Source organism: Leguminivora glycinivorella, chromosome 4 (genome assembly GCF_023078275.1).
Source record: "Leguminivora glycinivorella isolate SPB_JAAS2020 chromosome 4, LegGlyc_1.1, whole genome shotgun sequence".
In the NCBI taxonomy this organism is placed as follows: domain Eukaryota; kingdom Metazoa; phylum Arthropoda; class Insecta; order Lepidoptera; family Tortricidae; genus Leguminivora; species Leguminivora glycinivorella.
The window spans coordinates 19,324,438-19,612,795 of NC_062974.1; the positions used below are offsets into that span (position 1 = coordinate 19,324,438).

Sequence of the window (288,358 nt, forward strand, 5' to 3'; positions counted from 1 at the left end):
ACAAAGTCTCAACAAATTATATGCCTAAACCTTCCCCAAGAATCACTAATTCACATAGGTGAAAACCGCATGAAAATTCATTCAGTAGTTTTTAGGGTTCCGTAGTCAACAAGGAACCCTTATAGTTTCGCCATGTCTGTCTGTCCGTCCGTCCGTCCGTCCGTCCGTCCGTCCGTCCGTCCGTCCGTCCGTCCGTCCGTCCGTCCGTCCGTCCGCGGATAATCTCAGTAACCGTAAGCACTAGAAAGCTGAAATTTGGTACCAATATGTATTTCAATCACGCCAACAAAGTGCAAAAATAAAAAATGGAAAAAAATGTTTTATTAGGGTACCCCCCCTACATGTAAAGTGGGGGCTGATTTTTTTTTTCATTCCAACCCCAACGTGTGATATATTGTTGGATAGGTATTTAAAAATGAATAAGGGTTTACTAAGATCGTTTTTTGATAATATTAATATTTTCGGAAATAATCGCTCCTAAAGGAAAAAATAGTGCGTCCCCCCCCCCTCTAACTTTTGAACCATATGTTTCAAAAATATGAAAAAAATCACAAAAGTAGAACTTTATAAAGACTTTCTAGGAAAATTATTTTGAACTTGATAGCTTCAGTAGTTTTTGAGAAAAATACGAAAAACTACGGAACCCTACACTGAGCGTGGCCCGACACGCTCTTGGCCGGTTTTTGAGTTTATCGCGAACACACATAGACAGACGAGACGCGAAGGGGGACTTTGTTTTATAAGGTGTAGGATGAATTCAATTGATTCCATTCCTATTCAGTATCGATGGGGCAGTTGCACAAATAAGAACTTTTTCTCAAACTCGGAATGAAATGTTTTTGGGAACTACTACGTATTCGGTGAGCTGAGTGAAGATGATATGTAAAGGAATTTCATAGTACAGTTCACACTTCAAAGCCTGTAATGCACCCTTCATTTGTTTCTAAACGTCAAATGCTGACACTACACCATGACATTTAGTAATCAAAACTATCAAGAGATTTTTTTTCATTTCATTGCAAATTTGAGAAAAGCACTATACATGCCTCGCCGTGAAAATGGCTTTACAGGCTTCGTATCGCTATCCTACTCAGCTGGATATACCTACACAGCATGTAAGCCCTTCTTTCCCGGCATCTGACGTAATGTACTATTATTTTATATGAACACACATAAAACCAGTTAGAATACAAACATCAAACTTCTTGCACCCGCCTAAATCGCTATTGCTAATAGCAAGCTACCACGTAGTATCTTCTTAGTAGTTTGTGCTGCCACTACACTACGAACAATCACAGATATAAAGTCTGTCAAGCGATTTCTTTCACTAGAAAAAAAGCAGCAACTTTAAAAATTGAAATCCCATAGAAAATTTTAATTTATCGCCTTGACAAAGTTGTTGGACCGTCTATAGTAAAAATTTTAAGCCAATCCAATTGTTTATCTAGGGCTCTGGATATTCGTTACTACCCGCCGATCCGTGCGCCCGGCCCCTTAGCCCCGGCGGTGCTAAGCGTCCGAACTACCCGAACCCGCCGAAGTCCGTTCCCGTGTAGTGCCGTTCGCGCGTGTAGTGCCGAATCGGCGTTCGGGGCCGGACGGCCGGACGCACGGACTTCGGCACCGTTCGGGTATTGAACACACGAGGCGGCCGGCGGACCGATCGACTTATTGCCGTGCCGGTTTGTATTTTAAAAATACCTAGGTGAAATTTAAAATCTATATTAATTTAGCGAACGAATACGAATTGGTTTTATACATACTCGTTTTATTTTGATCAATAACGTGTTAACTATATTTTTTGTACTTGTTCCCGTTACATTGTAGGCTACTCGTACAGATTAGATAATATGGTGATATTCAATAAAAATATTACAAACGTATTCCTATTCCTATAGGTCCATAATTCGCCAGGCACACTAGTCTACTGGTTTTTTTTTTCAATAAAGTTGCTTAAGACAATTGGAGTTTAATGGACTTTATTTGTCTCTAGGTTAACTAATAGAAGTCTAAACAGGGTATTGGTTTGTGTGAAAAATACTATATTAGTTCTATTACTTGATTGTTTTATAATGTTCATGGTGCCTTACTATAGGGACCATACCACCTATAGTATAGTTATATCTATGTCTCATAGTTGTAAAATAAATAAATAAATATTGGGGACATTACACAGATCGACTTAGCCCCAAACTAAGCAAAGCTTGTACTATGGGTGCTAAGCGACGATATACATACTTAAATAGATAAATACATAACTATGGAAACGGATTATATTGCGTATCCTGAATTTACTATTCATCCCGACGTTTCGAACACTTTACAGCGTCCGTGGTCAACCGGGTATCACTCAGTTTCCACAGTTTTATTTCATAAATATCTTTCAAATTAAGGAAATGTATTTGAACTGTCGAGTTATTAGTTTTTATCTAAGAAGTTAGTAGAATTAACGTCGCATGAGAAGACAAAGGTAATAATAATGACTTGTGGGCGGCACAATAACCAATAACCGTGGTGATTTTTACTGATAATAATGACACTCAAACCTCACACTCGGCTTCCCTTTGACATGGACAAACCTTTTGTTTGAAAAGTTCTAGATGTAGCCGCGCTGTTTTACAAATACCTAGTTAAGAATGGTATTTTTTTTTGTTATTTTGGAGGGAACCACTTTGAAGTGAATATGTATCCATAGTCCTGGTTCTTAACTTGAGCTAGTCGGATAGGGTGTGACAAGAAGCATGAGACTTGACATGTATATAGATAACTTACAAACACTTAACAGAAAAAAATAAAAGTACGCAGACGCCGAAATGTCAATGTTTCCCCTCTTTTCCCTCTTTTTATATCATTATCTTCAGTTTTTTTTTATATTGTCATGAAAACCGTGAAAGCTATAATCACGATATTTAGGAAAAGTATATTCTCCATAAAAATTTTCTACAATACTGTCTTTTAAGGTGTTCAGAAACGTTCAAAAAATTGTATTCATTTTTGATCCTCATTTTCTGTATCGATATTAGTCAATTCATTTAATAGTTTTATAAATAATTTTATTCACTGTTTAATAATATTTCAATAATTAATTTAATTCAAAAATGCAAATGTATAAATTCAATAATTATTCAAGTGTTTCTAATATTCAAGTTTTAATTTAATAATGTTTAAATGAATTATATTCAAATTGCATACTTTTAAATAAATATTCAATGCATTGTATACATTTAATCTTAAGTCAAAATCTGTTTATTCATATTTCATTAATTTCATCATGGCAACTTTTAATTCAAATTTGACAGCTTTGAGCTTTCAAAAACTTACGGTTACTGGTCGTTATTCCGCTCTCCAACGACACTGTACTACTTTCTTTGTTCTTTCTCATAATTCGGAGTAAACCAGCTTTAAACTACAGTCCGCTTATCATTTACCACCATCAAGAACACCTGAGCCCAGCGAAGATTTTCTAAAGGTATATAGCTTTAACTCATCATTTTCAAATTATGCTTAAGTCCCCCGCATAATATTTGTGTTTAACTACTAGTGGGATGAGTAGGGGTAACACTACCGACTGTTAGTAATATACTTAAAATGGAAATATTGTAGAGAATTTCATGGTACTTCTCCTAGACATATTTCTGGTAAGTACCTACTCGTAATATTTACTTATCAAAACCTTTAATAGGAACTTTAAAAATGTAAAATGTATGTTACCTTTAAATAAATAAATTAAAAAAAAAAGTTTTCGTGAAAATTTTAAAACGCTAAAAATGGGATATAATAGTGGAGGGAAGAGATTGACTCCTCGGCGTGTTTCTACTTCTATTTATTCTTATGAACGTCAAAGCTATGTGCATACCAAGTTTAATGCTTTCTGACATCATAATAATTTAGGCCACTGAAAACGCGTGCCCTATATAATAATACCTAAAATGTAAAACTTGGAAAAAAATCGAGTAATTAAAATTTGTCCCCCAGTCACAATTGCTCCGCTGTCCCTTTCTCGTTTTAGTTATTAAGGTTTTATCATTTTTGGTTCTTTAAACTGATTTTCATATTCGCTTGAACCAAGAACGCGAACGATCATCAAGCATCACTACTTATATACGTCGAGAACGGATCGGACCCGCGGGTTTTTAGAGTTCGTCGATCCGGACGCACGGACTACACGGGTACCCGGACCTTAATTACACGGTCCCTAATTACCCGTTCCAAACGGGCCAGAAATCCGGATTCGTGTAACACGGGAACGGATACCCGGCAACGGGTACACGAAACACGGACGCGACCGGGAGCCCTAGTTTATACTAAAAAATATCGATTTGGGAAAAAGCAGGTAGATTTCTTGAAAAATTACTAAAAAAGCAGTAGATCAGTAGATTTTTTTCAAAATCAGGTAGATCTACTGCTAAATCAGTAGATCTGGCAACACTGGTTGTGCAACTAAAATGTCAAAACAAAAAGTCATGTTTATGTCGTTCCTTTACACGACACTTCATTGTTTACAATTTATTTAATTTTAGTCACATATTGAATCATGTGATTCATGCCTTAAGAATATCTATATGATACAAACCTATGACCTTATTTTCTTTCACTACTTTAAATACAATTTTAAATGAAAATTTCAAAAAAACGATTACTTTCAAAATATTTTTTCACAGCTTTCATTAAGTACTATCTGCGTGGATTGAAACTAGCAGAAGATTGGCCTTGCCCCGGAATCTAGCTAATTTAGAATTGAAAGTTTTTTCACTACAAAGAGGCGGCAAATTAAAAAGAACGTGTCTGCAGAAAAAATACTTCCATTATATTACAAATAGATTTAATAGTACGTGTGAACATACAATATGCATAAAATCAGTGCACGACGTGTCATGGGCTGTTTGTGACGATAAAAACATCTAGCAAATGCATTGGAAATCCCCAGCAAGAATAAAGCAAGAGCCAGATCAGTGGGCAAATTTTATTTCTGAACCTCGGTTCTTTAGACAAAGGAACTGCCTTTCAGGTCAACCAAACAATGAACACTTAAGAGAAGGTTTGGCAACGCGCAGGTAATGCTTGGAGCTGCAGGCGTCAATAGACTATGCTGACTGGTCTTAAATATTTTATAGCACGACGATGGCAAACAAGTATTAGTATACGGCCCGCGAGCAGAGCCATTTCCACCAGGCAGGCAATTATGGTCGCGCGATAAATGATAAAACATCTGGCCGTTCCTATCGCACTTACTAATAGTGCGATAGGGAGTATTTTATCGTCTATCGCGTGACCATGCTACCCGTGCAGATAAACTAATGTGCCAGATACACTTAACAAAAGCACTCAGATAAACTTCTTTGTGTGTGTGTAAATCATCAGATAAACTTATGTGGCTCCTAAAATCTGATTACTTATTTTTCGAAATTCATATAATAGGCTCAGGAAATCAAAATCAAGAATAATTTAAACAGTTAACTATAATAACATAAAATAGCATACATAAAGAAATTATGTAGAAATAGGAATATTATATTAATCTTGATGTTCCTTATTATTAACACTCTTATTAATAACAACTTTCTTTTGGGTTCCATACTTTTCTTGGTCAACAAACTTAGGAGGTCCTCCTATCTGTGTTGTCTCAGGAACACTTAGCTCTTCATTAAGTTTCTTGGCCAGGAAGTATATTTCAGCGAGAGCAATCACAAGAGCACACATTACTCCAAGGAGCAGCCGGAATCCAAAGTCGAGGTTGCCAACCATCCATTCAACTCCTCGGAAGCCAAAGAGGAATCCAGCAAATATTGAAATGATGAACTGGCCAATAGCAATTAGCTGTCTGTTTAACTGTTTCACTAAAACAAAAAAAAATTACCATATACCATGCCTTTTTAACATAATCGTAATTACCTACCAGAATCATATTTTGCACTTCCTTAATCAATAAATTGTTAAACTGATTCATAGGGCATAGGTTTGATTGTGAATCATCATTGTTACTGTTACCATTAGTAAGCTTGTTTTGATAGTTCCAGAATATATTTAAATATTATTTCATATTGTGAAATAATATAATTTTTAAATTATACTATTTTAAAACTTGTAATTCAAAATAACTATGGGATGGGCTAACTAAAAAGAGGCTTTAAATTTAGAAAACATATTATGAAGTAGATGTTTTTTCTGATGTGTTACTGACACTGCAAGAGGAGGGTTCAAAGCTAACCCATGACAAAGCAGGGAGATTTTTATATTAAAAAAAATACTTACATTGGAAAGCAATGGTGTCATCAGGGAACCTGATCCTCACATTATCAACACCTTTTGTCATTTTCCTGTAGTCTCTAGCCTCTTGTTGAGCTCTTAGTTTTACACATCTCTCTTCCAACACAGGGTTCCTTTTAATAACACTGTTTTCTGGCATTTCAATGTGAACCCCTTCCATTAGCTCATGTAAGTATGGGGTATCTGTTTCAGTGTTTCTAATGGTGTTAAGATAAACATACAGCCAGTCTAAGTCCGAAGTCTTTAAAAATGGACCATCTCTTGCTTTATCACCATCCTGTAAAACTTTTTCCATTTCTGTATCATCTGATTCTAATTGCCTCTTTTTGTCTCCACTACCATTTTCTTTGAGCACTTTTTTAGGCATATTGTCAACATTTTGGTCATTATCATCATGTGAATCACCAATTACCGTCTTTTCAGGTACTTTAAGGTCTAATTTTTTAACCTCTGCTTTAATTTTCTCTAACTTTGATACATCAGAGTCAGATAAGTGATATGCCTGTTCTACATTTTTCAGTTTTATTTTGTCATTCCCTTTATTGGGGTGTGACTTAATGAATTGCAAAATGTTTTCAGGTATTTCATAATTGCTTTTTATTGTTTGGAGGAACTTAACAAGCTTCTCTGATGGGTAAATTTTAAGGGTTGGATCTGTGAGAGATGACTTTTGGTCCATTGTAATTATTTAGTAATATTAAGTTTGTGGTTTAAGTCTGCATAGAGATCTCTCAGCTCTTCCTCTTTTTCTTCAAAAGCGTTATCTATCCTTTGGCACTTAAAGTTCATATCATCAATGAACTGATCCCATTCCTTTTGTCTCTTTTCACGATTTTCTGTTCTTTTTTGTTCACAAGTCTGGAAATTAAAACAAAATTTTATATCTCATTTCAAATGGAAATGCAAAAGGGATATAGTGAAGAAAGGGTGTCACAAATACTCTTATCGGCATGACATGACTAATATTAGACTTATATTGACCGGGATATAGACCAGGTAATCACGGTCTATATCCCGGTCAATATAAGTCTAATGAAAATAACCGTGAATCATTCAAAACTCTTATGACTAATATTAATTGCAAGCGGCAGCCATTTTAACTAAATTTGACATTGAAAAGTTAAGCACATAGCATAAGAAAAAGCACAAGAATTTCAAAACATTATAAACGCGAACACTTGACATCAGGGATATGTTTACATTTGCCCTAAAACACACACATACCTTTACAAACTACAATAACCTAAACTACACAAATGTATCTATAGCAAATTGAATATTACATGCAAAGCTGATATTTCTCACATACCTTCTGGACTTTAAGGTAATCAGTCTCAACTGCTTCACAGACCTCAAGTGCCTGGTTTAGTTTCTCACTGAGCACAGGTAATGCAGCCTCACTACCTTTCTTTATCTTGTCAACCTGGCTGTCTTTAATGTCAGTGACCTTCTCAAGAATGTAGAACAAATTCTCTACTTCACGGTCTCCACGTTTTTCCTACAATAAACGTTCATTTAATAAAACTAACAAGAGTTCTGGTATGCAGTTAAATTTCACACCTACATAAACAAATGTTATTCCTACCTCGAATTCCTTTAGCATAAACTTTATTTCTCCATTTAAAAACGGTCTATGATCAAATAATCTGGCCCAAACTTCACCAATTTCTGAAATCAAAATAATTTTGACATCAAACATTTGACAACAGTAGTGACCCAATTAGAGGTTTATTACAAGTTTATTGTGTTTCTAAAGTTTAACTGAATATTTATATAGTCCGTGCTGTAATTATGTAAATGTAATCCAAGATCTTTTTGCAATAAGTAAGTACATTTTAGATTAAATCTTTCAGTAAAATCTAAGTGTAAATTGATCACCTGGTAATTTCATGTAACGATACAACTGTTGCATCAGGAGTTAACTATTAGTCACAGGACACAATGGGGTTGAATTTGATCAGTTTTTAAAGAAAGTGATAAGCAAAATCATGCAGTTTTTCCTAAAGATAAATAAAAAGACTTAGCCCTTCGTACATACCTCGTGACAGTTCCGTCATCATTGGTTTACCAAATAGCGTTTCGATAACAATGGGTAGGAGCAAGTCATAACATTATTATGTACTACAAATAATGATATTATACTAAGGACTATATAATAGACATAAATTATTTCATTCAATAGTGTTGAAAGTGGAGTGCGCGAGTTTTTAACTGGCTGTAAAATACTAATTAGTTAACTACTACACAAATTATCTTGCAATGAACGAAACGCAATCTAGACAATAATGTTGCCATTTATAAATTCAATCTCCACTTTGCTTATAAAAAACTAAAATAGCCATTGCTTCTTTGCTGCTAACCTTTTTTCGAAGCTTCTGTTTGTAAATAAACAAATCAAGTTAAATAACTGTGTGTACATACATTATTATAAATAAGTCAAGTTTTATTTTGCTTCTAGCAATACTGAACGAATGACCGACAAGAAATCAATTTAATACATTCATTCATTCGCAACAATCTCTTTCTCGTTCTAATCGTTCTATCAAGTTTCGTTCATTCAGTTAGTGAGTTCATTCATCGCGTAGTAGATGGGCGTACGTTAAATTAATGGATTGAATTCGATATTGTTTTTATTTGCGCAGAAGTGTTTTGAAGGCGACAATGGTGGTTAAAGGTTTCGTTTGATTGTTTGTTAACTGCATTAAGTGATGTGTTAGGCGGAACTGAATGTGAAGTTTGGGATTTTTTAGTGTGTAAAAATTGTGATAGTGATCACCATGCCGGGTCTTATAGGCATTGGTGAATTTATCGAGGAAACTCGTGAGGATTACAATTCGCCGACGACTTCCACATTCGTGTCGCGTATGCCGCAATGTCGGCAGATCATCGGTGCATTGGAAGAGGTAACAGTGCTTCTGTTTGAATAATTCGTTCCCTAATAATGTCGAGATTCTACAGCTGGCATGATAAGGGATTGGTGCGCCTGGCTTAACAGGAAATGCGTTAGCTTAGTGATTAGATTTTCCTCAATGAATTACTTGGGTCATTTAAGGACGTCGACGGTACTTTAAATGTACCTCTTTGCGAAACAAATAGTGTCCTAGTCATTCACTTCATGTAAGCAATGTTATGAATCACAACATAATGTTTTATGTACCTAAATAAGTGTAAATATTCAGCACAAAGTTATAATGCTTGAAATGCTGTTTATCTTCATAATGACCTAGTCATCAATACTTCCATTACCGGTAATGATGTCAGTAAATATTTGTTGCAATAGAAAATATGCAAACATAATTCCATTCATATGGTACCTAATAGGATGCATTAAAGAAATGACAATTGTAATGGCATTCAGAACAATTTCTTCAATCCTATGTTTGTTTTTCTTGTCTTTTATTTAGGAATATAAGTACTTATTTAGGAATTATAGCAGCAGCAGCATCGATAATTTTATCATAATATTTGTCTAAATTGTAATCAGGTAGCCAGACCCCCTCTGGTAAAAAAAATAACAAGGTACCTCCGTGCGAAGCATTTCGTGATTACGATTTTTCTAATTTTCTCGAAACCTACGCAGCAAACTTAGCTAAAAGACTGATAAGTAAGAAAAGTTCACCTCTTTATCGTCAGTTTTATCTCATCTCATAGAATCAGAAAGTGACCATTACGATGAAAGCTGGCGTCCGACTTATTTTACAGGCCGTAATTTGAGCATATTCGGTCACCACTCGTTGAAGATTCTGTACCGAAAGGCAACAAAGGTTCCTTCCTAACCCCCTATATCTACCCTGGCACTACGAGTACGTTATCTTTCGGCTCTATAGTGCGTACTCAACTACAGAATTGCTTTATGAATGAATTTCATTCTGTATAGGGAGTTTTGCATCTCACTGTACAAAATATCCAGCGGCCCTAGTGTATTGCACTGCTGCACCCCGAAATGAAAGACTGCAGGCTATGGTACACACTGAATAGTTTAACGAAGAGAGTAGAGATTTTAAAGTAAAATGAGATATAACCCAGCTCGTCGCGTTTGACTGCTCGGAGCAGAGCTAGCCTTTAGTAAAAAATGCCTAAATGACTCAAATAAACTTTGCCTACACTCTACGAGTCATTGAACTCGTAACTTTACCTAAATCATACTTTTCTATGTAGTTACGTACGTAAGATCCTCACAGACATCCAACAGATAGTAAAATTCGTAGGCATATCGTGGATCGTGAAAATTTGTCCGGTCCCTGAGTGGACGGAGCCCCGCTAACGCTAGTTTGTTCTCCGGGCATCTTAACGAACCTATTCATATCCTCCTATTTCTTCTTGTCCTAATCCTTATCCTGTTATCTGGGGTCGGCTCTCTTTGTCTGTCTTTTCCCCTGTTCCCAGTTCTGGGCTACGGTGATGCCCACTCCTATCTCTTTCAGGTCCTTCTGAGCCGTCGATAATTAATAGGTGGTGGGTCAACTCCCACCGCCCTCGATGTTGTAGGTATGCTCAGGGCAACTCGTAGCTACACCATTACCATATGTTCTTCAGAGCAGCGGAGTACAATGCCCATACCAACGTAAGGCAGCGTTCCCACTTAAGCGTCGCGTGTCTCGGGGCGCGCAACGGACTCAGTACATATTGTATAGGAAGGACGTAAGACGCGCCCCCAGGCGGCGCGGCGCGCGCCACGCCACCGCCACGCCGCCTGGGGCGCATCTTACGTCCTTCCTATACAAAATGTACTGAAAAGACGTTTTTAACCCCTGACGCAAAAACGAAGGGGTGTTATAAGTTTGACGTGTCTGTCTGTGTGTATGTCTGTCTGTCTGTCTGTCTGTTTGTCTGTCTGTCTGTCTGTCTGTGTGTGTGTCTGTCTGTTGTAGGAACGGATGAATGATTTTGATTTAGTTTTTTTGTCTGAAAGCTGAATTCGTAGCCATGTTTCATGAAAATAGTCCATTAGGTCGCCATTTATATTTTCTGGTTAGATTTGAATTACATTCAGGCGGCGTGGCAACGTCCGTTGCGCCATACCAACGTAAGCGAAGCGTAGACTTTTACTTTGTCCCTTGATGTTTGGGGCCTCTGTTTTATTGGGAGTATAGACATTAAATACACAGCCTTCCGACACAGGTTCCCTGACAGGGTACCTTACGATATGCCGATTCTACGATCGGCTGCCGACATATCGATTCGATAGCCATTGTTACACCATTCACCAATGTGTAAATATAACTATTACGGACCTTTGATTGAGTGTGATTTCGTGATCATACGTGTGATTAGAGCTGGTGTGGGCGACGGGAGCGCGACCTTGCCGTCACGCCCCCACTGCTAAAATAACTGTATCTATAATATTTACAACATAGTAATCAAGTATCCTACTTCCATCTATCTTATCTATATTATTTAATTTGATATATCATATTGAGAATGAAATGAAACTCGAAAGTAACAAACAAAAAGGTTTATGACGAAAGTTATGAAGCTTTTTTAAAAAGGTTTTATGAAGCTGAGTGGAGACCTTTTCAGTTACGCATAATTAAAAAAAGGTACTAGTTAATGTCAGTGTTATTAGAAATGTAACATTAAGTTGTTGTAATTAAATATTATTATTTCTTAATTACTTACTGCTATAGTTGACCCTCTAGAGTCTAGAAGTCAAAATACTTTAGGTCTAACGATAGATTCTTTGGCTATTTGATTTTTTAAATTATTTATAATACTTGTAGTCTTGTACACTATACACAAAGAAATCCCAACTGCGACTTCGAAATCTGAGAAAGATACAATTCTCGATGTTTTACGGGCCGGCTAACTCTAACGATTGTTATAACTTTTAGGTATCGCCCCTTGCATTGTCTTATAACTTGGTCTATTATGTAGGTACCTATCGCGTCATGAAAACCGCGAGTTTTCTAAAAATACTTATCTATGAAGTTCTGTGTGTTACGAAACTAGAATAACCGCTAACATGTCCGGTCCGACCTTTCTTTCCTAAAACAAGTTTACAAAGCTATCACTTATCGCTCATCACGTGTAATAAACTAACATTTGGAGGGTTGTTAATAAATAATTACTGTTTAAGGGTAAATGTCACTTGCGGTGTATTAAGTGCTCAAACGGTACGCTTTACCCTACACGCCTGCTCAATTAGTCAGGGTTATTAAAAATTAAGTGTTCTGTAATAAGGACTTTCTATGAAGGAATTGATAAAGTCATATCGGTGTACACAATAATAGGAGAATTGACAAACTTTGAGTGATCCTTTAAACCATTTATCAGTTTCATTCGTAATTTGCGCACATTTGTAGGTAGATATCATCGTAAGTATGTATATGTACTAGAGTTTATTGTCAAAACGTCAAGGATGCGGATGTATTATCCACAATCTATAACCAAAGGCGACAGATACCTCCGACAGTCGTTCTTTATTGTTCAACTTCAAAATGCTTAATGCAGAATAAAAAACCATGATCAATTGTTAAACTACTCGATTACAGCATATGAATAACACTGTTTTAGTCGTTAATTGACGTCTTTAAGATGGTATGTCATGTGTTTTAGTATATTAAGTACTCGACCGTTACGCTGGTTCTGTGCCGTCCCCGCCTATTCAATTAGGCGCAAAGGGTACGGGGGTTATTAAAAATTAAGCATTCAGTAATAAGGGCTTTCCTACTAATTTAGGGCGTCGCGCAGAACGGGCTTTTACATCAAGATACTTAGTTACTTATTGTCCCTAATTGTTCTATTATCTACTCGTAATTTCAACACCTGGGGAAATGGGTAGATTATTTATGGAACAGAGTACCTATTTCAGTCAAATGTCAATTTGCCGTTGGACCCTAAAAGACAGCCTGTCAAAAAAATTGTAAAGAAACTGCCTTTTAGGTTTCGACAACATTTCGCTAATGTCCATTACCCTTTGTTCTAAAGATATTTGGGAAAAACATCACCAGCACGGGAAGCATGGTCGCGCGATAGACGATAAAATATCAGGCCGTCCCTATCGCACTTACAAATAGTGCGATAGGGACGGCCTGCTATTTTATCGTCTATCGCGCGACCATGCTTCCCGTGCATGGATCTGGGCAGTAAAATTTACCAAAGATTTTACACTGTCGTTATGTATGTACGTGTCGTTTTAATGTCGGCTAGGTCAGAAGGCCATAACAATCACTGTAGAGTGTAGACGACCAATTGGAACCAAGTGATGACCGTATAACTAAGTTAGCACTTAAACATTTGGCTCCGTGCCAACTACTAAACGGAGCAAACTTTGCAAATTGATACTTTATCTTCGTCGGAACAGAACTCGCTAAGTGCTCGATAAAAACAATAAAGAGATTAAAGTGTACGTGGATGAAAGTAGTATTACGCTGTAAGAAGATTAATAAAGATTAGACGATAGCTGAAATTAATTCCTATCTTTGTATTGTAAGAGTATTTGCTCACTTTAGACTGCAGTGTCTGCAGTCTACATTTTTCAGCAAAGCGACAGTTTTACTTTTTAGCATTGACTGGCGAGTGTTAATGGTCTCGTCTTGGCAACATTTTACATAACAATCTATTGGTGCATTATGTACGAGTACACTGACACAAAAAAGTGTACATTTTAACTAAATAATGTCACTGAATCGTCAGATGCTCTTTTTAACGCATTTTAATTTTATTAAAAACTACACAGTTTAAAAATTAACGTATCGGTAAAAGACCGGTATCTTATAAAACACAACCTTGTTATCTCACTTTCTTCCATCTGTGACACTTGCATGTTGTAAGTCGAAACAGGATGAGTCACCACATGTGAACGCGTCGGGTCCCGCTGCCAAAACCGACGTAAAAAAGATGTATACGGTTTTAGAGTTCCGTAGCTTCCGACAAAAGTTGCCAAGTTCAAAAGAAGTTTGGAAAACTCAAGTTTTTTAATAAATCTATCTAATTGAGCTTTTTATGATTATAATTTGTCATCTGTAATTCAAGAAGATACAACTTCAGCATACGGGCATATGTGAATCAAAGCAAGCTACAAAAATACCTTCAAAACATTACATAGAAATTTTACGGTCCGCATGGAAGTATACAATATGTAATTAGTAATTAAATTCTCATTTATACACACACTGACTAAACTTCACAGTAAGTAAACTCAAGAAAGCTTGTGTAGTGGACACTCAGACAGCAAAATATATAACTTATATATTATACAAATCCAGTCTACCTTAAACGAGTGTAATTATGTTAAGTAGGACATTACAAGAGCTCACGTAACGAAAGCGCATAAGAACAATGACTCACGGCGGATGCCGGTTCATTTATCAGCTGCATCAGGTGTTACGCGCTATAGCCAGGGTTGTGCTGTGTTTAAACGTATCGCTTCGGCTAACCAGTATGGTAGAGTTCAAGATCCCTTCATATTAAAGTTTGAAGCCAAGGGGGCCAAAATTTTGAAGAAAGTTTAGAGGTGGGCCCGATTTATACCACAAACGCATTTTTACTACAGTGCTGACCATATCCATATCACATACTACACAAGTGAACAGCTTTAATCCTCCTTTGGTATTCAAAAATACAGTGGAAACTGTATAAGTGGAATCGCAAGGGACCGGCTGTTTAGTTCCGCTTATCCAGGTTTTCCATTTATCCAGTTTTCCACTTAACCAGGTTCAAATAAAACGTTTTTGTCTTAAGACTAGGGATGTAGACTAGTCTCGACTAATAGAGGACTATCCGTCACATTGCTAGTCGGCGATTAGTCGGCGACTAAGAGTCGGCAAAAAAATATGTATCTTTTATTTAATATGCATGTAGATATAAATTAACAAAAAATAAGTGACAAAATCCTGACTTCAAAAAGCAATACTGTAAATAATCCCCAATACTGTTACGAGTATACTAAAACAATGCCTTTCCTTTGTTATGAAATAACTTTTATTTAGACAAAATCAATATACCGATTGCATTTTAATGAAAAAGTCCGATTTTTTTTTTTCATTTATCCCTAAGAGATAAACACATATATGATTGTGTGCTTAGGCATTGCTTAATCTAACAGCTCGACACCGCACCGTAGGTAAAACAAAACTGAACGATGTGTAATCTCATACAACTTATATAGTTAAAACACAAACCATAATGTTGACGAAACAAACTGCCCTCCTTGTGGCGGTTTATTATAAATACAAATTTTATAACGCCAAGCTTTTCCACTCATAGAGGTTTCGGAGACGACTGCTTCCAGTTGCAAAAGATAAAAATAAGACATTTACGAAAAAATGGACCGCGAAAGAAGTCCCAAAATTCCACTTATAGAATTTCGTTGCTAAGGGACTGGGATCGAGAACTTAGGTCCACTTAAAGAGGTTTTCCGCTTACCCAGGTTCCACTTATCCAGTTTCCACTGTATTTACATGCAGCAACAGTGCACTCACATATAGAAACGTGAGTCATGATAAAAAAACATGAACCCTACAATAGACTAATTTATAAACTCTCGTTATAACTCTGTAAAATATAAAAACAAACGCATAATCGGATTCCTTTATAAATCTGTTAACAAAGCGTTTTGTACCCGTCTCGTCTCTAATTCGATGTGCTTCAAACGTCCATTGTATTGTCTTAAGACTCTTAAGATTTTACGCGCGGACATTTTTTAGACAACAAAATATATTCATTGTTTAGCGATTCTTTGATGGATGCCGGTAGTTTTCTAAAATGTCCGTCTCGAATTTTGAACCGTAGGTAACTCTGCTTTGTTAGTTAAAAAAGTACTTATTTTTGTTTTTGAACTTCGAGAAAACAGGTAGCTTCCTACACGAATAAAAAAAGTTATCTTAGTCGCAACAATTTTTTCCTTAAAAGTAAAATAAATAGACTAATGTATGTAAGTATTTTATTATCAAAATATATTCAGTGTTAGCACAAACGTTAGAAGGGTATATTTTGGACTATTAAGTATTTTTAGTCGTTAATTATATGTGTAATTAGAGAATCTCTTAAATCGCGAATGTTTTGTCACATGCCAGAACCTCTATTACTTTTCACCAGACAGCTCTATATCTTCTTCTTCTTCAGTCGTTCCCTCAATGCTGAGGATCGTGACATCATGTCATTCTGTTGAAGACTAGATCCCTCCATAGGCATCTGTTCCTCGCCAAGCGCATGGCCTCGTGCAGTTTTAATTTCATGGGTGCAGTAATTTGAACGCACCATATAGTAGAGGGCCTGAGGTCTCGTCTCGTGCCTTCAACTTTGCCCGTCATAATTATTCTCTCCATGCTATCTGGCGGGCGACGTGAGATGTGATCGAAATAACAAAGGATTTGGTCCTGGCAAAACCTGAACTCTATATCAGTTTTAGTTCATTTCGAGACAGTCCCTTGATACCTTTGAAATGTGCACTTTCTAGCCAGTAATTTTAGTATGATGTTCCAATCTTGGGCAACATCTATTCTTACACCTATCGATAGATCTTTGATCTTTTGAAGATACGTGCCCACGTGTTCAAGATTTTAACTCGTCTTACACAAGAGCACTCAAAGGCATTATTATCAAAGTTAAAGTACTTACCTGCTTTTGACGTGGCGTGCTCAAGTGCAAGCAACTTTATCACGAGGGAGTATGCACGGTGCAGTTTTGGCATGCATTAAGCTATTATGCAACCTTACTTTAGTTTGCGGCTTTAGCTTTGTTTTACCTACATCATTATTATGATGGTTATGATTCTTAGTAATGCGAAAGTAGGTATGCCTCTTGGTTAGTAACGTTTTGATGGTTTTCATTTACCTACTTTAAGCGCATACCTATGTTAATATTCTGGCTTTAAAATTTCATTAATATGAATGATTGTAGGTATGAATATACTTCGAATCGAAAAATTTTGTCGTAAGTTGTATTCTTACTAGTCGTTGACATATTTAATATGGTTTAACTTTGTACAAAGTTGACCTTAAATCACGATAAACAAAACGAAAGTCCCTAAACAAGTTGCACCAGGTACCTACTTACGTTTTCTCACCAACTTTCTCTTTTTAACCCCCGACGCAAAAACGACGGGGTGTTATAAGTTTGACGTGTCTGTCTGTCTGTCTGTCTGTCTGTCTGTCTGTCTGTCTGTCTGTCTGTTTGTCTGTGTGTGTGTCTGTCTGTGGCACCGTAGCTCCCGAACGGGTGAACCGATTTCGATTTAGTTTTTTTTGTTTGAAAGCTGAGTTAGTCGGGAGTGTTCTTAGCCATGTTTCATGAAAATCGGTCCACTATGTCGCGGTCGGGGGTTTTTTCAAAATTTTAATTTTGTGGTTATAATTATGTGCGTACATATCCGATCTACGTGATTAACTTACCGTAAATGCCACTTTGCAAACCTGTGTACCCATTGGATGCTTGATTCATGTACAGTCAGCAATAATATTCCCTTAGCACTTTCTCATGAAAACAGAAGTTTGTAGCAGCAGTATTTGATAGCATAGAAATGAACGGGAAAACCGGGAAGTCACTTCTCTGTGACTGACTGTACCTAAATATAAAACAATCAACCATTATAGGCTTCCTGCTTTTTCTTCTTGGGCTTTGACTGTACTGTAGTGTTAGTGTCATCTCATCAAGTAGTCAACTAGGAATTCCTTCATTAGGGATTTCTGTATCGAAACATGACGTAAGCTTGTTTAATGAACAAATTAGAAAAAAAAACAGCGCAATATTTATACTTTCCTCTGAATGTATAACGATGCAAATTAAAACCTGCTTCAACACTAGAAAATAGGTAAATTGTTAAATTAAACAGCTATGCAATTTGATTACCCTCAAGTAGTGACGTTGAGAGGTGAAAGCAAATAAAAATCTGCATTTTCATACGTAAGGGATCCTACCTCAATACTTTCTGACTAACTTTATAGCACAGACAGCTGCCATTCCTAAACATACGGCTAAGACGTTAGTCTCGAAAGTAGTTTTCAAATCTCCGATGCCACATCAGGTTACAAGGTCAACAACTTTCGCCGTCAATATTTGTGTTTGGATCGGGCACGGTCTTCGCAAGTCCCTTCTTTAGTCTGTGCTTTCTTGTTTTGGTACGAGTATGTACGTGTACAATACAACCTCATTAGAGTTGTTTGTGCTACAGTTTGACTCTTTGCCTTCTGTTGGAAAGTCAACTGAAGACGCAACTATGCGATGCGGGCAGTAGAGTTAAATGGTCTAGAAGATAAGGACACATAAAGAGACTGCAGGCTAAATTACTATCGAACTTTATAGTTATTTTTACTGTAGAAGGAACTGAAATCCATTCTGATGCAATACATCCAATTTGATTAGGTATAATACAATAACTTTTTTTTGCGGTGGGTAGGCAAATAAACAACACAGCTCTATTGTGTGCTCTATATTTAAATTAATTTAAAAATAAATCTTGAAGTCTACAGTAAAAAAATTAAACTTACATGCAATAATTAACACCTTGCTGCCACCCACAGTTACTCTCAACTCTTTTTTCACTTTGTGCACAAAATATTTAATAAGCTTCAAAGGTCAACTTTCTGGGGTTCACTTATCTAAACAGCAAGCTCAAGATGGATAACATTCAGAAGCTTCACAACCATATGGACGAGCTGGAAAAATTGGTCTCTTCGAAGATGGCATCATTTGAAAGCTCAATAGCCTCCCAAGGTACAAATCTCACTTCGGTTCCCGCTGACTATCAGTCCTTCAAGGATTTTGTTTGGAAAGCTATAGAGAGCTTAAAACTACAGATGAGCATTGTGTTAGCAACTCTGGAGGAGCTGGAAACCAGGTCACGCTCGAGCATCCTGCTTCTTCACGGTGTCAAGGAGACAGAAAACGAGGATGTGTCCCAGATAGCCGCTACTGCGTTTAAATGTCTGCAGGTTCAGGATGTTCAGGTGGACTCCTTTGTAGCCTGTCATCGCCTTGGTAGAGCCCGCAAATCCAAGCCAAGACCCATTTTGGTCAAGTTTTCTTGTCAGCGGGCCAGGGATGCTGTATGGGCTGCAAAGAGGAAGTTGAAAGGTTCCGGCAAGACACTCTCCGAATTTCTAACAGCGTCCCGGCATGCAGTGTTTCTAGAAGCTAGACGGGTCTTCGGAATTCAGGACAGCTGGACAAACGACGGCAAGGTAGTGGTGCAGTGCCATGATGGTTCCAGGCACAGAATCACTTCACTCGAGGAGCTTAAGTCGCTGCCCTCTCCGCCTGATGCTGTAGGAGATACTGCTGAGCAGCGTCCTTCTACGTCGGAGAGTGACGCCAGCGAGGCACCCGCTGCAGCTGCCAAGACATCGAAGCAGGCGCAGGTGAAGCCAGTCGAGTCTAAGCGGGCACGTAACCCTAGGAAGACCCATGCTGTTTAAGGCTCTTGATAACGGTTTGCTATCTTTTGTCGGTATAATAGCTTCTCCTTAATCAATATTTCTCAAGTACCTTCATTGTTGTATAGTATTTTTTTTTTATTTCCTTGTCGCTACCACTCAGTCAAATTTTTAAGTAGCTTAAATATGTCACTGTCACTTCATCTGTCAAAATTGACATTGCGTTTCGTTTCTGCTTGACGGAGGTGTTATTTTTTTTTTTTTTTTTTGGCAAACAAGTATACGGCCCGCCTGGTAAAGGTCCATTTTTGTGTAAACTTGTACACTGTGTTTTGTTTTAGGGTTCGGGTTGCCGAATTAAACGGAACTTAGTCCTCCCTCCCGTTGAGTGTTTTGTATTATGAGTAGTAATAGGTGTATTTTTTTGGAGGTCCAGTGTCTTATTGTAACTACTGGCGAGCAAATGAGGTTGTATTTTGATCTCAAGATTTTAGTTAGCTAGTTTTAGGTTTTGCATACACATTAAGAGCATATTTTATTATTTATTATAGTATATACCTATATATATTTTGTGTTTATATATATTTTGTGTTTGTTTATATACTGTAGTATCATATTATATTCGAACCATTTATGTCAGACTTGTTTAACGTAAGCCTTGAGAGTGAATTCTTCTCCCTGTCATCTTCTAGTCATTATGACTCCTTGAGTGATGCCTCAGACTTGCCTAATTTGGGCGACCGATTGCAGTGCACCTTTGCTAATTCAAAAAAATGTTTTAATGTGGTACATATAAATGCGCAAAGCATACCTGCTCATTACCCGGACCTTCTTGCCTCTTTTTCCTCCTGCAATGTTGATGCTATACTTATCTCCGAAAGCTGGCTGAAGCCGTCGCTTCCTTCTGTCCTATACCCTTTGCCCGGATATCGATTGATACGCAATGACAGGACCGGTCCTGGGGACGGTGAGTCGGGTGCGGTACGGGGCGGTGGTGTGGCCGTGTACCTGAAAAGTGACTTGAGTTGCCAAGTGGTTGCGCAGTCACCTACGGTCTACACGAACTCGGCCGAGTATCTCTTTCTGGAGGTCTCCTTGCATCGTTCCAGGGTTCTCCTAGGTGTCTTCTACAGTCCCTCGTGTCACATTAATTATTTTGACACCCTAGAGAGAACCTTGGAGGATCTAAGTCTGCAGTTCGACCATCGTATAATAATGGGGGATTTTAATACCTGTCTCATCAAAAATGATTCCCGTGCCCTTAAACTGCAGTCGGTAGCTACTTCGCTAGACCTTGACATCTTGCCTCTCGCCCCTACTCACTTCCCTCATAACGGCCCTCCATCACTCTTAGATCTAATTTTAACTTCCTCTGCCGATTTAGTAGATTCTCATGGACAGTTTAATGCTGCTGGCTTCTCGCGTCACGATCTAATTTATGCGTCCTTTAAAATTCGGCCTCCCAAACAAAGGCATAAGATTGTATTGCGTCGGGACCTACGTAGCATCAATTTGCAAGCGCTATACGATGACATGGACAAGGCTGATTGGCATAAGATCCGTGGTCTGGCTGACGTTGATCTGAAGTTAAGGACTTTTAATGACACATTGCTTGCGATTTTCGATAAACATGCTCCACTGAAGCCGATGCGGGTGAGGCATTTTCCAGCACCGTGGCTTACACCTGATATCAAGTCACTTATGGCCAGGAGGGACAAAGCGCGAGTCAGATTTAGAGCGGATCCTACAGTGCAGAACCATCATAGCTATATTAATTTGCGGAACCGCTGCAACAAATCTTGTAGAGACGCTAGGCGCCGTTACATTCATAAGTCTATTGATAACTGCCCCCGTTCAAGTTATGGAAGTTTCTGAAGTCACTTGGGCTGGGCAAAGTTCCTCATCGTTCCACGGGCTTTCTAGATCTAGATCTCATGAATCAGCACTTTAGCACATCTCCGGTGACTTTAGATCCTCTCGTCAAACAAGCAACTCTATCCTCTCTTGATAATGCTCCTAGACCTGTCCCTGACTCTTCTTCTTTTACTCTTGTCAGTATCTCTCCACATGAGGTTATTTCATTGTTAAAAAATGTTAAGACGAGGGCTGTCGGTGAGGACCATCTTAGCCTGGATATGCTTATGCTCGTGGCGGATTCAATCGCTCCAATTCTATCAGAAATCATTAACTTTTCCTTTACTTCCGGTACATTCCCTGTTATGTGGAAATTAGCTCACGTCATACCCCTTCCTAAAATTTCTAATCCCACGTCACCTTCCCAATACCGTCCCATATCCATCCTCCCAGTGTTATCGAAAATTGTCGAACATTTTGTTAATAACCACCTTCTCTCATATTTCCACAGGCATGAGTTGTTGAATCGCTTTCAGTCGGGTTTCCGTCCCGGGCATAGTACTGTCACGGCTCTGGTGAAGGTTACCGATGACATTCGTCTTAATATTGAAAATAAAAAGCTTACGCTTCTCGTACTTTTGGACTTCAGTAGTGCTTTTAATACAGTAGATTTTGATATCCTTCTTCATATTCTTCGTACTTTTAATGTGTCACAGACGGCTTTATCTTGGTTCCGTAACTACCTCTTTGGGAGACGCCAGCGTGTCAGGGTCGACGACAAGATTTCGGATTGGTGTGATCTGTCTGCTGGTGTTCCCCAGGGAGGGATACTCTCTCCTCTCCTATTCTCAATTTTTATTAATGGCATTACTGAATCCTTAAAGTGTTGTTTTCATCTCTACGCGGATGATTTGCAAATTTACGCGTCGGCTAGCATGGACGAGTTTCCTCATCTTGTCAATAAAATCAACAGCGACCTTGAGTCAATACGTCTCTGGGCTCACAAGTTTGGGTTGAAAGTGAATGCGTTGAAGTCGCAGGCGATTGTCATCGGTGGCCCTCACTTTGTGTCCAAACTGTCGGAAATGGTGGTACCCAACGTAATTTTTGATGGAACAATTATCCCATTTTCCGCTACAGTGAAAAACTTGGGTATCACCATAGATCAAACTTTGTCCTGGTCAGCCCACGTCGCTGATGTTAGCAATAAAGTGTTTGCGTCTCTCCACTCGCTGAGGCGTTTACAAAATTTTCTTCCACTTCAAACAAAAATAACACTTTCTTCGTCATTGTTGCTTCCTTTGTTAGATTACGGTGATATCGCTTTTCTGGACCTTAGTGAGGAGTTGCTTGACAAACTCGAGCGGTTGCAAAACTTGTGTATCCGTTACATCTATGGTTTGCGTAAGTTTGATCGCGTATCCCAGTTCCGATCTCAGCTTGGCTGGCTGCCGATTCGCCGTCGTCGAGACGTGCATGTCCTGTCACTGCTTTTTAATGTCTTATTTAATCCGTCTTCGCCACGCTACCTTTCCGAAAGATTTAGTTACTTGGCTGCTGGCAGTAATCACCGTTTGCGATCTAGCGCCAATCTTGCTCTTGCAATTCCACCCAATAAGACGCGGACATACAGAAAATCCTTTTCTGTCTATGCCGCTAAATTGTGGAATGAGATACCGGTGTCCGTGAGGCAATCCCAATCTGTAGCAGCACTCAAGAATAACCTTAAAAAACTATGGCTTTCCGACACTTTTTTTTTTTTTATCGGATTGTTTTTTTTTTTTTCTCTCTTTTTCTTTTTCTTTAATTTTTATCTATTTTTTTTTTTTTATTGTCTTGCTTTGTGGTTCGAATTAATATCCATATACTTTTTGGTCTAAGTACCTATATAAATATATATTTTATGAGTATTTGTTTATTTATTATTATATTATTATATATGTATATATTGGTGTATTAATGTAATTGTATATGTATATATTTGTTACCATGTGTATACAAAATTTGCATTTAATTCTTTTAGTGGTTGTACATTTTTGAATTCGTCACTCATCGTTAATTCGCTTCTACTCATTTCCTCAAAGGTTGACTGGAAGAGATCCCATTAAGGGATAAGTCCGCCTACATTGTATATTACTGACTCTGTAACTGTGTCTCTTTTGTTTCCTTTATGTACAATAAAGCTTATACATACATACATACATACATAACTAAAATTAAATTATATCCATACACTGTTTTATTCCAAAGCGACATAAAAATAGCCCCCAATTCCGTTCTACTTTCAAATATCCACCGAGCCCTTTGCTCTATGAACTGAGCCCCAGATTCACTGTTTCGGAACGGAACATACCTATGTGAAGTTGCTCATATTCATAATTGGGTTGCTTTGAGAGAAAGATAATATTCTTGACAGGTAAATGTTACGTATTTATTATATGAAACATAAGAGTATTTATTACTCGGAGAAATTAGACACGCGGCAGCGTATCCAGCCAAGTTCAAAGGATTATCTTTACTCGAAATCTTAAAAAAATACCGAGAACAAGGCAAGCGTGATGTATGAAGCGAATACACACAACAGGAAAGACAAGTATTAACCTAATTCTACGCCTGACCCAATAATAAAACCACGCACGTAGTATGTAACAAGTAGCTAATGTAAATAAATCTTGTTAGCAATTGTGTCGACTCCTTTCGCAAGTGGCTTCGTCATGCGTCGGCGAATGCAACCGAGAAAGCGAATCTGCTTATTATCATTATCTTGTGCATAAACGTTAGCAATTACGTAACTTCCGGTAATATATTCAAATAATATATTTACAAGCCGACTGACCCACTTGCCTTTGTTTTTGTTTTGTGGATTAGGAACGCTCATCTTGTTAAGCATGTGCCCGCCCGGTTCAAAGAGATTACCTAATTTACTGATCCCTTTCTTGAGCTAGGAATCTATTTTTTTTTTAAGTAGAATTGGTGGTAAATGCCCAATCTTGTAATTACGAAGTTGCGTTTGGATTGAGTTTATTTTACTTGAATGGCAAATTTGTACCATCAGCGATTTTTATTATTTGGTCATTGAAAGCATTAGTAACTTGCCTTTGTAGCTTTGCAATGCGCTCTTTTAAAGTTTTTCGATTCACCAAACATTTTACTTCTCAAATATTAATAGCAACACTCTTCACAGTCTTATTTTTATGACTAAAATAAATAGCGAAGACGTAACTGAATTTGTGTTTACCAATTAAGTAATTAACATAAACAGCGATCAGCTCGTAGAGGTACATTGGAGTTCAAATTGAGATCAAGTGTTCAATTAAACGAGTACTCTCGAGCATTCTCCAGTTAAAAAGCAATCGAATTGATATTCTCGCAATAACAGCTTCATTCTTATTTTATGAACTAAAACAAAGAACCGAGGGACGTAACTGAATTTGTTTTAACAATTCCGTAATTAACATAAACAGCGACTTTAGCTCGTAGCGTTTCTGAGTTCTAATTGAGATCTTTTTCGTTCAATTAAACGAACGTTTATCGAGTGAGAACTGTTAAAAAGCAATCAGAATTAAAGGATACGTTCTTTAAAACAGTTCGCGGGAACGGAATTACACTGAACTAAAAACAAAGAACAGTTGCGGCGGCGCGGTCGTTACTACTGCGCAAGGTCACGCAGGGTTGTACCTGTGCTACTGTCCTACTCGTAGTAACTGTGTATGGCGCTATGCTAGTACCAACGCTCTTTCTACCTTTTTATCTAATAAAGATTCAAGTACGTATTTGTTTCTTAAATACTGACGAAATCATATTTACATAAAATGTTTGAATAGATGTTTGCACAATATTTAAGTAGGTACCAAACTTTCGAGCTAGATAGATCGCAGCATCTACCTAAATGTCGTTACAGATAAATCCTTATTGATTTTAATGTGTCATTCTAGCTTTAAATCTCACTTTTACGCCATTTACGTAAGCAATAATGTACCTAACACTGCAAAAATATAACAACCACTTACTTTTCTGGGTGTCTAGGAATTCTAAAGAATGACATTTCCGCATTTTGAGAACTTTCCATACACCCATAAACACTACAGTAACGAAAATATGTCTTCGGTGCTGACGTCATTTTCTCCCGAACTCAACACGTCAACACAGCGCGCAAACGCGGCCCCGACTGTTCAGCCCAATAATCACCAGTTTCGCATGTTTTCGCCGCATGCGAGGGGTGGGAGGGGGACACACCGCGCGGCGTGAAGTTTGTAAGAAGAGTTATTACTGGTTTTATACTGTGACTTTAGTAACTTTAGTTTGATTTGAGACTAGCGGTGAGTAAACGTGGCGTCGAACGAAACAAATACGTCGAAAACATTCTGCACCACAACCACAATGAAGTAAGTTTTTTTCTTTTAACTTAGTGCTTTCAATTTTACCTATTTTAAAATTTAAGTAATGTCACGACGCTTAAGTATTTATTTACAGGCAATCGTACAGTCCAAGGTCAAATAAGGACGGGACGTCGCTATTAGCAAGAGCGAGCATCCTTATTTGACCTTGGTACGGTCATCTCAGGTGTGTGTGTGTGTGTGTGTGTGTGTGTGTGTGTGTGTGTGTGTGTGTGTGTGTGTGTGTGTGTGTGTGTGTGTGTGTGTGTGTGTGTGCGTGTGCGTGTGCGTGTGCGTGTGCGTGTGCGTGTGCGTGTGCGTGTGCGTGTGCGTGTGTACAATATACACTACTTTCCCATTAATTGTGTCGTTGGTACTGTAGATAGTCAATTACCATAGAAATTACATCAGCTACTATCAACAATGGACCTTTAGGGTCAGTTGCACCAAACCGTCTGTCACCGTTAAAGCATTCGTTAAATTTTATTGTATGGACAGTTCCATAGGCGTCTGCTGCGTGACGATGATGTGTGTGTCAAATGTGGTTGATGCAACGGGCCCTTAGTCTAAAAACGTCACAATGAAAGATGTGAAATGTGCAATTAGTCACAAAAATAAATTGTTTTTAGTATTCAACACTCCCGTGTCCCAGAACTCGAAGAATCCCAATTCATCCAATGTTCTTATACTGCTGCGAGTGAAAGGGGCACTAATGATGATATTTATGACTTGATCGATGCACAGAATGAGCCACTGAGTAAGTACTTACCTATACTAAACCTTCATAAACCTAAATACTGAAACTCTGCCCGGTGGTTCGGTGTTAGGGCTTGCAATTATCCGTCCAATTCGAAATCCGGATGATTCGACTCGATATTTGAAAATCCGGATATTCGGATAAAATGGATATTTCGAATATTTTTTATTTTATTTAATAAATCTCATAATTAGTAACATAATTATGTACTACGATACGAAAAACACGTCGTAGGAAATTGTTATTTTATAATCAGGCTTGAGCTGTAAGTTCGTAACCTTAATGTTAGGTTAGGTTACTTAGTTATTTCATTCTTGCCTTTTTTAGGGTTCCGTAGTCAACTAGGAACCCTTATAGTTTCGCCATGTCTGTCTGTCCGTCCGTCCGTCCGTCCGTCCGTCCGTCCGTCCGCGGATAATCTCAGTAACCGTAAGCACTAGAAAGCTGAAATTTGATAGCAATATGTATATAAATCACGCCAACAAAGTGCAAAAATAAAAAATGGAAAAAAATGTTTTATTAGGGTACCACCCCTACATGTAAAGTGGGGGCAGATTTTTTTTTTTCATTCCAACCCCAACGTGTGATACATCGTTGGATAGGTATTTAAAAATGAATAAGGGTTTACTTAGATCGTTTTTTGTTAATATTAATATTTTCGGAAATAATCGCTCTTAAAGGAAAAAAAAGTGCGTCCCCCCCCCCTCTAACTTTTGAACCATATATTTAAAAAATATGAAAAAAATCACAAAAGTAGAACTTTATAAAGACTTTCTAGGAAAATTGTTTTGAACTTGATAGGTTCAGTAGTTTTTGAGAAAAATACGGAAAACTACGGAACCCTACACTGAGCGTGGCCCGACACGCTCTTGGCCGGTTTTTATGAAATGACTTCAGTTGCCCATAAGATATATGATTTTATTTTTATGTAATTTTGACTAATATTTGATATTAATGAATTTTAATGCTAGAGACATAATCTGATTGCCATATGAGGCAAAACGTCATGTTGTGATCGTTTAGATCGAATATTACCTAAAAAAGGTATTACCTACCTACTCCTTGTTTAAATATCAGATTGCATTTACGAGGTTTTCATTGCCGATTTATTTAAATGCAAAAAGAACTATGACATATTACAAACACCATTTAGCTTTGTTAAATAACAAGGCTGAATGATCTTTCTCTCTAATAATTTTCACCTCTTATCTTTGATGACTTCGTGACTCCATTCCAGTTACACTTGGGACTCTCGGGTAGACGTTCTTAGCCAGAGGGCCTTACGTTACGTATACAGCGAAAAAGTTTTGGTGTTGCAACACTTGCAACCTATTTTGAAAGGATAAAATGTAAAAGCGTATCTGCTTAACTACTTCATCTTGTTCTGCAGTTCAATACTAAACAGGTCTTCCGCCGCGGGATACATAGAAGACTTCTTTTTGTCAGAAAATTTGAACAGTTTTAGTTCTGTTTGCAATTTATTTATTTATTTATAATGTATTCGGATGCTAACAATAATGAAAGTGCAGCGTTTGATACGGTACTCAGTGTCACTTGATTGATTGAGTTAAATTGATATACATTTACATGAGATTATCCACAAATATTCATGAAAAAAACCCTGCCTGCTAAGCCGCGGTCCCGGCGGATTCGAATCCCGGTAAGGGCATTTATTTGTGTGATGAGCATAGATATTTGTTCCTGAGTCTTGGATGTTTTCTGTGTATATAAGTATGTATTTATCTATATAAGTATGTATTTATATCGTCGCCTAGCACCCATAGTACAAGCTTTGCTTAGTTTGGGGCTAGGTTGATCTATGTAAGATGTCCCCCAATATTTTTGTTTATTATTTATTTACTTATAGTCATACTTGTTATGGAGAATTTTTGGCCAAAAGCTGCACTTTTGGATGGAAGCAAGCCGCTTTGCATGGTGATAGTAGACATTATAGTAAACGATTTTTTTCCGAGGATATCGAAATTTCATCTCTTAGGCAGCGTTCCCACTTATGAGACGCGTGTCTCGGGGCGCGCAAAGGGCGTCGGCGCCACGCCACCTGAGTGTAATTCAAAAAGCGTCTCCTCAGTACATTTTGTATAGGAAGGACGTAAGGCGCGCCCCAGGTGGCGTGGCGGCGGCGTGGCGCGCGCCGCGCTGCCTGGGGGCGCGTCTTACGTCTAAAATAAACACAACGGACGTGGCGGGGCGCGGGCGTGGCGAGGACGAGGCGCGGACGGGGCGCGGGCGCAATCTAAATTACACATAAGAGGCGAAAACACGGCGCGATGCGTCATTATACAGGCTGATTTTGTTGCGGAAACATATTAATATTATCAAAAAACAATCTTAGTAAACCCTTACTCATTTTTTAATACCTATCCAACAATGTATCACACGTTGGGGTTGGAATGAAAAAAAAAATCAGCCCCCACTTTACATGTAGGGGGTACCCTAATAAAACATTTTTTTCCATTTTTTATTTTTGCACTTTGTTGGCGTGATTGATATACATATTGTTACCAAATTTCAGCTTTCTAGTGCTTACGGTTACTGAGATTATCCGCGGACGGACGGACGGACGGACGGACGGACAGACAGACATGGCGAAACTATAAGGGTTCCTAGTTGACTGCGGAACCCTAAAAAAACATTCAGTCGAATTGAGAACCTCCTCCTTTTTTTAACTCGGTTATAAAAAACAACCTTCATTGCCGGCTGGCAAACGGCTAACCGTTGAAACAGAAATATAAATGAAAGAGATAGAAGGCTGCACCTGCGTTCACAGCTGCGTCGTCGGCGAATTCAAAGAAAAAGCACACGTGTGCAGCCTCTTGGCTACCTACACGGCCAGGTGCGGGCGCGGCTTTCGACCTTCGCGCCGCGCAATAGAATTCAATGTCGTCTGCTCGTGTGCGGTTCATTTGCTTTGAAGTGGCGGCTTTTTAACATCAAAGGGGTGAGCCTATTTTGTGCAAAATTCTGTTATATATCGTCATTGAATGTCGAGTATATATAGTATCAAATTATTATTTAATGTTTTAAAAATAAATTCTTATCAAATTATATATGTAGTATCATCACTTTATTTCAGTGTACGAATTTAGACACTAAAACCCCGCCCCTAAATTTGATGCGATAAGGACAATTGCTGCTCAGGCGAGAAATCCTGCGTACTTAATGAAAAATACAAAAATCGAGATTTCTTAAAAACTTCCTCTCAATCAGGATAATGATGAAATAATCTGTGTCGGACCGTTTCGATATTTTGGCTAATAATTGATCTCAGTTTTGAATACCACGTCTTTCTTTGTGGCAAATTAAATTAAGCCGTTTTGACCAACTGAAAGGCTCAACTTGTTTCTTTAATAACCTAACCACAACATAAAAAAATAGAAAAAAAACCCCGACACAGTGGACCGATTATCACGAAACATGGCTAAGCACACTCCCGACTAATTCAGCTATCAAACAAAAAAAAACTAAATCTAAATCGGTTCATCCGTTTGGTAGCTACGATGCCACAGACATACACACACACACACACACAGACATACAGACAGACAGACAGACACGTCAAACTTATACCACTCCGTTGTCTTTGCGTTAGTAAAAACAAACATGCCAAAAAAGCAAAACGGTGTGACGTGCGACACAGATATTGATAATAATAATAAGTACATAGGTATAAACCAGGGAGGAAATAATGGAGAGCGTTTATATGTCCTGTTTTGCCTTAATTCAATATCATCACATATTTTTGTTGCTGATAAAATAATACATCCTGTATATCAAGCGGCGCGCCCCCTGGGCGACGCTCGAGTTGTGTCTGCTAGCGGCGCGTCGCTTGAGTTGCCTGCGCCGCCTGCGCCGCGCCGCTTCAGTGTAATTTAAAAAACGTCTCCTCAGTACATTTTGTATAGGAAAGACGTAAGACGCGCCTCAAGCGACGCCGCGCCCCGTCGCCGCCACCGCGCCGCCGCCACCTCGTTAAATTACACTGAGGCGGCGTGGCGGAGACGTCTCTTGCGCGCCCCGAGACACGCGTCTCATAAGTGGGAACGCTGCCTTAGGAAGCCGAGCGTAGCGAGGTGTTTTATGAAAATGAAAAAAATTCTATCTTTTTATTGTATCGTCCGATTTTGACAAAACGTATCTCAAATGAAAGGTATTAATTTGTGTAATTTAAAAAAAATACAAAGAAAAAAAAATTAAAAGAAAAGTAAAAAAAAAATAAAAAAAGTAAATTTCCGTCTCGCACTGAATAACTTCAAAGAATGACAGACAAAATGTACAATGTCGATATACAAGTTTTTTTTAATCGAAGACAGATAAATTTTTAGTTGAAAACTGAAGACCGCATCGAAATCAGATCAGCATTTTTAAGATACAAGTTGCCAAAGTTGGGAAAGATCCTTGAAGAAATTCCTTTGCCAGAAAGTCAGAAATAACATGTTTTTCTGACACAGAAAAATACATAGTAACAGTACACATCAAAATAAAATTAAAAATTCCGAGGATATTATAATTTCATCCCTTAGAACGACGAGCGTAGCGAGGTCGGTTACGAAAACCGAAAAAAAAATCTAATTTTTTTGTACGTCGTCCGATTTTGACAAAACATGTTTCATTTGAAAGGTATTACTTTATGTAACTTAAAAAAATATTGAAAAAAATTGGAAAAAAATGTAAGATTTAAAAAAAAAAACCTTAATTTTCGTATCACACTGAATAACCGCAAAAAACGGTAGACACGGTGTATAATTTCGATATATGATTTTTTTAAATTAAATACAAATAAATGCATGATTATAAACTAAAAACCGAATCGAAATCGAATCAGTAGTTTTTAAGATGCAAGTTGTCAAAGTTGGCTTAGTTTGTTTATATGGTCGCTTATAATAGTTACGAGTATAATATAAATTCCTTAGCCAGAAAGTCAGAAACATTATATTTTTCTTACAGTTAAAAGTATGCATAGGTAATAGACATCATTATAAACATTTTTTTACAAGGATATAAAAATTTCATTCCTTAGAAACCCTTACAAAGACGATCCAATAAAAAAAACTGCCTTTTTTTTGTTTTTCGTAACAGACATCGCTACGCTCGGCTTTCCAAGGGATGAATTTTTTATATCCTCGTAAAAAATTGTTTATTATGATGTCTAAGTTACATAAAGTAATACCTTTCAAATGAAACATGTTTTGTCAAAATCGGACGACGTACAAAAAAATGAGATTTTTTTTTCGGTTTTCGTAACCGACCTCGCTACGCTCGTCGTTCTAAGGGATGAAATTATAATATCCTCGGAATTTTTAATTTTATTTTGATGTGTACTGTTACTATGTATTTTTCTGTGTCCGAAAAACATATTATTTCTGACTTTCTGGCAAAGGAATTTCAAAGTGGCCATATAAAGCGATCTTTCCCAACTTTGGCAACTTGTATCTTAAAAAATGCTGATCTGATTTCGATGCGGTCTTCAGTTTTCAACTAAAAATTTATCTGTCTTCGATTAAAAAAAACTTGTATATCGACATTGTACATTTTGTCTGTCATTCTTTGAAGTTATTCAGTGCGAGACGGAAAATTACTTTTTTTTATTTTTTTCTTACTTTTATTTTAAATTTTTTTTTCTTTGTATTTTTTTTTAAATTACACAAATTAATACCTTTCATTTGAGATACGTTTTGTCAAAATCGGACGATACAATAAAAAGATAGAATTTTTTTAATTTTCATAAAACACCTCGCTACGCTCGGCTTCCTAAGGGATGAAATTTCGATATCCTCGGAAAAAATCGTTTACTATGATGTAGACATCATAGTAAACGATTTTTTCCGAGGATATCGAAATTTCATAGATAGTAGACTATCACCATGCAAAGCGACTTGCTTCCATCCAAAAGTGCAGCTTTCTTTTCATAACTAGTATGACTATTATTAAATAAGGTAGTAGTGCCACTCAAGGAGTAATTTTTGATATAAATCGCTTTAATATCGTAAATGTGTTAATTTTACTTTAAAATTTGTTTTCCAAATGAGCTTCTTAAAAATTGCAATGGTATTTCTGTCATTCACAATATTCGAATTATTCGTTTTATCCGGATTTTAACGTGCAAATTATCCGAATTTCAAAATCAGCGGATATATCCGGATTACAATACAAGCCCTATTCGGTGTCACTCCTAAAGTAGGTACTTACAGGCGACCGTACCGACATATGTCAATTAGGGACGCAGTTATTTGTAAAAAAATGAGAAAGCCTTATACGGTCAACCGGGGTGGCTTTAAAACGCAGGGGTGACTTTGAAAATTTAGTTTTAAAGTCATACTGTAAGTAAATTCGCGATTTTCTATGGTAGATTTACAAGAATATTTATTGATCTATTATCTATCTACTAATTACATGAACAGTTTCAGTAAATAATGAATGATGTTAATTTTAAAGCCGTTCAAATACCATCAAAGTAACCCCAAATTTTCCTAAAGCCACCCCGGTTGACGTAGCTCTCCCGCTCTTACAATCCCGTACTTGTTGGACCTTGGTCGGTTTGGTCGTCTGTAGACAGTGTAGACACTAATAAACTCGCCAACTACAGTTGTGTATTCCATGTAGATACACCAAGGGCCCAATTCTCAAAAGCTTGTAACTTATTGTAATAATTTTCTAGAAATGTAAGTACTTATGCAAAATAAATAAGATATTTTTATTGCAGATAAAAGCTTTGACATAGATGATGAAGATCTAGCCTTCAAAAAAATATATATAGAGAAAAAACTACCCCATATCCAAGCGATTCTGATGACCTTGAGTTGGATGTAAGTGCTTATAGTGTGAGAAAGCTGTATAAAATATAATCTGCACTAATTTGTATACATATGTGTGTTACTTAATCTGTGTGAATTTGTAATAGTGATATGTTTTTAAATGTTTTTAAGGACCAAGATGCAGTCCTTGAGAGAGCACAACCCATGCAATCCATTTATAGTGAACCGGAACCGGACGCGATGTGCCCTTGTTCATGCAAGCGTAATATAGTTGCAGTCGTTATAAGAAAAAGTTAGAACAAGTTCCCGAAGAGAATTTACGGGCTTGTTTAGAAGATCTCGAAAATAAAATAGAAAAATATTATTAAATGTGTATCAAGATTATGTGTACTCTATCATAATTATAGCTTCAGTGTAAAAGTCAATCATATTTTGGTACATTCGTTAGTGAAATATCGTTATAAAATAAGGGTTATTCCACTAGTCAGAGTTACCACTAAGTTGTTACCAGTGGTAACTACAATGTTATTTTCCCATAGGCAATTACTGGAAAGATTATATCATAAGATTCATAAGTTTTGTTTTATTTTATACACATGTAAAGCATGACCAGAAATATATGACTACGCGCCATGTAGCGGAATTTCATTAAAACTATTTTCTTCATAGTCATCATACTATACTGAACTGTCACTCCATACATCAGAATAACAGCGCACTCCTGCCTGACAATAGTTATTTATATTTCTGGTCAGGCTTTAGTTTCTTAACCATACTTACCATATCCAACGCGATCAATGTTATTTTCACCAAATCTAATGGCAACAGCTGAGACTGTTTCCTCACCTTTAATTGATTGGTTGGCCTCAATGGCCACTGCGTAAGAGTCGTTAGAGGTGCACATTGAATTAGAGCACACAAATATTATTTCAGTAGTTGCCTAATATCAAGGACGATAGATACCGGGACTGACAAAGCCCATACAAAAGTTTACCTCTGAAATGTCCCATACATTTCCGAGCGATTATTTCCGAAAAAATTAACAATATCAAAAAATGTTAGTAGTAAACCCCTATTCATTTTTTAATACCTATCCAACAATAGGTATATCACACGTCAGGGTTGAAATGAAAAAAAAATCTCTCCCCACTTTACGTGTAGGGGGGGCAGGCACCCTAATAATGTTCTCATGCAATGATTAGTTGGTTTCGATTTAGCTTAATATATTTTTTGTTCTTATTTATGGTGTCTGTATTTAGCTCTGCCGTGAAAAATATTTAAAGAAATAAGGAGGCCGTTTCATCATCGCCACCAGTACAAAACAAGGTCCCACGTAAGAAGAAAATAAACATCGACGACTTCGATACAGGCACAAGCTTCATGAATTTTAGGCTGTGTGGAAGTAGCAAGTCTTCAAACCTAGCTTATTAAATTGTCATTCTCTAAAACCATGCTTTAATTTTCTACAAATATTAACGCGAAACGAAACCCAGTACTCTCTGTCCCGATTATACATGACGTCGGCACATTTTTGCCATATGAAAACGATTTGTAGCGACACTCTTCCAGGGTCAAATAAAAACTTGTCAGGCTTTAGTTACTAAAAAAAATCCGGATTTAATCCGGAGTTCGGATGTTGCCCTAAAAATAATCCGGAAATCCGGATTTTATATTATTGCAATCCCTAGGTATAACCCAATCCTTTCAGAAAATATTTACTTTATCACAAAATTATTTTAAACTTTCTTTTTGACATCGAAAAGGCTTTAGTTTTTTACATACCGAATAACTTTATTTCGGTATCATGATTCCTTTTAAGATAATTACATTATGTATAAGGTAAGGAATAATATTTAGAATAACTAAAATATGACAAATTTGCATTCTATTCAAATCAGTACGAGTATACTTCACGGAGTCCAAAACTATACGCAAATCAGAAGTCCAAAACTAGAGAAATATAGATAGAGACTATAGAGAGCGATTGCGGGCGCCGGTCGGCTCGAGCGCGAGTACTTGCGCCGCCGGCGTACGCGTCTGTGTGCGTGCGCCACGCGCACACACAACTTTACTATACAGGGCCTCTCTGTGGGTTCCGCCCCCGTCAACGCGACGGCGATAAAGACCTAAAAATCTGAATTCGTGCTTGCCTCCTGTATCGTCTTAATCCTTTAATGATTCCGTTAACGTGAAACTTTAAGTAGACAGGTTTTATGAAGACAATTGGCCGGTGAGCCCTACAATTTTAAAATTTGCCGCCCTTTATACATGGTGTATATTCTATGCTGTTTCTTCCTATCCTAATAGTTTCAATATCAAGCATACACTATCACTGCACGTTCGCTGTTTATACGCCGAAAGTTGCAACTCAAGTAAATGAAGTAAACAAAACAAACAACCTACCTTCACCTTCATTGCCGGCCGCGGCCGGCGGCTAACCGAAACAGAAATATACATGAACTTCCTGTGAAAAAGAGACAGCGAAAGGCGGCTCGTGCGTCGGCGAAAACGCTCGGCTCCGGCGCTCGCTACAGTCGCTATACCTACTCCCGCGCGGCTCGGAACGAAATAATATTGGTTTTAGGAACGCTAAAATTCTGTTCGTTCATTTAAACGTTACTGTAAGGAACTGTTCTTTGAGGGAACGAAATAAGAACCGAAACCGAAATTATTTTGTTCCCACTGAACAAAATTTATAATGAACCGTTCGTTTAGGGAACGATATAAGAACCGTAACCGAAATTATTTTGTTCCCATTGAACAAAATTTATAGGTAACGGTTTAAGAACGATATCAAATGGTATTTGGGAACGGGTTCCGATCCCTGCCCAGAACAGTTTGTAGTAGCCACATACGTTATTTGCGTTAACATGGTAGGACTTCCTAAGTCAAAAATGCCGTATGTCAGGGTTATTAGAAGTGGAGCAACGACCCTTTAACTTAGGTCGTGCGATTTAGTTGGTTGCTCCATTCGGAGGGGGCTTTGATAAATCGCCAGTTGGGGCGACAGATGTTCGGTTACAGCTGAGGCCGAGGACGCGTGGCTATTGTATAAACTGCGCAGAGAGCACAATCACAAATCCTATTTCAAGAAGTGTGTTTAATTGATATGGGCAAGCATAGCAGAAAGTCACGGACAAGAGCAGCATAACCGGGGATGTAAACCTGTTGCTGTTGCTTATAGAAAGGAAAATACGAAAATCTGCATCTTTCTTTATAAATTAAAGAGAAATTCACATGTGCAGAATTCTTCTATTCTTCTTATTTGTCTTCTGTTCTGGTACGAGTTTACTAGAGCTTTTTAAAAATGAAAAGAGCTTTTTTTGGTGTCATTTGGCTTTTTAAATTTGAAATAAAATGGGCTTTTTATTCACTTAGCGGTTATCACTTCTCAAACGAATATTATTAGTCATAATCACGTAGGTATAAATATAACTTTACATAATATACATATGAAAAACCTTAATCTAAAACGTAAAACGAATAAATAAAAGAGAAGTAAGATTAGTACGTATTATACAATTGTCAAAGTCCTTTTATTTCTTCGACATCTTATCGCAAAACTATAAAAACAAAACGGAGCCATTATTCAATTAATTGTTGATGTATGTATCTTACTCGTTATTACGTACCGTTTCTATCACAGGAAATGGTGCATTTGCAAATATAAGTGACGCTATCACGAATCTCTGTCAACCCTTTTGACACCCCAAAATGTTTTAACAGTTTTAACACCCTAAAGTGGGGTTGGTAATGAGAGGAAGTTTATTTTTGGTCACGAACGCGGACAGTTAACGAAATGCAGTCCATAAATTACCATAAGAAGCATGAGGGTAATTTGTATAAAAAAACAAAATAAAAATGTTAAATCCGGCATTAAGACACTGATTTAGTACAAGGGTGGATTTAGAAATTACTAAGGTACGGTCAGCCAAGAAAGTGGTTTACCACTTTTCGACTCTATTTTAAACTTATAAGGTCGAAGTGGTAAACCACTTTTTTGGCTGACTCTACAGCGGGGCAAATTTCGACTGAGAGGCAATTGTATAACCTGTGGACACTAGTGAATAATGCAAACATTGTAAAACAAGAAAAAAATGGACCAGTTACATTTGCCCCACAGTCGAGATTTGTCCCGCTGTACCTTAATCCTTTATGTCAGCTAACTGTAGTTTACTCGATTTCACTGTCGAAAAAAACTGAAACTTTTCAGTTCTTTATTCGGTTTTGGCAAATATATATGGTTCCATTCATGTCATGAAGAAAAAAAAACCTGTTATGTATACAATGATTATTTTTAAAATATTAATTTTAATACATTTTTTTTGTTCCAGACCTTGGATTTCGACCGAGATGGCCTAGCAAAGCTAAAGAAGGCCATTAAGGCGATACACAATTCTGGAAATGGTATGTATTCGAATTTTCCCGTCCAAATGGCATCAATTTATTGACTATCTATAATTACATCTTTATACCATTATCGTGTTATTAATTAACAACCGACAAAGTGACACTATTTTCCGAAATATGCTTATCGGTTTATTAGTTAATGCTAATTTCTTCTTATCTTCATGACAATGAGAGCTTACGGACTTCAATGTTTCAAAGTCGTTAAGTATCGTCATATTCGTCATAGCAATATGACAGTCACTTGCAAGACGAATCTTAAGTACAAAATAAAATGGTCAGTACGGATATGATGACATTGATGACGGACTTAACAGTAGATATAAAGTATCATTTATCACGCGAATAAATCCATCTATAGCGCCTGTAGTAGTGGACTTACCTTCACAAACCCTAGTAACACGTTAATTTAGAACGCCTGGCGCGTTCTGCTCCAAATATAAGTCAAACTGGATGCCAAGCGAGTTAAGTATGCATCGGACAGTTCAACTATTCCAGTCCTATCTATTCATATTGCTTCCTCCATCCCCTATTTTTAGTTGGGACGAGAGTCAGGAATACAAAACAGCAGAACCATATTTATCTAGCGTTCTTCCGACAATAATACAGGGGCGGTGCTCTATTCGTTTTATGAATGTTTGTGTCATTGCAAATATTGTGACATGTCTATATGACTTGATTAAGAATTAAAGATCGGCAACTTTTAATGTATACGTTACCTAAGTAAAGCGGATTCACGGACGTTCCCTTTTTCTGGTTTGAAATAATTAAAAATATAAATTTCGCGTGAAAGGATGTTTTCCCTGCTGGGCGTTTTAGTATTCATTGACATATTAACCAATTTGGGATAAATTGAATCCATATTGAAAATCCTTGTATTTCTAAAAGTCACGTAAATAAACGAATTCGTGTTGTCTGATAAATCGAGATAAACAATTATTTACCAATTTTCTGCTAAATCCACGACTTATGATTGAAAACATACATTAGACTTAGATTACCGTTTTGATTTTTGTCGAGCTCCCGATATTTCGACGCAGTTGCATGCATCATGATCACGGAAAACTCAAAACCCTCATTGAAAACATACATTTACCTACTGTAACTATTGTACAAGCCGTTGCCGTAGTTCGTGATTTACCACTCAATAGTCAACACGGTAGTCTAGAGGCTGAACAGACTACTGAACTAGAATGACCCAAATATCGCAATAATAGGGCTGTCTGTAATTTACCACCGACATTGCGAAGGGAATTTGAGCGCTCATAGTCACGCGGTCGATGCTTCTCAATATCTGGCAGTCGGAGAGCACGTTAGGGAATTTCGATAATTCATTAGGTCACTTGAAATAACTATGTTGTTCTTCTAATGCCCAGTTTTATGTCCGAATTTGGGGTTCCTTGAAATATTAGCATTATAGTCGTTAAACTTATGTCAGTGTTAATATTAACACAACTCTTAACAAACCAAGTTTTTAAACTTTGAATCGATTCTAGAAAGCTACCTAGGTTCTAGAAAGTTATTGAAACAGTCAATGAAAGTCCTGATTTAAAATCTGCTGTTGCGAAATTAATGATTTTTCAACATACCCATCAAATGCGGCTATAGGATAATAAACCATATCAAAAAAAAAAGCTTCCAGTAAGAGATGTAACAATAAACTATATATTGATCGTTTTCAAGATTGTACACTTTGATCCATTGAAATCGTATGTTTCAGGGGGGGTTGGTTTGCATCAAATGAGGTAGTTCTAATTTTTTATACATATTGTTAAGGATAAAATAGTGATGTCAAATCCGAGTTTTCCACCTCGAAAGCCCACCGGGTCATTATGTTAAGAATCTCATAACTTCACAAATTATTTATATAATATTTTAAAGGCAATGTTAAATATCGCATAATTTTACCCAAAGATTGATATATTTTTTGTATGTTGGCAACCCCGGCGGCGCGAGCGCGGGCTGTCAGTTAGTTTTTCGGCGTAAAGAAGTGAACTTTGTTTTCTGTGACGATTCGTAAAATAATAATAAATAGCACGAAGGACCCCTTTTGGAATCTTAATTACTATGTTGGTAAAAATTCAGAAGTGACATAAGTTCTCAAACCCACAAATTGTGTTTTGTAAGTAAAGGATCAAGGACAACTTGGTATGTAAGAATTGTTTTTCTTTCCAATCTGAGCCGACTTGCTACTCATACGATTTCGTACTTAATTATCGATCGTAGTTATCGGGGGTTACTGATATACTGAACAATTAACATAAATAACATGTTTTGTGCCCTGAAAGCAAACAGAAAATGTCGTAATATTTGAGGTTATTTGCAAGAAAATAGTTATGTTCTACTACTAGCTCGGACAAACTCGAGCCTCGATTCAACATAAGGTGGATCAAGTAACTTGTGTTATTGTTTACGGGTTAAGATGTTCTCGTAGCAAATTACGTAGAAAAGTCACCCACGAATATCGATAATATGTGTAGCAAACTGAGTGTGCTCTACCTATTCATTATGTTGAGAAACATGGTGAATACAACAATAATCATGTCACTATTAGCAATGATTTATGTTTAACTTTATTTTCATTAGCACACTTGGTAATAACCGGCTTTGTCAAAAAGTTCTTTCCTTTCATATTGTTGTTCGGTAGTAGCCTACTTTTCAGTTACGGCCTTGTAGTCAGTATTACATACCAAAGCTTATTTGTTATTAAACCATAATTGTAATATTCTTACACACTGATTTACTTTAAAATGGTTAATAATATCAGTGAGGAATGTTGGATGGTTGTAATTACAGCCATACAATTTATCAATGAATAAAACACAACAGGAATGTAAAATGCTCTAAATAAGTCAAATGAAATTATATCGAGTAAATAAATCACAACATGAAGTCCTCTGAGTTGTAATAGATAATAAAAACTGTATCTGCATAGTAGCCTGCACAATGTGCCAAGCGTACATTATCTACTTAACTGTCATTACAAAAACTTTAGAGCTGCATAGAGAGCTCATATTTATAGGGTTTTAGCATATATTTCGGTTAAATTGTTATGATTTCTTAATAAAAATACAATAATGATAAATAAGTTCTTATGAAATCGGTTATTCAACGGGCCAATTTGGGCTAATGAAATTTTGCTTGCAATTGCTACCTCAAGATGCTAGTGTACAATTTTTCAAATCCTAAATAGTATTTGAGATGAAGGAATATAATTTGATCATCAACGCAAGACAATCCGTTACAAACAGTAGCATAGCGGGAAAGTGGCTTACTCGTTGGTTATTGATTTGGTTTTGTTAATGGTGGCTTCACACAGTTTCAATTAAGTGATTCTGCCAAAAGCTTATGACATTATCATGTAATATATACGGATCAGTTTGACAGTCCAGCGAGGTAATGTAGCCAGCGCCTGCGACACCTTACCGCAGCGACTTTTAGTTTTAGTTTTTATTTATTTACTTATTTCTATATATAGGAATTTTTACATCTAACGTTTATATAGAACTAAAATAAAAGTGACTAGTTATACTTACGAATTATTCATCAGAATATTTTAGTGGATTAAACTGATCAAGTACTTATTATACTAACTACATTCAATAACTAGTGCTTATTGGGTTTTATCATCCTCAACTCAAAACAATAACAAAAAAATAATATATTTTACATTCTGACATTAAGATTCTAATAAAACAAAGACAGAACAATTTCACTTATACATAATGTTTTTATTAAATTCTCAAAACTGCATTAAAAAAAAATATATATATATAAATGTATAATGATAAACGAACTATTGCATGCGTTACCTAAGGGTTAAATTGATTTAACATCAAGTAGTTTAAAATAAATCTATACCTGTCAAATAAAATTTTAGTACAACCAAACAATCTGATACAAATTGTTAATCACACATATACGGGGTGGGTCATAATGCGTTTATACATGGTGACCCATATAGTTCCCATGACTATAATAAATAAGGTTTTTCTTTAATCATGTATATACAGGGTGGGCCATGATGCGTTTGCACGTGGTGACCCACTTAGTGCCATGTTTATACCTGATACGAATATTTTTTTATCGCACGTATACAGGGTGGGCCATAATGCGTTCATACATGGTGACCTACACAGTGCAAATGGTTATACTGAATACAATTCTTTTTATCGCACGTATACAGGGTGGGCCATAATAATACGTGAAAACAAGTAGAGATCGTTCAAGTTCGTCTGAGCGCTATAGTCGAAGGAGAAGTAATTCTCGAAAGCATTTATCTAGTAGTAGTGAGAGTAGTAGTGACTTTCATGATAAACGTCATAAATATCGACACCGTCATATAGTTCACAATGTGTTTTAATTTGAGGAAATTCATTGTTCTTTTTTTATATTGTTATATTGTTTTGAATATTGAACTGCTTAAGTTTATGTGAAACTGTGAAGTTGTTACGTTTGTGTCTACTTATAATTGTTGAAATTTATCTCAGATAACACCACTACAGTTGTACTGGATGAGGCTGAAGCCCTTTTGTGGCAAGCGGTAGCCAGTCATTTCATCATAATGCTGGACGAGGCCGGAGCCCTTGTGTGGCAAACGGTAGCCAGACATTTCATCATAATGCTGGACGAGGCCGGAGCCCTTGTGTGGCAAACGGTAGTCAGTCATTTCATCATAATACTGGACGAGGCCGAAGCACCTGGTGTGTGCAAGCGGTAGCCAGATTATTTAGCTTATACTGGATGAGGCCGAAGCACCTGGTGTGTGCAAGCGGTAGCCAGATTATTTAGCTTATACTGGACGAGGCCAAAGCACCTGGTGTGTGCAAGCGTTAGCCAGATCATTTAGATCATACTGGATGAGGCCGAAGTATGCGCAAACGGTAGCCAGTCATCTCACCGTAACACAGGACTGAGGCCACAGCACCACCGGTTGTGTAAGTGGTAGTCTGACATTCTATCGTTAACGTTGAACGACACCTAAAGGTTTATACATGTGAGGTGATGGTAAACGGTAAGCAGACTAATCAGTATTATATTCAAGAATGAAATTTCAGAGTTCATATCGTCTTGAAATTCCTGAAGAATTTAACATCTTTATGGATAACTTGATGATGTTCTTTTAATAATATAAATGTTCATTTTAGAACTTGATCTGAACCAAGTGACATGTTCTCGCTTAATTAGATATTCATCTTGTTTGATTTTTGGACATTTCGACATTATACACCACGAATATGTTATTATTTTATTTAGTAGGTAATTCTATTTTGCAACATTTGTTATTCTATCTTAAAATGGGCACACAAGAGTACCTTACTTCAGAGAAATTTAACTAACGAAGAGGTTAGATAAATTTCCTTAAATTCGTGTTTTAACTGGACGGAGACTGAAGTAGCTGGTTACAAGCGGTAGCCAGATTGTTATTTCTCTAGAAATAAGTTGGAACACTGCTTGCGCAAGAGCACTCGTGGTGTCCAGCCCTGAAAGTTGTTACTTACTAATGTTGATCATGTCATGACGAGACGTTCGTTGCACAGAACATAATGTCTCTGATTTGTTATATGATTATTTTGTGTCTTTCTTCTTTCTTACAAGCCGGCAAGATATTTCCTTAAACAAGCGGATACGATGGGCTATTGTGTTTCTACCATTATTCATTTTGGATGGATCCTTGAGGTGGACAAGAATTCAGCGTTCAGTTGTATAAGTTGCTGGCTGAAGGGGGGTGAAAAAAAAAAAAAACACATTGGTCGTAAACGCTGAGACTGCATGTTGGCTTAGCGCAGGACGTTTTCATACTATTTTATGTATGATAATCTACAATTTTAATTTTGCGTCCATAACAAGCTTAAATTCTATGATATTGAAATATCGACTAATAATACAATATTTAGGAATATCGACTGAGTCGCAGTTTTAAGTCTTTCCCTTATAATTCGAATGCTGCATACTGTATGGTCATTTTTCACTATAAGTTAGCATATGAAACAAACTATTTTCAGAATTATTTGGAGGTACACCTCCTAAAGTAAATTTAATTTTATGTCAAATTTAGATACTCAATTTGCTGTTTTTTTTTGTCTGATATTTTATTAGGTTAATTTTAAATTGCGGTTTTCGTATTTGGGATTTCCTTTAAAAACCTCGTATTACTAGTAAATTTAAAGAGCAAAGATAAAACACTTTTACATAGTCACGAAGTAGTGACGAAATGATAATATTTTATATGAGATAGAAAAAAAAAAATATCTACAACGGAAATAAAGTTTTGGGCATTATAACGAGGCGAGTTAGATCTATATACTATCGGAGATCTGACTTTTGGTACTTAAATATAACTTGCAATTTACAGGACATTTGTTATTCGCAAAATTTTTATTATTTACGTACATTACAAAACCATTACTTAGAATAGCTTCTGTCTCCTTGTAATTAAGTGATTGAAAAGTATTGGTGAGCTTTTTGGGCTCGTTGATTGATTTGCCTTTCAGATGACAATGCTTTAGCATTGCATTGTAGGCGTAATTCACTAGAAGTAAGCATAAAACTGCTCTAGTATCAACTAGCTCGTATTTTTATACAAATTACCTATGATTAAGCGATAATGTGGTACATTTTGTTTGAGAGTGGCACATTTGAACCACACTTGAAGAACCACATCTACGGGACATACTGGTATGGCCGCATTAACCTTACATAAATATATTAATACTAGTATTACCTGTGACCGTTTTAATTAAATCCATAGTTATTATAATATACAGTGATTTTGCGTATCTGCACGTAATTATGGCACTGATGTAGTTTTAGTTTATTTATAGTGTATTCATAAAATATAAGTGAGTTGAGTCATATATGACATCTTAAACAATTACTATTTTATGTTGATTATTGATACGATTCGGGCTGCCACGTGACAGGTTTAGCCAAGTGTGGAGCCGTAGGATATTGATATCATGGTTTTTCAAAATATTTCCTATTAATAAATTATTCTTATCTTTACAATAATATTTCACAAAAAAAAAACTTCCTAATTTACCCATCTATAAAGATCTTGATCTAGAATCTACTTTGAGAACACTCTGAGGTTCCCAGAATCGTAGATATTATCTGGTGGACGGTGCAATAATTTAGTTGCTGTATGATTTATTATCTGGAACTAATCAAAATTTAGCAGTTGATTCAGATGAGCTGTATCCTGTTATAGAATTATAATGTATTTATTTACTTACAAATATGATTTTGTTTACACTAGTGCTTAGTGTTTACTTGCATAGAGGTTGATAAAACTTACTATTTATTTAAAAAAAAAAAGGTGTATAAGCTACGTAGATTTTAATGAACAAACTTGGGTCTTGGGTCAATTTATGTTGGGTTTGTGCTACGAATGGCTGTACTAGGTACGGTTCTAACTCGTGACAACCTCGTTGAAACAAATGGAATCTGTTTTAGCTATAGGTAAAAGCGTCGAGACTTCATTCCCATTATAGTCATTAAAAATTAGGAACAACATCTTATAGACTGATTCCGTATGTGTTAATATTCTAATTTTCAATAATAATATGCGCGATACGAGCCATGATACCCTCCTACTATCCTCCTACTATGATCACTGAATCGGAATGAAGACTTAGGCTATGATACTTGAGCTATGGCAGATATTAACGACCCATGCCTGTAATTATTCACTATGGATGTGAATACACGCAGCTTGTTCTGTATAAATAATACTTTAGCACGTTGGAAGATGTCAAGAAAGATACCGATTTTGATATGCTTATTGCACATGTGAAAACCATTTATGGAGCGGTAATCTCTATCGGCATCGCGGTACATTTGACGTACAGCGATCGTACTTTTTCATCATTTTTATTCAAAGCTGAAGACAGACGCCTATCCGTTAGACTACTTTTCTTATTGTATTTTTTTTGTAGTCGAGGTGACGAATGTAAATTGGATGCATATTTCACGATATTGTAGTACGTTTATAAGACTAAAAGCACATCTCTTTAACTGCAAAGCACAAGATTAATTAGAAATTATATTAAATAAGCTATAATGAAATAAAATCATATAATTAAATAAGTATGTGATAGATTTAAATGCACGGTTTCTAAATTTATTACAACTTATTTGAGTTATAAAACTTATTTTAGCTGTCAAAGTAACGGTCCGTGCAATACAACTCGTTTGTTTATTATGATTATTATATAATTATGTTGTTGTGTGTTCTTTGTAAATTGAGTCTATTTAGTTTTAGTAATAATTATAGGAGAGATATTGTTTTTGGCACAAAATTATATAGGAATGTAACGTCTGGGAATGAACAGTTGCGACTAGAATTATGCAATTATGCAATAACCTACTTTAAGATTGGGATATGTAAATCTGATGTTATATATGCAATATAAATATCTGTGTTTGTAAAACAAGATGTAGACTATAAGAAATTCAAAATAATTTAGCTGTTACCATAACGGGCGTAAGAAACTATGAGATTCATTTAGCAAGAAATTCCATCTTGTGTTTTTCTCTTATTTGTGTATCGTCAGAATAATTTCATATTCAATTTAATGTTGTTCCATTGTTTCAATGTATGTTTTTAAATGTAGTTCCAGCGTTCCAACTCTATTTAGCAAGAGAGAAAACGGGAAATAGTCGTGTATTAATTATCTGCTAAATTAGATGGAATACTGAGTGCTCTTTCTCGTTTTAGAATAAATTTACCTCATATGTCCCAAATAAGTTTGTAAAATGTGGATTCAGTGCAGCTCAGTAAAAGAAGGTCGTTATACTGCTATCGCGCAGGTATAATACGCTATAGGCTACAAAATGTCCAACGAATGAGGACATTCTAACAAAGCAGGATGGCCGAGAGGGCCAGAGGTACTTACAGTTGAGTGGCACTGGATGTACAGATATATACATATATATATACAAATATTTTTTCTCTTTCTATTCACTGTATTGAGTCATTTATGTAGTGGTTCGTCGCTACCTACTAACTTATCCTGATTGAATTACTAACCTGACATAATGGCTTGATTTATGAATAGCTGATACTAGACCGATTGTAGAACATTTTAATCCAGCTGGGTTCGAGTGATCTCAACTAGTTTTTTATATTAGTTTTGTCCAAGGGTACGTTCATCCCAAGTTTTCGGGTAGATTACAACGTACAAGTTAATTTAAGTTAATTTTAAAAATAATTGTTAAAGCTTGTTTGATTCCTTTTATCCATGTGTTGTGCCTGGGACAGGCACTGGGTCAGGATGGTCGACTGTTAAGAATCTCATAACTTCACAAATTATTTATATAATATTTTAAAGGCAATGTTAAATATCGCATAATTTTACCCAAAGATTGATATATTTTTTGTATGTTGGCAACCCCGGCGGCGCGAGCGCGGGCTGTCAGTTAGTTTTTCGGCGTAAAGAAGTGAACTTTGTTTTCTGTGACGATTCGTAAAATAATAATAAATAGCACGAAGGACCCCTTTTGGAATCTTAATTACTATGTTGGTAAAAGTACCGGAAATCGCTTTGTACCGGAAAGACAGAAGAGGCACTGTGACAACAACACTTCAAAAATCCTTTCAAAGTGAAACAGATAGTTACGCTTACCATAAGAGGGAGTGAGACAGACACACGCGGGCTTCAAATTTGCCTCACCAAAAATACGTTACACATGACTCGAAAGAAAACAATCTTATGCGCCGCAAGTTTTCATACATTTTACGCCTTTTTGATCCCAGGATAGTTAACTTGCTCGCAAAAATCGCGCGAAAAATCAGACGATTTCGCGTGAACCACATCTTTTGTCTCTGTCGCATTTGTGAAGTCATGAATAAATGCAGCTGAGATGCAAAATGTTGTTTTTCGCGGCAGGTCTTCATTTTTGAATTTTTTGATAGCTATTATTGTGCTAACACATTGACCAGTATAACGTGACCTACCGCAGCAATAGAGTTTGTATGGCTATTGTTATGTGTAATCAGGGAGCTCTCTTAGACTGGACGTTGAAATGGTAACTCAAGTGTTTTGAATATTCGGAATACCAAGCATACCAACACACGAGGGCCAACCACTGAGAAGATGCGTTTACGAAGCTTGCTTAAAAACAATTACAAGATTACTGACCGAAATATAATATAAATTATGTGAAGCATGGTAGTTTAATTAAGTAGTTTGGTAGTTTTTTATTTAATCAGTAATAGAAAGAATAATTCATTTCTTAATTCAATAGAATGATAAATAAATCCGACACGAAACGTAATTCACAGGCGGTTGACGTTGACAGTAATGACAGTTTACAGAAGAAAAGTTAGTTTGTACGTACTTAGTTGCATTAGCAATATTTGCATAAAGTTTAGTTTTGTCCTACAGTGATAATACTAATAAATGAGCCAAAATGTAATAATGGTGACAACTTTTACACAATCAAATATACCTGTGATTCTGCCTTAGTGTCATTTGTGTGCAAAAAAATAGTGAAACTGAACTGAAAAGACTTACCGGCGTCGCGAATGTTGATGGTGTTTTTAATTACTATCATATTGCTTTTAAAACACATGGAGTGGTAGGTTTGTTATTTTTATGTAAAAGTGGTACTAATTATAAAACAATACGAACTTTAGTTTGTTTTAAAACATGCAGTTTTATGGTAACTATGCTAATCAAAGTATGTTATTATTAAGCTGTTAATAATATGAAACCACTGTAATTTGTAGCAGTAATTTAAATGGAACAAACTGTAAATAATATTATTCAATGGCAAAATTAGACCCAGTTCCATAAAAACATCAAATTAAGTTGTTATGCAGGCCTCTATGACAGTCCTTGAAATATTTTTTAATTTTATCTATTTTCTCTTGTTAAATGTTCAAGTACTCATTATGACTAATGAAATTTAGTATGTATAAAGGATATTTACCTAGTACACAACTACACATACTAGTTTTTGTTGCCGATGGATTTTGTCAAACAGCCGATGCTAGAAATTATATATATATACAGATCAGTACCTCACCTCATTTGAAGTAAGACATTGTAACACCTCATTTTTGGAAATGAGGTACTCATACAAACTCATTTGAAATTGATGTCCTACCCATCACTAACACAATGTATAGTCATATACTGGAGGGTGAGTTAATGTTATGTCCTTAAACTACTTAATAGGACACGGGCATGTCCTTAAACTACGACAACCAATGTTAGTAGGTCCCGCAAGGGGCCATCTGGTCTGCTACCACCCTCCCGCCGAAATCCAGGCACCAAACAGCCTTGCTGCGTTTCATCTATGTACAGTGCCAGTGCCTTTGGACGATGATTGGGTATCAGTTATGTTGCTTACAGCTAGTCATTTTGGATCCAAAAGTTTACCGGACCTAGTAGCTCACGCTGGAAGGTAGTGAGATCCGAGGCACGGTCTTTTCGGTAGCCGACCGCAGGAAGTTGAGGTCCAGTTGTACGGCAGCCACATGCAAACGGCTGCCCCGCCACCTAGTGAAAAACCCGCGAATAGCTCCACCGTGCCAGATATGGCGACTGGATGGGAGGAGAAGGCAATCGCTAAGTGAGCTCCTCATTGTCCTGATTAGTTCAAGTGATCCAAGCAGTAAACGCAACACCTTGACAACCAGTTTTCACCCACCCCGTACCCTTCAACAACATGAAACGAAAAAGAAAAAAGAATACGATACGAGTAAGTGTAGGTAAACGCCAACGGCACTTCCTCTCATTGAAAGTGCACCTCACCAACGTGCACTATATCGATCCGGTTCTCCACCATCCTGAAATCGAAAAGCCGCACATATTCTTTTTGACGAATACGCAAATTAAAAACCCAGCGGACGCGGCGTACATCAACTACCCAGGCTACTCACTGGAGGACAAGTTCAGAGCAGATGCTGGGGTCTGTGTGTACATCCGCGACGGCATTTTCTACAACGCCTCTGTTTCTTTGAGGTGACCTGGTCCGGGGTGGTAAGGGGTCCGCTTTGTGGATAATTATTTACTTGGGCTCTGAGAAAGCGATCGTATGCCTGTGTCTACCGACGTACAGCGGAAACCAGGAAAGTGACCTTCTGCTAACAGCTGATCCAAACAGGCACTCGGTTTCGGTCTCAGCTCCACGGGATCCGGCCACTGTCTGGTGAAATCCATGTCGATCCACTCTCCATACTCTACAAAGCTCAACTCCGATCATATACGTAGTGTTGCAGCCACCTGCGGGACGGCTCAGCTAAATACCAACTCACCGCTTTGGATACATTGCAGAGCCAGGAGGATGATGTTTTGATGAGCTTTTCGATTTCAAGATGGTGGAGAAACAGATCGATATAGTACACGTTGGTGAGGTGCACTTTAAATAAGAGGAAGTGCCGCTGGTGTTTACACTTACTTGTATTCTTTTTTCTTTTTCGTTTCATGTTGTTGAAGGCTACGGGGTGGGTGAAAACTAGTTGTCAAGGTGCTGCATGCGTTTACTGCTTTGGCCCCAACTTCCTGCGGTCGGCCACCGACAAGACCGTGCCTCAGATCTCGCTACCTTCCAGCGTGAGCTACTGGTTCCGGTAACATACCTGATACCCAATCATCGTCCAAAGGCACTGGCACTGTACATAGATGAAACGCAGCAAGGCTATTTGGTGCCTGGATTTCGGCGGGAGGGTGGTAGCAGACCAGATGGCCCCTTGCGGGACCTACTAACATTGGTTGTCGTAGTTTAAGGACATGCCTCACCCTCAGTATATGACTTTGACTATACAGTGTGTTTTTATGAAATTGTGAAAACTTTAACTAAGCGTATCTCAGAAACTACTGGGGCCACAAAGATACTTTTTATATTATTTTATTGGTAATTTATTATTCTTAAAATTGTTCATAATGACTTTAGCCCTTAGGAAAGTTTTTGATGGTGAAATATGAGAAAAACCAAAAAAAGTCATGGTTTTTCAAGTATTTAATAATGACCCGGTGGGCTTTCGAGGTGGAAAACTCGGATTTGACATCTCTATTTCATCCCTAACAATATGTATAAAAAATTAGAACTACCTCATTTGATGCAAGGCTGAATGTACGATTTCAATGGATCACTTGCAGTTTAATTAAACGCAGAGACAATTAAACGGCCGGCGTTCTAAATATGGAAGTATTGCGTGTAGACCCACTTGGCCATAAAGAACTGGAGCCCCAATTAGGGTATAAAGATGCCGTAAGTGCATGCAATACAGATACATAAAATAATTGCTGTATTGGTTGTAATACTTGTAATATTCTTTTAACCATCCATACCGTAGGATTATAGCTCATTTAGACGGCGTGCGAACTCGCATGCAATTTTAGATACATTACGGACTATTGAGGTTACTTCTACTTCGTAATAAATGTCGCGAGAACTCGTACTTTATAAATCGGTCCTTATTTGGTTAACTTTTTCTTTGACTCCTCTCTTGACAGGACTTGGTCATCATTTCAGTGCTTGTGCTTGTGGTGATATATTCTGACGTCGCTATTGCCTCTGAACCAACTCTGAAGGCAGCCTCGCCTCTTTGGATCACATGTATTTTCCCCTAATAGCTTTATCCTGATATTTCCATGTATAGTTGGATTTTGTGCGTGTAGTCATAGGGCTTACGGCGAAATTATGGTCAAAAGCTGCACTTTATGCAGAAAGCAAGCCACTTTGCACAGTGATACTAGGGACCAATACAAATGATTCCATCCGAGGAAACACGATTTTCATCCACTAGAATTCAAGATGGCGGACATTTTCCAAAATGGCGGCCGCATATTTTAAAAAAATTATAGAATCATAACGGCTGCACCGATTTTGATGGTTGAGGTGTCTATCAGTTCGTATTGAAGCGTTTATTAATATAAAAAAAAGTCATAAAAAGTTAAGATGGCGGCCGAATAGTAAGAAAAATATGAAATTCTCAAACTTTTTTTTTTCATTCTCATGAAATTTACCAATAAATTTTCTATGATGTGGTCACATTTGTCTGTATTTAAATTAAACCTGATAATATTATCTACATAATAAAATAATAATCACGAAAATCCGTTGAGTAGTTTTTGAACTATACCCATTTCAAATGGAGCGCGCGGATTTGAAAGACGTTTTTGCACGTGATGTAAAAAATTTTGGAATCATAACGGCTGCACCGATTTTAATGGTTGGGGTGGCTATCAGTTTATATTAAAACATTTATTCATATAAAAATTAAAATCATTTAAAATATTAAAGATGGCGGCCGAATAATAAGAAAAACATGAAATTTTAAATATTTTTTTATTCTCACGAAATTTACAAATAGTTTTTCGACGATATGGTCACATTTTTATTTATTGAAATAAAATCTGTTAATATCATCTGCAAAATAAAACAAAAAACATTAAAATCCCTTCAGTAGTTTTTGAACTATACGCATTGCAAATGAAGCGCGCGGGTTTGAAAGACGTCTTTGCACTTGATGTGATGCATCGTATCGTTTGGTACCGCTATACACGCAAGACTGATTATTTATTTTGGTCACAGCTTACTATATTAATATTCGGAATCAATGTTTTTAGTATGTATATACATTATTAGTTTTTTATTCCGAGTTTAGGTATAGTTAGATAACCCCCGTAAACTTTGATGGTCATAATTTTTATTTTAATAGGTAAAAGAACTTAAATAGGTACACATGATATTTGTTTCACTGCTCCTTTTCAAGGCTAGAGATAATCTCCGACAACTTCTGTAGGGGGCTACGGAAACATATATTAATACAAAACTTATTTTTTGCTTCTCGTCTAGGTTATACTGAAAGATAAAAGAGTCATACAAAATAATATCAAAATACAAGGAAATAATTAATAAATAATAATTTATATATCATTTTTGCAAAATACTTTTTTTATTTTGGCAGCTGCCTTTTCAAATGTTACATTGCATTATTTGCATTGCGCAGGGTAGACCCACAACACGTACAGTGCATTGTTTCGCAGCCTTTTTCACAACCTCAATTGTCCAAGTATACCCATTCATACCATATCTCCCTGTTTTCAGACCACTGCAGTACCCAACTATCATTGTACGTCTTCCAACCCCAGGATGATGGCATAGGCACAGAAGTAATAATCCAGAATATGGGGCGTTGTTATACGACACGGAGCGCAAGTGCTGCCGATGTTGGCTAGTAATTTATTTTTGGTGGTAAACAGTTTCTTGCTCACCAAGTTCAGGTGAACTTTTCAAGCATGGCGATTATTCCTCCAAGACTTTGTAGTTACTGCGATATTCCTATCAAAGCTGGTATAACTTCGGGGTGTGCAAACAATGTTTTAGAACATGATTTTTTTCCTTTTGTATTGAAAAAAAAAGTGGTTTCAGACGTAAAGGCGTGAAAACCACGAAGAGCAGTCGGTCTTCCAAGATCCAAAGTGTTGGCTATTTTATAACTTATACTCTGGCAGGTTATTCTCATTTGAAATATTAAGAAAATATACTAGATAAGACTTGGAAATTTCCCAATATAATTAGCTCCATAGATCCCATGCTTAAATACCAAATTGGGACCGTTCTTACACATATTTTATTAGTGAGAAAGCATGGACTCAGGCCTGTTTACCGGTATGGTTTGGCGGCTTAGGCACTCGTAAAGTTTCGTTTTGCCGACATTCCTGCCTCCATTTACATCACGTCCGATCTCACAGGTAACATCCTGAAAGCCTCCACGGCTACAAACTGCGAGATAAACTCAAACAACAAAGGGCATGGGACACTCTAGTATCCGTTACCACCCTGAACTCACTCGAGGCCTCTTCAGACAAAGACCTTTCGAGGCTCTAAACTAGGTCAAAACCCGAATCTGGCCACTGACTTTACGTCTATCCTTCACCCGTACTTCAGACTCCAATAGTTTTTATTTAAATACCAAGACATCTGTATCGGAAGATCTGATGATGCGCGTGAGTCCCTATTCCGCCATATCTTTTGCGCGAGGTACAATGAGGCTATCAGCTTCTTCCGGTTACGTTCCTATGGTTTACCCTGAAATAGCAGAGCAAATGTTCTCTGAGGAATTAAATTGTTTAAAAAAAAAACACCACACTACTTAATAACTTCAACAGGCTACAGTTTCTGGAACAGGACTTGTTGGTTGTCATACTGAACAATGTCTTCCTGGAGGAATAATGGCCAAGCTTGAAAAGTTCACCTGCGGCCTATATATGATCCGCAGACTCCACATATATCGATGAACTTGGTGCGCAAGGAACTGTTTCCAACCAAAATTAATAACCAGCATCCCACCAACATCGTCAGCACTACAAAAACATACGCTCCTTGTCGTATAACAAGCAGACCATCTCGAAACGTAGACTAAGTAGACGAGAAGCAGAAAATAAGTTATTTTATACATAGATAATTCTGTCCCCTACAGAAGTTGTCGGAAATTATCTCTGGAGTCCTTGGAATGGACAATTGCTATTAATACAAATGTTATGTTATATGCATTTAAGTTTTTTTACGTATTAAAATAAAAATTATGACCATCAAAGTTTACGGGGGTTATCTAAATATACCTAAACTCGGAATAAAAAAACTAATAATGTATATAAATGCTAAAAACATAGATTTTGAATAGTAATATAGTAAGTTGTGACCAAAATAAATAATCAGTCTTGATGCATTACATCAAGTGCAAAGACGTCTTTCAAACCCGCGCGCTTCATTTGCAATGAGTATAGTTCAAAAACTACTGAACGGATTTTAATGTTTTTTGTTTTATTTTGCAGATGATATTAACAGATTTTATTTCAATAAATAAAAATGTGACCATAATGTAGAAAAACTATTTGTAAATTTCGTGAGAATAAAAAAAATTGAAAGTTTCATATTTTTCTTATTATTCGGCCGCCATCTTTAATTTTTTAAATGATTTTAATTTTTATATGAATAAATGTTTTAATAAAAACTGATAGCCACCCCAACCATTAAAATCAGTGCAGCCGTTATGATTCCAAAATTTTTTACATCACGTGCAAAAACGTCTTTCAAATCCGCGCGCTCCATTTGAAATGGGTATAGTTCAAAAACTACTCAACGGATTTTCGTGATTTTTATTTTATTATGTAGATAATATTATCAGGTTTAATTTAAATATAGACAAATGTGGCCACATCATAGAAAATTTATAGGTAAATTTCACGAGAATGAAAAAAAAAGTTTGAGAATTTCATATTTTTCTCATTATTCGGCCACCATCTTAATTTTTTTATGATTTTATTTTTTTATATTAATAAACGCTTCAATACGAACTGACAGACACCCCAACCATCAAAATCGGTGCAGCCGTTATGATTCTATAATTTTTTAAATATATGCGGCCGCCATTTTGGAAAATGTCCGCCATCTTGAATTATAGTGGATGGAAATCGTGTTTCCTCGGATGAAATCATTTGTATTGGTCCCTAGTATCATTGTCCAAAGTGGCTTGCTTTCTGCATAAAATGCAGTTTTTTTCCGTAAGCCCTATGACTAGTGGCACCTGACTTGACCATCACCGGCATCACCTCATAAAAATTTAATCTGGACTTTTAAAATGTCCGCGATACACTCATTCGTATTTGGTCCAGCCAGAATAAATTAAGTCTAGCTAGAGCTAGACCAATAAGGCGAATACACAGTCGATAAATCACCGCCTGGATTTAAACAAGAATCGAACGTCTGTCCGCTGTCGCGAGTGCATTTCCCTTAACCAACTTGTCCAGGAAAGTGGGTCACGTCTGGTTTCGCTCGACACAGTACGATGTTGTTGCAGTACTTCAAATCAAGTTTCTAGACTCAATGCATCCTTGATTGCTTAGAATCTTGGATACACACTCGTTTACGCGCTGTGAAGATGATGCAAGTGTGTTTGCACTAGTTTATCATTCATTAGGCATTATTTGAGTATAATAGTCAAGGGAAAACGAATCAGGTCACGGTCATAACCATGTTATTACTTCAAGCTATCTGGTTTTCTGACAATATTCACTTTACCGAATAAAATATTGACATCCGGATACCTGTCCCATCACATGTTGTAGGCGGCAGGGTTTTAATTTTTTTATTATTATTAGCATGTCGATCACTAAGGAAGTTAAATTTAATGCTTTAATTAAATACTTTTTCGTTTCGTTAAGCAAATGCTTACCAACTCAAGAATACGAATAATTTTACAAGAACCTCTATTTATTGTAAAGATTTGAAAGTTATTTTACTGAAAAGATACTCGAACCGATCCAACACCTGCTGCCAGCCTATGTTTAGCGAATATGATGGAATAATAATACACGGATACACAGTTTCCAGTGAAATATGTATGTATTGCGTTCAAAGTCTTTGGGATGCTCGGTCAATAAACTTATTGTAGGCGTGAAGCTCGTGGCTCAAACCAATCGTGACGTGGTTACCAATAGTAAATGTAATAAAATACGTGATGTTTTCGTATATTCGTGCAGTTAGAGTAGATACATGTATTTCAGTCTTATAGTCAATGTAATGTTGCTTGCAGTAAAAGTTTCCCCCGATCAAAAACAAGTCCATAGTACAGAAATGTATTGTTCTACTATAAGGTGTCTTATGCGATATAATCATATAATTTAATAAAGTATCCGTCTCTTTTGGAGAGCATAGCTAGTCAGTCAAGGCAAGTACCTAACGAATTTCGTCTATCTTCCCTTTTACCTTCAGATATGTACCACGTATCACACAAAGACGTCACTGTATGTTTTCTGTGTAAACAAAATACCTGTTATTGTTACCACTTGCCCTAATATTTATTGGGAAGATGGCTTTTTAGCGAGACTGCTTAAATTTACTTTAAGTTCTGTATTGTATGTATTCAGTGTTATTTTTTATTGAAGTAATTAAGAGTATGAGTAATTATTGTACTGTATGTAAAATGCACATAGTTGCAGTACCGCAATCAGGTTTAACTTTCCAACGTGGGTTTGTTTACTGCGGCTGCGCAAGCGCTGGAACTCGTCCCGCGAGTTCGGATTGCACGCGGCGGCAAGGTCGTGCGCGCAAAACCCGATGAAACCTTAGCATTCCTATAGAATGACTTGTGTTTGAGGAAATGTTTGTTTTTTACTCGATATCTGGTTTGAGTGGGCTAGGATTTCGTAGAATTTCATTCATTTGATGTGGATATATTAAGGTAGAATTGCTTTTTATTCAACCGGTATATCTCAGGTTTTTAATCAGGTAGGATTGTTTTAATTTATGTATAGCAGGGCAGGGTTTCTACGTAACTACTTAAAACTCTTAAATCAAAATAGTTGACAAACGTAATTTGATTGCTCCCAAAGTATTCATTAAAAAGATGAATTTCGTTCTCAAACCAGTATGTTAGGTACGTTACGTTAGGTCATGGATGTTTCTTATGAAGATTGCTAATTGTGATACATGTCGTATAATGCCATTTTTTTTTCTATATCACTTTATGGTCATTTACCTAAGTATGATTTGATATATGATCTCGAGATTCGTGAAATTGCATGAATTCGCACGGGAACCGGCGGGTTAAGTTGCGGTAAACCTAGTTTGCGAACACGTATGGAGTTTTCCTCTTCTCGGAGACGTGAACTAGTTTAAGGTCAACCACTTTATTTATAGCTTTTAAAGTTTTCCTCTGCCGTTCTTCAAATATTGGCAACTAATATGGACGCGTTAAAAGCATAATCACAACAATGGCACTTTTGGATCTCTTCCAAGACGACAATTTTATTGCATTTATAGTCTGTTGGCTTTATGGTAAACAGCTAAGGGACTCTTCCGTGTCGTTATTCCGTCTGTCTTTTGTTTGTTACTTTCCATCAATAGTTCAATATCTACTCTATCAACAGCTTATTAAACATCCGTCAATACTTTTTGGCTATGAAAAACTTGGAACAGTTCATCTAAAATGCCCCGCCCGGAGAACCCTTATAAAATTTTGCATACATTTTACTTCAATTTATCAATAGTTAGTATAGTATAAATACATCGTCCTTCGTCCTAACAGCCAAGACTCGACCATTCCATACAAACGGGAGGAAAATGCCTCAAGGAGAAATTGAAAGGCAAGGCTCTCTCTCAAAATTTCGTATTCAGATGCCGTCGGGATTGAGCTAGCAAATGTAGAACGACACGTTGCTCCATTCAGCCCGCTATTTTCGTGTTTTCCCTAAACTTGGAAGTCTTATTTCATTAAAGTTGGTGTAAATGAACGTTTCTTAGTTGTTAATGTTTTTCCACCTACATTTGGGAATAGAAATGGTAGCTGTTAAGAGTTAATTTGCATATAACCAATTGATGAAAATAATTACTTACTGAATATTTTAATGAAAAAGGAATTTCTTTGACCAATAATCCATTGATCGGTTTTGTGGTTTACCATGAAAGTGCCACAAAGGAAATAAATGACTACTGTTGGATGGACAATGCTGTGGTCAGAAAAATAATAACACATATGTAAATTGAAATGGAACTGCTTGTTCATATCATTACTCATTGATATCACGTCAATTCGTGGCTCCGCGTTTTGCCGTGAAAGAGGGACAAACAAACAGACACACACACCTTCCCATTTATAATATTAGTTTGGATGTTCTTACATACTAAATGTACTAATAGTGCTCCTTTCAACGTGCTGTGATTTACAAAAACATGCCATTCATCTCTGCGCCTGAACACAATGAAAAACAAAACTCGTAACATGCAATGCTCAAACAATGGTGCATTTTGTTACCCGCAGTTTTATTTGACACGACGTCGGAATCCATCTGTCCGTCTAGACTCTAGACGAATCTTTTAAAAAGATTTGCTTTTATAGAATAACAAATTGTATGTTGACTTTAGCTTTCGTTTACGAATCTGTTTATTTTAACTATGTGATGGATATAGTCACGAAGGAGTGTATCATGGTGTTTAATAAAAGTTGCCATAAAGTAAACAAATCAATTCATCTATCTGCCGTCGTCTCCATCCATAATCACTTAACTTTGCTTGTACATTGTTTATACTCGTTGTATACTTATTAACACGTTTGATTGAACTCATTAATCTAAATTGTTTATGTATCTTCTAAAAAGGAGTTGATATTTTAGGCTTCGGATTTCGGTATATTTATGTACGTTCGTATTTTATTTCTACCTTTTTGTATATCAGGGGCCCGTTTCTCGAAAAGTACAAGCCTTGTATTACAAGTGCGCGAACTGTCAAATCGTATGGGTTTCCATGGAAACACACTTGTAATACAAGGCTTGTACCTTTCGAGAAACGGGCCACTGGTGTCTTTTAAATCGTTTATTTCTTTGATATTTTAGTGTAGCTTTCAAAGTTTACATCATTTATAAGGGCCCAGTAATCATTGTGGACAGCTTCTGGTTTTGTCAAAATATATTGTCATAATGAAACTTAGAATTCTGTCTAATTCATTCGGATTGTTGTTAATTTTTGTACCATCCGGGGATTTACGTTTTGACATAAATGATGATATCCAAAATAAATTGGTTTTAGGTAATCGGATGACTTACCAGTATTGTTATTGTCATTAGATTCTTGAATCTATACAAAAGAATTCTAGATCAACGCAGGGCGAGACGCAAGTTGAGTATCGCTGGTTAACTTTATCAGCGCAGTTAATCCATTGAATTGAATAACGACCTCGATAAAATTTTCTTTTTAATCGATACCCTTCTAATTTCCGCTACTACTTTAATAAATATACTAAAGGCAATTAAAGCGTCATAATGACATAAATCTTAATAAACGCCTTTAGAAAGCAAGGAAATATTACAGCTACTAAGAAACTTACCCAGGCTTATTTACAACGGGCGTAATCCAGCTGCGAGACTAATTAAATGTCCAGCAAGGGAGATGGATTTGGTTGAGTAGGTACTGAACAGATTTATAGGGACGATGAAACTTTATCGCTGTTAAATCTGGTCGTTGCGTAATAATATAAGTTTCGTATCAGAAGAGGAATCTCTGAAGTAAATGACTTGTTCTACATGCTTATTATTTATTATATCATCTATAACATAACTGACATATGGAGAGAGTCGCACTATAGCTAGAGTTCCTTTTGTACCTTTTTGGCACGGTGTAAGACAGACGTAAGATTAGTTAGGTTGCGACCTAACTTTTCGTTCGGTTACAACTACAGCTGAATGCAGCAATGACACCGCAGCAGTAATGACTGCTGCGGTGTCATTGCTGCCGCCTAAGATATCAACTTCGAAGCTGCAGCGGCGAAAGTGACTGAATTTTAAAAGGAAAATGACGAAATAGAGCAGAGAAAACTAAAATGCCATAACGATTTAAAAAGTAATTCCCTAAAATCCGAAGTTTCGATCATCATCTACTTAAACACCACGGCTTGTAGTGCACTGACCTGAATGTTTTCAAAGTTAATGAGATGTAGCAACTTCGGCAGGAATGTCTTTGAAATGCTTACAAATCTCACAATGCGTTTTACTAAACAACTCTGTATGTATTGCATCACCCTCTTTCCTTTCCTACCGTGGTCGTCGTAGCTGTCGACTGTGGGATAAGGGTTCAATAGTGGTGTGGGTGATGGGCAATACTAAGGACACCTGTCGTTTTTCTTTCAAACTCCTTATTTGCTATTTAAGAGCAGTGCTGAAACTTGAGCAATTTCATTTGCTCTGCCTTCTGGGTGTTCCCATCAGGCATGAGTCTTTATGTATGTGTGTGTGTTTTCGAAAACGCATTGATAGTATTGATACCTCAATTTGTAAATCATTGTTCCAGCCCACGTGGACAACGAGATGTACCTCTCCCGGGCGCTGGAACGCCTGGGGGGGAACGCTCTCAGTAAAGACTCTGAGCCGGACATCGGAGCTGCGTTCTTCAAGTTCGCTGTGGTTACTAAGGAGTTGTCTGCGCTTATGAAAACGCTGGTAAGTCAGAGTCAGATATAGATCATCTTAACTAATAAATATACCGCGAGCCAGACGCGAGTCAGCCATTGCTTCCCAGGCGATAATTCGTAAAGTGAAGAGTTGGTTAAGGGCGATGTGTTAGTAGAAATACTTGGAGACATCAGTTGCCACTCGGTTGGTGGGTTAATGCAGCTTCCGATAGAAATATAGTATTCATTAATTAATTTAGTCATCGGCTCCTTGAATCTTATCCTCGATTGAAACTATGTCATTTGACAGATTGACATTTATATTCAAGAATTTGCAAGTATGTTTTACCCTTAAAAAAAAAATTGTTGTAGTGAAGTATTCTACTCAAGTATTCAGGACCCAGTAACACAGTAACAAACTAAAAGTAAGAATGATGAATTCACATACTAAATTCTGCGACATACATACGTTTTAATAGTTATTTGTTATACAAGGGGGCAAAGTTGTATTTTAACGCCGAGAGTGGAATTGAAAAACGAGCAAGTGAAAGGATTCTATAGTTGAACCACGAGCGAAGCGAGTGGTTCGAGAATAGAATCCTGAACTTGCGAGTTTTTTAACACACGAGAAGTAAAATACATTTGCACCCGAGTGTAACACAAAACTTTTCCCCTCACTATAGCGAGGAAACTACAACGAAAACATGCGTTTATTGCTGCTTTCAGTAGTTCTACGGGTGGTAAATCATCTTTATTACTAGATTCACCTACTTTTATCAATTTTAAAGCAGTTAATTTGACTTTATTCAAGGTCAAATTACTTTACCCACTAGTGGATAAAATGCGTTTTTACCCGCTGGTATTGAAGCACAAAACACGTGTTTCCGAGCTAGTGAGGGGAAAAGCCTTTTTCAACTTTTAGTCACAAGTCACAAAGCTATATTTTTCATTAAAGTTTCATATTACTTTGCTGCTCGAGTTGTTTTACTTACAGCTTTTAGTACATATTAAATAGTTAATTTAATTAAGGAACATGAACTGTCATTAAAGTGCTTCCTCGCTAAGATATCAAGTGTTCGTGTCCCGGAACTTAATACTAATTAGTGTTCTTCCGGGGTCTGGGCATTACACTGTTCATTCGGTATTTACGTGCAGGGACAGGGACATGCTGTGTTTTTAGATGTGCTGATATTAGGTGCCGAGTTTGCAGAATGATAACGTTAGTTTGCACTCTCTTTTTCTTCCTTCACGTGAAAGAAAATAGCGTCTTTCTTTCATGTAACAGATAAATTATATTTGGTATTTGAAACTTGGTCAGACATCATTAAGATATAATTTACAAATAAGACTGATTTCACGTGCATGTTATGTTTAGGTACCTTTTCTAATATACATGTAACTAGTGGAGACGAGTCACCGTCTGTCGGAAATAAAATAGATACCATTTCAACAGGCGGGACTCTTGAATTATCATCTCATAGCCCAGTATTTAGTTCATCACTTTCATCCAATAGTCTAGGTCATCATCATCATCACTATTACTATAAAACTAGTCGGTTGTATGTATGTATAAAACTACTTACTTTCGACACGACATACGCACATTCATTTCTTCATACATTACAGTGTAATTAAGTACTATAATTTTAATAAAATATTAAAAGTTAATTATTAGGTTCTTAAACGTTTCGTCTATCAACATAATATAAAACAGTAATTAGAGAAAGCAATCAAGATAAGTTATGGCACTTTCAATTTCAGCTCTGAATTTTAGAACCAGTTTTACCTTTAGCGGTATAGTATACCGTAATAATCGTGATAAAAATTGATTGCTTCGGAAATTATTAAACCTAAATGCTCATAATGGCTCAATAAATTAAATGACTCAGTTAAATCAATTTCCCTCGCCGTTTAAAGTAATGAGCAAAACAGAGGCTTTGCTCATTATTTTAACCGGAGCGTTTATAGCTAGCATTTCTTTGATCTGCGTCAATGTAAGCCAATTTATAGAAGGTCTCAGTCATATTATCACAACTTTTACCAAGTGTAGGCACATAATGGCGTAGGCTAGGGTACTCTCACCAAGAAGTATCAACAAATATTTGTTTGCCTCATGTGGTCATATGGCGAAAAGTGGAGCACATATTTAATTGAACACTTGGTTTAAAACACTGCCAATTTTCCAACAAATAGGTAAACACATAAGTCCTCGTAACCTTTCATTATGCTGTCGTCATTTCATACGACCATTACCACTGTCCAGACTGTCCTTGGCTTTGAAATAGTCCAAACAACTTGTGTACGATAAAGAATTGTTTGCATTCAGACTGAAAAAGGCATATTTTCCAGAGTAAAAATGCCATTGTATTTTAGTTATTGAAGACTTTCTCACTGATAGAGTGAAGCGGTAGAAAAGTGTACCGAACAACCAGTCTGCCGGCACTAGCATGTGCCCCAGTTTCGCGTGTTTGCACAAAACTGGTACTATCCTTCACGGTAATAAAAGGTCGTATCTCCATTCAAATTTCATTTAGACATACGGCTTTTTTGAATGGCTATATTAACCTGCTAACCGGCAATGCACGCATATTGTCCAACTCGATATTTTTCATCTGACTGGATATGGATCATTTGTTTCATATTTGAATAAACTGTTTGATACATGAATACGACTTGTGTTTAGAAAGCGTGAAACTGTTCTTTACGGTGTATATTTTGGCACTTAATCGCAGTCTACATTGAAGGACAGCTCATTTGTATATTTTGTTCCGGTAAAAACATTCTATATTCATATAGTACGTACATCTGTAGGCGAGGAATACAAAATATTAACTGTGTAAGATGTCGGGTGGAGCTGATTTGACTAACTTTTTGTAGAATCTTCTGGATATCATCAGTGTCCACTAGTCTCAAAATAGAAGAAAAGACACTGAGACTGTGTCAAATATCTTTAACTAATTTTCAGTTCGACACGGTTTTGTGGTGGCTTAGGGCAATAGAACTCTATTTCACTAAGTGTATCTAAAATGGTATAATAGAATCGAACGAACCATAACAAATAATCTGATTAAACTCTGAAAACTCTCTATAGTTATGTCTTATTTATCATTAAACTGTGATGGATTCTGGAAAGTAGAAATAGAAATAGAAAATATTTATTTGCTTAAACATGGTATCCATACAGATGTTCAAAGTAATTAAAATTGTACCACATGCTTAGCCAAAAATATGGCATGCAAATTAACTTAAATCTAAAATATAAACTTTTCATAACAAAGTCAAATCAAGATTAGAAGTAAGTAGGTGTTTTCAAACAGCTTTTATGCTTCTTTTCGGTTATTCTTATGTAAGTCCAAGAACCCCTAGTAGCTGGTATAACATATTTTCTCCGACTAATAAGATTACACTCTTTGAACCAACACAGCAAGTTCAACCGACTGTTAAATGAAAAAGGCTATAATAAGTGAGAAAAGCGCAAGTCCTTACAAATCCCTGTTGCTTCACTGTAATTCTACTCGGTTACCAAGTACGATGAACCACATCGAGAATAATCTTCGATCATGTATAGTTCTGTCGGATCTCGAGTTCTCATTACATTGGTTATCTCAAAGATGCTCACTCAAGGGATCCCGGCCAGCCTTCATAATCCGGGCCGTGACGGAAATTGAGTCATTGCGTGAGCGACTATCTCCAGGGATCTAGGCGCGGGGAAAAGTGATACTTTCCCGTCTGTCTACAAAACGTTCATTTAGTCATTGCTGTAAGATTTTTACAAAGAGAGAAATAACGTAGGACAGTATTTCCAGTATTTGTCTCATACAGTCGATCTTATTAGCTCACAAAATGAACGAACATAATATTTCAGGTACAGCGGGGCAAATGTAACTGGTCCATCTTTCCATGTTTTACAATGTTTGCATTATTAAATAGAGTGTCCACCGGTTACATATGGTAGGCGTATTTAGTGGATACATGTAGAACTCAACATCATAGTGTAATAATGGAAAAAATGGATTAGTTACAATTGCCCCCCAGTCGAGACTTGTCCCGCTGTACCTTATGGATTATTGTAGTAAGTAGTGAAATGTATGGTTTTTTTTTTCTTAGTGGTTCCATAATGTTCATGACTTATCAATGTGACCGAGCATAATGATGTGGTCGGGGGTCACAAGCTTTCTTAATGGTGTTAAGTAGACTTACTTCTAAAGTATCCATAAAGACAGCTAAACGGTAAATCGGTGCCTACAACAAGCGATTTCTGAATTACAGTATGTCACGACTCGTTTTTTATCGCCATTAAGAGTAAAAATCGTGATCATCTATTAAAACGGTACAAAAGTCTCGTTTTTCGACCGTTTTAAGGCAATGTGCCGAACCGCTATATTTCGCCCACAAAACGTTGGTCGGATGAATTACATTAGCTATCCCACTTCACCAGTTAGGGCCGGTTTCTAGTTTTCCCTTTTCGTTAGTTTATGCGACGAACGAAATTTAGAATATATGCAAAACAGGCCTTTTCTAACATATCTAAGTGTGTACGACTGTACGTACCTATTGCATATAGGTATAATTCTTATAAAAGCTTTTGTTTTCCATTCAAATGAACTCACGTTACATTTTTGATGTAGATCCCTATGCTATTTAATGTAGTTAACGTTGAAATATATGTGGTAGAGACAGCTTAAACCAATGGACTCCTTGTACACTCTATGAACGAATTAAAGACGACTGATGGGACGGTGTGATGTTTCAGGATCAGCTGTTATAAATGTATTGGTACATTCATATAATTTTCTGAGATCAGGCATTTCCATCCGCAGTGATCCTTTGTACCCATATTCCCATTTTTATTTTAAATCTTATGAATAATTTCTTTTATAAGCAATATAAGCATAGATCCACATAATTTGCATACACCATCCAATGCCAGGCCATCCATTATCCCATGGCTTCGCCTACCATTTTCTATTAACAAAGCCACATTAATTCTCTAGTGAATCTCGAAGCTCATTTCTGTAAATGCATTGTTCCACGTTAGATAAGCCGTATCGTATTATAATCGCTAACCAATGTAACACGATACTGATAAAGTATCTTCCTATCGCGTGTTTATTGTTGACAGAGTCTTGATTATTTTAAAGACTGGCAGTATTCATATTGTAGAAGTATTTTCAACAGTGTTACAGGTAGCATGGCGAGCTTCCGGGTTTTCTGATTTATAGCAACCGATAGCAGCTATATTTCTAATTTGCCACACACGCCATACAAAATAAGTTTATCATGTGATCGCTATTGCTAAACCAATGTAATGCATCTCTTTGAGAACCACATTTTCTTTGCTCCTCCTTTTTATTATTTCAGCATAGTGCACTCACTGTCGTTCTTCTTGAAAGCTGCCTTGTAATGTAACCATTTCTCAAAACAGAAATTTACAAGTTATAAGTGGAAGTCTCTTTCCAACTTGTCATATTAGACATTGGCAACCACTTGTAAATTGTAACTTTCAGTTTCGAGACATGGGCCCCGGTCATAGCTTAAATTTGTCTAAGAATGTTCGAGAATCTTTTTAAAATCACCAACTTATCGATCGGTTTAATTGCTAACACTAGTATTCATAATCAACTCGTCTCTATTGTCGGTTAACGGATGTATATCTCGGACTTGTAGATGTATGTATACCAGAGCTGAGCTGGAATTTGAAATTTTGTTATTAAGAAATTCCGAAGCGTATGATGCGGTGCTAAGAATTCTTAGGTATTTGTGTTATCGGGTGATGCGTTACTTGGAAATCGGTCAGAGCAGTTTTCATCGGCAACTAGGAAAATTAATCGAATACATTACAATCTACATCACATAATATAAATATCGGTATTTGCACATGGCCACATACCTCAATACGAGAGTTAAAAAGCTCCGAATAACATAGGTAGCAAAAGTAATGTGATCCTAATGAATAAATTATTACCTTCTTTAGCAAGTTTTCGTATGAACCTGGTTTCGATTCGAAACCAAGACCTCTTTGAAAGCAAACCAACGTACTTGTTGCAATATGTTTACGAAAACTGCTTGGTAATAACCGTTAACCGCTTTATGTACCCATTGCCTAGTACATAGTTTCCAAGAAACGCATTGGTTCACACCAGCTCCTTTCAAACCCAGATTGAAACCGAAGCGAAGCTCCAATGCGAAAATTAACTGCATCAGTTTAATAGCCGTTTTATGTATCGTCCTTCTTGGAACGTTCGACGTTCGAAACGTTAACCGCTGACGCAAATTGCGTGGGCGCAGATTTACTTGCAAATGGGTCACGGTGATGTCCCATTATTGTTACCTTGCCAGTTACGCTACACTGATTCGGGAGCGTGTCTGTTGATCTTCACTGGCCTTGTGTATACGAGTAAATCGGAACCAACGCATTCCAATTAGCCAATTACCGTTTAGGTAAATAAGAACTTCGATCGTCATCAATCATAAATCATCCTTTACTTGGTCAGGCTGTGTATGGAATATGGAATATTTGTGGACAAGCAAACGGTAATACAACCAGGAAAATGACAAATTACAGTTTGAACCAACTTGGCCTAAAAATGTCTCATCACAGTAATTTGAAGATTGTCTACTGGAAGTATCCGTCGAGTCCGTCATCAGCAACATCCCGGGCTATTTAAAATGAGTACGGATGTAACTTGTACTGTACGCCGCCGCCATGAATGAACCTCGACGTATACCAGTGAGTTTTTCGGATCATGTCGTTCGATATTTACCTACAGTCAGCAGCAGAAGTTCCGTAACGGGCAAGGTGTTCACAATGATCCTAACATGTTCTTATTGTCCTGAAAATAAGATCGTGTTAAGTTCATTTTGAACACCTTGCCCGCTACGGGACTTCTGCTGTTGACTGTATAAGTCGCGTTTCAGTGAAAGAAAATATCGGGAGAAATGCGAGAATGCAGGCCTAATGCCAGAAAACTTGGTTACACTGTTGTGCGCGGTTGTCAAAAGAGCAGTCGCTAAATTGCCTGCTCTAAATTCTTGGGATTATTATCCAAGCGACGAGATCCCTCCCATGACCAGTGGTTACCGGGTCGACGACGATGACGAATGCAGATATCTTAAAACAACATTCCTGTTTATTGTAATATCATCGTATAAATTCAATCTTCGAGTTTTGAAATCAATAATTTCATCACATGGTTTTACAATATGCATTTTGTGGTTGCGGTAGCTTTTGGCGCAACTATAAATAATAAATTAATAACAGCTATAATCAACAGGTCCTAGAGCTTATTCTAATTTGACTTACTTGTAATAGTTTCGAAATCTTAATTAAAGGTCAACCTAGTTTTCTTACTAAACGAATAAGGTCCAGGATCTAAAATTACTAAGAAAAAATCTTTAGCCACTTTTTGTCAAACCTACGCCGGAACCTTTCGTTTATTCAATATTTTTCTGCTTATAGATTCTCTGGGACATCCATCTTTCTTTTGTCAATATTGCTATTATAAATGACGGAAGGAAGTTACGCTACGAGAATACAAAGCGCTTACATTGTATCTGATAAATAAAGCAAAATGGAGGAAGAAATATGCTCAACATTCTTATCACGTTATATACGACCCCCGGGTTTATTTTAACCATCTTACATATTCGCGCCTTATCCCATATGAAAAAAAATAAGCCAAAGTAGCTCTGTAGTCAGCACTGCCAGCACTCAGCAGCCACTATATTTAATACCTAGTCCTTTGCTTTGACTCAATTCAAATATTTCTTTCAGTGCTACGATCCCAGTATTCAATTTGGTTGTAGGTCCAATGCAATGAAAAAAGTGGAATATCGTGAAATATGTTTACCGTTACCTACATTTCCGTATTAGTTTGATACATTTCGACGTGTTTGGCGGCTCGGCTGCAAGGTCCCGAACTTTTCTGCGCAGAATCCTCGGCCTGCCCTTGACATGGCGTGCAATCCTTTGTCCTTCGAACCCGGGCTGTGCTATGACGTGTTTGGTAACGTGCAAATGAATTATGAAGCGGTTATTCGATTGTGCATTACGGATTTACCGATGATTTACTTGATTTTTATAAATAATCTTACGTACAATGTACAAATACTGATCGTCCTTTATGGTTTTTGTCTTACTCATTATTGAACAGAAACATCTTGTATTGACAAAAAGAAATAAATTTATTTTTAGAAAAAAAAAATGGTACATTTTATTATAGCTGACTTATATGGTTGACATTTCGCAAATAATTGATGACTGCAACAGAGTTGTCCTATAAGGTAATTTGATTTTTTCCCAAAACGTTAATCTGTTAAATTCCTGAATAAATTGGAATGGCTTCCTTAAATTTATTATTTGAAGCATAATTTGAACAATCTTCAAGAGAGAATTTAAAGCAATCCAGTACACAGCCTTTTACTTTTAAACGAAAGAATACAAACTGGGTTAACAGCTCCACTCATAAACGATTAATTACGAAACCAGCCATAATGTTCTGCAAAACATATTAATATCATCTTGAGCGTGTGACACCCACTTAACATACAATGGGGAGGCATAAAGCCGCACGTGCTCTCATTCCTAACAATGATCATTGTTACATCAACATTTCATTAACTAGAAATATGAGTGCAAAAACTTCAAGCGCCGTGGAAAAGGCGTGCTAAGTGTAGACTTAAGATCGTGCGGTGACAACAAATGTTCGTGTATTTGTGATTTGTAATGTAATTGTAATCGATAACTTTTAAGTGACCTTCCATCAGCCATTACAACAGGGTTCTCTGTGTTATTTGGTGACGATACCACAGTTATAGCTAGTGCCCAAACATACGAACAGCTCAATGAAAAAGTTATCGAGGCATGCGGACAGCTGAGACTGTGGTTTTCTGCAAACGGATTGCTCTTAAATATAACGAAGTCGAATATCATGCTTTTCTCGGGACGTCAAGTTGAAATACCCCCTTGCTTCTTAAACACCCCTATGCCTATATGTGGCGAAAACCGGTTTCTAGGGTTCGTCATAGATTCCAACTTGAACTGGAAAAGTCATGTCGATAAACTTTGTGCTAAATTGAGCGGAGCTGTTTTTGCACTTCGAAAGTTAAAACCCATAATATCACACGATGCCTTAAGATCTGTATACTTTGCCCATTTCCACTCATTAATATCGTACGGAATAATAATATGGGGTAACTCGACAGATTCGAAGCGCGTCTTTATAATGCAAAAGCGAGCGCTACGTACTTTGGCCGGAGTGAATACAAGACACTCATGCAGAGACATATTTGTGGAACAACGCATTATGACCCATTTTTCACAATACCTGTTTGAAGTTATAATGTTTGTTAGAAACAATATATCTGACTTTAAACGCGTTCATGTTTCGGGTATAAACATCCGTTCCACTGGACGGTTAAGAACAGTTCCCCGGCGCATGGCCTTAGCGCAAAAAAACCCTCGCGTCATAGGACCAACATATTATGAACGACTTCCAGCCACCGTAAGAAATGAACTGTGCGACCAAACATTCAAACGCCTATTGAGAGATTTTTTGTTGGATAGACCGTTTTATTCTGTTAATGAATATATGAATGGTTATTTTGACGATCCACTACAGGAGATAATATATTGAAATTAAGTAATACATTTTGAATACCATGTTCTAAATTAGGTTGTTATTATAAATCGATATATTATGTTATTGAATTTCTTGTAATTTGACTTATATTTGTGTAATTTGACGATCCGCTACAGGAGATAATACTTAAACATTAATTAGATATTGTTAAATCGTTTATTTTTAGAACTAGGTATTATGAAATTATTTATATTATTGTATTTGACGATCGTAATATGAATTCTTGTAGATTGACATGCAATTTATACTGTAATTTGTATTATGAAATAAATGAATCTGAATCTGAATCTGTTACAATTATAGGGTTGAAAAAGCGCAGCAATTTCTATAGTGGCTAGTTAATTTTCTCATTCGGATAACAAATTCTAAATGTCATTGGAATACGTCACTTTCGGTAACCAGTTGACTCATCTCAAGTCGGGATTGCACTTAGCAATTATTGTTGTTTCTTGGCCGGTATCGCATTTCATTGGCATTGTCTCTGGAAAATGTCCTTTGTTCCATAGCACTTTAACAAACAACTCGTTCATGTTTCTGTCAAGGATGAGATAGCACTTATGCAGTGTCCTAAGGTTACCCATTGTCCGAAGCGACAATGTGCTGCCCGAACTTCGACTGTACAATTTGACGAACAAATTTTACCATAATTTTGCGCAGAAATGGAAGTGCCTCGTCAAGCCAGAAATCATGCTTGTATTGATTCTGTTTGGGAATAAAATGCAAAAGACTGAGAATAAGAATTACGGCAAGGACTTTATATAACTAGGCATATAGTAGTAGTAGTAAACACTTTATTGTACCAGAAAATAATACAACACACAAGAAAAAGAGCTTATCACTAGTACAAAGGCGAATCTCTTCCAGTTAACCTTTGAGCAATGACTGTTATGAGAGTGTTAGACTAGGTTCTGTTTATTTGGTCCCTGTTACAGTAGTATCTAAAGGTAGTATCTTCAATCAGAACAATACCTGCTTTGGCAAAACTATTGACGTGTGACGCTGTGACTAATACCTACGCGTAATATTATAAAAGTAACTTGATTTTATGCGATATTATTAGAAGACACAACGATATTTTGCAGTGACGCTGACGTGGACGCTGACGTTGCAGGCATTGTAGTGCTTTGTGTGTCTTCTTCCTTCACTAATCAAATCTACCTTTTGCGTAGGTAGCTCTAATGCAAATGACGCATCAGTGTCGTTTCTTAGCATCTCATATTTCATAACAAGCAATGACTAACTACTAATAGGTACCCACCGCAATCGATACATAACATGACTTTGGTTTTTATTTAGGTTTGTTTTTGGCGTTGACGATGATTGTTATTTATTTAATTCGGTCCAATTTTCTCGTTAAGAGCATACAATCTTACGTAATATAAGCTTGTAAAAACCTCAACGCAATAATCATATGACTTTCTCAATTCACGATGCCCAATACAAGCAACAGGTGACGTCCTGACGTCTATTGATCCGCCAGACCTTGCGGGAAAAAAGATACTCTGAGATAAGAGCGATAAAACGTAATATCTAGCCTTTTCTGGTGATAAAGCGGAATATGATTGCGGTTCTCCATCCCGTGTGCAATTTCACTGCATCGTGGAGATAAGAGGCTTGTGCCTCGTTACGGTTCGTGGCGTGAGAAGCGCCACGTCAAGATTGTTCGAGAACTGTGGCATGGGTAATAAGATGCCTATTTTAGGTATAAATGTATGGTTATTATAAAATTGTTATCTTCAGAGAACTATGGTGTACATTGAAATGAAATCTTAAGTCTAATAGCCCACCTAATCCAATTTATGCTATCTTAGTCATAGCAAAAAAATACGCGCGTTCTGTATTATTTGCTTTTTATAGCCCTCCTTATTCAAAGGTCTAAAATCCAACTGTTCACTTCTGTTATCTTCTGTCAAATTGTCCATGGAAACCTTTACAACCTTCCCTTTATATAAAATTTTAATGCAACATTTCCACTCGATTCAATCGCGGCATTTTACAAACCATTTGTCCAACGCGTAATAATTAGCGTCAACAACAATGTCCAGGAAGGGCTTCATTATGTTGTACGTTCTACAACCCTTTATCTACCCTCGACTGACGGGCGCGTTCACTCCATTGGTTCCATAATATGCCATGTATTTTACCTTTTACTTTTTGAGTAGAACCAGTATAACTATGAACTTGACCTCCATAACAAAAATTCGATATCTGAAAAAACATATACTGGTTCACTTCTGCGCTCGAGAAAAGATTTACACTCAGACCCTCTTTACAAAGCCTCTCTGTATCCTTTAAGATTATTTACAAAGTTTATTAGGTTCGTATCTTTTTAGGCCAGCTTCTCAATACTTCCCATACTTTATGTATCAAGAATGAGAGCTACTTAAACCGTGCTCCAAATATTAAAAGTGCATTAGGGGCAACGATGATGTATGCAGCGAGTTTATTTAGAATGTTACGTAAAATGCTAAAAATACACGTAAGATAGAAAATATACAGTCTAAAACGAGATCAAATCAGCAAAGTCGATCCAAACTTCATCCGCTTTATGCAAACTCGGGGACCAAGTTAACATTATCATTCACTGAAGTAAAGTATATTCCGTTTGTTGGGTAAACACGGACCAGCCGTATTATTGAAAGAACCACGGTAACTTGACCTGCGATCATGGACTAACCCGTATAATATAAAACACAAATCTGATAAACAAATGTGAAACGAAAAGATGGCAACGTACCAAGCTAGAAGACATCTGTTCAGCTGTCAGCATAATTACGGATGTCGCAGAGACTGCGAGGGAACCATCGCCGAGGTGTCCATCCACAAAACACACTCACAGAACTCCAAACCAATGAGCTTTGCGAGAATTTAAATACTTACTGTGATTGAGAAACAAACAAACACGACGCTGAAGCTGAAAATATTCCGGAACTTAGATCCGTAATTAATAATCATGTATATTCTGTTGCGTATACATATGTATCGGAGCGCAGTTTTTTTTTTAATCCTCAGCGTTTATTTGCAATTGGAATGACTTCGTGTCTTGAAATTGGTTTAACTTTGAGTTGGCGGTCGATTAGACTTCGCAATCTCGCCCGGAGCTCATAGAAATGGCAGTTTCCTTGCCAAATTCTACACCTGCATATGAATTGGCATCGTTATTCAGTTCACGGTGCTTGGCGCCTATTCGGGCATTTTATTTGCGACTGTCATTCCAAATTGCAGGGTGTGGCAACACTGAGTTAAGGCGCATCCAAATCTCATCGACCTTGGCTTGCATTGAGTTCGTCGCCCGCCTGTGCTATAATTGATATTTTCACTCTTTTCGATTAAATCATAGTGTGGCGATATATTTTCAGCCACGTCTACAGCAATTATAAGATTTTTGCACAAATATAAAGCTTTTTTCCCTGCGGTTTATTATTTCTCTAGAAATAACATATTGCGGTTACAATATACGCCTTGAGCCAACAGCGCGACGCTTTAGGAATGCAAGCGTTATGCAACGCATTGTGGCTGGCTTAGGCGACGCTTCCAGACAATTGTGCTTGCTGGCAAATTACTGTTTGCTTGACTGGAAATTGCATATGTCTGGTGCACAAAGTCGTTTTATTCTCGGCTGCATATTTTAGTGCCGTGAATAAATCATGGATTCGTTTACGGCGAGTGCACTCGCAATAAGTAATCTTAGTTGTTAAGCAACATCTTGATACTGACAATGACGCTGTACTCTGCATTGAAAACAGCAACATTTCTCTATAACGTAATGTTGTACTTGTGGATGCAGTGTGCAGCCTTAACCGCAGACTAAAGCTTTGGTTTTCTTAAAGTAAAAGTACCTATATCGGAAATCAGAACTAGATAGTGTCCTCATAAAAATCATATTCAATAAGGTGCTTTAGGGTCATTCTGAAAGTCGTCTAATTACGAAAGTCGCATAAAAATCACCATTATTTCCATCATATCAAGATTCCCCTTTCGGAATTACAAGAGCATTTCTATCATTCGGAATTACCCTAATGCACCTTACGTAAGAAGAACTCAGTTCCAGCTAATAATATGCGTAAAACCCAAACTCCACTGTATCCGTATCAGCTTGATATAGGTTAGCAAAAAAAAATGGTGGGTCATATCAGTCATATAAAGTCACTACGTGCCCCCATATGATATAGTGATATAGTCCCAGGCTAATATAATATCTGATATTTCAACATTTAACCAACCTTTTGTTTTGTCCACAGATGCAAAACATAAACAACATAGTTATGTTCCCGGTGGACAGTCTTCTAAAGGGTGACCTCCGAGGCGTCAAAGGCGACCTAAAGAGGCCATTCGACAAAGCATCCAAAGACTACGAGTCCAAGTACCTGAAGATTGAGAAAGAGAAGAAATCGCAGGCGAAGGAAGCTGGTCTTATTCGCAGCGAGGTCACACCAGCGGAGATAGCTGATGAGATGGAGAAGGAACGGAGGCTGTTCCAGTTGCAGATGTGTGAGGTAAGTTGTATCTGAATCAGTGATCCTTATCTTTCTATATCTTATCAAGTTATCATCTTTAAGACAAACGAAACGGTCAAAGCGCGTAAGATGTGGAATTGAAGTACAGAACCCCAACCATTAGAGACGTTGGAATGCAGAATCATTTTTGACTAAACAATTCTTTTAGAGCATCCATTTCATTAGATCTAGGTACTTATGTCTGACAGTAACTTTTCCTACTACACGTCTCGACGAGATTAATATCGATCAGAAAATAAGAATCTGTTTACACATTTTTTACTCTTCGCTAGCATCGATATTTAGTCATTAATTGTTCAAATTACAAAGTACCGTAGCACAAAACAAGAGTAATTAACCATCTTATTGATCGCCCCTAGGTTTCCGAATTCAGGCTCTGGGTGATTAATCTTCTATAGGTACTCTGTTATACTGAGTAAATAGAAACCATAAATTCAAGTCAAGGTTCATAAATGCAAGTGCATAACGCATACGTAACATGATGGATTATCTCTTGGGAGAAAAGTCGTCCCACATTAACGAGCGTGAATTCATCAATATTCCATTGTGAGGCAAGGCGTTTAGAATTTTACGACATTCTAAATATGTGCTGTATACATATTTAAAATATCATTAGATTTCATTCATCAGAGAGTGTAAGGAAGTTTCACGTGCATAAGAAATTATGTCAATGATTGAATCTTTTCCTTTGGCTAATAAAAATCCACATAAAATATCTTCAAAACTTATACCACTATAATCCAAGAAATAAAAAGAACAAAGAAAGAAGGGTTCGCTACTCTTGAGAAAGATCCTCGAAAATGGATCGAAACATGTCGAACGCTATATCGACTTAACACGTGAGTAACCCGCTTAAAATATTTTTAAATATGTTTGAGTCTCACGGGAGTATTATAATATTGTCTTCGGTTACCGCGATAGTTACTCCGTTTCCATAGTTTTATTTTCGGGAGTATTATAGTTAAAATAATAGTTATTTGTATATAAGGGGGCAAAGTTGTATTTTAACGCCGAGTGTGGAATTGAAAAACGAGCAAGTGAAAGGATTCTATAGTTGAACCACGAGCTAAGCGAGTGGTTCGAGAATAGAATCCTGAACTTGCGAGTTTTTTAACACACGAGAAGTAAAATACATTTGCACCCGAGTGTAACACAAAACTTTTCCCCTCACTATAGCGAGGAAACTACAACGCAAAAAATGCGTTTATCACTGCTTTCAGTAGTTCCACAGGTGGTAAATCATCTTTATTACTAGATTCACCTACTTTTATCAATTTTAAAGCAGTTAATTTGACTTTATTCAAGATCAAATTACTTTACCCACTAGTGCGTAAAAATGCGTTTTTACCCGCTGGTATTAAAGGACAAAACACGTGTTTCCGAGCTAGTGAGGGGAAAAAATAATATTCTGATTTTAAACATAACTAAATACCTATGTATATTGGTTTGTAAGGTATATTTTTACACTGGACATATCCATAGTACTTATATTTTATTTATGATTATAACGCCATATAATATTCCTCTACAGGATATTAGTGATTTTGAAACAAAAGGCATTAGTTTGTAGAGATCTGTCCGAGCTGTCAGGTGATATTAGCTACTAAATTACATTTTAACTGAAAATGTAACTAACTGTTAAGACGTCTATAAAACTTGCAGTTTGTATTTTCTGAATTAAAAATAAAACTCTTACTCCGCAACCTCGTTTCCAAGCAGAAAAGTGCATCGGAGCTTTCCTGCTAACAAATTAAACATAAAAGCTGTTATTTTTATCGTATGTTGCTAGTTACTGCCGGACGTTTTGAACTTTTTATACAGCGTTTAACCTACGTCCGACCCACCTAGTTCCGATGTAACGTTTCCATTTAACACAGATAGAAAATATCTCTTAAACCAAAGAAACCTATTTGAACCAAGAGATATCCAGTTTCCCATATCAGGAAGATTTTAATTACTTGATATAAAACATAAAATGTCTCGATGTTTATTACTTGCACTAACCATTTTATATCTTAACATGATTAGCAAAACAATCTTTTTTTAAAAACTTAATCATTTATTCCAAGAGCGTAAACGTTTTGTTCAGTGATAATTATTACTCAGAAGCAAATCAGCAAGTTCTTAAAAACAAGTATAATATTTCTTGGTTCTAAGTAATAAAATTGTTGTATTAAGAGTTATGACGGTTTTCGGTTAAGAGTTATGCATAATTAAAGTAAAAGTTAATGTTTCTTGGGGTGAAACAATTAGTTACTTACACCAAATATATACATTTTTCATTTTAAAAGTTCTGACGGTATTAGATGAAGATTTACATGTTTGAAGTTAGATTTAATGTTTCTTGGGGTGAAACAGTAAGTATCTTAAACCAAATATACTTACTTCTTGGATGTAATTTATCTTATTTCATTTAAAATATATAATTTCGAGTTCCCCAGCCAGTTAGAGAGAGAGAGAGAACTGGAGCGGAAGCACGTTTAGGATAGTCCTCAATAATAGCGCGTAGTTCCCAGAGGGAAGCAGGGGGCTATTATGTCGGAATTTGTATTCCTATGATTCGATACATATCAAGTTCCAACCGGCGAGCCTAACCAAATCGGGAAAAATCTTAACACCGCGATGTACGAATTCTATGGGCTGGGGTCAGCGCCATCTAGCGGGTTTTTTGGTAACTAAACCGGTGTCGCCGCTCGGCGCGCGAACTAAATCTTGAAGCAAAACTTTATTATTTTTCGATCTAAACGTGTTGATTCTCAAATGGAACTTGTAGGCATTAAATCAAGAATTTGTGATATGAAGCCAAGAATGTAATAAATCTTGACCTAAGTCCGTGTTGATTTTTTATTTAAAACCTGCTCGAATTATGAATGAAGTCTATAAGCATCAAACCAAGAATTATTATAATCAAGCCAAGATTGTTCTAAATCTTGAAGTAAAACCTTGATATTTTTTGATTTGAACTTGTTGATTCTCAAATGGAGCTTGTAGACATTAAATCAAGAATTTGTGACACAAAGCCAAGAACTTAATAAATCTTGACATAAATCTGTGTTTATTTTTGTTTTAAGTTATTCTGGAACTTTGAATGGAGTTGCAAAGCATCAAATCAAGAACTATTAAAATCAAGCCAAGATTGAACTAAATCTTGACGTAAAACCGTGTATTTTTTTTATTTAAACTTTTATGTCTTGACTGTAGAACGTAAAAGTTAAATTAAGAAATTATGATTTCCTATTAAAAACGCAGAATTCTTGTAGTTAAATTGTGGTGAATCTTCTTTTAACAGGTTTTTATTTTTGCTTTGATAAAGGTTACTTGAACCAAAGACGTTTTTTAAGAACTAGCATATTCATACTAAAACGGTGTAATATTTTGTTGCAAATAAATACTTCTTTGATTCAAATCTGTCCTATTTGTACCAAATGTATATAAAGTTACGACTGAACAATTTTGATTCTTCTTTGAAAAAGGAATATCCCTTTAGGTTAAGACCATGTTATTAGATGAAGAATTATATTATTCCTTTTAAATAACAGTGTTTGAGAGAGTTTTCCGTCTTAAATTAAAATATCTTTTCTATCTGTGTAACAGTTCAAGTTCGTGCCAAGATCGAAATCTGTGCCCACGAAAGTTAATCACAAACCTGTTCCGTGACCTTGTATTTGAATGCTGGTTAATTTCCCTAAATAGGAAACTGTCATATGAATAACGGGTCTATAAAGCTATCAGAATTTGCCCTAAGGCAGGCCTTCGATTGATTCCGTATGCAGCGTTCTTTATGACACAGAAATTAAACCTTCTTTCCAATCTTTCCATACAGTTAGATGGGTTGACCCTGTTTACCGGTTGGGAAGGGCTTTCTCTCTTCTTACTATAATAATTTTCAGCTTTTTCTTTTTTAGCTTCACGCGGTTCACGCCTATGAGTACTAGGGTTTGCAAAAACCGGTTAACTTAAAAAACCGGTTAATAACCGAGACTTTTCCTTCAAAACCGGTTAACCGGTTATTAACCGGTTTTGAGGATTTTTAGTAAATGGCCGTACTACGCAATAGTTACCATTACCTTTAAGAATTCTGATGTTGATGATATCGTAGCAGGTATTACTTGCACGATGAAGATCATTTTTATCCAGTTTTTGGAAATTTTGTAAAATGAGGAAATTGCAAAAAAAGGCTTGTGTGGTTTGAATATGACGTCAGTTTTGCGTTTTCTAGGCATGTGGCAAAGGTCTACAACTCCCAGAGGCCCTAGTAATACAAGCAATTGATGTAAGAAAACCAAGATCTCCATTTTACCTTTCTTTTAAAAATATAGTTTGAAATATACGGTAGACTCCGGTTACAACGACGCTCAAGGGGCAGCTGATATTACGTCGTACTAACCGGATGTCGTACAAAACGAATTTCATTTCTTTTAATTAAAAATAATATCTACATCTCTATTACTAAAACATTTCAATCAATAGGTTTATTACAGAGTATTATTATCATAGTATTAATACCTTATTTTATTGTGATTTAACTTATAAGATTAGACCCGAGGCGAACAAATTGTTAAAATTTTAAAAGCAAAACTCCAAAAAGTTACATGGCCACAATGTAATCTTGCTACTTATTGTAGGCAAGACAGGGGGCCGTGCTCGGGTGGAAGTAGCTTTGTTTCTTCAATTTACTAGTAAAACTAAAAACGTTCTCGCTCGTCGTTGCAACCGGACTTGACGGACGGATTATGTGTAAAATGTGTCGTAAAAAGCGGCTGGTCGTTAAAATCGGAGTCGTAATAAACGGATGTACTTTCATACTATCACATACGAAAAGCAAATAAATACCTGTGCGTATGTCGTTGTAAGAGGTTGGACGTTAGGTCTATGCGGAGTCGTCGTAATAAACTAACCGGACTCTACTGTATTGTATAAAATGTATAATTGAGTAGACTCGGGACTAATTTTTAAAATAAAATCATTACAGATAATAATGTTGTCAATGAAAAGTAATTAATAAATCTTTATTAATACAAAACATTAAATAATTACCTATTTTTGAACCTTTTTATGGCTAATTTCCAAAATTTGAGAAATAAATACAGTTTCGGTTATTAACCGGTTAGAGACTATAAAAACCGGTTTTTAACAGAGGCCAAAAAGTCTCGGTTAACCGGTTTTTCGGTTAACCGGTTAACCGGTTTGCACACCCTAATGAGTACAGATCACCTGACGTCTTTTCATTCAACTGCACATGGAGTAGGAGAGTTTTTGACCTGCCTTCCTAAGGTACCGACCACATCAGAGCGTCGCGTGTCTCGGGGCGCGCAACGGACGTCCGCGCCACGCCACCTGAGTGTAATTCAAAAAGCGTCTCCTCAGTACATTTTGTATAGGAAGGACGTAAGACGCGCCCCAGGTAGCGTGGCGGCGGCGTGGCGCGCGCCGCGCCGCTTGGCGGCGCGCCTTACGTCCTTCCCTCCCTATAGTAAGGCGGCGGAATTGAAAAAAGTCGTCTAGTTTTAAAGTTGATGTGACTGGAGAGTATACTGCTGACAAGTGGTATCGTTGTGATCGGTAGACTTTACTGAGTACGAAATAATGACTTGTCACATTCTCAGACTGTGGGGGGGTTAACTAAGACGTCACAAAGATCGCGGTCCCGGGTTTCAATTTTTTGCCAATTTGTCTAGAACCCCTTATCCAATTTTGAAAAATGAGGTGTCGATTGAAAGCGTATAACATGCTGATTAAGATTTGTTATAAGTGAAAAGTATAGTTTTGTTAGTTATTTTTTAATTAACAATAATGCAAAAAATACTTTTTTTTTACTCTCTTTTTTTATTTTTGTGACTCAAAAAGGCAATGAAAACGGCCACTTAGCTAAAAAATATGTTATATAAATCATTTAGCTACATTATTAAGCTATCTGTTGCTTTTGAAATTTCTATGATCGGATAATAAATAAGCAAACTACAAGCACATACCTGTAGGCGGGGAGTACCGCTTGACACGCGTTCCCATACATTCGGCGTCTACCAAATTACACCTCGCGCAAAATTCGTTTCAAGCAGATATTGTTAGAACCTACGTAAGTTTATTAACTATGAAGTTCGTATGTGCACCATTATAAACTCTACTGGTTGAATAGAATCGTCTTCTAGACAATGTCACACAATGTAAACATGTCAGTTTGGTTCAGTTCGTTTGCCTGTGCGGTCGGCCGGCCGCACAAATATACATTGGAAAACTATCTAGTATTTTATTTACTGTGTCCACGGATATTTCCAACTTGGTAGCAGAGCGTGGTTAAAGAGAGTGGTGTGTGGTAATTTGTGAATAAATAAAATAAATAAATAAATCTAATTTGTCATTAGAGACAAAAGACAGTCGCTCTTTCAAGCACGGAGAGTGAGTACATGTGTCTGTCAGATGCTTGTAAAGAGGCTCTCTTTCTACGCAAGTTTCTGTTCGAAATTTACGGGGTACAGTATAGGATTACTTTGTTTAATGACAATCAGTCTGCACTGAAATTGTGTGCTAATTCTATGTACCACGCCAGAACGAAGCACATCGATGTACGGCATCACTTCATCAGGGAAATCGTTGAGGAAGGTACTGTCGTTTTGAAATACCTATCAACTGATGAAATGGTGGCCGATGTTTTAACGAAACCGTTAGCAAAAGAAAAACATGATAAGTTTGTTAGTCATTTATTTGTATCATTAAATAAGTGACTTGGCTCTAAGCAATATACTATATACTTGTGAAGGTATAGTTTGTTTTAGATCCGTTTCATGTATGTTTTGACTATTTGTAGTTTTATATGTTACGGATACTTTACGAAATTTACTGATACCTTTGCTATGCCTATTTTTGTGTTGTAGGTAATGTTTTGTTTTTAGACAGCGGATGTGTCTAATGTATTTGCTTAGATTACTATGTGTTTAATGTATGTGATGTACATGAGTTTATATTGGTTCAAGGGCCAATGTTAGAACCTACGTAAGTTTATTAACTATGAAGTTCGTATGTGCACCATTATAAACTCTACTGGTTGAATAGAATCGTCTTCTAGACAATGTCACACAATGTAAACATGTCAGTTTGGTTCAGTTCGTTTGCCTGTGCGGTCGGCCGGCCGCACAAATATACATTGGAAAACTATCTAGTATTTTATTTACTGTGTCCACGGATATTTCCAACTGATATACCTCTAATCTTATTCATCGTAACCTATCAATATTTGTATCATTTGAAAGTACAATTAAAGTCCTTTAAGAAACAATATCAACCATTTTCTTAAAATCAATAATCGCCAGTCTACGGTGGTTACAAAGAAAAAAAGCGGGGATTCAATTTGACTGGTTCCCTAGGTTTGATACCCTAGACGAGTTTAAAAGGGGAGGTAAAGGTGACAAATATGGGTCGTTCTCTGGCCTGAAAGCTACACAGAGGGCCAGGGGAAGAAAAACTAGGGTTTAAGTTATTTTTTCTTTTATTTGTTGATTTTATTGTGTTTAATTTTTTTGTAATTTTATCAAGAATACACGCTGGTTCTTTTTGTGAAAATGCCCTTTTTTATGAGAAAATCGATGAATTTCATGGCATTTTCCGATAGAGACTAAAATTAACTTTCAAATAAGGCCACATAGTCATACTTTTACTTATATAATATTAAGGGAAATAGCCCCGGCGGAGTAGTGCAAGCGGGACAGCAGTGTAGCAATCCATAAACCTGACTTCACTGGTTCCTCAGTGCCACACATAGTGTTACGAGGTGCCCTGCGCGCCCTGCTCTCTAATATGTGGGTCAATACTGCTTCAACGCAAACGATTGAGATGTGTGATTTTTTTGACACTGAGTGTATTTGCAGGAGCTGCATGTACTTAACAAGTGTACCCCAACAACTATTTCATGTTTATAACGCATTATAATAATAAATATGCTCTTGGCGTAGGGATGTGACGACCCCATCGCCCATTGGTTTAACCAGTGCAATCAGTCAACGCAGGGCAGCTTGTGGCGAGCTGTTGGGGAACAGCGACCCCACGTACCCGAGTGCTCCTGGGGAGTTCTGTTACCCGTAAGGCGGGTGGGTGGGACAGTACTCTCTACCTCTGGCTTGCCTTGGCTGGTCGTCCAGAGTGGAGTCGTTAGGGTTACATGCCCCAGGGGTGGAAGTGAAAATTTGCATAAGACGCGAGTTGGTACAGTGGCTTGACAGCCACTGGGCAGAAAGCGGTGTACACCTCTCAACACCCTTGAGTTCCCACACCGGTGTTGCCCTTGAGCCATCTTGAATGTCGCTTTTTGTGGGGGCCCATCTTATGGGGACGAGTCACCGTCTGCCGGAAATAAAATTGGATACCATTTTATTAGGCAGGCGTCCGGTTTTTTATCCATAGCCCAGTATTTAGTCCATCACTCTCATCAAAATAGCCCAGTTCATTTTAGATTCCATTAACTCTCAAATAGTCCTTACACCCTGGCGGGTGCTGCCTCTGCGTGTGTCCCATGATACGGGCAAGGACAGCATCCGCTCGGTGTACCCCTTACATTTCATTAAAGTGTCAAAAGGGCCTCTACGCGTTGGCTTCGGCCCCGCGCACGCCTCCCAAAGGTCCGGAACACCATTGTTCCGTGATGGGAAAGACATACAAATATGCTCTTAATGTTATCTTGATCTTGACTTCTGTCGAATAATTATGTTCTGAGAAAAGTGGCTAAAAGTAATGATTATAATTACTAAAACATTAAAGGTAACTTCATTTTAGTGATTTAATGTGTATAACGACCGAAGTCTAATCGTTTTGATTTTAAGATTACTTTTTAATACCTACTGGGTCAAAAAACCGCACCTCTAAGTCGTTTGAGTTCAAACGGTATTACTTGGTATTACCCTTAATATTATATAAGTAAAAGTATGTATATGTGGCCTTATTTGAAAGTTAATTTTAGTCTCTATCGAAAAATGCCATGAAATTCATCACATTTCTCATAAAAAAGTGAATTTTCAGCAAAAGAAACCAACGTGTATCCTTGATAAAATTACAAAAAAAATTAAACACAATAAAATCAACAAATAAAAGAAAAAATAACTTAAAACTAAACTTAAACCCTAGTTTTTTCTCCCCTGACCCTCTGTGTAGCTTTTAGGCCAGAGAACAACCCATATGTCACCTTTACCTCCCCTTTTAAACTCGTCTAGGGTATCAAACCTTAGGAAACCAGCCAAATTCCATACCCACTTTTTTCCTTTGTAACCACCGCAGACTGGCGATTATTGATTTTAAGAAAATGATTGACATTGTTTCTTAAAGTACTTTAATTGTACTTTCAAATGATACCAATATTGATAGGTTACAATGAATAAGATTAGAGGTATATCTGCTTGAAACGAATTTTGCGCGAGGTGTAATTTGGTAGACGCCGAATGTATGGGAACGCGCGTCAAGCGGTACTCCCCGCCTACAGGTATGTGCTTGTAGTTTGCTTATTTATTATCCGATCGTAGAAATTTCAAAAGCAACAGATAGCTTAATAATGTAGCTAAATGATTTATATAACATATTTTTTAGCTAAGTGGCCGTTTTCATTGCCTTTTTGAGTCACAAAAATAAAAAAAAGAGAAAAAAAGTATTTTTTGCATTATTGTTAATTAAAAAATAACTAACAAAACTATACTTTTCACTTATAACAAATCTTAATCAGCATGTTATACGCTTTCAATCGACACCTCATTTTTCAAAATTGGATAAGGGGTTCTAGACAAATTGGCAAAAAATTGAAACCCGGGACCGCGATCTTTGTGACGTCATAGTTAACCCCCCCACAGTCTGAGAATGTGACAAGTCATTATTTCGTACTCAGTAAAGTCTACCGATCACAACGATACCACTTGTCAGCAGTATACTCTCCAGTCACATCAACTTTTTCCGAGACCCTCTCGCCGCTCTACTACTATACAAAATGTACTGAGGAGACGCTTTTTGAATTACACTCAGGTGGCGTGGCGCGGACGTCTGTTGCGCGCCCCGAGACACGCGACGTTCTGATGTGGCCGGTCACTAACTTGTTTGTGTTTTTAAGGTTCTACTGGTTGGTTTTTAACGATTTACGTTTCTTAACTAAGGTTCTATTATTGGAACCTCTTGGTAATGCTTTTTTATTTATCCATACTTAATATTATAAATGGGAAAGTGTGTGTGTCTGTTTGTTGTCCCTCTTTCACGGCAAAACGGAGCGACGAATTGACGTGATTTTTTAGGTGGAGATAGTTGAAGGGATGGAAAGTGACATAGGCTACTGTTTGTCTCTTTCTAACGCGAGCGAAGCCACGGGCAAAAGCTAGTTTCTTATAAAAACGTTGTAAAATATTATTTCTCCTTGATCTGATCAGTTCACCTAGAATGAGAGATCTTCCACGTACTCACTGGTTTCTCAGAACTATGATCAGGGGGCCGATTTTTGAGTCTCACGGCGTTCGAATTCAGAAAATTGTCACTGAAAATAATAGGCAATTCACCGTTTTCAACCAGTATTTTAGTGACAGTAAGACTCAAAAATCGGCCCCCAGATCTCCAAGAAATATCCCCGTAACTGATGAAGTAAACTTCTTCCGACAAGAAAACTAATTAAGCTATAGCTTTCAGATCACGTACAAAACAAAAACCGACGGTGTCAGTAATAAATCCCCGGACTAGCACTTAGCTTAAGCTTCAGGCAAGGAAGAAAGCCGGGCAATTAATGGTTAGTGCGCAATTTGCACTGGCTTCCAAGCGTACGGACCTGTTGGTCTCTACCTATGGCTGTGCACAGACATATACGAGTTATAGACCATTAGTAATAGAAATTTAACTTATTGTCATTTTTAACCCCCGACGCAAAAACGACGGGGTGTTATAGGTTTGACGTGTCTGTCTGTTTGTCTGTCTGTCTGTCTGCCTGTCTGTCTGTCTGTGTGTGTGTCTGTCTGTGGCATCGTAGCTCCCGAACGGATGAACCGATTTAGATTTAGTTTTTTTTTTCTTTCAAAGCTGAGTCAGTCCGGAGTGTTCTTAGCCATGTTTCATGAAAATCGGTCCACTATGTTGCGGTTGGGGGTTTTTCAAAATTTGAATTTTTCGGTGTGAGTTTGATTGCAGTGCATGTAATATCTAGCACGATCTTTTATGTAGGAGTATTATTTCCGGCTCCTGAGTGCCTGTATCACTAATTCATTGCAACCATTTCTATTGTTTGTGATCGCCACATTCGCCACCCCACTTCTTGGCCACCAATTCTACCAATCCACCAATTGTCGGTCAAGGTCTGCAACTTGCATCACTGCTGCAGGATCTGGATGTAATTCAAAAATCCATTCAGAAGTTAGTTACGATTGCATAGGGCGATACGATGCGCGCAGATGTTTCCCCTGCCACTATGTAGTCTATTCAAATATGTCCGTGTCTGCCACTCCCCGCTAACCGCGCCCCAGGGCCCATACTACGGCCACTCATTAGGCTTCACTCACGATATAAACGCTCTACATATTTCACTGCCTAACAACTTTGATTTTTTGCTGTACCCGGCACCCGCCCAACTATACGAAGTACGGGCTTCCTCAGAAGGGTTTGGGGTGCCGCTGACCTTATGTTGATTGGGAACTTCAAAAATGCTTTTCTATTTCATGGCAAATGAATTTCGGATACCGTGCGGTTTTTATTATGAGCTGGAAAACTTCAAGGAGCTCATTGGTAGTACTCGGGGACGCTTTTTGAGTCGCGACCTTTTTTAAAAAGCCAGCCTTAGGCACTTTAGTTGTGATAACTTCTTGTTAAAATACTCTAACATGGGGACGATTCTTTGAAACTGACTGAAGAATAAAACGTTTAATAAAGACTTATCGTTTTAACATACATCTTGGTTACGTGCTTAAAGTAAATACCATAGTTACATAGTAATAGGTATATAACAACTCGGCGTAAAACTAGGTTATTGCAACTATGTATCTACAATTAAGTACATCATTAACGCATATAATTTGTCAATTCACGGTCGCCGGTATTTTAGTTGTGCTCCGATTTCTACCTGTGCGTGAGTGCCAATGATAAGCAATGGTGTGGAATTTTATGCAGCTGTGCCATTTGCGTGGCTTCTAGTTTATTTAAGCCTGCAGGGTCTATTTTCAACCATGTACACTACACACAGATGTGTGTGTGACAGACTGCGTTCTGAGTTACATGTATTGTGTAATTTATGACGTACAAGTTATACTATCCCCGGGACGGACGTTGACGTCTGGACTTCCTTATTGCCTCAATATATTTATTCGCAATTTGGATTTTCCTATTGGCCCACTGTCTTTGTATGTAGGTTCTATGTATTGGCCTTATATTCCGTATTGCCGCTGCCGCCATTGTTGGTTGAAATAACATACAGTAATAAAGCGACTATCGCCTATGTTTGGCAATTAACAGTCTGATTATTAGACGGTCTGCGGACGTCCTCATTTCTCTTATGATTAACGTGGGCGGTATGTAGCTGGTGTTTTTCGTTAATTTAAGTAAGTAAAAGTTTGTGAGTTCTGTGAGATTGATTAATGTTCACCGTGACCCGTTTACGTTGCCCTGGAGTGTTTTTTTTTCTCGGTTTGTGTTAAAGAAAAAAATCTTTCGATTTTTACCTTGTTATCAAATAGTGGTAGCTATTCGTAGAGTAGTGACTTAACTTATCGTGAAAAATACCATATTAACAATAACAATTATTTATTTATTTATTTATCGTATGGCATTTATACGTCTTACTGGATTTCAATTACATAATGATTTCCTTAAGTATTAAATCTTAAACTATAACAATACGTTTCCCTAATACAATTTATAATTATAGCCCACTCACACTCTACTTCAATTCATAATTAATGTAAATAAATAATTACAATGCATCCATAATTATGCCACAATGCGTCACTAAAATCCCGGATTGCGATGCATATGACAGCCATATTGGGATATGCATTGTCTCGATTATTATGACTACACTCCATTACATTACAATTCTAAAAGGGCATATCTGATTATTCTTTTGCCGCCCAGTGTGCGTAGCCGAATGCACAAACGCTTCACGAAATGCTCACGAAACGTATTGGTGAGCGAATCGTGAGCGAATCGTGAAGCGTTTGGGCAACCGGCTATGCACAGTTGCACACTAAAATCTATAAAAAGGTCTGCTGTTCGGTCCACCTGGAGTTAGAATTTTTATTTTGTCATGGCAAGTTTTGACGTCATGACGGCTAAAGATTAAATTAAAATGTTTAATTTTTGGGTTGGGTCTAAAATAGTATTCATGCATTTATATATAAGGTTATGTGATTTTTCCTACATTCATTTCACAAATTGGATAAGTGAACTCAATTGATATGTCTGAAATAAACCAATAAAGTAACGACATTTTTGACGGATGAGGTTCCTTTCGTTGTTGTGTCGATCGATCATTTTTTTATAGGCAAAATTTAGCCTAGATTAATATTAAACGACTACAAAAAAGGAGGAATTCATATTATTATGGAAAATCCGAAGCTGCACAGTCTCCTCAATAGTTAAATTTTATTGTTTATATTTTTATGTAAGTTTATATAATACCTAATAGCTAGAACTAAAGACAAACAGTTGTCATCGTGTATGCGGTAACTAATAATTTTTCACCAACTTATTACCTTTTTCCACTGTCTCCATAGCTGCGGTCATCACAAAGGCCGTTACACACAAACCGCGTATCTGCATACGTTGAAAGGTCGCAGGTTGTCACTGACACTGGTTTACAGTTACCTTATTTGGTACTGTATGTGAATCGCGGACAATGGTTTCTGTTGTGCAGACACCATCAGAAATATCGGAGCGATCCAGGTGCTCAGAAATATGTATCACGCCTTCATTGTCTAAATAGAGTCAGTTTTGATAGTGTGTATAGTCAATAGTAGCAATGTATTAACTTTTACTACTGAACCCAAATCGGCTGTCATTACAAAAGGAAATGTCGCAGATTGTCAGTGACACTGGTTTACAGTTACCGTATTTGGTACTGTATGTGAATCACGGACAATGGTTACTTTTATTGTGCAGACACCATTAAATTTATCGGAGCGGTCAAGGTGCTCACAAATAAGTAAACACACATAGGTATGTTTAGATTAAATAGACATGACATGATTGACATGACATTATGAAGAGTCATATTGGCTGTGATAATAATGTCTTGTCAAAATCTAAACACATAACACCAGAGGTTTCCTTAGAAGTTTTTAGTCCGATTTCAAGCAAGCGATCATGTTACTACTGTAATCCAAGACGCGTTGCGCATTGTATTTGATTACATAGCGTGCAAACCTAAATGTTCAAACGCATAACTTACTCTAAACGTGATTACTTACAAATTGTTGCATGTCAACACTTTTTGTGTCGTTACGTTAACAAATGAAGATAATATTTAGGTACCGATTATGACGTAAGATTTTTTATCATAATTAAGTGGTCCCAGTTGTATAGTGTCCTGTCTTTATTCGTCAAAAGATTTTACCAAGAAAATCATTCAGGACACTGTTTTATAGGATACTGTTGCTAATTTTGTAATCTATATTTACGTCACTCGAATATGCAAAGGTGATAAATAGTGATAATGAAATTTTGATCCGCACCTCCTAAGGACCGAAACAATCAGAAAAGTCTCCTGAATTTAAAACAAATGGAATGCTCATGCTCTTACGACTATGATGGTAAATTGTGCAATAACTAGGTTACCAATTGTTGATAGATCAAATCAAATTGATAAGATTTTACGCTTGTTTCAAATGTAGAATTTCGTAAAAGAACCAGCGTATTTGTTTTCATAATATGTTTACAAACGTTGGAGTCGTCATAAAAACAAATAGAAACGCCAGTAGAAACAAGTTATTAGGATGCACATGGAAATTGAAAGTTAAGTTCGTTGACATCGTGTCGCTTGCAAAATCGATGCGTCTGTCTCGCTAGAATGCCAAATTATCTCCAGCCGATGCCAAATGGCTCTTAGTTCATGGACACTTTGCGACATAAAGAACAACGAATTTGGCCTTAATTTGTCTCTAACTCTCTACCTCTTACATTAAAAAGCGAAGGAAATATAGACTTTTTTATCATAAAAAGAGGGAATGTAGGTGTTTATTATTTGCAATCAATGCCTAATGGCAAAATCTTGTTTTATGGACGTGACAAGAATTTCAAATAAGTTATGTACTTTGCCATAGTAGGGTTAGCTAAATTTCAGAAGCAATTTTAGTCTAAACACTTCCTTCGAGTAGAAAAGTATTTTCTTTTTCATTGCTTTGCGGACACTTATTCAGATTCAGACCATTTGTGATTGAAAAAATAAGGATTTGCGATTGAGAAGACACAGTGCGGCAAAGTCATCATTATGGATACTTTGTCATCACATCCTCACTTTTCTCAATCGAATTCGGCGCAAAAAGCAAAGTCAAAGTTACAAACTTTACTGTTCTGATTTATAGAGTGGCGATACTAAACAACTCATCTTAATTCATGGACACGTTGCGCCATCTGGGATGACAACAAATCAACGTCTAGTCTAAATTTATCAATAGGGTCTTGCGACGAGGTCGCCAATTGAATTGATGGGCTGATTGTATGCAGTTTATTCTCGCTGTCTAGCCCATTTGTATAAAAGCTATTCACATTTATCGTGGTTTATGTCCATATCAAGTCTTGACTATTGATATAAATAGTGCTCAAATATGTACTTATCACAATCTACTTCTACGTATCAAGCATTATATACCAAGAGGCAGGAGTTACTGTTACCATCAAATCAAAAGTAATGAATCTAATGATCATCAGACATTGTCTGAATTCTGTATGTTTTTTTTTTAAATATCGTTGGAGCAGTTTTTCATCCCCTATTACCTATTATTAACCTCCTCAATTCTGCGCGCAAACCTTCTCTCCTGGGACAAATTTAATTAAGTTTTAGGTTATTTTCGGACACGGACACAAAACGTTCGTATATTTTTTGTAAATGTTCCCTAATAAAATAAGTTACCTAGTAAAAGAACCTAAAACATTGGTTTTCCTAGAAACCCAGGCATAATTAGTTCCGACCACGAACCTAACCAGTTCTTTTTATCAGCATCACGAAAGAAACTACCACGCAAAGGTCTAAAAGCAATTTCAAAAGTCCTTGCGTGATAGAGATTCTATAAGCTGATCTGTCACACATAGTTTATCACTCGACTTTTCTTTATGTTGCTACGCTCAGAATTTACGGAGGTTCTACATGTTATAATGTTCGATCTTATTTCATCTTTTCCAATTATATTTTATGATGCCGGAAGGTGTTACTGTATATTTCCTAGACAGCAAGACTTGCTGCATACAAAAATCTCGTCTTTCTTTTTTCTTATCTCTACAATTTTTGCATGTCGTTAGTCGTTAGCAGTGACAAAAACATGTCGTTCTCGCTCCCCCAATTTGCTCTATGAAAGATTGGAGCTGATTGGAAGTTTCATATTAAAATAAATAATAGTTTTTTTTTTTTAATTTTCTCCTTCCTTGGCTGGAGGCTAGATCAGTATTCAGCCCATTGCTCCCTTCAATCGCGTCATCAGTATTGCGTTTAGCCTCTGCGACGTTACCGCGCTCTGCTAGTTTAATTTCCTGTCCGCAATCAGATCCGTTCCTCGAATTAATCTAGCTACAATTTCATCTTTACCTTGGCGCTAAAGTACGCGCAATATTATAACTTAAGAGCGTTATAACATTTCGGCGTCGGGCGAAATTAGGTATTTTACCCGCCGCGCGAGCCCAATATGCCGACCCTTTCTAGCACGTCTTATCGCTCGCTCGCACTACAATAATGGACAAAACAATCTTGATCCTTCCTATGGAATTTTGATAACAACCACAATCTACTATCTCGATATAAACTTTTGATTTCTAATAAACATTATTTTGTACGAAAAGACTAGAATATAGCGCAAAATAATATTAATTACGTTAAAATTTATTTAAAAATTTAAAGTAATAATTATAAACTGTGATCATATTTAAGTAGATCCCATCCCAAATGTTTGCTTTTGTTATATGATAAGTATTAGAGTAAAGTATATATTAATATGATGATAAAATAAGTCAAATATAATTCTAATTACTTCAAGGTGGTACTCAGGGTCTGATGATGGAGCCAGATGGTGGTCACCTGTACCAATGAACCATGTAACTAAACCACTTCGTATTTAGGCTCGTTGGGTTCATCTCAACAAGACCTTTGACAAGAGGTGGTACTTAGGGTCTGATGATGGAGCCAGATGGTGGTCACCAGTACCAATGAACCATATGACTAAACCACTTCGTATTTGGGCTCATTGGGTTCGTCTCAACAAGACCTTTGACAAGAGGTGGTACTCAGGGTCTGATGATGGAGCCAGATGGTGGTCACCAGTACCATTGAACCATATGACTAAACCACTTCGTATTTGGGCTCATTGGGTTCGGCTCAACAAGACCTTTGACAAGAGGTGGTACTCAGGGTCTGATGATGGAGCCAGATGGTGATCACCAGTACCAATGAACCATATGACTAAAACACTTCGTGTTTAGGCTCAATGGGATCGTCTCAATAAGACCTTTGACAAGAGCTGGTACTCAGGGTCTGATGATGGAGCCAGATGGTGGTCACCAGTACCGATGAACCATGGAACTAAACCACTTCGTGTGTAGGCTCATTGAAATCGTCTCAACAAGACCTTTGACAAGAAGTGGTACTCAGGGTCTGATGATGGAGACAGATGGTGGTCACCAGTACCAATGAACCATATGACTAAACCACTTCGTGTTTAGGCTCATTGGGTGTCTCGACAAGATCTTTGACAAGAGGTGTTACTCAGGGTCTGATGATGGAGAGAGATTGTGGTCACCAAAAATCAACTCGCATATTTGAATAACATAAAAAAACGAAGTGGTTCAGTTACATGGGTTTATTGGTACCGGTGACCACCATCTGGCTCCAACATCAGACCCTCAGTACCACCTCTTATCAAAGGTCTTATTAAGAAGAAGTAAGAACCCAATGAGCCTGATTACTAAATGGTTTAGTTACATGGATCACTGGTACTGGTGACCACCATCTGGCTCCATCATCAGACCCTGAGTACCACCTCTTGTCAAAGGTCTTATTGAGACGATCCCAATGAGCCTAAAGACGATGTGGTTTAGTCATATGGTTCATTGGTACTGGTAACCACCATCTGGGTCCATCATCAGACCCTGAGTACCACCTCTTGTCGAAGGTCTTGTTGAGACGATTTCAATGAGCCTACATACGAAGTGGTTTAGTTCCATGGTTCATTGGTACTGGTGACCACCATCTGGCCCCATCATCAGACCCTGAGTACCACCTCTTGTTAAAGGTCTTATTGAGATGAACCCAATAAGGCTAAACACAAAGTGGTTTAGTCATATGGTTCATTGGTACTGGTGACAACCATCTGTCTCCATCATCAGACCCTGAGTACCACCCTTCTGGCTCCATCATCAGATCCCGAGTACCACCTCTTGTCAAAGGTCTTATTGAGACGATCCCATTGAGCCTAAATACGAAGTGGTTTAGTTATATGGTTCATTGGTACTGGTGACCACCATCTGGCTCCATCATCAGACCCTGAGTACCACCTCTTGTCAAAGGTCTTGTTGAGACGAACCCAACGAGCCTAAACACGAAGTCGTTTACTTACATGGTTCACTGGTACTGGTGACCACCTTCTGGCTCCATCATCAGATCCCGAGTACCATCTTGATGTGTCTTATCATCTTGACCGTATTGTAATTTTCACATATTTATCATCATAACGTTGTAATACTTTAACATTCAAACATAACAAAATATTACAAAAGCAAATATTTACGGATCTAGGATCAAATTCGTTGGTCGCTGTTTACACACACACAATGCGAGGATAGCCCGTGTATAAACAAGGCGTCCGACCCACACAACGATAAATATTCTCGACGTTTGCGATGAAAACTCGGAGAGCGAAGTGACATACGTCTCACCTCCTCGAGCTCCGGCGCGGCACTGAAATAGCAGGCGTCCGTCGCCGGTAAAATAGCGACAGGAAGGCTAGTTTTCAAAAAATTGGCAAAAAATCATGATAAAATATTATAACGACAAATGGATAACAGCAATTTAAGCACATTGTGCAGATTATTTATATACTAAAATAACTTCGATAACATGTAGATTTTCGGAGAAATGATCACTTGTTTCGATGTATTTTCAAGACAAAATTGAGTTCGTTTTACTTTCAATTTCTCAATTTCAAAGGATTAAATGATAAATATTGTTTAATGGGCCTAAAGTACAAGATATTAGGAATAGGGTTTGCTCCCGGGAAATACCGGTACCGAAAGTACCGGGAATTCCCGGGATTTTTGGCCAAGCAAAGAACCGGGAAATCAACTTGAAAAATCCCGGTACTTTCGGTACTTTCGGGAAATACTTTTTAATGACTTTTTTGCTACAAAATGTATTTATTTCTATTTATATTATTTATACAGTTAAAAAATAGGCGTAGGTACAGTAACACGCGCCTAATAACTATTTAATAGCGGGTGGCAGTGGCAGACTGGCTGACGTAGCCACCGCGATACTCTAGCTAGTCCCGCTAGTCGGTAGTGGAGTTTTGTATTTTTGGTGAAGGTTTGTTATATTAATTTGTGTATTTATTTTTCCTCTCTCAATCTTATTTCTCATTTGACTTATTTATCTACATGTTATAAAAGAAAGTCTCCCAACGCGTATGTCTGTGTGTTTGCTAATTTTGCGATAGACTCAGAAACTATTAAACGGATTTTCATACGTTTTTCACCTATGTATGAATATAGTGATTCTTGAGGTAAACCTTCCTCCCAAGGTTTTGTAATAAATTGTTATAAATTGATTAAAACATGACGATATGTGCTAATCAAGTCGGTAAAAATGACGCTGCTTAAGAGTTTCAATCGAAAACCCTGCCCATACCGATCGACATAAATATAACAAAATAACCTATGGTGGAATTGTACCTCTTATCCATATACATAATAATATGTAGGTCTAAAAAAAGTCGGCGATGGCTTATGACTAACTTTTAAAGATAACCGCTATAAACATGTAAACTTTTAAAAAACGTTTATATATAAATGTGGTATTGCGGTATTCCAAAAAAATTCCAGAAAACGACCAACGTTCTCGAGAACGTTCCCTCTGATTAGCAATAAAATAGTGCACTAGCTCAAATGTTTTGTTACCTTTACATCCTTTGCTTCAAATGACGTCTTTGGGGAATTTTGTGAGGTTTTACTGACGATCTATAATCAGTTATTAACTTATTATATTTCTTTAGTAGTATTTGTCATTTCTTTTACTAAGCGATTAAACATCTCCCAGTAATGGCAGATCACTTAATCGGTGCAATGTATTGCAACAGTAACCATTGGTGCCTTATGGTTGCCAGATTGTCGGGTTTAGGTGGAATTCTCACAATTTTTTGCTTGTTCTCCCGAATCCCGATAAGTAATAAAAAAAGACAGATAAAATAATACGCCGAGCGAAGCTGGGACGGCTCGGTTCTAGAAATATAATAACAAAAGGCGTAAAATCCCTAAAAATATGTTGTTTTATTTGAAAAAGCGAAATAATTAGACCAGTCCCGAAAGTACCGAAAATCCCGGGAAATCCCGGTTCCATATTGCTTCGGTACCGAAAATCCCGGTTCTTTAAAACAGTACCGGTACTGCAATCCCTAATTAGGAATTTAAATTTACCGCATTTATGAGAGTGAGCTTATCAAATTGTACATAATAAGAGCTCCGAAATCTGTGCTTCGCGCGGTTTTTCCTAAACGAGCATCAGAAAAAAAATCATTACTAATTGAAAAAGCTTTTTCTTCCATATGTTTTTTAATGAACCGACAGTTAATTAGATTTTCTAACTGAAACAAGTACTTTTACTGTCTTTTAGTATGAGTAAAGTGTACAATTTTGCCGATAAATATTGTACATTTTACAATATATCGCCTTTTTTTGTCATAGCGCTCTCTGTCCTGCTTCGCACGGCCAGCCAAGTATTTAGTCCAGCAATCCACAATTTACGGAGTCGGTATTGTAGCCCCTGCGACGTTGCTGCGCTCCGCTGGTTTCATTTCCTGGCCGCAATCAGATCCTCTCCTCAAACTAACCATTTGACTAACGGAGTGGACGTAGCGGAAACGACGGGACGGAGAGTATCTGTCTACAAATTCTAGTTATCAACTTTTTTATGAAATTTACTGTAGGTACATGAACTGTAGGTGTAATTTAAATAATATGTGAGTGCTGTGCACGGGAAAACGTCCCACTTTGTCGATCGCTATAAAGTCGCGTTTTCAGTTTATTTATATAACTAGCGACCCGCCCCGGCTTCGCACGGGTACTATACCTACATGTAAACCTTCCTTTAGAATCACTATCTATTATAAAAAACCGCATCAAAATCCGTTGCGTATAGTTTTAAAGATTTAAGCATAATACATAGGGACATAGGGACAGAGAAAGCGACTTTGTTTTATACAATGTAGTGAAGATACAAATAAATCTCGCCTTAATGATAACCGACAAAGTGGGACGTTTTTCTAAACACACTCACATATGTTGACTTGCTTCCATGGTGGCAGGCTTTCGTCATTATTACTTAAAGACACTTGTCTTAGATATTCTAATAAGACACTATGTCTTTTCAGTGCCATTAGCAACTGGCGAGAATCTGTATGCCAATCCGCACTGGATGTATGTAGCTAATTGCGAGATTTTTCAGATTTGATGGAGGTACTTAATTGAACAAAAGCCTTTGTAATAAATACATGTAGGAGGTTTGATTGGTTTATGCATAAAGTAGGTATATTTTGGTTATACGGATTATACCTCTATTGTTTATACCTGTCATTCTTCGGTTCATGAGTTATGGTTCTCGGAAAATTGATTAGCTGCGTCGTCGCGTCGCGTTTTTGCTGCTATATCAATGTCGATTGAGATTTTCTTTAAGGTTGTTCTAGCATTTCACAGTTTCGTTTTCTGTCAACCCCTTATTTGCCAAGAGTGGCACTGAAACTTAAGTAGTTTTATGTGCTCTGCCTACCCCTTCATGGGATACAGGCGTGATTGTATGTATGTATGTATGTATGTATGTTCTAGCATTTATCATCCATTAACAAGAAAATAATGTTATTAACCCTTTTAAATATAGGTATTATTACGTAGCTGTTCATTCAAGCTGACTCGTAAAATAACAGAAACAGCTAGTACGATAGTTTATCTTCTGCTGTTAAATGCACTGAAAACAAGAAATGATTTTTCAAAAACATTCATTTCGAACTGCAGTTCATTTTCACTCTCCTACATTTACAAAAACCCCGACGTTTTTAAACAAGAGCTGAAGTTCATAAAGTCCGTCTGTGATTCCGATTGGCGAGCCTTTGTGGCTTACAAAAATAAAATAGAAATGAAATGAAGCCCTACCGCCGGTGCGGTACGGGCGTCAGGTCGACGACCGGCCTTGCGCCCGCCGCGCAGGGCCGCTGCAGTTCTGACCCTTGCTTTGTTCCTGTGCACGTTCTTCCACAACATTTCACCTGAGATAAAAAGGGTACAAAGACACGTGGGTAATAAATTTAAAGTGGTCGATTATCTGGACATTTATTAATCGTTGCTGTTGAAGAATATCGGCTGAGATTTATCGGATGAGAGTATTCAATGTTACGGCAATCGATAAAGTAGCTCAGTTTTTTATGTCCATGCCGGATTTTCCTTGATGTACATTTCCGTTCTGTACAAAAAACTATCAACTAGTTAGAGAGGAAGGAAATGCGCTACTTGCTCTTATTTTAAAATGTAATTTTGGCCGGATGTTCATATCCGTCTTTATAGAACTCTTTTCAAATTTTGTAAGGGCAATTTCAACGCGCAGAGCTTGCTTGGTTAGTTTGTTTATTTCTTATGCCCTTAAATGTTATTGGTGTCAAATGCCCACGGCAAATTAAACTTACAGAGAGAAACAAATTCTCAAAAGGCACGCATTTAATTCGAAACAAAACAAAATTCCACAGTCCACACCATTTATTTCACTTTAGAATCTAGATAAAATTACTAAACTAAGGTAACTATTACTATTAGTTTTGATATGATAATGATGTATAGGCTTGTGCCGTTTCGTTCATTGATCGGAGCGCTCCGATCTCGTTCAATCGCTCCCACGAACTAGTTCGCTCTTTTAGGTCTTTGCTCATTTAGTTCAGTCAGACCAGCGACCACTACGGTAGGAAAGATCAGAACGAATGGGATCGACTAGTGTCAAAATGATACGAATATTCCACAGATAATAACAATTCCGGGCCGAAAGGTTGAAAGTAACCGAATTTTAATATGAAACTTGACGTTTTTGTGTCGCTTTGCTAAATAGCTCGCTCTCGGTCGGCGCAGTCACACACTCGTTCTCGATCCAAACCGCTCGCGCTCGCCTATACTGAACTAAATCAGCAAAGACCGATTCACAGAGCACGGAAAGATTCAGTTCATTTCGGTCATTGATGGGATTGTATTCCTTACAGTTCATAGTTCGTGAACGACACAAGTCTAATGATGTAAGATATCGATAAGCTGTGACGCCAGCCGGCGAGTCGCCAACAGTTGTGCAAGGTCGCGCACCGTATTATTATTGCACAACCGCACACTCCTACGGGGATGCGCGTTTACGCGTCATCAAGAGTAATTTTAACTCGCGGAAGGGCATCTAATATTTGTGCGTTTCCACAGACAGTCCGCATGCCGCGTCCGGCACACGCGTCCTATTTGCTATATCAATTGCGTACTCAATTTAAGCCGCTGCGAATGCTGGCGCTCTTCCATCTATTAAATACTGACTCAATCCCCTTGTTTTAGTACCTGATAAAGTTCAACGAGATAAAGACGAAGAAGGGCATAGAGTTACTACAGCATTTGGTGGAATATTACCATGCGCAGACGAACTACTTCCAAGATGGACTGAAGACGATAGAGCATTTTGGAGTGTATGTGGCGGATTTGAGTGTACAACTGCAGAAGATTCGGCAGCAGCAAGACGACGAGAGGAAGAGGCTGTTGGAGTTGCGGAATATGCTGCGGGCAGCTGCTCCGCAGGATAGGGAGGTAGGTTGGAACAGTAATGTTGTCTCTTGCACGCCCATCTCTTCAGTAGAAAACGTCGTGAAATTTAAAAAAATATCTGATGAAGTGGGTGTGTTTGAGTATAATAGCCGTATAATTTGAGTACTATAGAACAACGCGGCCGCATGCCAAAGGAAAATGCGCGGTTGTCTAGACATCCTACTCCGCATTCGCGAGATGCTAAACATTGCTAACTCTCAGTGCGTGGAGCGACATTTCACAGTATAAATACTAGTCCATGGATTAATTGTAGAAAGTTTAACAAATTAAAGTGAAGTCTTAGAAACTATAATTTCCGATTGTACTTACTTTATATATAGTAATGTTTGGAATAGTCGCGCCATGTAAAACACGTTCTAAGATCCCGCGTACTTTTCCAAATATTATTCAGGCACATGACGAGTAAAGTACCGACGTATAAAATGAGAAAAACACATATATTATTTATTTTTTAGGAGATAACTGCTGGCACGATAACTGCGCGGAAGTGCAATAAACGGTTACAGTCATTGTGCCTTTTGTTACTTGTACTATATTTGTACCTACATTTTGAATAATAATATATGTCCTGCACACTCATTATCTGCCTCCAAACTTCACTTTGAAGTCTTATCTTCTTTCTAGATAGGTATAAATAAACTGTTCCACTTTCTCCTTTGCTATCTCTTATCTTCAAAAGGCATCTAATTATCCAACTCGTTTTAATTCATAAGTAGGTATTTCACAAATCTGCATTACTTAGCATTAAATCAAACTTTAAAATCACTAAATATTTAACATCAACTTCTTTTTAGGTAGCGTCATCGTTAGGCGGTTACTCGCTACACCAACTTCAAGGCGATAAGCAACATGGCGTCACACGGAGCGGTTATTTGCTCAAAAAGTCCGAAGGGAAAGTCCGAAGAGTGTGGCAGAAACGACGGTGCCGGGTCACAGCTGAGGGATATTTGGATATCTTCCACGCGGACGAAAACAAACCGCCCGCGAGGGTCAATCTTCTTACGTGCCAAATCAAAGTCGCCGCTGATGATAAGCGGGCGTTTGATCTAGTCTCATGTAAGTACCCTGACATTACGTTTCTAGAAATGTGATTAAACTGTTAGAACTGAGAAATGTATGACAGAAATGGCGCTGCCGAGTGTAGGGGATTACCTGGTCATGGAACAGAGTTTCAGCGCGAAGCGAAAGCGGGCGTTTGATCTACTGTCATGTAAGGTTACATTTTGTTGTTGAAGATGCGGTTATAACTTTAAGGATCCAGAAAGTACGATATCAATGGCGCTGACAAGACAAACCGCAAACCCTTCTTTGGATATTGGAGAAACAATCAGACACGAGAAGGACCTTCTCTTTCTTTGTTGTAACATAAGGTGCACTAGGGTAATTCCGAATGATTTTTGCACTAGTTGATAATGTGTTTCCATGAACCAGGAGAACCATTTGGGACGCCGTGGTGGACGGTCGTGTCCGGAGCAAGTCTCATAAACGCGTAAAAACCCATCGAAACAATAGATCTCAAGTGCAACCGCTGCACGTGCATCTAAATACCGCCGACGCGCCCCGACCCGACCAAAGCTCCCGCGACGCGCTGTACCTAACTTCAGACTTTTGTGACAGTAGTGTTAAAATGTATAGAGCTTATAGTTTTCGCGTTACGAGTGTGCCGTGTGTTTTCTTATTTGCTCAATTTGTAGAGACAGTGCGAGACCAAAAACACCCAGTGGCATCCAAACAGACAGTCCGCAGTACGAGTTACGAGCTTCTTCCCGCACCACAGGCGTGTGCAGTGTGTTTACATACTTACAGTGACAGTTACTCAATTTTTAGAGACAGTGTTAGATTAAATACCTATACTTAGGAGTACTTAGTAGCGAATCAAGCCGGGTGCCGGTGGCTCTCGTCGTCGCGCCGCCCATACCCAACCTGGGCCCGGCGCCTACTACCCAACGTCGAGAAGCAGCGGCTGATGCTAACTACACCTTCATTGCGACCAAATTGGTGAGCTCGTTCCATCTCTGTTGTCTTACTTAGCGCTAACACCGGTGCTCCTAGGTTTAGGTGCCTATTTAACTAGATTTAGCTTGACCAAGTTGTTAAGCCTCAACGAAAGGGATATCAGCTGATTACAATTATACGCCCAGTTTAGCTAATTATACACATTGTGCCTAATTTATATAACGCGACTATTTATTTACTATTTAATAAGCACAACACATAGTATGCTTGTATTCCACATAGTTCAATCTAATGGTAATTATTTATTTGTTTCTAGGCGAGGTAACAAAATGTAAATCGGATACAAATATCATGTAACTGTACTAAACATATATACTTAATACTAAATTTATTTTAAGAATAACCAAGCGAAACATTCAATAATGTATACCTATCATTTGTACACGCTATCATTTTAAGTAACTTATTATTATTACACCTACCTAACTTTGATTTCAAATCTATAATCTAGCATCGACTTAAGATAAGGTTATTTGTCACTAGCCTGAAAGAGCCAGTCACGTGACCAATTTCAGTTATATTTAAGCTAATCTTATAGTCCTATTGAATCTAATCTTAAGTTACATTAAGTAACGCCTTATTTGATCAGTTTTAAATTAATGAATCGAGAACAAAAGTTAACATTGACTTGCAGAACCGTTGAGCGATAGCCGTGACGTTACCATAAAATTATACCTGACTATTTTAGTAACTAGGTAGGTAAGACAGGTCACATAGTCCAGGTACCTCAATTAAACTATATTAGCTAAAATTTCCACTACGCAATTTCCATGGGCCGCATAGTTCATATTAGTTAATTAAGTTATGTGTCTAGAACTAGCGCTACGGTTCTGCACAAGACAGGAAAGTTGATTTAAGAAGGCCTGTAATGTTGGTCTCAATAAAACCGATAGCGATGTCTATTTGACCAGGTTGTCAGCATTAAAATTACCATTGCTTTTGCGCTGTATAACACTTTATATCATACCTTTGGTACCGTTTTAACTAGGAACTGTAACGAAATATCTTAGTTTGGAAAACATACCTATAATGTTGTGGATACTAACTTCACTTTACTTAGCTTTACATAATAGCACCTTAGGTACTTACTCAACCCCCAATGATACATAGCTAGCTGGAAATACCAAACAAGTATCTGAGACTCAAAAAAAAGGAAAAAAAACACGGGCTGTTTTCTTGAACTATCTGGGCAACTTTTACAACATAATACATTGCACTTCCAAACCATAAACGAAGCCAATAACTTCCCATTAAAGAAAAGGATAAATTACTTTCTTAAAAAAACCAAGACAATTTCCTTGTAAAGACGCACGCATCTGGCCTCCAGTCACCGCTATTCTGCCAAACACGGTCAAAAAGGATATAAATTATGCAATACTCTATTGATATAGGGTTGTTTAACGGCCGGCCGCCCGACCATAGTATAACTGCAAACCCCATTAAATCTTTTCATACAAATGTCTTTCCAAATTCCTGACGCAAATTTATAACTAAGACAATAGGCCCCATCTGGCATTCGAACCCACGCTACCTACTAGAGAAAAAAATAACAATCGCTTTTATTACCAGACCAGACTAAACCGGCCAACTATATTAAACTATATTTTTATTCTCTCAGTTTTAGGTACCTACATGAATACATACGGGCGCGATCTAGTGTTGTGGTACTTGTGGTAGTCAAAATAGTAGGTACTAACAGAAGTATAGTACTTATTAAGTGATTTCGAGTGTAGATGATGAAGTGACTATTACTACCATAATTTGTCGTTGTTATTATCTGTGCTATCCTTAAGTGAACTTGTGTATCTAATGCTATATGTGTTGTGGTGAATGGATGCACCGTGAAAGTATGGGCCTAAAATTGTGAGGGTCTTTTATGAGCTCGAAGAAATAGATGTCACAAGAAGATACCAAAGAAATACATAAACCCTTATTTGCCTAAATGGTAATACATAGTTGCATCGGCGCTTTAAAACGTTATTCATTCTTAATTATCCCATCAGCGGACGTGTTATCAAACATATCGCCGTAGACGTCTACAACCAGCAACACCATTACATTACTCTGCACTTACCCACAACAGGACAACGTTACTGGAGCCCTTATTACTTCGCCAAGTCTGCTCATATTATGGACACTCAAACTGTTTGCACTAAACCTCACGTGTTTGTCGTCTGTCAAGAAATAAGAAATACATCGAGTTCACAAAGAATGACATGAAATGAAACTATCAACGAGAATAAGCAACAGAAAAAATAACTCATTATCTAAACAGTGCTCAACTCAACCCTCTTCGTAGATCATCATCAAGAATGCGCTGCGCAGCCGGTTGAACAAAACTGAGAACTGTGCTACAATATCTTCAGAATGCTAGCCTCAGTTTTATCTTACAGTGAAAGCAGTTACAGTGTGAAATATTTACCAAATTTAACAATTACTTAGTTACGTTTTGATTTTTTAGTGTCATTTGTTTAGTTAACGTATAGTAAAGTGTTGTGGGTGATCTTAACAGTGGCAATGTAGTAATCAACCAATATTTACACACTTCACGCGTAGAGACTACTTATGGAAGAATTGAGACAAAGAAGAAAAATATACATGGGATCCGTGGAGTTATAGAAAACTACCGATATACTCCACTATCGCTGAAATAACACAACTACAACGTGCAACGACATCAAGCTGGCTCTGAAACCGTAAAAGAAGACGGGAGAAGCCCCTCTGGAAGCTAGCCAGCTTCCGTCTGATACATCCGAGACGAAGAAATGACAAGTGAGACAAAGGGGAGGGTGTATTTTAAATGCAGTCACATATCCTCACACCTAATATTTATTACACACCAAGTATAGTATTTATCTACCCAACGCTGACTTTACGATGCCTTGTATTCGGGTCGGCTCCAAATTTCCCGTCTCTCCTACTATCCTGACTGCAAACCCTACACTCCCAACCCTATCTACTGGGTGCTCTGGTGTCTTGGACAGGCTGCGGGGGCCTACGGCGGGGCAGCAGGGGTTGCTGCGCAATGAGCCAGTTTGCAAACGTACTCTGTCTGATTCTGCGTTCGAGTCTTAGTCGGTGAGATGTGACGCAGACATATCCAACGACTCGCTGCCTCTTGGGCTCAATCATCAGAGTCACGTGAGCCTACAGCGCTATTGCGTATCAAAATCTCCTCCCCCTGTAGTCTCCCCTTCCTAGTCCTTGCAGCAGGATCTGCTGGCTGGAGTTACCCCCTGAATCTGAATCTGAATCTAGTTGATAATGTGTTTCCATGAACCAGTCAGTATAGCAAAGTTTTTAGACGGAAATAGTGAATAACACACTTAGGGCCACTTGCACGGACGAAAATGGAGGGTTAACCCGAGGGTTGACCCACCATTTTATATGGAATTTGACAGATGACAGCCCACTAACCCTGAGATAAGTGGTTGGTGCAAGTGGGCCTTACTAGATGGAATAGCCTAACAATGGATTACAGAATTTTTCATAAATAATGTAAGATTTTTAAAATACAAGCATTTCAAATCTAGTTTGTTTTTTCGTTGCAAAGGTGCAATTCCGAATTGGTTCGGGTAAATCCGAATACACTTGAAAACGAGTTTTATGTGTATGTTGCATAAGAAACATATTACTTTTTTGATTGAAATTACCCTCCCGGCTCTTTTTACTCGATTTGGCGTATAGGAGTACTTATACATGTGTTTATCAAGCTTTTATTTCGGATTTACCCGATCAGGAATCTGTGGTACTCAAACTTTAATGACGACCGGTCTGGCGCAGTCAGTAGTGACCCTGCCTGCTGCGCCGCGGTCCCGGGTTCGAATCCCGGTAAGGGCATTTATTTGTGTGATGAGCACAGATATTTGTTCCTGAGTCATGGATGTTTTCTATGTATATAAGTATTTATATATTATATATATCGTTGTTTACTCACCCACAACACAAGCCTTCTTGAGCTTACCGTGGGCCTCAGTCAATCTGTGTAAGAATGTCCTATAATATTAATATTATATTACATTTATATCCACTATCAATAGTTTCCAGGGGTCGCCTCATGATAATGTACCTACTTAATAAAAATCCACATATTAAAGCTTCTTCTTCCTCTTCTAAAGCTTGTTCTTTAACCTTTAAAAAAAAAGCAAGTAATGCACATAAGCTTAGGTGGAAGACCTCCTAGGCCTTTATCAATCCATGTTGATGACACACGTGCTTCGTTGAAATTCACCGAACGGACCTGAAGGCAAATGTACACATTTTAGAATCGTTATATCCGAATAACAAAAGAACTTAATTTTGTTTGTTTGAGAACCACTGGCTATTACTTAGAGAAAACAAGGTCGGGTAATTCCGGTACACTTTGTGACACGGAATTCCCCACTTCGGGTAAATCTGAAAATGTAATAAAATACAAGCTAGAATAGTTTAAGCCGATTTAAAATGGCTAAAAAACGAAAATCTCTCAAACACAAAGGCAGTCAATTCATTTACTCACCAAAGTACAGAGTTAGCGATGGTCGTCTAATTCCGAATGACAAAAAAGCGGGAATTTTTCACTCGCTCACTAATCTGATGCGCCACAAGCGTAGTTTCGCCGCTAGCGTCTCGAGCCAACTTACGCTGGGCGGGAGATACTTGAACGTCATAGGGTGCGTTGCCAGAGCAAATTATGTAGCCGCGTTTAGTAGATATTAGTAATTTTCGGAATATCCCGAATTTCGGAATTAGCCGAGTAAACCTTACCAATTATTGCATCAAATGAATTATTCTCTCATCAACTATGAGTACTGACTATACCTGTATTGAAAGTTGTTATTTACAAAAGACCCTTTCCCAATTCCAGATAACCGTACTTACCACTTTCAAGCCGAGGATGACAGCGAGCAGCGAGCGTGGGCGTCAGTTCTAGTCAACTGCAAGGAAGGTGCTCTGATGAGGGCCTTCCACCAGCAGGCGGGGGAAAGCAATGATTCAGGGCATTCTTTACTGGACCTACAGCGGTCCATTATCAGGGCTGTGAGGGCTATGCCGGGGAACCAAGTGTGTGCAGATTGCGGGTCTACCAATGGTAAGTTTCTCTCAACATATTCGCTAAATGACAACTGCCATAGGCTCTTAATAAAAATTCGAGGGGCAAACTGCAAGGGAGGCGCATTGATCAGGGCTTTCCACCAGCAGACGGAGGAAAGCAATGATTCAGGGCATTCCTTATTGGACCTACAGTGGGGGGTCTTCCAATGATAAGTTACTCAGTCCTTTTCCTGTTCTGTTATACAACACATCCTACCAATGTGTGTTGAGGAGCTTTCCATGGGAATTTGACGGACAAAAGTCGTCGACAACGACCACGAACGCAAAGTAGCGGCATGACCAACATACAGTTGGTGACTATGGACCTTAAAGGATAATGTATTGCCTACTAGTGAACTGTTAATGCTAAGTAGCGCTTGTAGGGTGAGCCGCCTTTGCTGATAGCAAAGAGGATCGAGTATTATAGAGAATGACTGTCAAAGTAAAATGTGTAATCACAGTGCATAGACTGCCATCTCTCGACACAAGCTTAAAACTTTTGATCCTCAGTTTTGACAATTTGGCCCATATTCTTAGCTTGATATGTTTTAAAATGTCAAATATTAATATTAGCGCCATCTAGCCGAGCGTACCCCAAAGGTGTATTGCCATCTAGCTCACCGTACCTTTTTCTGTATGGTTTTGGGGTACGTTTTTTTCTTAGACTTTATCGGTCTTTACGAAGTTATATAGGTCTTTGGCTGATAGTGATTAACTACTACCGCATGATAATGCCACTTTAGATTTGTATACATTAGATAGCGTTGCTTTTCTTAATGACTCGATTGTCAATAATGAAAGTTGACAATCTAGCTAACGCAAGTGAGTATAAGTTGTTATTCTGTCATGTTAAGTAGTTTGTTATTCAAATCCGCGCGTTCAATAATGAGTGCCATTACTTTGTTATTGACTGGGAAATGTGAATTAGCTGAAATGAGTCACACAAAATACGGTAATCGTACAATAAATGAACTAGTTAGAGGAAACAGTGATTCATGAGCAAATTAAACATTAGACGTGGCCGGACCAGTCCATTTTAACACTTGGTGGTTTTTTGCCAACGCGCAACGTCAGCAATGCAAGTCTTGGAGCGCAACTGACGCAAACTGTCCTTTTAACACATAAAATACTTGTGCTCTACAGCGCTAAAGTAAACCTTCAGTAAGGACTTCTGCGTGCGTAGCCGAATGCACAAACGCTCACGAAACGAAACGCTCGTAGATATCTATTCCATCGCTCTTGCGTATTGGCGCGACAGAGCCAGACTACCTTTCGCGGCGTTTCGTTTTCGTTTCGCGTCGTAGAAATGCCATTCGGCTACGGGGCCTGATTTTCTATGAGCTACCAAGTTTGGGCACCGTGGATTAGGACAGGCAATAAACACATGAAACATCATATAATATATGGGCATTTTCATAATTTGGGACCCCCCAATTAGCAAAAGTTGTTAACAAAAATTAACTCGCTGTCAGTTTTGCGACGATAATTAAGCATAAAATCTGTATAAAAATTTACTTTTTTCACATTCTGAACGTAAATTATCGCTTAAAGTTTATGTAATTAACACAAAAACAATATTTTTCATTGAAATTTCATGCTTAATTATTATCGTCACAAACCTGACAGTGAGTTAATTTTTGTTAACAACTTTCGCTAATTGGGGGGTCCCAAATTATGAAAATGCCCATATACAGTATATACATACATGGGAATATTTAGATATGACAACAAACAGTTTTTGGTCTTTATCTAAAGATACTATACAAGTTCCCTTTGTTTGACGAGTAATAATTAACTTCTATCTGCTATAACATTACGCTGCGTTACAAAAACGTGACGGAACATGTTTAAAACATTAATATTGCGTGACTGTGGAATCGATTCTATTGTTTCGATTAACCTAATCGTTATTAGACGAGAAAAAACTCCCATTGAACCATCCGGAACAGTAGTTGATCACTTTGTAGTATACCAGACCGCTTACCTAGTAGACGCAGCGTCATAAGACTATTAGCGGCGTTATTTGCATTTACTAGCGTTGCCATGTAACTTTTACGCGACCATTTTTTATGATCTAAAAGCCGAACATGCAGGTCTTTTCGACTTTGAAAAATAGGTTAAAGCAGGGGCGGCTCACTCCGCAATTCTATCGCCGCGCTACAAGTACATGCTGGCGGCCGCGAGTTCGCGGCCTAATCAGGGGTGGCGCGCGTTCTCACGGAACGCACGTTCGCACTTTCTATTGTTACATTACGTAGCGAGTTTTTTTCAAGGTTCATATACGATGTCCACGTGTGGAATGGCTAATAATGCTTAGTTAAATAGACATCATGAATAAAATAGGACAATCTTACACTGATCTTATTGATTAAGTCTAACGAAAAAGTTCAATAAGGCTTGTGATGCTGAAGGCTGCAACAAAAATATATAAATACTGTATATATACCTAGAAATTAACCAAGACTTGAATATATAGTATAACTATTTATCTGAGTATTAATGCGTTTTAATCCATAGGCAACCCTATCCCCCGACGCTGCGCACGTGCGGTTCGTTTCTTTGTTAGAATTTTGTAGGCATTTAAAAAGGCGGCATTTCGTGAACATCAATGCAGTGGGCCTTCTGTACTTGTACTATTATATATTCTGTGGTTAAAGCCCGAAAAAAGATAGACAGAAATCGCACTAAAATAATGTAGAGGCGTGAAATATAAACGATCGGAAAGGACCCTGATCTTTGGCAGATGAAAATTGAGTGTGTTTTCAATGAGTAACTAGAGTAACTGTTCCCGCTTAACAAGAGGCGATTAGTTTGCTCTTAAGCCTCCTCCATAAAAAGAAAGTTCGCTTTAGAAGCAGCGCTGGTGTTTAGTTTCGTTCTCTTTTACGGCAAAATATTATTATTTTATTACGTTTAAGGACTAGACCTGATTTTACGTAGATCATTCTTTATAATGTTCTTGAATGCACCATATTTCTGCCGCTACCGGTGAGTCGAAGAAATGGAACCTATATCGAGGTGCACGGTCTTCGTAAACCTTTCATGATGCGGAGTCCATGTGATGATCGCATGAGTTGATCACTTTGTTACATACCACGCGCTGCTTCAATTTCACACGCTCAGAAAGGCCATGACCGCCAGTTAACGCGTTATGAAACATCCGAATAACACGCATTCCAGAGTAATCTGTTGTTTACAATGTTCCCTCTATTGTTTGTGCGTGAAAACGCACAAGCTCCGTAAGGAAGCCTCTCACGTGACTGCATGCCATACATGAGGCGGAGATAGAACTTATCCGAGCTCGGCCGATATGAGAATAAACCTTTGCTTGCCCGATATACCTTTGTTGGTACGAGTACACAACACGAGCCGTGTAAACTGTCTCTACCCAGTTTGGCAGTTTGTAAATACACAGAGCTCTGGCTTGGACCGAAAATTGAAACTGTATAGAATGTACATGCGAAGTTCAGGGAAGCGCAATAAACCCCTGCTTGTCCTCAAACACTCTAGCCGTAAGTAGCGTTTATCCTCTCGCTCTTAAGCCCTGATCCACGATTTGTGTTCGAATCGGTCGAGGGTTTTCGTTTCAGCTTGGAAAATGTTTTCGTATATTGAAATGTTCTCCCGGTCATAATTGTCAAGTCAACCAATTGTCTTGAAATTTAGCGTGCAGAATCGATGATTAAATATACCTATTTTTTTCATAATTGAAATATAAAAGAAAAAACATTCATTTAGTAAGCTGGCAACTATTTGTTACCTACGTTTTTAATCTTGGTAATCTGAATTGAATTCTCTGAAAATTTAGTACGAGTAATGTAATTTTGTTCAAGTCATTGGAACCGTCTTGTCGAGCGCAAACTAATCCAATAATTCCTAGATTACATCAAAGTTTTCCCGGAATTTAGAACGAGCTTTCAGCCCATATTTGCATGCAAGTCGTAGAGCTCAGGTTCCGTTTACCGAAGTTCGGATGTTCAGTTTAGAACTAGAACAGTTACTCACCGTGTTACCGTGTTAGTTTGTCACTCTGTGAAAACGGGTTCGGGGTTCCAAAAAGTATCATTTGTCTTTTTAGCTGTGTGTCTTTTTGTTTGTGTGTATAATTTATCGAAGTACAATATGATCGCGGTACTTGTGTCTTGTATACAAATACTAGTACCAATTGAGGAGTGTCTTTTCAAAAGGGCTTATTTCCACTGTGAATTTTTTTTGGGAAATCGAGAAAAACATAATTCCACGGTATTGATTTTGAAATTATATTTTTTGTTTATGTTTTATTTTATTTTTGGATTTTGTATTAACGTTAGTTGATATGAATGTTGTTGTAATACATACATTGGTTTATCCACATAAATAATCATTACACATTTTTCAAAATGTGTTCTAAACTTTGATGCTAATCTTTTTTTAAAGATCAAGGCGAGACTTTTTGAACTTTTATCTCAAAACAACGCGTAATTTTCTATAAGTACTAAGAAAAACTGCATTCATAGTTAAAAAAAAGAAAAAATGGAAATAAGCCCTTTTGAAAAGACACTCCTCAATTATTCCCGATTCTCGCTATACAAAATTTGTAGGGTCAATTCGGAGATTTAAAGAAACTTCAAGTGATCCCAAAAGTTTGCGTGAGTGCGTTAAAATCTCTGTCGTAGTCTTACCTTTTATGAGCGGTTTGTTCATTCTTCAAAAGCTGCTAAGTAGACCAATTTTTCGATTAATGGACCACGAACCTCGACATGGATTCAACTGTATCCAATCAAAATTACGCTTCATAGTACTAGTAGTTCTCTTTAAAACTGTAACATTTTATTCAAATACCGAGACCATGACCAGTTAATCGGTCATAGGTTTATGAAACCACAACCTTGACCACCAATCGCAGCGGAAGGAACTCCGTTTCCGACTCGTATCTACACTTTAATTACAGAATCGTTATCACCACTCGATTGGTATTGCTAATTAGGGCAGAAACTTTTTACGATCGCATGCATAATTAGGTTCATTTGAAATTTAAATTAGGTTTAACTTGCTAAGGCGGCAAAATAAATATTGATTTTATAAATGAAATTATCTATAAGAGATTGCAATGCTCACCTTTTTATTTAACAGCTGTATAAAAACAAAGGTATTGGGGGCACGGAAGTGTTACCGACAAGTTTAAAAGTAGCGTTACGTCGTATTTATCGCGTTACCTACAAATACAGATAGTATAAAAGACAAACTGAAATAAAAGTCAATTGTGCTTTTATTTCAGTTTACTGATGGAAGTTGAATATACTTAGGTGGTAAGAAAATATCTAAAATGATTTTCGTCAATCTATTATTTCAGTATACCTACAAATACAGATATATAAATGACAAACTGATACAAAAGTCAATATGCGTTTTCAGTTTACTATTTATGAAAGTTCTAACGTAATATCGATGGTTGTATACACAAAAAAAAACACTGTCGTACTTAATGACAACATTTTGCTGAAAAGTAACTCATTATTTTGGCTAAAATATTATTTTTTCTCATTCCAGATCCCACATGGCTATCAACAAACTTCGGCGTGATAGTCTGTATAGAATGTTCTGGAAGCCACCGGGAGCTAGGAGTGCACATATCCCGGATCCAGTCTCTCACGCTCGACCGGCTGAGCACATCGCAGTTGCTCATCGCGAGGCATATGGGCAACCAGATGTTCAATGAGATTATGGAGAATATGCTGGATGAAAGGGACAAGTTGACGCCGGAAAGCTCAATGTAAGTTGTATGATATCAATTATGTACAATTATTTTCAACGAACGAGACTAAGCGGGCTATGTAGTTGAGTATAGTTGATGTCAGGTTATACCGAGGTACGTTGGCAGCGATTTTGATAACACCTACTATAGAAGGGATGCCGTGAATTTATAGAAGTTTTATTTTTAAAATCGCAGCCAAAATAGCTTGGTCTCACACTGACACGGACAATACTGAAGGGTCATCCATGGTGATTGTGATAACTAGCGGACTGTAAATTAAAATCTTGATGATAGGAAAAAAAATAGTTTTATTTGTTCAGCACAACCGAGACATTAGGCGAACATTTTAGAAGAGGCAGTTATTTTGTTCCTATGGAAACAAGTAAACAAAATTGGTTTGAATTAAGAACATTTGTTTTTATTATCAATGTTGCCAACACACACTAGTATTCATTTTCAGGCAAGAACGAATATTATATTTCTTTATTTCGCAACTAAACTAAACTAATATTATGTGTAAATTATTTTCAGGGAAGAACGGCTAAGGTTTATCCGAGAGAAATACGTATATAGAGCGTGGGCCGCGCAAACGTGTAGAGACGCGGCAGAAAAACTATCAGAAGTCGAACATGCAGTCAACAACGGTCACTTACAAAACTTACTGCAAGCGTACGCAGAAGGCGCGGACTTGGCTGCGACACTACCTTGCTCAGTAAGTACGTTGGGATAAAGTAGTTAGTTTTGCCATTCAATTGCTATAACATTGTAATACCTATATTTTCAATAAACATAAATTAGAGCTTAAAGTGTGGTGGATTCAGCCAGCAGTTATTAAAAATCGCTGGGTTGAACAGTACAGCCTAGCAAGAAAGATACTCGTAGAAATAAAAAGTGGCCATATCGTAGTAATGTCCCCCCGTTTTCTTACACAAATTTGAAAGTGATATATGTATGATAAAATGGTCGCTAAGGATATGAATAGCAATCATGAGATTTTACTCTAATAAGTTTTTTCATTTTTGGAAATCTGTTATAGAACTTACGATATCAAGAATGTAGGTCTAAAACGCACCTCTATACATTTTTAGCTATTTTTCTCAAAACTAATATACATACATGAAAATTGTTTCAAAATAAGTCATTTTATTTTTCAACCTGATCAATTTGCTTTATAGATAACACTAAAATTATTACCACTATCATTGCCTAGCAACTTACGTTCTGGAAAAGTTCTGAACTCATAAGATCTAACTTGGCTGTGACTCTTGCACTTATGTGAAGCAAGTAATTCAATTATCGTCCTGTTGCTGTCTCGTGCGCAACGGAAATTTTATAGCGTATTGTCTGACTTTATTGCGCATGTAACTATAATATGCTAATGTGGGATATTTACTGCCAATTTTCCATATATGTACACGCACCTACATTTTATAACTACACGCTCAGGTCATAAAAATAAAGTTAACAAGAGAGGTATTGTAATAAAGTTAATGCGTTAAGCGTGAAGCGTGATGCTAAGAAGAAAGTTGTCAGTTATGAGGGTTTAAAAGAAACACTTATTAAAAGAAACAACTTACTTATTCAAGAGAAATCCGACCCGCCTTGAAATCGAAAGTTATCTAGCTAAATTTTCATTTAGGAACGATATACATTGGAAGATAATTCTATAGTAAAATCCTTGACTTAGTTCACCCAGTGGGCCTTTGTTAGCAAAAAAAAAAAACTATTAAACCTATACCACAGAATATAAAATAGTACAAGTACAGAAGGCTCACTCCTTTGATATATACAACATGCCGCCATTCTACATTCTTACCTACATTAACAAACGGACCGCACGCGAGCAGCCGACATTGAATCCTATTGCGCCGCGCGAAGGTTGTCACCACTGAATGGGCCGCGAACTTGCGGCCCCTGGCATGTACTTGTAGCGCGGCGATAGAATCGCGGAGTGAGCCGCCCCTGCCTTTACCTTTATTTATTTAAATTAGGATTGAATATTTTGTGGTTGCTGTTATGTAGGTATTTAAAAAAAGTCTATAATTTCAGGACTGCGGCGAAACGGCGTTACACCTAGCAATCTCCCGGGAACTAGGCGACGGTTCCTTTCTCCACATAGTTGATTTTCTAGTCCAAAACGGAGGCGCCCAACTCCTAGACAAAACAACATCTTCTGGTATGACTGCGTTACATTTATGTGCAGCGACGGATAGGACAGAACCTATGAAGTTATTGTTAAAAGCGGGAGCTGATGTTAGTATCAAAGATGGGAGTGGAAGGACAGCGTTGCTAATTGCAAGGACGCTAGGACACCACGCGTGTCAAGAATTGGTGAGTGTTACCTTTTCTGTGTACTTTCCTGATATATGACGCTTTTAACTCGAACGTATGTGAGTGTTGTGACTAAATTATTATTAGAGATGCAACGAATAGTTGTTTGGCCGGATACCGAATATTCGGTATCCGGCCGCCGGATATTCGGCCAGCAGAATTTTACCTACAATACCTACAATCTAAGCAGGAAGCGAGCGCGTCGTGCAGGTTTTGACTTGTTTCGAAGTGAACTTCGCGCGAAATCCGTTTTAAGTGCAAACTAGTTTTGTTGTTATTACATCCATGGCAAAATGTATGTTTAAATGTTAATATGTTTAATAATATAGGCTATGATTATAACCGTAACTGTTTTTTTTACATTTAATTAGTTTACCCCAAAATCATTCAGTGAAAAATAGCACATCCGGTATCCGGCCGTATAGTACGTCACTATAGGCCGGATACCGAATAGTAACCGAATATTCGATGCATCTCTAATTATTATACTTCTAGAGAAGCTCAACTCCGAGGCGTGCTTAAAAATAGTTTGGAAACCCCTTTTCTAGAGAAACGTGACTTTCGATAGTTTTGAGTGCGACACTTCAAGTGGTACGGCTCTCGCACGTAGGGTACATTGTCACTTCAAAGTCGTCGACTGTAAACACATTAAAGTTTTAGTACTATAATAACATAACGCTTCTTGTTTCAGCTGGAAAATGTAGACAAGCGGGAGAAAAGTATGTTTGAGAATATCAACATCGACTGGAACTTGTCGCATGACGATGGCTCGACAGACTTCTCTGATGATGACACAGTCATCGATGAAAGGGTAAGATTGGTATTAAAATTCGATCTAAGAAATATTTTATCTAGATCAATTAGATTTTTGAATATGGAGAAATCAATAAAACAAGTCTTTATTTTTTCAGCAAAATGGAAGTGTAACGCCTGAAAAGAAATGTCCACGGTCTCGGCCGCCGTCATATGCTGGCGCTGGGGAGCGCGAACGTTCGGGCGGCGATTCCCCCGTGCTTCGGTCGCGGTCGTCAACTTGTGACTCACTACACCACCCGCCTACGCCCACGCCAGGCACGCTGCCTAGGAAACCTAACGTCTGTGAGTAGACATGTTAGTTAAATATCTTGTGAGTAAGAAACATCGTCGAGAAGACATGCCATGCGGGAAAGCGAGAACGTTCTGGAGGAAATTCAACCTGTGACTCACTCCACCACCCGGCTATACCTACACTGGCCACGCTGCAAGAAACCAAACGTCTGTGAGTAGAAAGGATTTATTTTGAGAGCAAGTAGCGTAAAGTAGAGAAGAGTTGACATGCTGTCAATAGAGTCAAAAATGCATTATGCATATATATGCATTTAAGGGTTAATACACTGCGGCAAGCAGCACGGCAGTGTAACGCGATTGTTTTGGTCAGTCTGTCGAATACGAATAAAACGCAACTCGTCTACAGAGACCGTAATCGTACCAAAGGTACCGTAATCTTTGCGAGCCATGTGTATATGCTACAGTGAGAGTTAGTAACTTTTTCCGCATTTCGATTAGTACTACTCTAGCCATCTTAGCTCCTTGACGTAACCTATCAGTATTTTTAGGTTGGTAAACCTTTTTTAGTGTGTCCGGCATCGGTGAAAATTCTGCTAAAGCTTAGTTTCTGTGTGTTCCAGACAACATCGGCAGCCTGAAGAAACGCGCAGCACCATTACCACCCGCCGTGGCGTTAGCGCACCCGCCGCCGCACCCGCGCTCCACGCCGTCGCCGTCCGCGGACAGCACACGATCCTTACATAGTAAGCTACCTGTAACTCTCACTTTATATTTTCTTCCCTGTATAGTGTAGACAGAAAAGGAACTCTGTCAAAGTAGAACAGTCGCAAGTGTCTGCTGCTGAGTATGCGGCGTTATGCGGCTAAATCTAATCAGACTTAAAATAGTGATAGTTAGGTAATACATACATACTATAATCACGCCTGTATCCCATAAAGGGGTAGGCAGAGCACATGAACTACTAAGTTTCAGTGCCACTCTTGGCAAAAAAGGGGTTGAAAGAAATCCAAATTGTGACATTGCAGTGACAGGTTGCCAGCCTCTCGCCTAGGCCACAATTTAACCCATATCCCACAGTTGACTAAGGACGTCGAGTGAGGTAACAAGTGTCTTTTTAATTTGTTTCGCAGTGACCCACGGCGCGACAAAGCCGCGACCGGCGCAGCCGCCGCCGACGCCGCCGCCGGGCTCGCTGCTTAACGGCGCGCATCGCGACGAGCCCACGCCGCCACCAAGAAAGGTAAATATCATACTAAATCCTACTACTTTCTTCGCTCTCATTAAAATAAAAGTCACATTGTTCTAAAACCTAATGGCCGCTGTACACATATGGCCAACGGTTCACCAACCGTTCCACCAACCCCCTTGGCCAAGCGTGTAGAGGGCTACTTGGCCGTAAGTTGGCAGTTGGCGCTTGCGCTTGCCGGCCAACCGCTTGGTGTCGGTTTTTTGTCCACACATCAAAGGATCTTGGCGCCAATGGCCAACTGCGTTTACACGTTGGCGCTTCATTCAGTTGGTCATCAGCCGTCAGAGAGGACAGTAGTGAAATATTTACGAAAATAATAACTTTATCTATGCCAATAATAGTGTAGATTTTAGGAAATAAAATAACCTTGCAAATGTTTAATGTATTTCCTTAAAAAGATAAATGTTCTTATCAAAATATTCAAAAAAATGTTAATATTTCAAATAATTTAATTTTACTACGGGGTTATTATTTTTTAATCAAATTTTTCTGACAACGTCTATGACCTAGAATTTCCTAGACTTTTCCATTCCACGTCCATCTTTCATGAAGAGCCAATGCCAAGTGATTGGTTCGCCAATGTGTAAACAGCGGCTCTTATCTTGGCCAAGGGGTTTCACAAAGGGCTGGTGGAACCGTTGGCCATATGTGTACAGCGGCCATAAGGTGTATCCCACAGCGGACTACTTGCAGGGCAAGAACATGATGGTCACGACAGTATCTTGCTTGCGAGATGATACTACTCGTCCCAGTCTGATTAATACAGTCAGAAAAGGATAGGTTGCTGCTGTTCATCTATTTGCTTTTATTTCGGAAATATAAGACCAACATGGAGATTGGAGACAAATATCGAAGTAACTATTGTTGCTCTCAAATCTGGACACAAGTGTATGCTCAAATTGTATCTACACGTAATATAAAAGTCGAAAAAGACTAGCATACCAGTCTCGTTATTAGACTCTTAAACTTAAATCCATACTTTCTAAGAGGAATGGAAACAGAGATTTAATAATTCAAGTTATTATAGTCCGGATATTTAAATTACATGTGTTTCGAATTTATTATCGAATCGATTTTTCTAAATAAAACTTGTAAATAATTAGGGTGCTCTACTTAATTAAGAAGGCATACAAAGAATTAAAATGCCCTTTGTGTATTTTTAACGCTTCTTAATCATGGGTAAAAAAACATATACAAACTTTGTAAATATTAATTCAATGTAACACTTCGCGTATGAGTTCACACGAACCCTTCAGTGAATCGTAAGCAACTAACAAATATTAGTAAACTACAGATCATGTTTGTTTTTGCTTCAGAAGAAAAATAGATTGCACCTGGATAAGGCGAAAGCGAAACTGAGAAGGGTAACGAGAGAGCTTTAGTGTATCGCTTACCCCTGTTTGTTTACCCCTGACTTTTGTTTATTTTCATACACAGGGCATAGTTTGTGCGTTTGGACCGCTGCTCGAATTTTAATATTGACAATCATTTAATACCTCTTTCGCAAGGCTAACACATGATTGGCGTGAGATTATGTCGCGATACTGTTGCGCCAATCGTGTGCTAGCCCTGCTGGATAGGGCATAATAAGATCCACGTTCAACAATAGACTCGCGAGAAGGTGATTAGTGTCGCACCCATTGGTGGTGTTTTAGTTTATCGAATAACAATCGAATTCTTACACCACTTCTATAAATTCCTGATTATTTTATGAATGGCCTGTTTTATGAATTTCTTAGTCTGCAGTGATTGTTGATATTAAAGAAGTGAAAAATTTCAAACGCTGCAAATTTACTTTCAGAGAGAGACAAAATTATATTCTCTTTTGGACAAATTATCGTTATTGGCGAAAAACTCTTTGGCATTTTTTAGTATATTTACCAACACCATAAGTTATTTTATTTCTATGCAAAAGTTAGCAACGCGTAGCTTATGGTTACAATTCTACCATTTTGCATGACATACTTGCTTACAGCTTAACCGTAACGATTTTAAGTTGTAATTTTAATTCTTAACAATTATTTTGCTTTACTCTCGCGTATATCTTTTAGAAATAGAAAAATAGACCTTTGTTCTTAGTTTAATACATTTTTACGCTACATTGACGAATGACGACTAAAACAAGTTACGGTTTAGTGGTGACATTTTCAAATTAAACAACGATTGATTTTCAGTGTTCGTAACGTTTTTATAACAACCCATTTTGTGTGAATACTAATTAATAAAGTCACAAAAACACTATGACATTATAATTATTCTTTATTAAACTACGATTAGAAGCTTTTTGAACAAGTAGACCATACGTTTCACGTGCATCCACATTAATATTATAAATGGGAAAGTGTGTGTGTCTGTTTGTTTGTCCGTCTTTCACGGCAAACGGAGCAACGAATTGACGTCATTTTTTAAGTGGAGATAGTTGAAGGGACGGAGAGTGGCATAGGCTACTTTTTGTCTCTTTCTAACGCGAGCGAAGCCGCGGGCAAAAGCTAGTAGTTTTATAATTTCATAATATTAGATGAACGTGTCTTGGATTTTTTTAGTGCAAAATACGATCACATTCTACAACATCTCATCGAATTACACGTTTTTCTCTTTTTTGTTTTTCTTATTATTTATGAGACTTTTTAAGACTATTTGACCGTCGAAAATATAATTTATTTGACCACATATTACACACTATATTCAGTCGATCCTTGTACCAAATAATCTTTAATCTATCTTCCATCATTCCAGGAATGTTCTAGTCAAGACTCATCACTGGAGCTGTGCGACATATCGGACGGTTTAGACGACAGTCGACTCGGAGCGTTGTCGTGTGACAGTTCAAGATCTCGCGAACGCGGCCGACGGAGCGACAGCCGCTCATTGGACGTTTCGGACACCTCTAGTGTCCATTCTCGGTCGCCATCTGCGTCTATTACCATGGTACGTGTTACACTTGTAAGTAGACGTTCAATATTATATCGGATGGTTTAGACGATAGTAGTCTCGGAGCGTTGTCGTGTGACAGTTCAAGATCTCGCGGACGCGGCCGACGGAGCGATAGCCCGTCATTAGATGTGTCTGATTCTTCTAGAATGAATGCACGCTAGAACCAGGTCGCCAACGCTATTTGCTTCTAATACCATGGTGAGTGCTACTCTAGAGACTAGGAGCCGAGCTGAGTGACCCATTTAGACGGATTAATCGACAATGGTTTAAAGCGCGTTATCGTTCGACACCGTACGTGACCGACGCAACTACTAGTTGTAGTCCACTAACAAACAAATTTATCGATTTTCAGACGCTATCATTCGCCACACACTTGACTTATAGTATAAAAAAATCTTAATCCCATTTTTCCGTCTTCTCCAGATGGGTGTAGGCATGCGCCGCTGCCGCGCGCTATACGACTGCTCCGCCGACAACGAGGACGAGCTGTCCTTCCGCGAAGGCGAAGTCATCGTCGTCATCAACGAGCGCACCGAGGACGACAACTGGATGGAAGGCCAAGTAGAAGGGACCGCGCGACGAGGCATGTTCCCCGTCTCTTTCGTACACATGCTCCCAGACTAGGAGCGAGCGAGATGGCTGTAGGTTTGATAGCTAGGTTCCTTTTAACATGCCCAGTGCAATCTATGCTGATTTGAAACCGCTTTGAGTTTGTACGTCGTTGACATATACAGTCGATTGAGTATTCAAACGAATTTTATAGTCTACTGTGTGCGGATTAGGAATAAAAGAGACGGGTGTAGTTCTCATAGCTATGTAGTTGTTCTTTTTAACACTCTCAGTGCCATGCTAAGAATTGAAAACCCAGTCGAATGTGTACTTCATCGAGGATAAGTTATACGGTCGGTTGAGTTTTCAAACGATGGTTTTTGTATATTTACCGAGCGCAATAGTTAAGATACATGAGATATTTTTGGGCAATGACGTAGTAGAAAAATTCAAACATATTAAATGTGACATTTTCAGGTAAAATGTACCACATTGCCACTTATACAAACGACGAAATTGCTAACACGAGCGTCCTTTTACTTAAGCGACAATGTGATACATTACGTTTGAGTACGCCACAAACAATATGGAGTACTTATTTTTATTGTGTAAATAGTTAAATTATCGACACCCGTGAACGCCAAAGAATATTTCACGCTACGAAATACAAGCACTTTTCAGCTAAGCACTGGCCGTGTTAAATATTGGATATATTGTTCCTTTCAAATTTGAGGATAAGAATAACTCTCAGAAAGGTCTATGCAATGTCTTGTGAACGTGTCGTGTCATACAAAATTGGTTGTAATAGATGTTCTGTGTTCAAAGTGGATAAAATGCTATATGATATACCATGTCCAGAGTATAAATACTGGATCTAGTATATCGTGTAGAGGAATAACTATGTAATTTTGAAATCGTACGTGACTGTGTACATTTTTAAAGTGTTCAGGAGTGAATCATTAAAATTTAATACATTTTGGTCTGAAAGTTATCTTGTAATTCAGACAGTTTCATCTGTCTATATGTGTGTGTTACACGCTTTGTAAGACTGTAAGCGTGTGCTTCTATTCGCTTAGGCGTGCCCTATCTTTGTTATTTCGAAATGACAATTGTTGATTGAAACGCAGTCTGCCTTCGTCGCGCCAATATGGCACAGCGAGAGAGATAGCTACAATAACGGTATTGTCGTAAGCGTTTGTGTGATACCCAGAACATTTCTTCGACAAACGCGAACCCCATTTTTGGCCCCATTAGGGTTAAGCTTTCCGCAGTGAAGCTCTATAAAGTTCTGATCAATATCTACGAAATATCAGGGTCTAGGGCTAGCCTTCGAGAATGACATTATTTCACATCTTAAAGTATGGTCTGCTAAATTGGCCTAACGCTATTCATTTCCAAGTTTTCCAATACTATGAGCTTATTTTAAGTCTAGCATGTTTTAATACTCTGATCGTATTTGATATACACACTGTTAAAATAGTTTTGAACATTCAGCTGTTAAATTCTGTAGCGCAGTAACTACAGTTAACACTGCATTCGATTTTATTAACTTATTTCAACAAAATAAGGCATATACAATAGCATTAGTTTAAAATTGTTGTTACTGCATATGTCGGCGACCGGTCGTAAGATTTATTTGTAATATTTTGACGGTAACTCATATTAAACCAATCAAAATGTAATGATAATAGCTTCATAAGGACGCCCAAAGGTCAAATTATTCAGAAAAAGTAGCCCCGCATAGCGGGCCTTCGTCGCGTCGACTCAGGGATAAAAATTTCATGAACTACCGGATATTACGATCTGCCGCCAACAGATATAAAACCTCCTGAGTCCTGGTAGCATTTGTTTTGTTTTTGAATTTGTAACTTTCTGTTTCTTAATAAAAATTCAAAAAAATGTACAAAAATTTATACTCGAGGACTTGGGAGGATAAGCTCATTTTATCAAGGCCAGTATATAGGCCATACAGGGCTTAGATAAACACGGCACACCAATTTATAATCAATGTGATATCACTCAACCATTTGTATAGTATTTATTGTTTTTATACAGAAATTTTAATAGGTACTCATACATTTGAACCATTCCAATTTTCACTGAACTGATAAGTTATCATGAAATTAGCGCGTTAAGTTTTAAAATTGCCTAAATTTAAATTGTCGCGAAGTTGCGTAGCTTTATTGCTCTAACACCAAGGACCTATTTCATATAAAATTAATGTAGTCTGATGTAATATTATAAAATATTATGGTGTGTACGGGCGGTCAGAATGAATAATTTTTTACATTGACCCGAGCTCAATCTGTATCGTATGCGCATAACTCCTTGCATTCGACTCGGAGTGTCTTTGACAGTCGGCATGGACGAAACAAGAATATAATAAATACGCGCATGTACCTAATAGAAATAGAAACAGACTAATCAATGTATGCAATTATTCATGCTAAGCATGGTTACTTTATTTATCGCATGAAACAGGTCCAAGTACTGTAAATTTTGCCAGTAGCTAGTCCGTCCCTTCGCGGCTTTGCTCGCTTCCGAAACTCAAGTTTCGCGAAGGATTTTGATACATTTATTTCAATTTTAAACTTTGGAATTGTAATTATAATAATTGACTGTAGCTTACTTCTTTTGTCATACATTTATCGACGTTTGAATAGCTTGTTAAAATTAGTAACTATTGAACCAATATTATTAAGATTTAGAAAAGCCTAGGATGTGAGACTTCAGTTACACAACAAGGCAATAAAATAAAGCACCAGGAGAAAATTCCAGTCAATGAAAATAGTTCTTTAGAATTAGTAACTTTACTAAATATATGTAGTGAGTAACTTAAGCTTCCTGTCTTGAAATCAACTAAACACAATACGAAACTATAGTGTGTTCGATATATTCAGATAGATACGCCAAAAACTATGTGATGAGTAGTTGAAAATATCAGTTACAAACTTCGGACCAGTGACTGTTTGTTATCTAGTTTGTTCTTGTAGAATATTGAGGTGTCTTAGATTGTTGGTGCATGTCTACAGAGTTGTGTGTGGTGAGAGAGACCTGAGACGCTGTACTGCTAACAAAAAATCGAAATGCTTCTTCAAAATAAGGTTCTTTTTTGAGACAGTTACGGGTATTACACTGCGAACTGGCTCAGTCGGGAGCTTCAACAATCGTGGTGAATTGCAATGTAAATGAGAATTCACAAGAGCTGGCACAGATGGAGTGAATGAATGAATGAAAATATCTATGTGTGTGACAGATAAATCAGTAAATTAGTGACTCCTGACAATTAGGACTTTATACCGATAAAAGTGTCACTCATACAATCAAGTTGTCGGTTCCTCCATTCGTGTCAGCTTTCGGAAATGATAGTTTCGTTGGACCTACTGACTGCGCCAGTACGCTAATAATGTATAAGGTAATAACATGGAATTAGTACCTTAATGTCGAACAATGCAGTGCAGGCTGGGGAACTCCTTCAAATGAATGTTCTCAGCAATTTTTTTTTCACCTTGACAACTAACTACTTTTGAAATTACTCACAAGACCAATTTTTTATTATATTGGAAAAAATGTAACTAAATAGTCCTTTGATCTCTCTCAATATATACAACTAAACTTGTTGTAACTGTTAAATTTTAACAATTTCCATGTTTTCAAAATAGAGGATATAATTATCGAGATGCAGATCTATTTCAATATTCTTAGCAATAGTTATAGGCTATATTATGAAAGAACAAATCCTGTAAAGAAATTGTATCAACACATTCCCTATAATGCTTACGATGGTCATTTACATTCACAACAAATGTACTTTTATCCCTTTCACGCCCATTGGCGAAAAAGAAAGAGATATAGAACAATTGTTAATCTACGTGACCATCATAAGATATCTTGTAACTTTAGTTTGTTTGTATATTGGGTTCATTTACTCGCATAGTTATTAAGAATTGCAGATTGTAAAGCGTTACAGTTACCCACATTACCGCATGCGATGCCATACATTAGTATTATTTAAACAGTTACAGTATGTGTTTTGTTAAGAGAAAGTGGTATATATGTGTGCTTGTGAGTTCCGAACAGCTCCAAATGTTTGTTAGTCTTTGTTTAAAGTATTGTTTCAAGGTGCGCTTCTTCCTACAGTAAAAGTTAGCTACTTGTATTACTGGAAAGGACCTTGCACAAGGACCTTGATGGAAATACATCTGGTTTAAGCAAAATTCGCTAGTTCTGTTGTTTCGATGGATTGAGTTGGATTGAGTCACGATTCTCGATCGATTTTACTGCAGCGTTTTTTATTTAAAAATACTTGGAAGAAATCAATCGTTCCAAGTAGAGAAACAACATTCGAGCTTAAAATTGGGGCGCCGGTTAAATTTGCCATGATTGTATTACAGCTACCATCTCTTATCTGAAAATAGTTAATGTCGAATTTTCGATTCGATTTTCGCAAAGTATTTCTTTCCCATCTCAACTGATAATGTTACTGTATACGCACAGTTGATTTTTCGCGCTCTTGGATACATTATATCTGTTTACGCATTCCAGACATGAAAAATGCTCCAAATTACGTGATCAAATCAAAGCAAAGCAATTCAATATTCAAAAGCTTATGCATACGTATCTACCATAACTAAAGGATTACCTACATTATAGGCCGTCAGTTAGATAATCAAAAAAATTTAGACACGTATTTTTTCTTTTTTCTCGTAAACGAAAAATGACGACGGTACAGAGTGCATTGAAGTTTCGCGTGACGTCACGCCTAGGTACAATTTTTACTTAGAAGTTAGAAGTGACGTCACAAGCCTCCACTCCAGAACTTTGATGCTCTATATCTTTGTATTTTTTCATTAATAAAGCGAAAAATATGTGTTCAGTATTTTTGGCCGATCTAACTGACGGACTTAACAGAATGCCTTTTTTTTATGTAGTCGTCATCCCATTGTGTGTATACCCTAGAACAGTTTTTAAGAATCCTCGACGTGGGATAATGGGAACTATAATACTGGATAGGTAGGAGGAAGGAGGAGGTAGGTATAGGAGTGGAATTCCTTGCTGGCGGCTATATTTCCGAGCTCATGTAACCCGGCAACCTTCAAATCAAGGGTGAACAGGCATCTTCTGTGCCAGCTCACTCCATCGTAGGCCACGCCTTTGCCTTTAGGTAGTCTGTCAAGAGTAAGCCCATTCACAATAAAAAAAAAAAAAAAAAACTAAAATATCGGGCGTGGGAAGTTAACTGTCGGGCATCCATACAAGACTCTGTTATCAAGTGTATGTTTGGTTATACTTATGTATATGTTTGGCTGGGAATAGAGTATCTAAGATATATTTAATTATGCATGAGTGAAAATCTAATGCAATAGATTTAGTAACGATGTATATAGATATCTTAGTATAGAACGGAAGAACGTAGGCGTCTGTAGAGTAAAATCATAATTTATTGTAAACTAGATTTAGAAAAGTGCTGACTTTGTCTTGCGTTACGTACTTTTCTATAGCTCTTATGATAAATGATATTTATTTATATATTGTGAAAATCTAATTGTGATGAAATATTTTAATGCCATTTTTAGCCTGTCAGTATGTTACTTATTGAAAAGTTATTTAACCAAATGATGCTAGTAGTGTAAGATGTTTTATTCTTTATTGTAGTATATTAACGGAGTTGTAGCTGAATAGTTTTTTCTATTGTGTATTACGTGAATGACAATCTGTATGAATTTATTAATACATCACTTCGATGTCTACAATTTTTTTTATTTTACCATATAATACCTACCCACTTTCAAATAATACTTTAATATAAAACTATTGGCTATATGTGAAGTTTTCAATCAAAACGTACCGCATTGTCGGTTGTCGATTTTTATTCAATATTAAAGCTATTATGAAAATAACGCCTTATTGATAAGCTACAATAACTACCTAGCCATTTGATTGAATGTGGCACGTTATTCAAAAAGGAATTGATCTGTTTTGGTACAGAAAGAATCTCAGAAAGTATCGGCTTAGCTGTATCGTACTGATAATACCAACATCACCAAAATATAAAGACAATGTCGTCATACTCAAAAGTTGAATTCCTCTAAATTTGGTGTAGTGCGTTTTCACATTATCCGATCCGATATCGGATGTCGGACCGATATCCCATACATCAAAGCGCCATCTTGTAATTTTTCCATTGAAATCCTTCCGACATCCTATATCGGATCGGATATTACAGGGTGTCCACTTTCTGGAAAGTCAGGGAAGCTCATAGTGGTCATGGAAAGTCAGGGAAAGTCAGGGAAATGATTTGGAGGTCAGGGAAAAACTTAGCACCAAGAAAAAAAATCAAAAAGTATTTAAAAAATAATATGATTTCTTTGGTTGACCACATCCATGACAGCAAAGATCGATTCCCGGTAGTGATTTTAAGGCAACTTAAAATTGTCACTTTAGACTTTTCATTACAAGTATAGTCAGCGCCGGCCCGTGCACTCGAAAAGGGTAGAGCGAGTTTGAGTTTCGGCGCCCTTGGGAAGAAGTTTTACGACGTATATAAAAAAAATCGCAAGCGTAGCGAGCGCGAAATTTTTTTCATAGTAATGCCGTAATTTTAAGATTAACGCAATACCTACATCATTTTTTTTTTATAATTTCATCATACAGAGTACGAAAGGGACAAGGGTTGACGTGGGGCTGAAAGTGTAGGTATATCATGTACATAAAATAACAAACAAAATGGAGTACTATAGTGGCCAAGTCAGGAAAGCAGATTTGAAATCAAAACGCGAGAGCGGAATTTTTCCTAAATAACTAAAAGACAACGACATAAATAGTAAGCGCGAGCGGAGCGAGCGCGATTTTTTTCCTATTGACACAATTTATTAAGACTCAACTCGCTAGCGGGGAAGCAGCGAGCTTCCAAGCTTTTATCAACTGCAGAGCTGCGGTCTTTGGCATATTTTGGGGTATTTTGACTTCACAGGGCGCCTATGTTCCCGACTTTTAGGCCATATATTTCGCCATCACTATTACTTCTATAATACTAAGAGTTATAATTAAGACTTTAACCGCGAACTCGATCGTCACCGTCGGGATGCCCATTTCGGTAGTTTGCCACTAAGTGCCCTTCGGCATCTTATAGTCCTTTGAAGTTCGCTCATCATCTCCTGTAACGGCTGTGACTCACAAAATTGCGCCTCTGTGAGTCGTTTTTGCGCCTTTGGCTTTATGAGGAGCTCCGCTTTGGACTATCGAATAGACTCATATTTTTGCATTTGGATAACGTAACTTTGTCGTTGGGCCGCACAACAATGTGGTTCATCAAGGGCTAGAATCCTCCTTTTACGGCGCCCTTTTAAATGTTGGTATATGTTGGCAATGTGGTGCAACTTTTCACTTAATCTGAATTACATACAAATGTAGATTTTCAATAGCTGGATTAATTCCAGACTCCCCTCGCCATTTTCTGATATGTGGGTGCCCACGAAATGTATAATTTTTTTGTATGGATTTTTCCACATTCTCGATTTTGGCGCCCCCTTACCATGTGGCGCCTAGAGCGACCGCTCCACTCGCTCTACCCTTAATCCGGCCCTGAGTATAGTACTAGACCTCCATCCCAGTGATTGCTAATGAGAGATGTCAGAGATATCTTCATGCTCTAGCTGACCTTAATTTATCCGGCCCAAAATCGTAAATGCGGAAAAATCCAGATTTTTTTTACATTGCGTGCCTTACCCACACATTCCAAAATGGCGAAGGGGTTCGGGAATAAATTCAGTTATTGTGATTCAGATTAACTGGAAAGTTGCACCTTGCACCACAATGTCACCATATACAACATTCATAATTTGCTTTTGCTAGGGCGATGTGAAAACGACAAAGACAAAGTTACGTCGCTGTCCAAATTCTAAGTATCTATCTAATCTATCCGACAATCCAAAGCGGAGTTCCTCATAAAGCCAATGGTGCATAACGTCACATAGAGGCGCAATTTTGTATGAGTCAACAACAAAGAAAAAATTTCGCGCTCGCTTCGCTCGCGTTTAGTATTTTCCATTTCATCGATTTTAATTCCCTTTATTTTTCGTGAAAGTTCCATGAAATTTGAGATTTTTTGGAAATTTCCTATGTTATGTACATAATAACTACTATCAGCCCCAGGGACGTATAAAAGGGGAAAAATTTTCGCGCTCGCTGCGCTCGCGATGTTTTTTTCTACCGTAGGTTACCCAAGGGCGCCGAAACTCAAATTCGCTCTACCCTGATAGAGTGCACGGGCCGGCACTGGTATAGACAAAAGTAAATAGCGATAACTACCAACTACAGATTTCGTTAATGTTAGTTTTATAAAACCAGAAATTAAAGTTTGATAGTTAACATAAATATAAAAAAACCGTAGGTATAAATGTATGAACTGCCTTGCAAATTTTTAATATTTCGTACTTTAGAAAACAAACATATTCCAGAAAAAAAAATTCTGTGACAGACGGACAGACAGACGCACGAGTGATCCTATAAGGATTCCGTTTTTCCTTTTTGACGTACGGTAAACGTAAAAAAAACGTTTTTTTGCAACTGTAAGCAAAAGTGGTAATAGTTGAATGAAAATTTGGTCAGGGAAATTTTCTTAAATGGTCATGGAAAGTCAGGGAAAAGTCAGGGAATTTTTTTTTGGGTTTAGTAGTGGACACCCTGGATAATGTGAAAACGGACTTAGGGTCAGCCCACGATAAGTTTGCACGATTTTGATAGCCTTGATTAGCGATTTTGATTTTGTAAACGTCATCATTTCATCGAAGTTTGGCGTTAGTTGCAAACTTATCGTGGGCTGACTTGAACAAAGCACTAAGGAATACTCAAAGTGCAAAACGAAAATGTATTTACAACAGTGATTTACAACGGAAGTACAGCCTGGCAAAAAGAGTCAAAATCAATAAGTGGCAACATCGACGTGTCGGCCGGTTTCAAATCAATACAAAACAATACGCAATATTTGTGCTTTAGCTTATCTAAACCATAGATTTAGAATTATTAAACTAGATTGTGGAATCACATTTTTTTCCATATTGATACAGAAAGGTGATCGTATCAGACTAGCGAAAACGGTCCACATGAGAGGGCATTGTTTGGGCTGGTGTCCCTCTCGCACGTGTGGCCAGTGTTAATGAGGTTACCATAGTAGTATTATTTTTATCTGTATATTACCTGAATTTATAACTTCTTATATTATTTTAGTGTTATATTCAAACTAGGGTTTCGATATATTTCAAAGAATTGGAAAATAATTATAATATAATTATTTTGATGCCAATAAATCAAAGATTTGTATAATTAAAAAATATGTTGAAATGGGTATTAGTAGATTTGGTAGTAACTTTGAAAATTGACTGGTATCCCCAATGTATGACAGTGATGACGTCACTGAATAATGTTGACATTGTCAGTAAGTGCGAGAGGGACACCAGCCCAAACAATGACCTCTCATGTGGACACACTTTTTGACCTAACTACTCATTCTGGTTTAACTGTACCTAATTCTGTGATCTAAACAAAGAAAAAAAACACATGTCACTAGTGTCACTGTGACAGCAACAAGTAGATTCGTACGTCAAGTTACGTCATTGATCAAAGTTTGTTTTGTTTACAACACTAAAACTTAAAATAATCGCATTCAATCGAAATAAGTTATTCATTAAATATTTTAATGTTTTTGTGATCGAATAATTAAGTTATGCCTTGCAGAAAATCTCCTCACATTTTGTTTTTAAATGCAGATACTGAGATGGAATGGGTCGACAACTAATTTTCCACTTCACTTTATCATTTGTTTCAATTCAATCAACTTTAATATTCAATCCTTAAGTGCTAACCTCCACCAAAGTCACTTAGATCATTACGTAGCTAAATTATGTCTTATAAAACCAGTGGTGTGATATGAAATAATAATCTTATGTCACTTGTTTATAACCATCCTCATCTCACGATAAACAAGTTTCTGTAGTCCGCTTGTTGCCCTTAACCTTATCTGTTTCTTAAATACCTATTCTGTTGAGATTAAGTATGTGTTAGTTCTCTGTGATCTTTTGGCGAAGGCAGACCTTGATTGACATGGCTGGTCGCAAAAGGGTTTTCGATTTATTGAGGACAGTCAATCAAGCAGCGTAAGTAATATTATTTATTACTATTTAGTTGTTTTCTATCTTGTAGAGTTGATATTAAGTACAATATCATATGAATTTTAAATAAGTATAACCTTTTATGATAGTTTAATTACTTTATAAATAAATATTATTTGATCAACATTCTTACACAGATTGACTGAGTCCCTCAGTAAGCTCAAGATAACTTGTGTTGTGGCTACTCAAAGATATATATTATATACATAAAAAACACCCATGACTCAGGAACTTATGGACAGGACTTTATGTTGTGAAAATGATTTTTGTTTTTATTTTGTAAGGTTGCTCGCTCATGATCAGTGCTCGGACAAGTCATTGCAGAAACAGATATGGACATGAAACAAGACTATTATAGAGTCGAGACTTAAGATTATTATTATGTAAAGCTGATATTATTGTAATTTATAATTTAACATTTGACCTTTTTAGTAGCATCGCATATCTGTCATGGATTTGTCAAAGTGGTATGCTTGAAATAATTTTGTGGTGACAGTTTAAATTAATGCAATTATTTGCTTTATTATGGTTATTCCTAAATATTTTAAATATGTTGCAAATAAATACAATTAATAAGTGGATTAAGGACTACCCCGAGCTCTGTTATCAGGAAAGCCGAGCTCTGTCAAAGAAATATTGTGTACAGCATGTGACATTCGTATTAAACAGTTAAAGAAAGAAAGATAATATTGATAAACATATTAGGTCAAATAATCACAAAATGAAGACAGCTCCGCCAGAAATTTCTTATGAAACTTTTTGCATTGATTTGCTGATGTTCCTAATTTCTGTTAATATTCCATGGCATCATTGGGAAATGAAAAAAATCTTGGGTGAATATTACGGACAGAAAACGCAAGAGTTAAAAAAAAATGTGGGATGAATTTTTGTGGATTTCTATCGATGAAACAAAAAATAGACATGACAAAAATGCAGTCTTGTAAATTTTGACACCAAATGGTTTGTTCCAGACAATGCAGAAGTTAATGGTTGCGTATGTGCAATGCAACCATCAGCATCAAAATAATTGTTATGGAAAATATACCTTCACACATGTATGGTGAATTTTGGGTTGCAGTAATAAATGTAATTGAAAAATATAATTAAATAATATTGTACATAATGCGACTCTATTGATCTTGTTCTATTGCAGTCTTGCAATTGTTTTGTGATGACTTGTCCGAGCACTGCTCATGATTCTTAAGGCTCTTAGCTTAGTTACGGTACTTAACTGAAATTTTTCTTTAACAAGATAATATGAATATATGTGATAGACAATGGTTTTCTGACTCTGGGAAAAAATAATAAAAAAAATATTTAAGACCAATTTTTATACTAAATCAGTGTTAGAAGTTAAATAGGCCAAATCTTATTTATATATAAATATATCGTTATTGGTAAGTTTTATTTAAAAAAAATTACTACTATTAAAAAGGTACACTATTTGTGAAACCCCTATGATAAAATTCTTATAACTTCGAAAAAATCAGCCTAAATCACATACTAAAAATCGCATTCATCCTGTTTTTTACACTTTTCCGCCATTTCATCTTAATCCTTAAATAATCAATACTGAATCATTATATTATTTAATTGTTTATTAAATAGTAATAAATAATGAATAATAATTAAGCAATAAATGTGATTGTGGATAGCTACATATTGAGCCACGGGCCATCAAATATATGATGCATATATACATCACCATGCATTTAAGGGTTAATTTAGATGCAGACATATTATTTTTTTGCTTATAGCACAACTCCACTTAACCTTAAAACTGTATGTGCCTAGTGCCTATATAAAGTAATTTAATTTTTATTCCTTATTTTCAGATGCAGCTGTCCTGCTCACAGTCACCGGGGCAATGTTCAAGTGTCTAATGTAACCCCTGTACCTTCCACTGCTTTTGAGGCAAGTTTAAATTACAGTACATTGGCTACCCTAGGAGGTAGGGCATAGCGAATGATATTCCGTTTTGTGTGGTTGGGCATAGCACAGCTTATATCATCTCCATCTTGCTTGAATCTAGAGCAGAGCCCAACTGGGCAGGAAGTACCTCCGCCTTACAGAAGACCGCAGCCAAATAGCACTAGACCCTACTAAGGAGTGCCCGGTGAGTAAGGCTGCCAGAGGTCAACGAGGGTGTGGTGTGCTGAAGGAATGTGACGGAAGGATCTACGAAACTAATTTGTTCCGTCTATTGTCCTTTGAGTCGTCGGAACCCGAACCCTCCTTGGTCCACCCTTCAGGCCTTCAAGTTTCTAATGGGTTGGCAACGCGCATGTGACACTCCTTGAGATGCGTCCATAGGTTACGGTGACCGCTTTCCATCAGGCGGGCCGTATTGTCATTGTGTGTAAGTAAGAATTGTCCATTTTAACATTTCTAGCACAGCCAAAATTATAAAAATGAAACGTGAAAATGATAAAAATTTCAGGAGGTAGGTAACACCAGAAATTCATATTACAGATAAAGCACTCAACCGTCCGCTATGGCCTCGGAGTCACACAAGAGGTTGGCTATGACCTGGTTAACCTAGGAGCCAAGCATGTGTGTGTCATGACAGACCCAAATGTCGTGAACCTGAGTCCTATGAAAGCAGTTCTGGAAGCACTAACGAAATCTGGAGTCAACTATACAGTCTATGATAATGTTCATGTGGAACCAACAGAAACTAGGTAAATATAGCTTAAAATGATTTTTCATCACACCAACTGGTAAAGGCCCTCTTTTCTATTCGAAAACCGATAGCAAAATTGCATTTTATCCACAAGAGTGCATCATACAAATTTTAACTTGATGTCTTAAGCTGGCTGGTAGATTTTACATAATTATAAATTATGATTTTGAATCATAGGTAAATATTGAATAAATTCCGCATCAAATAACAAGAAAAGTTCAATTCTTCATCGTAGACTGCATTGGCACTTTCCATCAGTGGCCTATTTCACAACAGTGACAATTGTCGCCTGATGTGATACTTCGCCGTTCAGTGACTGTTCAGCGAGATAATATTGACGTTAGATAACAATGTTACTTATCAACCCAGAAATAGGCCCAGAATCGCCAGTATCAACTGTCAAGTATCAATGTCACTGTGCATGGTGAAATAGCCCACAGGTGAGATTGTGGTCAAATGATTTACCTGTTTTCTATAAACATATATCAAACTTCATAATGATTACAAGAAGGTATAGAAATCGTATGTACTAAATCCAATATGTATATATGTATTGTATGTAGGCTATGCTATAATTATACAATATTTTATACTAATTATGGTTTTTCCCAGTTTTAAGGACGCAATAAAGTTCGCCCAAGAAAACGACTTTGACAGCTTCGTGGCAGTCGGTGGAGGTTCCACCATGGACACTTGCAAGGTATGTGATGGGTAAGATAAGCTACTGTTCTGTCCGAGGTTCCAGGTTCGAACCCTGGCGAGGGTATTTATTTGTGTGCCGTGTGTAAATAATTTTCCCCAAGTAAACATTGTTAGAATGTGTTTTTCGTTTTCATTTCCGTACATTGACCCGGCTGTTGATTTACTACCTATTTTGTGCGCGCATAAGGTCCGCGATAGGTACACTACAACTGGCATGCCATCCAAAATAGAGTTGTGCCTGCTCGTTCACTAAAAAGATCGCTCCCAACTAGTACGATCTCCGAAGTGTATTACTAGTTCGTTCTTTTAGTACATTTAGCACTGTAGTACACCGAGAGAGCGAGAGGCAAATTGAGCATATGGCTTACAGTAACGCTCGCTCGTACTAGCCGAGGGCTGATCGGCTGTTTTCGCGCGCTCTCGGTCCGAGTCAGTCGGTTCTAGTTCGGTTGACGCCGGATCACGCGGATCGCTTTGCTGTCATTCAGTTATTCTCACTCCTTAAGAGGATACGGTAGCGAAAATGCTAAAATGGAAAGGAGCCCACCTTTCCACTTGGGAATTTTAGTTAAATATACAAGTGTTATTAACTAGATTTATCGAAAAAAAAAAAGTCCATTAAGAACAACTCAGTCAAAAGATATTTCAAAAAAATCTTTAAAATCGAGGTTCCGCTCTCGACTCTTTCCTCCTTCAAAACTTAATCAATCTGAACGAAATTTGAGAATTTGAATAACAATGAAATAATCTATGTCGGACCGGTTAGCTTTTTTGGTTAATTGTTACCAATCTTGAGTATCACACCTTTTTTTGCGCCACAATAAAAAAGGCCGTTTTTGGAAATTTTTGATTGGTTCTAGAATCTTTAAAAAGCAGAATATCAAAAAAATCAAAACGGTCCGACACAGATAAAAATAATAACAATCTGTGTTGAAAAAATCATTGATCTATCTTCAAAAACCAGGGAGGAAATAGTCGAGAGCGTTTGTATGGAGAATTGACCCCTACCGTATCGTCTTAACTCTTCGCTCCTATTCGGTTACGCGAGTGTGAGTGTACTAAATGTAGAGAGCAGAGTCATTTTGGAATCGTTCGGACTAGTACAGTCAGTGGAGGGAATCGTGTATTTTGTACTATTAGTAGGTACATGTACTACACAAGCCTAATCCAAAATACTTGCATGCCAGTAATTTTGAGCAAGCTACAGGCATGTGTATCGCAGGCCTAATATTCCTGTCAAGTTTACGCGCTCGTAATTGAGATAACAAATAACGGGTCAATGTACGAATATCTATTATCTATGTGGAAAGCGTAATTCTCCTTAAGGATTTTGTTCCAAGTTGGTAATATAATAATAATCGGTATATAAATCGTTATTCAATGAGTGCCTACAACAGACTGGGTTTATTATACCTACTCTGTATAATTTTATGCTTTTAGGTATTTAAACAAAAGAACGTAAACAACTAATTTGTACCTACATTTTCGGGTAGTTATAATAACATTTGTCGGTTAACCGACCAAAATAAAAATCAGGCGGATCTGTCACTGACCGACTGTCTTTAAACTTTTCATCTGGTCTTGTAATGTTTTCATTTAGGTACGCTCAGTTGGCATCAGGAGCCTTAGGCACTGATCCCACCGCGAGCTAGTAAAGTATGAGTAATCGGCTATAAAATCGAACAAAAAATAATCACTCCCGTGCAAATAAAAGAGACACGGCGATGTTTATAGTTACTAGCCCAGCGGTGAACTATCAATATCGCCGTGTCTCTTTTATTTAGTCCCGATAGCCCAATCATAGTTTACTAGCTTGCGGTGGGACCAGTGCCTTTTGAAGGTACATTTTGTTTACATTTCTTTTATTTAAATACCTAAAGATACAGACTACAGTCTTAGGTACTACTATGAATCTACTACTATGAAAAATATTAAGATATGTGTATTTTTTAATTTATTGTTTAGGTAATTAATTGTATTTTATTGAAGGTTGCCAACCTGCTGTCCTGCTATCCAGGTTCTGAGCTGATGGACTTCGTCAACGCTCCCGTTGGGAAGGCCAAGCAGATCGACAAAGTCCTGAAGCCTATGATAGCTAGTTAGTGTTTAGAAACCTTTGTTTTTAGGGTTCCGTACCTCAAAAGGAAAAAACGGAACCCTTATAGGATCACTTTGTTGTCCGTCTGTCCGTCCGTCCGTCCGTCTGTCAAGACCCTTTTTCTCAGGAACGCGTGGAGGTATGAAGCTGAAATTTATATCAATTACTCAGGTCTACTGTCCCTTGAAGCTGTGAAAAAATCAAACTTCTAAGCCAACGCAATCAAAAGATACAGCCGTTTATGCCGCAAATTTTCGACACTTGCAAGGGAATCAAAACCTACAGGGTGCTTCCCGTGAACTCAGAATCTTGAAATTTGGTACGAAGCAACGTCTTATAGCATAGATAAAGGAAAAATTACGAAAACCATAAATTTTTAGTTACATCACATAATATATTTTTTTTTAATAATTTTAACCTTACTACCCATTTCCTCATAAACGCGTAGAGGTATTAAATTGAAATTCATACCAAATACTCAGGTCTATAATACCTTTAAGCTGTAACAAAATCAAACTTCTATGTCAACGCAATCAAAAGAAACAGCAATTTAAGCTGCATATTTTGAAACTCGCAAGTACTCGCAAGGGAATCAAAACCTAAAGGGTACTTCCAGTCGACCTAGAATCTTGAAATTTGGCATGAAGCAACGTTTTATAGCACACATAAAGGAAAAATTCCGAAAACCTTAAACCTTATGAATTTCATTTTGCAATAAAAATACCATAGTTATGACTCGATTGTCGTAATGAACGAACTTTGTAAACCTTGCAGGTTTGTACGGAACCCTCGGTGCGCGAGTCCGACTCGCACTTGGCCGGTTTTTTTTCTACTGAATAAAAGCGCAATTAGTGCGTACTCACATTATCCGATCCGATATCGGATGTCGGACCAATATCCTATACATTAATCTTGGATTGTTTCCATTGAAATCCGTCCGACATCCGACCGGATAATGTGAAAACGGACTTACACTGAGCCGTTCGTCGCATGAAAACAATGGCGGTTGCCTGGCAACCTCATACTTACCGTAGGCCGAAAGTCCACTATCATAAATATGATCATAGGTCAGTATGCCTCCCTTTTTCTCCACCGTGAAGAAAAAGGATGGCATGATACGTATGATCATATTTCTATGACAAACATATGATAGTGGACTACCGGCCGTAGGCACAGTATAATAAAGAGTACTATCGTACAGTATGGGCACTCCCCCTCCCCGCTGAAAGTGCCCTACACGAGCTTAGACTGTGTGTGTAGGGCATGCCTCTTTCATATACTTATATTTGATTTTCATTGTCCGAGGTGTGCCGTGACCGCATTAGCTGAACGACGCAGTGTAATTGCCATTTAAATAAGAGTTACATAAGGGGTCTAGTGGAAGCCAGCTTTTGACTGCCAAAGAAAGCTATAGACGCATGCCCTTATCAATATATATATATATATATATATATTGCTTTCACATTGTATAGTTTGACCAGTGATTACTCGGGGAGTACATCTGAACGTCTGTCAAGTTACACCAGTTTGACAGGACTGGCTTCCCTCGAAGGCAACTGACCCGATATATATATCTCGTCCGATATCTTATCATTTATTTTTCTCCTTTACTGTTCATTCGCGATTATAATTTGATATTAAACTTCATGCATCTCTATAAGATTTTGGGTGGTGCATTGTTTAACAGACGGGATGTTTAAAGGGTCGGTTCAGGTGCCGGACCAAAATCACTGATGACATTTAGTAAGATATAGATCATTAATAACGTCATAAGATAAAAGGGTTTGTTCGTAACAATCGCCTTAGTGACTGATGATGATTTAGTTATAATAGGCTTGTGAGTATCACAATTTAATAATCAGTTTTGTTTTAGGTATTGTAATTAAAGTATTCGAAGTTGATATACTTAGGTTGTCTGGTAGAGATCGCTCTTTAGCGATAAGACCGCCTGTTGTCTGCCTCTATTTATAATCATTTGTTTTGTCTCCACTGTATCTTTTGCTGAGGTGTGCCAATAAAGAGTATTCTATCTATCTATCTATCTATCTTAGGTTGATATTTTACCACAAATTTTATAACACTTACATGGTTTGCTCATCTTCTGTTACTTACTTACTTATTAATTACTTGGCTGGCGCGATAACCCAAAATGAGTTTTGGCGTCCAACACAAGAGCACGCCATATTGCTCGGTCTTGAGCGGTATCGCGTTGTTGTATTAGTAGGTGTTAGACAAGGCAATTAAGTTATCGATGAATTAATCAATACTAATCGTAGTAGACCCAGAGCCCAGGCCCGCCAGACCTTCCTCAAATTCTCAAGGATGAAACTTTGGGACAATGTAGAGTTCATATCGGCGGTTAATGTGTGCATATTTTCTAGTTCGGCCCATCGGCCAATTTTTTGCTATCAAGTGATGAAGGTGAAAAAAAAAAGTGCTTACTTTCCTTAAATTCTCAAGGCTGATTTTTATATATGTGTTAGAGCACGTTGTTAGAAATTGGTTATCATCAATGCCAGACCGTTTCCGCCGGCCATAACTTTTGCCAGACGCGACAAAGTTGGCAAAAAACGACTCTAACTTACCTCATTTTCTCAAGCCTGATTTTGATATATGATACGCAGGGACCTATAACTAGACCGTTTGTAAGCAGCCAGACCAATCGGATGGACCCAACCATCCGCCAGACCGACTTAAAGTTTCGATATGTGCATTAGTAGAATTGAAATATTCCGGGTCTATAAAAGCTAAAAACTTGAATTTTCTACATTAAGCTACGTGTATATTGTATACTTGACGTTATAAGCGACTTTCAAAAATTTTACTTCTAAGGAAATAAAAAAATTAAAGTTTATATGTGGTGCAAATTAATTTTAAGCTATGAATTTTATTTACACTGCGTAAGTACATGTGTATTTTATTATAAATATAACTTTTACCAGACGCGACAAAGTTGGCAAAAAACGACTCTAACTTACCTCATTTTCTCAAGCCTGATTTTGGTATATGATACGCAGGGACCTGTAACCACACCGTTTGTAAGCAGCCAGACCAATCGGATGGACCCAACCATCCGCCAGACCGACTTAAAGTTTCGATATGAGCATTAGTAGAATTGAAATATTCCGGGTCTATAAAAGCTAAAAACTTGAATTTTCTACATTAAGCTACGTGTATATTATATACTTGACGTAATAAGCGACTTTAAAAAATTTTACTTCGAAGGAAATAAAAAAATGAAAGTTTATATGTGGTGCAAGATTAATTTTAAGCTATGAATTTTATTTACACTGCGTAAGTACCTACATGTGTATTTTATTATAAATATAACTTTTACCAGACGCGACAAAGTTGGCAAAAAACGACTCTAACTTACCTCATTTTCTCAAGCCTGATTTTGATATATGATACGCAGGGACCTGTAACTAGACCATTTGTAAGCAGCCAGACCAATCGGATGGACCCAACCATCCGCCAGACCGACTTAAAGTTTCGATATGAGCATTAGTAGAATTGAAATATTCCGGGTCTATAAAAGCTAAAAACTTGAATTTTCTACATTAAGCTACGTGTATATTGTATACTTGACGTAATAAGCGACTTTCAAAAATTTTACTTTTAAGGAAATAAAAAAATGAAAGTTTATATGTGGTGCAAGATTAATTTTAAGCTATGAATTTTATTTACACTGCGTAAGTACATGTGTATTTTATTATAAATTTAAAGAAGAAAAGTAAATTAAACTTTTTTTTCGGTCGTCGAACAAGGTGGTTTAAAATTAGTTTTAAGATCGATCCTTTTTAATTTGTGGGCGAGGGACCTCACACTATGTATAAAGGCACTATGTGTATGTTGCATATAATGTCAAATCCCTCGCATACTACAAAAGTTATTTAAGCATTTATATAAGTTCAGTTAAAATGAGGTGGAAAGTATAAGTGTATATGTTGTGTACACACGTAAAGTATTCTAAACTTTTTATAACGGCATACATGTATTTGAAGAATGCCAAAAATTTATTCGTGTCTGAAAATTCAGCATCTCCGACATGGGTTATAACGGGGTTGATGATGTTCGTATTGAGTACAAATGTTTAAACTTCCTAAACTTGTAATTCTAAAGTTCGTCACTTAGGTATGTTACCATGTTTTGTAGGAGAAAGGAAATTCGTTTAGTTATATACCGTTGTAACATTGATTGTTTACTTCTTTGAATTGAATATTTAATTTATAATGCACTGCACCAATTTGTTTTTTCCTTGTTTACGTTATTTATAATATAAAATTCAATTCGTTATTCAAGTTATTAGCTTTTATAGACCCGGAATATTTCAATTCTACTAATGCTCATATCGAAACTTTAAGTCGGTCTGGCGGATGGTTGGGTCCATCCGATTGGTCTGGCTGCTTACAAATGGTCTAGTTACAGGTCCCTGCGTATCATATATCAAAATCAGGCTTGAGAAAATGAGGTAAGTTAGAGTCGTTTTTTGCCAACTTTGTCGCGTCTGGTAAAAGTTATATTTATAATAAAATACACATGTACTTACGCAGTGTAAATAAAATTCATAGCTTAAAATTAATCTTGCACCACATATAAACTTTCATTTTTTTATTTCCTTAGAAGTAAAATTTTTGAAAGTCGCTTATTACGTCAAGTATACAATATACACGTAGCTTAATGTAGAAAATTCAAGTTTTTAGCTTTTGATAGACCCAGAATATTTCAATTCTACTAATGCTCATATCGAAACTTTAAGTCGGTCTGGCGGATGGTTGGGTCCATCCGATTGGTCTGGCTTCTTACAAACGGTCTGGTTACAGGTCCCTGCGTATCATATACCAAAATCAGGCTTGAGAAAATGAGGTAAGTTAGAGTCGTTTTTTGCCAACTTTGTCGCGTCTGGTAAAAGTTATATTTATAATAAAATACACATGTACTTACGCAGTGTAAATAAAAATCATGGCTTAAAATTAATCTTGCACCACATATAAACTTTCATTTTTTTATTTCCTTAGAAGTAAAATTTTTGAAAGTCGCTTATTACGTCAAGTATACAATATACACGTAGCTTAATGTAGAAAATTTAAGTTTTTAGCTTTTATAGACCCGGAATATTTCAATTCTACTAATGCTCATATCGAAACTTTAAGTCGGTCTGGCGGATGGTTGGGTCCATCCGATTGGTCTGGCTTCTTACAAACGGTCTGGTTACAGGTCCCTGCGTATCATATACCAAAATCAGGCTTGAGAAAATGAGGTAAGTTAGAGTCGTTTTTTGCCAACTTTGTCGCGTCTGGTAAAAGTTATATTTATAATAAAATACACATGTACTTACGCAGTGTAAATAAAATTCATAGCTTAAAATTAATCTTGTACCACATATAAACTTTCATATATTTATTTCCTTAGAAGTAAAATTTTTGAAAGTCGCTTATTACGTCAAGTATACAATATACACGTAGCTTAATGTAGAAAATTCAAGTTTTTAGCTTTTATAGACCCGGAATATTTCAATTCTACTAATGCACATATCGAAACTTTAAGTCGGTCTGGCGGATGGTTGGGTCCATCCGATTGGTCTGGCTGCTTACAAACGGTCTAGTTACAGGTCCCTGCGTATCATATATCAAAATCAGGCTTGATAAAATGAGGTAAGTTAGAGTCGTTTTTTGCCAACTTTGTCGCGTCTGGTAAAAGTTATATTTATAATAAAATACACATGTACTTACGCAGTGTAAATAAAATTCATAGCTTAAAATTAATCTTGCACCACATATAAACTTTCATTTTTTTATTTCCTTAGAAGTAAAATTTTTGAAAGTCGCTTATTACGTCAAGTATACAATATACACGTAGCTTAATGTAGAAAATTCAAGTTTTTAGCTTTTATAGACCCGGAATATTTCAATTCTACTAATGCTCATATCGAAACTTTAAGTCGGTCTGGCGGATGGTTGGGTCCATCCGATTGGTCTGGCTGCTTACAAACGGTCTAGTTATAGGTCCCTGCGTATCATATATCAAAATCAGGCTTGAGAAAATGAGGTAAGTTAGAGTCGTTTTTTGCCAACTTTGTCGCGTCTGGCAAAAGTTATGGCCGGCGGAAACGGTCTGGCATTGATGATAACCAATTTCTAACAACGTGCTCTAACACATATATAAAAATCAGCCTTGAGAATTTAAGGAAAGTAAGCACTTTTTTTTTTCACCTTCATCACTTGATAGCAAAAAATTGGCCGATGGGCCGAACTAGAAAATATGCACACATTAAACGCCGATGTGAACTCTACATTGTCCCAAAGTTTCATCCTTGAGAATTTGAGGAAGGTCTGGCGGGCCTGGGCTCTTGATCTATAGACAGCGCCAACTTTTTATGACTTAAGTGTTGGTTATTTCGAGTGTAGTAAGTTAGGTATTATGATTCATTTCAAAATCGTGCTAATCCCAACATGGCGTATATTTCACCTCTGGTTGAATGTCAGATCAGACTGAACACTGAATTGGTGCTTTCTGTTATTCTTGCAGTGGAATATATTAAAATATTATATTAATTTAATAGTTACTTGGATATATGATTTTGTTCCGCAAAAGGTAACCACTGCATCTGATTCTCACGGTCCTCCGAACTTTGAGCGAAATGTCGCTTATTACGTGCAGGGCTTCATCTCACTCAAATGTCGGAACGGCGTGCAAAACGGATCCAATGTGCTATGCCCCTTATTGAACATCAATAGTAGCGTACAATTATTAAATAGTCACAATATTTGTTTTTTTTTTTTTTTCAGTTCCAACAACCAGTGGCACCGGCAGCGAAACGACCGGCGTCAGCATATTCGACTGTGAAACCATCAACGCCAAGACTGGCATCGCGGGCGGCGCGATCCGCCCCCTCCTAGCCATAATAGACCCCCTCCACACACTCACAGTACCTCAAACTGTAGCCAACTATGCTGGCTTCGATATCTTCTGCCATGCTTTGGAGAGTTTTACGGCGATACCTTATGACAAGAGAGAGCCTTTTCCGAACCCGGCTGCGAGATCTCAGGCGTATCAAGGAAGTAATCCTATATCTGATGTTTGGGCCAGATTTTGTCTACAGGTAAGATTAACAAAATCTTTATACATATAGGCTGGTTTTAGTGTCACGCGGACCAACCGGGCGGAGCGATCCGCTGAACTTAATACATATTCTTCTTCTTCTTCGTCGAAACCTCATGACTGAGGGTCGTGACCACCATAAGTCGCTGTACGTTGCAGTGCTCTCCACTTAGGCCGATCTTTTGCCTTCCTAAAGGATCCCTGGAGCCCAACGCGCATGACCTTCTTTATTGTGTTGAACCAGCGCGTGGGTAATCCGGCTCTTTTATGACTTCACTGGTCCGACGATCAACGCCTTCTCAAGGCTGTCAGGATCTCGTCTGGCCAAATGGCCAAAGAAGCCTATAATTCTCTCCCGGCAGATAGCAGAGAGGCGAGTCTTGACATTAAGCTCTTGTAGAATAGATACGTTAGTGCGACGTGCTGTCCAAGAAATTCCCAACATTTTACGCCAACACCACATTTAGAACGCATCTATCCTGGCCACCGTTTACAATACATATTAGTCCGGTGCGAATCGCTCCGCGCGGTCGGTCCGCGTGACACTAAAACCAGCCTTATTTCCCGATATATTTTTAGAAAATAATATAAATGTAAGTAAAATAACACCACTGGCATAAAAGTTGGTGCCTCATTCTAATGTCGCTTGTTCGCAGCGTTGCATGTAGATTTTCAGTTGCACTTTATAAGTGTTATTGTATTTTTACAGACTATCCAAAAATATTTCGCCCGCTCAGTATACAACGCCGATGACCTTGACGCCCGTTCGGGCATGCACTTAGCCGCAACAATGGCTGGTGTAGGCATCGGCAACGCCGGTGTTCATCTGTGCCACGGACTTGCCTACCCTATTGCCGCGCGGGGCAAGAAGTTTATACCGAAGGACTATGGGTATGTAGGGTTTGTCGGGGTATTATTTTCTAGCTTATATTGCATAATGCAGACGACCCTCAGTATACAACCTAGGCACACCTCGGACACTGGCGATCAAATATATGAAAGAGGCGCGTTGCTAGCACACAGTCTAAGCTCGTGTAGGTGAACGCGTACTATGCTTGCATGAGTGAGATATGACAGGTCGACTGTTCGCGTTTTTGACAGGCGGTAACTATGAGGTAACCGAGAGGGGTCGGCGGCACTTTCAGCGGAGAGCGGGAGTGGTCATACTGTTCGATACATAGCCGGGCTGCCCTCACATTGTAGGCTATTCAATGTTCAATTTTATGAAGTCAAATTACTTACAACAACCGCCCCTAGCACACTTCTGCTGATTGTCGCAAATACACGTAATGTTATACATGTACAAAGCCCTTAACCACCCGAGCAATTTACAAATGCCCTTAGCAGGCTTCCAACCATCTTCAAAACCTGCATACTATAAAGTAATTTCAAACATGTGACGTAAACCGTTAGTACTATTTATTACACTCTACCAAATCTGTATATCTCAAGGTGAGTATCACTTAACAAGCATTTAACGAACTATGTAGATTGACGAAGAATCACTACAAGGAAAATGTTCACATACATATATGTGTAAATCGCTAAGTAATTCCCCTACTGAATTATCCAGCGAATTTATACTTATTTAGTCTAGCTAGATAGTTTTTTTTTTAAATTAAGTAATGTTAAAAAAAATAAGATCTTGAGCATTTTTTTTCTAAAGAGTTTCTCTAACTAGTTGTCGCAGATATTTTTAACTATACTATGTTAACTTCCTGTGGCCCGTTTCTCGAAAGGTACAAGCCTTGTATTACAAGTGTGTTTCCATGACAACCCATACGATTTGACAGTTCGCGCACTTGTAATACATGGCTTGTACCTTTCGAGAAACGGGCCCCTGGGGTTCAATGTCCTAATACTAGGACAAAATACCTACGATGGAATTTGAATCTACGTTAAATAGAATTGAGTTGCTTTAGTTTTGATTCGTTCGATTTTCAAAAAAAAAAAATTCGGCCCTGTTTTATAATACCATTGATTCAAATTTGATTGGCAAATTTTTTGTATGGTGGGTCGCTAGAGGTTAAAATAATATTACCTTGTTTATGCGTTATACTCAATATAGATTTAGCTTAATATTTATCGCAACTCACGTGCAAGAAGGATAAAATATTATGTAAACATCTTGGGCCCATTGCATAACAATTTACAACTTGTATTACAAGCGGAACTCTCTTTCTTATAAAATGAATTGGAGGGGGACTACCGCTTGTAATTTGAGTTGTAAATTGTTATGCAATAGGCCCCTTGTAATATATTATAGTTCTAAGAAATACAGTCACTTCGTTTAGATAACGTGAAAAATTAATTGGAAAACGTTTGCTTTCCTTAACACGAGGCGCGTGATTGCTAAATTTCATACTAGATGGCGTGAGTAGTCTTTACTAGTATATTACTGTTCAGTGATGAGTAACAAATCTTGTAAAAAAGCCTAGAGGTATAAAATAAACTCACTAATATATCACTGTATAAACTATAAATGTTATCAATCAGTTATAAGATAGTATTTCGATTAAACTTTTCGTCTAAACTAAGGTCTTAAGGTTTGATCTTGTTTGTATGAGTTTCTAATCTCCCCTTTCTTTTATTTTATCAATAGCAATAAATAATATATTGCGAATGTTATGGTATCAATTATGATATGAAATTAGGCCTATGATATCGTTTGTCTAAACTATAGGAATTGAAAATGCGTAGGTAATTGATAATGATAAGCTTATTTCTATTTATCGTTGAGGTGTCACTTAAAAAATTATATGACCTTGACCCTGTCACCTTTCCATAATAATAGCAAGGATTTACATACTCCATACTAAGAATCGTATCCTCGATTTTTTAGCGCCACCTATTAACTTCTAACAACTATCTATCATAACTACACTGATGATGCCTACAATTTTTTTTTTTTCAAAATGTGTATTGACGTGATAATCATGATTTTAATAAAGAAATATGTCATTTGTTGTCATAACAAATATAAACCCGCAGAAATATATTGGGAAAATATGATTTTTGCCACATCCAGGCTGTCTTGTTTGTTAGTTCCGTATTATATTGTTTTTGGTTATGGTAACAATTATGATATGAAAGTCTAAACTATTTTTTAATTTTATTTTTTTATTTATATAAAGTTAATTATACATATATACCTCTTACAGACTAATCCAACATGTGATATGAATCCAAAATGCGTAATTGATAATGATAAGCTTATTTCCATTCATCGTTGAGGTGACATTTTAAAATTTGTATGTCCTAGTCACCTTCCCATAAAAATATGTACCTCAAGCAAACCTTTATTTCAGGAAAAAACCCATGATCCCCCACGGCCTCTCCGTGGTAGTAACCGCCCCAGCAGTCTTCCGTTTCACCGCCGTAAGCGACCCTGACAAACATCTTGAAGCCGCCGGCCTTTTGGGAGCAGACACCACTGGCGTCAAACAAGCTGATGCAGGGAAACTGTTAGCTGATACAATACTCAAGTATATGGACATGATGAACATAGAGGATGGATTGAATGCGCTTGGGTTTTCTGGGGAGGATATTCCTAATTTGGTGCAAGGAGCACTGCCTCAGGTTTGTCATTCTTCTATCTAGAGATGTGCTTGCTCGTTCACTAAAAAGATCGCTCCCAACTAGTACGATCTCCGAGGTGTACTAGTTCATTCTTTTAGTACATATAGAACAGTAGTACACCGAGAGAGCGCGAGACAAATTGAGCATATGGCGTACAGTAATGCTCGCTCGTACTAGCCGAGAGCTGATCGGCCGTTTTCGCGCGCTCGGTCCGAGTCAGTCGGTTCTAGTTCGGTTGACGCCGGATCACGCAGATAACTTTGCTATCATTCAGTCATTTTCACTCCTTGAATTCGCTCCCGTTCGGTTGCGCGAGTGTGTACTAAATTTACTAGAAAGCAGAGCCATTTGGGAATCGTTCGGACTATTACAGTGGAGGGAATCGTGTCTTTTGATCATGTCAAATAGATTGATGCTGGAAAATTACTAGCTGATACAATACAAGTAAAGCCTGTCTAGAAATTCAACTATTTCTTCATACTATACTGAACTGTCACCGCATATACATCAGCTGTCATGACAATAGTCATATATTTCTAGGCATTATATGTATAAGATGATCCAATTTACCTAAAAAATAATCATTGGATACCTAAGGAAATTAATGATTTGTTTTGCTTTTCAGCAACGGCTGTTGAAGCTTGCTCCTCTACAACAATCAGAAGAAGATTTGTCAAGGATTTTAGAAGAATCATTGACCGTATTTTGATAAGATAAGAGATTCGTTGATCAGACTTCATACTCATATGTGATATAAAATGTTATTATGATTTTTATTTGAAATATTATACCTGTTCGTTACAAATATGTGTTTTTTGTAAAATATGTATATCCTTTTATCCTCCTTAAGTTTTAAAAGGGGTCATTAGATTGTATTACTTATAAAAAACAACAGTAGTTTAGTACCTAGTTTATTTTTAATAATTATAAGTACATAAAATAAACCTAAAACTAATTTGTATTATATATAATATGTATACCTTAAATTAATTTGTTGTAAAAATTTGACTTTTCATTTGATACTTTCATTCTTTAATTAAAACAAGTGACGCGCTAGATGGTCCCGATGAACGAGATGAAGCTACCGTATTATGAAATGCTCTTTTTGTTAGTACTCGACTAGCGCTTACAACTACATCACGTACTGCTTACGTAAAATACAGCAGCTGTTAATGTTGCATTCTTAATTTAACACGTGTCGCGGAGCGGCTCAGACCGCCTCCGGCACGATGTTGTTGTGGTGGAATGGACTGCTTTCGTACATGTTGGACGCCTTCACTGTGACGCTGTGCAGAGGTTGGTAGCGGTTCAGTTTGGGAGTCGCCGGACCAGTCAGGTCCTCCGACAGCTGCTGATACACCAGACCACAGTCTTTCTTCGTGCGGCCCTGTTGACTCATGGCAGCGATTATGGCACTATTGTATCTCATTTGCTTATCTCTCCTACTGCACACCACCATGACTCCCTTGGCGATCATGAGCATCAACAAAATAGCTCCCAGGATGGCAATGAGGATGGGCCACAGGTACGCGTAGTGCCCGTGCTCGTCCGCCTTGACCATGGCAGATTCCTTAATGTAAGGATAGAAGTCTGGTTCGGGATCGCCGAATACGTTATCGTTGTCCAACAGCTTGACATCGATTTCGACTTTGCTTTGCTCCTCGCGGATAGTTGGCACGGTGGATTTGGCCTGTTTGCTCAGGGCGGGTTTCTCCTTCAGCTTGACGCTGAGGTCCATGTCGTCGCTGTCCTCGTCCTCGCCGGAGTCGTCCTCCTCGTCGTCCTCGTCCTCGTCGTCGGAGTCGTCCTCGTCGTCCAAATCCTCATCATTGTCGTCTTCCTTGTCATCGTCAGTCTGATAAGTATCTTTAACGTCATCGGCTACTTTGCCGTCGTCTAGGGTATCCTTGAGGTCGAAATTGCCCACGTCGTCTTTGTCGATTCTCTCCCAAATCTCCTCATCCGACACTGGAGGAAGAGGCTCGACTGGGTGAATAATAGTGGATCCGCAAGTTTTCTTAGTAAGAGCCTCCCAGCTGTAGAACCCTTCCTCTTCCTTGCCGTCTCTGGCCAGATTGGCGATGCTGGCAGACTCGCCGTTAGATGAAACCTTCTGCTTGCTTAGCCACGTCATTAGATTTTCAAATTCACGGCCGCAAGCCAACGGATTGTTGCTGATGTCCAGAGTGCGAAGTTTTTTCAGATTTTCCACTTCAGGCAATTTGATCTCTGCAATTCGGTTATTGGAAACGTTCAAGAAGCTTAAGTTGCCAAGAAGTGTTTTGGGATGATTCTTTTCTAACTTCCATAGAGAAGTCAATTCAGCATGGCTCAAGTCCAACCATTGTAACGTGGGAGTATGGAGGAAAACTTCCGCTGAGAATGTTTTGATTGGGTTTCCTTGCAGATTAAGCCTAGCGAGCTCAGTATTCTTTTCGAAGATTTTAATGTCAAGAGTCATCAACATGTTGTTGGCTAGATTGATGTCCACTAGTTTAGGGCAACGCGAAAATACTTGGTTACTGATTGATTTGATCTTGTTGCCGGACAGATTGATCTGAGAAAGAGCGGTGAAAGTTCTCAGTGCGTTATCGGAAATTTCTTCTAGACCACAGTTTGAAGCCTCGAATAAGTACATATTAAATTGATCGGCGGAGCAGTTGAATCCATCTTCTGGCAGCTTTTTCAGTCTAGGGTTATAAGAGATTTTGAAAATATCCAGTTCAATGTTTTCTTTGATAAGAATGCTTGAAATGAAGTCGAGATTATTATAGGAGAGGTCCAAGTAGTTCAGTTCAATCAGCTTGTGGAAAGCTTGGTTGTGTATCTTTTCAATGTTGTTTCCGCTGAGGTTAAGATTGGCAATGTACGTCATTCCATTGAACATAGATGGTCCGACAAACTTGATATTTGTCTGACCAGCATTTAACGTAAGCAAGTCGGAAACTTGTAAGTCATATACAGTATCAATTGGATTCCTTTGAATGTGGAGCGTGGCGAGCTCGGTATTTTCCGAGAAAATGTCATTAGGCAGAGATTGGATGTTGTTATCGCTCAAGTCAAGTTCTTCCAAGTCTAAGAGCTTCTTGAACGTATCGGGATCCATTTCTGACAAATTGTTTCCAGCCATATTCAGGTACATCACACTAGGTAAATTTTTGAAACTGTGAGGGGTAATGTATTGCATGTTGCAGTACGAAACGTCAAGTTCCTGCACGGATGATGCATTCAAGAAATAATCCTGTGTGTTGGGTGCCGGGAACTTGAGAGGGTTGTTGGAGAGAGTCAGCAACAACAATTTTTTGTTGTTCGCAAACGTTTCAGGGTGAAGACTCTTTAGTTTATTGTTTGATAGGTTGACCGCATAGAGGTCTTGCAGGCCATGGAAAGCGTTAGGTCCGATCGTGCCAATCGTGCTGTTTACAATTTTAACTGTTGCGATTTGGTGAAGGCCGAGCTTCTTGAAAATGTAATCGTCTAGATTAATGGGGAATCTGGGATCAGCGTTTTCAATCACTAGGTCAGTGATGTCATCGCCGAATTTCTGCGTGCCGATTTCGAGACGATTGCACTTGGCTATTTTGTATCCTTGTGTGGCGGTACAAATGCAATCTCTCGGGCAGGGCTTGTCCTCGCTGAAGAGCACTTTCTGGTCGTCGGCGGTCTCGTAGTCGTCATACTGGTAGAGGAAGTTGTCCGCGTCCTTGTCAGCCTTGGCGGTCTTGTTGGCGGGCTCGCCGAGTGCCAGCGTGCACGCCACCAGGAGCACTAGTAACTCCCGGAGCCTCGTCCCCATGTCGTAGCGAACTCTGAAATACCAAAAATACCACTATTAAAACGGAATCGATTACATCAAGGTTCTCGAAACACGCGGTGGAGCACGTTCCAAATAACAGTGCTTAACAATGGTATTTCCTTTTCGCACTATTTTTCAACTTTTCGTTTAATCAGAGTACAATGGACTTAATATGTTGTGTTCAAAACAAGGATGATTAATATTCTTTTGTTTTGCCAGACATATAAACAAATAGCATTAAAACCTATTTGCAGATGCGGGATTAAATAAATAGTTCTGTTGTCTGTTCATTTGTCTCCTGGAGTGATAAATTGAAATTGTGGCTGCTTGGAGAATGCGATAGTTAACAGCTGGCAAATGAATTAGTCTAGATATAGGTATGGCGCATTATAAAACAGATGGTCCTGGCATTGTTCTAGTGAAATCTTATCTGCGCTATGTATGTCCATGTGTCAGTCTATCGGAGGAGATATGTGACACTCGGCAAGCGATTGTTCTCTGCTACTTAGTAAGGTCATTGCATGAGATGCTATTTTATTAACCGCCTTCCAAATCTCAAAGGAAGGGGTTATCAAGTTGTCTGTATGTTTTTTTTATTTTTTTTAATGTTTGTTCCTGGATATCTCCGTCGTTACTAAACCGATTTTGAAAATTTTTTTTTTGATTGAATGTATATGCATACAGATTCGTCCCATTTTTCTCAGAACCCAGTTCTGATGATGGGATCCTGGAGAAATCGAGGGAACTCCTCAAATCTGAAAGGCATACATATGGTGATTTTTGTGTTTTTAAAGGAACAGCATGCATTTACGTACGGAACAGTGACATTTGGTGCAGTGGAACTCCTGATGATGGTCAGAAGGGAACTCCTCAAATCTGAACGGCACACTTATAGTGACTTTGGTATTTTTATAAGAACAGCATGCACTTACGTCCAGAACAGTGATATTTGGTGCAGTGGAATTGCTGATGATGGTCAGAACGGAACTCCTCAAATCTGAACGGCACACTTATAGTGACTTTGGAAATTTTAAAAGAACAGCATGCACTTACGTCCAGAACAGTGACATTTGGTGCAGTGGAACTGCTGATGAAGAGTGAGCCGCCCCTGGTTAGAGTTCCGTTCTGATAATCATTCTCATCTGTAAGTACTTCAGAATCATCCAGATTTCAAAATTGGTTCAGAAATGACGGAGATATCGAATAACAAACATTAAAAAGTATACAGACGAATTGATAACATAATCCAACATTTGAAAGTATTTATCACCAGAACCCCAAAGGAAGGCGGTTTTTTTTTCTTAAAAATTATTATATATTTTATATTTTAGGGCCATACTTTTGGGTGGATGGCATAGATTTTTATAATTTAGTTTTTAGATATTTGCGAAAGTCAGAAAACAGCTTTTTTGAGATTATATTAATTATGTAATAAAATTCTAATATGATGTAACGTTTGTCTAAAGTGAGGAACATGACAACCGGTTGACCTTAACACAGACACAAAACAATGCAAAAATATATTGCCCGTATGTGAGGTTTCCTCAAACTGTCCCACACATAGGTATTTGCTTTCATTATCTACCTGTAAGTTCAGCAAATTTAATAACTTCGGAATACGATTTATTTCTTCATTAGTAAATTTATTTTCTTCAAAAGTGCTTGTAAAGAAATATACGTAGTCTAGCAAATCTGTGAGTTGATTACGAATAGCACTCTTTACTACCATTGTGTTGTATTTAATTATATTTAATTTAAAGTTAAAATAAACATGAGATGCTCAGTAGGTATTTATTTAATAATAAAAAAAAAAACATTTAATCTGTTTGAAAAACATTTAGGTATAAGTGCTCGCATGGCGTACGGTCAACAGTTTCTTTTGTTGTGTGGAAACTAAATAGAAAGTCGGAACGTTTGTATTCGAAAGGGCTTGGCCAAATAGTTCTTTATATCTAACGACAATTGAGATGTTCTCAAATTACTTGTTATACGACTGCGGTCAGCCTAAACTCGGTCAAACTTTTCACGCATTAGAAAAAAAAAGAATAGAAATTAAAAGTGGCATCATTGTAGTGTCGTCCCTTTCAAATCAATACGTTTGATAAAACGAGACAAAACTACGAGGTTGCCACTTTTTAATTTCACCTATGATTATGATTCGATGGCGATTAGAAGCAGGTAAAAACTAAGAGAATGATCCAGTTAATATTATGACTCTTAACCAAACAATGTGCTTCGCAATAGTTTTTCCTCTTGCAATAGGAATTTATAAGGAAAGCCACGCTAGGTAGGTACACACTAGTGATGAGTTCACAGCCAGACAAAATAGTTTGCAAACAACTGTTTGTGCAGGCACTGCATACAACTTTACATATTCACATGCTTTTAAGAAGAGAAACTATTCGCTGAATAGTTACGAGTTGAGTAATGTTGTTTCAATTCGAAATTCCATCTAAATATTTAGGTAACCAGTAATTACTCTCTATGAACTATGCGTCACTTTGCTGAATGGTCGAAAACAAACCTTAGACGATTATGAATTCTAAGTAGAGAATTGATCACTAATTGCACTGAGAATAACAAAGAAAGTTTACACTTTTTAAGGAAAGCACTTTAGTTACGAAGTATGGCGGTTCACTGTTAGAACGCATCGCTCTGAGGATTCAGCTAGATAAGAGGAGATTAGATAGCGGTGGGCGCCGGTCCACCCACCTTGAATCAACAATGATACATTTAACATATATAATTATGTATATATAGTTGGGCTGCACGTACCTACAACAATACATTAAATCGAGCGGAACGCGGCAGCTAAACAAACAAAATAAAAGAATTTTGGAACGATTTAAATGTCTAGCCATTGGTCTTCAAAAATGTACAGATTTCTGATTGAATTCCGAGCAATCATTGTGTCTAAGAATTTATTTTAGCAACAGTTTTGAATTTAAATTTAGCTTGGCATTGTTTAGCAGTTTAACCAAAGTAATCAACTAGCCCTGGAACGCGCCAGTGGGTTTTAGATAGGTAGATGCTCAATAAATTGATACCTAACAAAATAAATATAACTTTGGACGAGACATCAAGATATAGGTACTGCTACATAAGAAATAACATGATAGGTACTGATGTTTGTTAATATCTATCTACGTGACAATCGTAACTCATGTTTTAGTCAACAGGTGTCAACAACAGGGTCTGTTACAACAGGTTTCTCTAGAATAAATGTTTATGCGAAAACAATTTCAAAAATCAAAATTACAAATTATTAATTTGACATCGTTTTACATGAATATAAACGAAACCTTGCTGATCTAAACCAACTACGTACCTAACAATAAACAAATATTATATTACAAGATTGATTAGGCGTATAAAATACCAGCGTAGGTATTTGGCATATCGACGATACCGAAAGCTAAAGTTACAACGCCTTTCGCATATTAAACACTAGTCGTTAGATAAATGATTCGCTTTGCATACAATCGGAACTGGGGGGTATACTATGTCGCAGTGCGTGCAAAAATGCAAATCGATTAGCCGGCTGCATTTAATCGGGACTCATGAATCAGTTTTATATCCCTGGCCCCGTAGCCGAATGGCATTTCTCCGACGCCAAACGAAAGCGATACGCCGCTGGCTCTGTCGCGCCAATACGCAAGCGCGATAGAGATAGATATCTACTAGCGCTTCGTTTCGTGAGCGTTTCGTGAGCGATTGTGCCATTCGGCTAGCCACCCTGGCCCAAATCGGAGTGACGTCAGCAAACTTTATTCCTACAACGAATGTCTGTTGAACTAAATTCATAATATGATAAAGTAGGTCTCAATACCGCAATACTGAGTGTTTGATTTTATACAGGTGTCATTTTCTTGATTGAACTTACAGAGAATTAAACACTTGCATTGTTCTGTTATTCTCAATTTCATTCAGCTGTAAATCTTTTCTGATAAAAAACCACATGGAATAATAGTGTATGTGTGTGTGTGTGTGTGTGTTAATTGCAATAAACTAACTTTTTAAATAAAGAAACATGAAGAGTATAAATAGTCATTTATAATATAAGTACGTAAGAATTTGTGATAACAGAAATCAAGATGATGTTGAAGTTGGTTGAGGACTTAAAGATAAGGTAAAATGATCAATTCGGATATACCTAAATACCTACACTAACATCGGTATGCGGATTCCTTTCTTTGACATAATGATCAAAAGTACAAAGACACACAGACAAACAGATCAAAAGTCATAATGTAATGATTGCCAGATTACCATTACTCATAATTCTGAAGGTTAACTTTTCAGGGTTTTTTCACACGTTAAATATATACTTGGTATTCGACTGGGATTCAAATACAATTCTAACACTTTAGCACAACTTGCCTTGTCGCGCGCGAGTCCATACATCAAGCGCGATTTCGAGTAGGTATAGACTCGCGCGCGAAAAGGCAAGTTGTGCTAGGGGCTGATGTCACTGGGCCATGTTTTTCAAAGTTGTCCACCCCACTTTTTTGTAACATGGATATTTTTTACGCGATTAATACTCAGAATCGCGGGGTCTTTCGATCCTGATCAGGAGAAAAAAAATGTCCCAAGATTTCCATTCATTTTTTCGAACCTTCCATTCCGTTACCGCCATACAAAATGTATGAAAAAATGGTAACGGAATGGGAAAAAAACTTTTTTTTTTCTGATATTCGAATTGAAAGAGCTCGCGATTCTGAGTGTAAACCACATAAAAATTAAACCACATAAAAAAGTGCAGTGGACAACTTTGAAAAAAAATGGCCCTATTGTACCTCCGAATTACCCTGTCAGTAATAGACGGCAAACACAAATTTGCAAAAACATTACCCACCTTTGACCTTGTTCAGCCAAGCGGGAACTTCTTTATTGCAACCTGCAACAACAAAACCAGTTATTAATCACATGCCGTATGTAGACAACACAGAACACCCCACTAGAAGCCTAATGCAAGCGATATTGTTCGAGACGCAAATCACCAGTCCTTGCGGGGAGAGGCGGGCGCGCACGGTGCTGCCATTGGTCGTTTCAAATAATGGCGCGCCTTTACGATTAGCAATAGGGATGGGAATAGGACATGTCTATTTTAGACAATGGTACCGGTACCAGTACTGTGGTGAATTTGTTTTGCAACAAATTATAATATTATAATTAAATTATAATAAGGCCTAGTTACCCTTCGGGTTGGAAGGTCAGATGGCAGTCGCTTTCATAAAACTAGTGCCTACGCCAAATCTTGGGATTCGTTTCCAAAGCGGACCCCAGGCTCCCATGAGCCGTGGCGAATGCCGATGCCGGGATAACGCAAGGAGGATGATGATTGTGATAGCACCTCAATAAAAATCATTCTAGTAACTAATAACTATACTGTGCATTTTTACTAAGTTAAATTACCAACTAAATATTCTAAACTAATCAATCAACTAAATAACACTACAGACTCTACAGATTCTAGATAATTATTCACAATTACAAATCTGCTTTCTTTTATATTTCATAAAATGGTAGCACATGGTACGAACGGTAGTACGAAGTTCCCGCAACAGACATAAACTAACATGGCCCCATCCCTAGTCGTTTACGTGAAAGGGATAGCATATCGCATTGTTAACTAGGCAAAAAGGGATGGACGCGCCTCGGCGCCACTCAGTACAACCATATTGACCAGTATAAATGAACTCCGCGGATAATAAACAATATTCAACAAAATAATTAATTTGACTTAACTGTGGAATGTTATTCCATCTTTTTTATATGTAGAAGTGTTAGAAGACTTGCCACACCACTTTATGCTGCAAAAGACCATTGTTTGCAACCAAATTTGATTATTTAAGATTTTTTCCCGAGCGGACACGAACACTGTTAGCGGGTCGTATACTTGGGCGCTACTGATCGGTGTCGCACGCGTTCAAACTTTTATAAACCTGATTTGTCGTATGCTTGGTGACCGCGAGTCGCCCTGTAAGGGCCGTCTTGTTGTATTGGTCTGTGGTAGACAAACAATTTACAAGCACATATGTGGCGTGATACGCTACTATTATTATTTTGTGCCGCGTGCTTTATAAAAGTGAAAACAGAAACAGATGTCAGAGGCCGGTGGCCTAATGATGAATGTTCCTTGTTCACGTTCCAATTGCTACTATAGACGCCGGCCTAGATATTATATCGATTTTGCATTGAAATTATACGCTTATTTGTATAGCAAAAATCTAGCTACGCGCAATCGGAAAATAATATTTTAATACCCGTGCCGGGTCAATTCACTGGCACGAATGAAATGAATGAGTGAATGAAAATATCTGTGCGTATCATCACAGTACAGAATGACCACTCCCGCTCCCCGCTGAAGGTGCCGCCCGCCCCTTTCGGTTACCTCACAATTACCGCCTCATACAGTAAGCATAGTACGCGTTCACCTACACGAGCTTATACTGTGTGCTAGGAATGCGCCTCATTCATAATATATTTGATCGCCAGTGTCCGAGGTGTGGTACCATTTTAGCCAATATAATGGTGGCTTTTAAGACTTGACTGTATTCCATTTCCGATACCGGTGTCACACATACGAGTACATACTTATACATAATACTTTCAGTTCAATACATTCGTGCCAGCTTTAGTAAAATTACCGTTATAAATATAATATTTAATTAGCTAGTGCACAAGATTTAATTTATTTGGTAAAATAGTAAGTAATCGAATTGGAAATCAGAAATTCTAATAAAGTTTATTAAAGCCACATAACGTAGGCACTGTATTTAGTTTTAGCCTTGAGTAACTGACACATTAGATCATATTAAATGTGCTGCTGAGCACATTCGATAGTGATTCGAGCCGTAGGACAGGCCTAGTCAACTTGTGCAAGTACTAAGACTGGTTCTAGCTCGCATCGGGGCGTCGTGTCGTAAGTAGGAAGAAATATTAAAGGATACTTTATTGCGTATTATATTATCAACTTGCATGTTAGAATTTATGACTTTAATATTGTTTCAGGTGAATCTTTATAGTCGGGCGCTTCCTTTTGGCTTATTTGCAATGGCTACACCAGTATGACCTCGACAATATTTAAAGTACCTACCTAATAAGAATACCCTATAATTTAACTGTAATTGATTATATACCAAAAAAAAAATACGCCGAAAATAAGTTTATGTACGATGGCAAAACCTCGATTAAAAAAAAAACAGAATGCAGGAGACAGTCATAACACCGATGTTATAGTATTTGTTGGTGTTTACTGTTTCTATAAAAGTGAAACCTATTGACAGAAACATAAGAAGTTACAAATAAAACAGATACCTACGAACGGCCATTAGTACCTACTTAATTACCGTAAAAAGCAGCGATATTGTACAATTACATGTTAATTGCAATGTACGAAATCAGATGCAACCGTTAGGCCGTTTTCACAGAAATGAACAGTTGAGGACTGCCGTCTGCCAACCATTTAAATTACAGAGATGGAAATGTTCCATCAATAGAAATTCTGTTAAAATGGCCCTTATTCCTTATTGTACATTAAAGTACATGATGCAAAAGGACTCTTTAGACACAGAACGTCACAAATAGTTGTTTCCACGGTTTCGGAGTTGGAGAGTCGGAACACTTCGGAACGGAAGTTGTGGTTTAGTTTTAGTTCCCTGCGGTTGACGTGTCCCCGGGCACGGCGGCGGACTATTACAACATTTACAACCCCTATTATACATATATGTATTTACATTTAGGCTGTCTTCCGGTTTACTCCACTGTTAAGATTCGTGAAGCAATATTGTGGCTTTGTGCCTGATTTGTTGTAAGATTTTAGAACAATAAGTAAATAGATAGAACACAGTTTGTGCTAATGCTAATACTGAACCTCAATAAGATTCAGCATGTCCGATGAATGATGATTAAAAGGGTGTCATTATAATAAAAGAGGACTTAGAAATAAAAATGTCTTGTGTTTTTTAAGTTGGTTAAATGTATGCAGGCACCTTCGTACCTAGATGTTTTTTCTGCTTTAATTTACGTCACATTTTATATCACACTTTCATAAAAATTCGTGAATACAAAAAAATACTGTGCGTAGTTTCCACAAAACTCCATAATATGTACTATCAGCTGCAAAATTGCATGGAGAAATTATGAATGAATTCATTGATAAATTTGCCATCCACTTATGCAGCTGATAGTACGTAGGTACCACCAATAACTCGTACCTAACATAAAATATTGCCCAATATTGTATGGCGTTCGTCACAAACATACACTGATGCAGTATAATATTGGCAGTCGTAACGTAACTCGTAACTCCCTTGAAACACGTCATCCGATATTGTTTTAGGCATGACGTCATTATCAATGACAGTTAACCTTCCGGAGATGTGTACATATTATTACCCTTTAGTGTTCGACATGTAAATATCTTAGTCTGTTGGTTACGGTACCACGTTTTTATCGCCAATAGAATTCAGTTGGATTAATTTTGTTTGTCCGTTGAATCCTCATTGTGCATATTAAGAATAATAATAATATGCAGTACGGACTGAAAAAGATGACAAAAGGTTTCCTTGGCTCTAAAAACCCAACGATATACTCTAATGTAATGTTTCCAATTGTTTATTAGTACATGTAAAGGTACACAACAGTTTGTTTCGCGGTCACTTTTCGTGGTCATTCATAAATTCTCGCGTAATTCGTAATTTATGTCAGTGGTCTGTGGTTGGCAAATTTCAAAGGCGTTGCTATTCAAATCAGGACGGCGCCACTATATTAGTTTTAGAACTAGCATCGCCTTGAATGTAGATAAGGTCGTTAAATGCTTCGGTGCTGACCACATTCTTGTGACAAGTTTTGTGCAATCTAGCGTAACGTGACCTCTCGATGCGTAATAAATATAAGTAAATGAAGAACGATGCTGTATCTACAGGTAGCTTGGTGATAAATCACCCACGTTTCGCATGCATTGCGAATTATTATATGCCTATTCGTCAAAATTTAACAAGTCCTTTAGATACATAAAATTAATATACGTTTAACTTAAGGAAACTCATGCTCAGCTTTGTGTCATGGATTCAAAATAATTTAAGCATAAGCTTGCGATAAGCAAACATAGGTGACACAGGTACAAAGACATAATTTATGTATAGCCTTTAAGACTACTGTCTGGCCATACACAACGGTATTTAATAATGGCCTCTAAAATCGGACAATTCACGTACCGTTGGCATATTTCCTTTAAGCTTGACCAGAAATATATGACTATTGTCAAGATGGCGCTGTTATTCTGATGTATGCGTGACAGTTCAGTATAGTATGAAGAAAATAGTTCTAATGAAATTCCGCAACATGGCGTAAGCTTACTCAATTTGAAAATAACGTTTGATGTTTATTTTATTACTAGTACTAAGTCCTGGGTTAAATGTTAAATGCATGCAAATTCTCTATTAAACATACTGAATGCAAACATTTCTAACAGCTGGCAAGTACGTGCATTGACATTAAAATGTCATTCATGAATGAATTCAGTAGCCTAAATAAGTGAAGTTTTATTGCAACCGGTCTGTTTAGTTTGACATTGAAGAAGTTAGGTACCTACCTTTTAGATGTCTGGCGATTCTGAATAGTTTTTAACAAATGTATATTAAGCAAGCCTGTGTGGTGACGGGTTAAGAAATTCACCACCCCCTTTCTTCCCGTGGGTTTCGTAGAAGGCGACTATGGGATATGGGTTAAATTGTGGCGTAGGCGAGGGGCTGGCAACCTGTCACTGCAATGTCACAGTTTCGTTTTCGTTCAACCTCTTATTTGCCAAGAGTGGCACTGAAGCTTTAGTAGTTTCATGGGTTCTGCCTACCCCTTTATGGGATACAGGCGTGATTGTATGTATGTATGTATGTATATTAAGCAAAATGGTTGTATGTTTGCGAGTTTTTTTAACACATACTTATATCTGAAAAGGTAACAAATCGGCATGGTTCCGTTGTATGATCTTGGGTCGGATTCGGAAGTTTGGCCCGGAACGGAACCTTTGAAACACGACACCCTACGGCCAGAAGTTGCTAATTTTACAATTTACTCAGATTATACTACTTATCAGAATAATTTCCCACAACTTTCTACCTTCTCTATTTCACTACATTGTATTGGAAACACTTTGTATGCCTATACAATTTATCTATCTAATCTCAACGAGTCTTTATCATTGATAAAGTCTGGAAATCCTCCGGACAATTCTTCTATCAATGGACCATATAATAAAAGGAAGACACGGATAATAGCATCCTACCTTGTCCCTTCAATAACTCAGTAAGTATAAACAATAATTATTAAACAATTAACCTAGAAAACTGAAAACAAATTAGGTAATTATATGTTCAAATAAAATCAATAGACGATACGATGCCTGGCTTAGTATTGTTATAGTACTACCTAAGTACCTAGTAACTAAACAGCGTAGAGTACTTAGTTAAAATATTTAAGATAATAACAATAATCCTTTAATGTCTTTGTAATAAATAAATTATATCATCAAGGATACTGAAATTCTCTTCTTGCTGGTTATCGTCCATGTTAATTACATTTCAAACATAATAGAGTGAACGTATTTGGTGCGACAATTATCCCAAGCGTTTTTATTATTTCATACAAAAACGTACAAGCCAATTCGAACAACCGCTCCATCGTATAATTCCATACTTGCATACTAATTTAATATTATAAATGGGGAAGTGTGTGTCTGTTTGTTTGTCCGTCTTTTACGGTAAAACTTTGTGTAAATGGACTAAATGGAGATAGTTTAAGGGATGGAGAGTGACATTAGGGTAATTTTTGTCTCTTTCTAATCCCCCACTTCCCTAAAGGGGGAAGGGAGTTTGTATGGTGCATTCCGCAATTTTCGAATTTAATGCGAAAGATATACAAACAAGTACGAGCGAAATGCGCGATATTTGAACACGAGTAAGTAACATTAGATTCCATTCTGATGTCAGTGGTGAGTAGTCAGTATCTATACGTTCAAATTGACCAGATTGTGGGTAGATATCTCAAGCCGCAGGTCATTCGGATTGGGACAAAAAGCGTAGGCGGCACAAAACGATCGTCATTACTGACTTACCAAATTACATGACTGTCTAATTTAAGGCCTTATTGTATAATATTTTCAATCGAATCAAGAGTTTTTGCGTTCAAGTCCATTGACAGCGTATCTATTCAGTATTCGCCACGTGCACGACTGGCGCTGCCCTCATTTTGTCGGCTTTTTCATATTCAATTGTATAGTGTCAAATTAGTTCCAACGACCGCCGCTAGCGTTAACATTGGACATGTCCATAAAATGAAGTTTGAAAACTTCACTCTTTTTGAAAGTCAAGTACTTATGGAACTTATACGTATTCTTGCTGCTAAGTTTGTGCAAACTTAACATGGTCAGAGTTTAACAGACACGATTGTGGTTTTTGGTGTTCCTTAGATAAGAGTGAAATCACGTGAAATGTACCTACAGAGCTATTATACGTATTTAAAAATATTTTAAGCGGGTTACTCACGTGTTAAGTCGATATAACGTTCGACATGTTTCGATCCATTTCTGAGGATCTTTTTCAAGAGTAGCCAGGCCTTTACGCATTATTATTATTGTACTCATCATATTTTAACTGCATCATTTAGTTTCTAAGTCTTAGAAAAATTACACAACAATATAATAAATTGATATAACAATATAATAAATTAACTTATTTATATCATGTATATTATTGTGTTAATTGTCTGAATTTCCGGCACCTTATTATTGTCCCCGATGACGGCGATGACAGAGCAACAATTTGAATTTGTTTATTTTTACCCGACTACGGCAACGCAAAAGGAGGGTTATAAATAATGATGTGACAAAACAATGTGACTAACTACGAATTTTGCGATAAAAGTATGCAATGGTTATTTATATCGACATCTAGATTTATAATTTTTGTAAGACAGCTTTTCAATATTTGCGTTTTGGGTTGATAACTTTGCACAAATCATAATATTAATGTATGAAATGGTAATTATGATGCATAAATTCACCTGTATAAATACCCTGTGTATTTGTTTGTTGTGCTACATTTTAAAGGATGGATGTATTAGCTATTATTGTGTTACACTTGAACTCATAAAAATGGTTTTATTCGATGTTGCTATAAGGAACTAGGGATCCGGAACTGATGGTAATAAGGATACTATTGAATCATATTATTGTGATAATATTTTATTTTCATAGCAGTGTCAGGCTAATTCCAATAAGGTCTAGTTACTCTTCGGGTTGGAAGGTCAGATGGCAGTGGCTTTCGTAAAACTAGTGCCTGCGCCAAATCTTGGGATTAGTTGTCAAAGCGGACCCCAGGCTCCCATGAGCCGTGGCAAATGCCGGGATAACGCAAGGAGGATGATGATGACAGCAGTGTCAGGGTTCGATTTAGAAGAAGTAGGTTCTAGCAAGATTCGAGAATAAATTAGGGCATATTTAGATCTCTAATCTCTCAGTTACGTGATCTTTTTATGTCCTTGTTTTTGCAAAGGGGCAAAGCGCGTATGTAGTTTTTCGGCGTTATCAAATTACTGGCGGCGGCGGCCACCTGGCCAGGCCATATTATATTCCATTCCACGTAATATATGCTAATTTATGTTCGGTCTCGTTTGGACACCGCCGGCGTCTGGTAACTATTAAAAGTATTCTGTTTTCAATTGGGCAGACAAAGCACTTTTTTCATGGTGCCTCTACGAGAATACATCTTTTGTTTACTCGTTACGAAATTAAAAGTTAAAGGTATTACGGTAACCTTTTGCTTGTAAAATGATGAATTTTAAATCTTAACACGTATTGTAAGTATTCAAGTTTATTTTTAGCACGCCGAAGGTAGGACAAATTTTATTCATGGGTCGCTTATTTTGGTTTATTCCAACGACTCTGTATTGTGTTTGTGATTGTGACATGAGGCTGTTTTTCCTCCAGACTCCACAGAGCTACAGATCGTGCAGTTTGCTGAATAACTTGGCACTTCATTATAATAGATAAACATGAAAGGACACGCCGTCAGATGAAGTTTGCTCGCTTTATCTTCGTATGCATTGAAAATTTTTAAGATAACAATGGGTGTAACGACCTAAATGCAAAGTCCTTGTACTTAATTTTCGTCATATGGATGATTATAATAAGACATGTGTGCGAATAGCAGGTGGCGTGCAGGTGACGCCCAGACAGAACTAAAGTAGGCAGTTGAGGAGACAAATATATAATAACATCTGTCTACCTCCATATGCTACCACGTTGCATGCTTCATTAATGCTGCAGGCAATGTTCGGATGACAACTACTGCAGCATTTCTGTTCAAGAGACAACACAGGCCCTGTCACTGTTAATTTATGGTATTACTACCACTGCGACTGGAAAGTTCAATCGCCACCCATCAAGGGATTTGGTAAACTTCGCAGCAGTAACGGTTGAATGATGTTGCAGTTGCCACAAGAATGGTAATCATACTAAGACAATGTTTAAATCAAGAAAATATAACGCTATGCCATCTGTTAAATACATCAGACTGTTTACATTGGAGGTGTTCCTTCTCCAGTTTGAGCCTTACTCATTCACGACACTTCTCTTAGTGATTCGCGATTTTGTACTAGAGATGACAGTCTTTCCTATATTAAGTTTCTGGTAGTTGTTAAACCAGTTCCGTCACAGCTTGGGCACACGCCATCGTTTTGTCTGTCTGGTGAGGACAGCTCATTATGTCTGCATTTCCAATTGACTATGCGACAAAAACGTAGATTAGCCTTACTTGGAGATCAGATGTCACCTTAAAGACATTGATCTTGATAAGATATTCGTCTAAAATACCTACCAGACTCCATTACTTGCAGGTATCTAAATATATATTTCTTTGTTGCGCTTTCTTCAATTGGCACTAATTCAAATCTGTATAAAATGTTAAAATGGCGAAGAGCCGTCATACGACTGCAAAGTATATATATTAGGAGTGATAGACGTTTAGATAAATAAATAAATATTATAGGACATTCTTACACAAATGGACTGAGTCCCATTGTAAGCTCAAGGCTTGCAGGCGCTCGCGGCGTAGCAGGCAGGGTCACTACCGACTGCGCCAGACCGGTCGATCTTTATTACTAGATTCACCTACTTTTATCAATTTTAAAGTAGTTAATTTGACTTTATTCAAGGTCAAATTACTTTACCCACTAGTGAATAAAATGCGTTTTTACCCGCTGGTATTAAAGGACAAACACGTGTTTCCGAGCTAGTGAGGGGAAAATAATTTTTTGAAGCTCTGAGTCAACTGAGCCCGCTGCTCGGGTAGTTTGCCATGTGTGTGTGTGGATTGAGTGAGCACCTTCCGAAAATAAAAAAAAATATGCTGATCATTTAGTAAAAGTTCTAAAACAATTGTAAAACGAATCTCTGAATTTGTAAAAAGATAAATCAAAAGATACAGCCATTAACATGTGCTCACTCAGTTCTCACAAACTACCACCGAAAACAGTGAATATATTCATTTAACATATAATATTTATATACTAACATTTAGTAAAAAATAGGCCAACCTACCTCTATAAATATTAGATCACCTAGTGACGTATTAAATTTTTTACAAATGGTTTCTTATGCTCACTCAATCCACACACTTTTGAAAAGCCGAATTTTGATGAAAAACATAAGATTTAGACCGCTATTATATGTGTATAGTTTAGTAAAAGTGAAATGGGAATTTGTAAAATACAAAACGAACCACTAACGTGTCAGGTTTTTTTATAATAAATTCTTGTAAGTGCTCACTCAGTCCACACGTTTTGAGAAAGTTAAAAATGTAAATATCTTACGATTTGTAGCACCTAAGACACTCGAAAGTACTTCAACATTTAGTAAAAATTTTTACTAAATATCCACCATCTAATATTTTATATTCGTTGTCTGGTTTTAAAGATATTCAGACATAACTTTTCTCATACAAATGTATCAAGTAGGGTGACCACACTATGTCGGCTCCTGATTTTCCCCACCTTCCTATTGTCATATTGAGATTGGGGAGTTTCGTTTAATTTTGATAATAGTTTACCGGATTTGTAAGTGGGAGCGAGAAAATAATAACTATTTCTCGCTCCCACTTACAAATCCGGTACGCTCATCTGTTAGCGCGATTAGATTACCAGGTTCTGGTTTCTTACTAGTGAAGTATTATATTCTTTGTTTCTTACCAATTATCATTCATGTCCTTTTTAATGCATGCATGTCGATATGGTTATTATCTTGACGTCGATAAAAATTAAACAATACACATCATCACTAGGCCAAGAACATAACCTAAAAACAGTTTGCAGATGGAGAATTAATATGGTATTAGTTTAATATTATCAAAATTGAACGAACGAAACTCCCCAATCTCAATATGACAATGGGAAGGTGGGGAAAATCAGGAGCCGACATAGTGTGGTCACCCTACTTGATACATTTGTATGAGAAAAGTTATGTCTGAATATCTTTAAAACCAGACAACGAATATAAAATATTAGATGGTGGATATTTAGTAAAAATTTTTACTAAATGTTGAAGTACTTTCGAGTGTCTTAGGTGCTACAAATCGTAAGATATTTACATTTTTAACTTTCTCAAAACGTGTGGACTGAGTGAGCACTTACAAGAATTTATTATAAAAAAACCTGACACGTTAGTGGTTCGTTTTGTATTTTACAAATTCCCATTTCACTTTTACTAAACTATACACATATAATAGCGGTCTGAATCTTATGTTTTTCATCAAAATTCGGCTTTTCAAAAGTGTGTGGATTGAGTGAGCATAAGAAACTAATTGTAAAAAATTTAATACGTCACTAGGTGATCTAATATTTATAGAGGTAGGTTGGCCTATTTTTTACTAAATGTTAGTATATAAATATTATATGTTAAATGAATATATTCACTGTTTTCGTTGGTAGTTTGTGAGAACTGAGTGAGCACATGTTAATGGCTGTATCTTTTGATTTATCTTTTTACAAATTCAGAGATTCGTTTTACAATTGTTTTAGAACTTTTACTAAATGATTAGCATATTTTTTTTATTTTCGGAAGGTGCTCACTCAATCCACACACACACGTTTGCCATTAGGACATCTGGGTACGTAGCCGAATGGCACAAACGCTATTATTGGAGCAACAGAACCAGACTACCTTTCGCCGTGTTTCGTTTTCGTTTCGCGTCGCAGAAATGATGCCGAATGGCAACGGTACCAGAAACACCCTAACAAAATTTATTTAATATAAGTATTTAATTATCGTTAAAACATTAGAAAAACTTTACGATCTGCCTGACCTAACCGTTGGCCGCCGTCATAGAAACAAGAGAAGCTAAGACGGAATGTTAGATGAGTCAATATAGGCATAAAATCAATTATTTACGGTTATAAAATTATTATTTATCCATTGAAGATAAACATAAATCTCGTAAGCTGACCTGCTTAATCTACTGTTTCTCAATTGCCCTCTACTCTAAAAACCTAAGCTAACATAAGGAAGGAATAAGTCGAAGTGCAAAAGTCACTCGATCGAATACTGATATAAATAGCTCGTGATTTCCCTTGGAGGCTTATTCAGATAGTTACTTCTCGTTATCAGGCGATACTCTTTGATATCGTAGGTAATAGTTCTGATTACTGGTAGATCATATTAGTGTAACAAAGTACATACAATCAGAATACTGCTCTTGCAATCGAGACGGATCAGATTCTCGGCCATTACTCTGAATTGATGCCGCGAAGGGCGCATTTGAAGTAATGTAAATGGAAATTAGAAACCCTAAAGAGAAATAAAGCCACTTTTCTATGTGATATTTATAAAATTACCGTGTGTCCCTAATTTTTACCTACCGATTTCGGAATCAATACAAAATATACCAATATCTGTGACAACAATATACCTCTATACAACAATATACCTATCTATTAGTGGCGGCTGGTGAAAATTTCTGCTAGGCAACACTGAGCAAAAAGAAACCTACCTTAACATTGGATACTTTACTAGTAATCAATTTTAGGCAAGCCAGTGGGAATCGGCTTGTATGGACCAGCCGCTGCCTGCTATCTATAGTACATGTACAAGTACATAGTCTGATGATTTGGAGTTCAATAAACCAAGTAAGTATCTATGTAATCCGAAATCGAATATCAAGATAATTAGATAATTCTTTGCTCTTACGTCAGTTTTGCCTTAACCTTCAGATTTTTTGCGCCAAACATTTACAAAGCGAGCTTTGTATAAATACAACTACATTCTACAGTCTTCATGACTCAGATGTCAGCACGTGGTTTCCCCGCAAAAAACCCGTGACGGCGATGTACTGAACTCATTTCTTTGCCATCTAATAGGTACCCTGAGGTCCCTTATGAAGGTTAATACATATCTAGACACGCGTTACGGTGTCAAGCCAAGTTCAAGTAAAAGAATTGGCGAGCAGCACCGTGTGTAATATTACACGAACCATTTGGAGCCACTTTTGACCCCCTCATAACTCAAAAACTATTTTACATAAACGTGTCTTTGGCTCATATATTGACACTTGCGAGATACATATGTGCTCCAAATTTCATAAACACATCTATAACGGTTGTTTAGATAATAACGTCTAAAAATCGTCATTTTTATCATATATAAACCTATAGACATAAACTCTAACCCAGTTCCAGATGACCTAGAAAGTTCAAATTTGGCATGAAGATAGGTAATTAGGTGAATACATAGAAACACATCTGAAATTGGTAAATTTTTATCATTTTCGAAAAGTGATATGTTAGGTAAAAACATCATGTTTAGTTCAACCGGGGCTTACCATAGAAATGAGCGATATCACGACAGTCGAAATGTATGAAACAGCCAATTTTTTTTTTGCGATTTCGGCATTTGTCCCATAATAAAACTATTTTATGTTTTATGTTGTTATAAATAAATTTCAGGATTGTCCATTGAACTTGGCACCCATTTAGATATCACTTCTTTTTTCGTTGAAGCAAGTTGAAGTGAACAACCAAGGCCTATATCATATTATTGAACTTGGCTCCCATTTCACAATTATGTTTTTGATGGGATTGCCTCTTACCTCAAGGTAGAACTTATATCAAGAGATATAAAATTAAGTAAAAAGGGGCGCCGAATACGTTGATGAAAGCATATGGCAGCCTGAAAAGATTGCTAGGTTTCGTAGAGCTGTGTTGGTTAGAATAGCGCAAACTGTTTTTCACACGAAATAGACACAAAAATAAATAAATATAAATATATTGGGGACACCTTACACAGATCAACTTAGCCCCAAACTAAGCAAAGCTTGTACTATGGGTGCTAAGCGACGATATACATACTTAAATAGATAAATACATACTTATTATATACATAGAAAACATCCATGACTCAGGAACAAATATCTGTGCTCATCACACAAATAAATACCCTTACCGGAATTCGAACCCAGGACCGCGGCTTAGCAGGCAGGGTCACTACCGACTGAGCCAGACCGGTCTGTCAAAGATTGCGGACTTGTGGAAAAAGTCCAGCATCAACTCAGCATCAGCAGCAACTCAAGTAGCATTTTAAGTAAATTTTAGATATTTTACAATATCCATTTTAAAGTGCCATGTGCTCCTATTATTGTTTTAAAATCTGTATACCATGGTTCGCAGTAAACGATTTCTGGAGTTCAGACTCCAACTGACCGACTGGGTGACTGGCTTAAGTGTAATGAAATATTATTATAATTTATGAAGAAGTATGCAATGCATTAGTTACAGGGCAAAAGTGAAATTACAGTAGCCATTGTGACAGGGCTCAGTGATACGTGCACTTATTTCCGTGACTGCCGTTTGTGAATCGATTAAATGAAAAATAATTTATTCCTTACGGTAAACACATATTATAAACGAATGTTCTAGCAAAGATATTTGACATATATAAATTCAATAAATGTAATTATTTTACACTTTTGTACAGTCCGATAAATTAGCTTAGATATTTAATTTGCTTACTTTTCTTCACACTGGGTAACCGTGCTCCAATATTTTTTAAGTTTAAAATTTTTTCAGAAAAGTCTTACGACGTGTTAAATACATACTTATTTAAATATTAGTGACTGTCGTCTTCAAATCGACATATACAAATCTCCACCACATAATAAGGATTTAGAGCAAAGTATTACTACCATCATACGTTACTAGGTTAATCATAAATCCGGTCTATTTAAACTTCAAAAAAGGCCGTGTGATATGACATTACGCCGGGAAAGTCCGGCTTGGGACATATAACTGGTTATGAGCCTGCTTTCTTTGGCTCCGCTTTGAGCCGTACATATTTTGATTTGTAGCAAAGAGCAATGAGCATTAGAATTTCTCCCATTTATTTTATAAGTTTATTGAGTAAATATTAATGGGAATGAATTGAACAGGTCTCGTGCATCTATAAATTCCATATTTTCTGTAGGTTTAAGAATATTTTACTGCCTAAGAAAAGCCTGTCCAAAGCATGATACCTCGTACTTACTTTTAACAAACGGTGTAAAATATAGTATTTTTCGTAGTCGCAAATGAATAGCATAATTATTATGCACCTAGAGTTAATTACAGGCCTCTGTTCAGATGTTCACTTTTGAAAGACAACTTATACACAAATAAGATCTAATAGGTATGTTGTAAGACCTTTTAAAGTTCCCTAAGATAAACATATCTTTGCATGCGCTAAACGTGATTTTATTTAAATTTTAAACAAATGGCGAAATGTGTATTGACACATTATCATTTGCGTTATAACGTAACTTATTGCAAAATTGTAGCTTTGTCAACCAACTGCATTCTACATGATAATTGATAATTATTAGGGTTAGTATCGCAATTTTATACCCCAATGTCTATTGATAAGATAGGCGGCCTAATTGATGGAACATGAAATTAGCAGTTTCTATCAACGAATATATCATCTTGGATAGATTTTCATTTTTGTCACCTACAGGAATTATACAAAGATATAACTGAAGTATAAAAATCACCATTAACAAACAACACATAAAAGACACGAGTTTTGACATAAAATAAACCAAAACCATCCTAACTGAACCAGGTATAAATAGTTGTAAATCGTACCGTCATTACATTGTAGTCCCAACAAATAGGTTATTTAGGTGTGCGGCATTGTGTCCACAAATGCCACACCATAAATCCAAGGCCTTGAACCGATATGCCGTGGGCCGTGGGGCATAAAACCGTGTACCATGGCATATAAATCTAACAGGATATTGACCCAAATCGGATAGGTCAGATGCTGGGGACAGCCGAATTTGTTTGTCTGGTGAACTTTTGACCGCTAAGGTAAGTGCTTATGGCCTGAGCTAATACATAGTGTGCGATCGACTTTTAAGTGGCGTTCATAGTGTTCCATATAAGAAAACTCTGATTAGGCGTAGGTGTAATAGTGAGAGACTCAATAAGTAAGAGCATGAAGTCTGTAAGTAGGTACTATCAGCTGCAAAATTGCATGGAGAATTTATCAATGAATTCATTCATAATATCTCCATGCAATTTTGCAGCCGATAGTACTTAGACGCTCATAGTAAACTCTCAAAATGTAACTTTTGCTGTATTTTCTCACAGATAGGTGTCATAACTAGGAACACACTAAAAAGACAAACGATTTATATGCATATAATATGTGGTAGTACTTAGTAGTTATGGCAATTACATCGTAATAAATGTATTCTCGTTGCCCTGAAAAGTGTTACTTCTAAGTAATAAATTCACGAATTCGTATACATAATGTTTCGAGGAAGCATTTCTACGATCAATTTAATAATAAAATATGCACAATTTATCGTTGAACCAATAACGATAACGTAAAAGTAAAAACGTTATAAAATCAAAGTGTGAATGAAAAGGAAAGCACCAACCCATTGATAATTGATATTACATATTACATAGTCAAATGATGTAGTCTCGCGAATATGTGGGTTAACTACGATTAACGACTAGCGAGCACATAAAATGGTGTCGTGTTTTCGCCCAGTCTTTATTCCGGCAGGTTTATGAGGGAAAAGTCGGCGTTTCGTAATCTGATGAAATATGTTTAGAGGAAAAGGTAAAACGTGCAATATTACATTGCATCATATAAGATTAATAAGTAATTAATCATCACAGACTCGAATGAATCTATGATGACCTAACCACAAAATTAACATTAAAAAAAAACCCCGTCTGCGACATAGTAGACCAATTTTCATGAAACATAGTTAAGAACACTCCCGACTAACTCAGCTATCAGACAAAAAAAAATTAAATCTAAATCGGTTCATCCGTTCGCGAGCTACGATGCCATAGACAGACACACACACAGACAGACAGACAGACAGACAGACAGACGGACGGACGGACAGACAGACAGACACGTCAAACTTATAACACCCCGTCGTTTTTGCGTCGGGGGTTAAAAAATGAACGGATAACTTAATTTTATAATAGGTAGGTCTATCTATGAACTGTTCTGTTTGTTATTCTTAAAGTAATGAGTGAAACTAGGTAATAAGTATTGGAACAATATGAATATCCTGCAATTCACTTCAGTACAATTTGATTTTTACATGACATTTATGGGTTTTATTTGCTAAATATAGATGTTCAAGGAGACATTTTAACAATTTATCATTTCCTTTATTATATATATGTCGCAGGGAAATGGGCAAAACAGAGATTTCATCAAATCACTAAGGGATATGATCAAATCACGCAGGATGTCAAAATGGCGAATCCATTTTATCATTTCTCTAGAAAATTTCAGTCATTTGACTAAATCCCTTACTCTGTTTAGTGAAATCACAAAATCGACCAATAGACACGCCACGTTTTGTCATTTCACTAGATTTGTTTAGGGATTTGATAAAATCCCTGAACCACGTCAGTAAGTTGACGAAACGAGTTTATAAAGTCAACTAGTTTTATCATTTCGCTAAACAAGTTCAGTGAAAAGACAAAATGCTTCAATAAATACGAAAATAATTTAAAATGAAACATTTTTAGCTTTGTTTCTAAACTTTTTCTATTTTTTTTTTCTTATTTATAGAAAACCAAAAACTCTTAAAAACGGATTCAATTTTACCATCTCACTAATCTAGTTAAGGATTCAATCAAATCAAGTGACAAAGGCAAGGGTCTAATAAATCTAATTGGATATATTAGATTCTTGGCTTTGTTATTTCACGAAACCGGTTCAGACATTTGATCAAATCACCAGTTGAGACTTTATCATTTCCCTAAATTTGTTTAGGGTAATGTTAAAACTAGTTGACTTTTTGAGTTCGTTTCGTCAACTCACTGTCGTGGTTCAGCGATTTTGTCAAATCCCTAAACAAATCTAGTGAAATGACAAAACGTGGCGTGTCTATTGGCCGATTTTGTGATTTCACTAAACAGAGTCAGGGATTTAGTCAAATGACTGAAATTTTCTAGAGAAATGATGAAATGGATTCGCCATTTTGACATACTGCGTGATTTGATCAAATCCCTTAGAGATTTGATGAAATCTCTGTTTTGACCATTTCCCTGCGACATATATACCAATCCTAAGTCTAACTGAAGATTGTAGATCAGTCTGTGGTTAGACTTCGCAAGTTTAAGTTGATGTTACTCTATACAAAATAACTCACGAAAAAATAAGAAAAATACCTTCATACCCATATAGATACGCTACATTTCTACATTCCTCCTATGGCAATCAGGTAAAAAATAACATATCGACGACATGCAGGTATGACGTAGACAAAATACCTGTCTGCTAATAGTCAACAGTCACAAGGGTGAAAAATATTGTGTCAGATCTAGGGATGTATTGAGTTTTGGGCAGGGTTGATCAAGTTACAATTCACCCTAACGTAACGCGAGTACCCAAAAAAGGCGCACTTGGCGGGTAGTTTGAAAATTTCATCAGCCTTCTGCATACTAAGTATAAGAACAAAATGCTAAAATCATCAAAAATACTATGCTATAATTATGAAATTGTGAAAATCAATAATTTAAATACAAGTGTCACTTGTATGAACGGATAAGTATTTTAGTTTTATAGCAAAACTGCAATATTTCTTAACAATCGCAAGGTTCCTTTCAAACGAACTGAAACGTGACTTATTTCTCGTACAGATAACAAACTACAGGCTAACAAACTGTTTTCAGCGGCTGCTCTCTTCCGTGCCTTTGTCGAGCGTTTGTTTCCAAGACCTTGAGTCGCTGATTGAAAGGCAGGAAAAAGTTGCAAGGCAATTTCTTTGTAGGTATCTATCACTCACGGTAAACTATAATATTATGGGAGGCGCATGATTCATAGTTACAATTGTTATAAAATCCACAGTTGAGCTTACTTCGTTTACTATTAGGTATATTTTTACGCCTAAACTGTTGAACCAATTTGTATAGTTCACTATTGATTCACTACGGCTTCGCCCGGGTTACACAAAACCTTAACAATTGTACATTTAATCAAGAATCACTGTATATATAGATAGGTCAGAATCGCATGAAAATCTGTTTGTATCTTATACTAAGTTAGTAACATGTAGGAAGGTAGTATTCGTATATGAATTCTGATTATAAATATTATGTTAAAATAAACGGAATCGCGGGTAAAACTCTGTGTGCAATTCCCGAAAAGTTTGTACATTTAGATCACGTCTCCGATTTTGATAAAAATTGGTAGGCTGATAGAGTCAGTGATGCTGAGCAAGATCCACTAGGTTTCCCAAAATGTCCTATGTAGTTTGAAACCTTCCTTACCAATTTTTATCCAAATCGGAGACGTGATCTAAATGTACAAACTTATCGGGAATTGCTATGTAACATAATATACGTAGTGTAATAATCAGAGATTAAATTCCATTGCTTGTTACGCTTGATGAATTGTTATGAATTCTTAATGAAATGCCGAATGCAGAATGACGATATTAATTTATTCTTGCACAGAGCCTAAGGCTACATTGGTATCTATATTACTTAATTATAAAGAGTAATTCATTCATTTTTAAACATTAATTAAAGTTACTTTCCAGAACAATGTAATTAAACATTTTTCAGTACAGATGGTGCTTTTTTTACGCACTAGTGCGAGAAGTGGTTCATTATATGCCAGGTCGAAACTTCGGAGGGTCATCTGGGTGGCTAGCCGAATGGCACAATCGCTCACGAAACGCTCACGAAACGAAGCGCTAGTAGATATCTATCTCTATCGCGCTTGCGTATTGGCGCGACAGAGCCAGCGGCGTATCGCTTTCGTTTGGCGTCGGAGAAATGCCATTCGGCTACGCCTGCGAAACGTCGTACGATACACGTGCGAAACGGAAATTCGTAAGTCGTGTCGATTTAAAACAGTCCCTTCGGTCGTGTTTTCATTTATCGCCACTCGTTTCCAACTTCCTTTTTTCGCACTTGTATCGTAATGTACTATAATAATAATTTCTAAATGTATTATTCGACATTATTGTATCAAGATACATTTTTGACCGAAATATGATACTTGATTTTATTACCATCAGTTATTTCGCAATGAAATTTAACCAGTGAAAAGTTAATATTCGTCATACACGTTGTACGTAAATAAAACATATGTACGTTTAAACGGTTATGTCAGACATAGGAACACGTGCTAGATGTTGGTATTACAAAAATAATTCCAGTCAAGGACGGTTGAATATCGGCGCCGACGACAATCAAAAATGATTCAATGAGTATCTAATGTGGCTAAAGTTGTAAATCTTCGGTTACCGCGTCTTGAATAAACGATTAGGTGTTTTATTATGCCTTTTAATTATCGCTCCTAGTGTGGTTTATTTAAATTACTGCGAAATTTATAGAGGGCGTCACTCGCGAAGTATGTACCTCATATATATTTCTGTCACCATATACTAGACCGGAATAACAATTAGGTATGTTTCCTTGGTTTTTGCTGAATTGAAGTTTAGGTAAAGCGAAAATAGTAGTACATTCGAGTTCATAAATATGTGTAAGTACCTATATTTTTTCACCTTATTGCAACGAGTTAAGGTGAAATAAAAATGTACATATATTTATGAACTCGACTGTACCTATGTCAAAAAAAAAAAGAATTTAAACTATCGGATTTATATACCTAAACTACTTTTTGTATTTTGTGTAAATATTAACTCAACCAAATTATAAGTACATTATTATTATGTACCTACCTATTAGCTGACTGATTACGGTTTCAAGTTAATCTAACAACAAAACTTAATATTATTTTTAATATGTCAGTTTATGTTAATAAAAATGTTAATGTTTATTTGTATATTAAATTAATAATATACAACAAATGACTCATAAAACACAGCGGATTGATTTATCACGTGTGGTATTTAGACGACGGGACTCTCGGTGGTGAAGCGAACTGCGTCCTGGAAGATTAAAAAAAATAATCATTGACATGAATACTATTGGCCTTTCACTAAATTTTTCGAAGTACGAACTTTTTATCACAGACTCCTGCCCGGACAAGAATAACACTATCGACCTTTTTACACAACTAGCTCCGGGTATCAAAATTATAAACAAAAAGTCGCTTCACCTCCTTGGTTGCCCCATTTTGGACCAATCCTTTGAAACATTTATTGACTCTAAGATTCAAAATTTTAAAACAACATCATACCGTTTGGCCAAAATTAATATTCATTCAGCCTATTCAATCATTAAGCACTACCTTTTCGTCCCAAAATTTACGTACATACTCCGCGGAACTCATCTTTGGAAATACCCAACTTTGGTATCAAAATTAGATATGTTAGTCATTGAAACAATCACCTCCATCTTCAATATCCATTTTGACGATAGAACTTGGACCCAGGCTAGCCTGCCTATTAGGTTTGGCGGCCTGGGTATCCGCAAAATTTCTTGTGTTTCTTGTCTACCTGCGTTCCTGTCCTCGGTGCATGGTGCTCAAAGCCTTATAGGTAAAATATTAAAACCTTCAATTGGTTCTATAGAAGCCGCACACTGCTCCGAGGCCAAGAACGTTTGGTCCATAACCTGTCCAAACACGGACCCGCCTGCCAATCTCTGTTCGCAGAGGCAATGGGACGAGCCGCTCTGTCGACTAGTACGGGAAAACCTTTTAAATACGTCAACTAGTTCGACAGACCGAGCTCGTCTCCTTGCGACTGCGGAGTGGGAGTCGGGTCTGTGGCTACAAGCTTTACCATCACCAAACATTGGGACTCTGCTGGATAACACCACCTTTTGCCTAGCAGCTAGCTTGCGTTTGGGGACATCAACAAACCAGCCTCATCGCTGTCAATGCGGTACCATGGTGGACACATTGGGTCACCATGGCCTCTCATGCGCCCGAAGCGCTGGAAGGATCCCGCGCCACGCCAGTATCAATGATGTTATCCGTCGGGCCCTTGTCAGCGCGAAAATGCCAGCAATCCTGGAGCCCACCGGCCTGGCTAGGGACGACGGCAAGAGTCCTGACGGTATGACACTGGTGCCTTGGAGCATGGGTCGGCCGCTAGTTTGGGACGCTACTTGTGTTGATACACTGGCGCCGTCCCATGTTCCGGTCACCAGCGTTGCTGCTGGCGCTGCGGCATCCTCAGCCGAAAGCATCAAACGCCGCAAATATGCCACCCTAGGAACTAGCTACATATTTGCGGCGTTTGGCGTTGAGACCTTGGGGCCATGGGGGCCCAGTGCCCGTCTTTTGTATAAGGATTTGTCGTCTCGCCTGATAGAGACCTCAGGCGACCAGAGGGCTGGTCAGTATTTCGCGCAACGTATAAGTATCGCTATACAGCGTGGAAATGCTGCCAGCCTTCTGGGTACCTTGCCCATTGACGGCGATTTAGGCCAAATTTTTTATTTATAAGTAGGTTAGGTATTTAGTTTTAAGTAGATTTATTATGTTTTTATTTGTTTTATTTATTCATTTATGCAATAAAATTTATCACATATTTAATATATAATTAATTACATCGATTTGTAGAAACACGTCCCCGCTTATTATTCGATTGGTGTTCATGTCCAATGTGATCAAAGGTGCTATTATTTATTTTAAGCGATGACAAGTGGTTGGTGAGCCGTAAGACAAGGGATAAATGCGAGGAGTGGCATTCAACTGTTCATTCAAAATAAGTTCTGTTATTCATTTGTTTATATTTTTAACCCCCGACGCAAAAACGACGGGGTGTTATAAGTTTGACGTGTCTGTCTGTCTGTATGTTTGTAGGTCCCGAACGGATGAACCGATTTAGATTTAGTTTTATTTGTTTGAAAGCTGAGTTAGTGTTCTTAGCCATATTTCATGAAAATCGGTCCCTATGTTGGGGGTTTTTTCAAAATTTTAATTTTGTGGTTAGGTTATTATAGATGTAAAAAGGGCCTGGTATCAGTTGGGTCGTTGGGTGGATAAGACACTTTTATAATGAAGACCGATTCTGAAATTACTGGAGTATATAGATAGGTATCTCAAAAAACTTCTTACTCTTAGTTAAATACTCATAAGACTAGACTCTAGTTCTATTTAGCGTTATTGGAGCGCTGTTAGACTGGTTTATCTTTGTCTAAGCGATAGTCTCGCTTATGCTCTATAACAAATTATTCTAACACGAGTTTTGTCGTCTCAACAAACAACTAACAAACCTGATTGACGATTACAACTCGATTGATTGCCTCATTGTGTCGAAATATTAGAGATTAGCTTTTACCCGCGGCTTCGCTCGCGTTAGAGACAAAAAATAGCCTATGTCACTCTACATCCCTTCAACTATATCCACTTAAAAAATCACGTCAATTCGTCACTCCGTTTTGCCGTGAAAGACGGCCAAACAAACAGACACACACACACACACTTTCCCATTTATAATATTAGTATGGATGTCTTACGTAGAGTCAGTTCGGAAAGAGAAGAGTCGTTAACCGTGGGCCCTATATATTATGTGTCTGTCATTTTTCAATAACAACAACAATCTTTATTTTTTTACGAATCTCGATTTCTAGAGATACTGCAGTCTTTATTCGAAAGTAATATAAAAGGACTTTTATTGGACTAATGCTAATATATCCGACTATTTTGCAAATCACTAATTACTTAAAAGTTATAATCAAATGAGTGTGTAATCAATTTGTGTGTCAAACAAAACACGTAGTGTTTACTTGCTATCAAATCAATGACGACTAAAATGCTCTTTTAGCAACAAAAAAAATAAAAACACTTGTTTACACAATAGGTAAATGGTAACAACCAATTTATTTTTAATGCTGACTCTTAAAATAGAATGAACATTACTGCAATTTATGTCAATAAAGAGATCGCTCGCTTAATTGGTCAAGTATGGCACCCTCACATGTCAGGTACAGTCAACGAATTCAATTTCTGTGCCACAACAAAACCTCGCTTTAATCTAAAACTATGGAAACTCTTGTTTAAGAAGGTATTTACTTAGATAGGTACCTACTTACTTAATAAACAGTGATTGGACTAAACAGTCTGTTACCGAATTTAGCGTTCGCAATTTTTTTTGTATGGGAATTTCCGTAGACTTTTGTTTTCTCCTGCGTGACGTGTGTTTGCTCTTAGATGCAACTGACCCTTAATAAGAATGACATAAATGACAAACATCAATGAGCACTGTTGTAGAAGATTGACACGAATTGATATTTAAATACAGTTGTAATCGAGGCTCCTGTTATATGGCTTAGTAGAATTCATAAGTAGGCTGTCAAGTAAAGAATGAGCACAGAATATTAATTCAATATAATATATCACGAACAGTCAACCACTTTTGTTCTTAGGCCCCTACATAATTATGAGACGTTTTTTTTCATTTATTTAATGAATCTTTGTGTAGGGTTCTAGTAATCAGTAGGACTGATAAAATTACCTGCATGTCTTTGCAACTTTCAATTTTTAATTCGCTTTTAAGAGAACTATCTAAGTAGCTAGAAGATTACTGAGATTATGGGCGATTAACTTGATACGACAGCTTGGCAACAAACGGTAAAAATTAAAAAGTGGCAAGTGGCAACATGGCAGTGTCATCTCGTTTTCTCACACATATTACGAGAGGCTAGGATTCGTTTTGCGTAATTCTGGGTCCTTGAGCGTGTGCGCCACTCGCGTGCTCTATGCTGCACTAGTCCGCAGTTTATTGGAGACGAATTCTGTAGTATGGGGTCCGCATGAACATAAATATAATTTAATGTTAGAGCAGGTCCAGAAAATGTACCTCAGGGCTTTGTACAAGAAAATGTATGTATTTTATCCCTATATGTATCCCACCTTATTTTTGCAGGGTCAACTCGGGTATGACTCTCTGCAATTACGAAGATCGCTCTCTTTAGCCAAATTCGTTTTACAAATATTTAGAAATAAGATTGATAGCATAAAACTTGTTGAAGTCTGTGTGCGCTTGTTTGTACCTAATCAGTACACCCGCGCGCGACGGCACCCGCTGCTGGCGTGGGGCGCGGCGCGCACGCAGGCGCACGCGCAGGCGCCGGTCGCGCGCGCGCTCACGCTGCTCAACTCCGTGCTCGAGGCACAGCCCCAGTGCGATCTCTTTGATAGTGCGATGGGGCAAGTTATAACAGAATGCAAGATATTGATTTGAAAGGGACGACACTACAATGTTGCCACTTTTCAATTTCTACAACTATATTTTTGTCTCTATTTTTTTGTACGTTTGCATAAGAGTATTTTTTACTTAAAACACGTTACTTTACTTCTATAGAGTCCACAAGTAGGATACGGAAACAGGAAACTGAGATTAGACTTCGACATCTAGCTACTAAAACTTTATGAACGTATTTATTTCATTTTACTAGGTTATTACGCCCTTCTGTATCTCTTTACACAACAGCGCATCACCATTAAATCACTTAACACTGTTCGCCTGACCATACACCATAATAATCGTATGCCTTACCATAATAATCGTATAGCATACTAATACAAGAGCAGAATTATGACACGCTATCGAAAAGCAAATTGCAACTTTATGCCGCCTAAATATTATGCACAAATATTATCTGCGAAAGTACTATTCGACTAGAAAACTATTATGCTCATCAATATTATGCCAACGTACGATTCGGTATTATAAAAATCTGCGAAATGATTTATGCCTTCTGATTTGTGACTTCTGCCAAGAACTATTATGCAAATCAAATATATGCGAAAAAAGTTTCTGCAAGATAATAGAGTGAACCTCTTTTTTTACCTACAATTTATTTTATCGAAATTGGAAGTCATAAGAATAAGTAGGTATAACTATCAAACTAGTTCAAATAAAACTTTATCAATTCGGTTTGAAAGAAGCGTCAGAAAAACTAAATTACCGTTGAACGTTTGGTTTGGTCGATAATTTCGAGAGCCATGGGAACGATTCCCGTTACTTCTTATCCGCAGTTACTTAAGTGTTGGGTACTTAACACCGGCTGTCAACAATATCCAACTACCGAGTGTTTACCTACTGTATAAAATTGTAAATTGTCGAGTTCCAAATGGAAATCGAAACCATGATTGTAAATAAACTACGGGGAAAGTAAAATAGAAACAGGTCTATACAGACAGCAACAGATAGCTAATCTTATTAAGAATAGGAAATAAAAATACTAATCTAATTTACACAAATATCTAACGAGTGAATTATCGCCAGACATGTATAACCGCAAATTTAAATAATACAATTTGGATAAAATCGGCTACCTACATTATTTGAAGCTCGAATATCGACTAAAACTAGTCACGTGGCCTCCACAGCTTGCTTAATGTTTACCTTATTACTTATTGCCACCGACGCGCACAGAAATAAATACACACACCCACAAAACAACGCCGCCAGGTTAGGGAAGCCTGTTTATCAATGGGATGTAAAGCTTTAAAAGCTCTCTTAGAACCGGTCATAGAACAAATGCAGCGAGAGAGCTAGCGTATCATAATAATCGCTGTGAGTCTGTGCTAAGAGAAGGCTTGGGAAAACCAATGTAAATTGCTTCTCAAAGATGCCACGGATCTCAAGGTCACATTTCACTGGTTTGCTCGAGTTTTTGACTTGGATACCTGCTTTCGCGCAAGGGGAATAACGACTGAACATCCATGAATGCGTTTGTACCCGTAGCTAGTTCTTCCTTATTAAAAGAAGCGAGCGCTTATAACAAAGACCTCAATAACCAATACGAGTAATTCCTATTTATGAACCGTATCCGGGACCAGCAATTCCTGCACAAAATTTACACATTCTGGTTCGTTTTCGGTCTCTAAATTTAGAGAGTTTAAACAATGATGCATGGCCGATTTGGGCTAGCTGCGGTCGTTTGCCTGTGAACCATGGTGAACCATCGTATGGTCCTTTGTTTGCACTATTTGACTGTAGACGCGTGCTTCCGCTGATGCACTCATTCAAAAGTCAGACACGGTCAAGGGAACGTGCGTGCTTCCGATATAAACAAAATGGAAATAATGGTAACGGAATTTTATTGAGGATTAGGTATATGCAACAAAAATATAGGTGTGAAGCTGCAATTCAGATCCAGTTATAGTACTAGATACAGCATTGTACTCGTACCTAAAAAAAGGTCTATAAAAAAGGTAATAAATTCCAACAGTAATAGTTGATGTCTTCGTAAATCTTTATAATATGATAAATATAGGTAAATCAAATTCTATAATAATGTATGACTGAATATTAAGAACAATACTTATGACAACTTAGGAGTTCTTAACGAATCTCGACTCAATGTCTCAAACATTTCACAATAGTTCAATTGTCATCGAATCCGTTGAGCATGACTGCAGTATTGTGAAGATTCTTGGAAACGTCTCGAACAGAATGTTACATAACAAGAGGCACCTTCGAGTTAAGTCGGAAGTGGTTTTGCGAGTAGATAGATCAGTTCCCCAAATCGCGATAGTTCCGCGTAACATAATTTCCAGTCGCATTTTTCCCACTAGTTCATTTTTCGATCATAATTGTTCGTCCCAATCCCAATTCGCATAGGCTGACAGACGTTACTTTCTATTTTTTAACTATAACTATTTTTTTAATAAATTTCGTCTACAAATCAACTATGTAGTCGGAGCCCTATTTCTGGGAAGTTTGCCCTTTGGGCATCTGAAGATACCTAACAAACTTAACTTACCTACCTACTGACTGTGTGACTACCGTGAACATTGAGTAATTATTACTTCGTATAGAGGAGCTATAGCAAACAACGAACGTGTCTAGAGATGGGCGCTGACGGGTAAATACCGGGAAAATACCCATATCTACCCAATCTACCCGGTATTTACCCGTATCTACCCAAATGAGCGGGTATAAAAAATAATCTATGAAATTAAAGATTATTCTTAATTTACATGACTGAAATATATTTTTCTACTAAAATGAATATATATATTTGACTAACTAATATTAAAATGTTAACAGAAATTCCAAATATTCCAATATATCATGTGTAATTTACCACATTCAATTAAAAAGTTGTATTCCCCAGATGTTTTAGGCCCACTAAATATTCAAATAACTTACGTAACTTAAACACGGTGGACAGACAAATGCAAATTGATTAGCCAATGAGGTCACAGCTTTGCAAAACGCCAGGTAGGTGCATCCGTATTGAAAGGGTGCAATAAGTCACTTGACGGGTCAGTTAGGTACTTTTTTTTATTTTTATTTATGGGATACTTATACTTTAGTTTGTACTTAGCTAAACAAGCGCCACGTCCATGTGTGATTTTAATTAACACTTGCTTTGAATTCGGACTGTAATAATGCCTTCTATGTGACTTCGGCTAGATACTGGACTTCGGCTAGATAGTAGGCTTTACCAAACAAACGTACCCAAGTAACATTTTAGTGCTATAATTTTGGTTTTCGACGCTAAAAGCTACTATAGATGTCGTATAAAGGTTTTCGGCGTGACCGCCTGTCGTATAAAAGCCTCCAGTAACACCTTTTAGCTCTATAAGCTTATACCGCTAAAAGGTGTTATTAGGAAGTGATGTAAACGTTTATATCACCATTTTATAGAGCCGCTATAGGCCTGGTCTATAAACAGGATCAAATATGACTACTATAGGTCTATATTATTGTATAATAGTGTTAGGAATCACTGCTATGCAATCAATTTGCGCTATTAAGGTTCCCGACAAGCCGCTATAGTTGTTGAGTTATACAGCTAAAAGGTGTTATTAGGAAGTGATGTAAACGTTTATATCACCATTTTATAGAGCCGCTATAGGCCTGGTCTATAACAGGATCAAATATGACTATTATAGAACAATATTACTGTATAATGGTGTTTGAAATCACGTTATGCAATCAATTTGCGCTATTAAGGTTCCCGACAAGCCGCTATAGTTGTTGTATTATACAGCTAAAAGGTGTTATTAGGAAGTGATGTAAACGTTTATATCACCATTTATAGAGCCGCTATAGGCCTGGTCTATAACAGGATCAAATAACCTACTAAATAACAATATTATTGTATAATAGTGTTAGGAATCACTGTTATGCTATCAATTTGCGCTATTAAGGTTCCCAACAAGCCGCTTATGGTATTTTTAGTAGTTGTATTTTAACAGATTTAAAACCTAACTATACCACTATTTTGGGATATAGTGGCTTTGGAAAACACTGCTATAGTATTTAACACTGTAGTAGTGATATGAATACCATTATAGAGCTATTTTGCTGTATAATGAAGTTTTGAGGATACGTATAGATAGCTTTGAAAAGGTTATAGTCGTTTTCTAATGCCTTTTATATCTCATCGCCGTATACGCCACAAAGACTCTTTTATATCACAGACCTGTTGAATAATGGTTTCGGTATCTCTTTTAAAACACAATAGCGTTATAGCTGAGTTTACTATATGTTTTATAAACCAAATCAGATATATAAAAGTAGAAAACGATTACTTTTAAATGATAATTTTGACCTTAAAAGGCTGCTTTATGGTGTTTATACATCGTAATTATGAAATCAGGCCAAAGATGCGGTATCTGGTTCCGTACAGTGTTTTTCTAGAAATTAACTTTAAAAATACACATAGCGACCAATTGTAGTTTAGATTTGTCATACTAAAAAGAAAACAACATTTATTAATACTGTTTAAAAGATCTTTCTATAGTAAAACATTGAAAACAAGTATTGTTTTCTATATAAAGAACTTATAAGTTAAACTGGATCATAGTTAAATTCTCATGCAACCCTAATTGAATCCACGATGGCGGGCTTATGGCAGTGAATGCGTATGATAAGTGATATAGTCGAACTATAAAAGCGTATGTTTTACTTCTTGGATCCATAGTAGAAACTATGGTGCCAATAATTTTATTGTATTAAATTATATTTATTTATTTTATTCAAAACATGTATAAATCGAGGGCGCATTTAAAATACTCCATTAAACTAATATTCTTTTAACGGTGAAATTTCCATCGCATACCTTTTTGCGGTAATGATGGAAGTATACGAAATCCAAATTATGTTAATTGACACTAAACTTCACAAGTTCACACGCCACTTTTCATTAAGTTCCTCGTTTAGAACAGTTTTTGTTAAATATTACACACATTAAATTATTTTAGAAATTTCGCATTAAAAGGGACGGCAACTGCTATTATAGAACAAAATAACCTGTATAACGGAATCTCAAATGCTACTATAGCACAAATTGATACTATAATAGCGTTACTGTGTCCTCTATGTTAACAAATTAGCACAATAGTCATCATTACATCACCATTATAGACCTTAAACGTCACGGATGATACTGCTATAGGCCGATTATATAACTAAATGGCTGCATAATTGCGCCAAATCGGCTCTACAGTACCAATATAGACTATTTATAGGACCATTTAGTGTGATTTAATTTGGTGTCCTCGACCACTATAGGACCAGAAATTGTTACTTGACAGGAACTATAATAAGTACACAAAATTTCATCCCCATCGGTTCAGCCGTTTAGGAGGAGGAGGTAACAAACACACAAGCATGTCAATGATATTTAACAAATTCCTTATTCAATACGAATACTTCGATATATGTTTATAGAACTATATAAAATATTTATTTTAGGTAATCAATACATATAAATATACACAACAAAAAAAAAATTTACGCTATAACTAAATATAAAAAATCTCACCTAGAGAACCGACCTCTGGAAGTGAACCCAGGATGCTGGCGGCGTTGCCCCTTTGCACCGCTAGACTTAATTTTTGGGCAAAGAAAGACCCTGCCCTGTAGTCCCCCGAGACACCTATTAGTCTGACCGACACTTCTTTTATAAAATGTTTAGTGTCGGTCGACCATGGGCCCAGCGTTTCGATGGCAAGCGCCGCAAATTCGTAGCGATTTGTTAAAAAGCGAGTTGTTCTGCGGCAGTAGAACTATATTAATAAAATATAAATATATTATACAATACCAAGAAAACATTTTTTCATGATTAAATTCAATTTATGACCCATTTTATTACAATATTTATTTATACCCACCCATTAGGGTAGAAAAGGTAAATATCGGGTAGATTGGGTAAATACCCGGTAAATACCCGATATCTACCCCGGGTATTTTCCCGCCGCCCATCTCTAAACGTGTCACAGCCTGTAAGTTGAAGGCGGGGCGAGGGGGCGGGGTGTGAACCAATGGCCTGCTTCCGTAACGTCGCAAGCGCTACGATTTTACTCGGCGCTTACGACCTTTCGGTCGCGATGATGAGCCCTGCATAGAGTGCATAGATTAGAAGTCGTAGTATAGAAGTGACATGGGTTTACATGGGCATTTTTTAAATTTATGACTCTCAATTAGCGTGAGTTGTTAACAAAAAACATAAATCGCTGTTAGTTTTGTAATGATAATCAAGCTTGAAATCTGTATTTAAAACTTTTTTCACGTTCTAAATTTAGATTATAGCTTAGTATAATTCACGATGTTTTTATTGAAATTCCATGCTTAATTATCGTTGCAAAACTGACAGCGATTTAACTTTTTTTAACAACTCTGTGAGTCCCAATTTTTTTAAATGCCCACATTTTTTAAAGCTGCATACGGACTGAGCGTACATGTGTACACATAGCCGCAACTGGATATTAGTTATTTATGTGACATTTGCATAATGGTAGGCATTAAAACATGAGTGTTGTTTTTGTTGTGTTAATAAGATAACATGAGTGTTTTAATGCCTAATTATGTATAGTCGCACACATAACTTTATCTACATCCATGTATGTATGGGCGCGGGTTTATCGTCCCATAGAAAATTTGAATTTCGCGCGTTTTTATACTCTCATAATTTGCTTGACCGTCTACCTACCCAAATTCATTCAGGCATGTTAGGTACTGCAGTTACATTTACATACATGAAATTCGACACGCGTATTGAGAATCTGTTATAGACCGACATGTCGGAAAACTGCAATTCTGACAATAATAATTAAATAACCTTTTTTGCGTCGATAAATGTATATAATTTAATGTATGATAGGAAACATGAACTAACTTGCGATATTGTCACGTCTGCTTTTGTTGCATTTTTTACTCTTTGGTTTCAACGAAACATGGCCGCCGCAACATGGCGCTTCGGCATGAGTTTATATTGATACATTTTTTAAAAAGTAAGCGTGTTTGAACAAAAATGCAGTAAACCTACGTATGAAAAGTCACTCCTTGGCTTTTGTTACATTTTCCTGAGTTTGTACAGTACCTCACTACACATGACGGCATTATTTAAGACGAAATATTTTTCATTGCGATACGTCAATCTACCACAGCCGTTCGGCACAGACTAAGCGCGTTTGTGCTGATCAGCTCTAAGTGTTGTTACACAAAATCAAGTTGAGGTGCCCTCTCTAGTTAACATAATTACTCAAAGACCGTGAAATCACTAAACTTATTTAGGAGAAAAAGCGACGGAGAATTGACATTTGTGAAAACCCTCAGTATTTGAACATAAACAATTGTATAATTGGTTAAAATGTAAAGTGTGGAAAAATGCGACCGGAAATTTTGCTTCTCGGAACTAACACATTTGGGGTGTAGATCGACCTAGTCGTTTTTGCCCCGGTTCAAAGTATTCGGTTGAATTTCTCACGTGATCACTTCCTTGACGGGGAATGCATGACGGCGGCGGTGACGCAGAGAGAAAGAAAATAAATAAAATGCCTCGATGTTGGGCAACGCAGCGGATCTTCAACAGGATATTAAAATGATATAGTCAGGGGCCTCTTCGACAAGCTGCTGTCGAATTTCACAGTATTTTGCAATCATTGCCGTAGCCGTAGCAATCTATCTCTATCGCTCTTGCGTATTGGCGTGATAGAGGCAGACTGCATTTCTGCGGCGTTTGGCGTCGCAGAAATGCCATTTGGCTACGGGGCCAGAAGCTGATTTTATCACAGGTTAATTTTATAAAGACTTGATTCGATCAAATGAACAACAAAAAATATATAGGTACCTATTGAAAAAAAAAATACCTTATCAATAAGTTACCGAAATTGGCAAACTGATTTCATGATCCGCATTAAACACATATTTTTCTACTCGTAACTGGTTATGAGTACTTATGTCTGGACTCATTGTGATTAGCAGCAATTTCGTTACGTTGATATGAGTATTTAATTAATTAAGACAGGTAGGTACAGAGGATTTCATTGTTTCACAACTATGTATTTCTTTAAATAATGCCAATTATGCCAGTTATTTCTTGATATTTGCTTACTGACGAGTCATGCATTTATTTAGGTACATTCCGTGCATTTCTACACACATCACCGTAGATAAGTAGAAGTAACTTATACCTATTTATCCGTATTAAATCTACCTACGTCATAAAATGCCATTTTAAATTGATTAACTGTAAGTAGGTGTTCTTGTTACTAATATTTAGAAGTAAACTGAGTCTTATCTAACTATTCCAAGAGCCGTTGTGAGGATCAAAATACCTTGTTTTTATAGTGCTTTAATGTTTGAACTACAAATTCCATAGAGATAAGTTGCGACGCGCGTTTAATTTATTGAACAGTGTACCTAGTGTAAGTGTTCGCTCCAAATTTTAATTGGTGTCGTACATATTTATTATACATATAGCAGTTTCTTAGTTGTTTACAGGATATTCTAATACCTAAACTAATTATAGACATGACTAAGCTAGTAATAAGACCAGTGCGGCAAGAAGGCAAAGTTGTAATTGGTCGCTACTTTATAAGGTAAAACTGGAGCATTGAGAGGAGACACTGATAGGTATCAATAGTATCTACTAACTTTGAATACGTATATTGACATTTAAATGCTTACCTGGTTTTAGCTAGCATAAAATGTGACGCTTTCAATCAAAATGTACCAGATTTCAAAATCGATTTCATATCGAAGCTGTTATGGAAATAAAGGCGTAGTAACAACCGACAATAAGTACCTTCTTGACTCGAAATTGCACAAATTAATATTGTTTCTAGTGTTTAATGCAAATAGTCATAACTTTTTATACTGGTAGCCTTGTATAGCATTGATTATAATATTTAACCGTTAATTATTTGTAATTAGCGGAGAGGACACACAATTCGACTAATTTACTAATATAAATGTTGTATAACATGTTGCTAAAAGCGACCTGTTTTTAGCTAAGTAAGTAGTTTAATACATAAAAATATAACTTGGATTCATATTTTGTTATGATTTTTTATCACAAGCAAACAGTCTGCACTGAGGTTAGTGCCGTGTTGATATTTCATCGTTATCAAGATATAAACGATTGAGGTTATCGGAAAACCGGAGGATAACGAATGCAAAACAGCAGCATATAACCTCTGGGAATACCGATAGTTATCTGAGTCAATGGAACTGTTTAAAAATGTCATTTACAAACAGATTTATGTTCATAAAATTAGGGAAAATACCACCCGACCATGCAGTATAGGAAATATGTGCATCGCGCACATTCCTTACCTCCGGAAGCAACTTTTTGTTACTTTAGGAATAAAATATCCCATCTCCTGTTTGTGCTACCTGGTTCTGTTTTCTCAAGGATTATGAAAGCAGGTGTCGTAGCCGAATGGCATTTCTGCGACGCGAAACGAAAACGAAACGCTGCGAAAGGTAGCCTGACTCTGTCAAGCCAATACGCAAGAGCGATAGAGATAGATATCTGAGAGTTTTGTGAGCGTTTGTGCCATTCGGCTACGTACCCAGGTAATTTGAATTGTTGGAAACCGTTTTGTAACCTGAAAAAAGTTCCGTGGAAACTACTACGGCCAATAATACTTGAAAATGTCGACCCTCGTCACCGTGACCAAATGGTTGTTCAGGCATCTGTCGCGAAAACGGAGGACGCTGGTTCAAATCCAGCTTTGGGCACTTTGAGGCCTTGGTCTATAAAGTACTAGTACAACTACTAGTCATTAGAGAACTCACTAACGTTACACTAAATTGCTCATTTGTCGTAGCTAAGATGATAATCGGTTATCGACAATTGCCAATAGAAAAGTAAGAGTACTAGAGACTTATCAAGGTAAGTTACTTAGTTATCAAAACCGCTTTCTGTGTGCCATGCATGGCAGGTATGCCTGTTTGCCACCGACATGGTATAAAAAAAAGTTGGCAGCGAATTTGACTAGCTGAGTTTTGACAGCCTCGACGGTTCAAACGTCAAACTTAGATGATAATATGATATGACGTTTACTTAATCCGTGCACAGACAGGGCTACCAAAGTTGTTGCCAATTTAGCTTGGTCAGATTCTAGCTTGGTTGAAAAGTCCCGTATTGTTCGTGGCCTTGACTTTGTCATTCCAGTCAAATTCAAATGGACTACTGTTATATTAATTAGTGTTCTAGACGATTCGATTTTCATTGAGTTCAAAATGAAAAGTCATTCACTGTGATAATTAAACTGTCGTGAGTTAGACGGTAAAGCAGCTGAATCATCCATGCAATATCCGTTCGCCGTATAACAGTTATAACGCCTCCAATTTGCAAACTTTGTGGATACTTTGTAGAACTAAATTCTTCTTACTTACCTATCTGGCGATTCAGTATTTATTTATGACAAAACAAACAAAACGAATCGTGATTTATGTAAGAGTCCATTTTGATCATTACACAAAGATATGTACCGTCTACTACTTAAATACCTACAACACGTGTTTAATAAAACAATATACAAAAAGACTTATAGAAACGGCGTATATCTTTTTACTTCGCAACCTTTTGATCTGGAACCATCCCTATTCCAGAATTTAAACAAAAATTAAGTTGTACCATAGAAAACATTGACATGTGATTCATTTTAACTTGCGAAACAGCTGATTCTTTTTTTTGCGTTTTCGTGGATGACGTCGTACTGGCTACATTGCATGCCACTAATTTCTTTGCAGATATTATCTATATTCTACGTAACAATGTTTACTTTAATCACGTTTTTACGAACTTACGAATGTCTAGAATCATGAATAATTAAATAATTGTGTTGTTTTTTGGAGGTAAAGTATCACCTTCAAGAAGGTTGTAAAATTAAACGTAAGTAATCAAATTGATCACTTTGTTTTCTTGAGCCCATCGTTTGATTGGCTGTACTAATCGTTCAATTAAGTCGTGATATTATTTGTTATCAACGCTTTCACAGCTATACGGCTCAAATTAAGATTTAGTAGTAGAATTTTCACCAGTGTAACCCTTTTAAACTGCGGAAAATTCTTGTTTTCGGATTTACTCTTAGGTAATATGTTTCAAAACATTTTTAAAATACCTAACGTTAATAGGTTAAAGATTAAGGCTAAAGCATTTGCAGCTATCTACTGCGAATATGAAAACTTTTTTTTCTACAGAGGAAATTTTGATTTTTAATCTTTTACATCGGATCCTCTGGTCCGGTAGATATACTTTAACGGGCATGCGGCGACAGGCAGACGAGCAAAATGTTGAACGTACTTGGTAAGTAGAAGAATTTATCAACATGCAAATAACAAAAGAATTCAGTAATAAACATCCCGATTTACTTCCCAATACGTCGCCTTTTATATGAAAGTAGATAAAAAATATTTCCTGGCAGTTATTTGAGCGGAAGCATTTAGAAATACAATTTTCCCTCGGCAGGCAGGGACCCGACGTTTTCTTCATCGGTCGCAGCCGAAAGGAAATTGTGTTGACTTTTAATGGAATTATAGAAAATGCATTTATCGATTGCAGACGCTTCATAAGAAATAACATTAGCTATGCCGATGACATGGTACTGTTGAGCCCATCGATTGGCGGTCTGAGATTGCTTATTGAGAGGTGTGAGGTATATGCCCGTGCGCATAACCTTAAATATAATGTGACCAAAAGCGAATTTATGGTGTTCAAAGCGGGAAGCAAGTGCCCATCACACATCCCACCCATTCGTTTGAATGGCATGCAGCTGAAAAGGGTTTCATCATTTAAATACCTTGGGCACTTGGTAACCGACGATTTCCGTGATGACGCGGACATTGAGAGGGAGAGGAGAGCGTTGGCCGTCAGGGCCAACATGATAGCTCGCAGGTTTAGCAGGTGTACAGCTCAAGTGAAAATCACATTATTTCGAGCTTTCTGTACATCGCTGTACACCTGCAGCCTGTGGACTCGGTACACGCAAAGGACGTTTAACGCCATGCGCGTACAATATAATGACGCGTTCAGGGTGTTGTTGCGGCTGCCGCGGCATTGCAGCGCGTCCGGCATGTTCGCGGACGCGCATGTGGACGGGTTCCATGCGACGCTGCGTAAGCGCTGCGCCGCGACGCTGCGCAGGGTGCGCGATAGCCGCCACAGCCTCCTGAGCGTAGTTGCTGAGAGATGGGACAGTGGCCTCATCAAGCACTGGTCCTCTCTCCACTTATCTCTAGTACCTAAGTTAGTTATTTAAGATTATTTTTAAGTTAACCATAGTTTTATGTTTTAGGTTAAGTTATACTAACAAAATATGGACCTTGTTTGTCTGAAATAAATGCATTTTATTTTATTTTATTTTTTATTTTTTTATAACTTTGATAGAAATGCAATACATGGAGGAGTAAAGAACGGAATAAAAATTTGTTTAGAATGTGGAGAGTAATAAGTAGTATTTTTTTAGGGACTTCCGAGGGATTGGTTCACAAATTATGCACTAGATGACGCTGTTGCGAGTATCTTAAAATGTCTGTAAAGCTTCATATTTTTAGTTCAGATTTTTGTAAGAGATGAAATGCAATTTAGTAATATTATTGTGGTGTTATTTCCCATCTAATGCCCCGTCAACCATCTTTATTTATTTGGCCTAATGTAGTTATTTTGCCTACAGTATCCTAGTTACATTAATTGCCCACCTCTATGAGATTTGAGGTCAATGATATAATTACATTGACTGCCCAGATTTTGCCTTGCAGTCATTAATATAGTATATTTTGGTATGTTTAAATAAAAACATACTAAAATATTATTTACACAGACGATTTTTATTAGATATCCAAAATGGAGAGAAGTTGTACATATGCTATAAGTATATCTCTAACTATTAAATTTCGAGTTAAGATATTTTTTTGCACAGTTGCAAGTGGTATTTATTAGAATAATATGTTCTTAGGTAATACTTTTGTATGTTTCTTCTAGGTAAAATTTTTGTTGACTACTGTTTTTAATAGGTACTATGTAATATTGTAATGTGATGTTAAATAAAACTATTCTATGTCGACTATGTCTATCTATATTTATGTATTCAAAATAATATTACAATTCGACCACATTTATAAATAGGTACAATTCAACAAAGCCGTATTCGATACGAATAGGTACCAGGTAATATGTTTGCAAGGTTTTATTTAGTGCTTACGTAATGTTTGGTGGATGACCGCTGTTTACTAAGTGACTACAACTACATATTGTATCGTATGAGACCGAGGATTTTACATATGAGACCGCCTATACAATAAGCACAATAACAGTCACGACGTCGCATAATAATGGTAATCTATTCAATTAAGGAACGATACTGGATTTTTAATTCTATTACAACTTGGTACCTTTTAGTCCGGATACATCAAATAAACTAGTGCTCGTGAGTCGCGATGAAATTGAAAAAAAAAAGTTTCTTCAATGGAAAAAGTGCTGTGATAATTAGCAATATTATTCGAAGGTTCAGAAATAGTTGCACAAGCAAAAATCTCAGAGAAATAATTTTTCGAAATGACAAAGAATTGGATGACCTTTCAATGAAAACGATCACCATGCGTTGCTTTAAATAGTTAGATTTTCGATTCCACAAAAGGCAAGGCGCATTACGCGATATAAATTCAGAAGGTTCTAAATGTATTTCGAACACCTATACAGTTTATTACCTTCTAGCCTTAGTTAGGCATAATAAAGGTTTGCCGACCTGCGTCGGAGCTGCAGAATGTCTGGAATGCCCCTTGCGGTTCTCGGAATAATGTCCGCCCATTCCTGCCCTCAGGAACATTTTGTGCCATTAGCCTGTTCCTGCGCGTGATTCGATATTTTAGTCCAGCTATTTCCGTTCGATTACCATTTACCACACCTGCTTTCAATACAGTACTCTTATAAAGGCCAATTTCGATAGCACTATGCGAATTCCTTTGGCTTCTGATTGATACAATTACTTTTAATTTGCTTCGATTAATGTGATCTCCAAATTGCGATCCACATTAACTGAAGTACTATAAGCAAAGAAGTTTTTCTGAAGGGATCTGAACTAAATGCCATAATTACATTGTCGAGTTGAAGAATTGTGGTTATTTTAATAAAATTGCGTTTTTTGTCCGACATGGCTGCTTGGCTGCGGCAAATCAAGCGAGTTTTTGCGGAGCATCGTTTTGCGATGAGCTCTGTATCCCTGGTTTTTGCTGCTTAGTAACAGCCGGCACACCTAATTGTGCCGATTGATTGTGTCTTGTGATCCGTCGACAGATTACTACAGGAGCGGATGACTATGACGTAACGGTCTTATTGCGACCACAATCGCACAATGTCATTCTAATTATATAGGTCAATCAAGTGTAGAATAGCTGGGGAATTACATTACCGACTAAACAGAATGGCAAAGAAATACCACGCTCTTTAATTACCCTACCCGAGTAAATCTTACAGAAACTAGTCTTTTTGGAGATTTTACCTAAGATCCTAATTATCTCTAAGCCAGGATTAGCAAAAAGCATTATGATGGATTAGATCCCGTAGATATGGCTGTGAAGAATGAAGTGCTTAAGTGTTTGATATTATCGGGGAGTTCGATGGCCAGATGTTAATGTCTGTAGCCGCCACAAACCAAAATGGCATTTGTTGATACAAAATTCTTGTGGATATACGACCTTTTGGATTGCAGCAGTAGTATAGGGGCACATGGTAAATGCAAACGGGAATGGTTTAGCGGAAAGAGCTATAGAATAACCGAGATTAATGCTAGAGCGAGACGGATACATGAATGGAATCAATTCAATAGAGGAACGAATGATTTACGAGTAGTTATTGAGGCTAGGCTAGATTGCAGGCGTTTAAAAATAGATTTATACGCAAGTAGCAATGGTTTCAGCCAAATATGTAAGATGTACATAAGTGTATAACATTTTTATTTGATGTTTTGTTTGGCTAGCCGTTGACGTTTTTTAGGAAGCTGGTAATGGTGTTCTACTTATAAGAAACTTTCTGTCAATGAAAACTAAATGTTTTGTAAACGACTAAGTTAAACAATGACTAAAGAAGAATTAATTAGTAAAGAAGGAAATGCCATTTAACGAGCAGCCCGTATCCACCTTGGGTAAAGTAAACAAAAGAGGGCTGTTGAAAAAATCGGATCTCGGAACAATACAGACTTCTGACAAATACTTTGCGTTACAATCGTCCGTTTATTTCACGATGATTCCTGAGACAGACCGACATTTACGTTGATTTATGGTTATATTCTAATCAAGAACAAAGACCAATTTAAAGTCAAGATCTTCAAAGAAACTGAGCTACCTAATAGAGCATGCAGTATGTTTAAGGTTACGTGTATTTTGTGCTTTTCCGAAGCGCATAAATAGGGTCCCAAATTCTTTAGGTTCTGTTGAGTGACAACGAAATTTAAATGGGATCTTTGGAGGAAGCCTCGCTCCATCAATCATCAATTAAGGCTTTGAAAATGGTCAGTGAGGTGTAGACGGCGGTGGGCCTTGACAGCCGACCGTCACTTCCCCGACTGCCGAAAGGCCGCATCTTCTTCACGCCTACGTGCAACACTACACCTTATGTCGTCAACTGACAAATCGAAGTAACGCTTACGCAATTTAAATTTCAAATTCTATCGACTTGACAACAGATATTTGAGAAGCTTTTAATGCCGCTTGAATTTCGCCCAGGAAGACATTTTGTAGGTTAACATTCTTAGGTTACCTACTGGCGACGAAGTGATTGAAATGGAAAATTTACGAATGCGCTTATAACTGACATGCGGTCATGTGATCGTGTTTGGAAGCGCACTGCATACAGATAAGACCGAATAGTACCTGCATTTATTTACCTAGGTATTCGTATGTTATGCAACAACCTATGTAAATGACAAAATGACTGTGTGCAGTGGTTGTCACTGTGTCGGATAACACAAGTAACTTTGTGGTGTGATTCTATGTACTAGTAAAGCTAGTTATTATTTATCGTTTATGAGTCATTTTGCTCTTTGCAATAGACTTCAAGCAAGCATAACGGTGCTTCTGAACCGTCGCAATTCGGTTACGTGCTTTACCATAACATTCCTCATAAATGACTTAATAAAGTAGGTTCCTCAAGCATTGATTATGTGATGATTTTAAGTATGCGCAAATAAATGCAGTTAATTTAATATGTACTCCTCATTAATAATTCATTGATTAGTTTTTAATGAATATCATGTCTGTAGAATCTTGAGAATGAAGACGATAATCAAATGAATCAAGGCAGAAACTAGGTAATAAAACATTGCTTAAAGACGTGACTAGCGATTAAGGCTTATTCCTTAGGTAGGTATATGTTGCAAGACGGTGACAAACACACTTTCAACAGATAAGGCACTTCGAAGAAAACGCTCTCGTTCCCAAAACAATACGTTTAAAACACAAAGACACTGACCACGAATATTTATAAGCACTCGACACAAACAAAGAGCACAAAGTCACATTTACACTTCACTAAACTTGTCTTGTCGTTATTTACCAAAAATGTCACATTTTCTATACGTATTCTATTTAGAGTTATACATATAGGTGCGCGGGCGCTGGCGAAGGCAGCGCCGCGTTGCGTCGGCTCTGAGCCTCCAACTTAAGTACATACCTATATGCACGCACCGCCCTCGGTAAATTCTTTGCATAAATATACGTGAAAGCTTCACCTCACAAAACGGTCCCTTCGCACTTTTCAAATCCACTAAAATAATAAAAACTGTTCCCTTACCTTAACACTGCGCAGTAATGATGTTTTAGCACGATCGATGGCACAACAAGCGAAAAGTAGACACAGTCACGTTTGTGGATACGAGAGCAATGGCGCCGGCCCGTTCCGTCTCGTCGAATGCTACTCACAGACTCGGAAGGCTAAAGCCTTGTTTGTTCGGTGACGCGAACCCCAACAATTCCGTCCCTTTCTAGACCGCACCCGCGCCGCCCACACTGAAAGAGCTAGCCATATTTCTAACAGTTCCGCGGTTACCTGTGGTAGAGCGCAGCAACCTACATCATCGGTACGGTGCCTCAAACAAAGTCTCGTGTTTGCTGTTCGTCTCCAAAATGCTGCAAAACGCTGTCATCTCGTACTGAATGATGAAAATAATAGTGAAATACTCGTACCTATTTAGGATGAAGTTGCAAAGAAAATTACTTGGCAAAGGTTGGTAAAGATGACTCATTTAAATGGAAAATACGTAGGGGACAAAAATACAAAGGAAAATGCTTTTAAGATTACTAAACAGTTGTAAAACGGCTGACTAATTGACATCTATAACTTGTCGATATAAAACATATTATGGAAGTTATTTGTCTGGATAATATTATGATAAAAGTTATAATAATTATCATCAAACTTATAAAAACTTTAATCCCACTTAATGATAAGGAAGTACTCTCAGTTAAAATTACTATCCTTGTTATTTCTGTAGTTAGGGAACGTTTTATTGAATAGATATCAAAACAATTTGCATTCATTATGGTAAAGTAAAATTATACAGGTAAAGTGTTTTAACCTCTTGTACTTGTAATGTACATTACGAACAACAGATGTCGCTGTTTTGCTAACGCCATCTATTGGGTATTGTGAAAGTAACTAGCTTTAGCAGTGGCTTTATTTGGTAGAGCTAAATGATACGCGGGCGTGATTTAGTACGTTGTCTCGCTTTAGTGCTGTGATGTACTTCCAATAGAGGGAGCCTCTACTGAATTTTTAGAACATACATTTAAATACCTATAGACTTTTAGGCATTGGTGTAAGCATAGTTATTTCACAATAAATAAATATTTATTCACTTTAAATTCGTTTAAGGGTAAAGTTTAGGAACACTGCAAATGTACGTTGGTTTTGGCTTCTCAAGTGGATAGTTATCTAAAACGAATTTAACAACTTACTTAATACAATATAAAAAAAGTTTAGTTTCAGTTAATTAGTCCTAAAATAAAGAGAAAAAAAAAACATATCCGGAGATTCTGAATCAACAATTTGTTTAGATGTAAAATGCGTTTTGACACGACCTAAATAATCATCTCTCTTTATGGTCTAAGAGCCCAGAGCGGCCAGACCTTCTCATTTTCTCAAGGATGAAACTTTGGGATAATGTAGAGTTCGTATCGACGTTTAATGTCTGCATATTCTAGTTCGGCCCGTCGGCCATTTTTTTGCTATGTCTGGCGGATCTGGGCTCTTAGTCCATTAGCATCAGTTATTTATTTCTGAGCCATTTTTTTTACTTAGCCTGTATAACGTAACGTTTAAGTAGCCCCCATGTCTAAAGGTTCCTTATACTTCATTGATTAAGGATGAATTTTAGTTGGTTTTGAAATTAAAACTTTCTTAGTGAACATGAAGCTTCAAGCGTCTTTATGACCCTTTTACACACAAGGCACATAAGTACAGATGTAGCCCGAAATATTTTCCCTTTGAATTTTTTTTTAAATTATAAATGGGCTTACTCTTGACCACAGACCAGCCAAAGGCAAAGACGTGGCCTACGATGGAGTGAGCTCGCCCAGAAGATGCCTGTTCACCCTTGATTTGAAGGTTGCCGGGTTATATGAGCTCGGAAATATAGCCACCGACAAGGAATTCCACTCCTTGGCAGTGCCCATAAGAAAAGAAGAAGCAAAGCGCTTCGTGTGAATTCGCGGAATATCAACCAAGAAAGGATGGAAACCGGCCGTGCGTCTAAGAGTCCGATGGTAGAATGGTGACGGTGGAATAAGCACGGAAACCCACGTACGTGTCATGTTATTTCACATTCGTGATTTTCCGTGAAAACACGAAGGAAAAACATTTCGCCCTACATCTGTACGTACAGTCAACCAATTGGAACCCTAGGCCACTCTACAATCATGTCAAAATGACAAGCAGTAAGAGATTTCTTACAATCTGTTTTATAACGTCACTATGACATGGTTCTACAGTGGCCTAGGGTTCCAATTGGTTGACTGTACCCTAGCTGTATGAGCGTTCCAAGAATTGGGTTTGCAATGTATGTACCATATTTTTGTTTTACGTCACTTAAATATAATCGCGTCGTTGTGTCTGTTATCTTTATGCGGCTGTCATGTAGTATGTCAATCTGTCAATTCGATATCGCAATGTGGTAGCGGTAATTGTCGTAATTGAATTGCGACCAGTTTTGTCCACAATTTGCATGATGAATATGAATTTAAATTATAAGAGTAAGCAAGTAGTCACGCAGCAAATATGGACACCATCACATTGGACGAGGAAAAAAGTCTTACTAGTTTACCTACACAAATCACAATTAAATGATAAATTGAGTATTGATTTAACAAGTGCACACATTTACAAACATATAAAATTACTATATGATTATTAACTAAATGCAATGGACTAGCTACTGTGCTATGTCCGATTCAAAATGTAGTCCGTTCTATTTTCTTATACCGGGTGGGTCCTGTAACAAAAGCAAAAAATTAAACCTTATATACTGACCAACATTTGTTCATCAACTTTTAAATATAACTTGTATTTTGATTTTTATCACCCTTCAAAGTTTTTATAAAGAGGTAATGTATTGCGAATTCTGTTAAGTGTAACAGTGTGACAGACAACGTCAATGACAACAAATTATGGCGTACATTGAAGCTATATTTTATTCTGTATAAAAAAATAATAAAAAAATTAAAAGTCACTGAACAAATGTTGGTAAGTATAAGGAGTAGGTATAGCCTACATTTTAATTTTTTGCTTTTGTTACAGGCCCTACCCTGTATATATACCCAGAGAAGGAATCATAATATGCTTACGTAATACAGTATCAATATTGCTCTACATAAAAATCTCTCCAAACTGACAATTTATGACCACACATGAATCAGATAATCGACGTAAGTCAAGTAGTGGCTTAACTACGTATCAGATAAAGCAGGATTTTGCACCAAGTTCACCATTAAAGCCGCAGTGACACAGACATAATTGCCACCTTGGAACCGCTTTCCAATGCCGGCCATTTCTCATTTGCGACAATAAATTGATATAACATTACCTTCTTATTGGGATTATTTCCATCGCTGACTGACTTTTGCCTCCAACGAGTAGGTCCTTCGAATTTGGGAAGCTTAGTTCCTGGAAATCATAGAAACGCTTCAACTTTTTGATTTAATTTTAGAAGTGCAAAATTTGCGCTTAAGTGACGTTTTAAGGAAATGCTGGCGTCCTGGTGACAATCACTTTATTCCATATTAGGGCAACTATGATAAGGAAGCGATTGACCTGATGGCTACGCGGCCTGAAAATAAAACAGTAAATAACGCCACGTACAACAATGACGAAACTCGTGGCTATGCATACCAGTAATTTTTTCTTAAAGAAGTTATCCTCTTATAGTGTATTTTAAGTTATTTTGCTATTTTTACGCACCAGTGCGAGAAGTGGTCCATTTCTTGACAGGTCGTTTATTGAAAAAATATTGAATTTATTGAATTGGTTGAAAGATGACCTTTTTGCTTATGTTTATATGTTTGCTCTAAAAATAAAGCTGTCGTCCAAAATATGTTTAAGCTAAGATATTTTAAGATTGTAACATAAAGCTTACAGTATACTGGCTCTGAGTAGGGCATACTCCTACGCACGCGCGATAGCAATGTCACAATATCCCTGCGTTGCCGTTGCAAGCAGGTTTGCAGTGTTTGCACTGTATGCGTGTAAATGCATAATATGAGTAAAACGCATTAATTACATAAGATGTTTACGTTGGTGAGTTGCATATTTAAAAAGTTCGTAATGTATAACGTAACGATTATGTCATCAAAAAAAAAAATATAAAAACCTTATATTTGACGCCCGGTCTGGCCTAGCGCATAGTGACCCTGCCCGCTACGCCGCGGTCTCGGATTCGAATCCCGGTAAGGGCATTTATTTGTGTGATGAGCACATTTATTTGTTCCCTAGTCATGGATGTTTTCTATGTATATTAGTATTTGTATATTATATATATTGTTGTCTGGGTACTCGCAATACAAGCCCTCTTGAGCTTACCGTGGGGCTCAGTTAATCTTTGTAAGAATGTCCTATAATATTTTATTTATTTTAAATATCTGTACAGTTTGACAGCATGTTATTGTCTACGTCGACACATCGGGAGAATTTAAGAAAAAACTTCTAAACTGTTTGTACTTCTGGAGCCTGATTCCAATTAAAAAAAAAATATTCTTTATAACGGCTTTTGATGATATCTAGGTGATTGCATGCATGAATAAATATATGAATATCTATTCAGTTTGCCAGCACCTATGTTTATGTATGACATAAACTTAAAAAAAAAGGGTTTCTGGAGCTCGATTCCGACTCAACAATTTGTTGTGATTTCAGACAGGATTTGACGTGACATTGATAATCATCTAGGCAATGGGCTAGTTTCCTATACTTAAAATAAAATATTTTATGCAATGCACGTAATAAAGCACCAAATAATTAGAAGGAAAATATGGACAGTAGTTATTTTTCAACATAATTTCTATTAAATAAGTTAAAGGGAAACATCATATAAAGTAAATGAATTGACCGTGACGTCACCCCTCGGTATTTCATATTAATTTCATATTAGAAAATCGTTTTGACAGTTCTTAAAAGGAAGCGATCTTAAGCTAAAGCGATCTCTCAAGGGCGTGTCAAAACCAGATTTGACTCATAACTAATTATCATATCTGAATCGGGCTTCCGATTTAGTTATCAGTGGTGTTAACCCTTATATAGCAACGGTAACCATGATGTACGGTCAACCAATTTGAATCCTAGGCCACTCTAGAACCCTGTCTTATTGACACGGTGTTCTATTTGACACAGAAATCACATTGACGTTTACTGTGCAAAGGTTCTACAGTGGCATTCAAGTTGGTTAATTGTACATAACTTTTTTCCGTATTTTAAATGAACATTCTGTAGGTACTGGGGTTAAAGTAACATCTTAAGACATTAATAATAGGATGACCTATTTCATTAATCATACTAAAAATCATATTATTATTAATCATATTTTAAATTGAAGTTAAAACTTTCTGTAAGCAATACATCAAAACTGTACCTAGCGTAAACTTTACTTAGATAGTTCTACCCACTTAGATTATGTAAGGGAGTCCCCTCTGCCAACAAACTGTCCTGCAGTTTGGCAGAAGATTTTAATGTTGTCAAAAAAGGGTTTATTACAATACAATACAAATATACAATATTATATTATTTATTTTGAGAATAAACGATTTTTTTTTTACTTTTTTTTAATACCATTAAATTCTTTAAGCCACATCAATTGATTTTGACCGTAACGCACCAATGTTTTTTAAATAAAGGCGCCTGAAAGTTAAACATTTTGGAAACAATTATGTCATCAACGACGTATGCTTGTTACTTCTGACACGTAATTAAATATTAATTACTTACTGTCTCTCATTAACCTTTCCAGGGATTCGGCCGAAAAACACAGTTATCTGAGTTCAGTTTAAAAATACCTCAATTACTTACTTAATAAGTACTTACCATATCAAAATCACTAATTACTTTGCTACTTACTTTAAAAAAAAATAAACTGCAAAGAATGATTTTGTCAGGGTTCCGTTCGTATTATACCTATGTTTAATTAAATTTGTTCATTTGTTTTTAATAAATAAATAAATGGTCCTATAATATTAAGGTTCACTAAAAATTCATATCAATTCAAATCTGCAACCTTCTGGTGCAGTCAACCAACCTTGGAACCCTAGGCCACTATACAACTATGTCATAGTGACGTTATAAATTAGATTATAAGAAGTCTCTTACTGCTTGTCATTTTGATATGGTTGTAGAGTGGCCTAGGGTTCCAATTGGTTGACCAGCCGAGCCACAGTAGAGGTCTACCCAAAGACTCACTTTGGCAGTCTAAAACATTGTAATATCGTAGACGCGCAGAGGTTTTCGACATAATAAAAAAAAAGAAGTGAGTTTACACCCGGAAATCGCCTACTTTGCCTTATATTATGCAACAGCTGCAATCGCGTCACTACGTGCACTTCAGTTCGTTCGTGGTACGCGTGCCGCGGCCGCTGCAGGACACCATCGCGAGCGCAGACTTCTGGCCGAAAGGTGTGGTTTTTCGGCGGTTCCGGGGCAACCTGCCAAATCCCACACCGGGGCAAACGACGCAACGGAGCCACGCTGTGACGTCATCGCCCAAATCAATTGTTTAATTTTATTTTTATTGTTCTCTTTATTTTCTCTCCTTTTTGTTACCTAAGTTTCGTGACGCATTGGTTGTACTGCAATGTCATGTAAACATGTTTTTACTAAACATTTTTATATTAAAGGAAAAAATGGAAAAATTTACGCTTCCGGCGGAACTTGAACCCGCATCATTTGCAATCCGTGCAAGGCTCTTAACCAATTGAGCTACGGAAGCCACGCCGGACATCGCAAATCTTTCCATGCCTTTCCTTATGTACACACGTCTTGGGGTGACACGCCGGACATCGCAAATCTTTCCATGCCTTTCCTTATGTACACACGTCTTGGGGTGACGTCTAGCGCCATCTACCGACAGACTATTACATTATTATTTTTTCCTTTAATATAAAAATGTTTAGAATCGTTAGCAGACGTTTCTGCTTGTTAAAAATAAATGTTTTTACTAATAAATAAATAATAATTATTTACGCAGAAACGACGAAACGACTAACATTTATCACATTGATAAGACAGCAATTTTTAAACAATTAATTTACTATTTCGTCCCTACTGGTTTTAAATTAACTTGTAACTGCTAAAATGTCTAAAACTAGGTAGTTTTAAAATGTCTAAAAGGAGGTAGGTAGGTACAGTGACCTGCAATATTGTATGGATAACTGCTAAAATATCTAAAACTAGGTAGTTTTAAAATGTCTAAAAGTAGGTAGGTGGGCACAGTGAGCTGAAAATTGCATGGATAATTGCTAAAATATCTAAAACTAGGTAGTTTTAAAATATCTAAAAGTAGGTAGGTAGGTATTTTTTTATACAGTGAGCTGCAAAATTTGGGTTAGTATCGTTTCGTCTAAAAAGCAGCTGGTCTATGTAGCATCTGGTCTAAAAAGCAGCTCGTCTATATTGCATCTGGTCTAAAAAACAGGTGGTCTAAAAACCAATTTGTCTAAAACGCCCATGGCAACTGGTCTAAAATGCTTTTCGCCTAAGAAGCAACTGGTCTAAAAATACCTCTCGTCTAAGACGCAACTTGTCTAAAACGCTATTCGTCTTTAATGCAAGTAGTCTACAATGCATTTTGTCTAAATTGTGTTTCTGACGTCACAGGCGTCCACAGGCTACAGAAACCGCTTATTGGGACGTGTTTCTCGCCTAGGGATAGTATTGTCTTTCTTTCATTCATCTAATGATTTGTTCACATGGACATGCTTAGCTTTATTAATTAGTTTGGTTCTAAACAATATTTTGTTAAAATACTTAATTGGATATAACATTAATTAAAGTTTTTATTTAATTTTCTAGATTTAAGCTAGTTAATATTTCTAGATTTAAGTAGTTAGTTTGCTGTACAGTGTCAAGGACCATTTAATACTAGACTGATATAGCCCATACAAAAAAGCGTACCCCTGAAAAAAGCTTAGTTTTTGCTTTAAAACTAGATGGCGTTGTTTCGTAACCCGGGAGTGGAAAAAAACATATTTTCACATATATTTTTACTTGTTTTTATATTATACTATGAATAACTATCAAAAAACTTTATTTTAATATCAAAATATTGGCTCAAAACACAATTTTTACAAATTATATTTTTTGGTCGGCCTCGACGTAGTTGTGATCGCTTCGCTGGCTAAGTTTGTTCGCATGTTCTCTAATTATTGCCAAATAAAATGACTAGATGACGTTGGTGGACTAGGAAAATGTCACATCCGTTTCGTTGTTCATTAATATAATATACTTAGTGATAATAAACCTATATGTTGAGCTCAAATACGTTCAACAAAACGCAATCATTGTGCCAACAGATGTTACATCTGACATCCATGTCACATCACAAATGTCATTGTATGATTTATTGAATATTCATAATATGGATATTAAATATTTTAGAATCGCAGTAGCAATGCGAGTAGAGATACAGAATTAATAACGGTATAAATTAATAATTGTATGACCAATGACCTCATACATAAATTTACCAGTTTAGGTGACAGAAGGCGAATCCAATTTGTAAACATTAAATGTGCTAAGGAAAAGAATCTTTCCGATTTTCAACGGGACACGGCTGAAGGGGCGAGCTGGTTTCGACTGCGCCCATGCATCTCAATTATCCAGAAAGTTCATTCGAAGATCATTTTGCTTATAATAATCTGAGTAATCACAGTGAACGGTTTGACAGTATTTCAGCTAACATGTAGAGAGACTTGCTAGCTTCGTCGGTCAGGCTTCGTCTTGGACACAACGCGGATAGTTCAGCGTTTCTTGTATGTCACTCCGAGCACCCTGACCATCGGCAGCGTAGGCCATGCACTGGCCGACTAGGTGTGGCACTTTGGATTACGTTTTTATAATAAATTAATGATAGTTTGTATTGTTTTGGTAATATATTTTCTACTCGTATACTACTCGTTTGGTACTCGTATAAACCTAAACTCTGACATAATTAATAATTAATGAGACTAAATTTAATGCGTTTTCACATTATCCGATCCGATATCGGATGTAGGACTGATACCCCATACATTACAGGCGCTATCTTGGATTTTTTCCAATGAAATCCTTCCGACATCCGATATGGGATCGGATAATGTGAAAACGGACTAAGACAATAGATACCTTGTTAGTGTTATATACCTATGCCTATGTATATCCCACCAAAAACATTCTGTAAAAAATAGCCGTCTCGATGGAGCTGCTTCTTTATCTCTAAAAAGTAATGAAATCTACATAAAGTTCCTTACTGCGATTTCTTTATTATTATAGTTAACTAGCCTTTGCCCGCGGCTTCGCTCGCGTTAAATTCGAAAATCTCTCCACAAACTTCCATCCTCCATTATAAGGAAGTGGGGGATATAAAAGAGACAAAAAGTAGCCTATGTCACTTTCCATCCCTTCAACTATCTCCACTTAAAAAATCACGTCAATACGTCGCTCCGTTTTGCCGTGAAAGATGGACAAACAAACAGACACACACACTTTCCCATTTATACTTGACGTGACTTGGCCGTTGAAGTGTAGCGGTGCTGGCGACAGATTGGTGCAATGGTGTCATGGAGCACCTGGTTATAAACTTCTTTATATCCTTGTGTACAAAGAAGTGTATAAGTTTCATATTCGATGGTCCGAGCTTAAGGTTCGTAAAGCCATGAAGCCGAGCTGATAATCATTGACGCTAAACGCCGATCGAAACGCAGTCTGAATTGGGCGATAGACGTACGATACGAGCAAGTATGCGTACTTATGGCTCGACGACCTTTTTCGATTATGTGTCACCGTAAGTGCGTTTTCACATTATCCGATCCGATATCGGATATCGGACCGATAATCCATACATTACAGGCGCCATCTTGGATTGTTTCTATTGAAATCCTTCCGACATCCGATATCGGATCGGATAATGTGAAAACGGTCTAAGTACGCGTAAAAACCGCCGCGCATAGTAGTCGACCATCCAACGCGTACTTGCTCGTACGCCTATCACCCACTTGACGTCGCGCCAACACTTTATGGAAAAAGCGGGTTTTCGACAACTACCAATAAGATTTTAGACATTCAAAAATCTTCAATAATACTCGACTGTTTCGGTCGCACTTGTTCAAATATAGGATAGGATTGGTGTGAGCGAGACGGTCAGGAGATTGATTGTCAACATGATATCTATCATAAACACCGTTCGAAATGGCCTCATTAAAATCTAAATTTTAAATATATTGAAAGTAATATTACTAATCATTGACGTCACGCTGAAATGAAAGAGATAGAAAATTTGACAGTATGGTACTCTTTTGCATGATTGTCATAATTCAAAATAAGAACGATGGCTTGCGTTGTAAACAGGGACCGAAACATGACACGGGCCCCTAGCGTCATCTATGTACTTTTCACTGTATCACTTGTAATGCCGTTGAACTACCGCGTGCGTACTTTAAAAAAAAAACGACATTTTTATTCAAATGACACTCTTAGTGACATCTAGCGACATAGATTTACGGCTGCCAACGGGGTACGGTGTTTAGTATGGACTCTGCTGGTCCTTTATAAAATCGTCCTTGACAGTGTACATATTTAATATATTATATACATCGTCGCCCGGTTGCAGCGTTAACCCATTCAGTGCCGAAGACGCGAATTCGCGTCCTGTCTATGCCTAAACGTGATACCGAGGACGCGAATTCGCGTCGTCGCGTGGAAGGAGGCGGCACTGTGATGATTAAAAATATGAAGCGTCGGCAATGAATGGGTTAACGCTGCTCAGAAGTATTTGCGACTGATGGCGACTGTAGTAAGGTAAATAAGAATAATACGCCAGGCTGTAGGTGAAAATAACATTTTATTCTTAATTAAACTATTGGACTAAAATGCTTGTTATCAAAGAGAAAATGCGTTTTTTAAACTAAAGAATGCTTCTTATTAAACTAAAAACTTTCTTGCTCCTAATGTGGCATTTCTCATATTCTTGCATCACCTATCCCGTTCCTATCGTTTGTATATTTTTAAATACTTTTTCACTTCTGTAACCTTCTCCAGAAAGTCAAATGGCGTAATCAAACCCTCCTCCAACGCAGTCAACAGCTTAGTATATTCAGTGTCGAATTTTATATCAACCTTTTTTCTGTTGTTGACGTTGAAAATGTTTTTACACAGTTTAATGTCTTGGATTTTGGATTCTTCGCGTATTTTTTGCAAGAAATAAACAAATGTGGGCTTTCGGGCCACTCGACTATTCAATCTTCTATGCCAAGCTTCGACACTGTTCGTCGTGCGATGTCTTTCCTTGGCACAGCTTATCATGGGTAATGAAAGCCATTGCTTGTTTACATACCGATGGAAATCCCGCATTTCGTCCGTATCAGGTGTTATTTGTATAATATTAATCCAAGCGTCGGCTATACAAGCGGTGGGAATCAATGGTAAATTCGCGGTCAATCTGACAGCGTGGCGTCCTTCCTTTGTTGATGTGAGATTCATTTCTTCACCCTTATCCCATACATTTTTGTTAAAATGGAAGTAGCATCCAGTCAACTTAGCTTGAGGGAATACCATTCTGAATCCGCTTTGTATTGGCCTACTTCGTAGTCACATTTGAAAAAGTCTATGTCAAGCGATAATTCTCTTTTAAGTGCCTCAAACAATCTGATATATGTTCTTTTTGTTTTGTCAGGGAGGAGGGCATAGACAACTGGAACAATATTCGTATGGTTTTCGTTACTTCCAATATCCAATTGTAACGTGAAAAGTTGTTTGAAGGGTTTGGGAACTCTTTTGAAGGTGGAGTCTCCGAAAAACTGTTTGCCCTTAATGTTTTTTATTGTATTTTGACTTTTTTTGGTACAAAATACTAATATTTTGTCATTATTGTCTCCATCACACCATACCAAAAAGTCTGTGGCCAAAATTTCAGGTACTTCGACGTCATTTAAATTTAGGGGGTTGGTTTTTTGTAAATTTAGAAATTTTCTTCGTTTTCTATTTAGTGTATCTTTTTTCGACACATACATATCCATTTCTATTATTTTTCTTTTTGACTTTTCATGTAAATTCAATTTAGTTATTTGTTCTTCAAAAATCTGTTTAACGGGGGCATAATTCTTACATACTTCTTTTTTACAGGAATCAATTATCAAATCTACTTCATTTCTAAATTTGTTTCTTCGGCAGGAATGTGGAGTTGGGGGTGTCCTCACATTGTTTCGCTGCGGGCCTAATTTTATAGATGCACTACAGTCGGCACGGTTTACGCAACGCCATAGTGTAGTGCTGTCTTTATTAGTTTTATTCAAATTGTATCTATAGCCGTCATGTAATAGCGATTTACCTCCTCTCTGGCTCTCTATAAATACCAGTTCCTGCTGTGTATGCTCTCCACTACTCGGTCCGGGATTCATAATTTATGTTAACTATTTCACATAACCATAAAATAATATTGCATTATCGCAGGAAAACAGCACATAATAGAATGTAGTTGTCATTAATCTAATCAAATACGGAATCAGTATGTAGTCTAAAGTGGCCAGTATGTTTCCGATGTAAAGGAGTTTCAATATGAATTGCAAACAGATTGATTTATTGGATACAGAGTGGACTTGGTTACTTTAAGACTGCTTGCTAATTACATCATCAGCGTTTTAAAACACTTAGTAATTATAAAATGTACTTTTTGTCGAGCACTAGTGGCGTGGCAGTAGTACGCTAGACTTTCAATCCGGAGGCCTCGGGTTCAAACCTAGTTTCTAACTTTTCGGAGCTTATGTACGAAATATCATTGATACTTACCAGTTGCTTTTCGGTGAAGGAAAACATCGTGAGGAAACCTGCATACTTCTGCGAAGAAATTCAAAGGTGTATGTGAAGTCCCCAATCCGCTCTGGGCAAGCGTGGGGACTATTGCCCAAACCCTCTCATGCATGAGAGGAGGCCTGTGCCCACTTGCCCAGCAGTGGGACGTAGGTATATAGGCTGAGCAGGAGGAGGTACTTTTAGACCAGTGGCTATTTAGACCAGTTGCTACATAGACGAGCTGCTTTTTAGACCAGATGCTACATAGACGAGCTGTTTTTTAGACAACATGCTACGTAGACGAGCTGCTTTTTAGACCAGATGCTACATAGACGAGCTGTTATTTAGACGATTTGATTTTTAGACCACTTGCTTTTTAGACCAGATGCAATATAGACGAGCTGCTTTTTAGACCAGATGCTACATAGACCAGCTGCTTTTTAGACGAAACGATACTAACCCCAAAATTTCATGGATAAATAATGATTAATGAGTTCATTCATAAATTCGCCATGCACTTTTGCGGGTCACTGTACCTTCCTACGTGTAAATCTGTCCAAGCTATGAATTTTCCACGTCAACCTGCAGTTTGAAGTCACAAAGCTCAGCTTTCACCGTGGGAGGCTTTTATTCCTCCACAGCTATAAGCTATAAGGCAAACGTTTTGCACACTTTACTCTTGTTTCTAGTTTATTTTGACCCCTAATTTAATAAAAACAAATGTATATTAAGACGATACCCTACCGTATCGTCAATTCTCCATACAAACGCTCTCGACTATTTTTCGACTATCGGTTTTTGAAGATAGAGCAATATTTTTTTCAACACAGATTGTTATTATTTTTATCTGTGTCGGACCGTTTTGTTTTTTTTTTGATATTCTGCTTTTGAAATGTAATCCTGTTATCTCTCATTAAGGGGCTAGAAAAAAATCTCCCGAAACAACTATTAATAAAAATCCAAATAAATTGTAGAACGGGTAGATTGAGCTTTGCTAATTTCATTTCGGTGTTCCCGGCAACCTACTCACTTCATTGTCGCCGCTAGCAATTTCACTGAATGGACTCCGAAATAGACTTTCAATCTGTTCAACAATTCACACTTTACCTTGACAACTTGCTAAATGTATGAAGTGCTTTTAGTCATTATGAAGCCTGTCTATTCAATTATGAACCTAGCTTTTTCCGCGATAATTTGAACGTGATTATAGCAATAATAATCCACATCGGCAGCCTAATTTAGACGATGTTGGTGATTCTTCGCGACATTTTATTTGCTGGCCGATTCGCACACCGTAACCTCCAAATAGTCCGCCTGTAAGTAAAACCGCATGCGAGCTCACGCGTCGCCTCGTTTATGTATGAGCGAACTGTTACTCATCATTTACAGGGTCGTGCACAGATCTTTAAAACCCTATTCCTATTCCTAAGCGCAGTAACGAAAAAATTGAGAACGCATTGTTTGACTCTGTAACCATGGCAACGCATGGCAGCTGGGCTGACAGTCCAAACTTTTGCGTCAAAATACAGGAATCAGTGTGAATTTCACGAAAATTATTCTAGATAATTTTTAAGAAAAAAAAACCGTCGCCTTTCGGGTTCTGGTGAAAGCTACTTGCGAATGTTGGATTATGTAGAAATGTGTAAGTATTTTTTAAAACTGCTTTTAATGCTTTAATTATTAGATGGCAACACAAATGAATATACGTATAACGTTAAGGTTTGAGGAGTTTCCTCAATTCCTCATGAATCCGATTATATTATAAGAAATCGAAGCTTGACAAACTTTGACTTCAAAACTTATGCTTAACAAACATAACTAAATAAATGTCACTGTTCTGAACTTAAATGCATGCTTTTCTTACAAAAAAATACCAAAGTCACTATGAGTGTGACGTTCAGGTTTGAGGAGTTTGGTTCTGGCCATCATCAGCAGTTCCACTGCACCAAATGTCACTGTTCTGGATGAAAGTGCATGCTGTTCTTATAAAAATGGCAAAGTCACTATAAGCGTGCCGTTCAGATTTGAGGAGTTCGGTTCTGACCATCATCAGAAATTCCACTGCACCAAATGTCACTGTTCTGGACGAAAGTGCATGCTGTTCTTATAAAAATGGCAAAGTCACTATAAGCGTGCCGTTCAGATTTGAGGAGTTTGGTTCTGGCCATCATCAGCAGTTCCACTGCACCAAATGTCACTGTTCTGGACGAAAGTGCATGCTGTTCTTATAAAAATACCAAAGTCACTATAAGCGTGCCGTTCAGATTTGAGGAGTTCGGTTCTGACCATCATCAGAAATTCCACTGCACCAAATGTCACTGTTCTGGACGAAAGTGCATGCTGTTCGTATAAAAATACCAAAGTCACTATAAGCGTGCCGTTCAGATTTGAAGAGTTCCGTTCTGGCCATCATCAGCAGTTCCACTGCACCAAATGTCACTGTTCCGTACCTAAATGCATGCTGTTCCTTTAAAAACACAAAAATCACCATATGTATGCCTTTCAGATTTGAGGAGTTCCCTCGATTTCTCCAGGATTCCATCATCAGAACTGGGTTCTGAGAAAAATGGGACCAATCTGTATGCATATACATTCAATCAAAAAAAAAATTTTCAAAATCGGTCCAGTAACGACGGAGATATCAAGGAACAAACATAAAAAAAAAAAAAAAAACATACAGACGACTTGATAACCGTCCTTCTTGAGATATGAGGCGACGGTTAAAAACTATTAAAAACTAAGTGCATGGTCGTAGAAAAAGTATTGTATGCAACGGTGTTTAACTTAGTCAAAAAAGACTCGTGGCGTCTTTATTAACAATTTTCGGCTTCACCTCCAATTGATACCCACGCCACTAGTCTAGTCTTTGTTTGACCTCCTTTAAACGCCTGTTGCATAAAATACTATATTATTATTATAGGTTATTTTCTATCAATACTTATTATCAATTCTGAGTAAGTAACATATTAGTCAGAAATAGAATTCTATTTAGAGGGAAAAATTTAACGGTAGATGCTTAGATAATTTATTGGTATAGCATACAATCTTCATACTAAGAATCGTACCTCGATTTTTTAGCACTACCTATTAAATACTATCATAACTACATTGATGATGCCTACAATTTTTTTTTTCAAAGTGTGTTCACATGATATTATGATATTAAAATAAAGAAATATGTCATTTGTTCTTATAAAATAATTTTTAAGAAAAAAAAACCGTCGCCTTTCGGGTTCTGGTACTACGAATGTTGGATTATGTAGAAATGTGTAAGTATTTTTTAAAACTGCTTTTAATGCTTTAATTATTAGATGGCAACACAAATGAATATACGTATGACGTTAAGGTTTGAGGAGTTTCCTCAATTCCTCATGAATCCGATTTATTATATTATAAGAAATCGAAGCTTGCCAAACTTTGACTTCAAAACTTATGCTTAACAAACATAACTAAATAAATGTCACTGTTCTGAACTTAAATGCATGCTTTTCTTATAAAAATACCAAAGTCACTATGAGTGTGCCGTTCAGGTTTGAGGAGTTTGGTTCTGGCCATCATCAGCAGTTCCACTGCACCAAATGTCACTGCTCTGGACGAAAGTGCATGCTGTTCTTATAAAAATACCAAAGTCACTATAAGCGTGCCGTTCAGAATTGAGGAGTTCGGTTCTGACCATCATCAGAAATTCCACTGCACCAAATGTCACTGGTCTGGACGAAAGTGCATGCTGTTCTTATAAAAATGGCAAAGTCACTATAAGCGTGCCGTTCAGATTTGAGGAGTTTGGTGCTGGCCATCATCAGCAGTTCCACTGCACCAAATGTCACTGTTCTGGATGAAAGTGCATGCTGTTCTTATAAAAATACCAAAGTCACTATAAGCGTGCCGTTCAGATTTGAGGAGTTCGGTTCTGACCATCATCAGAAATTCCACTGCACCAAATGTCACTGTTCTGGACGAAAGTGCATGCTGTTCGTATAAAAATACCAAAGTTACTATAAGCGTGCCGTTCAGATTTGAAGAGTTCCGTTCTGGCCATCATCAGCAGTTCCACTGCACCAAATGTCACTGTTCCGTACCTAAATGCATGCTGTTCCTTTAAAAACACAAAAATCACCATATGTATGCCTTTCAGATTTGAGGAGTTCCCTCGATTTCTCCAGGATCCCATCATCAAAACTGGGTTCTGAGAAAAATGGGACCAATCTGTATGCATATACATTCAATCAAAAAAAAAAATTTCAAAATCGGTCCAGTAACGATGGAGATATCGAGGAACAAACATAAAAAAAAAATAAAAAAAAAACATACAGACGACTTGATAACCGTCCTTCTTGAGATATGAGGCGACGGTTAAAAATAAAAACACGCAAAAATATTTGGGGAAAATATGATTTTGGCCACTTCCAGGCTGCGAAACAGCGCCATCTAGTTTTAAGCCCATAGATTTCAGGGGTACGCTTTTTCGTATTGGCTTTGTCAGTCCCGTGTTATATCGTGCTTGGTGTAGCTATAGGTCTAACTAGGTACTCTCTTTCTTGAAAGAAATTTTGTGTCCTAGAATCCAAATCCTGATTATCATGAACAGGGTGCGTAGCCGAATGGCACAAACGTTCACGAAATGCTCACGAAACGAAACGCTAGTAGATATCTATCTCTATCGCTCTTGCGTATTGGCGCGACAGAGCCAGACTACGTTTCGTTTTCGTTTCGCGTCGGAGAAATGCCATTCGGCTACGGGGCCAGGGCCCGTAACTTTCATGCCGATGACATCAGTTTGACGTCACGCTGCATATAGGATGATTCAAATAATTTTATTGTAATAATTAATCATTATTCATTAATCAATTACATCATGTACAAATTACTACAAAAGTAAGCTATTCATACGTGGAATAATTATAATACCTACTTGATACGTGAAACGAAAAGGAAACAATTTGTTTTGTTTTTATAATTTATTGAAATATGGAAAAAAGACTATTTTATAAAATGTATAGATTCCTATTATAAAAAATAAACAAATAATTTAATTTACTTTTCACGTATCAAGTAGGTATTAATTAATTCACGTATGAATTGATTAGTTTTGAAGTCATGATTAAAATGATTGATGAATAATGATTAATTATTAAATAAAACTCTTGAATCATCCTATAAGCAGCGTGACGTCAAATTTATGTCATCGGCATAAAAGTTACGGGCCCAGGGGGCCGATTTTTGAGTCTCACTGTCACTAAAATACCGGTTGAAAACGGTGAATTGCCTATTATTTTCAGTGACAATTTTCTGAATTTCTGAACGCGTGAGACTCAAAAATCGGCCCCCTGATCATTAATGATATCAAGAAGAATTATGATGGTGATGACAACTTAATGATGTTTTCCTTTCAACAGAGTAATATGCAAATAAGTATTTTATAGTGCTGTGACAGGACATTAAACTACTTTGCCAACCCGTTGATACGGCTAACGTCCAGTTTAATGAGATTACCATTTAAACGATATATTAATCACCCCAGGCTAATAAGATAAGGCACAAATAATAAGTTCGCGAAGAAAGCTAATCACGAACAAGACATTCTAGACATTCCTATCTAAAAAAACGGTCAAGTGCGAGCCTGACACGCCCACCGAGGGTTCTGTAAAAAATAACTTATTATTTTAAAAACATTTACTGTTTTTAGATTTGTCCCTGTAGGTACGTACTGTGTAAGAAGATATTACATATTAGACAAATGTCGAAGTTCTAGGTTAACTGGAAGTAAAGTACGTGTAAGTATTTCCTTAAGAGTTAAGAGATTGATATGTATTAGTTTTTTTGCGGCATAATGGCCTATCATTTCCAAGAAATAATGGGTTTTGAAAGACATACAGAGTAAGTAGGTGTTCATTTTTTTCCTTTTCAGAACACGGAACCCTAAAAACGACGATATTATATTTCTTATGAATTTATGGTTCTTACTCCTTTATTAACTAGATGTTATATTTGGGACTCATTTCAGTCAATCTGCCAATAAGCCAATAACGATTAACCTAGATGATACTATGTTTACTAATCATACAGGGTCTGATAGAACAAGCCGTCAATTATCTATGTTTACATACAGTTATGTACCGTTAAATGTATGTGCGAAAGTTTTCGTACCATTTTGGCATACGTTGAATTGACTACTAATAACAACAACCAAAGACATATAGAGGTATAACTCCGTATAGACAGATAAAGTCTAAAGAAAAAACGTACCTCGGTACCTACCATACAGAAAAAGGTACGGTGACCTAGATGGCATTACACCTTTGGGGTACGCTCAGCTAGATGGCGCTAATATATATGGGCCAAATTGTCAAAACTGAGGTTCAAAAGTTTGAAGCCTGTGTCAAGAGATGGCAGTCTATGCACTGTGATTACACATTTTACTTCGACAGTAACTCTATAATACTCGATCCTCTTTGCAACAACTTATGATTGTAATTATATTATACGAAGGTTTACTGAAGCGTAACTGAGCATTTTCAGAATTTGGGACACCCCAATTAGCGTAAGTTGTTAACAAAAATTAATTCGCTGTCAGTTTTGTGACGACAATGAAGCATAAAATCTGTCTAAAATTTTACTTTTTTCACATTCTGAATGTAGATATCACTTAAAGTTTATGTAATTAACACAAAAATAATATTTTTATAGAAATTTCATGCTTAATTATCGTCACGAAACTGACAGTGAGTTAATTTTTGTTACGAATTACGCTAATTGGGGGGTCCCAAATTATGAAAATGCCCAACTATAAAAAATTAAAGAAAAAGTGGAAACATTCACACTTCCGGCCGGATTCCAACCTGCGATCTTACTGCTTTACCGGAGCAATCACTAATGACCAACTTAACAATGGAGGCTGGAGTTGTGAATTTTTTCCATTTTTCTTTTAATATTAAATCGCTCGCAGACGTTTCTGTGATAAAAAAAAATGTTTGTTCTGTTTAAGAATACGTACCTACCAATGGGCGACGTCATAATTGACATAAATTACTAAAACAACAAAAAGTATGGTAGATAAGTTGTAAAACTATAAAAAAACTGCCTTATTAGGCACGAGTTGCGTCAAATATTGCGCAGATCGGAGGTGTGGCTGTTTCTTGCAAAAAACCCATACGTCAACGCAAGTCTGCGAAGTTTTGCAAGTCCGTCCGTTACCACGCGCATACGCATCCTGCCGAGTGTTCTCATTGGCCCGGCGAGCATAAAAAGATCTAGGGAAATCAGGGTGACCTGACCTGGCAACGTCTATAAAAGAAACATTTTTTGCATAATTTAATAACGTGTTCCTTTGCGTGCTTCTCTGAGCGTGTAGCCAAGAGTACTTGGCGCTCTATGATGAACGACACGCAACTGGCTCTGCGATGCTATGAAGGGCCGACGATTATACTCTTAGCTTAGATATTACTAGGTATAGATACATTATGTATTTTTTTAGGTATCTGCCTATAATGTCTCTCTTTCTAAAATATTTTTGACAGTACCCAAAACCAGTAATAGTTTGGGCTGCTTGATTCATCATTCACTTACTAATACAGAAAAAAATGCTTAGGTAAAATCCTGAGGAGATAATTTGCTCTCATCCTGTAGGCATTTTGAATCACACATGTACAAATCTAGGATACCAGAATCGATTCCGTCGGCAAATTTTCTGCTCCCACTCTACCATAAGCTTAAAGAGGTTTACAGAAAAGAGACAAATATATTAGACGTCGGCGTCGATATGTTGTTTAAACACACACAGGTTGTTTATCGAACTGTAAACAAGAGATCTGTGACCCCGTGCACGTGACGCAGAAGCTGCTTCGTTTTGCGCACGATGGTAATTAATATTTGTGATTACATTTCAGTGTACCTGAATTTACATTTTCATATGACAAGAATACATGTACAAAAATTACACTTCCAACCTTAAAATAAAACAGTACTTAACACTACTCCCATGCGAAAATTCATCCGCAACGCAGGCTTCGTCATGTGGCCACAAATCCAAATCAACAACATGCTTCGTCAAACAAACCAACGATGATATCCGCAACAGGCTTAGTCATACATAAAATAATAACTTTAAGCTAAATGAAACCGTCCCGAATCGTACCCGGTTCAAATGTCCCCATCACACCGGCAGCGTTACCACGCTGAATAGCCAATGAGATCTGTTGGACCAGGTACGACCCGGACCGAGGGTCACATCTCTTGTCCCTTGTTAGATTTTCATATTATATTTCATATGTCATAACACTAAAAAATCTCACTTTTCAAAATACAGGCAGCATCAAAAGTAGCCAATAGTGTCATCTGCTTTCTTCTTTCTGGGCCGGATTTATGCAACATATGTATATGGTTGCATAAACGTCAAATTTTTAGTCATAGTCAAGTTTTTAGACATAGTCTAATATACAGAAGTACTCACGTTGATATACGATATGGGCAGCACGGTGTGTTTCTAGTTACATTGAGAGTGTGGAGACCCATCATCAGGCATGTATTGCTGCTGCAGTGTGTTTTCTGCTTGTATTACTTTTTATAAAGTAATAGGGGCCAGGCACGCAGGCATGGTCGCGCGATAAATGATAAAACATCAGGCCGGCCCTATCGCACTATTTGTAAGTGTTTTATCATTTATCGCGCGACCATACTTGCCTGCCAGGTCTATGAAAAATATCATCATACTAAATTAGATCTTTAGATGTTTTAGATTTTAAATCTTTATTCATCTATGAAAGGTCAAGTTTCTATCTCTAATAAACAATTTGTCATCTTCACTTCATCACTGTCATCATAACTTACAAAAAAACAAAGACATAATAATTTGTACAGTGATTAACCCAGCGATAAACAGTCTTACTGTCTAACAAAATATATGCGAAATACACCATTGAATGAAAACTATTTATTAGGCATTTAGCTATGTTTGGTTATTGTGGCTAGTACTTTATGGCTATCAAATACATCGGTCCCCCGCCGCTTTGATTAAATTATAACCTAGCTTTAGAACTGTACGGTATTTGGCAAGATAGGACAAATAGCCAAGTAGTAAGCTCGAATACGGTGAGACAAGATGTTTATTATGTACTACATTTCGTATCTCGACGTTTGTCTTATTATGGCCGAAGCATTCCAGAATGTTAATGCCAAGTAGGTTTGCAATTGGCTAAACAAAACACTAGCTAAGCAAGCTACTAGAGACTAGTGTACCGACCTACTATAAAGAAGATCTGAAAGCAGTTAACCAAATCTACCTACATACGTACCTACTACTACTACAATATCTCGCCTTCGAGATAGACAGTCTTTTTCTTACTGTAAATACGTATAATTGACCTCTCACGTGTCGTGATTTTTTTTTAAATACTTGTCTCTGGGAACATATGACCGCACTGTCAACAGTTTCTCACTTGAAATAACACTCAACTTTTACTTCTATAAATAAACCAACATTTGCGTGTCATAAAAACTTTATATGTATGTTAACGTCGCTGTGTCTAGACTCTAGACAGTCCATATGGTCAAAACAAACACTAAAGTATGCGAAGGCACTACTTTACTATATAGACATGATAACAAACATTGGAAGTATCTGCGATAAAGAAAGCGAGAGTTGAACGTCGTATCATACCGCAGTGTCATCCCAGTTTGCAAAGCAAATACGTCATACCGGGCAGGGGTATAAAAAAAACCGGCCAAGAGCGTGTCGGGCTACGCTCAGTCTAGGATTCAAAAACTGTTTTCATATTTTTAAACTTATGATTCCAAAGTTAGAGGGGGGACACATTTTTTTTACTTTAGGAGCGATTATTTCCGAAAATATGAGCATTATCAAAAAATAATTGTAGTATACCCTTATTCATTTTTAAGTACCTATCCAACAATATATCACACGTTACGGTTGCAATGAAAAAAAAATCACTCCCCACTTCACGTGTAGGGAGGGTTATCCTAATAAAACATTTTTTTTCACTTTTTTTTGTCGGCGTGATTGTTATAAATATTGGTACTAAATTTCAGCTTTCTAGTCCTTACGGTCACTGAGATTAGCCGTGGACGGACGGACGAACAGACAGACATGGCGTAACTATCAGGGTTCCTAGTTGACTGCGGAACCCTAAAAAGGCGGGATCCCATTGCTTATTAAATTATATAAGCAATATCTAATAGAAATGCTCACTGCATAAATGGCAACTACGGCCGTATAAAATTATTTTAGATGAGAAAGCTCAAACCATTAATAAAATTAGTACTGGAGAAACCATTTTCGAAAGGGAAGTCCCTGTTGAAATCTATTATCGATATGGATGATAATAATGTGTAGTCTTGTATGATTAATATAGTTTTTTTTCTACTCAGCCCTACATTCTAAGTGTAAATATTCATTGCCTAACAGAACTCTTTGTATCAACGTACTTATATTTTTTATCAAACAAAAGATCGAACTTCCAACGAAGTTTCAAAGTTCAGATTGGTCAGACCAAAGGGAACGTGAGAGAAATATCGGAGATACAATTTATCATCATTCACACACCTATTAGTCACTATTAAGTAGTACTTTGTCGGCGCGAAATACACACAGCTCTCTAGGTTATAAATACAAAATCATTATATCAACTTTTTATACTCACATTTAAAAAGTTTTTACATTTAAATGATATTACTGGGTGTTTATTTTTAGCTTACTTTCTTAAAGTTATTTTTAGCGTGCTTTCTTTAAATTAAATTTCTTTCAACAGGTTTTGATACTTTTGATCTTTCAACGCTTTGCAAATAGTTTGCAATCAATTTTTCGATAAGCGAAGACGGACCCATACAGGTACCGATACATATAGCTACCGATACAAGAAAAGCTATTAAAAATTAAATAAAATCTGGGTCACAATTATAATTCAAAGTATGTATCGTGTTCGCATCCAAGGGGCCTATTTGCACATATTTAGATTAAATATAAATAGAGAATAATAGGTACCTATTTATTTATTTAGCCATTTTAATAGGTAAGCCTGTATAGTGTATATGTTATGTGAAGACAGTTTTTTTTATCTGATTTCTTCATATAATCCGAGTACTTTCGGTCTACCCCAGTTTTTTATCAGTCACCTGGGTGCGTAAACACATTGCGTCTATTAGACCAACCCGTTAATTTAGCCGCCGAAATGGCGCCTAATCATTATCTAGCTAAGATTTATGAAACAGGTGCTGTTTTTTAGAGTTATAATATAAAGCAATTAAAAGCAACTGTTAGATAGTATTTTTATGACTGTGTTAGTGTTAGTGCACATAAGTTTTTAGGTTTTTAGTGGTGACTTGCCGGTGATGGAATGAGCATCTCATGTCATATATTCGTGAAAAAATAGTAGAGGTAGGTACGTACAGTCGTACATATTAAGTGCACAATAGATTTACACACATCGTATTTGTGACGTTATCTGGGTAAAGGGACCTTATTGTCGATGGCGCTTACGACCCGCGGCGTCGTATTTGTACACGAACATCGCTCATAACGCTGTAAGCGCCATCGAAAATAAGGTCCCTTTACCCAGATAATGTCACATTTTCTCGGAAATATTCGTATTTTGTCGTGCTAGCTAGGCCAACGTTAATACCTAGGTACTTCTTTTACTGAGACTGATTCAAATAGCATGACACATTTGTTAGTATCCGTGAAAGTACGAAGGAAAATCATTTTGCACTACAACTGTAGTCAGTTATACCTAAATTATTAAAAAAATGTAGCATAAGCGATGGGCAAACAACCTGTTAATGCAATATTTATAATAACAATTTCGGTTTTGACTCATCGGTCATTGACGTCATTGTTTTGATGATTTGAGTGGAACTGAAACTTGAGCAGTTCCACGTGCTCTGTCTACCCCTTTTAGGATTCAGGCGTGAATTTATGTGTGTATGCGATGTGCTGTAGCTGACACGGGGATATCTTATAAATATGATTTCTTAAAAGGTCTTAATGTTCATTTAGTTCAAAAATACCTACACTTACGGAAACAACTTGTCTACACAACTTTGACATTTACCTACAGTTTTCCGTGATCATTATGCAAGTAACTGCGTCGAATGGAAATATCGCGATCTCAGTTCGACAAAAATCAAGATCGTAATCACTGTCTTTATCCCGGTCAATATAAGTCTAATGAAAATAGCCGTGAAACAATCACAACTCTTACTTACGGAAAGTCAGGTTGTTTGAGTGAACAAGTGAATTACGTAGGTAAAAGGCTATATGATTTTTACGACATCGTACGTCATTCACTGGTTCGCTGAATAGCTAATTAACGGGGCTGTAGACGAAGCTCGTATTCAAGTTGATTCCGCGATTTTTCGTATCAATGAGCCATCGAATTGGTTTCCAGAATGTGTTATGTCTATATACAGGTTGCTGTTTAACTATAATGTGCTTTCTTTCTGATTGTCGTAAAAAGAAATTTAGATTGCGATTCCATAGACAATTGTTTTTGCAAATATATTTTGAAAGTTAGGTTATTAGGACATCTACCCCGTTATGTTCGTTTTTGCTGGGTGTCCAGTAAATAATAATTTATTTATTTATTTATTGTTAAGAACACATACAGTCATGACATCAAGTATATAGGTAGCAAACAATTACAAGAGATAAAAAAACCTGTAGGTTCATAAATGTTTTAAAATACTTCAATAGCATTCAAAAGCATTTTTGCAAGAAGAAAACATAAGTATATATTACTTTAACAACAAAAGTTTTGATGTAATAATGGATAACCTTCTAACCAGAGCGCCTGAAGTTGATCCAGAAAATAGACTTATTGTTTTCAAGATTATCGAATGCTTATTTCTTGTTGTGAGTATCGCTATTTTTATTTTACTTATTAAAAAAAACAATTAAATTAATAGACGTAAGTATTGAACACTCTTATTATACCGAAATCCAGGCTGCCAACGTTCGAGTCGGAACTGTAGTTGTCATATACATAATTAAAGTTATAGAGAGACAAAATCCGTTTCGACATCGAAGCGTAAGCAACTGTCCCCTTGCATAGGCACTCTGGGCCAAAATCGTTCGAAACAATCACGAATAATTAAAATTGTTTAACCCCTAAAATAGTAATCACTCTGTATATAACACGGGGCGGGAATGCAGCGGTCTCGATTCTCAGTCCACAGGAAACTGCCCGCTCGGGTTACTTGCCGACGATATCATTATGTGTGAAATGTACGTTTCAATGACGATATTCAAATTTCTTTTTCATGCTGCGGAAGTTATCTTTGATCATTTCCTTAACATGCGTGAATATTTGTAAAGTTTAAGTTTATACTTTCAAAAGTTTTTCTGGGATTACTCTAACAAAAATGAACTATTAAATTTGGTCAAATTCACATGATCCCAGAAAGGAGGTATGATTTTGTAGGTACTTGCTTTATTTTCGAGGCCATATGACTATGGCAATTCTCATCTACATAGTATGGAATCTGTCTTGCGTAGACTGTCACCCTAGCTTTTGGAAGAAAGTTCACCCAGCAACTACCAGCGAGAAGAAAGCCTTGGTCGGCGTTTTGCCGTGCATGTACACTCTCAGTCGGATCATATCGTACCGAGATAGGTATATTGCATCATACCTTCAGTGTCATTAAATATTTTCTATTTTATGAACACGCTTATCCCTCGTGAGCAACAATAGCAAAAAAAACATGCGGGTCCTTTATCACGCGTTATCAGCTACCCTTTACGAGCAAAAGCGATTCGGAAAAGTAATTACTGTTAAGTTTATCTACTTTTTAATGTGACTAATTTCCGCCACATCGCACGATCAACAAAAGGTCGTTGTTCTAAGCCTGAACTTGGCAATGAGTCATATTTTATAGATAATGCGTTACAGTCGCAGCGGTGAGACATGCCTCAAAAGAGACAGTGGGTCGATTTGGGAGCCTTTTGAGCTCGTAAGAAAAAATAGGTCAAGACTTGGCTACTATTTTATATTTCCACTGTAGAGGTAGCATTTGACTCTAGAGGAAAAGCAACCTAACTCCAACCACTACCAAATAAAGTATTCGTATAAACATCACTTAGCCCAAGGAACCAAATGTAGCTGTAGCTGTTCGCAATGGTAAATCATTATTAAGCTAATAGAAACAATTCATGACTCATGAAAAAATATCTCTCCTCGTGACACAAATTGTTCCCCGAAAAATTAGAACCCTAGACTATCGGAATAGGTCAAATCGGCTCTCAATGGTAGGTAAGTCAGCTAAGACACCTATACGATCTGAAAAGTAAATAAATACATAATTATTAGTTATTCATGAAATGTCATCTTTTTAAGAAGCATTTTCATGTTAATTTTGACAGCTGATGACATTTTTGTGAGTCGATTTAGTTGAAAGACATGACTAACCTTTTTATGTTTTGATGCATTCCCAACTTTGTTTTACAGTATTTATTATAGACATGATGGTTTTGAAAGTCTTTGTTGCTGCGTTACTCATGGGCTACAATTAATAGAATGTTATTGAACACGTGGCTAAACATTAGACATAAGTAAATATGTGTTTTGTTTTGTTTGCATACTAAAGAAAAGTGACGAAGCTGTACAGATTTTTGCGAATTCACAGGCAAAGAGGAAATTGCTATAGAAATATTTACTTATTCGCAAAAGTAAAACAAATTAGTCATAATACGTATAAAAATAAATCGTAATTTGACTAATTAACAGGAATCTATAAATTCACTTAGTTGAATGTTTTTTTTTGGAGATTCTTAGGAGGAGTTATAGGAAAACATAATATCCGAATTTGTAAACCTAATATATAATATAAATATAATATTAGATTTTAGAAAAGGTAATCATAACGTCCAAACACGAAAATAAAATTTGGAAATGACTTAAAGGTAAATAGGTAGGTAGTCGAGTTGTCAACAGTTGCTTTTATTTCATTATTTTATAAAAATAATAGTCTTTTTATTTGATGCAACCAGACCTTACTAATAGTAGCAATATTGTCCAACATACATAATTTATTTCAATATTGCATGCACTTAGAGAGAGAGCGCCGGGCATTGATAGCATCCACGTGGACATGTTGAAGGTCGATCCTGGGACATCTGCAACTCTACTGTATCCTCTACTGACCCGTATCTGGGAAGCTGGACGAGTACCCGATGAGTGGAAGCAGGGACTCTTGGTGAAAGTCCCAAAGAAGGGTGATCTATCGCAATGCGATAACTGGCGCGGCATAATGCTCCTGCCCACAGCCGCAAAAGTTTTAGCAAAGATACTGCTCAATCGCATTGCTCCAAGAGTGGCAGAGACGCTGAGGGACGAGCAAGCAGGTTTTCGCCCTGGTCGCTCCTGCACAGACCACACCAATACCCTACGCATCCTGATCGAACAGAGTGTCGAATGGCAGTCGGAGTTGTTCCTCGCCTTTGTGGACTTTGAAAAAGCCTTCGATACCGTGAAGTGGAGCGCGCTGTGGTCCAGCCTTCGTCGCAGGGGCATACCCGAGTGTGTCATCCGCATCATCCGCTCCCTGTACGAGGGGAGCACATGTAGGGTGATACATGAAAAGGAAATGGGAGCGCCTATACAAATAAGTGCCGGTGTGAAGCAGGGATGCCTCCTGTCTCCACTGCTATTTATAATTCTGCTCGACGACGTCATGAGAAGTGAGGTCAAAACGCCAAGAGGCATTTGCTGGCATACAAGGGTACTGGAAGATCTTGATTACGCCGATGACATCGTGCTGATTTCGCCATCTTTAGCCCACCTAAAAGCGAAACTTGAAAGTCTTCAAGAGGAAGCTGAAGCCATGGGCCTGCGAATCAACCGACGGAAGACTGTCAATATGCGAGTACAATCAGCTTGTAAGGAACCTTTGTTGCTCAAAAACGACCGCCTTGAATCAGTCTCCAAGTTTGTGTACCTCGGCAGTACACTGTCGTGTCAGGGAGGTGCAGACGATGACGTCGAGAGCAGAATTAAGAAGGCAAAAGCTGCATTTGCTCAACTCAAGCCTGTTTGGGATTCAAACGTGCTTACTCGCCGCGTGAAAATCTCCCTCTTCGAATCTATTGTCAAGACCGTGCTTCTCTTCGGCTGTGAGACATGGAGAGTGACAAAGGGGCTGACGCACAAACTTCAAGTGTTTGTCAATAAGTCCCTCCGGTCGATCCTCCGTATCTTCTGGCCGAAAACTATAAGGAATGAGAATCTGTGGAGTATGTGCCGACAACCTCCGATCGCCCAGGAAGTGGCTCAGCGGAAATGGAGATGGATCGGTCATACCCTTCGAAGAGGAGCTACCAACAGCGCCAGTATCGCGTTTGAGTGGCGGCCTCAAGGAGGAAAGAGGGCCCGCAAACGCCCCGTACACACCTGGAGGCGGAGCGTTGAGAACGAGCTGAGGGAATATGGACTGAGCTGGAACGAGGCCAAGGCGGTGGCTCAAGATAGAAAGGCGTGGAAGGATCTTGTGGAGGCCCTATGCACCTATGGGGTGCCTTAGGACATACAACAAGAACAACAACATGCACTTAATGTCTCACATTAATGATACTGTCACATAATTAATGAACAGTTACAAAGTAATCACAATATCTTATTTAAATAAACAGTACTTTGACTTAAAACAATCGCTCAATAAAACCGACGGTATACCACAGACATCAAAGCTTGAGATATCTTTGATACTATATACTTGTTTTATTGTTCATCGAATAATGATTATTTAGTAGTACCTACCTACATTCTTCAAAATTCTGCTTTACCTACTGCTACTCCTACTGTACTGCTTTACTACCTACAATAAGCGTCCTTAGACTAAGCTAGCATTATTAGAGAATACAGAAACCTTGAATACCTAACTAGTCTACCTACCTACGTACCATAAATACGTAACTAACTAATATGGCTCTGACATCCAAAAAGAATCTTGACCTCCAAACACAGAGAACCTCCTATAGAGTAGCAATCTTGTATATTTTGTTCGCGATACGAGTCACCAGTGTTTGGGGTGCGAGGAGCGGGTGGGGAATGTGTTAAGCGCGCTGTGATTGGCCGTTTCAAGGACGGCGGGCAGTCGCGCCAGGTGAAAAGAGACAGAAGTATGACTGTCCCTCTACTGACGCGTAAGTGGCCAATGTAAGTTGACCTATGCCGGCTCTCAATAAATTATAAATATGACTTATTTGTGGAATGTAATGCCGTCTGTTTTTAAATTTGAGCTTCTTGTTACCTTTCCACACCATTTCACACTACAGGTGGACATCTTTAAGGCATCAAAATACCCTTTTACAATTTTTTTGTGCGAAAAACACGCGCTGCTTTCGGGTCTGTTACTCGGTCGATACTGATCGGGCACGGCGAGCGCCCGCGCTTATATCAGTGCAAATACTAGGAAGGCTGGCGACCGCGAGTCGTCTTGTAATGGATGTCTATAGGGGTTGGTCTGTGCCTCCAAAGCTATCGCACGACAGTCACAGAGAAATTTCCAGCGTTTATTTGAAGTCAAGATACTGTTGTCACTCATGATGCGGACCGTATTTCGATCGCACTATGAGGTCAACAATCTAAAAACGAGCAATGCAGTGCAGTTCATGTTTAATAGAGTGCATTTACGTACAGGTCACAATGGCGTCGTCATAATGAACCACGACATGATGAACATTGTACTAGGTGTATAATTTACCTACTGGTGGCACGGGAAATAGGTTGTGGTCATCATGCCATCGTACGTTTTGAAGGTAAAGCAAACTTCAGTGATGTCCAAATTTCAATTCTGAAGAGTAAATATTCTTTATTGCACCACAAAGATAACAGATTTACAAATAACAGAATTACATTAGGTAAACATATAGGCAACAACGGGCGGTCTTATCGCTGTAAGCGATCTCTAATCAGACTACCTTAGGGTAGCAGCTAAAAGAAAATCCACACTAATATTATAAATGGTAAAGTGTGTGTCTGTTTGTAAGTGGAGATAGTTGAAGGTATGGAGAGTGACATAGGCTACTTTTTGTTTCTTTCTAACCCCCACTTTCCTAGATAGGGGTGGAAGTTTGTGTGGAGCATTCCGCAATTTTAGAATTTAACGCGTGCGAAGCCGCGGGCAAAAGCTAGTTTATAATAAAGAGAACTTTCATCTTAATAAAGAGTGACTCCCAAAACTGCAGTGCTTCTAGAAACTATATAGAGAATTACCTAGCCACATTTTTTTTATAAATACTTTTGTCTTTAAAGTAACACGACTTAGCTACCGTGTCTTCGTTGTCTTGATTGGCTGCATATCGACCGACACCCGGTAATTGTTAAAGAGCTATGGCCGACTCCCACGACGGGTTGCATGGCATAAGCTACAGAAGACATGGCACTTTTGAATAAAAATATAGCGATTCCCCAAGTATTTCTTAATTAGTTTGCGTATCTACATGTACATCCATTTCAATTCTAAAGAAATAGTACTATTTAAGTGCCACTTATTGTGATGATGTCTGGATTGCAGATTTGGCTTGTCTGCAGTGATGTAGTACAGTATAGAGACTACTAGTGCACCTATGTAGGGTCAATGAACAGATCCACTGGTTGTGCATGCTTTCAGATTTCGTGACATTATGTTAAATTCAATTCGCCGGAGCAAATTTTACACATTGAACGCGTCGGATTTCACTTTATGCACAGTACAAGTACAAGAAATTCAGGTCCCGTAGCTGAATGGCATTTCTGCGATGCGAAACGCCACCGAAATGTAGTCTAGCTCTGTCGCGCCAATACGCAAGAGCGATATAGATAGATAGCTACGAAAGAGATATTATCGTGAGCGTTTCGTGAGCGTTTGTGCATGTGCATGGAGGAGGAGTCCGAAAGCGGTTCACTGTTAAACAGTAGGTAACTGTGGTTACCATGAGTTGATTACAGAGTTATGACAGCTAGAACGTGTCGGACCGCCGTGGTTGGACTAATGGACTGGTTGGATGGCCGAGCGCGCGGCTATAGTTTTTTTATCGTGTTTAAGGTTCGTTCTGCTCTTCAAGCTTTTAACTTGGACATCACTTGTAGTGGAAGCCTCAATGGTTTAGACTCGTATGGCAGACACAACATGTGTTACTGGTTACGGGTTAATTGCTGGTATTGCGTTCAAGTGCCACATCATAATTACTACGCGCACTTTGATTTCATGCTCTAAACGGTTTAAGGTAGTTTTAACTACTCGATCCAATTAACGATGAAAGTTAAGTAATATTAGGTAGCAATTTACATTGAGATCGCAACTGCACCTTCATTAGGTACTGTTGTGATTTTACTGCTAGAGTATTTTTTAAATTTTCTTGATAAAATAGCGGACATTTGCCGTCGCATCATGACACCCTATAGACAGAAATAGACAGCTACCGATGCAGGCTCAAAAGTCACAGACCCTACATGTCAACCTTCAGGCTTTGAACTACCGAGACGGCAATGGTGTCGACTGTCGCCTAAATAGACTCCGGACGGGCCACGGCCATTACAACTACCTTCTGAACTCACAGATTAATCTCAAACTAAAACGGTTTGATTGGAGCTTTTGTACCAATTCCAAATATTAGCTGTAGATATTTATGATAGGAATCAGATATGTTAAGTAGTGTCAAAAATTATGTTTCTGTGTTAAAAAATCCTCACTTTTGAGACAGAGATCGGTATCGTATCGCAATGGTATACCTATACCATTATTATTACTCGCGACTTTTGAAGGTCTAGAAAAATAATTCGAATACGTAATGAAATGAAATGAAATGAAATATTTATTTTTCCAAGTAGGCATATTACAATGCGCTTATGAACGTCAAATAAAACTACGCCGGCTCTAACCCTACGCCTCAGCCTCGAGAAGATTTCAGTCCCCCCTCAGTTTGAGGAGGGTATCCACTATGGGACCGGCAAGAAACTCGGCGGGCCACTTCTTTTCAAAACATTACATCTTATAATTAACATGCATTAAAAAAAAAAAAAAACAAGATACAATTTAATAAGCAAAAGTATTCATAAAAAAAAAAAATATTAACACAAGAAATTATACAAAGTACAAAGCTATTATGATTATTAATAAGAGATGTTAGAGATGTATAGAGTCTCTAAGTGTCAAAGTACATCTAAAAAAATTATACATGAAGAAAAAAAAACGAATAACTAAAATAACTTTAGAGTTGTAAAAGACTCTTGTTGTCTTAAGCAAAGGAAAAAAAAATATATATATATACTTAATCTACTTTTTTCCTTGGAGATGTATATGGTCTCCAAGAGTCAGAAAGAAAAATAAACAAACAAGGACCGAACAGAGTGCCTCAACGTAATCTCATTCAAAATTAATGTTACATAGAATAGCATAGCCCCTATTAGCTGAAACAGACCGGTCTTCACAAACAGCACCCGTTCACGAATATGGCGCGCATCTCAGCCATCGCCTCCCTCAACCTTCATTCGGGAAGGTGGCGACCCGATCAACGACGTCACCGTAAGCAAAGACTTTTTAGCGAGCATGACATGTTCAAGCTGTCCGGGCTGTATTAAATATTCCAATAATAAGTGAATACGGTATACCTAGATGTAAGACACAACATTCCGTGCTTGTATGTTACATAGTTTAAATTGACTTAATTGAAAACAAGATCTTGGGAGATGTAAAAGGTCCCCACAGTCAATTATAATTAATGGGATATAATAAAAAATGAAAATTTGGAGGTGTAAAGGTTCTCCAAGTGTCAAAAGAACTAGAAATAGAAAAAAAAAATGCGTATGAAATACAAATTTCACGTCAAGAGACTGTTAAGCTAGCAATCTCCAACTAATTCTACAGAATACATAACTAGTATGTACTCATCAAGTCAATATATATATATACCAAATTATAATTATACAATAATAAGGATCAATAATTTAAACAGCCAGTAGCAACAGCGCCTTAAGCATGACACAATGTCTCCCGGGACACTGCTAGCAAAACTATGACAGATTTTGAGCCTGGATAGTCGGCCATGGTGTAGTATCTCCCAGGTAATCATCAATTTTGTAGTACCCCTTTTTGAGAAGTGCACTTTTTATGTACTTCTTGAATGAAGTAAAGGGCAGATCCCATGCCTCTAAGGGTACTTTATTATAAAATGTTACACAGTTTCCCAGGAACGATTTCTTCACTTTCTGTAGACGAAACTTGGAAACCGCTAGCTTATGTTTGTTCCGTGTATTATAACTATGAATATCTGACAGTTTCTTAAAGGACTCTATATTCTTATGAGTATACATTATCACATCTAGTATGTATTGTGAAGCTACTGTAAGGATGTCTATCTCCTTAAAGCGTTCCTTCAGTGAGTCACGTGACGCCATGTTGTAGATAGATCGTATTGCCCGTTTCTGGAGAACGAAGATGGTTTGAATATCTGCTGCTTTTCCCCAGGCCAATATGCCGTAAGACATAACACTATGAAAGTAACTGAAATAAACTAGGCGAGCTGTCTCCACATCAGTTAATTGCCTAATTCTCCTTACGGCATACGCGGCAGAGCTCAACCTTTTTGCTAGTGCAGATATATGAGGACCCCATTGCAGATTGCAATCTAAAGTAAGACCAAGAAAGAGCGTATTCTCGACAAGGTCCAGGTTTTCGCCATTCAGCGTGATGGTAGTATCTGTCTTCCTTACATTGGGTAAAGAGAATTTAACACATTTCGTCTTCTTGGCATTAAGGAGCAAGTTATTTGCTGTAAACCATTCTAGCACCTCCTTCAAAGTTTCATTCACATGGCTATAGTCACTCAGTTGCCTATCAACTTTGAAAATTAGTGAAGTATCATCAGCAAATAAGACTATCTCACATTTGTTCTTTACAAGACATGGCAAATCATTTATATACACAAGGAAAAGAAAAGGTCCCAGAATAGAACCCTGTGGTACTCCAAGCTTTACAGTTGTACCGTTAGATTCAGTACCATTTACAACCACTTTCTGGGTTCTTTCGTTTAAGTAAGATTCAACAAGCTGTAAAGCTTTAGAGGATAGACCGTAGTGCTTCAGCTTGTGTAGTAGTGTGTCGTGCTCCACACAATCGAAAGCTTTGGAGAGATCGCAGAAAATACCGATAGCATCTAACGAGAGTTCCCAGGCATCGTATATGTGCTTGATTAGCACAGAAGCAGCATCTGTCGTCGAACGACCTCGTGTAAAACCAAATTGCTGATGCTGAAGTAATCCATTCGTGTTAAAATGTCGAAGCAACTGGTTCAATATAATTTTCTCAAACACTTTGCTGAGAACTGGAAGTATTGAAATTGGTCTAAAATTTCCAAGGTCATCCTTGCTGCCTGATTTAAACAGAGGAATAACCTTACTATACTTCATCAGATTGGGAAACACACATTCCCTAACACAAGCGTTAAACACATCGGCTAGATAAGGTGCCACGACGTCAATAATTGAATACACGACTTTCACAGATATCCCCCAAATGTCCTCACTGTTTTTAACTTTTAAGGACTTGAAAGTTTTAATAATCTCTTCGGGGTCAGTAAATTGGAAATATAATTCCATGCTGCATTTCTTAACATTGTAATTGTCCAAGTAGAGACCTGCCTTAACTACAGAGGAGTTTAAATTCCGTGTAGTATCAGTGGCTATGTTGGTGAAAAAGTGTTGAAAGGCGCCAGCAACATCGTCGTCTGCAGACAATACTTGGTCTTGAACTTTTAGTGTGTAATGGCCATCACGGGGTTTCGTCTTCCCGGTTTCAGCGTTTATCATATTCCAGGTAGCTTTTATTTTATTGTCTGCCGACCTGACCTTCTTGCTTAAGAATGCAGACTTAGCCGCGGCGCAAACTTTCTTAAACACTTTTGAATACCTCCTTACATATTCAGTGAAATTTTCATCATGGTTAAAATTCCTCAATTCATACAGGTCATACAATCTCTTCCTGCTTCTGTGGATACCGACGGTGGCCCAGTCACTAAACTTTGACTTCAATTGGCCTTGCTGTACAGTCTTCGTCTTAAAAATATTCTTGTGGACGTCGTGGATGACACTCGACAGTTCCCCGTATAATGTATCAGGATCTTGCTTGCTTATACCTGTCAAAGTAGGTACCTGCGATATAATAGATTCTCTAAATTTATCCATTCGGCTAGCAGTGATAGGCCTATACGTAATCGCTTGCTGTTGTTTTACAATGTTGACTTGGAAATAAGCTTTCTGACCACAGTGATCAGAGCTGAAACAACTAAAGACATCTTTCTTTTCAACTTCACAATTACAGAATATATTATCCAAACAAGTCGCCGTACTGGCTGTAATTCTTGTGGGCTCGTGGAAAAGCGGAAACAAGTCAAAAGACTGAAAAAGATTTAAGAATCTAACTGTGTGTCCATGCGTGGGATCTAGTATATTAACATTAAAGTCCCCACAAATTATTATCTTCTTACTGCTAACAAACACTCGTCTCAACGCATCTTCCATGACAGACTCAAAAACGCTAAAATCCGCCGAAGGTGGTCTGTAGACGCACATTATAATGTGATCCTCCAATTCTATACATGATATTTCTATAGTTCGCTCAGTAGAAAGTTTAACTATGTCATTTCTTTCTTTACATTTAAATTTATTTTTTACTATAATCAATGATCCCCCGTGAATGGCGGACTTTCTACTGAACGAGCTAATTATGTCATAATTACAGATATTAAATACTAATAATTCATATTCTTTGAGCCAGTGCTCCGTAACGCACATGACATCAATATCTTGTGATTCTAAGAACAGAACCACCTCTAACTCTTTGCTGGAGAAGCCCTGTAGGTTTTGGTGAACTAACCTAAGCTCACGGGGCCTCTCCGCTGTCTCAGCCGTCAGTTTAAATGCTGTGGGCGGCCCGCGGGGGAGGCTGCGCACGCGCCGGCGCTCGCCGCGCGGCCGGCACCGTCGCCACTGGCCGAAATGTCAAAAAACCCCGGTTCTACGTTGTAAGCTAGTAATTTCGCTGTCGTCACTTTACAATTGCGTGGTACATTCAAATAATTATCTCTTAGTCTAAAACGGTAATTATTTCTTTTATACATAATGTTCAGATCAATAAAATGGTAAGCGCTTTCGTAACAAGTCGCATTGTACAACATGGAATTTAACTCCGACACTCTAACGTTGTGCTCATGGGAAACAGAGTCGGAATACGGAAAAGAGCATAAAATAATTTTATAAATTCCATGTCGCTCAATGTCGGACAGCGTGCGTATGAGGGATCCCACGTGAGATCTCTTCACACCCACACTATCGCCGAGGTGTATAATCAGAGTGGTGCCACTGTCAAACTTGTCCTTCGCCAGGCGGCGCACGAACGATTCGACGGAGGCACCACGCAAACACACATTTGTTACACTTTGCCGGAGACATTCACCCAGCAGCACGCCGAGGCCGGCCCCGATCGCGTCAGAATAGATGACCGTCGACCGCGGAGGGTCCCGGCTCCGCGCGCGCGGAGCGCCGGGCGCAGGGGCGGGCGCCGCGCTCGACGCGCGCGCCGGCGACGGGGCCGGCGGCCGAGGCTCAGGCTCGACGGTCAGCCGCTCCAGAGCCAGCCGCAGGAGGCTCGACGGTGTCGGGGCCGGCGACCGAGGCTCAGGCTCGACGGTCAGCCGCTCGAGAGCCAGCCGCAGGAGGCTCGGCGGCGACGGAGCCGGCGCGGCGACGGCGGGGCTCGGCGGGACAGGGCGACGGGCGGCGGGCTCGGGCTCGGGCGCGGGCGCGGGGCTCGGGCGCGGCGCGAACAAGGCACGCAGCGCGGGCGACCCCGGCGCCGCCAGCGCGGCACGGAGCGCCGGCGAGTGCGGCGCGGCGGGGCGCCGCCGAGCAGGCGCAGGCGAGTCCATGCACACCGGGTACCCGCTCGATGGATCTAGAACATTATTCATAAAAGATATGTACTCGTGTAATGCTTTACTTGTCAGTTCATATCTATTATTCAGGTCTTTCAGTTTTGATTCTAATTTGTACAATTCATCGGAGCGACTGTTCAACTCCTGTGCTGTCAGGTCGAGTCGGTGTTGACAATTTAGAAGTTCATCGCTTAAGGCGACACTGTTACATCTGGACTGTATTGTCTTAAACATAGAATTTTGTCGTTTAACTAAAAGCTTTGATTTCTTTATAAATTTGCTTAACTTTAAGTATTTTTTAATTTTATTTGACCCCTTCAATGTCACTCTGGGATCACTGCCGCCCTCTAAGTGCACAGACTCCTTTAAATCTACATGGTCCTTCATTGGGGAGCACAGTGCACTGTCATGAACCACATCTAAATCGAAGCTATTAAATTCAGCAAATATACTTAAATTGTTTTCAGCCGGAGCGGAGTTCCCGGAGCAATACTTGCAATACCGTTTTGAATCCGACTCCTGCAGTTGCTGCTCGAGGTCCCGGATGCGTTGTAATGCCTGCTCATGTATCTCTTGGCAATGCTGGAACCTTTCTACGACTGCCTGGAGTTCATCTCGTTGTCCTTGCAGGTCTTCATACTCGACATCTTGATTGGCTAGCTGATTTTTGAGGCTTGTGTTTGTTCTTACAACACGCTCAATCTCCTGCTCACTCTCCTCCTGTTCCTGAAGGAGCTTTTTGTTGAACTCATTAGCTAATTTAAGTTCTTCCTGTAGTTGCTTCATTCTAGCCATTATCACATCCCGACGTGTTGTCATCTTAGTAGTTTGTTCTGTAACATTATTCATCATGTGAGATATTTAAGCCTAAATGTATTGTTAAAATATATTAATTAGGGCTTTGACAGGATATATTGTAACTAAGATAACAAGAATATGGAATCACTGCCTTGATAATAACAAGATTTCATATAACAAACTTTGTAATTCACTTTGTTGCAAGTTACACGGGATACCAGTGAGTAAGGTTTTATTAGTTTGAGTTGGTTTAACAAAGAAAATATAAATATGGGAAGTTAAAATACTATTATGTAGATCAAGTGTTTAGAAACATAAAACACAAAAATAACCTATAACAGTTACTAGTTCAATACAAATACACTGTAAAACTACACTTAAATATTAAGTAAGCAATACTCATCTGTAAATATCTTCCAAAAAACACCACTAAATACGGTGTAATTTTAAATCTTGAACGTTACTCCGTTGACAGTTGTCGTACTTTTGTCGTCAATATTTGGCTTCACAGGCTGCATGAAAACTTATGATAACACTTTCACACTTTAATTAGAATGTGGTACATCCATTTATCACTGTAATTCCTAATATTTTACATTTTTAATAATTAAAACACATTATTGAAATATGCAGCTTTAACTTGACGTTTGACCTGGTCGGTGTTGCCCGACCAAAAAAAAGTATTTAGTAACTCGTCTTTTGAACAAGATAAAAGTGTTTTTATCGTCTATCAAAAACACGAGAAAACCAATTACCCTTTAACTCTCATTAAAACTTAATTGTTTCCCTTTAGAAGAGTTTAACCAGCAATTATCCACCAATTTCTGTAAAGAAGCAAATAATTGGTGTATTGGCTACCGCCACTTGGCTGCCCAACCGAAAACCATTAGCTTACCATGCTTACGTTAGTTACACAGGCATGAAGAGTCGAGTTCTCCGTTCAACCTGATTAGATTGAGTCGAGTTCGAGTCATGTCAGGAGCGTATTTTTTTTAGTAGCTCCGCGGGCAAAGGGCCTTAGACTATTTAATTTACCCTAGGGCCAACCAGACCATAGCCTGGAGCGGCAGGCTCTTTTTATGGCGCCAAAGCAGGTTAATGAGGCGCTAAAAAAAGACTAACTAGCCCCGGCACGGAATCCTTAAAATCCTTTCTGATTAGGAAGATCTCAAGATATGTACCAATTAGCTATCTAGTAAAATTCTGAATTATAACCGCAAAAATGTATTATACAAGTATGAAGGGCTCTTTCCCAAGTCAATACAACACACTTAGAATGAAAAAAAAAACTAGGTATAATGTTATTAAAGGTGCACATATTATATTGATTTAGACTAACACGATTTGCACTCATAATTTTAGAACAAAACGGGACTTAATCGCGTAAACACTTACATTTATATTAGGCCCGACGTTTCGAACATCACATTTTGTTCGTGGTCACGGGTAAATGTAAGTGTTTACGCGATTCAGTCCCGTTTTGTTCTAAAATTATGGGTGCACATATTATTAGTACTTATATGTATCTCAGGGTAAAAATACATTAATGTGAAGATGTGAAAGGTTGGGGAATGTCGGATAAAACACTAGTAGGTACTAATAAGATTTCAAGTGTTTCGAACCCCGGCTCGCACCAATGAGTTTTTCGGAACTAATGTGCGAAATGTCATTTGATATTTGCCAGTCGCTTTTCGGTGAAGGAAAACATCGTGAGGAAACCGGACTAATCTCAATAAGGTTAGGTCTAGTTACCCTTCGGGTTGGAAGGTCAGATGGCAGTCGCTTTCGTAAAAGTAGTGCCTACGCCAAATCTTGGGATTAGTTGTCAAAGCGGACCCCATTTGAGCCGTGGCAAATGCCGGGATAACGCAAGGAGGATGAATAAGATTTCAAGTGTCCAAAAAAGCTTCTTTAGCCGAATATTAAGGAAAAGCCAACTACATAGTATACATTTTATGTTTGTACGCACGACACGACTCGCTTAATGCAGTAGGTAAACGATTGGAATATCGGATATGCTTACATTGCTTACCAAAGCAGTTCGACTCATTAAAGAACGCAGTAGGCAAGTTTTCAATCTAAAAATATGTATACATTGCGGTATTTATGTCCAGGAATTAAGGTATGGAATCGTTTCGATGTTAAAAGATCAGTTCTTTACTACTTGTATTACTTAGACCGTTCTTTATAGGGAGTTAGGGACGGTAGATCAATCGAATGATAATAATACTATGTGGTGGTGGAGCCATTTAAATTAGCTATGAACACTAATCAGAATTATTGGGCTTCTTGTAGAGTAATAATTGTCTAATATAAGGAAGACAAACACAAAATCATTACGTGGTACTTTCTGAGTTTTATTGTCGCAACAGGGATAAACCTAAGTAAGTTTAAGTTTATTACGAATAAATATTTTGATTGATTGATTGATTGATTGATTTAAAAAAGGAAGTTCGAAACGAGTGGCGATAAGTTAAAACACGACCGAAGGAAGTGTTTTAAATCGACACGAGTTACGAATTTATAGCTATGAGCTATCGGCTATAAAAACGAACAAAAGATAAGCACTGCCGTGCAAATAAAAGAGAAACGGCGATTGTGATAGCTCACCGCTGAGCGAGTCACTATAAACATCGCCGTGTCTCTTTTATTTGCACGGGAGAGCTTATCTATTGTTCGTTTTTATAGCCGATAGCTCATAGCTTACTAGCTCTCGGTAGGACCAGTGCCTTACGTAGGTATATTTTTATACAGGGTGAAATAAAAAGGACCGTTCAAACTTTGCATACCTAGTGACTTTTGAAGTCATAATGAACAACTTTTTTTATGGGACCAATGCTGAAATCGCAAAAATTTGGCTGTTTCATACATTTCGTCTATCATGATGCCGCTCATTTCAGTTGAACTGCGAATTTTTTTTGCGATTTCAGCATTGGTCCGTGGTAAAAGCTGTTCATTATGATCTCAAAAGTCACTGTGCAAAGTTTGTGTTTTTATTTCAGCCTGCATATAAGTAAATTAGGTAGATTCATTGTACTGAATAATCCCTTGGAGATATATGTTTTGCGATGTAATTATATATACCTATAACTTTAGGCAATAACTTACGGCAGTAGATGCGGAAGTACGTATAAACGATACCTATCTTCAATCATAAACAGGTTATATTTACTTTTACTTTTAACTTATTAATAATTAATCACCACATGATGATATATTGATACATTAATCACGAATCATCTGTAATTATCAATAATTGTTTCTTAGTATTTATTTTGACGTGAAACATAAATAAGACCTTTCAATTACAACGGCCTGCTATTCCAAATGCTTACTAAGAGGAGGCGAGCAATCGCTACAGGACTACCGGGAGTAACCGGGTCCAGAAAACTTGCCTTCTTAAAATGGCCAAAGGAGAAAAATTCAACACAAATGAAATAATTAATATTTTTGAATTATATATAATTCGTAGATACGAGGCATAGAATCTATAATGCAAAATAGTTTCTTAGAATGTGGGTGGGCTACAAAATAGTTAGGTACCTACCTCTATCATCATCATTTGACGTAAATAACTAAGGGCTTAAAAATGATATATTTATTCACAAGTAAAACTGAATAGACTTGCATTTTCAGCCAACAAAATGAATTGCATATATTGATTTAAAATTTAAAGTAACACGATTTGCAATAAGTAATAGTTTTAGAACTGAAAGAGACATAAGGCCGGTTGCATCAAACCGTCTGTCACCGTTAAAGCGTTCGTTAAATTTTATTGTATGGGAAGTTCCATAGACATCTGCTGCGTGACGATGATGTGTCCGTCAAATGTGGTTTATGCAACTGGCCCTTAATGTGATGTTCGGAACGTAGGGCCAAATCCATCTTTAATATGTATTATAAATGGGAAAGTGTGTGTGTAGATGTTTTTTTGTTGGTTTTTGACGACAAAACGGAGCGACAAATTGTCGTGATTTTTGAAGAAGGAGATAGTTGAAGGGATGGAGAGTGACAAAAGCTACTTTTTGTCTCTTTCTGACTTCTCCATACCCTAACATGAGGGGTGTAAGTTTGTATGGAACATTCAGCAACTTTCGAATTCAACGCGTGCGAAGCCGAAGGCAAAAGCTAATATAGTAAGCTAGTGTAGTAGTGTTAAAACTGAATTGCAGTTTGGCAGATAAGTAAATAAATGAAAATACTGTAATATAAATAAAAAAACCGGCCAAGAGCGTGTCGGGCCACGCTCAGTGTAGGGTTCCGTAGTTTTCCGTATTTTTCTCAAAAACTACTGAACCTATCAAGTTCAAAACAATTTTCCTAGAAAGTCTTTATAAAGTTCTACTTTTGTGATTTTTTTCATATTTTTTAAACATATGGTTCAAAAGTTAGAGGGGGGGGACGCACTTTTTTTTTCCTTTAGGAGCGATTATTTCCGAAAATATTAATATTATCAAAAAACAATCTTAGTAAACCCTTATTCATTTTTAAATACCTATCCAACAATATATCACACGATGGGGTTGGAATGAAAAAAAATGTCAGCCCCCACTTTACATGTAGGGGGGGTACCCTAATAAAACATTTTTTTCCATTTTTTATTTTTGCACTTTGTTGCCGTGATTGATATACATACATATTGGTACCAAATTTCAGCTTTCTAGTGCTAACGGTTACTGAGATTATCCGCGGACGGACGGACGGACGGACGGACGGACGGACGGACGGACGGACGGACGGACGGACGGACGGACGGACGGACGGACGGACGGACGGACGGACGGACGGACGGACGGACGGACGGACAGACAGACATGGCGAAACTATAAGGGTTCCTAGTTGACTACGGAACCCTAAAAATAAAACACTTGCGTAGTCGTGCAATCAGAATCTATGCCAACAACATTATTTCTAAGAGATTTCTTGGATGGAGCCTTTTTTGGAATTTAAGCATTGACAGTTGTCAAATCATAGTTTTGGTTCTTCGGAGTCGTTTGCTCTGTAAGGCACCCATGACTCAGTACAGGGCCAGGACTGTAAATCACGGTAGAAAGCGGTAAAGTGGTTCAGGTAGGTTTATTTGTCACGGTTCCTAAAGATACATAATAAACCCATAAATTACAAACATTTCTAGTATTAAAATGTAGATGGGCACTAAATAGGGTTGCCGAGTAAGGTTCGGAACGGGACACTTTGGCACTGGTCACAATATTTTTCAGACAGAATAACAGAACTAAATCGCGCTGAGATATTGGCAATTGCAGCTGTTTTTGTTCAGACCTGCACGGGAAGTATGGACCGCACTATTTGTAAGTGCGATAGGGACGGCCTGATATTTTATCGTCTATCGCGCGACCATGCTTCCCGTGCTGAATTTAATATTAGTTCGATTTGTATTAAAATTGCTATACTTTTTCGTCAGTTTAGAAATGATGTACCTACTAGGGACTTTATACACGTTATTTTTTAACCCCGACGCAAAAACGACGGGGTGTTATATGCAAGTTTTACGTGTCTCTCTGTCTGTTTGTCTGTCTGTCTGTTTGTCTATTTGTCTGTCTGTCTGTCTGTCTGTGAGTGTGTGTGTCTGCCTTTCGCATCGTAGCTCCCGAACGGATGAACGAATTTTGATTCCGTTTTTTTCGTTTGAAAGCTGAGTTAGTCGGGAGTGTTCTTAGGCATGTTTCATGAAAATTGGTCCACTATGTCGGGGTTTTTTTCAAAATTTTAATTTTGTGGTTAGGTTACGCGTACAATGCATGACCATATAAATTAAAAGTTATATTACCAAGCACTTTATATTTAAGAATATTTCATTAATTGTCTCTCCGAAAATATCGCATGATATTTCCAAGATCGTACAAGATCTTTACCGAACCACCTAAAAGGAGCATCATTTAGAGGCATCCCTAATCCCAATAGTAAAACGTATTAGAAGCTTTGATAAATGCAGATACCATTAACATTCCATTGGTTCAGCCGACTTTTTGTACACATTGCCGTTCTCAACGACCGCCGAGTTTGGGAGACTTGAGGGCTCAAACTAACTAAGAATGAAACGCAGTTTGCGAGTGATCTATCAGATGTTCATAGTAAAAAGGTCAACTGTGAGTGTGCAGACTTAACAAATTATTACGGTTTTAAGTTTAACATATTTTTTTATACTTGATGCTACTCTAAGGAATGCTCTAGCTGATTGGCAATATCATAGATTAAATATTGTATAAGAAAATCATACCATCCCATACATTAAAAACGCGCATACACTACACCATACATAGATGGCGCCACAAAAATATGTCTTGTAGCTTTCGATTATACTTGTAGATGGCGTTGTGTCACTTTTGACATAGGTTTATGGCTCGAAAGTGCTACAAATAATCGATGGCAACAAAGCATTTTTTGTGGCGCCATCTGTGTATGGTGTAGTGTATGCGCGTTCTTAGGCGGTCGCACTTTAATGTATGGGATGGTATGATCTTCTCATATTTAATCTATGGCAAAATCGAAAAGACAAAGTCCGACTGCGTGAAATCGCGCTACTCACTACGCTATATCAAAGTCATATCAAAACCAAAAGTATACTTTACACTACTGAGTTTACAATAATAATAAAGCATAGATTGAAAACTATTTTTTTGAGTTGAATCTTTAATTTTAATAACATATTAAAAAAAATCGAATATCACATATTTTAGCTCGAGATTTTTGTACACAATGGCGGTGTTGAATGCCGGAGACCTATTCTTAAAAAGGCCCCGTAAGTTACATTGGTTTTCCACAACTTAGATTCGCCCATGCTCGTATCACCATTTGGAACATATCGGCTAGGATTATAGTATTATGGTACAATAACTAATAAGGACCAGTGATTTACTAATACCACATCTGACGTAACGTACGACATATATTCTAATATCTATTAGTATTACTAAAGTCCCAAGATTTATTTCTTTGTAGTGTTTTATTACTGTTTTTTGTACTTTTATGACCATGTTGAATTTGGAATGTTTTATGACTTTTTGTTGAGACTTTAGGGTAATTTGTCAATATGTTTGTATAACGTAGTAACAGTTATATGATAGGTAATCAGAATCAAAGGTAATTTTAGGATGAATTACTGTATTATGTAGGTACCTACATGAGAATATACAGAAAAGTATTAGGTATCTTTGTGGTAAGTAGTTGTATTAGGTAGAATAGGTGGGCCGTCCTGCAGGCCATCCTAATATCGTTGGCCGGATAGAGTGGAGGCAGATCTCCGTGAAATCGGCGTCGGAGAGGGCTGGCGTGATGTCACTCTGCCGGCGTGTCATGCTGCCAATTTTATCACTTATCGACGTGGATAAAGCATCCGTCACGCTTTAGCAAGTATGTCAGTGTGAGAGTGACAGATGTCTTATCCACGTGGATAAGTGATAAAATTGGCAGCATGATACGCCGGCGGACTGCGTAGCGGCGTGCTTTTGTGTTGGAGACCAAGACTCATTTCGGATCATCGCGCCTACAAAGTAAGTAAGTAAGGTGGGTTCTTAGTTACCTACTACAAAACTTGTCAGTATAAACAAACCTTTTCTAAGCTTTCAACTTTAGATAAGATCAACTGTTTTACAGTGGCGAAACTTTAATGATAATTGTCTTTTTTGTTAAATAAATTCTGTTTAAAAGCTGTAAACAACTGTCCACCCGTGGTTTAACAGCATCCTATCTTGACGCACTTGAGCTTTTTTGCACACTTTACAGCTTTTACTCAAGCTTCGCAATTGACTTCTCTCTAAACAAATAACAAGGAGGCAATTCGACTAGTTTATGGAATACTTGTGACATGGCGAGCATGTAGCACAGATGATTAATAGTAACTAACGTAACAGATCCTTCACTTGCCCGCAAAGCGACAAATACCTACGCTTTATTTAACGAATACTAATAAGTTACTACGTAAAACTCAAAAAAATAGTAGGTACGTGCCACGCGACTACACAAGCAGGCTCGTGGCGCCCCTCAGAGACGCTACACCCAGGGCTGTTAATGCTGCTGCCTATTGGGCATGTACTGTATAAGAAAGGACACGATAAGAAGAAGAAGTGGCGCCCCTCGGCCACTTGTTCATTCAAATGAACGGCTAGCGTGTAGGTACTTACGCGCGACCGCGAGCGAGTGACGTAGGCCCTGTTGTAGCTAGTTTTGAAAACTAACCATAGGTACTAACAAATGTTGATGTACAATAGTATCAATAAAAAGTGTATGTGAACTCGGTAGTGCTACCACACCTCGGACACTGGCGTTCAAATATATGAAAGAGGCGCGTTCCTAGCACACAGTCTAAGCTCGTGTAGGTGAACGCGTTCTATGCTTGTATGAGTGAAATATGACAGGTCGACTGTTCGCGTTTTTGACAGGCGGTAACTGTGAGGTAACCGAGAGGGTGTGGGCGGCACTTTCAGAGGGGAGCGGGAGTGGCCATACTGTATGATAGTACTCTTTATTATACTGTGGTGCTACTAAGGAAGCCGATGGTTCTGGGTTCCAATACCGGTGGGGTATTCACTCTTAACACAATGATTTCATATTTTTGAGCCGCAGGTGTTTTATATGTGTTTACTAAATTAATTGTAGGTATATTGGCCCGAATATGTTTATATATTTATTTTACTCTCTCTCTCTCACTTCAAAGCTATGTATCCCACATGGTGGTGGGGCGGAGTCAGCTTTCCGTGTGATTAACTTCCACTTCGCCCTCGTCTTCGGCCAATTTGCACTCAGCCATGACTTATATATGTATTTATTTTACATAAGTCTAATTAAATAATATAGTAGGTTAGGTATATTATGATGTATCATGTCACATGAATTGATAAACTATTTGGAATTCCGCCCAAGCTCTCAAACGGGTACAAGGTACAAGCCGTACTAGGTAATTTCCTAGTATTTATGGTAAGCTGTAATGAGTTTAGAAGGCTTGAAAGAGAGATACGATCTTCTCATCCGTTAGGCAGAGCAAAGGAAACTATTGCATATACACCGTAGGAACCATCGTCCACTCCGTTAAATTGTTAGGACTTAGGTCATAAAGATTCAAAGAAATTAATAAGCAAAAATACATTCAAGTACTGTCAGTTACGATACCTATTTACTATATACGTTCAGTCAGCAACAAGAATACATATGAATACAGTCAAAATGCAGAAAATAAATACCTATACAATAGGGTAATTCATATTTTATCAATGTTAAAAAGTTGTATGTCTCACCCCCTCATGTTGTTCTCTGGTACTAAAAAATAATTGTGATTTTTTTTTAGAATTTTTCGTTACATTTTAGGCGTCGCTACACACGTTGAAAATTTTGATTCTTCATACAAAATATTTTATTTTTATTTTATGCATCACCCTACTATAATTACTGTGTAATATTTACGGTGTACTACCTCAAAGAACGTTGGATATGACATATTTTGTCTGTTCTATGTCACCGATACCTGTCACATGTCAGAAGGCCGTTGGAGAAAATTTGCAGCTAGAAAATACTCAATATTAGCCCCACCTTGTTTTACAATGATTTTTTTATTGACATGACAATAACTAATTCGGATAGTTATTGTCATTAATTGACTAGCGTATCCTAATGATTAATGATTCAAAAACTACACGATTGTCAAAGAAGTTAGAGAGCAACGCGTGTACTGTAAGAGGTTTCACATACGGAATGAAACCTTTCACAGCATTTTGATGTTTGCTGACTGGCAGTCCCCGATTTGAATTGAGAATAATAGATAGGTAAAACGTCAAGGAGAACGAACACTTGACGGGGGCATTCAGATAGAAGCAGCGATTGAGAGTGAACGCTTGTTATTTAGCTCCTAAAAATATAAAAAGATATTGAATCAAAGTGTGGTTTAAATGTATGGATGCCCTTCACCAATAGCCCGTCTCTCTTACAGTACACGTAGCGTAAAAGCAAAGCGTAGCCTACCTTGTTTGAAATTTCCCAAACCATTAATGTAAGTAGTAAAGCCATAAAATAAACATTTATTTCTTAACACATAATTTAAATTGAACTGTAAAAAGATATGGCTGTTTCATTTAGCAATAGTCAAGATTTGCAATTACAAGGATTACTACCTGCATTTAAAACTTCCGACGGTCATTCGTGGTATGGTAATATAATATGAAAATTATAAACCGCTTTATTTTATGCCTGGCAATGTTATAGCATGCAATTATGACAGCTGAATAACTGTAAAGCTGATGTAAATGTAGTAATTCAATCAATACATTTATAAACACGACAGTGGAAAATCAATTAATGAATATTAAAAAATTTATTCAATAAATAAAAAGTGACTAGTATGTACAATCTTAAACAATTAAAATATAAAAATTAAAACTAAAGTACCTTAAAAATTAAAATAAAACTAAATTAAAATATATAAACTAATAATGAATGAATTAATAATTTTACGCACCATAGCACAAAACAAAAACATAAAAAACCTATAGTTGCCAAGTACAGGTGCGCACCGGGGTTGTTTACCAACAACCAGCTAAAGTTAATGCTTCTTTCCTTATTAATTAGATAAGAACTGTTTAGGTACCTACTTAGATATAAATTTAGATTAATACCTTTATTAAATAAAATACCTACAGTGTAAACTAGCAACAACGGCGGCAGATAAACCGTTAGCGGTTTTCGCTCGCTGTTCTAATGGAAAAAAATTGTATGTTAGATAAATAAAAAAAAATACAGCGTTTATAGAAGTGTTAAAGTGGTAAGACAAACATTACAAAAATATATATTTTAATTTGATGTGTTCGATGATGAACCCCTGGTCTCCCAGCATACAACATATTATGATAATTAATCATTAAAAATAAAAATAAAACTTACGGGAAACTTCGGTAGTAATGTTATAATTATAATAAATTGATAATAAATATGATTTAAAATACTATTGTTGGCGCACTCGTGCTTCAAAAGAGAGAGCCTACTTGTGGTAAAACACTTTCAGCAGAAACCATTAGATTTTATGCAGAATTAATTAAGACGGAGGGCGCGGCCGCCGAAGCACTATGATTACCCGTGATTGTATACTTTCAGACTATAAAGAGGAGCGCGGGACCTAGCGGGTACAGGCCCCGTAGCCGAATGGCATTTCTCCGACGCCAAACGAAAGCGATACGCCGCTGGCTCTGTCGCGCCAATACGCAAGCGCGATAGAGATAGATATCTACTAGCGCTTCGTTTCGTGAGGGTTTCGTGAGCGATTGTGCCATTCGGCTAGCCACCCTGATAACACTTTTGTTACTCCAGTCAATGGAGGATTTGACCGCAGCAATTATTTCATACAGCCGGCGTATCATGCTTCCAATGTTATCACTTATCCAACAACTATTCATGGAGTCTTAAGCTTGATAGTATTATCAATACATGTATCTTGCACATCTATCTATCTGCAATGTCACAATTTGGATTTCTTTCAACCCCTTTTTGCCAAGAGTGGCACTGAAACTTGAATACTTACAAAAATTCACCAGCATGGATATGGAAATCTTATTTTTAGTTCTTAAAATGGCGATTTCTCAGAAAGTAACAGTTACTGATGTGCCGACGGAAAGTTTCCAAAATTCTGAAATTTTCCGTATAGTTCTAAAACTTCAGAAACTTTCCATACTTTGTATGGACAATTGTATGGATGGAAACTTTCCATTTCATAAATTTAAATTCCCTTTACACTTTTTGTGAAAGTCCAGTTTAATTTCTCATTCGTGGCAGTTTTTTGTTTTTTGCAGCAAAATGTTTTATTTGTATTTTCAGCCCTGTTGACCAGAAATTTAAGATTATTTTGGAAAGTTTTGCTGACAATGTATTTGATTTTTTTCGCAATTTGCACATCACTAGTAACAGTCAATAATTGTCTTTTTTAAAGTCACTTGTATTTGTGTATATTTTGTCTTGATATAAAATTGCTCTTCAATGGTTGGAGTACCCTTCGAGTAAAGTTAGAAACGAATGAAAGTAGCATTAAACGACTGACAGCTTTTTCATAATCGTTGATTGATGTGATGCGCCGGCGGCGCTGGGCGGAGAGAAAGGTGGAAAGTGTCCGCCGTCAGTTCGTCAATATTTGCATTGATAGCTTGTCGTAAGAGGGTCGAGGGTCATGCACATTTTATCATACGCGTAACTTATCGCAACGCGTTTCGCGTGTAGATATCGCAAAAAATAAGACAGGGTGCGTAGCCGAAAAAACGCTCACGAAAGACGTGAAACGCAGACATCGCTCTTGTGTATTGGCGCGACAGAGCCGGACTACGTTTCGTTTTCGTTTGGCGTCGGAGAAATACCATTCGGCTACGGGGCCTGATACTAAATGCTTAAAGTGGGAAATTGGTATAAATATAAAACTTCAGAAAATCTTCTAAAGCCTCCTGAAATTGCTTACCAAAGAGACACTTGTTAAATCTTGCTTCTTTAAAACCAACAAAGTCATAAGATCTTTCGAATTGAAATTTCTAGGTTATATCGGTTATATTCAAGGTTATTTCTACGAAATGTATTGTTCAAACCATGTCCAAACTGCATAGTCATCGAATTAACAACCCAAGGATGCCAGTTTATACAACTATTACTTATAACATCGCCAAGTCATCACGTCACATTGGATTAAGATGGGTTGGTAAGCTCACAACCTGCCACAATGAGTAGGGACACACCCATCTTGATGGGTGTTATTCAAATTGCCACCAAATCAAAGGCTTAGAAACCTGATGTAGAACACAAATAAATACGTATTATAATACGTACCTTAATCGGAGTTAGATTATTACGATTATACATACATACAACATACATACATACAATCACGCCTGTATCCCATGAAGGGGTAGGCAGAGCATATGAAACTACTCAAGTTTCAGTGCCACTCTTGGCAAATAAGGGGTTGAAAAAAAAAACACGATTATACGTGACCTTTATTGTTTAAAGATTCTTATTCAATTTAGTAATTATACATTATTTCACTCTCCTAGGTCACGCGGCCCCGGTAGGCCTAAGAAGCACTGTCCGGACGTCGTGACAGCGGACATGAAAGAGGACAATCTCACACCTGAGGATGCCGAAAACCGGGGTCGGACGAAGTGGAGAAGACTGAGCCGGAAAGTGGACCCGTGGCGCTAGTCCGGGAAAACGCTAGGTTGAAGAAGAAGACATTCTTTCACTCCTAATATTAAGGAATAAAATGATGCCAATGAAAAGTCATAAATAGACGAAAGACCAGCGCTGTGGCACCATCTGTGCCGGAGCATATGCTGAGTGGTGTCTTTTTGTAACCACTATACAAAACCTTATATATCTTTATGTTGTGATTCTGTACTGTAGTATGTAAAATATTTTCTTGGTTGCAATGTAATTTTTTTTCTTTCTTTCACAAAAGTCATCTCCAGGGCTAACGAAGCGTAACGTTTTCAAATGAAAGGGGCTCTCATATGACAGAAATGCATTTTATAAGCATATAGCAAAAATGAGGTAGTTGACGTTGAAGTTGTAATCATAAATGAGGTAAGCTCAATGAGTTAAGGGAATCAGAAAGTTAAAACCCTTTTCACGTTACGGCTTTCTTCGGAAAAATCCCATTGATGTTCCTATTTGGAACTCATGGCCTCACCACATGGTGTAAGAATGTTGTTTTGACATGCGATTTCTCGTGTTTGTGCATAGATCAGTTGGATTTATTACAGGACAATAAATAAGTGCTTTCTACAATTACTGCTGTGGTGTAGAAAAGCATACTGGACAGAAATGTGTAGTGGCAACAACGCATTAACCATATGCAGTAAATCGCGTTTACGACTTGCATCTTTAAGTGTGTCTAAGTCCCATTACTATTTGGTATTTTTTTAATGCTTGTATTTTTTTTTTATTCTAAAAATCACGTTCAGTTGATAAAGGACCCAGTCAAGTGATTTATGTTTTTCTTTGAGTGTCATAAGTGGATTGGTTTTTAGAGTATAGAGCGTGAAACGTAAAGCTTTTAGGTTTCATGCAAAATATGAGCAAAAACTCTCCTTCTGAAATCAAGCATCATTATAAATCCTTCCAAGTATTTAAACCACATTTTCGCGAACTAATTAAGTCTCATAAACAAAACTGATTGACGACGTGACAACTGCGTATGCCCGCCATGACACCCCATTAGCTAGATAACGATCGAAAGAATGCGCGGCCAATTATGAGCCGTTACCCTGCATTCGAAATTCGAATTTGGGGTACTGGTTCACTGGGCTGGGTCGAGGATTCGTCGTATAAGGAAACATACCGATAAAGATTATGTATAGTGACATGCTCATGCCATGAGTGTCATGACCTAAGTGGATACTTATGTTTTTTTTAATACTTTCCTAGGTTCTTTAAACTGCACAAGGTGGCGTTATGTGTTGTTTTTCATTATTATAAACCAAGCTAATTCTGCAGCGATTTTGATAGGACTATGCATATATTATGTCTTTTTAATCATCAATCAATCAATATTACCTAATTTTTAAATATGCATCAACTTTTATAAAATTTATTATTTCAGATCAATGCACGACCAATGTCTCTTCTGTCTCAATTCTTGTAAATAGAACGCTTACGATTATTCTTAGACATTACCACTGTTATTGTTCCATACAGATCATAGATATCAGTCATAGAAACTGTAGTGTATAGGTGTCTCGAGTACATATTTATAGCAGTCGGTCTCCGAGTGAGATAGAGGACGGACGTGTGGTGTGTATTGGCGAGCCAACCCAATGTATATAGCGTAATAGAGAGACATTACAAGTGGCGACGAGGATAAAAGCAAGTACTTACCACGTGAATCTAGTATTCGGAAAAGATGGGATAGAAACATAAGTAACATAACCTATAAAATCGAGTAACGATGCGCCATGATGCACCGTTATCTTTTTGTAAACAGGTTTGGTTACCTGCCGTTTTAAATTACTGGCATTCTTAGTAGTTTCGAAACGTAATGAAGCTAAATGAAAGTGTTCATTAAATACTACAAAGCGAAATGATTATAACGGCAGTTTTTCAAGAATTAAGTCAAAACCAAATAAAAATAAATGAAATGTTATTTCTTTCAACCGTGCGAATATAAACCTTAAGCAGGTAACCGAACGATGCAATTAATAAAACGTTTGAGGTAATTGTCAACACACGGCCAGCCTTCCTAGATTGTCATGCCTATACAGGTGTTGGTGTGTGGCTCCTACCTACCTAGTAAACAGTTTGGTTACCTATCTAGATTGCAAAATGTTTTTAGGTACCAAAATGTTATTTGAGTTTATGTGTAGTGGGTTTATAAAATTGATTTATTACATAAATAACAGCCCGGAATCATTACAATAATTTCCGTCCAACCAAAAGAAATGATATTTATTTTTAATTAGTGAAGTTATCATCTACCTGTTGGTTGGTTTAATACACAAAATTATGTGATGTTGCTAAATTTATGAATGGTTAAGCTATTTACCTAAATAAGGCATTTACTTGAATGATAAAATATTGTACAACCATCACACTTAAATGTCCTATGGTAGCATTAGTCGATGTTTGAGAGTAAGGTGAAAACCAAAACAAAATAGATAAATACTTACCTAAGTATACTTACTTACATGGGTGAATTTACGTAAAAGTAACGTAAGTCACGACTTCATTAAGTGGTTATTTGAACTACATCTGCAAATGAAAGGATCTATGCATATGTCGGGAAAGTAACACTTATTTAGAGATAGATTATCACTTGAACGTGAATCTTGAATTGATTGAACATGCCATAAAATCGTGACTAATACTCTTGTCGCGGATTGACTTACGTAAACATTCCTAACGCCGATGTCGAGCAGTTTTATCTGAGTATTTAATTACTTAAAAACCAGAAAACCAGATGGGTTCACTTTAAGTGCTAAATATACCTACTTATAATAAATAAAGAAATATACACCCTGTTGTTATTGGATTACGTTAATAAAAAAAAAAAAAAAGATTCATTACATCAAATACAATTAATTTATCTAAGAAACTAGCGTCGTAATTCTTGCGGTTATCGAGTTAAAAAAAAAAAAAAGTGTTGTTCCTAATGTTATTTGTTTTGACATATGCCGTCAATCACTTGACTCTAACTTAAATGTTATTCTTAAGGGTCTCTCACAATAATAAATTAATTTATTATGTATGAAAAGGATGAACATTTTTTATTGCGTATTTACCTAAAAGTGATATACAGGATGGTTCTTGATAATGAACCTAACGACGTGTCAAATTTAACGGAAAAAAAAACACGGTATAGAACAAAAAAAAAACACATTTTTGAAGCACTTATGATAAGCAGTTTCCATCTGAGTATTAAATTACTTTGTCAGTAAAGTCGGCAGAAAAAAAAGAGGCATTAAACGGAGGTGCAACTCTGTACATTCAATTGTATCGACCATTTAATTGGCACCTATGTACTATGAAATTTTATGCCATTCGTGGCTGAAAATAAAGCATTAAATTGCGAATTTGGAAACAGCACATGGAGGTGCACTCTGCACATTCAATTGTATTGTTTAGTATCGACCATTTAATTGGCATCTAAATACTATGAAATTTTATGCCATTTGTGGCTGAAAATAAGGCATTAAATTGCGAATTTGGAAACAGCACATGGAGGTCCACTCTGTACATACAATTGTATTGTTTAGTTTCGACCATTTAATTGGCACTTAAATACTAAGAGATTTTATGCCATTTGTGGCTGAAAATAAGACATTAAATTGCGAAGTTGGATACAGCAGATAATACTGATCATTAAATTGTTATAAACAGTAGTTAAATAGCAATACGAAAAAAAAAAGCTGAACATTGAATTGTTGCAAATATTGCAAATCAAAAATCAGCTTAATGATAATAACCTAAACACGAAGTAAATTACGGTTATACTGGTTGAACGTGCGCTTAAATGACGCTTAGATCAGATGATAAATACTATCTGAGCCTTCAATTGTCATAATAGTAGATTGACGTCGGTCAATAAATATCATTAAATTGAAACCGAAATAAATTACACATATGAAAGAAAAAATACCAAGGCTTCCAGTGCCAGAGAGTCTGAGACAACTACCCCAGTAAAATACTCAAGTACAATGACTGAGTACTTTGAGATAGCATAAGTTGAAATATTTTCAATAGAATATAGGTATTTTGACTTGTGTTAGTTAGAATCATTAAATTAATTGGGTACAGGTTGCCCCAAGAAAGTCCAGTATGGCTTCTTAATTGTCGTTGGAGGCATTTGACAGCGAAGGTGATCCTACATCAGTAGGAGTTCGGTGGGAGCGCTGGAAAAGAGCACTCTTTATATACCTAGATGCCGCTAACGTCAATCAGAGTGAAAAGAGTGAAAAAAAAAAGACAGTGCATTGGTTTGACATTGCATTGTATATAAAAACACGTAGTGGTGCAGCTGAATTGAATAAAATTAAGCGAACGCTTGATATATTTCAACGCGGAAAAAAAAACAAGTTGCTAACTCTGCTTACCGTCAACAAGGCTTTGTCAGGTATGGGTGACCTCAAGAGAAAGACATGCCTATTTAAGTTGATCTATGATAGATTTTCAAAGACAATCTACGTCAGTTGAAAATCATTACAAAAATATATTGCTACTGAAGGTACTCGTTATCAGTTAGGGTAATAGGTACATACTGCAGAGATTCATGTAGGTGAATCTCATATAAGTCAGGTGTCCAGTTAAAATAAATAAACTAATGGATCTGTGAGCCTCTATTGAACTAATATAGAAAAAAAAATAAGAAACAAAAATGCTGAACTTGTTTGCGTAATTTCACGGGAGGATATTGAAATGTGGTCTTTCTTTCGTGAATACATATTAAAGATTTTCCAAGCGAACTAGTAACCTAAGTTTGTAAATTTATAAAATAAATCTCACTAGTGACCTTATTTCGTCTGGTCAAGAAAATGAACAAAAGGACAACAATCAGCGGCTGAATCAGCTTTGTCTGTAGTGATTGTAAAATGTTAAATAATCACAAATTTCAATGCTTCACGTCAATTATCTAGGTACCTAACTACCTACAATGCACATTATTTAGAGGTTAGGGAACATGATTCTATATATAAATGGATTGATAGACGGATGTGAAGTTAAGGGTACAACTGAGAGTTTGCCTTGTGAATCTAACAAACTCGTCTTGTTGCGTGTTTATCTGTTTGAAACAATAGTATTTTAGTAAAGGGAATAAATCACAATATTGAATTATACAAGTCGAATTTGTACGAACCAAACAACAAGGTCAAACTTGTTAAAATATATCTTATTGAATCAGGTAAACATATGTTTAAAACAATATGTGACATATGCTTTTACAAAATCGACTTGTTGGTTTAAATAAAACATTGGTTCAAAAAAAAAAAAAAATCAATAATAATTCCTCCCACGAACGCTCCGGCTGTGGAATGAGCTATGTCAAGGTATTCCCGATGAACTACAGTATGGGGTTCTAAAAAAAAAGGAGTATACAAGTTTCTAATGGGTCGGCGACGCGCATGTGACACCCCTTGAGTTGCAGGCGTCCATAGGTTACGGTGACCGCTTTCAATTAGGAGGCCCTATAACTGTTTGCCTTTGCCACCGACGTGGCATAAATATATAAAAAAAAAAAAGAGAAAAAAAAGTGGTTTTGTAATTTCTTTAATAATCATATTATAAAATAGCCTAGCCTAAGAGTTAAGATCTTAAGATAGATAAAGAGATAATAATAATAAAAAAAAGATGTTAACAAATTACTTTAAAAGAAAAGTGTTATCTAAAATATATACATACTGTGTAGATATAAATCGGATGTTAGTATAATTGGGTCAATTGGGTAAGCACTTCTTAAATAGTATATGAACAGCTACCTATTTTAGAAAATTAATCGTTGATTACTTTGTGTGGTACAAAGTATCTACGAGAAAGAAAGCTGATCATGATGAAACAAAATCAATAAAACGATAAAGTGGATACGTGACCCTGAATCGGATTTTAATGCATATTCTATATAGTATTGTATTACATTGAAATGAATCACGAGCCCTTTCGATCCAGAAAAAAAAACAGGAGACAGTAAAAGTTTTAATAACTATGCACTGCAATTTATAATTAAATTTATGAGTAGATCTAACTAAACATTATAATATCCGTAAGTATTATGAATTGCATTAGATGAAATTAAAAATGAAATAAAATGAAATAAATGTTTATTCAAAAATTAACTTACAACTAAATTTATCTTCTGCCAAACCAGAGTATGGTTTGTCGGCAGACGAGGCTCCAGATACATTAGGTTCTATAACTAAATACTTATATGTACTATTTACTAGTTACTAGCAATAATAGGTGCATATAATGAAGTATAGGGCCGATACAATCAGTTATCATCAATACATTACCTAATATACATTAGACGCCTGACAAGCGACCTATTAAAAAAATGTAAATCATGAAAAGGTATGAAATTAGTGAAATATTATTGTACGAGCCGTACACCTTACATGATATGATTCTTGATGGTTGATTGTAGTCTTGATAGAAACACTGATTTTTGATACACTTATAAATTTATTGATAACCAAGGAATACTGAGTACTAGCTAGGAGCACGTATAAACGTAAACTAATGCATAAATCGATGTATAGCGTAATCGTAAAGACAGCAATCAATCAATCAATCAATCATTATTTATTTGCAATAAAACATAACTAAATGCATGCAAATGCAATCAAGCAATGCAAAGCAATTCTAATCAAGTCATAATTATATTAATTTTAATGCTGACGCGAGAAATGTGCGATGCTTGCATTGTACAATTATATTGTATTGTATGCTATTGAAGAAAAAAAAAACACTCATATATGTATATAAATATAAAAAAAAAAAAAAAAAAAAAAAAAAAATGTACTAATCTAGTTTTCAAAACAGTCTGAATTGGAAAAGGTAACAGACTTAAAGAAGAAAGAATGAGACTGACATCTAGGAATTGTAGTTAATAAAACACACAAGTATGTTTGAGTATACACTGCAGGTGGTGGTGCAGCGTCCGAGAAACAAACCGTTTAAATGTGCGTCGCACATGTTATCTGCAATTCAAGTTCCCACTACAACCAGATCTTAAGTAACTACTAATTTACAGGCCATATAAGCCCTTTTAGAAATAGTTAACCAAATTCACATGCGCCTCAGATAATAGTACGTTCCCATTGTCGCTTTTTACATTCTTTGTTGTTAGTTTTTAGACATGTGGGGGCAATAAATCGATGCGTCCTTTAAAAATAAAAGACTGTCGTCTGAACTAGTTTTTATGACCTTTACCCGATTGTTGACGTCCTCACACTCTATACTAGTAGAACAAACGGTTTTAGACTGTTTTTATCGGTATTTCCGGAGCGAACGACTTCAAATTTCAAGAAAAGAGCGTACACCCATCAAAAGTGACTCACACCTCTGGTGTTTCGGGTGTCCATGGGCGGCGGTGATCGCCATCAACGGATTTAGGTATCCCATAAAAAAAAAATAGACGGTAGCCTATTGGCTACCTTTTTTCTCTCTAAATATTGTTACAGTACCTACCTAATAGGCTTATCTTAAGATGAGTGTATCGCAGCAGTATCTCTTTACTTAAGCTAGGAACATACTACGCGGACGTCCGCGACCGCGACCGGTCAGTGTGCACGGTCTTCGGGACGTGGCTTCGGCTGACCAAAACATCCAGCGAGCCAGATTTCTTTCGGACGTCCGTGCGCTCAAGGCCACGTCCACGACCGACGACCGATAGTTTGCACGGTTAAGTGTATATTCATTGTCTAGATCCGCGTCCGCGGTTGCGCGACGGCGGACGTCCGCGTAATATGTTCCTAGCTTTATTCGTGTGAGATACCTATATTATCTGTTATTTTCATATTATGAAATGCACTGAAGCAGAGTTTTGATAATCATAGGCCGGCAACAGACAGTCTTAAATTTCATAATATTAAAAAATCATAATCTTATGAAATCAGATCGAGTGCTCGGATTCCCATACAATTTCGCAACTGTCCACACACAGTCTTATTTTTTAAGATTATGATTTTTTTCAGATTGATCTGACAGATTGCGAATAATTTGAATTTTAAGAATGTGTGTGGCAAGGCAGTCAATCTTATTTTGTAAGATTATGAAAATTAAGATTTTCCGGCCATACTCTGGTGATATCCACAGATTCGCAACAAGTTTATGCTGTTTATTTAGCACCGCCGTGTTGGTGTTTTCGCATGATTCATCACGAGGTGACAACGAGTATCCTGGAATGATAATTCTGTTTATGTTTTTCACTGAGTTTCTAATTTCTAATATGCGACCTCAATTCTGAGGAGGTTAATTAAATGTGATACTAATTAACTAATCCATATGTTTTTAATCGTAATATCTAACTGCGTCTATTTAGGCAGATACCTATTATATGATCTAGGTCAGAGACACACATGTCATTATGCACTGAGGTTACATCTGCAATAATGTTGCACTTGAAAGGCCGAAAATAATTATTTGTTATACAAGGGGGCAAAGTTGTATTTTAACGCCGAGTGTGGAATTGAAAAACGAGCAAGTGAAAGGATTCCATAGTTGAACCAAAATTGGGAGTCCCAAATTTTGAAAATGCCCCTCATTGACAAACTTGAGCGGCGCGCGGCGCATACCTATTCAGCCAAATATTAAACACCTTAACGTAAAGTTAGGTGTTCTAATTTCAAAACACTAATTATTTGTTAAGCCTTGCTTTTAAATATATTTCATAGAAAGCCAATCAACTTACTGATTACAATGCTTTACTATTCTACCTGCCTCAGCGTTTAATTGGTAGGTGTGTCCCAATAAACAAGAGCCCCGTAAAACATCCGCCTAAACCAAGCTATCTTGGCAATTTCCATCTAAGTCCTAATAAGGGAAGAATAAAGCGGCGTTTACCATGCCAGTGCGTACCTCTTTAACCAGGGCGCAGTTCCGTTCGCAGCTTAGGTCGCAGACTAGACGAAGGCAGGCGCCCGAGCATATCGACACTCGATACGGTTGACTATCGAGTCATCATGTTACAGCAACAACCAATGATATAAAATATGGATTAGACATTTCATAGGATCCCGTTCGAAGATTTTCTAGTGTGCGCGCGACAACACTATGCGCACTTGGCGCCAATTTTGATGCCAAAGAATCGGTACCATTCGTAAGCTCGTATAGCATGTCCTTACGAAGTAATACAGGTCTACGGCACGAACTTATTAAGTTATTACACTCCAGAAATGAAAAATGGGCCAATTCGAACCTCGTGGTGAACACCCACATGCCGATATCTTATACTTTTAAACGAGCAATTCTTGTATATTTATTTATTTATTTATATATACCGACGATCTCGGAAACCGCTCTAACGTTTTCGCTGAAATTTGTTATGTGGGGGTTTTCGGGGGTGAAAAATCGATCTAGCGTAGCCTTAGATCCTGGAAAACGCGAATTTTCGAGTTTTCATGAGTTTTTCTTTCGCGTTAGTAAACGTAACATATGGTCGTTAATTTCGCCGCGCGCGTCGTACGAGGTCGGTCTAATGTACGCAGATAGATCGTAGGTGTCAGGGTTTCGAATCCCGGCCAGCAATTAAGTTTTTGTTTTTTGTCTTTTTTTTGTTTTTGTATTTATGTATAAGAGTTTTTTTTTATCTAAAGACGTGATATATTAAAATAGAACCCAGATATTAGACACTTATATTAACATAATTATAGAGAATCTGACGGTGGACAGTCGGATAGTTCATGAGTAAGAACATGTTTAGCGTCTCGCTAACTCTAATATTTGCTCCTATGAATCTTTTACCTTTAAATATGTTATTTAACATTACTTATTTTGGATACTGCTGGGCAAAAGACCTCTCCTGGTTATCGCCTTCTACAAATATAAGGAATACAGTCTTTCAAAGATTGCATATACTCAAAAATTGGGACGGATTCGAGACGTTAGCCGCAAAAACTGAAGACATAGGTTAAAATGCGGTCTTTCTTTAGTCACTTTTTTACATATGACATCTATTTCAGTTTACTATTAAAGTTATCCGATATTCTCCCTACACTTTATCTAGGTTGGCCGACAAAGGGTGTTCTATTTGGGATTTCTAATGTTACGGTCTTTATTGATGTCACAGAAAGTTTATCAAGGATATCACATGACATCTATAGAATTTCTTCTACGTCTGTTCGTAGAATGAAAGATTATAGTCACTAGTTCTATTTGATTTCGCTTGTAGGTATGTAGTTATTATAATAATTGCCGGTATTTTTTTCTTAAACCTATACACTTATTTAATTTCTGAAACACGTACAAATGTGAGAGAACGCAAATCTTTGTCCCAATTAGTTTGTAATGGGAGAATCTTTGGCCCAAATTTCGATGAAGGCCCAATTAATTGAAACAGTTTCACGGTGATTTCATCGAATCATTAATGGGTGTTAATTAAACTTTTCTTACCCCTACCGTGAGTTTGTAACACGTCAGTACACAGTGTAAACTTCTCGAAAAATGGTTAGTAATTTTCGATTAAAATAAGTCACTGTTTAGGGCGCTGTTCAAATAAGTATCTCCATACAATGTCTGGAAGTGGTTCTGAAAGAGCGAAAGTCGCCCAAGCATTTGCATAATATTCCCTCTTTTATCTTAAGCGCCGACTCGTTGGATAGACTCGTATTATGTACCCTCGATGATTAAACACATGCACAGTATAATTGATCGCAATAAGCATCTAATCTAGATTAATTATGAAGCTGTTTACTTAACCTAGGCGAAGCTTATGAGCGTGAAAGTGTAGTTAAGAGCACAGACTACAAGTATCAGTTACTGGAGCTGACATTCTGAGGGAGATGTTATGTGGAGAGGAGAAAGGTTAATAATAGTAGGGACATGTAAAAGGTAAAGACTGGTATTCCATGGATAGTTTTGTCCCTTACTGTAAGTTCTGCAATTCGCTATATTTTATTCTAGACGTGGTTCTAGCCAGACATTCATCACTAAATTCAGTATGGTTTATACAGATACTGTTTACGGATGCGAATCAAAAAATTACAAAAGGAATCCTTATGGTGGGACTCTGTAATTCTGTCTGTCTGTCAGTCATATTTGTCTCACCAACTCTCACTAAATAAAGGTACTATTATTTTGATGAGCGAAGGTCAAAGCTTCATAAGAATCTCAGGCCTCACTAATTAATGCCATAGAACACACTAGATACGCCTCGTGGCTTTGTAAATATTGTCATGTAAGGTCCTTATTCTGTGTACGTGAATAGTAATAGCTACCCCGTGGCTTTTAGCGGATAATGCACAAATCGCTGCCAGTCACGAATGTCTACGTCTCCAGCCTCCATCGCGAGTGAAATTGTTGTGATAAATAGGTACATATCCCGCACAATCCGACCACCCGCGTTGAAGAGACAGAGGTCCATTTGTCACTTGGGTACCTAGCCAACGAGACAATTGCTTACGCTTCATAGCTAGCCCTCCCTATCGCTCTTTTAGAGTGGTGCGACAGAGTCAAATTGCGGCGAGTTCTGATCGCCACGTAGCTTCAACGATTGTCACTTCAGCTATAACCGGCAGAGGTCCATTTGTCACCTGGAGACAGAACTAATTTAATACCCCCATATAACTCTTTAATCACACAAATCTAATCTTTAATCCGTTGACATTGAAGGTATAATCTGGAATACCTGGTTTGCCAAGTGAAGAGGAGTACACTACTTGTTGTCGTTGTTGTCGACGTATTAGAAATCGAGAGTTTCAATTTTAATGGGATGAATTTGATTTTACGATGCGTAGCTATCATTAGTTTGAAGCGTCGGTTTCACTAAAGCTATTGGAAATTTTGCGTCAATGCGAGCTTATGGGGAACTGTTTAATTAAGTGCCGTGTATGTAAAGTTTCGGAATTTCATTCGATTTTCTTCATACTCTGAAACGCATACATAAGAATTACAGAGCCCGATTTCTGTTTCGGCTTGATATGTTACTGTAAAAGTCAAAAGTTCAGCAAGGATTTGCTGGTAAAACATAAGGTGCATAAGGTAATTTCGAAAGTCACATAAAAATCACCATTATTTCCATCATATCAAGATTCCCCCTCCGAAATTATCCGAGCATTTCTGTCATTCGAAATGACCCTAATGCACCTTACATAGGTTTTATTTTTGTTAGTTAACTTCAGGCTTTTACCGATCATGATTCTGTGAATGCCGATTAGGTTTTACCACGCTGACCGGTAAATGTTCACTCAATAAGTACTTCAAAAGCAATGTGCTTTGCTTGCAAACCTTTGCAGATTTTATGTAGTTGAGTGTAGTACAACGATTCAACCATGTGTTTTGTTCAAGGAAGTTTCATAATAAAGTAATTGTTAATTACCAAAATATTGGCCACAGAATTGTAAGATGCCATTGTCATATTTCGTCAACCAAAACATACTTCCTAGATTACGCCATCCCACTTAGCACTATCAGACTAGGTACTTTAGTAAACCTAACAAAAACTGAGACCAGGAAAAAGCAAGCCTTAGAGTCTACTACGGTCAGTATCTGCTAAATTAACTGCAAATTAAGCGTGAAAGTAAACTCTAAATCTATTTTAAATGGTAGACCTGCCAGCTTGTCGAATTATAAACATCTATAACTAGACGGCCGTTTTATATTGGCACTTCCTTGTAGCAAAGAGGATCGAGTATGTAGAGAATTACAATCACAGATTGCCATCTCACGACACAGTATAGGACTTTCGATTGATCCATGGAACATGGCGGATCGTTCTCCAAATATGTATTTTTTATTTTTGCATTCTGCTGTTTAATGTATAAGTTTGATAGGATATTATGCAGTAAATAGCCTACGCAAAGGGTGCAGTTGATGAAGAATTCGTTTGGAGATGCGAATATCCAATTCTACGGACATCACTCGTCAGTTCGTGGTCCCGGCCGCCATCATGCTTTGTACTGCTGCTCCAGTTATCCTGCAGTGCAACGTGAAGGCCTAATCACTTACATGCACACATCGGTGTTTTTTATATCTATGACATGATTGCCAATAACAAGTGTATTACATAGATTCTATGTAATACACTTGTTATTGGCAAAGGCCCACGAGGCTGCCATATTGAATAAATGAAATGACACAGTATATACAATATACATACACTTTATATGTGTTAAAATCAACCACAGATGTAGCGCAATATAATCTACATTGAGATTGATTTTGATAGAATGTGTGCAATTGTGCATAGCCGAATGCACACATGCTCACGATAATATCTCTTTCGTAGCAATCAATCTTCGGCTGTCTCTGTCGCTCCAATACGCAAGAGCGATAGAGATAGATATTTACGAGCGTTTCGTGAGCGTTTGTACCATGCGGCTATGGACCCAGGGTGGCTAGCCGAATGGCACAATCGCTCACGAAACGCTCACGAAACGAAGCGCTAGTAGATATCTATCTCTATCGCGCTTGCGTATTGGCGCGACAGAGCCAGCGGCGTATCGCTTTCGTTTGGCGTCGGAGAAATGCCATTCGGCTACGGGGCCTAAGAGCCCTGGCCCCGTAGCCGAATGGCATTTCTCCGACGCCAAACGAAAGCGATACGCCGCTGGCTCTGTCGCGCCAATACGCAAGCGCGATAGAGATAGATATCTACTAGCGCTTCGTTTCGTGAGCGTTTCGTGAGCGATTGTGCCATTCGGCTAGCCACCCTGGTATACACTACATAAGTGTCATCATTTCATAGACATTTGACGTTTAAAATAATACTTTTTAAACCGGCGGCGGGGCTGTCAACTTAGCAGAAGGTTAAATTTTCATATAGGTAGTAAATAGTGTTTTATCATACTTGACAAAAAGCGTCTACCAATTCCTAGATTAGCCTACCCGGTCCCGTAGCCAAATGGCATTTCTGCGATGCGAAACGCCTACGAAACGCTGCAGAAAGATAGTCTGGCTCTGTCGCGCCAATACGCAAGAGCGATAGAGATAGATAGCTACGAAAGAGATATTATCGTGAGCGTTTGTGCATTCGGGTTCGCACACTGTTCAGTAGGTAGGTACTAATCTCTAATTTACTTACGAATGTTACTTTTATGTATTGAAATACAAGAAATTAAAAGTAGGTACAGTTCATTCAAGTAGACAACTGCTATATTACCTAAGTATCTTATAACACTGGTGGGCGTATATAATCAATCCGTAATATTTAACTGTTTGTTAATCAATTATTATAAATGGCAAAACATATAGCGAATATTAAGATACGAATGATTGATTATATCAGCGGTACTCATCGAGAGTTGAAAGGAACGCTTTCACTCAAGCGTTTTTACTCTTAGCAGCACATGTTTGATCGATTTAATGAATGTGAGTGTGTAATAGGATTAGTCGGTATTTAAAATAGTTTTTTAAGAACTTTCATCTTTACTGTCATCATTGCCACGGCTCATGGGAGCCTGGGGTCCGATTTGACAACTAATCCCAAGATTTGGCGTAGGCACTAGTTTTACGAAAGCGACTGCAATCTGACCTTCCAACCCGAAGGGTAACTAGCCCTTATTGGGATTAGCCCGGTTTCCTCGCGATGTTTTCCTTCACCGAAAAGCGACTGGCAGATATCCGAAAAACTCATTGGTACGAGCCGGGGTTCGAATTCGCGACCTCCGGATTGAAAGTCGCCCGCTCTTATCGCTAGGCTACCAGCACTTTTTAGGGTTCCGTAGTCAACTAGGAACCCTTATAGTTTCGCCATGTCTGTCTGTCCGTCCGTCCGTCCGCGGATAATCTCAGTAACCGTAAGCACTAGAAAGCTGAAATTTGGTACCAATATGTATGTCAATGACGCCAACAAAGTGAAAAAATAAAAAATGGAAAAAAATGTTTTATTAGGGTACCCCCCTACATGTAACGTGGGGGCTGATATTTTTTTTCATTCCAACCCCAACGTGTGATATATTGTTGGATAGGTATTTAAAAATGAATAAGGGTTTACTAAGATCGTTTTTTGATAATATTAATATTTTCGGAAATAATCGCTCCTAAATGAAAAAAAAGTGCATCCCCCCCCTCTAACTTTTGAACCATATGTTTAAAAAATATGAAAAAAATCACAAAAGTAGAACTTTATAAAGACTTTCTAGGAAAATTATTTTGAACTTGATAAGTTCAGTAGTTTTTGAGAAAAATACGGAAAACTACGGAACCCTACACTGAGCGTGGCCCGACACGCTCTTGGCCGGTTTTTTAACTTTCATCTTTACTGTATGTAGGATAAATGTTGGTATTTCTTAAGCTTTTGATTGACCAGTGAAGCTTACGGTATAAGACTACGGGTTGTCATTCACGAGGAAGAGTAAGTCCTGCAACAAAATACAACATTAAGAATCAGGCCACGAATCTTGGTGAATGACGCGATCTACACAATTTTACTTACGGTAAGTGACACCTGCGTCACTTGAGCACCACATACATACATACATATTATCACGCCTGTATCCCATAAAGGGGTAGGCAGAGCACATGAATACTAAGTTTCAGTGCCACTCTTGGCAAAAAGGGGTTAAAAGAAATCCAAATTGTGACATTGCAGTGACAGGGTGCCAGCCTCTCGCCTACGCCACTATTTTACTCATATCCCACAGTCGAGTTCTAGGACACCCACGGGAAGAAAGGGGGTGGTGAAATTCTTAACCCGTCACCACACGGGGCACTCACATTTATAAACACAAAATTAAAATTTTGACAAACCCCCGACATGGTGGACCTGATTTTCATGAAACATGGCTAAGAAAAGAAAACTCCCGACTAATTCAGCTTTCAAACAAAAAATAACTAAATCGAAATCGGTTCATCCGTTCGGGAGCTACGATGCCACAGACAGACAGACAAACAGACAAAAAGACAGACACGTCAAAGTTATAACACCCCGTCGTTTTTGCGTCGGGGGTTAAAAAAAGTATGTATAAGTAGATACATTTTCCACAAATTTCGAGATATAATACGAGTATCTGCTTTTAAAATACTAGTTTATTAAAAACGAATTCGCTGTATTTAAAAGGATTAGTATGTATTTTAAAACCGTTCTTAATTAGTCTGGCAAATCCGGTTACAGTACTCCTATGCCCCGCATTTTATTGCACACTCGTTAAAGCCATTTATTAATTGCTGTTTTAAATAAACCAGGGCCTGTAGCCAAGAGTACAATCGTTGAAGTTCCATGGCGAATGATACGCAACCATAGAATTATAGTTAATCCAGAATGAGTTCATTGGCCAAAAGTGTGTCTATCGCAGGGAAATGGCCAACAGAGATTTGAACAGGCCCCGTAGCCGAATGGCGTTTCTGCGACGCGAAACGAAAACGAAGCGCCGCGAAAGGTAGTCTGGCTCTGCCGCGCCAATACGAAAGAGCGATAGAGATAGATATCTACGAATAAAATGGCGAATCCATAGCTGATAGTCTTTATACGAACGCCTTTCTGGCTCAGTGATTATTTCAATTTAGTAGAAATTTAGACAAAAAATGTGAGAGCGAAGTCCCTATCTCTCTCCCTGTCCAGTGCAGTCCCTAGGTCCCTGTACGCAATTGGCTTAGTCGCATCAATATGGAAGACCGATAGAGAGATAACTGCAGTACTCTTCGGAGCGTCAACGATCAGCCTCTTGGCTAGAGGGCCAGTGCCGCTCTTTCGAATTGTAGTTCACTGGCCTCTGATATACTGACAATCCTGGTCTTTGGAGGGATTTGTCAGAGGAAATTAGGTTATCGAGCAAACGAAAAATGACCGAGTAAACTAAAAACTAAGAACACAAACAGTGGCCTATTTCAACATAGTGACATTGAAACTTGCAATTTTGAGCCTATTTCTGGATTAATATTTCTCTGTTGAACAGGCAATGAACAGCGAAGTTGTCACTGTCGAACGGCAATTGTCACTGAGGTGACACTGGCCACAGGAGGCTCGTCTAGATTACAGTCAGCAACAAAGCTATAAATACAGCCAGTGTCAAAAATATGTGTAGGTACCTACAGAATTTTATTGCCAGTGCATTAAGGTGTGTATGTATAGATATTTTTGGCACATTGTCTGTTTTATAGCTTGGTTGCTGACAACTGACTGAACATTGACAATGTCAAACGAAAATAAAAGTCGTGATTCTAAGGATGAAAGTCACGTGATTCATCAAGTGATCAAACACCCCAGATTGACAATAAACATTCAATGTTAAAACTTATTGTTTAGCCATCACAGTTAATCTTTTGTGAATGGTGAAATTGATTGCAATAAAACATTTAGCGAGGCCATTACAGTCAATATTTCCTGGATAAAAAATTTTAATTGATTACTTTCTTCTCGATTTTCTCTGACGCAACATTATTGTGCTGTTACTAAGTAAATACTTATGCTTTCTTTTCTCAATCACAAAATAATACATTATATTAATAAAACAATATGTGGTACTTAAGTAATAAAACTTCCTCCTATGTAGTGTACTTAATAATTAAACTTATTAGTGAATGCAAACCGGGTTGAAATGATTAACATCTTTGATATTCCTACAGATTCAAAAAAAATATATGAAATATTATAAGTATACTTTTTTGCATGAGATATAATTATTATTTTGTAACTTTTCAACAACAAGATATAACTTAATGCCATCCCTGTAATAAAAAAAACTACTTAGCAGTAAAAGTGAAATTTCTGGCCGAGTCAAAAGTAACACTTCTTGTACAAGAAATTGACACTGGCATATATTATAGGTATGTACGAGTATATAAAGTTCCTATGATGAAACTCCATACATTTACGTTTTCTTTACATTCGCAACTTTGAACAACTTAGCCGACGTATTTGTGATTAAACCTAAATAAACAAAAAGTGCCGTTTTCCAACAAAAGCTACCACATTATCGGCATTGTCGCTTAAGCATGAGGAATTGAGGATGCTTTATAACTGGGAGAGGAGGTAGGGCATAGCGAATGATATTCCGCTTTGTGTGGTAGGGCACAGCACAGCGGATATCGTCTCGCTCGAATCTAGAGCAGAGCCCAACTGGGGTAGTACCTCCGCCTTACAGAAGACCGCAGCCAAATAGCACTAGACCCTACTCATAGTGTTGTGTTCCTGCCGGTGAGTAAGGCTGCCAGAGCTCAACGAGGGTGCGGTGTGCTGATGACGGGAGGACTTACGGAACTAACTTGTTCCGTCTATTGTCCTTTGAGTCGTCGGCAACCCGAACCCTCCTTAGAACTTGTACATTCCTTTTTGCTGTGTACTTAACACAGCAAAAGGGAGTGTACAAGTTTCTGATAGGGTGGCAACGCGCTTGTGACACTGTTTATGTTGCAGGCGTCCATAGGTTACGGTGACCGCTTTACATCAGGCGGGCCGTATGCTTGTTTGCCACCGACGTAGTATAAAAAAAATAAAAAAAACTCATAATACTTCTAAAGATACGAAAAATTCCGTCTTTAAAGTAAGCGACAAAACAGCAAACGTGCCAAGTTTTACTAAAAATGTCACAAATGTTTCTACCAAGTTTAAATATGGTTAATTTCGCATGGGCGCGCATGACAGATATAAGCCGCATGCACGAATACCCACGGAAACCGGTGATCGATCAGCTTTGCCCGGAATCAATTATTTAACACCAGACCCACGCTCAACTTTGTCCGCCCGTATGACATGATTACGAACTTTCTATGGAATTAACCCGTTTTTTTTTCCAGAGTTTGACAAAATATTCAATGAGTTTAGTTAGTAGTTACATATGAAGCAACTTATAATCAGGATAAAGCTAGAGAGAGTAGAGAAATATCAGGAAGTCCTAAATAGCGGAAATTTGGTAAATGAAATGGTCCTTTTCTCTTGTCCATAACAACGTTTGAGGATATCGAGGAACTGCCATTATTTAAAATAAAACTCTTGAACAGACGATCATTACTTGCATAGACGGTTCCTTAGCTTTTCCTACCTTTCAAATTTAACAGAAATCATACAAATGTATCCAGAATTAATAATTTAACAAAAGGCCAAACAAGTTTGACAAAATATTCAGTGGTGACGTTTAACTATTTATCAGAAACAAATTAGAATCAGGATAGTTATCTAGAATAATCCTTTAGTAAATATAGTCCTTTTATCACGAATTAATAATTAACCAGAATTAATAATTTAACAAAAGGCCCATGCTCAAATATGTCCACACGTATTACGTGACTATTAACTTTCTATGGAATTAGCGAGTTTGACAAAATATTCAGTAGTGACGTTTAACTATTTATCAGAAACAAATTAGAATTAGGATGAAACGCTTGTGGACAGAAGAGTCTGTCAGTCTACTCGTATGTTGACCACGTTGAACTTACACTATTGACAAATCATACAGGTAGGTGAACATAATATTATGAAAAAATATCTTTTAAGACGGGTAGGCGGCGCTGCAGGTGGTGTAACGGTTTAGCACGTCAGCCGCGATAGCTGGAGACCTGGGTTCGTTTCCCAGCTTCGCCACCAGTGGGCTTGATCGCTCTTTCTTTAGTGTATGGTATCTATTTCGGTTTTCAAATGTTAAGTAGTTGTTCGATGTTGCTATTTCATATCTACACATACAAAGAACGCAGTCACGGTAAATCTAATCCACTAGTATTTAAAAATAAAACACTTAATTATGTAGGTAGCATAAAGGAATTATATTTACAATCATTTTAATTAAATCTAGATTAGTTACAGTTAGATCGTGTTTCCTATAAGGCCTGTAAAACGCCTACCATCTCCAACAGCCATCATTTTCTATCACTCAACGATCAAACTTAATTCATAGCCGCTGATTATAGTAATGTAGTAATAACAGTATCGTCTTGGCGATGGATTGTAATTTTGTTAGCTTTTTGTGGGAAGTAAAAAGTAAAGAAGTACTATTTTACCTCTGCTATGAAACTGTATCGTGTTGTGCGTTATCCATTGAGGCTTGATTCAAAGCGCATCGTTTGGTACGCAGTTGTTTAAGAGCAATGTATAGTGTTACATTTACAGTGGTTGCTGATTAGATATGACGGCTCTGCCACACTGTCTAGCGGCGGTCTAGTCGATGGAGTCAACGGCAGACCTACTTTCCCAGATGAAATCGCGTCATGTATTTTTTTTGCCGTAACAATAACTAAGCTAAGCGATTGTAATCGTGCTCGCTGATACTATAGATTGCTTTCGTTACAGTGTATTTTAAATTGCTTTCAATTGATTTTGCTTTCTATTATGCAGTTCCGTTTCCGTATGTAAGGTGGGTTTTTCATTCACCGTGCGGCAATACAAAAGGGGTTGATTGAAATGTAAAAGATAAATGCCTCTTTTTTGCTATTATAGCTTTAGGCAAAATAAATGGTTACTATGTAAATATGATTAAACTCATTCAAGATATGATAGATGATATACATTAAAGCAACTATAATTAAGTAACAAATTGTTGGATGAATTTGACACAAAATAAAATTACAAAACATAACCCAGCTTTTCAGTAGTCGGTCGGTCACAGTTTTAATACGTATCAAAACAATTTGGGACAACATTGTGAGAATTATAGGTAGGTAACCTTGGAAAGAATGGATGGTGGTATGAGTTGAATGTTTTCCTCATGGTTTTTCTTATGCACACGGCCTTGAGAAAGCAGTAAACACATAAATTTAATGTTGTTTTCCGACCAACCCTAGCCGCTGACCTACTTATATTTCGTTCTGATGGATATGTTTTCAACATGTTGGAAAAGACAAGGATATTTACGTAAAAACGTATTAAACTAATTAAGTTTATGAACGGGTGACGGGCCACTTATTGAGTAGGTGAGAGAGAACCTCTTTTTCTTGGCACCTGTTGCCCTGGTTAGATCAGAGAGCGCAATATCATCATCCTCTTTGCGTTATCCCGGCATTTGCCACGGCTCATGGGAGCCTGGGGTTCGCTTTGACAACTAATCCCAAGATTTGGCGTAGACACCAGTTTTTACGAAAGCGACTGCCATCTGACCTTCCAACCCGAAGGGTAACTAAGCCTTATGGGAATTAGTCCGGTTTCCTCACGATGTTTTCCTTCACCGAAAAGCGACTGGCAAATATCAAATGACATTTCGTATATAAGTTTAGAAAAACTCATTGGTACGAGCCGGGTTCGAACCCGCGACCTCCGGATCGAAAGTCGCACGCTCTTACCGCTAGGCCACCAGCGCTGGCAGAGAGCGCAATATAAAGACTTATTATATCAGCCTCCCTCACATTCCACTATATACCACAGGAATGCATATAACATGTGTATAGTTTTATTTAACAGCCTTCCTGATGAACTCAAAAAAATTGATTGTAAACAATTTAATAATAAAATTACCAAATGGCTGTCCGAAAATTGCTTTTATAGTGTAAGGGAATTTTTGGAACATAAATTATTAAACAAGTAGTATATTTCACATTGTGTACGTTTCTTGACATTTAACTTTTATAATTCTTAATTATTAATTCATGACTTCCATTTTGTATATTTTTTAATTTTAACGACTAGTATTAATAACGTTTTGACAGTTGCATTTTTATTTTTATAAGTGGATGCCTTTTTATTATGTAAAAAACCCACCAACCATATTATCTTGTTTTAATTTATAAGTTTGGTATTATTGTTGTAACGTTTTCATTTGTAATATTGTCAATTATTTGCATGTCGTGTTTTCGACTGAATACTGATACTTTAAAACCTGTTATCATCCTGTACCATACGTATTCTGGCAAATAAAGAAATTCTATTCTATTCTATTCTATTCTATTAGATTCCCCTGGTTGACTCTTACAGTATTTATAGCTACGACTATTCTAAACGAAAGAGAAATTTATAAGTAAAACATAAAAAAAGGATTTTTTCCTTGCGGTAGTTATATGACGACCGGTCTGGCTGTCGGTAGTGACCCTGCCTGCTAAGCCGCGGTCCTGAGTTCGAATCCCGGTAAGGACATTTATTTCTGTGATGAACACAGATATTTGTTCCTGAGTCATGGATGTTTTCTATGTAAGTATATATTTATCTATTTAAGTATGTATATCGTCGCTTAGCACCCCATAGTACAAGCTTTGCTTAGTTTGGGGCTAAGTTGATCTGTGTAAGGTGTCCCCAATATTTATTTATTTATTTATTTATTTATATGAGTCCTTTTCGCAATGGTTCATATACTGAGCAATATAAGCAGGATACCTGTGTGGTGACGGGTTAAGAATTTCACCACCCCCTTTCTTCCCGTGGGTGTCGTAGAAGGCGACTATGGGATATGGGTTAAATTGTGGCGTAGGCGAGAGGCTGGCAACCTGTCACTGCAATGCCACAGTTTCGTTTTCTTTCAACCCATTATTTGCCAAGAGTGGCACTGAGGCTTTAGTGGTTTCATGTGTTCTGCCTACCCCTTTATGGGATACAGGCGTGATTGTATGTATGTATGTATAAGCAGGATGAAACTTGAACATTTCTTTTACCAAAATGTTTGGCCCTCGCCTGATGGGACAGAGTACATACATATTATATTACATAGGTAGGTACATATAAGCTCACGAACTCACTGTATTTCAAAAAGGGATAGGCAGAGCACATGACACTGCTCACGTTTCATTACCAATCTCAGCAATTAAGAGGCATTGTGATGAAATAAGAATAAATATTGGGGGACACCTTACACAGATCAACCTAGCCCCAAACTAAACAAAGCTTGTACTATGGGTTCTAAGCGACGATATACATACTTAAATAGATAAATATATACATAGAAAACATCCATGACTCAGGAACAAATATCTGTGCTCATCACACAAATAAATGTAAATGATTATGTTTTTTTATTTCCGCTACCCAAAGGTTGTCTGGTAGAGATCGCTCTTTAGCGATAAGACCGCCTGTTGTCTGCCTCTATTTATAATCATTTGTTTTGTCTCCGCTGTATCTTTTTTCTGTATCTCTTGCTGAGGTGTGCCAATAAAGAGTATTCTATCTATCTATCTATAAATGCCCTTACCGGGATTCGAACCCAGGACCGTGGCTTAGCAGGCAGGGTCACTACCGACTGAGCCAGACCGGACGTCACTTCGGTTGCATAGACAAAATAAAAAAAAAAACAAAAATTTGATTCACTCAGCCGACCGAAAGAATACAAAATCGAACCCGTTCCAATTAAAGCCAAAACCGGCATTTCAGTGTAAAGTGAGTAATTGCTAGTTCGCCGTACGTTGACCCGGCGGGTGTTATTTTTCTGCGGGCATTGGGTCGGCAGTCGGTATACACTAATTTAATTTCATTGGCACAGTTTAGTGAGCAGGATACGATTGGGGATTCAGGTTCATGGGAAAGTGTCTGTGAGAGATGATATGACCCGAAATGTTGCTAATGAAAACGCAGTTGTTAATGTATAGGTACTAGAGCATCCAAATGTATAAACAAATTATTGACTTCATAGAATTGTTCAAAAGCTTAGAAACACAAAAACACATCCTACGAATCTAATAAATCTTGTACTAATGAATCTCTTGGTTAAATGTACAAAATCAGGAGTCATATTCATATCCCTTTTAAATAGGTAAATAAAAAGTCAATTTGCCTACCTAGGTGGTTATAGTTATTTATAGCGAGGACTTGAGGAGTCACCGATAATTTATCATTGATATAGAGTGTAAAGTGTAAGTTATACCGGGTGCCCGGTAATTAATGGACAACCTTTTAACCACCAAGAGGGACATACCAGAAAATAGACATAAAGGTTTTAAAAGTCGCCTGGACCACACTTTTTAAAATTTTAGGTAGTATTAAAATTTTAAAAAGTGTGAAAATCTCGAAAACCAGGCGTAAAGTCGATTTTCTTATACTAGTCCAGAAAATGTTACTCCGTTTCAATACAGCTTATTTGTCAATGACATCTTTGGTAGATCATAATAAAATGCTTCTTTGCTAAGACAATTTTGCCATATTTCTTCTCGAACAAGTCATATGGTTTTACACGAGTTACCTTCAGAAATGAGATTCCATTTCCACGCAATCTTCCACGGTGAGCCCGAGTTAGATTCCGACATCCTCCTCAGGTCTCAAGGATCACACGTGTCATCTTCCTTCTTCTGTATTCCTAACACTAACGAATGTTCGCCTCAGAGAAAAATGGCGAAAGATCAGACTGAATTTTTGTAGGTATCTCGTGGCGTCACTATCATGAGACAGTGATGGCCAAAGTGGCGTAATATAGAGATGTATGTAGTGCGGAAAGCTTTTCCTTCGTATTTTTTCGAAAAAGTTCGTATTTGTCATGCTAGTTCAGTCAGTGTCAATACGTCTTGTACACTTTCGTACGTTTCCGTAAAAATACGAAGGCAACGCTTTTCGCACTACATATGTACACCCAAGTCACAACGTTTTTCTATAAATCGTTCAAAAGTTTTGAGTGCATTTTCTATACAAATGTGTAACTTGATTTGATTCAGTCCACTGGTCCTTATGAAGCGGTGCATTTGTTAAGCGAAGGTAAGAGTGGTACGCGAGCGCCGGTACAGTGGCGGAACCATTCTAATTGTGTCCTGGACAACCAAGGTCGGATCAATCCGAAGATTGCTCGAGATTGGGGAACGACAGCAGAACAGTCCAACCTTAAAGTACAAGATTTTTTGTACAAAGGTGAAAGTACCAGTGGTGGTCGACAGTGTAGGTACAAGTAGATGACACATTAAATCTTAAGTGGATATTGACAATAAATGTGACAAAGGGTGTCGAGCACTGGGCCACTAGCACTATTACCTTAGCACATATTTATACGAGTATATATGTGGATTTGTGAAAGTAAGCGAAATTTAGGAGGAAACATGATTTATTTTATTTTAGTAATGTGTTGTCTTTCGGTGAGGGACCTTGACTGCATGATCTGATTTTTGTATTAATTTTCCGCGAGCAAATGTGGCCGTGGCCACCATTTATTCTGCGAATTGACCGCGACTGTATCATAAGCTCGCAAGTAGGTACATATTATATAAATATAATATACAATGACTACGTTGTAGGGAAACAATATGTAACAGCGGTGTACTTTCTTGAGGCCAGTGTCTAGGTAAAATTGATCATGTGACGATTTAATAACATTATCATGATCAGGAGACTTGAACCTCGGACCAAGGGGACGTGCCCCATCAAAAATACATTACTTGGTAGCTGCCGATGTCGTGTAAGATACTGAAAGCTGAGTTATCTTTAGAACCCTCAACGTACAAGATACTATTAAGTTCATAATACAATTTTATTGAGGAAAAACCTGCCTATAATTATACTTTATACTACTTGTACGTGTGGAAGTTTGGTACCCTGGTTAACTTTCTCTGTAACATACATTTATAGCAATCGAATTAGCAGAAATGTCGAACAAAGCCACCGACGTTAATAAAAATAGGTAGTAGGTAGGTTATTAATGGCCATGATAAATAATTAGGCTTAGGACTTTTTATCGCATACCGTGGTTCTAAAATCCGTGGAGTCGCCATATGAAAAATTTTCGAAGTCAAAGTCAAAGTCCAACAGTATGATGTCATATTAAATATAAATATTTAAAACGCATAAATATGTATAGATACATATTGAGACAGTGTTTTTGCAGTTAGTACGCTAAGTCTTAGTTTTATTTTGGTATCAGATGAATATGAAGATTGATCTGAATATTTTGTCAACAAATTATCCCGCGTGACGTGCAAGTCCAAAGGATCAGGACGTCCTTATAATGTTCAGACAAACATTACAGCGTCGGTCGATTTAATTTCAGAAGTCAATGTCCCGCTACTGATGTAAATGTAATGTCAATAACTAATAAAACGTTAATATTGATTGCTTTCAAAGCTTAAAGCTTTACCAGAATGGATAATGTACAGTTATTGCGCTTATGAAATTTATAAATCTATACTTCTATACTTAATATTATAAATGGGAAAGTGTGTGTGTCTGTTTGTTTGTCCGTCTTTCACGGCAAAACGAAGTGACGAATTGACGTGATGTTTTAAGTGGAAATAGTTGAGGGGTTGGAGAGTGACATAGGCTACTTTTTGTCTCTTTCTAACGCGAGCGAAGCCGCGGGCAAAAGCTAGTATAATATTATATTAGAGAATACTAATATTATTATTATTCTCTTTGATGCTCCAGGGAGCGTCCACCGCGAAATGCCAAAATAGCTAATATGGCTTAGCTGTCCTCCTTTCAGTCGCTTTTGTATATTCGAGTTGTATATGTATATGTAAGGATAGATAAAGTAATTTTAAATTAATATTTTAGATAACACTGGTAGCGGTAAGAGGGTGCGACTTTCAATCCGGAGGTCGCGGAGTTTTTCGAAGGCCCTCTTATGAATAGTTCATTACATATATATTATGATCTTAATCTAACCTAATTATCAATTTATTGTTGTAAATTATTGTTCATAATAATATTGTCTATAATATACAATTTCATATAAAAATAATCCAATGAGAATATTTCTTTTCAAAAAAATACAATATTAATTTCATCAACAATAATAATAATAATAAAACGTAAAAATAAGAAACCATTTCGAATAACAATTAATCCCACGTTGTTTTAACTTATGTGCGAAATGTCATTTAATATTTGCCAGTCGCATTTCGGTGAAGGAAAACATCGTGAAAAAACCGGACTAATGCCAATAAGGCCTAGTTATAGTTAGTTAAGGTTGGTTACTCGTTTGAAGGTCAGATGGCAGTCGCTTTCGTAGAACTAGTGCCTATGCCCAATCTTGGGATTAGTTGTCACAGCGGACCCCAGGCTCCCATGAGCCGCGGCAAATGCCGGGATAACGCAAGGAGGATGATGATTTATTTATACATCTGTACAAATAATCCAGCACATAATAATATTAGATGGCTGCCCCGTAATGCGCTATGCATGTGGAACTCTTAATTTGTATTTACGAATATTTCTGTTCTTTGACATATGACAAAAAAAAATCTGTACCATCCTCAACGTTACACTCTGTAAATAAAACTCGTAACGGCTCTAAAGTCGAGTGGCTCTCTTCGTTTCGTCCAAACGATTAGGTAGATATGTACCTAGACTAGTTAGATACCTAGACTATGTATATGTAGACACATAAATGGGCAAAAACCATATTTACACTTACATTTTCAGAGAAAGTAGAAATTAACAAGAGTACGCTGGCTGAGCTTTCATCCGCGCGTTCATGTAAATTGTTCAAGTGCACGTTGAATGCGACAGGACCGTATATTTATTCCTATTGAATGCGCTAAGTCAGGGCTATAACTGAGAAATATATCGTTCGTTTGTCTATTTGTCTATATATCGAATACACAGACAACGAAATTTTAATTCTTGATATTCATGACGTGAAAATCAAACTTATTTTAATGATATCATAATTAATTACTTATTTTTGATTGTCATATATTATTTGCTACAGGTGCTGTAACCGAATAGCATTTCTGCGACGCGAAACGAAAACGAAATGCGCGAAAAGTAGTTGGCTCTGTTCACGCAAATACGCAAGAGCGATAAAGATAGATATCTACGAGCGTTTCCTTTCATGAGCGTTTTGTGAGCGTTTGTGCCATTCGGCTACGTACCCGGGGCAGAAATGCCATCTTTCATCTGTTACATGGCTAACTAATCTGGCTGGCAAGTATGGTCGCGCGATAAATGATAAAATATCAGGCCGTCCCGAGCCGTAACCGGCCGTATCGGTCGTGCGATAGGGACGGCCTGATATTATGTTTTATCATTTATCGCGCGACCATACTTGCCTGCCTGGTTGATATATGTAATGTATGTACCTATATACTTGTTTACTGTTATGTCGCGGTGCGCTCTCTGCAGGCCACCCAGTCTCGCAATAAATGTTTAACTGACCGGACGTGTGTGTTTCATTTATATAGACATATCAGTGGCGCTCGAGGATCGGGATTTATATGAACCTAGTTTTAAAAGTGTGCTTTTAAACATGTCAGTGGGGAAGATAAAAGCGTTCGAGGTTTCGTCGGGCAATTGGAGTACATACGTGGACCGCGTGAATATGTACTTTAAGGCTAACGACATCAGCGACAACTTGCAGTTGCCGACATTGATTGCCGTAATGGGAGATGAAGCTTATGAGCTCCTCAGCAACTTGACAAGCCCTAAGAAACCAGGAGAAATGACTTATAAGGAAGTTATCAAGATAATGTCTGATCACATCGAACCAAAACCATCTTTCATGGCGGAACGATACCGGTTACGTCAGAGGCGGCAGGGAGATAAGGAGACTGTCGCTCAATATCTGGCCGATTTAAAAAAGATGGCTAGGTACTGTGATTTCTCCACAGCATTAGAGGATAACCTGCGTGACCAATTTGTGTGCGGTTTGAAAAATGACACAATTAGACAACGCCTTTTCGCTGAGAGTGACTTAACCTATAGTAAGGCCGTACAGCTAGCCCTTTCGTTGGAAGCCGCCGAGAAGGACGCAGCTATGGTGGAACGCGCGAGTGTGAGCGAGACGGGCGATGCGGGAGAGAGAGCCGAGACGGTACATGCACTCACATCGTGGCAACCGCGTGGCAGTAATGGCGTTAGCAATGCGATTTGTGCAGTTTGCGGGAAGTTAGGTCACCGCGACGTTCAATGTCCTTACAAAGATTTTCAGTGTAACAAATGTGGTAACGTAGGTCATTTAAAACGAGTGTGTCCGGCTAGGCTAGGAGGTGGTAATGGCGGCAATGCCCGTGTGTCGGGTGGCGACGCTCGTGGGTCGAGCGGCGGCAGCGGCGGGGCCCGGCGCCGGGGCGCCGGCGGCCGCAGGGGCGCGCAGCGCGCCAACCGCGCCAGCGCCATACACCATGTCCAGGCAGAAGATGGCGAGACTCAGTATGAAGAAGAGGTTACGTCGGGGTCCGACTTCGAAGAAGACCTGCATCATCTCTGCTTAAACGATTATAAATCGGTAAGCCTGTCATTAGGTTTAGACGATGAGGTCATTTCTATGGAAATCGACACAGGGTGCGCTGTGTCGTGTATAGGTCGTGATACTTATAATAAGTACTTTAAACACAGACCGTTGGAACAATTCCCTTTGGTGTTAACGGTTTATGATGGCCGTCCAGTTAGACCTCTAGGGGTCATAAGGCCCGTTGTTAGATTTAAAAACCAGTTAAAAAAATTGGAACTTTTTGTTATTGAGGGGGGCACTACCCCCATATTAGGTAGACACTGGCTAACAGAGTTACAGATTCGGATTCCTAGATTTCGAAAAGAGTATTTATATAACTTTAACGAGTCTTGTAATAATGAGTTATCTACGTTGCTTGACAGGTATAAGGAGTTATTTAGCGGAGGACTAGGGCGGTTTAGAGGTGGAAAAGCGACACTTCGAGTACGCGAGGGGGCCACACCGGTGTTCTGTCGCGCGCGGCCGCTGCCGTACGCGCTGCGCGACCGCGTCGAGGCGGAGCTGGACGAGATGCTGCGCTGCGGCGTCATCGAGCCGGTCGACACGTCGGAGTGGGCCACGCCGCTGGTACCGGTGCGTAAAGCCGATGGGGGTCTGCGAATCTGTGCAGATTACAAGGTAACCTTGAACCCCGCCTTACTGATCGATAGGTATCCCCTCCCTAAGATAGATGACCTCTTAGTGCGACTTAATGGTGCCCGTATATTTTCAAAAATTGACCTGACACAGGCGTATAATCAGGTGGAGTTAGACGACTCCAAAAAGTATACCGTCATCAACACACATAAGGGATTATTTAGATATAATAGATTAGTTTACGGATTGGCATCCAGCCCTGGTATTTTCCAGCGAATTATGTCTAATTTGTTAAAAGACCTACCGCAAGTAGAAGTATTTCTAGATGATATAATTATTGGTTCCGCGGACATAAACTCTCATTTAAGTACATTAGAAAAAGTATTGAAACGACTTCATAGTCAGGGAATGAAATTAAAGAAAAGTAAATGTTCTTTCTTATTAGAAGAGGTACAATATTTGGGATTTATCATTTCAAAAGACGGAATTAAAGTTGATCCTACCAAGATAGAAGGTATCCTTAAGATACCTCGACCTCTCAATGTAACTGATTTAAGGTCATTTTTAGGGGTGGTTAATTTTTATGCTCGCTTTGTACCCAATTTGAGTACGATTTTATCCCCTTTGTACGATTTACTTAGAAAAGGTGCCGTGTGGAATTGGGATTTAAGTTGCGAAAAATCATTCAAATGTATTAAGAAAGTGTTAGTGAGCGCGGAAGTGTTAAGTCATTATGATCCGAACAAAAAGCTGACGCTGACCACTGACGCGAGCAGCCGCGGCATTTCCGGCGTGCTGACGCAGCCGGCGGACGGCGCGGACGCGGGCGCGGACGCAGGCGCGGGCGGCGCGCGCGAACGCCCGGTGGCGTACGTCTCGCGTTCTTTAAATGAGGCGGAGCGTAATTACTCTCAAATAGACAAAGAGGCGTTGGCGATCGTATTCAGTTTACAAAAGTTACACCAATTCCTTTATGGTAGACATTTTACATTAAGAACGGATCACAAACCGCTAGTTAGTATTTTTGGTTCGAAGCAGGGTATTCCCGCGATGGTGGCTAGCCGATTGCAACGGTGGGCGATTAAACTTTCCGCATATACTTATGATATAGAGTACATACGCACTGATGCTAATGGCGCAGATGGCTTATCGCGCCTGCCCGTGCCTACCAAAAATGCTGAATCGCTAGACGGCCCGCCGCCCGAGCAAACGTATTTACATTTCGCCCACAACGAATTGTTATTAGATTACCATGATGTTAAAAAAGAAACACAACGAGACCCAACCTTAAGCCGAGTGTTAGGGTATATACGATCCAGTTGGCCGAGCGAGGTAGAAATACGGAATTTACAACCGTACTTTAACCGTAGGCTAGAATTGTACGAAGAATTAGGATGCGTAATGTGGGGCCATCGGGTGGTAATACCGGAAGGTTGCCGAGATAGGGTTTTAAACGTGTTACATGAGAGTCACATGGGAATCGTAAAGACGAAAGCGTTTGCCCGGAGCTACGTGTGGTGGCCGGGTATAGACGAGGCGGTGGAGCGTGTGTGCCGCGAGTGCGCCGTGTGCGCCGCCGAGGCCGAGGCGCCCGCGCGTCACGCGCCCTGTCCGTGGCCCTGGCCCGCGCGCCCGTGGACTAGGGTTCATTTGGACTTTTTAGGTCCTCTTTATGGTTTAACTTATTTGGTTATGATTGACGCTCGAACAAAGTGGCTTGAGGTATTTCCCGTAAATAGTACCTCGGCTAATAATACCATTGAAAAGCTATGTGAAGTGAACTCTCGATTGGGTTTCCCTAGACAGATAGTTTCGGATAACGGCCCGCCGTTCACGAGCGCACAATTCGCGAACTTTTTAGAGAAAAACCGTATTGAACATGTACACTCAGCTCCATATCATCCATCGTCGAACGGAGCCGCAGAAAACTCGGTACGTGTAATAAAACGGGTTATTAAGAAAGCCGTGCGACAAAAGCAAAATGTTAATCTGGCTATCAGTAATTTCTTACTTCATTATCGCAATACGCCACACTGCACGACAGGAGAAAGTCCGGCTTCACTTATGATAGGCAGGCAGGTTCGTACCCAATTAGATGTACTGCGCCCAGATTGTGAAGATAGGGTTCGTAAAGTGCAGAGGAAACAAGCAGACGTTCGACTGGGGCCTAACCGCGTTCTCCAATCGGGTGATAAAGTATGGATAAGGCAATATCGGGGAGATACAAAATGGATTCCCGGTCATATTACTCAGAGGACGGGTACTACGGACTATACCGTGCGCGATAACTTAAATAGAGAGGTACATAGGCATGTTGATCAGTTAAGGCGGCGATCAAGTGTATTATCCTGCCCAGGTGACGCATCGGCTTTGCAGGTACCTCGGCCCGAACCAGTGGAACACTCTGACGAGGCACCTGACCACTCTGACCACGCTGACACTCCAGTAGCCACGAGCACGCCGCGGCGCAGTCATCAAAGTCCGGATTCGAGCCGAGCAGCTGACGCGCGGCCCGGAACACCGCAGAGTTCGCCAAGGTCAAGTTGTAGCGAAGACCTATTTTTGTCACCTACAACAAGTACAACTCCACCTTCTAAACCGCCCCAGTTACCTAGGCATATTAGGGAATGTCGATTAAAAAACCCACCGAAGTATAAATTTTAGTTTAAATAGTTTTTAAGTTTACTTCTATATGTATCATGCTACCCCTGAGCTTAGATAATACTTACCTTAAAATGAAGGTATACCTAAAGATACTGTGCTGTGTTTGTTTACTATTTTAATTATCTTGGTTGATAAAATGTTTTCTTTTAAGGTACAAAAAAAAAAAAAAAAAAAAAAAAAAAAAAAAAAAAAAGGAGAAGATAGGTTGTTGATATCTGTTTCGAAAGTATTTTTTTTAATATTAGGTATAATGTTTTTAGAAGAGAGTAGTGTAATGTATGTACCTATATACTTGTTTACTGTTATGTCGCGGTGCGCTCTCTGCAGGCCACCCAGTCTCGCAATAAATGTTTAACTGACCGGACGTGTGTGTTTCATTTATATAGACATATCAATATAGCCCTTACCTACACGCATGGAGCTCTTTGTGTATGAAAAAATAAGCATCAGAAAACCTTAAATAGGAGACACCACAATATCTAAAATATTGAGAACGCATTTCACTCAGTCAAATAACAGCTAAGCTCCTACTCTAGCGCGACTTGGAAGAGTTTTGGAACTGTTAGGGCATTATTTATAGCCAACAGCTGGACTCTTTTCTTTTTTCCAACTATTCTCCCCTAATACATAGTTTAGTTCTAACTCTACATACTCGTGAAGTGAGTGGAATGCGTCAAGATCTATCGTTCGGGCCGGCGCCTGCGCAGCGGTGCGTTTTCAATTAAGTGAGCCTCTGGAGGCCGGCTGCCACACAAATGGCTTTACTAATACCTTCATAACTTATCTGCGGGGTGGGTCTGGGGCTAAATGAGTATAAATATCGTACAACGTACTAGACACTAGATAACGTTAATAAAATAGTTACTTTAACTTTGGACTCTGGTCTTGAAAGAGAAAAGCCTCAAATCAAACTTCCAGTTTAATAATAAACCAAAGGCACATTTAATCGGCTGAATATGTATATCCACACACATCTAACGCGTAGTGACCCTGCCTGCTACGCCGCGGTTCCGGGTTCGAATCCCGGTAAGGGCATTTATTTGTGTGATGAGTACAGACACCTGAATACAAATTCGTATATATTCGTATTCGTATGCAAATTCTACTTTTCTCTTCAGCTGACTGTACCAGGGCCTGGAGCAAGGAGTCCAATCGTTGTCTCCGTGGCGAAAGACACGAAACATAGTGGTATCGCACCAATACAGAAGAGCGATAAAGGGAGATGACAACGATACGCTAGGGATCATCGAATGTGATCTTGGCCAGAGGCACATGTTGTTTGAGCTGAACTCGACGAAGTTTCCTTTACAGACTTCCAATGTTTTTGTTTTACGAGAGTTAGCTTTTTTATGAGATAGGAGGCAAACGAGCAAACAGGTCGCCTGATGGTAAGCGATCACTTCCGCCCATGGACACCCGAAACACCAGAAGTATTGGAGGTGCGTTGCCGGCCTTTAAGATGGGTGTACGCTCTTTTCTTGAAGGTTTGAAGGTCGTATCGGTCCGGAAATACCGCTGGCGACAATTCATTCCACAGTTTAGCTGTGCGAGGCATGAAGTTTCTGGAGAAACGCACAGTTGAGGACTGCCAGCCATCTAAATGATGAGATGGAAATGTTGTCGCGTAGGGCGATGACGGAAAGAAGCGGTAGCTAATGAAGTAGGTACCTACTTTAACCAGAACAATTACTAATCTTAAAACCTGCACTCAATATCTCATTCAGATCAATTTATAAGCAAAATCGAGCCAGTCACAAAAGCATGAATGAACAGGTCCTTAAATTAAAATCTGATCAAGATCTCGGCTAAATCCTGAGCCAAACTGCACAGGTTCGCCCACGGCAGACAGCTGGCGGATTTATTCGTTAACGAACTGACATAGGTACACAGATTACCTCATTTGAGATCAATTACTCAAGTGCAGGTTGAATGGAAGTGATCCCTTATTTTGTATTTCGTTGTATGTTTGATAAGTAATAAAGTGTCTAGGTACATGAAAACATACATCTGTGATTCGACTACCGTACCGTACCCGACAGGAAATGTACACACCCTATTTTACACCCTAAGGTCAATCAAATATCAATCATCTTTTCTATCTAATACCCGTCTACTTCCGATCGCAGTCCGTTATATTACCCATTTAAGCTTTATTATCACACAACTACTAATATAATAAAATGTGACGTTATCTGGGTAAGGGACCTTATTGTCGATGGCGCTTACGTCCCGCGGCGTCGTATTTGTATACGAACATCATTCATAACGCCTTAAGCGCCATCGACAATAATGTCCCTTTACCCAGATAATGTCACAAATCAATTTTACGTGTTCAATTTGGCCGCCACACGCCACACCTAACAATTTAGTATACTTTAGTATTAATCGTATTTTGTATTTGAATCGAAATGGTCCCTGTATTCAAATTCAAACCTGTGCATAAGCAACATAAAAGTTACAAAACGAGCCGCGCCTTAACCATCTATTTATCCATATTACCTACTTCCTAAATATGAACATATTGATGTATTATATGTACTTTATAAAAACATGCTATAATTTTTATCTTAGCCTAATAAATCCATCAGCCTAGTCACTGAATTCGCTGATACCTACTCGATAATGACCGACCCCGCCCACCCGTGCTCAAACTCATCGTTGAATGTGTTCTATCCTCATCTATCTTAGACTGAAAATCAGAGAAAAGGCGTCAGGCTGCCTTATGAGGAGCTTACATACATTTTATCATACGATATCTATTTGAAGATATCTATGTTTGTACAACCGTACAGGTACTAAAGGACTGGCACCGGGATATTCTACTTCTGTCGCGGAAAATGTATGAGCCATGTTATTGTTGAACGTTCGTTGCGTGCAAATGTTTAGATTTTCTCTTTGCATTGAAATTGGCTTTCGAATTATGTTTACTATAACATAAAACTAATGTTCTATATTGAATATAGGGTTTTGGGGTGAATTGAACACCTGGCAAGATTTAGGGGGTTAAATTGCGAGGGTATTAATTAGAGCACCCCAATGTAATGTTAACTTTCAAACCTAATACGACAACAATAAACTCATCGCATATATATATTAATAAAGGAACTGTATCTAATAACATGTACATGACATTAAAATGATTAAGTTGATTTAATTTAGAAAAGTCGGCTGCTGTCATTTTTGGATTTGTTTATACATATTACAGCCAACATTTTCTCCAATGCCGGTCTGGCTCAGTCGGTAGTGACCCTGCCTGCTAAGCCGCGGTCCTGGGTTCGAATCCCGGTAAGGGCATTTATTTGTGTGATGAGCACAGATATTTGTTCCTGAGTCATGGATGTTTTCTATGTATACAAGTATGTATTTATCTATTTATGTATATCGTCGCTTAGCACCCATAGTACAAGCTTTGCTTAGTTTGGGCCTAAGTTGATCTGTGTAAGGTGTCGGTAATATTTATTATTCATTTTATTTATTTAATGACATAATTCAATTTATCGATTTTACTTGTTGTCTTGAGCAACTATATCTGTCTCTTACTTTCTTTTTTATGGTACCGGATCACTGAAGTCTCTCATAAGAACCTAATAAGTATTTGTTCTTCTATCATTATGGTATTTAAACTGCAGTTCCTGTTAGTAGCCGGAATAGCCTCGTCGCCCACCGCTAGTTTACGAGTCGCCTGCATTTTGTCGCCGCTGACAACCACTGAGTTATTCCTTTTATTTTCTATTACGATAGTATAAAACTAAAGTCAGGAATGTTTCTGCCTCTTTCTAACTTTTTAACTCAACTAACTTTTCTTGATTTGAGTAAGTATAATAAAGAGAAAGATGCCCACAATTTACACATTTCGTCCTTCGCTGTAGATTCTTTCTTCCTAGTTCGAAGTCGGAATAGACCCGTCGCCCACCGCTAGTTTACGAGTCGCCTGCATTTTGTCGTCGCCGACATCCGCTGAGTTATTGCTGTCCGGATCCTAAACCGTTTCCCCTTTGAGTGCGCGCGCGCATGATGATCAATGTGAATTAATGCGCTTTTTAGGACCTCCGGATGAGTAACAATGACATTTTCATATTGTATGCAATAAAAAAAAGTGTATTTTTTAATTCTGAATTGACTCTGGTGATGGAGAAAGATAGATGAAAGCGCCAAAGATGGTACTCACCTTTACTTACTTATTCTTACTTTAAATCAATCCATGTCATTATTTTCGGGTCTTACTGATATAATACCTGCTTATAATAGGCTGGTTTCCTATACTTAAAATAAAATATTATAAGTATAGGAAACTAGCCTTTGAAAATCGTTCCACGATTCTCGGAGATATCGAGTAACATACAAAAAAAAAGCAGTCGAATTGAGAACCTCCTCCTTTTTTTGAAGTCGGTTAAAAATAAAATATTATATGCAGTGCACGAAATAAATTACCACATATTTAAAAGAAAAATATGGACAGTAGTTATGTTTAAACATAATTTCTATTTAATAAGTCAAAGAGCAATATAAGAAAGAGTAATATAAAGCAAATGAATTGATCGTGACGTCATTCCTCAGTATTTCATAGTAATTCCACATTAGCAAATCGTTTTGATAGTTTTTAAAAAGAAGCTGATTTGACTAGTAGGAAACTAGCCTATTATAAATGTCATGTTGCTACGATAAATAAATAAAAAAAATGTCTCACAATAGTTTTTTCTAAAAATATGAACGGAGAAATATATTAGGTACATTATTAACCGAATTCAAAATTCTGTCACTCATCCTTTTAAAGAAACAAAAGAGGGTAAAGGCACAGAATATATAATAGTACAAGTACAGAAGGCCCACTGCTTTGATGTTCACGAAATGCCGCCTTTTTAAATGCCTACAAAATTATTACAATGAAACGAGCCACACGTGCTCGACGGCCGGCGATAGGGTTGCCTATGGATGAAAACGAATTAATACACAGATAAAATCTTATACTATTTTATTCAAGTCCTGGGTACTTAATAGGTATATATACAGTATTTGTATCTTTTTGTTTAAATACCAACATGATAAACCTAATTGAACTTTTCCGTGGCAATTAATCAATAGTAGATCTGTATAAGAATGTCCTATGGTATTTATTTTATTCATGATAAAATAAATAAAATAAATAAATAAATAAATAAATAAATATTATAGGACATTCTTACACAGATTGACTGAGGCCCACGGTAAGCTCAAGAAGGCTTGTGCTGTTATGATGTCTATTTAACTAAGCATTATTAGCCATTCCACACGCGGAAATCGCATATAAACCTTTAAAAAACTCGCGACGTGAAGTAACAATAGAAAATGTGAACGTGCGTTCCGTGAAAACGCGCGCCACCCCTGAATAGGCCGCGAACTCGCGGCCGCCAGCAAGTACTTGTAGCGCGGCGATAAAATCGCGGAGTGAGCCGCCCCTGGTAAAGGCCAGTTCATGTGGTGAAAATAAAAGCCTTAAAGTAAAAAAAAAAACTAAAAGAAATAAATTATTTGGCTGTATTTGAATTCGAAAGTTTTGTACGAAATCATATTTTTCGACAGCTATATTGGCTATTTTATCTCACTTTATGTCTATAAATATCCAGATATTTATAAACATAACGTTAGTACGTAGTAGCCAGCTATTTACATACCTATACTTAACCTGAAACTATCTTTCCTTTAATTTTCCCATAAAATGGAAGATTTATTAACTTAACCGGCGAGAGCAGGATTAAATCCATTAAAACAAGAAAACCTCGAATGCGAGTTTGCTTTTATTTATATTTTAATAAACGTAAAAGTAGACAACAATAACTGTTAGCAGTTCAATTAAGCGAGCTTTCTCCATCGGCTTAATAAGTTAATTGGGTGTTAAGAGAATAACGCGAGTTTAGCTTTTTTGGAATATAATTTTTACTCAGTTTTAGTTTTATTTTATATTTGGTAAACGCGTATAAGACGGAAAGAAATGTACCATTCTTTAGATTTAGTTTGATGTTTTATAGTTAATGTTTCTCTCGAGTCGGTGAGGTGAAGAATTTGTTTTTCACTAGTTGGCAAAATTTCTTGATCTAACGTGGAAACCTTCTGGAAACCTTCGCATCGCTCAAGATACCACATTCTGAACCAGGCTCGCAGTTCAATATTGGAATCTTTCGCTTACTCGAATTTCAATATTGATACGTGCGGTTAAACAACAAGTTTGTCAACTAGTCCGTCTCTACTAGCAGCTTTCGCGTGAAAATTGAAAATTAAGAAAACATAAAAGTAATACAAAATACAAAATACAAAATACAAAATCATTTATTTAACGCACTTTTAAAACATTACAAAATGTTAAACAAATGAAATTAATAGAAATATTAACTAAAAATATTAATCATAAGCAAAGTAGTGATACTTTAATTGCAACAATTACTTTAATTTAATTATAATAAAAAAAAACAGAAATATATGAACACTCACGGGCCAGAGACCTATTCTCTCTCACAGGTAAGTAACAATAACAAAGTCAGTACAAAATGGGCCCTAGACAAATAAAAAAACTTATTTCTCTTATCAAAGAGGATCGAGTATTATAGAGAGTTACTGTCAAAGTAAAATGTGTAATCACAGTGCATAGGCTGCCATCTCTCGACACAAGCTTAAAACTTTTGAACCTCAGTTTTCACAATTTGGCCCATCTTGTTAGCTTGATATGTGTTAAAATGTCAAATATTCATATTAGCGCCATCTAGCCGAGCGTTCCCCAAAGGTGTAACACCAGCTAGGCCACCGTACCTTTTTCTCCACGGCTTTGAGTTACGTTTTTTTCTTAAACCTTATCCGTCTATACGGAGTTACATATGTCTTTGCTCTTATCTAAATGCAGTTCTGTGACTATACCCAACACCCATGTACGGAGAAATGTCCGTCGTGTGCCCCCTTAACAAGTTAATTGGTGGTTAGCCTATCGTCGCTTTCACGGCGCTGGATATATTTCCCAGGCCCAGTGATCTATGGTACCTAATGTTCATATCGTACAGGATCGGGGACAGTTGTAACCCGCTTAGTAATTGTTGTGTAGGTTTCATATGGTATGAGTAGAATGTTCATATCGTACAGGATCGGGGACAGTTGTAACACGCTTAGTAATTGTTGTGTAGGTTTCATATAGCGTTATAAAATGAGTAGATTTTTGACCCTTTCGCGGTGCTGGTGATATTTCCCGGGCCCACTGGGCCAAGTGATGTACCTAATGTTCATATCGTAAGGGATCGGGGACAGTTGTAACACGCTTAGTAATTGTCGTGTAGGTTTCATATAGCGTTATAAAATGAGTAGATTTTTGACCCTTTCGCGGTGCTGGTGATATTTCCCGGGCCCACTGGGCCCAGTGATGTACCTAATGTTCATATCGTAAGGGATCGGGGACAGTTAAATTGTAACACGCTTAGTAATTGTTGTGTAGGTAGGTAGGTAGGTAAAATAAATAGATTTTTGACACTTTCGCGGTGCTGGTTATATTTCCCAGGCCCAGTGATGTACCTAATGTTCATATCGTACAGGATCGAGGACAGTTGTAACACGCTTTGTAATTGTTGTGTAGGTTTCATATAAGTCGATTTAATACTTCGTTGCTATAGTTATATTACCCAGGCTGCATGGTCGCTATTCGCTACGTGCACGACTGGTGCTGCCCTCATTTTGTCGGCGTTTCTATATTATATTGTATGGTGTCAAATTAGTTCCAACGGCCGCCGCTAGCAGTAATGTTGGACATGCCCCTAAGATGACGTATATTTCTGACTACCAGTGGAACATTTTTTCTTCATTTCTGCTAACCTCACGGTTTTTGATAGGTATTTTATTTGGTTCTATTTAAGAGCTTAACTACAACACTATGTTCTGTCTATACCATACATTATTTAGATAACCCTACTGTCAGCTTCACCACTAAATTTTATTGCATGTTTAATTCATAGTGTTGTGTTGTTGGCTGTACTTTATTTTTATTTTTGATGCAACGAT

At 37.6% G+C, this 288,358-nt stretch overlaps 7 protein-coding genes across 13 annotated transcripts; 4 read left to right on the forward strand and 3 right to left on the reverse strand.

The window, feature by feature from the left end:
• Positions 1 to 5,441: 5,441 nt before the first annotated feature.
• On the reverse strand, positions 5,442 to 6,946 carry LOC125225388. Of its 2 annotated transcripts, XM_048129087.1 has the most exons (3): positions 6,703 to 6,946; positions 6,253 to 6,663; positions 5,442 to 5,837 (listed from the first exon to the last, which is right to left on the reverse strand). In XM_048129087.1, the coding sequence occupies exons 1-3, from the start codon at positions 6,944 to 6,946 to the stop codon at positions 5,515 to 5,517; spliced, it is 978 nt and encodes a 325-aa protein (XP_047985044.1). In that variant the 3' UTR covers positions 5,442 to 5,514. The 2 variants fall into 2 exon arrangements, with proteins under 2 accessions (XP_047985044.1, XP_047985043.1); XM_048129086.1 differs by having other exon boundaries at positions 6,253 to 6,946.
• Positions 6,947 to 6,951: 5 nt separating this feature from the next.
• On the reverse strand, positions 6,952 to 8,367 carry LOC125225389 (biogenesis of lysosome-related organelles complex 1 subunit 5). Of its 2 annotated transcripts, none has more exons than XM_048129089.1 (4): positions 8,306 to 8,367; positions 7,853 to 7,935; positions 7,577 to 7,765; positions 6,952 to 7,125 (listed from the first exon to the last, which is right to left on the reverse strand). In XM_048129089.1, the coding sequence occupies exons 1-4, from the start codon at positions 8,325 to 8,327 to the stop codon at positions 6,952 to 6,954; spliced, it is 468 nt and encodes a 155-aa protein (XP_047985046.1). In that variant the 5' UTR covers positions 8,328 to 8,367. The 2 variants fall into 2 exon arrangements, with proteins under 2 accessions (XP_047985046.1, XP_047985045.1); XM_048129088.1 differs by lacking the exon at positions 8,306 to 8,367 and adding an exon at positions 8,146 to 8,291.
• A 478-nt stretch (positions 8,368 to 8,845) lies between these two features.
• Positions 8,846 to 124,767, forward strand: LOC125225866 (arfGAP with SH3 domain, ANK repeat and PH domain-containing protein). Of its 4 annotated transcripts, none has more exons than XM_048129740.1 (17): positions 8,846 to 9,170; positions 37,675 to 37,747; positions 60,548 to 60,696; positions 74,530 to 74,784; positions 98,773 to 99,018; positions 99,831 to 100,092; positions 105,899 to 106,123; positions 111,655 to 111,877; positions 112,391 to 112,571; positions 113,909 to 114,190; positions 114,882 to 115,001; positions 115,102 to 115,288; positions 115,858 to 115,980; positions 116,368 to 116,477; positions 117,803 to 117,850; positions 119,223 to 119,429; positions 119,844 to 124,767. In XM_048129740.1, exons 1-17 carry the CDS (start codon positions 9,045 to 9,047, stop codon positions 120,042 to 120,044), a joined length of 3,018 nt encoding a protein of 1,005 aa, XP_047985697.1. In that variant the 5' UTR covers positions 8,846 to 9,044; the 3' UTR covers positions 120,045 to 124,767. The 4 variants fall into 4 exon arrangements, with proteins under 4 accessions (XP_047985697.1, XP_047985698.1, XP_047985699.1 ...); XM_048129741.1 differs by having other exon boundaries at positions 119,223 to 119,414; XM_048129742.1 differs by lacking the exon at positions 117,803 to 117,850.
• Positions 124,768 to 129,584: 4,817 nt separating this feature from the next.
• LOC125225121 (probable hydroxyacid-oxoacid transhydrogenase, mitochondrial) lies at positions 129,585 to 147,106 on the forward strand. The gene is made up of 9 exons (XM_048128687.1): positions 129,585 to 130,123; positions 131,974 to 132,052; positions 132,611 to 132,819; positions 133,434 to 133,521; positions 135,513 to 135,621; positions 142,410 to 142,723; positions 143,432 to 143,613; positions 146,031 to 146,301; positions 146,927 to 147,106. The coding sequence occupies exons 1-9, from the start codon at positions 130,071 to 130,073 to the stop codon at positions 147,008 to 147,010; spliced, it is 1,389 nt and encodes a 462-aa protein (XP_047984644.1). The 5' UTR covers positions 129,585 to 130,070; the 3' UTR covers positions 147,011 to 147,106.
• A 90-nt stretch (positions 147,107 to 147,196) lies between these two features.
• On the reverse strand, positions 147,197 to 196,715 carry LOC125225120 (leucine-rich repeat-containing protein 15). Of its 2 annotated transcripts, XM_048128684.1 has the most exons (3): positions 196,568 to 196,715; positions 154,953 to 154,994; positions 147,197 to 150,110 (listed from the first exon to the last, which is right to left on the reverse strand). In XM_048128684.1, exon 3 carries the CDS (start codon positions 150,095 to 150,097, stop codon positions 147,512 to 147,514), a length of 2,586 nt encoding a protein of 861 aa, XP_047984641.1. In that variant the 5' UTR covers positions 150,098 to 150,110; positions 154,953 to 154,994; positions 196,568 to 196,715; the 3' UTR covers positions 147,197 to 147,511. The 2 variants fall into 2 exon arrangements, with proteins under 2 accessions (XP_047984641.1, XP_047984642.1); XM_048128685.1 differs by lacking the exons at positions 154,953 to 154,994; positions 196,568 to 196,715 and adding an exon at positions 152,622 to 152,757.
• On the forward strand, positions 176,466 to 225,814 carry LOC125225240. The gene is made up of 4 exons (XM_048128848.1): positions 176,466 to 176,916; positions 179,558 to 179,735; positions 191,345 to 192,028; positions 224,350 to 225,814. Exons 1-4 carry the CDS (start codon positions 176,466 to 176,468, stop codon positions 225,812 to 225,814), a joined length of 2,778 nt encoding a protein of 925 aa, XP_047984805.1.
• A 50,156-nt stretch (positions 225,815 to 275,970) lies between these two features.
• On the forward strand, positions 275,971 to 277,709 carry LOC125225738. The gene is made up of 2 exons (XM_048129579.1): positions 275,971 to 277,102; positions 277,471 to 277,709. Exons 1-2 carry the CDS (start codon positions 276,125 to 276,127, stop codon positions 277,474 to 277,476), a joined length of 984 nt encoding a protein of 327 aa, XP_047985536.1. The 5' UTR covers positions 275,971 to 276,124; the 3' UTR covers positions 277,477 to 277,709.
• Positions 277,710 to 288,358: the final 10,649 nt, after the last annotated feature.

Bases quoted from the DNA above. Each gene is read 5' to 3' on its own strand.
- LOC125225388 (XM_048129086.1), bottom strand. From the start codon at position 6,946: ATGGACCAAAAGTCATCTCTCACAGATCCAACCCTTAAAATTTACCCA. The intron at 5,838-6,252 runs GTAAGTATTTTT...TTTTTGTTTTAG, and splicing joins TGACACCATTGCTTTCCAAT to TGAAACAGTTAAACAGACAG.
- LOC125225389 (XM_048129088.1), bottom strand. From the start codon at position 8,179: ATGCAACAGTTGTATCGTTACATGAAATTACCAG. The intron at 7,936-8,145 runs GTGATCAATTTA...TTTTGATTTCAG, and splicing joins TCGTTACATGAAATTACCAG to AAATTGGTGAAGTTTGGGCC. The intron at 7,766-7,852 runs GTAGGAATAACA...CGTTTATTGTAG, and splicing joins TTATGCTAAAGGAATTCGAG to GAAAAACGTGGAGACCGTGA.
- LOC125225866 (XM_048129740.1), top strand. From the start codon at position 9,045: ATGCCGGGTCTTATAGGCATTGGTGAATTTATCGAGGAAACTCGTGAG. The intron at 115,981-116,367 runs GTAAGCTACCTG...TTTGTTTCGCAG, and splicing joins CAGCACACGATCCTTACATA to TGACCCACGGCGCGACAAAG. The intron at 117,851-119,222 runs GTAACGAGAGAG...CCATCATTCCAG, and splicing joins CGAAAGCGAAACTGAGAAGG to GAATGTTCTAGTCAAGACTC.
- LOC125225121 (XM_048128687.1), top strand. From the start codon at position 130,071: ATGGCTGGTCGCAAAAGGGTTTTCGATTTATTGAGGACAGTCAATCAA. The intron at 130,124-131,973 runs GTAAGTAATATT...CCTTATTTTCAG, and splicing joins AGGACAGTCAATCAAGCAGC to ATGCAGCTGTCCTGCTCACA. The intron at 132,053-132,610 runs GCAAGTTTAAAT...TTCATATTACAG, and splicing joins TACCTTCCACTGCTTTTGAG to ATAAAGCACTCAACCGTCCG.
- LOC125225120 (XM_048128684.1), bottom strand. From the start codon at position 150,097: ATGGGGACGAGGCTCCGGGAGTTACTAGTGCTCCTGGTGGCGTGCACG.
- LOC125225240 (XM_048128848.1), top strand. From the start codon at position 176,466: ATGGTGGACACATTGGGTCACCATGGCCTCTCATGCGCCCGAAGCGCT. The intron at 179,736-191,344 runs GCAAGTTATAAC...TATCGATTGCAG, and splicing joins CTCTTTGATAGTGCGATGGG to ACGCTTCATAAGAAATAACA. The intron at 192,029-224,349 runs GTTAGTTATTTA...GCATGCACTTAG, and splicing joins CACTTATCTCTAGTACCTAA to AGAGAGAGCGCCGGGCATTG.
- LOC125225738 (XM_048129579.1), top strand. From the start codon at position 276,125: ATGTCAGTGGGGAAGATAAAAGCGTTCGAGGTTTCGTCGGGCAATTGG.